Source organism: Schistocerca gregaria, chromosome 8 (genome assembly GCF_023897955.1).
Source record: "Schistocerca gregaria isolate iqSchGreg1 chromosome 8, iqSchGreg1.2, whole genome shotgun sequence".
Classification (NCBI taxonomy): domain Eukaryota; kingdom Metazoa; phylum Arthropoda; class Insecta; order Orthoptera; family Acrididae; genus Schistocerca; species Schistocerca gregaria.
In genome coordinates, this window is record NC_064927.1 from 21,271,212 (window position 1) to 21,559,569 (window position 288,358).

Here is a 288,358-nt window from a genome sequence, read left to right on the forward strand (position 1 = left end):
TCTGTAATCTGTGGACTATCAGAGCGTTGATGAGACACAGAAATTGCATCGGGAATGAATACAACAGTCACCATGCGCACTTTTCTCCACGGTAGTAATGTCTCAAACAGTCTACGCTTTGATCGTTCCCTGGAAGAAAAGTAGTAGCTTCCGATGAACATCTGGAGGCATTCTGTAATCTTTGGACCATCAGAGTGTTGATGAAGCACAGAAATTGCATCGGGAATGAATACAACAGTCACCATGCGCACTTTCCTCCACGGGAGGTATGTCTCAAACAGTCTACGCTTTGATCGTTATCTGGAAAACCAGTAGTAGTTTCCGATGCACATCTGGTGGCATTCTGTAATCTGTGGACTATCAGAGTGTTAATGAAACACAGAAATTGCATCGGGAATGCACACAACAGTCACCATGCGCACTTTCCTCCACGGGAGGTATGTCTCAAACAGTCTACGCTTTGATCGTTCCGTGGTAGACCAGTAGTTGTTTCCGATGCACATCTGGTGGCATTCTGTAATCTATGGCCCATCAGAGTGTTGACGAAACACAGAAATTGTATCGGGATTGAATACAACAGTCACCATGCGCAATTTCCACCATGGGAGTTATTCTCAAACAGTCTATGCTTTGATCGTTCCCTGTAAAACCAGTTGTAGCTTCCGATGCACATCTGGAGGCATTCTGTAATCTGTGGACTATTAGAGTGTTGATGAAACACAGAAATTGCATCGGTGTTGAATACAATGGTCACCATGCGTTCATTCCTCCTTAAAAGTAATGTCTCAAACAGTCTACGCTTTGATCGTTCCCTGGAAGACCAGTAGTAGATTCCGATGAACATCTGGAGGCATTCTATAATCTGTGGACTATCAGAGTGTTGATGAAACACAGAAATTGCATCGGGATTAAATACAACAGTCACCATGGGAGTAATGTCTCAAACAGTGTACGCTTTGATCGTTCCCTGGAAGGCCAGTAGTAGTGCACATCTGGAGGCATTCTGTAATCTGTGGAGTATCAGAGTGTTGATGAAACACAGAAATTGCATCGGGATTGAATACAACAGTCACTATGCGCACTTTCCTCCATGAGAGAAATTCTCAAACAGTCTACGATTTGATCGTTCCCTGGAAGACCAGTAGTAGCTTCCGATGCACATCTGGTGGCATTCTGTAATCTGTGGACTATCAGAGTGTTGATGAAACACTGAAATTGCATCGGGATTGAATACAACAGTCACTATGCGCACTTTCCTCCATGGGAGTAATTCTCAAACAGTCTACGCTTTGATCGTTCCCTTGAAGACCAGTAGTAGTTTCCGAAGAAACATCTGGAGGTATTCTGTAATCTGTGGACTATCAGAGTGTTGATGAAACACAGAAATTGCATCGGGATTGAATACAACAGTCACCATGCGCACTTTTCTCCACCGTAGTAATGTCTCAAACAGTCTACGCTTTGATCGTTCCCTGGAAGACCAGTAGTAGTTTCCGATGCACATCTGGAGACATTCTGTAATCTGTGGACTATCAGAGTGTAGATGAAACACAGAAATTTCATCGGTATTGAATACAACGGTCACCTTGTGTTCATTCCTCCTTAAAAGTAATGTCTCAAACAGTCTAATCTTTGATCGTTCCCTGGAAGACCAGTAGTAGTTTCCGATGAACATCTGGTGGTATTCTGTAATCTGTGCACTATCAGAGTGTTGATGAAACACAGAAATTGCATCGGGATTGAATACAACAGTCACCATGGGAGTAATGTCTCAGACAGTGTACGCTTTGATCGTTCCCTGGAAGGCCAGTAGTAGTTTCCGATGCACATCTGGAGGCATTCTGTAATCTGTGGAGTATCAGAGTGTTGATGAAACACAGAAATAGCATCGGGATTGAATACAACAGTCACCATGCGCACTTTCCTCCATGAGAGTAATTCTCAAACAGTCTACGATTTGATCGTTCCCTGGATGACCAGTAGTAGTTTCCGATGCACATCTGGTGGCATTCTGTAATCTGTGGACTATCAGAGTGTTAATGAAACACAGAAATTGCATCGGGATTGAATACAACAGTCACCATGCGCATTTTCCTCCAGGGGAGGTATGTCTCAAACGTCTACGCTTTGATCGTTCCCTGGAAGACCAGTAGTTGTTTCCGATGCACATATGGTGGCATTCTGTAATCCGTGGACTATCAGAGTGTTGATGAAACACAGAAATTGCATCGGGATTGAATACAACAGTCACCATGCGCATTTTCCTCCACGGGAGGTATGTCTCAAACAGTCTACGGTTTGATCGTTCCCTGGAAGACCAGTAGTAGTTTCCGATGCACATCTGGATGCATTCTATAATCTGTGGACTATCAGAGTGTTGATGAAACACCGGAATTGCTTCGGGATTGAGTACAAAAGTTACCATGCGCACATTCCTCTATAAAAGTAATGTCTCAAACAGTCTACGCTTTGATCGATCCCTGGAAGACCAGTAGTAGTTTCCGATGAACATCTGGAGGCATTCTATAATCTGTGGACTATCAGAGTGTTGATGAAACACAGAAATTGCATCGGGATTAAATACAACAGTCACCATGGGAGTAATGTCTCAAACAGTGTACGCTTTGATCGTTCCCTGGAAGGCCAGTAGTAGTGCACATCTGGAGGCATTCTGTAATCTGTGGAGTATCAGAGTGTTGATGAAACACAGAAATTGCATCGGGATTGAATACAACAGTCACTATGCGCACTTTCCTCCATGAGAGAAATTCTCAAACAGTCTACGATTTGATCGTTCCCTGGAAGACCAGTAGTAGCTTCCGATGCACATCTGGTGGCATTCTGTAATCTGTGGACTATCAGAGTGTTGATGAAACACTGAAATTGCATCGGGATTGAATACAACAGTCACTATGCGCACTTTCCTCCATGGGAGTAATTCTCAAACAGTCTACGCTTTGATCGTTCCCTTGAAGACCAGTAGTAGTTTCCGAAGAAACATCTGGAGGTATTCTGTAATCTGTGGACTATCAGAGTGTTGATGAAACACAGAAATTGCATCGGGATTGAATACAACAGTCACCATGCGCACTTTTCTCCACCGTAGTAATGTCTCAAACAGTCTACGCTTTGATCGTTCCCTGGAAGACCAGTAGTAGTTTCCGATGCACATCTGGAGACATTCTGTAATCTGTGGACTATCAGAGTGTAGATGAAACACAGAAATTTCATCGGTATTGAATACAACGGTCACCTTGTGTTCATTCCTCCTTAAAAGTAATGTCTCAAACAGTCTAATCTTTGATCGTTCCCTGGAAGACCAGTAGTAGTTTCCGATGAACATCTGGAGGCATTCTGTAATCTGTGCACTATCAGAGTGTTGATGAAACACAGAAATTGCATCGGGATTGAATACAACAGTCACCATGGGAGTAATGTCTCAGACAGTGTACGCTTTGATCGTTCCCTGGAAGGCCAGTAGTAGTTTCCGATGCACATCTGGAGGCATTCTGTAATCTGTGGAGTATCAGAGTGTTGATGAAACACAGAAATAGCATCGGGATTGAATACAACAGTCACCATGCGCATTTTCCTCCAGGGGAGGTATGTCTCAAACGTCTACGCTTTGATCGTTCCCTGGAAGACCAGTAGTTGTTTCCGATGCACATATGGTGGCATTCTGTAATCTGTGGACTATCAGAGTGTTGATGAAACACAGAAATTGCATCGGGATTGAATACAACAGTCACCATGCGCATTTTCCTCCACGGGAGGTATGTCTCAAACAGTCTACGGTTTGATCGTTCCCTGGAAGACCAGTAGTAGTTTCCGATGCACATCTGGATGCATTCTGTAATCTGTGGACTATCAGAGTGTTGATGAAACACAGGAATTGCTTCTGGATTGAGTACAAAAGTTACCATGCGCACATTCCTCTATAAAAGTAATGTCTCAAACAGTCTACGCTTTGATCGATCCCTGGAAGACCAGTAGTAGTTTCCGATGAACATCTGGAGGCATTCTGTAATCTTTTGACTATCAGAGTGTTGATGAAACACAGAAATTGCATCGGGATTGAATACAACAGTCACCATGCGCATTTTCCTCCACTTGAGGTATGTCTCAAACAGTCTACGCTTTGATCGTTCCCTGGAAGACGAGTAGTAGTTTCCGATACACATCTGGTGGCATTCTGTAATCTGTGGACTATCAGAGTGTTGATGAAACACAGAAATTGCAACGGGATTGAATACAACAGTCACCATGCACATTTTCCTCCACGGGAGGTATGTCTCAAGGAGTTTACGCTTTGATCGTTCCCTGGAAGACCAGTATTAGTTTCCGATGCATATCTGGCGACATTCTGTAATCTGTGGACTATCAGAGTGTTGATGAAACACAAAAATTGCATCGGGATTGAATTCAAGAGTCACCATGCGCACATTCCTCCATGGGAGTAAAGTCTCAAAGAGTCTGCGCTTTGATCGTTCCCTGGAAGACCAGTAGTAGTTTCCGATGCACATCTGGTGGCATTCTGTAATCTGTAGACTATCAGAGTGTTGATGAAACACAGAAATTTCATCGGTATTGAATACAACGGTCACCATGTGTTCATTCCTCCTTAAAAGTAATGTCTCAAACAGTCTAATCTTTGATCGTTCCCTGGAAGACCAGTAGTAGTTTCCGATGAACATCTGGAGGCATTCTATAATCTGTGCACTATCAGAGTGTTGATGAAACACAGAAATTGCATCGGGATTGAATACAACAGTCACCATGCGCATTTTCCTCCAGGGGAGTAATTCTCAAACAGTCTACGCTTTGATCGTTCCCTTGAAGACCAGTAGTAGTTTCCGAAGAAACATCTGGAGGCATTCTGTAATCTGTGGACTATCAGAGTGTTGATGAAACACAGAAATTGCATCGGGATTGAATACAACAGTCACCATGCGCACTTTTCTACACCGTAGTAATGTCTCAAACAGTCTACGCTTTGATCGTTCCCTGGAAGACCAGTAGTAGTTTCCGATGCACATCTGGAGACATTCTGTAATCTGTGGACTATCAGAGTGTTGATGAAACACAGAAATTGCATCGGGAATGAACAAAACAGTCACTATGCGCACTTTCCTCCATGGGAGTAATTCTCAAGCAGTCTATGCTTTGATCGTTCCCTGTAAGACCAGTAGTAGTTTCCGATGCTCATCTGGTGGCATTCTGTAATCTGTGGACTATCAGAGTGTTGATGAAACAGAGAAATTGCCTCGGTATTGAATAAAACAGTCACCATGCGCACTTTCCTCCATGGGAGTAATTCTCAAGCAGTCTATGATTTGATCCTTCCCTGTAAGACCAGTTGTAGTTTCCGATGCTCATCTGGTGGTATTCTGTAATCTGTGGACTATCAGAGTGTTGATGAAACACAGAAATTGCATCGCGAATTAACACAACAGTAACTATGCTCACTTTCCTCCACGGGAGGTATGTCTCAAACAGTCTACGCTTTGATCGTTCCCTGGAAGACCAGTAGTAGTTTCCGATGCACATCTGGAGGCATTCTGTAATCTGTGGACTATTAGAGTGTTGATGAAACACAGAAATTGCATCGGTATAGAATACAACAGTCACCATGCGTTCAATCCCCCTTAAAATTAATGTCTCTAACAGTCTACGCTTTGATCGTTCCCCGGAAGACCAGTAGTAGTTTCCGATGAACATCTGGAGGCATTCTGTAATCTGTGGACTATCAGAGCGTTGATGAGACACAGAAATTGCATCGGGAATGAATACAACAGTCACCATGCGCACTTTTCTCCACGGTAGTAATGTCTCAAACAGTCTACGCTTTGATCGTTCCCTGGAAGACAAGTAGTAGCTTCCGATGAACATCTGGAGGCATTCTGTAATCTTTGGACCATCAGAGTGTTGATGAAGCACAGAAATTGCATCGGGAATGAATACAACAGTCACCATGCGAACTTTCCTCCACGGGAGGTATGTCTCAAACAGTCTACGCTTTGATCGTTATCTGGAAAACCAGTAGTAGTTTCCGATGCACATCTGGTGGCATTCTGTAATCTGTGGACTATCAGAGTGTTAATGAAACACAGAAATTGCATCGGGAATGAACGCAACAGTCACCATGCGCACTTTCCTCCACGGGAGGTATGTCTCAAACAGTCTACGCTTTGATCGTTCCGTGGTAGACCAGTAGTTGTTTCCGATGCACATCTGGTGGCATTCTGTAATCTATGGCCCATCAGAGTGTTGACGAAACACAGAAATTGTATTAGGATTGAATACAACAGTCACCATGCGCAATTTCCACCATGGGAGTTATTCTCAAACAGTCTATGCTTTGATCGTTCCCTTTAAAACCAGTTGTAGCTTCCGATGCACATCTGGAGGCATTCTGTAATCTGTGGACTATTAAAGTGTTGATGAAACACAGAGATTGCATCGGTGTTGAATACAATGGTCACCATGCGTTCATTCCTCCTTAAAAGTAATGTCTCAAACAGTCTACGCTTTGATCGTTCCCTGGAAGACCAGTAGTAGATTCCGATGAACATCTGGAGGCATTCTATAATCTGTGGACTATCAGAGTGTTGATGAAACACAGAAATTGCATCGGGATTAAATACAACAGTCACCATGGGAGTAATGTCTCAAACAGTGTACGCTTTGATCGTTCCCTGGAAGGCCAGTAGTAGTGCACATCTGGAGGCATTCTGTAATCTGTGGAGTATCAGAGTGTTGATGAAACACAGAAATTGCATCGGGATTGAATACAACAGTCACTATGCGCACTTTCCTCCATGAGAGAAATTCTCAAACAGTCTACGATTTGATCGTTCCCTGGAAGACCAGTAGTAGCTTCTGATGCACATCTGGTGGCATTCTGTAATCTGTGGACTATCAGAGTGTTGATGAAACACTGAAATTGCATCGGGATTGAATACAACAGTCACTATGCGCACTTTCCTCCATGGGAGTAATTCTCAAACAGTCTACGCTTTGATCGTTCCCTTGAAGACCAGTAGTAGTTTCCGAAGAAACATCTGGAGGTATTCTGTAATCTGTGGACTATCAGAGTGTTGATGAAACACAGAAATTGCATCGGGATTGAATACAACAGTCACCATGCGCACATTTCTCCACCGTAGTAATGTCTCAAACAGTCTACGCTTTGATCGTTCCCTGGAAGACCAGTAGTAGTTTCCGATGCACATCTGGAGACATTCTGTAATCTGTGGACTATCAGAGTGTTGATGAAACACAGAAATTTCATCGGTATTGAATACAACGGTCACCTTGTGTTCATTCCTCCTTAAAAGTAATGTCTCAAACAGTCTAATCTTTGATCGTTCCCTGGAAGACCAGTAGTAGTTTCCGATGAACATCTGGAGGCATTCTATAATCTGTGCACTATCAGAGTGTTGATGAAACACAGAAATTGCATCGGGATTGAATACAACAGTCACCATGGGAGTAATGTCTTAGACAGTGTACGCTTTGATCGTTCCCTGGAAGGCCAGTAGTAGTTTCCGATGCACATCTGGAGGCATTCTGTAATCTGTGGAGTATCAGAGTGTTGATGAAACACAGAAATAGCATCGGGATTGAATACAACAGTCACCATGCGCACTTTCCTCCATGAGAGTAATTCTCAAACAGTCTACGATTTGATCGTTCCCTGGAAGACCAGTAGTAGTTTCCGATGCACATCTGGTGGCATTCTGTAATCTGTGGACTATCAGAGTGTTAATGAAACACAGAAATTGCATCGGGATTGAATACAACAGTCACCATGCGCATTTTCCTCCAGGGGAGGTATGTCTCAAACGTCTACGCTTTGATCGTTCCCTGGAAGACCAGTAGTTGTTTCCGATGCACATATGGTGGCATTCTGTAATCTGTGGACTATCAGAGTGTTGATGAAACACAGAAATTGCATCGGGATTGAATACAACAGTCACCATGCGCATTTTCCTCCACGGGAGGTATGTCTCAAACAGTCTACGCTTTGATCGTTCCCTGGAAGACCAGTAGTAGTTTCCGATGCACATCTGGATGCATTCTGTAATCTGTGGACTATCAGAGTGTTGATGAAACACAGGAATTGCTTCGGGATTGAGTACAAAAGTTACCATGCGCACATTCCTCTATAAAAGTAATGTCTCAAACAGTCTACGCTTTGATCGATCCCTGGAAGACCAGTAGTAGTTTCCGATGAACATCTGGAGGCATTCTGTAATCTGTGGACTATCAGAGTGTTGATGAAACACAGAAATTGCATCGGGATTGAATACAACAGTCACCATGCGCATTTTCCTCCACTTGAGGTATGTCTCAAACAGTCTACGCTTTGATCGTTCCCTGGAAGGCGAGTAGTAGTTTCCGATACACATCTGGTGGCATTCTGTAATCTGTGGACTATCAGAGTGTTGATGAAACACAGAAATTGCAACGGGATTGAATACAACAGTCACCATGCACATTTTCCTCCACGGGAGGTATGTCTCAAGGAGTTTACGCTTTGATCGTTCCCTGGAAGACCAGTATTAGTTTCCGATGCACATCTGGCGACATTCTGTAATCTGTGGACTATCAGAGTGTTGATGAAACACAAAAATTGCATCGGGATTGAATTCAAGAGTCACCATGCGCACATTCCTCCATGGGAGTAAAGTCTCAAAGAGTCTGCGCTTTGATCGTTCCCTGGAAGACCAGTAGTAGTTTCCGATGCACATCTGGTGGCATTCTGTAATCTGTAGACTATCAGAGTGTTGATGAAACACAGAAATTGCATCGGGAATGAACAAAACAGTCACTATGCGCACTTTCCTCCATGGGAGTAATTCTCAAGCAGTCTATGCTTTGATCGTTCCCTGTAAGACCAGTAGTAGTTTCCGATGCTCATCTGGTGGCATTCTGTAATCTGTGGACTATCAGAGTGTTGATGAAACACAGAAATTGCATCGCGAATTAACACAACAGTAACTATGCGCACTTTCCACCACAGGAGGTATGTCTCAAACAGTCTACGCTTTGATCGTTCCCTGGAAGACCAATAGTAGTTTCCGATGCACATCTGGAGGCATTCTGTAATCTGTGGACTATCAGAGTGTTGATGAAACACAGAAATTGCATCGGGAATGAATACAACAGTCACCATGCGCACTTTTCTCCACGGTAGTAATGTCTCAAACAGTCTACGCTTTGATCGTTCCCTGGAAGACAAGTAGTAGCTTCCGATGAACATCTGGAGGCATTCTGTAATCTTTGGACCATCAGAGTGTTGATGAAGCACAGAAATTGCATCGGGAATCAATACAACAGTCACCATGCGCACTTTCCTCCACGGGAGGTATGTCTCAAACAGTCTACGCTTTGATCGTTATCTGGAAAACCAGTAGTAGTTTCCGATGCACATCTGGTGGCATTCTGTAATCTGTGGACTATCAGAGTGTTAATGAAACACAGAAATTGCATCGGGAATGAACACAACAGTCACCATGCGCACTTTCCTCCACGGGAGGTATGTCTCAAACAGTCTACGCTTTGATCGTTCCGTGGTAGACCAGTAGTTGTTTCCGATGCACATCTGGTGGCATTCTGTAATCTATGGCCCATCAGAGTGTTGACGAAACACAGAAATTGTATCGGGATTGAATACAACAGTCACCATGCGCAATTTCCACCATGGGAGTTATTCTCAAACAGTCTATGCTTTGATCGTTCCCTGTAAAACCAGTTGTAGCTTCCGATGCACATCTGGAGGCATTCTGTAATCTGTGGACTATTAGAGTGTTGATGAAACACAGAAATTGCATCGGTGTTGAATACAATGGTCACCATGCGTTCATTCCTCCTTAAAAGTAATGTCTCAAACAGTCTACGCTTTGATCGTTCCCTGGAAGACCAGTAGTAGATTCCGATGAACATCTGGAGGCATTCTATAATCTGTGGACTATCAGAGTGTTGATGAAACACACAAATTGCATCGGGATTAAATACAACAGCCACCATGGGAGTAATGTCTCAAACAGTGTACGCTTTGATCGTTCCCTGGAAGGCCAGTAGTAGTGCACATCTGGAGGCATTCTGTAATCTGTGGAGTATCAGAGTGTTGATGAAACACAGAAATTGCATCGGGATTGAATACAACAGTCACTATGCGCACTTTCCTCCATGAGAGTAATTCTCAAACAGTCTACGATTTGATCGTTCCCTGGAAGACCAGTAGTAGCTTCCGATGCACATCTGGTGGCATTCTGTAATCTGTGGACTATCAGAGTGTTGATGAAACACTGAAATTGCATCGGGATTGAATACAACAGTCACCATGCGCATTTTCCTCCAGGGGAGGTATGTCTCAAACATCTACGCTTTGATCGTTCCCTGGAAGACCAGTGGTAGTTTCCGATGCACATATGGTGCATTCTGTAATCTGTGGACTATCAGAGTGTTGATGAAACACAGAAATTGCATCGGGATTGAATACAACAGTCACCATGCGCATTTTCCTCCACGGGAGGTATGTCTCAAGGAGTTTACGCTTTGATCGTTCCCTGGAAGACCAGTAGTAGTTTCCGATGCACATCTGGAGGCATTCTGTAATCTGTGGACTATCAGAGTGTTGATGAAACACAGAAATTGCTTCGGGATTAAGTATAAAACTCACCATGCGCACATTCCTCCATAAAAGTAATGTCTCAAACAGTCTACCCTTTGATCGTTCCCTGGAAGATCAGTAGTAGTTTCCGAAGAAACATCTGGAGGTATTCTGTAATCTGTGGACTATCAGAGTGTTGGTGAAACACAGAAATTGCATCGGGATTGAATACAGCAGTCACCATGCGCACTTTTCTCCACCGTATAATGTCTCAAACAGTCTACGCTTTGATCGTTCCCTGGAAGACCAGTAGTAGTTTCCGATGCACATCTGGCGACATTCTGTAATCTGTGGACTATCAGAGTGTTGATGAAACAAAAAAATTGCATCGGGATTGAATTCAAGAGTCACCATGCGCACATTCCTCCACGGGAGTAAAGTCTCAAAGAGTCTGCGCTTTGATCGTTCCCTGGAAGACCAGTAGTAGTTTCCGATGCACATCTGGTGGCATTCTGTAATCTGTAGACTATCAGAGTGTTGGTGAAACACAGAAATTGCATCGGGAATGAACACAACAGTCACTATGCGCACTTTCCTCCATGGGAGTAATTCTCAAGCAGTCTATGCTTTGATCGTTCCCTGTAAGACCAGTAGTAGTTTCCGATGCTCATCTGGTGGCATTCTGTAATCTGTGGACTATCAGAGTGTTGATGAAACACAGAAATTGCCTCGGGATTGAATAAAACAGTCAACATGCGCACTTTCCTCCATGGGAGTAATTCTCAAGCAGTCTATGCTTTGATCGTACCCTGTAAGACCAGTAGTAGTTTCCGATGCTCATCTGGTGGCATTCTGTAATCTGTGGACTATCAGAGTGTTGATGGAACACAGAAATTGCATCGCGAATGAACACAACAGTCACTATGCGCACTTTCCTCCACGGGAGGTATGTCTCAAACAGTCTATGCTTTGATCGTTCCCTGGAAGACCAGTAGTAGTTTCCGATGAACATCTGGAGGCATTCTATAATCTGTGGACTATCAGAGTGTTGATGAAACACAGAAATTGCATCGCGAATGAACACAACAGTCACTATGCGCACTTTCCTCCACGGGAGGTATGTCTCAAACAGTCTACGCTTTGATCGTTCCCTGGAAGACCAGTAGTAGTTTCCGATGCACATCTGGAGGCATTCTGTAATCTGTGGACTATTAGAGTGTTGATGAAACACAGAAATTGCATCGGTATAGAATACAACAGTCACCATGCGTTCATTCCCCCTTAAAAGTAATGTCTCAAACAGTCTATGCTTTGATCGTTCCCCGGAAGACCAGTAGTAGTTTCCGATGAACATCTGGAGGCATTCTGTAATCTGTGGACTATCAGAGTCTTGATGAGACACAGAAATTGCCTCGGGATTGAATAGAACAGTCACCATGCGCACTTTCCTCCACGGGAGTAATGTCTCAAACAATCTACGCTTTGATCGTTCCCTGGAAGACCAGTAGTAGTTTCCGATGCACATCTGGTGGCATTCTGTAATGTGTAGACTATCAGAGTGTTGATGAAACACAGTAAATGCATCGGGATTGAATACAACAGTCACCATGCGCACTTTCCTCCATGGCAGTAATGTCTCTAACAGTCTACGCTTTGATCGTTCCCTGGAAGACCAGTAGTAGTTTCCGATGAACATCTGGAGGCATTCTGTACTCTGTGGACTATCAGAGTGTTGATGAAACACAGAAATTGCATCGGGATAGAATACAACAGTCACCATGCGCACTTTCCTCCAAGGGAGTAATGTTTCAAAGAGTTTACGCTTTGATCGTTCCCTGGAAGACCAGTAGCAGTTTCCGATGCACATCTGGAGGCTTTCCGTAATCTGTGGACTATCAGAGTGTTGATGAAACACAGAAATTGCATCGGGATTGAATACAACAGTCACTATGCGCACTTTCCTCCATGGGAGTAATGTTTGAAAGAGTTTACGCTTTGATCGTTCCCTGGAAGACGAGTAGTAGTTTCCGATTCACATCTGGAGGCATTCTGTAATCTGTGGACTATCAGAGTGTTGATGAAACACCAAAATTGCATCGGGATTGAATACAACAGTCACCATGCGCACTTTCCTCTACGGGTGAAGTGTCCCAAACAGTCTACACTTTGATCGTTCCCTGGAAGACCAGTAGTAGTTTCCGATGAACATCTGGCGGCAGTCTGTAATCTGTGGACTATCAGAGTGTTGATGAAACACAGAAATTGCATTGGGATTGAATTCAACAGTCACCATGCGCTCATTCCTCCACGGGTGTAAAGTCTCAAACAGTCAACGCTTTGATCGTTCCCTGGAAGACCAATAGTAGTTTACGATCCACATCTGGTGCCATTCTGTAATCTGTAGACTATCAGAGTGTTGATGAAACACAGAAATTGCATCGGGATTGAATACAACAGTCACCATGCGCACTTTCCTCCATGGGAGTAATGTCTCTAACAGTCTTCGCTTTGATCGTTCCCTGGAAGACCAGTAGTAGTTTCCGATGAACATCTGGCGGCATTCTGTAATCTGTGGACCATCAGAGTGTTGATGAAACACAGAAATTGCATCGGGATTGAATACAACAGTCACCATGCGCAATTTCCTCCATGGGAGTAATTCTCAAACAGTCTATGCTTTGATCGTTCCCTGTAAGACCAGTAGTAGTTTCCGATGCACATCTGGAGGCATTCTGTAATCTGTGGAATATTAGAGTGTTGATGAAACACAGAAATTGCATCGGTATTGAATACAACGGTCACCATGTGTTCATTCCTATTTAAAAGTAATGTCTCAAACAGTCTACGCTTTGATCGTTCCCTGGAAGACCAGTAGTAAATTCCGATGAACATCTGGAGGCATTCTATAATCTGTGGACTATCAGGGTGTTGATGAAACACAGAAATTGCATCGGGATTGAATACAACAGTCACCATGGGAGTAATGTCTCAAACAGTGTACGCTTTGATCGTTCCCTGGAAGGCCAGTAGTAGTTTCCGATGCACATCTGCAGGCATTCTGTAATCTGTGGACTATCAGAGTGTTGATGAAACACAGAAATTGCCTCGGGATTGAATACAACAGTCACCATGCGCACTTTCCTCCACGGGAGTAATGTCTCAAACAATCTACGCTTTGATCGTTCCCTGGAAGACCAGTAGTAGTTTCCGATTCACATCTGGTGGCATTCTGTAATGTGTAGACTATCAGAGTGTTGATGAAACACAGTAATTGCATCGAGATTGAATACAACAGTCACCATGCGCACGTTCCTCCATGGGAGTAATGTCTCTAACAGTCTACGCTTTGATCGTTCCCTGGAAGACCAGTAGTAGTTTCCGATGAACATCTGTCGGCATTCTGTACTCTGTGGACTATCAGAGTGTTGATGAAACACAGAAATTGCATTGGGATTGAATTCAACAGTCACCATGCGCACATTCCTCCACGGGTGTAAAGTCTCAAACAGTCAACGCTTTGATCGTTCCCTGGAAGACCAATAGTAGTTTCTGATGCACATCTGGTGGCATTCTGTAATCTGTAGACTATCACAGTGTTGCTGAAACACAGAAATTGCATCGGGATGAATACAACAGTCACCATGCGCACTTTCCTCCATGGGAGTAATGTCTCTAACAGTCTTCGCTTTGATCGTTCCCTGTAAGACCAGTAGTAGTTTCCGATGCACATCTGGAGGCATTCTGTAATCTGTGGACTATCAGAGTGTTGATGAAACAAAGAAATTGCATCGGGATTAAATACAACAGTCACCATGCCCACTTCCCTCCATTGGAGTAATATCTGCAAGAGTCTACGCTTTGATCGTTCCCTGGAATACCAGTCGTAGTTTCCGATGCACATCTGGAGGCTTTCTGTACTCTGTGGACTATCAGAGTGTTGATGAAACACAGTAATTGCATCGGGATTGAATACAACAGTCTCCATGCGCAGATTCCTCCATGGGAGTAATGTCTCAAACAGTCTACGGTTTGATCGTTCTCTGGAAGACCAGTAGCAGTTTCAATTGCACATCTTTAGGCATTCTGTAATCTGTGGACTATCAGAGTGTTGATGAAACACAGAAATTGCATCGGGATTGAATACAACAGTCAGCATGCGCACTTTCCTCCACGGTAGTAATATCTAAAACAGTCTACGATTTGATCCTTCCCTGGAAGATCAGTAGTAGTTTCCGATGCACATCTGGAGGCATTCTGTAATCTGTGGATTATCAGAGAGTTGATGAAACACAGAAATTGCTTCGGGATTGAATACAACAGTCACCATGCGCACTTTCCTCCACGGGACTAATGTCTTAAACAGTCTACGCTTTGATCGTTCCCTGGAAGACCAGTAGTAGTTTCCGATGCACATCTGGTGGCATTCAGTAATCTGTAGACTATCAGTGTGTTGATGAAACATAGAAGTTGCATCGGGATTGAATAAAACAGTCAGCATGCGCACTTCCCTTCTTGGGAGTAATTCTCAAACAGTCTACGCTTTGATCGTTCCCTGGAAGACCAGTAGTAGTTTCCGATGCACATCTCGTGGCATTCTGTAATCTGTGGACTATCAGAGTGTTAATGAAACACAGAAATTGCATCGGGATTCAATACAACAGTCTCCATGCGCATTTCCTTTACGGTAGTAATGTCTCAAACAATCTACGCTTTGATCGTTCCCTGGAAAACCAGTAGTAGTTCCAGATGCACATCTGGTGGCATTCTGTAATGTGTAGACTGTCAGGGTGTTGAAGAAACACAGTAATTGCATCGGGATTGAATACAACAGTCACCATGCGCATTTTCCTCCAAGGGAGTAAAGTTTGAAAGAGTTTACGCTTTGATCGTTCCCTGGAAGACCAGTAGTAGTTTCCGATGCACATCTGGAGGCATTCTGTAATCTGTGGACTAACAGATTGTTGATGGAACACAGAAATTTCATCGGGATTGAATACAACAGTCACCATGCGCACTTTACTCCATGTGAGTAATGTCTCTAACAGTCTACAATTTGATCGTTCCCTGGAAGACCAGTAGTAGTTTCCGATGCACATCTGGAGGCTTTCCGTAATCTGTGGACTATCAGAGTGTTGATGAAACACAGAAATTGCATCGGGATTGAATACAACAGTCACTATGCGCACTTTCCTCCATGGGAGTAATGTTTAAAAGAGTTTGAGCTTTGATCGTTCCCTGGAAGACTAGTAGTAGTTTCCGATGCACATCTGGAGGCATTCTGTAATCTGTGGACTATCAGAATGTTGATGAAACACAGAAATTGCATCGGGATTGAATACAACAGTCACCATGCGCACTTTCCTCTACGGGAGAAGTGTCCCAAACAGTCTACACTTTGATCGTTCCGTGGAAGACCAGTAGTAGATTCCGATGAACATCTGGAGGCATTCTGTAATCTGTGGACTATCAGAGTGTTGATGAAACACAGAAATTGCATCGGGAATGAATACAACAGTCACAATGCGCACTTTCCTCCACGGGTGTAAAGTCTCAAACAGTCAACGCTTTGATCGTTCCCTGGAAGACCAATAGTAGTTTCCGATGCACATCTGGTGGCATTCTGTAATCTTTAGACTGTCACAGTGTTGATGAAACACAGAAATTGCATCGGGATTGAATACAACAGTCACCATGCGCACTTTCCTCCATGGGAGTAATGTCTCTAACTGTCTTCGCTTTGATCGTTCCCTGGAAGACAAGTAGTAGTTTCCGATGAACATCTGGCGGCATTCTGTAATCTGTGGACTATCAGAGTGTTGATGAAACACAGAAATTGCCTCGGGATTGAATACAACAGTCACCATGCGCTATTTCCTCCATGGGAGTAATTCTCAAACAGTCTATGCTTTGATCGTTCCCTGTAAGACCAGTAGTAGTTTCCGATGCACATCTGGAGGCATTCTGTAATCTATGGAATATTAGAGTGTTGATGAAACACAGAAATTGCATCGGTATTGAATACAACGGTCACCATGCGTTCATTCCTCCTTAAAAGTAATGTCTCAATCAGTCTACGCTTTGATCGTTCCCTGGAAGACCAGTAGTAGTTTCCGATGAACATATGGAGGCATTCTATAATCTGTGGACTATCGAAGTGTTGATAAAACACAGAAATTGCATCGTGATTGAATACAACAGTCACCATTTGCGTAATGTCTCAAACAGTGTACGCTTTGATCGTTCCCTGGAAGGCCAGTAGTAGTTTCCGATGCACATCTGGAGGCATTCTGTAATCTGTGGACTATCAGAGTGTTGATGAAACACAGAAATTGCCTCGGGATTGTATACAACAGTCACCATGCGCACTTTCCTCCACGGGAGTAATGTCTCAAACAATCTACACTTTGATCGTTCCCTGGAAGACCAGTAGTAGTTTCCGATGCACATCTGGTGGCATTCTGTAATGTGTAGACTATCAGAGTGTTGATGAAACACAGTAATTGTATCGGAATTGAATACAACAGTCACCATGCGCACGTTCCTCCATGGGAGTAATGTCTCTAACAGTCTACGCTTTGATCGTTCCCTGGAAGACCAGTAGTAGTTTCCGATGAACATCTGGAGGCATTCTGTACTCTGTGGACTATCAGAGTGTTGATGAAACACAGAAATTGCATCGGGATTGAATACAACAGTCACCATGCTCACTTTCCTCCAAGGGAGTAATGTTTCAAAGAGTTTACGCTTTGATCGTTCCCTGGAAGACCAATAGCAGTTTCCGATGCACATCTGGAGGCATTCTGTAATCTGTGTACTAACAGAGTGTTGATGGAACACAGAAATAGCATCGGGATTGAATACAACAGTCACCATGCGCACTTTACTCCATGTGAGTAATGTCTCTAACAGTCTACGCTTTGATCGTTCCCTGGAAGACCAGTAGTAGTTTCCGATGCTCATCTGGAGGCTTTCCGTAATCTGTGGACTATCAGAGTGTTGATGAAACACAGAAATTGCATCGGGATTGAATACAACAGTCACTATGCACACTTTCCTCCATGGGAGTAATGTTTGAAAGAGTTTACGCTTTGATCGTTCCCTGGAAGACTAGTAGTAGTTTCCGATGCACATCTGGAGGCATTCTATAATCTGTGGACTATCAGAGTGTTGATGAAACACAGAAATTGCATCGGGATTGAATACAACAGTCACCATGCGCACTTACCTCTACGGGAGAAGTGTCCCAAACAGTCTACACATTGATCGTTCCCTGGAAGACCAGTAGTAGTTTCCGATGAACATATGGAGGCATTCTATAATCTGTGGACTATCGAAGTGTTGATAAAACACAGAAATTGCATCGTGATTGAATACAACAGTCACCATTTGCGTAATGTCTCAAACAGTGTACGCTTTGATCGTTCCCTGGAAGGCCAGTAGTAGTTTCCGATGCACATCTGGAGGCATTCTGTAATCTGTGGACTATCAGAGTGTTGATGAAACACAGAAATTGCCTCGGGATTGAATACAACAGTCACCATGCGCACTTTCCTCCACGGCAGTAATGTCTCAAACAATCTACACTTTGATCGTTCCCTGGAAGACCAGTAGTAGTTTCCGATGCACATCTGGTGGCATTCTGTAATGTGTAGACTATCAGAGTGTTGATGAAACACAGTAATTGTATCGGAATTGAATACAACAGTCACCATGCGCACGTTCCTCCATGGGAGTAATGTCTCTAACAGTCTACGCTTTGATCGTTCCCTGGAAGACCAGTAGTAGTTTCCGATGAACATCTGGAGGCATTCTGTACTCTGTGGACTATCAGAGTGTTGATGAAACACAGAAATTGCATCGGGATTGAATACAACAGTCACCATGCTCACTTTCCTCCAAGGGAGTAATGTTTCAAAGAGTTTACGCTTTGATCGTTCCCTGGAAGACCAATAGCAGTTTCCGATGCACATCTGGAGGCATTCTGTAATCTGTGTACTAACAGAGTGTTGATGGAACACAGAAATAGCATCGGGATTGAATACAACAGTCACCATGCGCACTTTACTCCATGTGAGTAATGTCTCTAACAGTCTACGCTTTGATCGTTCCCTGGAAGACCAGTAGTAGTTTCCGATGCTCATCTGGAGGCTTTCCGTAATCTGTGGACTATCAGAGTGTTGATGAAACACAGAAATTGCATCGGGATTGAATACAACAGTCACTATGCACACTTTCCTCCATGGGAGTAATGTTTGAAAGAGTTTACGCTTTGATCGTTCCCTGGAAGACTAGTAGTAGTTTCCGATGCACATCTGGAGGCATTCTATAATCTGTGGACTATCAGAGTGTTGATGAAACACAGAAATTGCATCGGGATTGAATACAACAGTCACCATGCGCACTTACCTCTACGGGAGAAGTGTCCCAAACAGTCTACACTTTGATCGTTCCCTGGAAGACCAGTAGTAGTTTCCGATGAACATCTGGCGGCATTCTGTAATCTGTGGACTATCAGAGTCTTGATGAAACACAGAAATTGCATTGGGATTGAATTCAACAGTCACCATGCGCACATTCCTCCACGGGTGTAAAGTCTCAAACAGTCAACGCTTTGATCGTTCCCTGGAAGACCAATAGTAGTTTCTGATGCACATCTGGTGGCATTCTGTAAACTGTAGACTATCACAGTGTTGCTGAAACACAGAAATTGCATCGGGATTGAATACAACAGTCACCATGCGCACTTTCCTCCATGGGAGTAATGTCTCTAACAGTCTTCGCTTTGATCGTTCCCTGGAAGACCAGTAGTAGTTTCCGATGCACATCTGGAGGCATTCTGTAATCTGTGGACTATTAGAGTGTTGATGAAACACAGAAATTGCATTGGGATTGGATACAACAGTCACCATGAGCACTTTCCTCCATGGGAGTAATGTCTCAAACAATCTACGCTTTGATCGTTCCCTGGAAGACCAGTAGTAATTTCCGATGCACATCTGGAGGCATTCTGTAATCTGTGGTCTATCAGAGTGTTGATGAAACAAAGAAATTGCATCGGGATTAAATACAACAGTCACCATCCGCACTTTTCTCCATTGGAGTAATATCTGAAACAGTCTACGCTTTGATCGTTCCCTGGAATACCAGTCGTAGTTTCCGATGCACATCTGGAGGCTTTCTGTACTCTGTGGACTATGAGAGTGTTGATGAAACACAGTAATTGCATCGGGATTTAATACAACAGTCTCCATGCGCAGATTCCTCCATGGGAGTAATGTCTCAAACAGTCTACGCTTTGATCGTTCCCTGGAAGACCAGTAGCAGTTTCAATTGCACATCTTTCGGCATTCTGTAATCTGTGGACTATCAGAGTGTTGATGAAACACAGAAATTGCATCGGGATTGAATACAACAGTCACCATGCGCACTTTCCTCCACGGTAGTAATGTCTAAAACAATCTACGATTTGATCCTTCCCTGGAAGACCAGTAGTAGTTTCCGATGCACATCTGGAGGCATTCTGTAATCTGTGGATTATCAGAGAGTGATGAAACACAGAAATTGCATCGGGATTGAATACAACAGTCACCATGCGCACTTTCCTCCACAGGTGTAATGTCTCAAACAGTCTACGCTTTGATCGTTCCCTGGAAGACCAGTAGTAGTTTCCGATGCACATCTGGTGGCATTCTGTAATCTGTAGACTATCAGAGTGTTGATGAAACATAGAAATTGCATCGGGATTGAATAAAACAGACACCATGCGCACTTCCCTTCTTGGGAGTAATTCACAAACAGTCTACGCTTTGATCGTTCCCTGGAAGACCAGTAGTAGTTTCCGATGCACATCTAGTGGCATTCTGTAATCTGTGGAATATCAGAGTGTTAATGAAACACAGAAATTGCATCGGGATTCAATACAACAGTCTCCATGCGCTTTTCCTTTCTGGTAGTAATGTCTCAAACAATCTACGCTTTGATCGTTCCCTGGAAGACCAGTAGTAGTTTCAGATGCACATCTGGTGGCATTCTGTAATGTATAGACTGTCAGGGTGTTGAAGAAACACAGTAATTGCATCGGGATTGAATACAACAGTCACCATGCGCACTTTCCTCTACGGGAGAAGTGTCCCAAACAGTCTACACTTTGATCGTTCCCTGGAAGAAAAGTAGTAGATACCGATGAACATCTGGCGGCATTCTGTAATCTGTGGACTATCAGAGTGTTGATGAAACACAGAAATTGCATCGGGATTGAATACAACAGTCACCATGCGCACTTTCCTCCAAGGTAGTAATGTCTAAAACAGTCTACGATTTGATCCTTCCCTGGAAGACCAGTAGTAGTTTCCGATGCACATCTGGAGGCATTCTGTAATCTATGGAATATTAGAGTGTTGATGAAACACAGAAATTGCATCGGTATCGAATACAACGGTCACCATGCGTTCATTCCTCCTTAAAAGTAATGTCTCAAACAGTCTACGCTTTGATCGTTCCCTGGAAGACCAGTAGTAGTTTCCGATGAACATATGGAGGCATTCTATAATCTGTGGACTATCGAAGTGTTGATAAAACACAGAAATTGCATCGTGGTTGAATACAACAGTCACCATTTGCGTAATGTCTCAAACAGTGTACGCTTTGATCGTTCCCTGGAAGGCCAGTAGTAGTTTCCGATGCACATCAGGAGGCATTCTGTAATCTGTGGACTATCAGAGTGTTGATGAAACACAGAAATTGCCTCGGGATTGAATACAACAGTCACCATGCGCACTCTCCTCCACGGCAGTAATGTCTCAAACAATCTACGCTGTGATCGTTCCCTGGAAGACCAGTAGTAGTTTCCGATGCACATCTGGTGGCATTCTGTAATGTGTAGACTATCAGAGTGTTGATGAAACACAGTAATTGTATCGGAATTGAATACAACAGTCACCATGCGCACGTTCCTCCATGGGAGTAATGTCTCTAACAGTCTACGCTTTGATCGTTCCCTGGAAGACCAGTAGTAGTTTCCGATGAACATCTGGAGGCATTCTGTACTCTGTGGACTATCAGAGTGTTGATGAAACACAGAAATTGCATCGGGATTGAATACAACAGTCACCATGCTCACTTTCCTCCAAGGGAGTAATGTTTCAAAGAGTTTACGCTTTGATCGTTCCCTGGAAGACCAGTAGCAGTTTCCGATGCACATCTGGAGGCATTCTGTAATCTGTGTACTAACAGAGTGTTGATGGAACACAGAAATAGCATCGGGATTGAATACAACAGTCACCATGCGCACTTTACTCCATGTGAGTAATGTCTCTAACAGTCTACGCTTTGATCGTTCCCTGGAAGACCAGTAGTAGTTTCCGATGCTCATCTGGAGGCTTTCCGTAATCTGTGGACTATCAGAGTGTTAATGAAACACAGAAATTGCATCGGGATTGAATACAACAGTCACTATGCACACTTTCCTCCATGGGAGTAATGTTTGAAAGAGTTTACGCTTTGATCGTTCCCTGGAAGACTAGTAGTAGTTTCCGATGCACATCTGGAGGCATTCTATAATCTGTGGACTATCAGAGTGTTGATGAAACACAGAAATTGCATTGGGATTGAATACAACAGTCACCATGCGCACTTACCTCTACGGGAGAAGTGTCCCAAACAGTCTACACTTTGATCGTTCCCTGGAAGACCAGTAGTAGTTTCCGATGAACATCTGGCGGCATTCTGTAATCTGTGGACTATCAGAGTGTTGATGAAACACAGAAATTGCATTGGGATTGAATTCAACAGTCACCATGCGCACATTCCTCCACAGGTGTAAAGTCTCAAACAGTCAACGCTTTGATCGTTCCCTGGAAGACCAATAGTAGTTTCTGATGCACATCTGGTGGCATTCTGTAATCTGTAGACTATCACAGTGTTGCTGAAACACAGAAATTGCATCGGGATTGAATACAACAGTCACCATGCGCACTTTCCTCCATGGGAGTAATGTCTCTAACAGTCTTCGCTTTGATCGTTCCCTGGAAGACCAGTAGTAGTTTCCGATGCACATCTGGAGGCATTCTGTAATCTGTGGACTATTAGAGTGTTGATGAAACACAGGAATTGCATTGGGATTGGATACAACAGTCACCATGAGCACTTTCCTCCATGGGAGTAATGTCTCAAACAATCTACGCTTTGATCGTTCCCTGGAAGACCAGTAGTAATTTCCGATGCACATCTGGAGGCATTCTGTAATCTGTGGTCTATCAGAGTGTTGATGAAACAAAGAAATTGCATCGGGATTAAATACAACAGTCACCATCCGCACTTTTCTCCATTGGAGTAATATCTGAAACAGTCTACGCTTTGATCGTTCCCTGGAATACCAGTCGTAGTTTCCGATGCACATCTGGAGGCTTTCTGTACTCTGTGGACTATGAGAGTGTTGATGAAACACAGTAATTGCATCGGGATTTAATACAACAGTCTCCATGCGCAGATTCCTCCATGGGAGTAATTTCTCAAACAGTCTACGCTTTGATCGTTCCCTGGAAGACCAGTAGCAGTTTCAATTGCACATCTTTCGGCATTCTGTAATCTGTGGACTATCAGAGTGTTGATGAAACACAGAAATTGCATCGGGATTGAATACAACAGTCACCATGCGCACTTTCCTCCACGGTAGTAATGTCTAAAACAGTCTACGATTTGATCCTTCCCTGGAAGACCAGTAGTAGTTTCCGATGCACATCTGGAGGCATTCTGTAATCTGTGGATTATCAGAGAGTTGATGAAACACAGAAATTGCATCGGGATTGAATACAACAGTCACCATGCGCACTTTCCTCCACAGGTGTAATGTCTCAAACAGTCTACGCTTTGATCGTTCCCTGGAAGACCAGTAGTAGTTTCCGATGCACATCTGGTGGCATTCTGTAATCTGTAGACTATCAGAGTGTTGATGAAACATAGAAATTGCATCGGGATTGAATAAAACAGACACCATGCGCACTTCCCTTCTTGGGAGTAATTCACAAACAGTCTACGCTTTGATCGTTCCCTGGAAGACCAGTAGTAGTTTCCGATGCACATCTCGTGGCATTCTGTAATCTGTGGAATATCAGAGTGTTAATGAAACACAGAAATTGCATCGGGATTCAATACAACAGTCTCCATGCGCTTTTCCTTTCTGGTAGTAATGTCTCAAACAATCTACGCTTTGATCGTTCCCTGGAAGACCAGTAGTAGTTTCAGATGCACATCTGGTGGCATTCTGTAATGTATAGACTGTCAGGGTGTTGAAGAAACACAGTAATTGCATCGGGATTGAATACAACAGTCACCATGCGCACTTTCCTCTACGGGAGAAGTGTCCCAAACAGTCTACACTTTGATCGTTCCCTGGAAGAAAAGTAGTAGATACCGATGAACATCTGGCGGCATTCTGTAATCTGTGGACTATCAGAGTGTTGATGAAACACAGAAATTGCATCGGGATTGAATACAACAGTCACCATGCGCACTTTCCTCCAAGGTAGTAATGTCTAAAACAGTCTACGATTTGATCCTTCCCTGGAAGACCAGTAGTAGTTTCCGATGCACATCTGGAGGCATTCTGTAATCTGTGGATTATCAGAGAGTTGATGAAACACAGAAATTGCATCGGGATTGAATACAACAGTCACCATGCGCACTTTCCTCCACAGGTGTAATGTCTCAAACAGTCTACGCTTTGATCGTTCCCTGGAAGACCAGTAGTAGTTTCCGATGCACATCTGGTGGCATTCTGTAATCTGTAGACTATCAGAGTGTTGATGAAACATAGAAATTGCATCGGGATTGAATAAAACAGACACCATGCGCACTTCCCTTCTTGGGAGTAATTCACAAACAGTCTACGCTTTGATCGTTCCCTGGAAGACCAGTAGTAGTTTCCGATGCACATCTCGTGGCATTCTGTAATCTATGGAATATCAGAGTGTTAATGAAACACAGAAATTGCATCGGGATTCAATACAACAGTCTCCATGCGCTTTTCCTTTCTGGTAGAAATGTCTCAAACAATCTACGCTTTGATCGTTCCCTGGAAGACCAGTAGTAGTTTCAGATGCACATCTGGTGGCATTCTGTAATGTATAGACTGTCAGGGTGTTGAAGAAACACAGTAATTGCATCGGGATTGAATACAACAGTCACCATGCGCACATTCCTCCACGGGTGTAAAGTCTCAAACAGTCAACGCTTTGATCGTTCCCTGGAAGACCAATAGTAGTTTCTGATGCACATCTGGTGGCATTCTGTAATCTGTAGACTATCACAGTGTTGCTGAAACACAGAAATTGCATCGGGATTGAATACAACAGTCACCATGCGCACTTTCCTCCATGGGAGTTATGTCTCTAACAGTCTTCGCTTTGATCGTTCCCTGGAAGGCCAGTAGTAGTTTCCGATGCACATCTGGAGGCATTCTGTAAACTGTGGACTATTAGAGTGTTGATGAAACACAGAAATTGCATTGGGATTGGATACAACAGTCACCATGAGCACTTTCCTCCATGGGAGTAATGTCTCAAACAGTCTACGCTTTGTTCGTTCCTGGAAGACCAGTAGTAATTTCCGATGCACATCTGGAGGCATTTTGTAATCTGTTGTCTATCAGAGTGTTGATGAAACAAAGAAATTGCATCGGGGTTAAATACAACAGTCACCATGCCCATTTTCCTCCAGGGGAGTAATGTCTCAAACAGTCTACGCTTTGATCGTTCCCTGGAAGACCAGTAGTAGTTTCCGATGCACATCTGGAGGCATTCTGTAATCGGGGGTCTATCAGAGTGTTGATGAAACACAGAAATTCCATCGGGATTGAATACAACAGTCACCATGAGCACTTTCCTCCATGGGAGCAATATCTCAAACGGTCTACGCTTTGATCGTTCCCTGGAAGACCAGTAGTAATTTCCGATTCACATCTGGAGGCATTCTGTAATCTGTGGACCATCAGAGTGTTGATGAAACACAGAAATTGCATCGCGATTGAATCCAACAGTCACCATTCTCACTTTTCTCCATTGGAGTAATATCTGAAACAGTCTACGCTTTGATCGTTCCCTGGAATATCAGTCGTAGTTTCCGATGCAAATCTGGATTCTTTCTGTACTCTGTGGACTATCAGAGTGTTGATGAAACACAGAAATTGCATCGGGATTGAATACAACAGTCTCCATGCGCAGATTCCTCCATGGGAGTAATGTCTCAAACAGTCTACGCTTTGATCGTTCCCTGGAAGACCAGTAGCAGCTTCAATTGCACATCGTTAGGCATTCTGTAATCTGTGGACTATCAGAGCGTTGATGAAACACAGAAATTGCATCTAGAATGAATACAACAGTCACCATGCGTACTTTCCTCCACGGGAGGTATGTCTCAAACAGTCTACGCTTTGATCGTTCCCTGGAAGACCAGTAGTAGTTTCCGATGCACATCTGGTTGCATTCTGTAATCTATGGCCCATCAGAGTGTTGATGAAACACAGAAATTGCATCGGGATTGAATACAAAAGTCACCATGCGCAATTTCCTCCATGCTAGTAATTCTCAAACAGTCTATGCTTTGATCGTTCCCTGTAAGACCAGTAGTAGTTTCCGATGCACATCTGGAGGCATTCTGTAGTCTGTGGACTATTAGAGTGTTGATGAAACGAAGAAATTGCATCGGTATTGAATACAACGGTCACCATGCGTTCATTCCTCCTTAAAAGTAATGTCTCAAACAGTCTACGCTTTGATCGTTCCCTGGAAGACCAGTAGTAGTTTCCGATGAACATCTGGAGGCATTCTATAATCTGAGGACTATCAGAGTGTTGATGAAACACAGAAATTGCATCGGGATTGAATACAACAGTCACCATGGGAGTAATGTCTCAAACAGTCTACGCTTTGATCGTTCCCTGGAAGGCCAGTAGTAGTTTCCGATGCACATCTGGAGGCATTCTGTAATCTGTGGACTATCAGAGTGTTGATGAAACACAGTAATTGCATCGGGATTGAATACAACAGTCACCATCCGCACTTTTCTCCATTGGAGTAATATCTGAGACAGTCTACGCTTTGATCGTTCCCTGGAATACCAGTCGTAGTTTCCGATGCACATCTGTAGGCTTTATGTACTCTGTGGACTATCAGAGTGTTGATGAAACACAGAAATTGCATCGGGATTGAATACAACAGTCTCCATGCGCAGATTCCTCCATGGGAGTAATGTCTCAAACAGTCTACGCTTTGATCGTTCCCTGGAAGACCAGTAGCAGTTTCAATTGCACATCTTTAGGCATTCTGTAATCTGTGGACTATCAGAGTGTTGATGAAACACAGAAATTGCATCGGGATTGAATACAACAGACACCATGCGCACTTTCCTCCACGGTAGTAATGTCTCAAACAGTCTACGATTTGATCCTTCCCTGGAAGACCAGTAGTAGTTTCCGATGCACATCTGGAGGCATTCTGTAATCTGTGGATTATCAGAGAGTTGATGAAACACAGAAATTGCATCGGGATTGAATACAACAGTCACCATGCGCACTTTGCTCCACGGGAGTAATGTCTCAAACAGTCTACGCTTTGATCGTTCCCTGGAAGACCAGTAGTAGTTTCCGATGCACATCTGGTGGCATTCTGTAATCTGTAGACTATCAGAGTGTTGATGAAACACAGAAATTGCATCGGGACTGAATAAAACAGTCACCATGCGCACTTCCCTTCTTAGGAGTAATTCTCAAACAGTCTACGCTTTGATCGTTCCCTGGAAGACCAGTAGTAGTTTCCGATGCACATCTCGTGGCATTCTGTAATCTGTGGACTATCAGAGTGTTAATGAAACACAGAAATTGCATCGATATTCAATACAACAGTCTCCAAGCGCACTTTACTTTACGGTAGTAATGTCTCAAACAATCTACGCTTTGATCGTTCCCTGGAAGACCAGTAGTAGTTTCCGATGCACATCTGGTGGCATTCTGTAATGTGTAGACTCTCACGGTGTTGATGAAACACAGTAATTGCATCGGGAATGAATACAACAGTCACCATGCGCACTTTCCTCCATGGGAGTTATGTCTAACAGTCTTCGCTTTGATCGTTCCCTGGAAGACCAGTAGTAGTTTCCGATGCACATCTGGAGGCATTCTGTAATCTGTGGACTATTGGAGTGTTGATGAAACACAGAAATTGCATCGGGATTGGATACAACAGTCACCATGAGCACTTTCCTCCATGGGAGTAATGTCTCAAACAGTCTACGCTTTGATCGTTCCCTGGAAGACCAGTAGTAATTTCCGATGCACATCTGGAGGCATTCTGTAATCTGTGGTCTATCAGAGTGTTGATGAAACAAAGAAATTGCATCGGGATTGAATACAACAGTCACCATCCGCACTTTTCTGCATTGGAGTAATATCTGAAACAGTCTACGCTTTGATCGTTCCCTGGAATACCAGTAGTAATTTCCGATGCACATCTGGAGGCATTCTGTAATCTGTGGACTATTAGAGTGTTGATGAAACACAGAAATTGCATCGTGATTGAATACAAAAGTCACCATGCGCAATTTCCTCCATGCTAGTAATTCTCAAACAGTCTATGCTTTGATCGTTCCCTGTAAGACCAGTAGTAGTTTCCGATGCACATCTGGAGGCATTCTGTAATCTGTGGACTATTAGAGTGTTGATGAAACACAGAAATTGCATCGGTATTGAATACAACGGTCACCATGCGTTCATTCCTCCTTAAAAGTAATGTCTCAAACAGTCTACGCTTTGATCGTTCCCTGGCAGACCAGTAGTAGTTTCCGATGAACATCTGGAGGCATTCTATAATCTGTGGACTATCAGAGTGTTGATGAAACACAGAAATTGCATCGAGATTGAATACAACAGTCACCATGGGAGTAATGTCTCAAACAGTCTACGCTTTGATCGTTCCCTGGAAGGCCAGTAGTAGTTTCCGATGCACATCTGGAGGCATTCTGTAATCTGTGGACTATCAGAGTGTTGATGAAACACAGTAATTGCATCGGGATTGAATACAACAGTCACCATCCGCACTTTTCTCCATTGGAGTAATATCTGAGACAGTCTACGCTTTTATCGTTCCCTGGAATACCAGTCGTAGTTTCCCATGCACATCTGTAGGCTTTATGTACTCTGTGGACTATCAGAGTGTTGATGAAACACAAAAATTGCATCGGGATTGAATACAACAGTCTCCATGTACAGATTCCTCCATGGGAGTAATGTCTCAAACAGTCTACGCTTTGATCGTTCCCTGGAAGACCAGTAGCAGTTTCAATTGCACATCTTTAGGCATTCTGTAATCTGTGGACTATTAGAGTGTTGATGAAACACAGAAATTGCATCGGGATTGAATACAACAGACATCATGCGCACTTTCCTCCACGGTAGTAATGTCTCAAACAGTCTACGATTTGATCCTTCCCTGGAAGACCAGTAGTAGTTTCCGATGCACATCTGGAGGCATTCTGTAATTTGTGGATTATCAGAGAGTTGATGAAACACAGAAATTGCATCGGGATTGAATACAACAGTCACCATGCGCACTTTCCTCCACGGGAGTAATGTCTCAAACAGTCTACGCTTTGATCGTTCCCTGGAAGACCAGTAGTAGTTTCCGATGCACATCTGGTGGCATTCTGTAATCTGTAGACTATCAGAGTGTTGATGAAACACAGAAATTGCATCGGGACTGAATAAAACAGTCACCATGCGCACTTCCCTTCTTAGGAGTAATTCTCAAACAGTCTACGCTTTGATCGTTCCCTGGAAGACCAGTAGTAGTTTCCGATGCACATCTCGTGGCATTCTGTAATCTGTGGACTATCAGAGTGTTAATGAAACACAGAAATTGCATCGGGATTCAATACAACAGTCTCCATGCGCACTTTCCTTTACGGTAGTAATGTCTCAAAGAATCTACGCTTTGATCGTTCCCTGGAAGACCAGTAGTAGTTTCCGATGCACATCTGGAGGCATTTTGTAATCTGTGGACTATCAGAGTGTTGATGGAACAAGGAAATTGCATCGGGATTGAATACAACAGTCACCATGCGCACTTTCCTCTACGGGAGAAGTGTCCCAAACAGTCTACATTTTGATCGTTCCCTGGAAGGCCAGTGGTAGTTTCCGATGAACATCTGGCGGCATTCTGTAATCTGTGGACTATCTGAGTGTTGATGAAACAAAGAAATTGCATTGGGATTGAATTCAACAGTCACCATGCGCACATTCCTAAACGGGTGTAAAGTCTCAAACAGTCAACGCTTTGATACTTCCCTGGAAGACCAATAGTAGTTTCCGATGCACATCTGGTGGCATTCTGAAATCTGTAGACTATCACAGTTTTGATGAAACACAGAAATTGCATGGGGATTGAATACAACAGTCACCATGCGCACTTTCCTCCATGGGAGTTATGTCTCTAACAGTCTTCGCTTTGATCGTTCTCTGGAAGACCATTAGTAGTTTCCGATGCACATCTGGAGGCATTCTGTAATCTGTGCTCTATCAGAGTGTTGATGAAACAAAGAAATTGCATCGGGATTAAATACAACAGTCACCATGCCCATTTTCCTCCATGGGAGTAATGTCTCAAACAGTCTACGCTTTGATCGTTCCCTGGAAGACCAGTAGTAGTTTCCGATGCACATCTGGAGGCATTCTGTAATCGGGGGACTATCAGAGTGTTGATGAAACACAGAAATTCCATCGGGATTGAATACAACAGTCACCATGAGCACATTCCTCCATGGGAGCAATATCTCAAACGGTCTACGCTTTGATCGTTCCTTGAAAGACCAGTAGTAACTTCCGATTCACATCTGGAGGCATTCTGTAATCTGTGGACCATCAGAGTGTTGATGAAACACAGAAATTGCATCGGGATTGAATACAACAGCCACCATCCGCACTTTTCTCCATTGGAGTAATATCTGAAACAGTCTACGCTTTGATCGTTCCCTGGAATATCAGTCGTAGTTTCCGATGCACATCTGGATTCTTTCTGTACTCTGTGGACTATCAGAGTGTTGATGAAACACAGAAATTGCATCGCGATTGAATACAACAGTCTCCATGCGCAGATTCCTCCATGGGAGTAATGTCTCAAACAGTCTACGCTTTGATCGTTCCCTGGAAGACCAGTAGCAGTTTCAATTGCACATCTTTAAGCATTCTGTAATCTGTGGACTATCAGAGCGTTGATGAAACACAGAATTTGCATCGGGAATGAATACAACAGTCACCATGCGCACTTTCCTCCACGGGAGGTATGTCTCAAACAGTCTACGCTTTGATCGCTCCCTGGAAGACCAGTAGTAGTTTCCGATGCACATCTGGTGGCATTCTGTAATCTATGGCCCATCAGAGTGTTGATGAAACACAGAAATTGCTTCGGGATTGAATACAAAAGTCACCATGCGCAATTTCCTCCATGCTAGTAATTCTCAAACAGTCTATGCTTTGATCGTTCCCTGTAAGACCAGTAGTAGTTTCCGATGCACATCTGGAGGCATTCTGTAATCTGTGGACTATTAGAGTGTTGATGAAACACAGAAATTGCATCGGTATTGAATACAACAGTCACCATGGGAGTATTGTCTCAAACAGAGTACGCTTTGATCTTTCCCTGGAAGGCCAGTAGTAGTTTCCGATGCACATCTGGAGGCATTCTGTAATCTGTGGACTATCAGAGTGTTGATGAAACACAGTAATTGCATCAGGATTGAATACAACAGTCACCATGCGCACTTTCCTCCAAGGGAGTAATGTTTCAAAGAGTTTACGCTTTGATCGTTCCCTGGAAGACCAGTAGCAGTTTCCGATGCACATCTGGAGGCATTTTGTAATCTGTGGACTATCAGAGTGTTGATGGAACACAGAAATTGCATCGGGATTGAATACAACAGTCACCATGCGCACTTTCCTCTACGGGAGAAGTGTCCCAAACAGTCTACACTTTGATCGTTCCCTGGAAGACCAGTGGTAGTTTCCGATGAACATCTGGCGGCATTCTGTAATCTGTGGACTATCAAAGTGTTGATGAAACAAAGAAATTGCATCGGGATTGAATACAACAGTCACCATCCGCACTTTTCTCCATTGGAGTAATATCTGAAACAGTCTACGCTTTGATCGTTCCCTGGAATACCAGTCGTTGTTTCCGATGCACATCTGTATTCTTTATGTACTCTGTGGACTATCAGAGTGTTAATGAAACACAGAAATTGCATCGGAATTGAATACAACAGTCACCATGCGCACTTTCCTCAAAGGGAGTAATGTTTCAAAGAGTTTACGCTTTGATCGTTCCCTGGAAGACCAGTAGCAGTTTCCTATGCACATCTGGAGGCATTCTGTAATCTGTGGACTATCAGAGTGTTGATGGAACACAGAAATTGCATCGGGATTGAATACAACAGTCACCATGCGCACTTTACTCCATGTGAGTAATGTCTCTAACAGTCTACGCTTTGAACGTTCCCTGGAAGACCAGTAATAGTTTCCGATGCACATCTGGAGGCTTTCCGTAATCTGTGGACTATCAGAGTGTTGATGAAACACAGAAATTGCATCGGGATTGAATACAACAGTCACTATAAGCACATTCCTCCATGGGAGTAATGTTTGAAAGAGTTTACGCTTTGATCGTTCCCTGGAAGACTAGTAGTAGTTTCCGATGCACATCTGGAGGCATTCTGTAATCCGCCGACTATCACAGTGTTGATGAAACACAGAAATTGCATGGGGGCTGAATACAACAGTCACCTTGCGCACTTTCCTCCATGGGAGTAATGTCTCTAACAGTCTTCGCTTTGATCGTTCCCTGGGAGACCAGTAGTAGTTTCCGATGCACTTCTCTAGGCATTCTGTAATCTGTGGACTATTAGAGTGTTGATGAAACACAGAAATTGCATCGGGATTGGATACAACAGTCACCATGCGCACTTTCCTCCACGGAGGTATGTCTCAAACAGTCTACGCTTTGATCGCTCCCTGGAAGATCAGTAATAATTTCCGATGCACATCTGGAGGCATTCTGTAATCTGTGGTCTATCAGAGTGTTGATGAAACAAAGAAATTGCATCAGGGTTATATACAACAGTCACCATGCCTATTTTCCTCCATGGGAGTAATGTCTCAAACAGTCTACGCTTTGATCGTTCCCTGGAAGACCAGTAGTAGTTTCCGATGCACATCTGGAGGCATTCTGTAATCTGTGGACTATTAGAGTGTTGATGAAACACAGAAATTGCATCGGGATTGGATACAACAGTCATCAAGAGCACTTTCCTCCATGGGAGTAATGTCTCAAACAGTCTACGCTGTGATCGTTCCCTGGAAGACCAGTAGTAGTTTCCGATGAACATCTGGAGGCATTCTATATTCTGTGGACTATCAGAGTGTTGATGAAACACAGAAATTGCATCGGGATTGTATACAACAGTCACCATGGGAGTAATGTCTCAAACAGTGTACCCTTTGATCGTTCCCTGGAAGACCAGTAGTAATTTCCGATTCACATCTGGAGGCATTCTGTAATCTGTGGACCATCAGAGTGTTGATGAAACACAGAAATTCCATCGGGATTGAATACAACAGTCACCATCCTCACTTTTCTCCATTGGAGTAATATCTGAAACAGTCTACGCTTTGATCGTTCCCTGGAATATCAGTCGTAGTTTCCGATGCACATCTGGATTATTTCTGTACTCTGTGGACTATCAGAGCGTTGATGAAACACAGAAAGTGCATGGGAATTGAATACAACAGTCTCCATGCTCAGATTCCTCGATGGGAGTAATGTCTCAAACAGTCTACGCTTTGATCGTTCCCTGGAAGACCAGTAGCAGTTTCAATTGCACAACTTTAGGCATTCTGTAATCTGTGGACTATCAGAGCGTTGATGAAACACAGAAATTGCATCGGGAATGAATACAACAGTCACCATGCGCACTTTCCTCCACGGAGGTATGTCTCAAACAGTCTACGCTTTGATCGCTCCCTGGAAGACCAGTAGTAGTTTCCGATGCACATCTGGTGGCATTCAGTAATCTATGGCCCATCAGAGTGTTGATGAAACACAGAAATTGCATCGGGATTGAATACAAAAGTCACCATGCGCAATTTCCCCCATGCTAGTAATTCTCAAACAGTCTATGCTTTGATCGTTCCCTGTAAGACCAGTAGTAGTTTCCGATGCACATCTGGAGGCATTCTGTAATCTGTGGACTATTAGAGTGTTGATGAAACACAGAAATTGCATCGGTATTGAATACAACGGTCACCATGCGTTCATTCCTCCTTAAAAGTAATGTCTCAAACAGTCTACGCTTTGATCGTTCCCTGGAAGACCAGTAGTAGTTTCCGATGAACATCTGGAGGCATTCTATAATCTGTGGACTATCAGAGTGTTGATGAAACACAGAAATTGCATCGGGATTGAATACAACAGTCACCATGGGAGTAATGTCTCAAACAGTGTACGCTTTGATCGTTCCCTGGAAGGCCAGTAGTAGTTTCCGATGCACATCTGGAGGCATTCTGTAATCTGTGGACTATCAGAGTGTTGATGAAACACAGTAATTGCATCGGGATTGAATACAACAGTCACCATCCGCACTTTTCTCCATAGGAGTAATATCTGAGACAGTCTACGCTTTGATCGTTCCCTGGAATACCAGTCGTAGTTTCCGATGCACATCTGTAGGCTTTATGTACTCTGTGGACTATCAGAGTGTTAATGAAACAGAGAAATTGCATCGGGATTAAATACAACAGTCTCCATGCGCAGATTCCTCCATGGGAGTAATGTCTCAAACAGTCTACGCTTTGATCGTTCCCTGGAAGACCAGTAGCAGTTTCAATTGCACATCTTTAGGCATTCTGTAATCTGTGGACTATCAGAGTGTTGATGAAACACAGAAATTGCATCGGGATTGAATACAACAGACACCATGCGCACTTTCCTCCACGGTACTAATGTCTCAAACAGTCTACGATTTGATCCTTCCCTGGAAGACCAGTAGTAGTTTCCGATGCACATCCGGAGGCATTCTGTAATCTGTGGATTATCAGATAGTTGATGAAACACAGAAATTGCATCGGGATTGAATACAACAGTCACCATGCACACTTTGCTCCACGGGAGTAATGTCTCAAACAGTCTACGCTTTGATCGTTCCCTGGAAGACCAGTAGTAGTTTCCGATGCACATCTGGTGGCATTCTGTAATCTGTAGACTATCAGAGTGTTGATGAAACACAGAAATTGCATCGGGACTGAATAAAACAGTCACCATGTGCACTTCCCTTATTAATAGTAATTCTCAAACAGTCTACGATTTGATCGTTCCCTGGAAGACCAGTAGTAGTTTCCGACGCACATCTCGTGGCATTCTGTAATCTGTGGACTATCAGAGTGTTAATGAAACAGAGAAATTGCATCGGGATTAAATACAACAGTCACCATGCCCATTTTCCTCCATGGGAGTAATGTCTCAAACAGTCTACGCTTTGATCGTTCCCTGGAAGACCAGTAGTAGTTTCCGATGCACATCTGGAGGCATTCTGTAATCGGGGGACTATCAGAGTGTTGATGAAACACAGAAATTCCATCGGGATTGAATACAACAGTCACCATGAGCACATTCCTCCATGGGAGCAATATCTCAAACGGTCTACGCTTTGATTTTTCCTTGAAAGACCAGTAGTAACTTCCGATTCACATCTGGAGGCATTCTGTAATCTGTGGACCATCAGAGTGTTGATGAAACACAGAAATTGCATCGGGATTGAATACAATAGTCACCATCCGCACTTTTCTCCATTGGAGTAATATCTGAAACAGTCTACGCTTTGATCGTTCCCTGGAATATCAGTCGTAGTTTCCGATGCACATCTGGCTTCTTTCTGTACTCTGTGGACTATCAGAGTGTTGATGAAACACAGAAATTGCATCGGGATTGAATACAACAGTCTCCATGCGCAGATTCCTCCATGGGAGTAATGTCTCAAACAGTCTACGCTTTGATCGTTCCCTGGAAGACCAGTAGCAGTTTCAATTGCACAACTTTAGGCATTCTGTAATCTGTGGACTATCAGAGCGTTGATGAAACACAGAAATTGCATCGGGAATGAATACAACAGTCACCATGCGCACTTTCCTCCACGGAGGTATGTCTCAAACAGTCTACGCTTTGATCGCTCCCTGGAAGACCAGTAGTAGTTTCCGATGCACATCTGGTGGCATTCAGTAATCTATGGCCCATCAGAGTGTTGATGAAACACAGAAATTGCATCGGGATTGAATACAAAAGTCACCATGCGCAATTTCCCCCATGCTAGTAATTCTCAAACAGTCTATGCTTTGATCGTTCCCTGTAAGACCAGTAGTAGTTTCCGATGCACATCTGGAGGCATTCTGTAATCTGTGGACTATTAGAGTGTTGATGAAACACAGAAATTGCATCGGTATTGAATACAACGGTCACCATGCGTTCATTCCTCCTTAAAAGTAATGTCTCAAACAGTCTACGCTTTGATCGTTCCCTGGAAGACCAGTAGTAGTTTCCGATGAACATCTGGAGGCATTCTATAATCTGTGGACTATCAGAGTGTTGATGAAACACAGAAATTGCATCGGGATTGAATACAACAGTCACCATGGGAGTAATGTCTCAAACAGTGTACGCTTTGATCGTTCCCTGGAAGTCCAGTAGTAGTTTCCGATGCACATCTGGAGGCATTCTGTAATCTGTGGACTATCAGAGTGTTGATGAAACACAGTAATTGCATCGGGATTGAATACAACAGTCACCATCCGCACTTTTCTCCATAGGAGTAATATCTGAGACAGTCTACGCTTTGATCGTTCCCTGGAATACCAGTCGTAGTTTCCGATGCACATCTGTAGGCTTTATGTACTCTGTGGACTATCAGAGTGTTAATGAAACAGAGAAATTGCATCGGGATTAAATACAACAGTCTCCATGCGCAGATTCCTCCATGGGAGTAATGTCTCAAACAGTCTACGCTTTGATCGTTCCCTGGAAGACCAGTAGCAGTTTCAATTGCACATCTTTAGGCATTCTGTAATCTGTGGACTATCAGAGTGTTGATGAAACACAGAAATTGCATCGGGATTGAATACAACAGACACCATGCGCACTTTCCTCCACGGTACTAATGTCTCAAACAGTCTACGATTTGATCCTTCCCTGGAAGACCAGTAGTAGTTTCCGATGCACATCCGGAGGCATTCTGTAATCTGTGGTATATCAGATAGTTGATGAAACACAGAAATTGCATCGGGATTGAATACAACAGTCACCATGCACACTTTGCTCCACGGGAGTAATGTCTCAAACAGTCTACGCTTTGATCGTTCCCTGGAAGACCAGTAGTAGTTTCCGATGCACATCTGGTGGCATTCTGTAATCTGTAGACTATCAGAGTGTTGATGAAACACAGAAATTGCATCGGGACTGAATAAAACAGTCACCATGTGCACTTCCCTTATTAATAGTAATTCTCAAACAGTCTACGATTTGATCGTTCCCTGGAAGACCAGTAGTAGTTTCCGACGCACATCTCGTGGCATTCTGTAATCTGTGGACTATCAGAGTGTTAATGAAACAGAGAAATTGCATCGGGATTAAATACAACAGTCACCATGCCCATTTTCCACCATGGGAGTAATGTCTCAAACAGTCTACGCTTTGATCGTTCCCTGGAAGACCAGTAGTAGTTTCCGATGCACATCTGGAGGCATTCTGTAATCGGGGGACTATCAGAGTGTTGATGAAACACAGAAATTCCATCGGGATTGAATACAACAGTCACCATGAGCACATTCCTCCATGGGAGCAATATCTCAAACGGTCTACGCTTTGATTGTTCCTTGAAAGACCAGTAGTAACTTCCGATTCACATCTGGAGGCATTCTGTAATCTGTGGACCATCAGAGTGTTGATGAAACACAGAAATTGCATCGGGATTGAATACAATAGTCACCATCCGCACTTTTCTCCATTGGAGTAATATCTGAAACAGTCTACGCTTTGATCGTTCCCTGGAATATCAGTCGTAGTTTCCGATGCACATCTGGCTTCTTTCTGTACTCTGTGGACTATCAGAGTGTTGATGAAACACAGAAATTGCATCGGGATTGAATACAACAGTCTCCATGCGCAGATTCCTCCATGGGAGTAATGTCTCAAACAGTCTACGCTTTGATCGTTCCCTGGAAGACCAGTAGCAGTTTCAATTGCACATCTTTAAGCATTCTGTAATCTGTGGACTATCAGAGCGTTGATGAAACACAGAAATTGCATCGGGAATGAATACAACAGTCACCATGCGCACTTTCCTCCACGGGAGGTATGTCTCAAACAGTCTACGCTTTGATCGCTCCCTGGAAGACCAGTAGTAGTTTCCGATGCACATCTGGTGGCATTCTGTAATCAATGGCCCATCAGAGTGTTGATGAAACACAGAAATTGCATCGGGATTGAATACAAAAGTCACCATGCGCAATTTCCTCCATGCTAGTAATTCTCAAACAGTCTATGCTTTGATCGTTCCCTGTAAGACCAGTAGTAGTTTCCGATGTTCATCTGGAGGCATTCTGTAATCTGTGGACTATTAGAGTGTTGATGAAACACAGAAATTGCATCGGTATTGAATACAACAGTCACCATGGGAGTATTTTCTCAAACAGAGTACGCTTTGATCTTTCCCTGGAAGGCCAGTAGTAGTTTCCGATGCACATCTGGAGGCATTCTGTAATCTGTGGACTATCAGAGTGTTGATGAAACACAGTAATTGCATCAGGATTGAATACAACAGTCACCATGCGCACTTTCCTCCAAGGGAGTAATGTTTCAAAGCGTTTACGCTTTGATCGTTCCCTGGAAGACCAGTAGCAGTTTCCGATGCACATCTGGAGGCATTTTGTAATCTGTGGACTATCAGAGTGTTGATGGAACACAGAAATTGCATCGGGATTGAATACAACAGTCACCATGCGCACTTTCCTCTACGGGAGAAGTGTCCCAAACAGTCTACACTTTGATCGTTCCCTGGAAGACCAGTGGTAGTTTCCGATGAACATCTGGCGGCATTCTGTAATCTGTGGACTATCAGAGTGTTGATGAAACACAGAAATTGCATTGGGATTGAATTTAACAGTCACCATGCGCACATTCCTCCACGGGTGTAAAATCTCAATCAGTCAACGCTTTGATACTTCCCTGGAAGACCAATAGTAGTTTCCGATGCACATCTGGTGGCATTCTGTAATCTGAAGACTATCACAGTTTTGATGAAACACAGAAATTGCATGGGGATTGAATACAACAGTCACCATGCGCACTTTCCTCCATGGGAGTTATGTCTCTAACAGTCTTCGCTTTCATCGTTCCCTGGAAGACCAGTAGTAGTTTCCGATGCACATCTGGAGGCATTCTGTAATCTGTGGACTATTAGAGTGTTGATGAAACACAGAAATTGCATCGGGATTGGATACAACAGTCACCATGAGCACTTTCCTCCTTGGGAGTAATGTCTCAAAGAGTCTACGCTTTGATCGTTCCCTGGAAGACCAGTAGTAATTTCCGATGCACATGTGGAGGCATTCTGTAATCTGTGGTCTATCAGAGTGTTGATGAAACAAAGAAATTGCATCGGGATTGAATACAACAGTCACCATCCGCACTTTTCTCCATTGGAGTAATATCTGAAACAGTCTACGCTTTGATCGTTCCCTGGAATACCAGTCGTAGTTTCCGATGCACATCTGTAGGCTTTATGTACTCTGTGGACTATCAGAGTGTTAATGAAACACAGAAATTGCATCGGAATTGAATACAAAAGTCACCATGCGCACTTTCCTCAAAGGGAGTAATGTTTCAAAGAGTTTACGCTTTGATCGTTCCCTGGAAGACCAGTAGCAGTTTCCTATGCACATCTGGAGGCATTCTGTAATCTGTGGACTATCAGAGTGTTGATGGAACACAGAAATTGCATCGGGATTGAATACAACAGTCACCATGCGCACTTTACTTCATGTGAGTAATGTCTCTAACAGTCTACGCTTTGATCGTTCCCTGGAAGACCAGTAATAGTTTCCGATGCACATCTGGAGGCTTTCCGTAATCTGTGGACTATCAGAGTGTTGATGAAACACAGAAATTGCATCGGGATTGAATACAACAGTCACTATAAGCACATTCCTCCATGGGAGTAATGTTTGAAAGAGTTTACGCTTTGATCGTTCCCTGGAAGACTAGTAGTAGTTTCCGATGCACATCTGGAGGCATTCTGTAATCTGTGGACTATCACAGTGTTGATGAAACACAGAAATTGCATGGGGGTTGAATACAACAGTCACCTTGCGCACTTTCCTCCATGGGAGTAATGTCTCTAACAGTCTTCGCTTTGATCGTTCACTGGGAGACCAGTAGTAGTTTCCGATGCACTTCTCTAGGCATTCTGTAATCTGTGGACTATTAGAGTGTTGATGAAACACAGAAATTGCATCGGGATTGGATACAACAGTCATCAAGAGCACTTTCCTCCATGGGAGTAATGTCTCAAACAGGTTACGCTTTGATCGTTCCCTGGAAGATCAGTAATAATTTCCGATGCACATCTGGAGGCATTCTGTAATCTGTGGTCTATCAGAGTGTTGATGAAACAAAGAAATTGCATCGGGGTTAAATACAACAGTCACCATGCCTATTTTCCTCCATGGGAGTAATGTCTCAAACAGTCTACGCTTTGATCGTTCCCTGGAAGACCAGTAGCAGTTTCAATTGCACAACTTTAGGCATTCTGTAATCTGTGGACTATCAGAGCGTTGATGAAACACAGAAATTGCATCGGGAATGAATACAACAGTCACCATGCGCACTTTCCTCCACGGAGGTATGTCTCAAACAGTCTACGATTTGATCGCTCCCTGGAAGACCAGTAGTAGTTTCCGATGCACATCTGGTGGCATTCTGTAATCTATGGCCCATCAGAGTGTTGATGAAACACAGAAATTGCATCGGGATTGAATACAAAAGTCACCATGCGCAATTTCCCCCATGCTAGTAATTCTCAAACAGTCTATGCTTTGATCGTTAGCTGTAAGACCAGTAGTAGTTTCCGATGCACATCTGGAGGCATTCTGTAATCTGTGGACTATTAGAGTGTTGATGAAACACAGAAATTGCATCGGTATTGAATACAACGGTCACCATGCGTTCATTCCTCCTTAAAAGTAATGTCTCAAACAGTCTACGCTTTGATCGTTCCCTGGAAGACCAGTAGTAGTTTCCGATGAACATCTGGAGGCATTCTATAATCTGTGGACTATCAGAGTGTTGATGAAACACAGAAATTGCATCGGGATTGAATACAACAGTCACCATGGGAGTAATGTCTCAAACAGTGTACGCTTTGATCGTTCCCTGGAAGGCCAGTAGTAGTTTCCGATGCACATCTGGAGGCATTCTGTAATCTGTGGACTATCAGAGTGTTGATGAAACACAGTAATTGCATCGGGATTGAATACAGCAGTCACCATCCGCACTTTTCTCCATTGGAGTAATATCAGAGACAGTCTACGCTTTGATCGTTCCCTGGAATACCAGTCGTAGTTTCCGATGCACATCTGTAGGCTTTATGTACTCTGTGGACTATCAGAGTGTTGATGAAACACAGAAATTGCATCGGGATTGAATACAACAGTCTCCATGCGCAGATTCCTCCATGGGAGTAATGTCTCAAACAGTCTACGCTTTGATCGTTCCCTGGAAGACCAGTAGCAGTTTCAATTGCACATCTTTAGGCATTCTGTAATCTGTGGACTATCAGAGTTTTGATGAAACACAGAAATTGCATCGGGATTGAATACAACAGACACCATGCGCACTTTCCTCCACGGTACTAATGTCTCAAACAGTCTACGATTTGATCCTTCCCTGGAAGACCAGTAGTAGTTTCCGATGCACATCTGGAGGCATTCTGTAATCTGTGGATTATCAGATAGTTGATGAAACACAGAAATTGCATCGGGATTGAATACAACAGTCACCATGCACACTTTGCTCCACGGGAGTAATGTCTCAAACAATCTACGCTTTGATCGTTCCCTGGAAGACCAGTAGTAGTTTCCGATGCACATCTGGTGGCATTCTGTAATCTGTAGACTATCAGAGTGTTGATGAAACACAGAAATTGCATCGGGACTGAATAAAACAGTCACCATGTGCACTTCCCTTATTAATAGTAATTCTCAAACAGTCTACGCTTTGATCGTTCCCTGGAAGAACAGTAGTAGTTTCCGATGCACATCTCGTGGCATTCTGTAATCTGTGGACTATCAGAGTGTTAATGAAACAGAGAAATTGCATCGGGATTCAATACATCAGTCTCCATGCGCACTTTTCTTTACGGTAGTAATGTCTCAAACAATCTACGCTTTGATCGTTCCCTGGAAGACCAGTAGTAGTTTCCGATGCACATCTGGTGGCATTCTGTAATGTGTAGACTCTCAGGGTGTTGATGAAACACAGTAATTGCAACGGGATTGAATACAACAGTCACCATGCGCACTTTCCTCCATGGGAGTAATGTCTCTATCAGTCTATGCTTTGATCGTTCCCTGGAAGACCAGTAGTAGTTTCCGATGCACATCTGGAGGCATTCTGTACTCTGTGGACTATCAGAGTGTTGATGAAACACAGAAATTGCATTGCGATTGAATTCAACAGTCACCATGCGCACATTCCTCCACGGGTGTAAAGTCTCAAACAGTCAACGCTTTGATACTTCCCTGGAAGACCAATAGTAGTTTCCGATGCACATCTGGTGGCATTCTGTAATCTGTTGACTATCACAGTTTTGATGAAACACAGAAATTTCATGGGGATTGAATACAACAGTCACCATGCGCACTTTCCTCCATGGGAGTAATGTCTGTAACAGTCTACGCTTTGATCGTTCCCTGGAAGACCAGTAGTAGTTTCCGATGCACATCTGGAGGCATTCTGTACCCTGTGGACTATCAGAGTGTTGAAGAAACACAGAAATTGCATCGGAATTGAATACAACAGTCACCATGCGCACTTTCCTCCAAGGGAGTAATGTTTCAAAGAGTTTACGCTTTGATCTTTCCCTGGAAGACCAGTAGCAGTTTCCGATGCACCTCTGGAGGCATTCTGTAATCTGTGGACTATCAGGGTGTTGATGGAAGACAGAAATTGCATCGGGATCGAATACAACAGTCACCATGCGCACTTTACTAAATGTGAGTAATGTCTCAAACAGTCAACGCTTTGATCGTTCCCTGGAAGACCAATAGTAGTTTCCGATGCACATCTGGTGGCATTCTGTAATCTGTAGACTATCACAGTGTTGATGAAACACAGAAATTGCATGGGGGTTGAATACAACAGTCACCTTGCGCACTTTCCTCCATGGGAGTAATGTCTCTATCAGTCTTCACTTTGATCGTTCCCTGGAAGACCAGTAGTAGTTTCCGATGCACATCTGGAGGCATTCTGTAGTCGGGGGACTATCAGAGTGTTGATGAAACACAGAAATTCCATCGGGATTGAATACAACTGTCTCCATGAGCACTTTCCTCCATGGGAGCAATATCTCAAACGTTCAACGCTTTGATCGTTCCTTTAAGACCAGTAGTAATTTCCGATTCACATCTGGAGGCATTCTGTAATCTTTGGACCATCAGAGTGTTGATGAAACACAGAAATTGCATCGGGATTGAATACAACCGCCACCATCCGCACTTTTCTCCATTGGAGTAATATCTGAAACAGTCTACGCTTTGATCGTTCCCTGGAATATCAGTCGTAGTTACCGATGCACATCTGGATTCTTTCTGTAGTCTGCGGACTATCAGAGTGTTGATGAAACACAGAAATTGCATCGGGATTGAATACAACAGTCTCCATGCGCAGATTCCTTCATGGGAGTAATGTCTCAAACAGTCTACGCTTTGATCGTTCCCTGGAAGACCAGTAGAAGTTTCAATTGCACATCTTAAAGCATTCTGTAATCTGTGGACTATCAGAGCGTTGATGAAACACAGAAATTGCATCGGGAATGAATACAACAGTCACCGTGCGCACTTTCCTCCACGGGAGGTATGTTTCAAACAGTCTACGCTTTGATCGTTCCCTGGAAGACCAGTAGTAGTTTCCGATGCACATCTGGAGGCATTCTGTAATCTGTGGACTATTAGAGTGTTGATGAAACACAGAAATTGCATCGGGATTGGATACAACAGTCACCATGAGCACTTTCCTCCATGGGAGTAATGTCTCAAACAGTCTACGCTTTGATCGTTCCCTGGAAGACCAGTAGTAATTTCCGATGCACATCTGGAGGCATTCTGTAATCTGTGGTCTATCAGAGTGTTGATGAGACAAAGAAATTGCATCGGGATTGAATACAACAGTCACCATCTGCACTTTTCTGCATTGGAGTAATATCTGATACAGTCTACGCTTTGATCGTTCCCTGGAATACCAGTCGTAGTTTCCGATGCACATCTGGTGGCATTCTGTAATGTGTAGAGTGTCAGGGTGTTGATAAAACACAGTAATTGCATCGGGATTGAATACAACAGTCACCATGCGCACTTTCCTCCATGGGAGTAATGTCTGTAACAGTCTACGCTTTGATCGTTCCCTGGAAGACCAGTAGTAGTTTCCGATGCACATCTGGAGGCATTCTGTACCCTGTGGACTATCAGAGTGTTGAAGAAACACAGAAATTGCATCGGAATTGAATACAACAGTCACCATGCGCACTTTCCTCCAAGGGAGTAATGTTTCAAAGAGTTTACGCTTTGATCTTTCCCTGGAAGACCAGTAGCAGTTTCCGATGCACCTCTGGAGGCATTCTGTAATCTGTGGACTATCAGGGTGTTGATGGAAGACAGAAATTGCATCGGGATCGAATACAACAGTCACCATGCGCACTTTACTAAATGTGAGTAATGTCTCAAACAGTCAACGCTTTGATCGTTCCCTGGAAGACCAATAGTAGTTTCCGATGCACATCTGGTGGCATTCTGTAATCTGTAGACTATCACAGTGTTGATGAAACACAGAAATTGCATGGGGGTTGAATACAACAGTCACCTTGCGCACTTTCCTCCATGGGAGTAATGTCTCTATCAGTCTTCACTTTGATCGTTCCCTGGAAGACCAGTAGTAGTTTCCGATGCACATCTGGAGGCATTCTGTAGTCGGGGGACTATCAGAGTGTTGATGAAACACAGAAATTCCATCGGGATTGAATACAACTGTCTCCATGAGCACTTTCCTCCATGGGAGCAATATCTCAAACGTTCAACGCTTTGATCGTTCCTTTAAGACCAGTAGTAATTTCCGATTCACATCTGGAGGCATTCTGTAATCTTTGGACCATCAGAGTGTTGATGAAACACAGAAATTGCATCGGGATTGAATACAACCGCCACCATCCGCACTTTTCTCCATTGGAGTAATATCTGAAACAGTCTACGCTTTGATCGTTCCCTGGAATATCAGTCGTAGTTACCGATGCACATCTGGATTCTTTCTGTAGTCTGCGGACTATCAGAGTGTTGATGAAACACAGAAATTGCATCGGGATTGAATACAACAGTCTCCATGCGCAGATTCCTCCATGGGAGTAATGTCTCAAACAGTCTACGCTTTGATCGTTCCCTGGAAGACCAGTAGAAGTTTCAATTGCACATCTTAAAGCATTCTGTAATCTGTGGACTATCAGAGCGTTGATGAAACACAGAAATTGCATCGGGAATGAATACAACAGTCACCGTGCGCACTTTCCTCCACGGGAGGTATGTTTCAAACAGTCTACGCTTTGATCGTTCCCTGGAAGACCAGTAGTAGTTTCCGATGCACATCTGGTGGCATTCTGTAATCTATGGCCCATCAGAGTGTTGATGAAACACAGAAATTGCATCGGGAATAATACAAAAGTCACCATGCGCAATTTCCCCCATGCTAGTAATTCTCAAACAGTCTACGCTTTGATCGTTCCCTGGAAGACCAGTAGTAGTTTCAATTGCACATCTTTAGGCATTCTGTAATCTGTGGACTATCAGAGTGTTGATGAAACACAGAAATTGCATCGGGATTGAATACAACAGACACCATGCGCACTTTCCTCCACGGTACTAATGTCTCAAACAGTCTACGATTTGATCCTTCCCTGGAAGACCAGTAGTAGTTTCCGATGCACATCTGGAGGCATTCTGTAATCTGTGGATTATCAGATAGTTGATGAAACACAGAAATTGCATCGGGATTGAATACAACAGTCACCATGCACACTTTGCTCCACGGGAGTAATGTCTCAAACAGTCTACGCTTTGATCGTTCCCTGGAAGACCAGTAGTAGTTTCCGATGCACATCTGGTGGCATTCTGTAATCTGTAGACTATCAGAGTGTTGATGAAACACAGAAATTGCATCGGGACTGAATAAAACAGTCACCATGCGCACTTCCCTTCTTAATAGTAATTCTCAAACAGTCTACGCTTTGATCGTACCCTGGAAGACCAGTAGTAGTTTCCCATGCACATCTCGTGGCATTCTGTAATCTGTGGACTATCAGAGTGTTAATGAAACAGAGAAATTGCATCGGGATTCAATACCACAGTCTCCATGCGCACTTTTCTATACGGTAGTAATGTCTCAACCAATCTACGATTTGATCGTTCCCTGGAAGACCAGTAGTAGTTTCCGATGGATATCTGGTGGCATTCTGTAATGTGTAGACTCTCAGGGTGTTGATGAAACACAGTAATTGCATCGGGATTGAATACAACAGTCACCATGCGCACTTTCCTCCATGGGAGTAATGTCTCTATCAGTCTATGCTTTGATCGTTCCCTGGAAGACCAGTAGTAGTTTCCGATGCACATCTGGAGGCATTCTGTACTCTGTGGACTATCAGAGTGTTGATGAAACACAGAAATTGCATCGGGATTGAAAACAACAGTCACTATGCGCACATTCCTCCATGGGAGTAATGTTTGAAAGAGTTTACGCTTTGATCGTTCCCTGGAAGACTAGTAGTAGTTTCCGATGCACATCTGGAGGCAATCTGTAATCTGTTGACTATCAGAGTGTTGATGAAACACAGAAATTGCATTGGGATTGGATACAACAGTCACCATGAGCACTTTCCTCCATGGGAGTAATATCTCAAACAGTCTACGCTTTGATCGTTCCCTGGAAGACAAGTAGTAATTTCCGATGCACATCTGGAGGCATTCTGTAATCTGTGGTCTATCAGAGTGTTGATGAGACAAACAAATTGCATCGGGATTGAATACAACAGTCACCATCCGCACTTTTCTGCACTGGAGTAATATCTGAAACAGTCTACGCTTTGATCGTTCCCTGGAATACCAGTCGTAGTTTCCGATGCACATCTGGTGGCATCCTGTAATGTGTAGAGTGTCAGGGTGTTGATGAAACACAGTAATTGCATCGGGATTGAATACAACAGTCACCATGCGCACTTTCCTCCATGGGAGTAATGTCTCTAACAGTCTACGCTTTGATCGTTCCCTGGAAGACCAGTAGTAGTTTCCGATGCACATCTGGAGGCATTCTGTACTCTGTGGACTATCAGAGTGTTGATGAAACACAGAAATTGCCTCGGGATTGAATACAAAAGTCACCATGCGCAATTTCCTCCATGCTAGTAATTCTCAAACAGTCTATGATTTGATCGTTCCCTGTAAGACCAGTAGTAGTTTCCGATGCACATCTGGAGGCATTCTGTAATCTGTGGACTATTAGAGTGTTGATGAAACACAGAAATTGCATCGGTATTGAATACAACGGTCACCATGCGTTCATTCCTCCTTAAAAGTAATGTCTCAAACAGTCTACGCTTTGATCGTTCCCTGGAAGACCAGTAGTAGTTTCCGATGAACTTCTGGAGGCATTCTGTAATCTGTGGACTATCAGAGTGTTGATGAAACACAGTAATTGCATCGGGATTGAATACAACAGTCACCATGCGCACTTTCCTCCATGGGAGGAATGTCTCTAACAGTCTACGCTTTGATCGTTCCCTGGAAGACCAGTAGTAGTTTCCGATGCACATCTGGAAGCATTCTGTACTCTGTGGACTATCAGAGTGTTGATGAAACACAGATATTGCATCGGGATTGAATACAACAGTCACCATGGGAATAATGTCTCAAACAGTGTACGCTTTGATCTTTCCCTGAAAGACCAGTAGTAGTTTCCGATGCACATCTGGTGGCATTCTGTAATGTGTAGACTGTCAGGGTGTTGATGAAACACAGTAATTGCATCGGGATTGAATACAACAGTCACCATGCGCACTTTCCTCCATGGGAGTAATGTCTCTATCAGTCTATGCTTTGATCGTTCTCTGGAAGACCAGTAGTAGTTTCCGATGCACATCTGGAGGCATTCTGTACTCTGTGGACTATCAGAGTGTTGATGAAACGCAGAAATTGCATCGGGATTGAATACAATAGTCACCATGCGCACTTTCCTCCAAGGGAGTAATGTTTCAAAGAGTTTACGCTTTGATCGTTCCCTGGAAGACCAGTAGCAGTTTCCGATGCATATCAGGAGGCATTTTGTAATCTGTGGACTATCAGAGTGTTGATGGAACACAGAAATTGCATCGGGATTGAATACAACAGTCACCATGCGCACTTTCCTCTACGGGAGAAGTATCCCAAACAGTCTACACTTTGATCGTTCCCTGGAAGACCAGTGGTAGTTTCCGATGAACATCTGGCGGCATTCTGTAATCTGTGGACTATCAGAGTGTTGATGAAACACAGAAATTGCATTGGGATTGAATTCAACAGTCACCATGCTCACATTCCTCCATGGGTGTAAAATCTCAAACCGTCAACGCTTTGATACTTCCCTGGAAGACCAATAGTAGTTTCCGATGCACATCTCGTGGCATTCTGTAATCTGTAGACTATCACAGTTTTGATGAAACACAGAAATTGCATGGGGATTGAATACAACAGTCACCATGCGCACTTTCCTTCATGGGAGTTATGTCTCTAACAGTCTTCGCTTTCATCGTTCCCTGGAAGACCAGTAGTAGTTTCCGATGCACATCTGGAGGCATTCTGTAATCTGTGGACTATTAGAGTGTTGATGAAACACAGAGATTGCATCGGGATTGGATACAACAGTCACCATGAGCACTTTCCTCCATGGGAGTAATGTCTCAAACAGTCTACTCTTTGATCGTTCCCTGGAAGACCAGTAGTAATTTCCGATGCACATCTAGAGGCATTCTGTAATCTGTGGTCTATCAGAGTGTTGATGAAACAAAGAAATTGCATCGGGATTGAATACAACAGTCACCATCCGCACTTTTCTCCATTGGAGTAATATCTGAAACAGTCTACGCTTTGATCGTTCCCTGGAATACCAGTCGTAGTTTCCGATGCACATCTGGTGGCATTCTGTAATGTGTAGACTGTCAGGGTGTTGATGAAACACAGTAATAGCATCGGGATTGAATACAACTGTCACCATGCGCACTTTCCTCCATCGGAGTAATGTCTCTAACAGTCTACGCTTTGATCGTTCCTTGGAAGACCAGTAGTAGTTTCCGATGCACATCTGGAGGCATTCTGTACTCTGTGGACTATCAGAGTGTTAATGAAACACAGAAATTGCATCGGAATTGAATACAACAGTCACCATGCGCACTTTCCTCCAAGGGAGTAATGTTTCAAAGAGTTTACGCTTTGATCGTTCCCTGGAAGACTAGTAGCAGTTTCTTATGCACATCTGGAGGCATTCTGTAATCTGTGGACTATCAGAGTGTTGATGGAACACAGAAATTGCATCGGGATTGAATACAACAGTCACCATGCGCACTTTACTCCATGTAAGTAATGTCTCTAACAGTCTACGCTTTGATCGTTCCCTGGAAGACCAGTAATAGCTTCCGATGCACATCTGGAGGCTTTCCGTAATCTGTGGACTATCAGAGTGTTGATGAAACACAGAAATTGCATCGGGATTGAATACAACAGTCACTATGCGCACATTTCTCCCTGGGAGTAATGTTTGAAAGAGTTTACGCTTTGATCGTTCCCTGGAAGACTAGTAGTAGTTTCCGATGCACATCTGGAAGCATTCTGTAATCTGTGGACTATCAGAGTGTTGAAGAAACACAGAAATTGCTTCGGGATTGAATACAACAGTCACCATGCGCACTTTCCTCTACGGGAGAAGTGTCCCAAACAGTCTACACTTTGATCGTTTCCTGGAAAACCAGTGGTAGTTTCCGATGAACATCTGGTGGCATTCTGTAATCTGTGGAATATCAGAGTGTTGATGAAACACACAAATTGCATTGGGATTGAATTCAACAGTCACCATGCGCACATTCCTCCACGGGTGTAAAGTCTCAAACAGTCAACGCTTTGATCGTTCCCTGGAAGACCAATAGTAGTTTCCTATGCACATCTGGTGGCATTCTGCAATCTGTAGACTATCACAGTGTTGATGAAACACAGAAATTGCATGGGGGTTGAATACAACAGTCACCTTGCGCACTTTCCTCCATGGGAGTAATGTCTGTAACAGTCTTCGCTTTGATCGTTCCTTGGAAGACCAGTAGTAGTTTCCGATGCACTTCTGGAGGCATTCTGTAATCTGTGGACTATTAGAGTGTTGATGAAACACAGAAATTGCATCGGGATTGGATACAACAGTCATCAAGAGCACTTTCCTCCATGGGAGTAATGTCTCAAACAGTCTACGCTTTGATCGTTCCCTGGAAGACCAGTAGTAGTTTCCGATGAACATCTGGAGGCATTCTATAATCTGTGGACTATCAGAGTGTTGATGAAACACAGAAATTGCATCGGGATTGAATACAACAGTCACCATGGGAGTAATGTCTCAAACAGTGTACCCTTTGATCGTTCCCTGGAAGGCCAGTAGTAGTTTCCGATGCACATCTGGAGGCATTCTGTAATCTGTGGACTATCAGAGTGTTGATGAAACACAGTAATTGCATCGGGATTGAATACAACAGTCACCATCCGCACTTTTCTCCATTGGAGTAATATCTGAGACAGTCTACGCTTTGATCGTTCCCTGGAATACCAGTCGTAGTGTTCGATGCACATCTGTAGGCTTTATGTTCTCTGTGGACTATCAGAGTGTTGATGAAACAAAGAAATTGCATCGGGGTTGAATACAACAGTCTCCATGCGCAGATTCCTCCATGGGAGTAATGTCTCAAACAGTCGACGCTTTGATCGTTCCCTGGAAGACCAGTAGTAGTTTCCGATGCACATCTGGAAGTATTCTGTAATCGGGGGACTATCAGAGTGTTGATGAAACACAGAAATTCCATCGGGATTGAATACAACAGTCACCATCCTCACTTTTCTCCATTGGAGTAATATCTGAAACAGTCTACGCTTTGATCGTTCCCTGGAATATCAGTCGTATTTTCTGATGCACATCTGGATTCTTTCTGTACTCTGTGGACTATCAGAGTGTTGATGAAACACAGAAATTGCATCGGGATTGAATACAACAGTCTCCATGCGCAGATTCCTCCATGGGAGTAATGTCTCAAACAGTCTACGCTTTGATCGTTCCCTGGAAGACCAGTAGCAGTTTCAATTGCACATCTTTAGGCATTCTGTAATCTGTGGACTATCAGAGGGTTGATGAAACACAGAAATTGCATCGGGATTGAATACAACAGTCACCATGCGCACTTTCCTCCACAGGAGGTATGTCTCAAACAGTCTACGCTTTGATCGTTCCCTGGAAGACCAGTAGTAGTTTGCGATGCACATCTGGTGGCATTCTGTAATCTATGGCCCATCAGAGTGTTGATGAAACACAGAAATTGCATCGGGATTGAATACAAAAGTCACCATGCGCAATTTCCTCCATGCTAGTAATTCTCAAACAGTCTATGCTTTGATTGTTCCCTGTAAGTCCAGTAGTAATTTCCGATGCTCATCTGGAGGCATTCTGCAATCTGTAGACTATCAGAGTGTTGATGAAACATAGAAATTGCATCGGGATTGAATAAAACAGTCACCATGCGCACTTCCCTTCTTGGGAGTAATTCACAAACAGTCTACGCTTTGATCGTTCCCTGGAAGACCAGTAGTAGTTTCCGATGCACATCTCGTGGCCTTCTGTAATCTGTGGACTATCAGAGTGTTAATGAAACAAAGAAATTGCATCGGGATTCAATACAACAGTCTCCATGCGCTTTTCCATTCTGGTAGTAATGTCTCAAACAATCTACGCTTTGATCGTTCCCTGGAAGACCAGTAGTAGTTTCGGATGCACATCTGGAGGCATTCTATAATCTGTGGACTATCAGAGTGTTGATGAAACACAGAAATTGCATCGGGATTGAATACAACAGTAACCATGGGAGTAATGTCTCAAACAGTGTACGCTTTGATCGTTCCCTGGTAGGCCAGTAGTAGTTTCCGATGCACATCTGGAGGCATTCTGTAATCTGTGGACTATCAGAGTGTTCATGAAACACAGAAATTGCATCGGGATTGAATACAACAGTCACCATGCGCACTTTCCTCCACGGTAGTAATGTCTAAAACAGTCTACGATTTGATCCTTCCCTGGAAGACCAGTAGTAGTTTCCGATGCACATCTGGAGGAATTCTGTAATCTGTGGATTATCAGAGAGTTGATGAAACACAGAAATTGCATCGGGATTGAATACAACAGTCACCATGCGCACTTTCCTCCACGGGAGTAATGTCTCAAACAGTCTACGCTTTGATCGTTCCCTGGAAGACCAGTAGTAGTTTCCGATGCACATCTGGTGGCATTCTGTAATCTGTAGACTATCAGAGTGTTGATGAAACATAGAAACTGCATCGGGATTGAATAAAACAGTCACCATGCGCACTTCCCTTCTTGGGAGTAATTCACAAACAGTCTACGCTTTGATCGTTCCCCGGAAGACCAGTAGTAGTTTCCGATGCACATCTCGTGGCATTCTGTAATCTGTGGACTATCAGAGTGTTAATGAAACAAAGAAATTGCATCGGGATTCAATACAACAGTCTCCATGCGCTTTTCCTTTCTGGTAGTAATGTCTCAAACAATCTACGCTTTGATCGTTCCCTGGAAGACCAGTAGTAGTTTCGGATGCACATCTGGTGGCATTCTGTAATGTGTAGACTGTCAGGGTGTTGAAGAAACACAGTAATTGCATCGGGATTGAATACAACAGTCACCATGCGCACTTTCCTCCAAGGGAGTAAAGTTTCAAAGAGTTTACGCTTTGATCGTTCCCTGGAAGACCAGTAGCAGTTTCCGATGCACATCTGGAGGCATTCTGTAAGCTGTGGACTATCAGAGTGTTGATGGAACACAGAAATTGCATCGGGATTGAATACAACAGTCACAATGCGGACTTTACTCGATGTGAGTAATGTCTCTAACAGTCTACGCTTTGATCGTTCCCTGGAAGACCAGTGGTAATTTCCGATGCACATCTGGAGGCATGCTGTAATCTGTTGTCTATCAGAGTGTTGATGAAACAAAGAAATTGCATCGGGGTTAAATACAACAGTCACCATACCCATTTTCCTCCAGTGGAGTAATGTCTCAAACAGTCTACGCTTTGATCGTTCCCTGGAAGACCAGTAGTAGTTTCCGATGCACATCTGGAGGAATTCTGTAATCTGTGGATTATCAGAGAGTTGATGAAACACAGAAATTGCATCGGGATTGGATACAAGTCACCATGCGCACTTTCCTCCACGGGAGTAATGTCTCAAACAGTCTACGCTTTGATCGTTCCCTGGAAGACCAGTAGTAGTTTCCGATGCACATCTGGTGGCATTCTGTAATCTGTAGACTATCAGAGTGTTGATGAAACATAGAAATTGCATCGGGATTGAATAAAACAGTCACCATGCGCACTTCCCTTCTTGGGAGTAATTCACAAACAGTCTACGCTTTGATCGTTCCCTGGAAGACCAGTAGTAGTTTCCGATGCACATCTCGTGGCATTCTGTAATCTGTGGACTATCAGAGTGTTAATGAAACACAGAAATTGCATCGGGATTCAATACAACAGTCTCCATGCGCATTTCCTTTACGGTAGTAATGTCTCAAACAATCTACGCTTTGATCGTTCCCTGGAAGACCAGTAGTAGTTTCAGATGCACATCTGGTGGCATTCTGTAATGTGTAGACTGTCAGGGAGTTGAAGAAACACAGTAATTGCATCGGGATTGAATACAACAGTCACCATGCGCACTTTCCTCCACGGGAGTAATGTCTCAAACATTATACGCTTTGATCGTTCCCTGGAAGACCAGTAGTAGTTTCCGATGCACATCTGGAGGCTTCCCGTAATCTGTGGACTATCAGAGTGTTGATGAAACACAGAAATTGCATCGGGATTGAATACAACAGTCACTATGCGCACATTCCTCCATGGGAGTAATGTTTGAAAGAGTTTACGCTTTGATCGTTCCCTGGAAGACTTGTAGTAGTTTCCGATGCACATCTGGAGGCATTCTGTAATCTGTGGACTATCAGAGTGTTGATGAAACACAGAAATTGCATCGGGATTGAATACAACAGTCACCATGCGAACTTTCCTCCACGGTAGTAATGTCTAAAACAGTCTACGATTTGATCCTTCAATGGAAGACCAGTAGTAGTTTCCGATGCACATCTGGTGGCATTCTGTAATCTGTAGACTATCACAGTTTTGATGGAACACCGAAATTGCATGGGGATTGAATACAACAGTCACCATGCGCACTTTCCTCCATGGGAGTTATGTCTCTAACAGTCTTCGCTTTCATAGTTCCCTGGAAGACCAGTAGTAGTTTCCGATGCACATCTGGAGGCATTCTGTAATCTGTGGACTATTAGAGTGTTGATGAAACACAGAAATTGCATCGGGATTGGATACAACAGTCACCATGAGCACTTTCCTCCATGGGAGTAATGTCTCAAACAGTCTACGCTTTGATCGTTCCCTGGAAGACCAGTAGTAATTTCCGATGCACATCTGGAGGCATTCTGTAATCTGTGGTCTATCAGAGTGTTGATGAAACAAAGAAATTGCATCGGGATTGAATACAACAGTCACCATCCGCACTTTTCTCCATTGGAGTAATATCTGAAACAGTCTACGCTTTGATCGTTCCCTGGAATACCAGTCGTAGTTTCTGATGCACATCTGGTGGCATTCTGTAATGTGTAGACTGTCAGGGTGTTGATGAAACACAGTAATTGCATCGGGATTGAATACAACAGTCACCATGCGCACTTTCCTCCATGGGAGTAATGTCTCTAACAGTCTACGTTTTGATCGTTCCTTGGAAGACCAGTAGTAGTTTCCGATGAACATCTGGAGGCATTCTGTACTCTGTGGACTATCAGAGTGTTAATGAAACACAGAAATTGCATCGGAATTGAATACAACAGTCACCATGCGCACTTTCCTCCAAGGGAGTAATGTTTCAAAGAGTTAACGCTTTGATCGTTCCCTGGAAGACCAGTAGCAGTTTCCTACGCACATCTGGAGGCATTCTGTAATCTGTGGACTATCAGAGTGTTGATGGAGCACAGAAATTGCATCGGGATTGAATACAACAGTCACCATGCGCACTTTACTCCATGTGAGTAATGTCTCTAACAGTCTACGCTTTGATCGTTCCCTGGAAGACCAGTAATAGTTTCCGATGCACATCTGGAGGCTTTCCGTAATCTGTGGACTATCAGAGTGTTGAAGAAACACAGTAATTGCATCGGGATTGAATACAACAGTCACCATGCGCACTTTCCTCCAAGGGAGTAAAGTTTCAAAGAGTTTACGCTTTGATCGTTCCCTGGAAGACCAGTAGCAGTTTCCGATGCACATCTGGAGGCATTCTGTAAGCTGTGGACTATCAGAGTGTTGATGGAACACAGAAATTGCATCGGGATTGAATACAACAGTCACAATGCGGACTTTACTCGATGTGAGTAATGTCTCTAACAGTCTACGCTTTGATCGTTCCCTGGAAGACCAGTAGTAATTTCCGATGCACATCTGGAGGCATGCTGTAATCTGTTGTCTATCAGAGTGTTGATGAAACAAAGAAATTGCATCGGGGTTAAATACAACAGTCACCATACCCATTTTCCTCCAGGGGAGTAATGTCTCAAACAGTCTACGCTTTGATCGTTCCCTGGAAGACCAGTAGTAGTTTCCGATGCACATCTGGAGGCATTCTGTAATCTGTGGATTATCAGAGAGTTGATGAAACACAGAAATTGCATCGGGATTGAATACAAGTCACCATGCGCACTTTCCTCCACGGGAGTAATGTCTCAAACAATCTACGCTTTGATCGTTCCCTGGAAGACCAGTAGTAGTTTCAGATGCACATCTGGTGGCATTCTGTAATGTGTAGACTGTCAGGGAGTTGAAGAAACACAGTAATTGCATCGGGATTGAATACAACAGTCACCATGCGCACTTTCCTCCACGGGAGTAATGTCTCAAACATTATACGCTTTGATCGTTCCCTGGAAGACCAGTAGTAGTTTCCGATGCACATCTGGAGGCTTCCCGTAATCTGTGGACTATCAGAGTGTTGATGAAACACAGAAATTGCATCGGGATTGAATACAACAGTCACTATGCGCACATTCCTCCATGGGAGTAATGTTTGAAAGAGTTTACGCTTTGATCGTTCCCTGGAAGACTTGTAGTAGTTTCCGATGCACATCTGGAGGCATTCTGTAATCTGTGGACTATCAGAGTGTTGATGAAACACAGAAATTGCATCGGGATTGAATACAACAGTCACCATGCGAACTTTCCTCCACGGTAGTAATGTCTAAAACAGTCTACGATTTGATCCTTCAATGGAAGACCAGTAGTAGTTTCCGATGCACATCTGGTGGCATTCTGTAATCTGTAGACTATCACAGTTTTGATGGAACACCGAAATTGCATGGGGATTGAATACAACAGTCACCATGCGCACTTTCCTCCATGGGAGTTATGTCTCTAACAGTCTTCGCTTTCATCGTTCCCTGGAAGACCAGTAATAGTTTCCGATGCACATCTGGAGGCATTCTGTAATCTGTGGACTATTAGAGTGTTGATGAAACACAGAAATTGCATCGGGATTGGATACAACAGTCACCATGAGCACTTTCCTCCATGGGAGTAATGTCTCAAACAGTCTACGCTTTGATCGTTCCCTGGAAGACCAGTAGTAATTTCCGATGCACATCTGGAGGCATTCTGTAATCTGTGGTCTATCAGAGTGTTGATGAAACAAAGAAATTGCATCGGGATTGAATACAACAGTCACCATCCGCACTTTTCTCCATTGGAGTAATATCTGAAACAGTCTACGCTTTGATCGTTCCCTGGAATACCAGTCGTAGTTTCTGATGCACATCTGGTGGCATTCTGTAATGTGTAGACTGTCAGGGTGTTGATGAAACACAGTAATTGCATCGGGATTGAATACAACAGTCACCATGCGCACTTTCCTCCATGGGAGTAATGTCTCTAACAGTCTACGTTTTGATCGTTCCTTGGAAGACCAGTAGTAGTTTCCGATGAACATCTGGAGGCATTCTGTACTCTGTGGACTATCAGAGTGTTAATGAAACACAGAAATTGCATCGGAATTGAATACAACAGTCACCATGCGCACTTTCCTCCAAGGGAGTAATGTTTCAAAGAGTTAACGCTTTGATCGTTCCCTGGAAGACCAGTAGCAGTTTCCTACGCACATCTGGAGGCATTCTGTAATCTGTGGACTATCAGAGTGTTGATGGAGCACAGAAATTGCATCGGGATTGAATACAACAGTCACCATGCGCACTTTACTCCATGTGAGTAATGTCTCTAACAGTCTACGCTTTGATCGTTCCCAGGAAGACCAGTAATAGTTTCCGATGCACATCTGGAGGCTTTCCGTAATCTGTGGACTATCAGAGTGTTGAAGAAACACAGTAATTGCATCGGGATTGAATACAACAGTCACCATGCGCACTTTCCTCCAAGGGAGTAAAGTTTCAAAGAGTTTACGCTTTGATCGTTCCCTGGAAGACCAGTAGCAGTTTCCGATGCACATCTGGAGGCATTCTGTAAGCTGTGGACTATCAGAGTGTTGATGGAACACAGAAATTGCATCGGGATTGAATACAACAGTCACAATGCGGACTTTACTCGATGTGAGTAATGTCTCTAACAGTCTACGCTTTGATCGTTCCCTGGAAGACCAGTAGTAATTTCCGATGCACATCTGGAGGCATGCTGTAATCTGTTGTCTATCAGAGTGTTGATGAAACAAAGAAATTGCATCGGGGTTAAATACAACAGTCACCATACCCATTTTCCTCCAGGGGAGTAATGTCTCAAACAGTCTACGCTTTGATCGTTCCCTGGAAGACCAGTAGTAGTTTCCGATGCACATCTGGAGGCATTCTGTAATCTGTGGATTATCAGAGAGTTGATGAAACACAGAAATTGCATCGGGATTGAATACAAGTCACCATGCGCACTTTCCTCCACGGGAGTAATGTCTCAAACAGTCTACGCTTTGATCGTTCCCTGGAAGACCAGTAGTAGTTTCCGATGCACATCTGGTGGCATTCTGTAATCTGTAGACTATCAGAGTGTTGATGAAACATAGAAATTGCATCGGGATTGAATAAAACAGTCACCATGCGCACTTCCCTTCTTGGGAGTAATTCACAAACAGTCTACGCTTTGATCGTTCCCTGGAAGACCAGTAGTAGTTTCCGATGCACATCTCGTGGCAATCTGTAATCTGTGGACTATCAGAGTGTTAATGAAACACAGAAATTGCATCGGGATTCAATACAACAGTCTCCATGCGCATTTCCTTTACGGTAGTAATGTCTCAAACAATCTACGCTTTGATCGTTCCCTGGAAGACCAGTAGTAGTTTCAGATGCACATCTGGTGGCATTCTGTAATGTGTAGACTGTCAGGGAGTTGAAGAAACACAGTAATTGCATCGGGATTGAATACAACAGTCACCATGCGCACTTTCCTCCACGGGAGTAATGTCTCAAACATTATACGCTTTGATCGTTCCCTGGAAGACCAGTAGTAGTTTCCGATGCACATCTGGAGGCTTCCCGTAATCTGTGGACTATCAGAGTGTTGATGAAACACAGAAATTGCATCGGGATTGAATACAACAGTCACCATGCGAACTTTCCTCCACGGTAGTAATGTCTAAAACAGTCTACGATTTGATCCTTCAATGGAAGACCAGTAGTAGTTTCCGATGCACATCTGGTGGCATTCTGTAATCTGTAGACTATCACAGTTTTGATGGAACACCGAAATTGCATGGGGATTGAATACAACAGTCACCATGCGCACTTTCCTCCATGGGAGTTATGTCTCTAACAGTCTTCGCTTTCATCGTTCCCTGGAAGACCAGTAGTAGTTTCCGATGCACATCTGGAGGCATTCTGTAATCTGTGGACTATTAGAGTGTTGATGAAACACAGAAATTGCATCGGGATTGGATACAACAGTCACCATGAGCACTTTCCTCCATGGGAGTAATGTCTCAAACAGTTTACGCTTTGATCGTTCCCTGGAAGACCAGTAGTAATTTCCGATGCACATCTGGAGGCATTCTGTAATCTGTGGTCTATCAGAGTGTTGATGAAACAAAGAAATTGCATCGGGATTGAATACAACAGTCACCATCCGCACTTTTCTCCATTGGAGTAATATCTGAAACAGTCTACGCTTTGATCGTTCCCTGGAATACCAGTCGTAGTTTCTGATGCACATCTGGTGGCATTCTGTAATGTGTAGACTGTCAGGGTGTTGATGAAACACAGTAATTGCATCGGGATTGAATACAACAGTCACCATGCGCACTTTCCTCCATGGGAGTAATGTCTCTAACAGTCTACGTTTTGATCGTTCCTTGGAAGACCAGTAGTAGTTTCCGATGAACATCTGGAGGCATTCTGTACTCTGTGGACTATCAGAGTGTTAATGAAACACAGAAATTGCATCGGAATTGAATACAACAGTCACCATGCGCACTTTCCTCCAAGGGAGTAATGTTTCAAAGAGTTTACGCTTTGATCGTTCCCTGGAAGACCAGTAGCAGTTTCCTACGCACATCTGGAGGCATTCTGTAATCTGTGGACTATCAGAGTGTTGATGGAACACAGAAATTGCATCGGGATTGAATACAACAGTCACCATGCGCACTTTACTCCATGTGAGTAATGTCTCTAACAGTCTACGCTTTGATCGCTCCCTGGAAGACCAGTAATAGTTTCCGATGCACATCTGGAGGCTTTCCGTAATCTGTGGACTATCAGAGTGTTGATGAAACACAGAAATTGCATCGGGATTGAATACAACAGTCACTATGCGCACATTCCTCCAAGGGAGTAATGTTTGAAAGAGTTTACGCTTTGATCGTTCCCTGGAAGACTAGTAGTAGTTTCCGATGCACATCTATAGGCATTCTGTAATCTGTGGACTATCAGAGTGTTGATGAAACACAGAAATTGCTTCGGGATTGAATACAACAGTCACCATGCGCACTTTCCTCTACGGGAGAAGTGTCCCAAACAGTCTACACTTTGATCGTTTCCTGGAAGACCAGTGGTAGTTTCCGATGAACATCTGGTGGCATTCTGTAATCTGTGGACTATCAGAGTGTTGATGAAACACAGAAATTGCATTGGGATTGAATTCAACAGTCACCATGCGCACATTCCTCCATGGGTGTAAAGTCTCAAACAGTCAACGCTTTGATCGTTCCCTGGAAGACCAATAGTAGTTTCCGATGCACATCTGGTGACATTCTGTAATCTGTAGACTATCACAGTGTTGATGAAACACAGAAATTGCATGGGGGTTGAATACAACAGTCACCTTGCGCACTTTCCTCCATGGGAGTAATGTCTCTAACAGTCTTCGCTTTGATCGTTCCCTGGAAGACCAGTAGTAGTTTCCGATGCACTTCTGGAGGCATTCTGTAATCTGTGGACTATTAGAGTGTTGATGAAACACAGAAATTGCATCGGGATTGGATACAACAGTTATCAAGAGCACTTTCCTCCATGGGAGTAATGTCTCAAACAGTCTACGCTTTGATCGTTCCCTGGAAGACCAGTAGTAATTTCCGATGCACATCTGGAGGCATTCTGTAATCTGTTGTCTATCAGAGTGTTGATGAAACAAAGAAATTGCATCGGGGTTAAATACAACAGCCACCATGCCCATTTTCCTCCAGGGGAGTAATGTCTCAAACAGTCTACGCTTTGATCGTTCCCTGGAAGACCAGTAGTAGTTTCCGATGCACATCTGGAGGCATTCTGTAATCGGGGGTCTATCAGAGTGTTGATGAAACACAGAAATTCCATCGGGATTGAATACAACAGTCACCATGAGCACTTTCCTCCATGGGAGCAATATCTCAAACGGTCTACGCTTTGATCGTTCCCTGGAAGACCAGTAGTAATTTCCGATTCACATCTGGAGGCATTCTGTAATCTGTGGACCATCAGAGTGTTGATGAAACACAGAAATTGCATCGGGATTGAATACAACAGTCACCATCCTCACTTTTCTCCATTGGAGTAATATCTGAAACAGTCTACGCTTTGATCGTTCCCTGGAATATCAGTCGTAGTTTCCGATGCACATCTGGATTCTTTCTGTACTCTGTGGACTATCAGAGTGTTGATGAAACACAGAAATTGCATCGGGATTGAATACAACAGTCTCCATGCGCAGATTCCTCCATGGGAGTAATGTCTCAAACAGTCTACGCTTTGATCGTTCCCTGGAAGACCAGTAGCAGCTTCAATTGCACATCGTTAGGCATTCTGTAATCTGTGGACTATCAGAGCGTTGATGAAACACAGAAATTGCATCTAGAATGAATACAACAGTCACCATGCGCACTTTCCTCCACGGGAGGTATGTCTCAAACAGTCTACGCTTTGATCGTTCCCTGGAAGACCAGTAGTAGTTTCCGATGCACATCTGGTGGCATTCTGTAATCTATGGCCCATCAAAGTGTTGATGAAACACAGAAATTGCATCGGGATTGAATACAAAAGTCACCATGCGCAATTTCCTCCATGCTAGTAATTCTCAAACAGTCTATGCTTTGATCGTTCCCTGTAAGACCAGTAGTAGTTTCCGATGCACATCTGGAGGCATTCTGTAGTCTGTGGACTATTAGAGTGTTGATGAAACACAGAAATTGCATCGGTATTGAATACAACGGTCACCATGCGTTCATTCCTCCTTAAAAGTAATGTCTCAAACAGTCTACGCTTTGATCGTTCCCTGGAAGACCAGTAGTAGTTTCCGATGAACATCTGGAGGCATTCTATAATCTGAGGACTATCAGAGTGTTGATGAAACACAGAAATAGCATCGGGATTGAATACAACAGTCACCATGGGAGTAATGTCTCAAACAGTCTACGCTTTGATCGTTCCCTGGAAGGCCAGTAGTAGTTTCCGATGCACATCTGGAGGCATTCTGTAATCTGTGGACTATCAGAGTGTTGATGAAACACAGTAATTGCATCGGGATTGAATACAACAGTCACCATCCGCACTTTTCTCCATGGAGTAATATCTGAGACAGTCTACGCTTTGATCGTTCCCTGGAACACCAGTCGTAGTTTCCGATGCACATCTGTAGGCTTTATGTACTCTGTGGACTATCAGAGTGTTGATGAAACACAGAAATTGCATCGGGATTGAATACAACAGTCTCCATGCGCAGATCCCTCCATGGGAGTAATGTCTCAAACAGTCTATGCTTTGATCGTTCCCTGGAAGACCAGTAGCAGTTTCAATTGCACATCTTTAGGCATCCTGTAATCTGTGGACTATCAGAGTGTTGATGAAACACAGAAATTGCATCGGGATTGAATACAACAGACACCATGCGCACTTTCCTCCACGGTAGTAATGTCTCAAACAGTCTACGATTTGATCCTTCCCTGGAAGACCAGTAGTAGTTTCCGATGCACATCTGGAGGCATTCTGTAATCTGTGGATTATCAGAGAGTTGATGAAACACAGAAATTGCATCGGGATTGAATACAACAGTCACCATGCGCACTTTGCTCCACGGGAGTAATTTCTCAAACAGTCTACGCTTTGATCGTTCCCTGGAAGACCAGTAGTAGTTTCCGATGCACATCTGGTGGCATTCTGTAATCTGTAGACTATCAGAGTGTTGATGAAACACAGAAATTGCATCGGGACTGAATAAAACAGTCACCATGCGCACTTCCCTTCTTAGGAGTAATTCTCAAACAGTCTACGCTTTGATCGTTCCCTGGAAGACCAGTATTAGTTTCCGATGCACATCTCGTGGCATTCTGTAATCTGTGGACTATCAGAGTGTTAATGAAACACAGAAATTGCATCGATATTCAATACAACAGTCTCCAAGCGCACTTTACTTTACAGTAGTAATGTCTCAAACAATCTACGCTTTGATCGTTCCCTGGAAGACCAGTAGTAGTTTCCGATGCACATCTGGTGGCATTCTGTAATGTGTGGACTCTCACGGTGTTGATGAAACACAGTAATTGCATCGGGATTGAATACAACAGTCACCATGCGCACTTTCCTCCATGGGAGTTATGTCTATCAGTCTTCGCTTTGATCGTTCCCTGGAAGACCAGTAGTAGTTTCCGATGCACATCTGGAGGCATTCTGTAATCTGTGGACTATTGGAGTGTTGATGAAACACAGAAATTGCATCGGGATTGGATACAACAGTCACCATGAGCACTTTCCTCCATGGGAGTAATGTCTCAAACAGTCTACGCTTTGATCGTTCCCTGGAAGACCAGTAGTAATTTCCGATGCACATCTGGAGGCATTCTGTAATCTGTGGTCTATCAGAGTGTTGATGAAACAAAGAAATTGCATCGGGATTGAATACAACAGTCACCATCCACACTTTTCTGCATTGGAGTAATATCTGAAACAGTCTACGCTTTGATCGTTCCCTGGAATACCAGTAGTAATTTCCGATGCACATCTGGAGGCATTCTGTAATCTGAGGTCTATCAGAGTGTTGATGAAATAAAGAAATTGCATCGGGATTAAATACAACAGTCAACATGCCCATGTTCCCCCATGGGAGTAATGTCTCAAACAGTCTACGATTTGATCGTTCCCTGGAAGACCAGTAGTAGTTTCCGATGCACATCTGGAGGCATTCTGTAATCGGGGGACTATCAGAGTGTTGATGATACACAGAAATTCCATCGGGTTTGAATACAACAGTCACCATGAGAACTTTCCTCCATGGGAGCAATATCTCAAACGGTCTACGCTTTGATCGTACCCTGGAAGACCAGTAGTAATTTCCGATTCACATCTGGAGGCATTCTGTAATCTGTGGACCATCAGAGTGTTGATGAAACACAGAAATGGCATCGGGATTGAATACAACAGTCACCATCCGCACTTTTCTCCATTGGAGTAATATCTGAAACAGTCTACGCTTTGATCGTTCCCTGGAATATCAGTCGTAGTTTCCGATGCACATCGGGATTCTTTCTGTACTCTGTGGACTATCAGAGTGTTGATGAAACACAGAAATTGCATCGGGATTGAATACAACAGTCACCATGCGCACTTTCCTCCAAAGGATGTATGTCTCAAACAGTCTACGCTTTGATCGTTCCCTGGAAGACCAGTAGTAGTTTCTGATGCACATCTGGTGGCATTCTGTAATCTATGGACCATCAGAGTGTTGATGAAACACAGAAATTGCATCGTGATTGAATACAAAAGTCACCATGCGCAATTTCCTCCATGCTAGAAATTCTCAAACAGTCTATGCTTTGGTCGTTCCCTGTAAGACCAGTAGTAGTTTCCGATGCACATCTGAAGGCATTCTGTAATCTGTGGACTATTAGAGTGTTGATGAAACACAGAAATTGCATCGGTATTGAATACAACGGTCACCATGCGTTCATTCCTCCTTAAAAGTAATGTCTCAAACAGTCTACGCTTTGATCGTTCCCTGGAAGACCAGTAGTAGTTTCCGATGAACATCTGGAGGCATTCTATAATCTGTGGACTATCAGAGTGTTGATGAAACACAGAAATTGCATCGGGATTGAATACAACAGTCACCATGGGAGTAATGTCTCAAACAGTGTACGCTTTGATCGTTCCCTGGAAGGCCAGTAGTAGTTTCCGATGCACATCTGGAGGCATTCTGTAATCTGTGGACTATCAGAGTGTTGATGAAACACAGTAATTGCATCGGGATTGAATACAACAGTCACCATGCGCAGATTCCTCCAAGGGAGTATTGTCTCAAACAGTCTACGCTTTGATCGTTCCCTGGAAGACCAGTAGCAGTTTCAATTGCACATCTTTAGGCATTCTGTAATCTGTGGACTATCAGAGTGTTGATGAAACACAGAAATTGCATCGGGATTGAATACAACAGACATCATGCGCACTTTCCTCCACGGTAGTAATGTCTCAAACAGTCTACGATTTGATCCTTCCCTGGAAGACCAGTAGTAGTTTCCGATGCACATCTGGAGGCATTCTGTAATCTGTGGATTATCAGAGAGTTGATGAAACACAGAAATTGCATCGGGATTGAATACAACAGTCACCATGCGCACTTTCCTCCACGGGAGTAATGTCTCAAACAGTCTACGCTTTGATCGTTCCCTGGAAGGCCAGTAGTAGTTTCTGATGCACATCTGGTGGCATTCTGTAATCTGTAGACTACCAGAGTGTTGATGAAACACAGAAATTGCATCGGGACTGAATAAAACAGTCACCATGCGCACTTCCCTTCTTAGGAGTAATTCTCAAACAGTCTACGCTTTGATCGTTCCCTGGAAGACCAGTAGTAGTTTCCGATGCACATCTCGTGGCATTCTGTAATCTGTGGACTATCAGAGTGTTAATGAAACACAGAAATTGCATCGGGATTCAATACAACAGTCTCCATGCGCACTTTCCTTTACGGTAGTAATGTCTCAAAGAATCTACGCTTTGATCGTTCCCTGGAAGACCAGTAGTAGTTTCCGATGCACATCTGGTGGCATTCTGTAATGTGTAGACTGTCAGGGTGTTGATGAAACACAGTAATTGCATCGGGATTGAATACAACAGTCACCATGCGCACTTTCCTCCATGGGAGTAATGTCTCTATCAGTCTATGCTTTGATCGTTCCCTGGAAGACCAGTTGTAGTTTCCGATGCACATCTGGAGGCATTCTGTACTCTGTGGACTATCAGAGTGTTGATGAAACACAGAAATTGCATCGGGATTGAATACAACAATCACCATGCGCACTTTCCTCCAAATGAGTAATGTTTCAAAGAGTTTACGCTTTGATCGTTCCCTGGGAGACCAGTAGCAGTTTCCGATGCACATCTGGAGGCATTTTGTAATCTGTGGACTATCAGAGTGTTGATGGAACAAGGAAATTGCATCGGGATTGAATACAACAGTCACCATGCGCACTTTCCTCTACGGGAGAAGTGTCCCAAACAGTCTACACTTTGATCGTTCCCTGGAAGGCCAGTGGTAGTTTCCGATGAACATCTGGCGGCATTCTGTAATCTGTGGACTATCTGAGTGTTGATGAAACAAAGAAATTGCATTGGGATTGAATTCAACAGTCACCATGCGCACATTCCTAAACGGGTGTAAAGTCTCAAACAGTCAACGCTTTGATACTTCCCTGGAAGACCAATAGTAGTTTCCGATGCACATCTGGTGGCATTCTGAAATCTGTAGACTATCACAGTTTTGATGAAACACAGAAATTGCATGGGGATTGAATACAACACTCACCATGCGCACTTTCCTCCATGGGAGTTATGTCTCTAACAGTCTTCGCTTTGATCGTTCCCTGGAAGACCATTAGTAGTTTCCGATGCACATCTGGAGGCATTCTGTAATCTGTGCTCTATCAGAGTGTTGATGAAACAAAGAAATTGCATCGGGATTAAATACAACAGTCACCATGCCCATTTTCCTCCATGGGAGTAATGTCTCAAACAGTCTACGCTTTGATCGTTCCCTGGAAGGCCAGTAGTAGTTTCCGATGCACATCTGGTGGCATTCTGTAATCTATGGCCAATCAGAGTGTTGATGAAACACAGAATTTGCATCGGGATTGAATACAAAAGTCACCATGCGCAATTTCCTCCATGCTAGTAATTCTCAAACAGTCTATGCTATGATCGTTCCCTGTAAGACCAGTAGTAGTTTCCGATGCACATCTGGAGGCATTCTGTAATCTGTGGACTATTAGAGTGTTGATGAAACACAGAAATTGCATCGGTATTGAATACAACAGTCACCATGGGAGTATTGTCTCAAACAGAGTACGCTTTGATCTTTCCCTGGAAGGCCAGTAGTAGTTTCCGATGCACATCTGGAGGCATTCTGTAATCTGTGGACTATCAGAGTGTTGATGAAACACAGTAATTGCATCAGGATTGAATACAACAGTCACCATGCGCACTTTCCTCCAAGGGAGTAATGTTTCAAAGAGTTTACGCTTTGATCGTTCCCTGGAAGACCAGTAGCAGTTTCCGATGCACATCTGGAGGCATTTTGTAATCTCTGGACTATCAGAGTGTTGATGGAACACAGAAATTGCATCGGGATTGAATACAACAGTCACCATGGGCACTTTCCTCTACGGGAGAAGTGTCCCAAACAGTCTACACTTTGATCGTTCCCTGGAAGACCAGTGGTAGTTTCCAATGAACATCTGGCGGCATTCTGTAATCTGTGGACTATCAGAGTGTTGATGAAACACAGAAATTGCATTGGGATTGAATTCAACAGTCACCATGCGCACATTCCTCCACGGGTGTAAAATCTCAATCAGTCAACGCTTTGATACTTCCCTGGAAGACCAATAGTAGTTTCCGATGCACATCTGGTGGCATTCTGTAATCTGAAGACTATCACAGTTTTGCTGAAACACAGAAATTGCATGGGGATTGAATACAACAGTCACCATGCGCACTTTCCTCCATGGGAGTTATGTCTCTAACAGTCTTCGCTTTCATCGTTCCCTGGAAGACCAGTAGTAGTTTCCGATGCACATCTGGAGGTATTCTGTAATCTGTTGACTATTAGAGTGTTGATGAAACACAGAAATTGCATCGGGATTGGATACAACAGTCACCATGAGCACTTTCCTCCATGGGAGTAATGTCTCAAAGAGTCTACGCTTTGATCGTTTATCGGAGGACCAGTAGTAATTTCCGATGCACATGTGGAGGCATTCTGTAATCTGTGGTCTATCAGAGTGTTGATGAAACACAGAAATTGCATCGGAATTGAATACAACAGTCTCCATGCGCACTTTCCTCAAAGGGAGTAATGTTTCAAAGAGTTTACGCTTTGATCGTTCCCTGGAAGACCAGTAGCAGTTTCCTATGCACATCTGGAGGCATTCTGTAATCTGTGGACTATCAGAGTGTTGATGGAACACAGAAATTGCATCGGGATTGAATACTACAGTCACCATGCGCACTTTACTCTATGTGAGTAATGTCTCTAACAGTCTACGCTTTGATCGTTCCCTGGAAGACCAGTAATAGTTTCCGATGCACATCTGGAGGCTTTCCGTAATCTGTGGACTATCAGAGTGTTGATGAAACACAGAAATTGCATCGGGATTGAATACAACAGTCACTATAAGCACATTCCTCCATGGGAGTAATGTTTGAAAGAGTTTACGCTTTGATCGTTCCCTGGAAGACTAGTAGTAGTTTCCGATGCACATCTGGAGGCATTCTGTAATCTGTGGACTATCACAGTGTTGATGAAACACAGAAATTGCATGGGGGTTGAATACAACAGTCACCTTGCGCACTTTCCTCCATGGGAGTAATGTCTCTAACAGTCTTCGCTTTGATCGTTCCCTGGGAGACCAGTAGTAGTTTCCGATGCACTTCTCTAGGCATTCTGTAATCTGTGGACTATTAGAGTGTTGATGAAACACAGAAATTGCATCGGGATTGGATACAACAGTCATCAAGAGCACTTTCCTCCATGGGAGTAATGTCTCAAACAGTCTACGCTTTGATCGTTCCCTGGAAGACCAGTAGTAGTTTCCGATGCACATCTGGAGTCATTCTGTAATCGGGGGACTATCAGAGTGTTGATGAAACACAGAAATTCCATCGGGATTGAAAACAACAGTCACCATGAACACTTTCCACCATGGGAGCAATATCTCAAACGGTCTACGCTTTGATCGTTCCCTGGAAGATAAGTAGTAATTTCCGATTCACATCTGGAGGCATTCTGTAATCTGCGGACCATCAGAGTGTTGATGAAACACAGAAATTGCATCGGGATTGAATACAACAGTCACCATCCTCACTTTTCTCCATTGGAGTAATATCTGAAACAGTCTACGCTTTGATCGTTCCCTGGAATATCAGTCGTAGTTTCCGATGCACATCTGGATTATTTCTGTACTCTGTGGACTATCAGAGTGTTGATGAAACACAGAAATTGCATCGGGATTGAATACAACAGTCTCCATGCTCAGATTCCTCCATGGGAGTAATGTCTCAAACAGTCTACGCTTTGATCGTTCCCTGGAAGACCAGTAGCAGTTTCAATTGCACATCTTTAGGCATTCTGTAATCTGTGGACTATCAGAGTGTTGATGAAACACAGAAATTGCATCGGGATTGAATACAACAGACACCATGCGCACTTTCCTCCACGGTACTAATGTCTCAAACAGTCTACGATTTGATCCTTCCCTGGAAGACCAGTAGTAGTTTCCGATGCACATCTGGAGGCATTCTGTAATCTGTGGATTATCAGATAGTTGATGAAACACAGAAATTGCATTGGGATTGAATACAACAGTCACCATGCACACTTTGCTCCACGGGAGTAATGTCTCATACAGTCTACGCTTTGATCGTTCCCTGGAAGACCAGTAGTAGTTTCCGATGCACATCTGGTGGCATTCTGTAATCTGTAGACTATCAGAGTGTTGATGAAACACAGAAATTGCATCGGGACTGAATAAAACAGTCACCATGCGCACTTCCCTTCTTAGGAGTAATTCTCAAACAGTCTACGCTTTGATCGTTCCCTGGAAGACCAGTAGTAGTTTCCGATGCACATCCCGTGGCATTCTGTAATCTGTGGAATATCAGAGTGTTAATGAAACACAGAAATTGCATCGGGATTCAATACAACAGTCTCCATGCGCACTTTCCTCTACGGTAGTAATGTCTCAAAGAATCTACGCTTTGATCGTTCCCTGGAAGACCAGTAGTAGTTTCCGATGCACATCTGGTGGCATTCTGTAATGTGTATACTGTCAGGGTGTTGATGAAACACAGTAATTGCATCGGGATTGAATACAACAGTCACCATGCGCACTTTCCTCCATGGGAGTAATGTCTCTATCAGTCTATGCTTTGATCGTTCCCTGGAAGACCAGTAGTAGTTTCCGATGCACATCTGGAGGCATTCTGTACTCTGTGGACTATCAGAGTGTTGATGAAACACAGAAATTGCATCGGGATTGAATACAACAATCACCATGCGCACTTTCCTCCAAATGAGTAATGTTTCAAAGAGTTTACGCTTTGATCGTTCCCTGGGAGACCAGTAGCAGTTTCCGATGCACATCTGGAGGCATTTTGTAATCTGTGGACTATCAGAGTGTTGATGGAACAAGGAAATTGCATCGGGATTGAATACAACAGTCACCATGCGCACTTTCCTCTACGGGAGAAGTGTCCCAAACAGTCTACACTTTGATCGTTCCCTGGAAGGCCAGTGGTAGTTTCCGATGAACATCTGGCGGCATTCTGTAATCTGTGGACTATCTGAGTGTTGATGAAACAAAGAAATTGCATTGGGATTGAATTCAACAGTCACCATGCGCACATTCCTAAACGGGTGTAAAGTCTCAAACAGTCAACGCTTTGATACTTCCCTGGAAGACCAATAGTAGTTTCCGATGCACATCTGGTGGCATTCTGAAATCTGTAGACTATCACAGTTTTGATGAAACACAGAAATTGCATGGGGATTGAATACAACAGTCACCATGCGCACTTTCCTCCATGGGAGTTATGTCTCTAACAGTCTTCGCTTTGATCGTTCCCTGGAAGACCATTAGTAGTTTCCGATGCACATCTGGAGGCATTCTGTAATCTGTGCTCTATCAGAGTGTTGATGAAACAAAGAAATTGCATCGGGATTAAATACAACAGTCACCATGCCCATTTTCCTCCATGGGAGTAATGTCTCAAACAGTCTACGCTTTGATCGTTCCCTGGAAGGCCAGTAGTAGTTTCCGATGCACATCTGGAGGCATTCTGTAATCGGGGGACTATCAGAGTGTTGATGAAACACAGAAATTCCATCGGGATTGAGTACAACAGTCACCATGAGCACATTCCTCCATGGGAGCAATATCTCAAATGGTCTACGCTTTGATCGTTCCTTGAAAGACCAGTAGTAACTTCCGATTCACATCTGGAGGCATTCTGTAATCTCTGGACCATCAGAGTGTTGATGAAACACAGAAATTGCATCGGGATTGAATACAACAGTCACAATCCGCACTTTTCTCCATTGGAGTAATATCTGAAACAGTCTACGCTTTGATCGTTCCCTGGAATATCAGTCGTAGTTTCCGATGCACATCTGGATTCTTTCTGTACTCTGTGGACTATCAGAGTGTTGATGAAACACAGAAATTGCATCGGGATTGAATACAACAGTCTCCATGCGCAGATTCCTCCATGGGAGTAATGTCTCAAACAGTCTACGCTTTGATCGTTCCCTGGAAGACCAGTAGCAGTTTCAATTGCACATCTTTAAATATTCTGTAATCTGTGGACTATCAGAGCGTTGATGAAACACAGAAATTGCATCGGGAATGAATACAACAGTCACCATGCACACTTTCCTCCACGGGAGGTATGTCTCAAACAGTCTACGCTTTGATCGCTCCCTGGAAGACCCGTAGTAGTTTCCGATGCACATCTGGTGGCATTCTGTAATCTATGGCCAATCAGAGTGTTGATGAAACACAGAATTTGCATCGGGATTGAATACAAAAGTCACCATGCGCAATTTCCTCCATGCTAGTAATTCTCAAACAGTCTATGCTATGATCGTTCCCTGTAAGACCAGTAGTAGTTTCCGATGCACATCTGGAGGCATTCTGTAATCTGTGGACTATTAGAGTGTTGATGAAACACAGAAATTGCATCGGTATTGAATACAACAGTCACCATGGGAGTATTGTCTCAAACAGAGTACGCTTTGATCTTTCCCTGGAAGGCCAGTAGTAGTTTCCGATGCACATCTGGAGGCATTCTGTAATCTGTGGACTATCAGAGTGTTGATGAAACACAGTAATTGCATCAGGATTGAATACAACAGTCACCATGCGCACTTTCCTCCAAGGGAGTAATGTTTCAAAGAGTTTACGCTTTGATCGTTCCCTGGAAGACCAGTAGCAGTTTCCGATGCACATCTGGAGGCATTTTGTAATCTGTGGACTATCAGAGTGTTGATGGAACACAGAAATTGCATCGGGATTGAATACAACAGTCACCATGGGCACTTTCCTCTACGGGAGAAGTGTCCCAAACAGTCTACACTTTGATCGTTCCCTGGAAGACCAGTGGTAGTTTCCAATGAACATCTGGCGGCATTCTGTAATCTGTGGACTATCAGAGTGTTGATGAAACACAGAAATTGCATTGGGATTGAATTCAACAGTCACCATGCGCACATTCCTCCACGGGTGTAAAATCTCAATCAGTCAACGCTTTGATACTTCCCTGGAAGACCAATAGTAGTTTCCGATGCACATCTGGTGGCATTCTGTAATCTGAAGACTATCACAGTTTTGCTGAAACACAGAAATTGCATGGGGATTGAATACAACAGTCACCATGCGCACTTTCCTCCATGGGAGTTATGTCTCTAACAGTCTTCGCTTTCATCGTTCCCTGGAAGACCAGTAGTAGTTTCCGATGCACATCTGGAGGTATTCTGTAATCTGTTGACTATTAGAGTGTTGATGAAACACAGAAATTGCATCGGGATTGGATACAACAGTCACCATGAGCACTTTCCTCCATGGGAGTAATGTCTCAAAGAGTCTACGCTTTGATCGTTTATCGGAGGACCAGTAGTAATTTCCGATGCACATGTGGAGGCATTCTGTAATCTGTGGTCTATCAGAGTGTTGATGAAACACAGAAATTGCATCGGAATTGAATACAACAGTCTCCATGCGCACTTTCCTCAAAGGGAGTAATGTTTCAAAGAGTTTACGCTTTGATCGTTCCCTGGAAGACCAGTAGCAGTTTCCTATGCACATCTGGAGGCATTCTGTAATCTGTGGACTATCAGAGTGTTGATGGAACACAGAAATTGCATCGGGATTGAATACTACAGTCACCATGCGCACTTTACTCTATGTGAGTAATGTCTCTAACAGTCTACGCTTTGATCGTTCCCTGGAAGACCAGTAATAGTTTCCGATGCACATCTGGAGGCTTTCCGTAATCTGTGGACTATCAGAGTGTTGATGAAACACAGAAATTGCATCGGGATTGAATACAACAGTCACTATAAGCACATTCCTCCATGGGAGTAATGTTTGAAAGAGTTTACGCTTTGATCGTTCCCTGGAAGACTAGTAGTAGTTTCCGATGCACATCTGGAGGCATTCTGTAATCTGTGGACTTTCACAGTGTTGATGAAACACAGAAATTGCATGGGGGTTGAATACAACAGTCACCTTGCGCACTTTCCTCCATGGGAGTAATGTCTCTAACAGTCTTCGCTTTGATCGTTCCCTGGGAGACCAGTAGTAGTTTCCGATGCACTTCTCTAGGCATTCTGTAATCTGTGGACTATTAGAGTGTTGATGAAACACAGAAATTGCATCGGGATTGGATACAACAGTCATCAAGAGCACTTTCCTCCATGGGAGTAATGTCTCAAACAGTCTACGCTTTGATCGTTCCCTGGAAGACCAGTAGTAGTTTCCGATGCACATCTGGAGTCATTCTGTAATCGGGGGACTATCAGAGTGTTGACGAAACACAGAAATTCCATCGGGATTGAAAACAACAGTCACCATGAACACTTTCCACCATGGGAGCAATATCTCAAACGGTCTACGCTTTGATCGTTCCCTGGAAGATAAGTAGTAATTTCCGATTCACATCTGGAGGCATTCTGTAATCTGCGGACCATCAGAGTGTTGATGAAACACAGAAATTGCATCGGGATTGAATACAACAGTCACCATCCTCACTTTTCTCCATTGGAGTAATATCTGAAACAGTCTACGCTTTGATCGTTCCCTGGAATATCAGTCGTAGTTTCCGATGCACATCTGGATTATTTCTGTACTCTGTGGACTATCAGAGTGTTGATGAAACACAGAAATTGCATCGGGATTGAATACAACAGTCTCCATGCTCAGATTCCTCCATGGGAGTAATGTCTCAAACAGTCTACGCTTTGATCGTTCCCTGGAAGACCAGTAGCAGTTTCAATTGCACATCTTTAGGCATTCTGTAATCTGTGGACTATCAGAGTGTTGATGAAACACAGAAATTGCATCGGGATTGAATACAACAGACACCATGCGCACTTTCCTCCACGGTACTAATGTCTCAAACAGTCTACGATTTGATCCTTCCCTGGAAGACCAGTAGTAGTTTCCGATGCACATCTGGAGGCATTCTGTAATCTGTGGATTATCAGATAGTTGATGAAACACAGAATTTGCATTGGGATTGAATACAACAGTCACCATGCACACTTTGCTCCACGGGAGTAATGTCTCATACAGTCTACGCTTTGATCGTTCCCTGGAAGACCAGTAGTAGTTTCCGATGCACATCTGGTGGCATTCTGTAATCTGTAGACTATCAGAGTGTTGATGAAACACAGAAATTGCATCGGGACTGAATAAAACAGTCCCAATGCGCACTTCCCTTCTTAGGAGTAATTCTCAAACAGTCTACGCTTTGATCGTTCCCTGGAAGACCAGTAGTAGTTTCCGATGCACATCTCGTGGCATTCTGTAATCTGTGGAATATCAGAGTGTTAATGAAACACAGAAATTGCATCGGGATTCAATACAACAGTCTCCATGCGCACTTTCCTCTACGGTAGTAATGTCTCAAAGAATCTACGCTTTGATCGTTCCCTGGAAGACCAGTAGTAGTTTCCGATGCACATCTGGTGGCATTCTGTAATGTGTAGACTGTCAGGGTGTTGATGAAACACAGTAATTGCATCGGGATTGAATACAACAGTCACCATGCGCACTTTCCTCCATGGGAGTAATGTCTCTATCAGTCTATGCTTTGATCGTTCCCTGGAAGACCAGTAGTAGTTTCCGATGCACATCTGGAGGCATTCTGTACTCTGTGGACTATCAGAGTGTTGATGAAACACAGAAATTGCATCGGGATTGAATACAACAATCACCATGCGCACTTTCCTCCAAATGAGTAATGTTTCAAAGAGTTTACGCTTTGATCGTTCCCTGGGAGACCAGTAGCAGTTTCCGATGCACATCTGGAGGCATTTTGTAATCTGTGGACTATCAGAGTGTTGATGGAACAAGGAAATTGCATCGGGATTGAATACAACAGTCACCATGCGCACTTTCCTCTACGGGAGAAGTGTCCCAAACAGTCTACACTTTGATCGTTCCCTGGAAGGCCAGTGGTAGTTTCCGATGAACATCTGGCGGCATTCTGTAATCTGTGGACTATCTGAGTGTTGATGAAACAAAGAAATTGCATTGGGATTGAATTCAACAGTCACCATGCGCACATTCCTAAACGGGTGTAAAGTCTCAAACAGTCAACGCTTTGATACTTCCCTGGAAGACCAATAGTAGTTTCCGATGCACATCTGGTGGCATTCTGAAATCTGTAGACTATCACAGTTTTGATGAAACACAGAAATTGCATGGGGATTGAATACAACAGTCACCATGCGCACTTTCCTCCATGGGAGTTATGTCTCTAACAGTCTTCGCTTTGATCGTTCCCTGGAAGACCATTAGTAGTTTCCGATGCACATCTGGAGGCATTCTGTAATCTGTGCTCTATCAGAGTGTTGATGAAACAAAGAAATTGCATCGGGATTAAATACAACAGTCACCATGCCCATTTTCCTCCATGGGAGTAATGTCTCAAACAGTCTACGCTTTGATCGTTCCCTGGAAGGCCAGTAGTAGTTTCCGATGCACATCTGGAGGCATTCTGTAATCGGGGGACTATCAGAGTGTTGATGAAACACAGAAATTCCATCGGGATTGAATACAACAGTCACCATGAGCACATTCCTCCATGGGAGCAATATCTCAAACGGTCTACGCTTTGATCGTTCCTTGAAAGACCAGTAGTAACTTCCGATTCACATCTGGAGGCATTCTGTAATCTCCTGACCATCAGAGTGTTGATGAAACACAGAAATTGCATCGGGATTGAATACAACAGTCACCATCCGCACTTTTCTCCATTGGAGTAATATCTGAAACAGTCTACGCTTTGATCGTTCCCTGGAATATCAGTCGTAGTTTCCGATGCACATCTGGATTCTTTCTGTACTCTGTGGACTATCAGAGTGTTGATGAAACACAGAAATTGCATCGGGATTGAATACAACAGTCTCCATGCGCAGATTCCTCCATGGGAGTAATGTCTCAAACAGTCTACGCTTTGATCGTTCCCTGGAAGACCAGTAGCAGTTTCAATTGCACATCTTTAAGCATTCTGTAATCTGTGGACTATCAGAGCGTTGATGAAACACAGAAATTGCATCGGGAATGAATACAACAGTCACCATGCACACTTTCCTCCACGGGAGGTATGTCTCAAAGAGTCTACGCTTTGATCGCTCCCTGGAAGACCAGTAGTAGTTTCCGATGCACATCTGGTGGCATTCTGTAATCTATGGCCCATCAGAGTGTTGATGAAACACAGAAATTGCATCGGGATTGAATACAAAAGTCACCATGCGCAATTTCCTCCATGCTAGTAATTCTCAAACAGTCTATGCTTTGATCGTTCCCTGTAAGACCAGTAGTAGTTTCCGATGCACATCTGGAGGCATTCTGTAATCTGTGGACTATTAGAGTGTTGATGAAACACAGAAATTGCATCGGTATTGAATACAACAGTCACCATGGGAGTATTGTCTCAAACAGAGTACGCTTTGATCTTTCCCTGGAAGGCCAGTAGTAGTTTCCGATGCACATCTGGAGGCATTCTGTAATCTGTGGACTATCGGAGTGTTGATGAAACACAGTAATTGCATCAGGATTGAATACAACAGTCACCATGCGCACTTTCCTCCAAGGGAGTAATGTTTCAAAGTGTTTACGCTTTGATCGTTCCCTGGAAGACCAGTAGCAGTTTCCAATGCACATCTGGAGGCATTTTGTAATCTGTGGACTATAAGAGTGTTGATGGAACACAGAAATTGCATCGGGATTGAATACAACAGTCACCATGCGCACTTTCCTCTACGGGAGAAGTGTCCCAAACAGTCTACACTTTGATCGTTCCCTGGAAGACCAGTGGTAGTTTCCAAAGAACATCTGGCGGCATTCTGTAATCTGTGGACTATCAGAGTGTTGAGGAAACACAGAAATTGCATTGGGATTGAATTCAACAGTCACCATGCGCACATTCCTCCACGGGTGTAAAATCTCAATCAGTCAACGCTTTGATACTTCCCTGGAAGACCAATAGTAGTTTCCGATGCACATGTGGTGGCACTCTGTAATCTGAAGACTATCACAGTTTTGATGAAACACAGAAATTGCATGGGGATTGAATACAACAGTCACCATGCGCACTTTCCTCCATGGGAGTTATGTCTCTAACAGTCTTCGCTTTCATCGTTCCCTGGAAGACCAGTAGTAGTTTCTGATGCACATCTGGAGGCATTCTGTAATCTGTGGACTATTAGAGTGTTGATGAAACACAGAAATTGCATCGGGATTGGATACAACAGTCACCATGAGCACTTTCCTCCATGGGAGTAATGTCTCAAAGAGTCTACGCTTTGATCGTTCCTTGGAGGACCAGTAGTAATTTCCGATGCACATGTGGAGGCATTCTGTAATCTGTGGTCTATCAGAGTGTTGATGAAACAAAGAAATTGCATCGGGATTGAATACAACAGTCACCATCCGCACTTTTCTCCATTGGAGTAATATCTGAAACAGTCTACGCTTTGATCGTTCCCTGGAATACCAGTCGTAGTTTCCGATGCACATCTGTAGGCTTTATGTACTCTGTGGACTATCAGAGTGTTAATGAAACACAGAAATTGCATCGGGATTGAATACAACAGTCACCATGCGCACTTTCCTCAAAGGGAGTAATGTTTCAAAGAGTTTACGCTTTGATCGTTCCCTGGAAGACCAGTAGCAGTTTCCTATGCACATCTGGAGGCATTCTGTAATCTGTGGACTATCAGAGTGTTGATGGAACACAGAAATTGCATCGGGATTGAATACAACAGTCACCATGCGCACTTTACTCTATGTGAGTAATGTCTCTAACAGTCTACGCTTTGATCGTTCCCTGGAAGACCAGTAATAGTTTCCGATGCACATCTGGAGGCTTTCCGTAATCTGTGGACTATCAGAGTGTTGATGAAACACAGAAATTGCATCGGGATAGAATACAACAGTCATTATAAGCACATTCCTCCATGGGAGTAATGTTTGAAAGAGTTTACGCTTTGATCGTTCCCTGGAAGACTAGTAGTAGTTTCCGATGCACATCTGGAGGCATTCTGTAATCTGTGGACTATCACAGTGTTGATGAAACACAGAAATTGCATGGGGGTTGAATACAACAGTCACCTTGCGCACTTTCCTCCATGGGAGTAATGTCTCTAACAGTCTTCGCTTTGATCGTTCCCTGGGAGACCAGTAGTAGTTTCCGATGCACTTCTCTAGGCATTCTGTAATCTGTGGACTATTAGAGTGTTGATGAAACACAGAAATTGCATCGGGATTGGATACAACAGTCATCAAGAGCACTTTCCTCCATGGGAGTAATGTCTCAAACAGGTTACGCTTTGATCGTTCGCTGGAAGATCAGTAATAATTTCCGATGCACATCTGGAGGCATTCTGTAATCTGTGGTCTATCAGAGTGTTGATGAAACAAAGAAATTGCATCGGGGATAAATACAACAGTCACCATGCCTATTTTCCTCCATGGGAGTAATGTCTCAAACAGTCTACGCTTTGATCGTTCCCTGGAAGACCAGTAGTAGTTTCCGATGCACATCTGGAGTCATTCTGTAATCGGGGGACTATCAGAGTGTTGATGAAACACAGAAATTCCATCGGGATTGAAAACAACAGTCACCATGAACACTTTCCACCATGGGAGCAATATCTCAAACGGTCTACGCTTTGATCGTTCTCTGGAAGACCAGTAGTAATTTCCGATTCACATCTGGAGGCATTCTGTAATCTGAGGACCATCAGAGTGTTGATGAAACACAGAAATTGCATCGGGATTGAATACAACAGTCACCATCCTCACTTTTCTCCATTGGAGTAATATCTGAAACAGTCTACGCTTTGATCGTTCCCTGGAATATCAGTCGTAGTTTCCGATGCACATCTGGATTATTTCTGTACTCTGTGGACTATCAGAGTGTTGATGAAACACAGAAATTGCATCGGGATTGAATACAACAGTCTCCATGCTCAGATTCCTCCATGGGAGTAATGTCTCAAACAGTCTACGCTTTGATCGTTCCCTGGAAGACCAGTAGAAGTTTCAATTGCACAACTTTAGGCAATCTGTAATCTGTGGACTATCAGAGCGTTGATGAAACACAGAAATTGCATCGGGAATGAATACAACAGTCACCATGCGCACTTTCCTCCACGGAGGTATGTCTCAAACAGTCTACGCTTTGATCGCTCCCTGGAAGACCACTAGTAGTTTCCGATGCACATCTGGTGGCATTCTGTAATCTATGGCCCATCAGAGTGTTGATGAAACACAGAAATTGCATCGGGATTGAATACAAAAGTCACCATGCGCAATTTCCCCCATGCTAGTAATTCTCAAACAGTCTATGCTTTGATCGTTCCCTGTAAGACCAGTAGTAGTTTCCGATGCACATCTGGAGGAATTCTGTAATCTGTGGACTATTAGAGTGTTGATGAAACACAGAAATTGCATCGGTATTGAATACAACGGTCACCATGCGTTCATTCCTCCTCAAAAGTAATGTCTCAAACAGTCTACGCCTTGATCGTTCCCTGGAAGACCAGTAGTAGTTTCCGATGAACATCTGGAGGCATTCTATAATCTGTGGACTATCAGAGTGTTGATGAAACACAGTAATTGCATCGGAATTGAATACAACAGTCACCATCCGCACTTTTCTCCATTGGAGTAATATCTGAGACAGTCTACGCTTTGATCGTTCCCTGGAATACCAGTCGTAGTTTCCGATGCACATCTGTAGGCTTTATGTACTCTGTGGACTATCAGAGTGTTGATGAGACACAGAAATTGCATCGGGATTGAATACAACAGTCTCCATGCGCAGATTCCTTCATGGGAGTAATGTCTCAAACAGTCTACGCTTTGATCGTTCCCTGGAAGACCAGTAGCAGTTTCAATTGCACATCTTTAGGCATTCTGTAATCTGTGGACTATCAGAGTGTTGATGAAACACAGAAATTGCATCGGGATTGAATACAACAGACACCATGCGCACTTTCCTCCACGGTACTAATGTCTCAAACAGTCTACGATTTGATCCTTCCCTGGAAGACCAGTAGTAGTTTCCGATGCACATCTGGAGGCATTCTGTAATCTGTGGATTATCAGATAGTTGATGAAACACAGAAATTGCATCGGGATTGAATACAACAGTCACCATGCACACTTTGCTCCACGGGAGTAATGTCTCAAACAGTCTACGCTTTGATCGTTCCCTGGAAGACCAGTAGTAGTTTCCGATGCACATCTGGTGGCATTCTGTAATCTGTAGACTATCAGAGTGTTGATGAAACACAGAAATTGCATCGGGACTGAATAAAACAGTCAATATGTGCACTTCCCTTATTAATAGTAATTCTCAAACAGTCTACGCTTTGATCGTTCCCTGGAAGACCAGTAGAAGTTTCCGATGCACATCTCGTGGCATTCTGTAATCTGTGGACTATCAGAGTGTTAATGAAACAGAGAAATTGCATCGGGATTCAATACAACAGTCTCCATGCGCACTTTTCTTTACGGTAGTAATGTCTCAAACAATCTACGCTTTGATCGTTCCCTGGAAGACCAGTAGTAGTTTCCGATGCACATCTGGTGGCATTCTGTAATGTGTAGACCCTCAGGGTGTTGATGAAACACAGTAATTGCAACGGGATTGAATACAACAGTCACCATGCGCACTTTCCTCCATGGGAGTAATGTCTCTATCAGTCTATGCTTTGATCGTTCCCTGGAAGACCAGTAGTAGTTTCCGATGCACATCTGGAGGCATTCTGTACTCTGTGGACTATCAGAGTGTTGATGAAACACAGAAATTGCATCGGGATTGAATACAACAATCACTATGCGCACATTCCTCCATGGGAGTAATGTTTGAAAGAGTTTACGCTTTGATCGTTCCCTGGAAGACTAGTAGTAGTTTCCGATGCACATCTGGAGGCAATCTGTAATCTGTTGACTATCAGAGTGTTGATGAAACACAGAAATTGCATTGCGATTGAATTCAACAGTCACCATGCGCACATTCCTCCACGGGTGTAAAGTCTCAAACAGTCAACGCTTTGATACTTCCCTGGAAGACCAATAGTAGTTTCCGATGCACATCTGGTGGCATTCTGTAATCTGTTGACTATCACAGTTTTGATGAAACACAGAAATTTCATGTGGATTGAATACAACAGTCACCATGCGCACTTTCCTCCATGGGAGTTATGTCTCTGACAGTCTTCGCTTTGATCGTTCCCTGGAAGACCAGTAGTAGTTTCCGATGCACATCTGGAGGCATTCTGTAATCTGTGGACTATTAGAGTGTTGATGAAACACAGAAATTGCATCGGGATTGGATACAACAGTCACCATGAGCACTTTCCTCCATGGGAGTAATGTCTCAAACAGTCTACGCATTGATCGTTCCCTGGAAGACCAGTAGTAATTTCCGATGCACATCTGGAGGCATTCTGTAATCTGTGGTCTATCAGAGTGTTGATGAGACAAAGAAATTGCATCGGGATTGAATACAACAGTCACCATCCGCACTTTTCTGCATTGGAGTAATATCTGAAACAGTCTACGCTTTGATCGTTCCCTGGAATACCAGTCGTAGTTTCCGATGCACATCTGGTGGCATTCTGTAATGTGTAGAGTGTCAGGGTGTTGATGAAATACAGTAATTGCATCGGGATTGAATACAACAGTCACCATGCGCACTTTCCTCCATGGGAGTAATGTCTGTAACAGTCTACGCTTTGATCGTTCCCTGGAAGACCAGTAGTAGTTTCCGATGCACATCTGGAGGCATTCTGTACTCTGTGGACTATCAGAGTGTTGATGAAACACAGAAATTGCATCGGAATTGAATACAACAGTCACCATGCGCACTTTCCTCCAAGGGAGTAATGTTTCAAAGAGTTTACGCTTTGATCGTTCCCTGGAAGACCAGTAGCAGTTTCCGATGCACATCTGGAGGCATTCTGTAATCTGTGGACTATCAGAGTGTTGATGGAAAACAGAAATTGCATCGGGATTGAATACAACAGTCACCATGCGCACTTTACTCCATGTGAGTAATGTCTCTAACAGTCTACGCTTTGATCGTTCCCTGGAAGACCAGTAGTAGTTTCCGATGCACATCTGGAGGCTTTCCGTAATCTGTGGACTATCAGAGTGTTGAAGAAACACAGAAATTGCATCGGGATTGAATACAACAGTCACTATGCGCACATTCCTCCATGGGAGTAATGTTTGAAAGAGTTTACGCTTTGATCGTTCCCTGGAAGACTAGTAGTAGTTTCCGATGCACATCTGGAGGCATTCTGTAATCTGTGGACTATCAGAGTGTTGATGAAACACAGAAATTGCATTCTGATTGAATTCAACAGTCACCATGCGCACATTCCTCCACGGGTGTAAAGTCTCAAACCGTCAACGCTTTGATCGTTCCCTGGAAGACCAATAGTAGTATCCGATGCACATCTGGTGGCATTCTGTAATCTGTAGACTATCACAGTGTTGATGAAACACAGAAATTGCATGGGGGTTGAATACAACAGTCACCTTGCGCACTTTCCTCCATGGGAGTAATGTCTCTAACAGTCTTCACTTTGATCGTTCCCTGGAAGACCAGTAGTAGTTTCCGATGCACATCTGGAGGCATTCTGTAATCGGGGGACTATCAGAGTGTTGATGAAACACAGAAATTCCATCGGGATTGAATACAACAGTCTCCATGAGCACTTTCCTCCATGGGAGCAATATCTCAAACGGTCTACGCTTTGATCGTTCCTTGAAAGACCAGTAGTAATTTCCGATTCACATCTGGAGGCATTCTGTAATCTTTGGACCATCAGAGTGTTGATGAAACACAGAAATTGCATCGGGATTGAATACAACAGCCACCATCCGCACTTTTCTCCATTGGAGTAATATCTGAAACAGTCTACGCTTTGATCGTTCCCTGGAATATCAGTCGTAGTTTCCGATGCACATCTGGATTCTTTCTGTAGTCTGTGGACTATCAGATTGTTGATGAAACACAGAAATTGCATCGGGATTGAATACAACAGTCTCCATGCGCAGATTCCTCTGTGGGAGTAATGTCTCAAACAGTCTACGCTTTGATCGTTCCCTGGAAGACCAGTAGAAGTTTCAATTGCACATCTTAAACCATTCTGTAATCTGTGGACTATCAGAGCGTTGATGAAACACAGAAATTGCATCGGGAATGAATACAACAGTCACCGTGCGCACTTTCCTCCACGGGAGGTATGTCTCAAACAGTCTACGCTGTGATCGTTCCCTGGAAGACCAGTAGTAGTTTCCGAAGCACATCTGGTGGCATTCTGTAATCTATGGCCCATCAGAGTGTTGATGAAACACAGAAATTGCATCGGGATTGAATACAAAAGTCACCATGCGCAATTTCCCCCATGCTAGTAATTCTCAAACAGTCTATGCTTTGATTGTTCCCTGTAAGACCAGTAGTAGTGTCCGATGCACATCTGGAGGCATTCTGTAATCTGTGGACTATTAGAGTGTTGATGAAACACAGAAATTGCATCGGTATTGAATACAACGGTCACCATGCGTTCATTCCTCCTTAAAAGTAATGTCTCAAACAGTCTACGCTTTGATCGTTCCCTGGAAGACCAGTAGTAGTTTCCGATGCACATCTGGAGGCATTCTGTAATCTGTGGACTATCAGAGTGTTGATGAAACACAGTAATTGCATCGGGATTGAATACAACAGTCACCATCCGCACTTTTCTCCATTGGAGTAATATCTGAGACAGTCTACGCTTTGATCGTTCCCTGGAATACCAGTCGTAGTTTCCGATGCACATATGTAGGCTTTATGTACTCTGTGGACTATCAGAGTGTTGATGAAACACAGAAATTGCATCGGGATTGAATACAACAGTCTCCATGCGCAGATTCCTCCATGGGAGTAATGTCTCAAACAGTCTACGCTTTGATCGTTCCCTAGAAGACCAGTAGCAGTTTCAATTGCACATCTTTAGGCATTCTGTAATCTGTGGACTATCAGAGTGTTGATGAAACACAGAAATTGCATCGGGATTGAATACAACAGACACCATGCGCACTTTCCTCCACGGTACTAATGTCTCAAACAGTCTACGATTTGATCCTTCCCTGGAAGACCAGTAGTAGTTTCCGATGCACATCTGGAGGCATTCTGTAATCTGAGGATTATCAGATAGTTGATGAAACACAGAAATTGCATCGGGATTGAATACAACAGTCACCATGCACACTTTGCTCCACGAGAGTAATGTCTCAAACAGTCTACGCTTTGATCGTTCCCTGGAAGACCAGTAGTAGTTTCCGATGCACATCTGGTGGCATTCTGTAATCTGTAGACTATCAGAGTGTTGATGAAACACAGAAATTGCATCGGGACTGAATAAAACAGTCACCATGCGCACTTCCCTTCTTAATAGTAATTCTCAAACAGTCTACGCTTTGATCGTACCCTGGAAGACCAGTAGTAGTTTTCCATGCACATCTCGTGGCATTCTGTAATCTGTGGACTATCAGAGTGTTGATGAAACACAGAAATTGCATCTGGATTGAAAACAACAGTCACTATGCGCACATTCCTCCATGGGAGTAATGTTTGAAAGAGTTTACGCTTTGATCGTTCCCTGGAAGACTAGTAGTAGTTTCCGATGCACATCTGGAGGCAATCTGTAATCTGTTGACTATCAGAGTGTTGATGAAACACAGAAATTGCATTGCGATTGAATTCAACAGTCACCATGCGCACATTCCTCCACGGGTGTAAAGTCTCAAACAGTCAACGCTTTGATACTTCCCTGGAAGACCAATAGTAGTTTCCGATGCACATCTGGTGGCATTCTGTAATCTGTTGACTATCACAGTTTTGATGAAACACAGAAATTTCATGGGGATTGAATACAACAGTCACCATGCGCCCTTTCCTCCATGGGAGTTATGTCTCTAACAGTCTTCGCTTTGATCGTTCCCTTGAAGACCTGTAGTAATTTCCGATGCACATCTGGAGGCATTCTGTAATCTGTGGTCTATCAGAGTGTTGATGAGACAAACAAATTGCATCGGGATTGAATACAACAGTCACCATCCGCACTTTTCTGCAGTGGAGTAATATCTGAAACAGTCTACGCTTTGATCGTTCCCTGGAATACCAGTCGTAGTTTCCGATGCACATCTGGTGGCATTCTGTAATGTGTAGAGTGTCAGGGTGTTGATGAAACACAGTAATTGCATCGAGATTGAATACAACAGTCACCATGCGCACTTTCCTCCATGGGAGTAATGTCTCTAACGGTCTACGCTTTGATCGTTCCCTGGAAGACCAGTAGTAGTTTCCGATGCACATCTGGAGGCATTCTGTAATCTGTGGACTATCAGAGTGTTGATGAAACACAGAAATTGCATTCTGATTGAATTCAACAGTCACCATGCGCACATTCCTCCACGGGTGTAAAGTCTCAAACAGTCAACGCTTTGATCGTTCCCTGGAAGACCAATAGTAGTTTCCGATGCACATCTGGTGGCATTCTGTAATCTGTAGACTATCACAGTGTTGATGAAACACAGAAATTGCATGGGGGTTGAATACAACAGTCACCTTGCGCACTTTCCTCCATGGGAGTAATGTCTCTAACAGTCTTCAATTTGATCGTTCCCTGGAAGACCAGTAGTAGTTTCCGATGCACATCTGGAGGCATTCTGTAATCGGGGGACTATCAGAGTGTTGATGAAACACAGAAATTCCATCGGGATTGAATACAACAGTCACCATGAGCACTTTCCTCCATGGGAGCAATATCTCAAACGGTGTACGTTTGATCGTTCCTTGAAAGACCAGTAGTAATTTCCGATTCACATCTGGAGGCATTCTGTAATCTTTGGAGCATCAGAGTGTTGATGAAACACAGAAATTGCATCGGGATAGAATACAACAGTCACCATCCGCACTTTTCTCCATTGGAGTAATATCTGAAACAGTCTACGCTTTGATCGTTCCCTGGAATATCAGTCGTAGTTTCCGATGCACATCTGGATTCTTTCTGTACTCTGTGGACTATCAGAGTGTTGATGAAACACAGAAATTGCATCGGGATTGAATACAACAGTCTCCATGCGCAGATTCCTCCATGGGAGTAATGTCTCAAACAGTCTACGCTTTGATCGTTCCCTGGAAGACCAGTAGTTGTTTCCGATGCACATCTGGTGGCATTCTGTAATCTATGGCCCATCGGAGTGTTGATGAAACACAGAAATTGCATCTGGATTGAATACAAAAGTCACCATGCGCAATTTCCTCCATGCTAGTAATTCCCAAACAGTCTATGATTTGATCGTTCCCTGTAAGACCAGTAGTAGTTTCCGATGCACATCTGGCGGCATTCTGTAATCTGTGGACTATCAGAGTATTGATGAAACACAGAAATTGCATTGGGATTGAATTCAACAGTCACCATGCGCACATTCCTCCACGGGTGTAAAATCTCAAACCGTCAACGCTTTGATACTTCCCTGGAATACCAATAGTAGTTTCCGATGCACATCTGGTGGCATTCTGTAATCTGTAGACTATCACAGTTTTGATGAAACACAGAAATTGCATGGGGATTGAATACAACAGTCACCATGCGCACTTTCCTCCATGGGAGTTATGTCTCTAACAGTCTTCGCTTTCATCGTTCCCTGGAAGACCAGTAGTAGTTTCCGATGCACATCTGGAGGCATTCTGTAATCTGTGGACTATTAGAGTGTTGATGAAACACAGAAATTGCATCGGGATTGGATACAACAGTCACCATGAGCACTTTCCTCCATGGGAGTAATGTCTCAAACAATCTACTCTTTGATCGTTCCCTGGAAGACCAGTAGTAATTTCCGATGCACATCTAGAGGCATTCTGTAATCTGTGGTCTATCAGAGTGTTGATGAAACAAAGAAATTGCATCTGGATTGAATACAACAGTCACCATCCGCACTTTTCTCCATTGGAGTAATATCTGAAACAGTCTACGCTTTGATCGTTCCCTGGAATACCAGTCGTAGTTTCCGATGCACATCTGGTGGCATTCTGTAATGTGTAGACTGTCAGGGTGTTGATGAAACACAGTAATAGCATCGGGATTGAATACAACTGTCACCATGCGCACTTTCCTCCATCGGAGTAATGTCTCTAACAGTCTACGCTTTGATCGTTCCTTGGAAGACCAGTAGTAGTCTCCGATGCACATCTGGAGGCATTCTGTACTCTGTGGACTATCAGAGTGTTAATGAAACACAGAAATTGCATCGGAATTGAATACAACAGTCACCATGCGCACTTTCCTCCAAGGGAGTAATGTTTCAAAGAGTTTACGCTTTGATCGTTCCCTGGAAGACCAGTAGCAGTTTCTTATGCACATCTGGAGGCATTCTGTAATCTGTGGACTATCAGAGTGTTGATGGAACACAGAAATTGCATGTGGATTGAATACAACTGTCACCATGCGCACTTTACTCCATGTGAGTAATGTCTCTAACAGTCTACGCTTTGATCGTTCCCTGGAAGACCAGTAATAGTTTCCGATGCACATCTGGAGGCTTTCCGTAATCTGTGGACTATCAGAGTGTTGATGAAACACAGAAATTGCATCGGGATTGAATACAACAGTCACTATGCGCACATTTCTCCCTGGGAGTAACGTTTGAAAGAGTTTACGCTTTGATCGTTCCCTGGAAGACTAGTAGTAGTTTCCGATGCACATCTGGAGGCATTCTGTAATCTGTGGACTATCAGAGTGTTGATGAAACACAGAAATTGCTTCGGGATTGAATACAACAGTCATCATGCGCACTTTCCTCTACGGGAGAAGTGTCCCAAACAGTCTACACTTTGATCGTTTCCTGGAAGACCAGTGGTAGTTTCCGATGAACATCTGGTGGCATTCTGTAATCTGTGGAATATCAGAGTGTTGATGAAACACACAAATTGCATTGGGATTGAATTCAACAGTCACCATGCGCACATTCCTCCACGGGTGTAAAGTCTCAAACAGTCAACGCTTTGATCGTTCCCTGGAAGACCAATAGTAGTTTCCGATGCACATCTGGTGGCATTCTGCAATCTGTAGACTATCACAGTGTTGATGAAACACAGAAATTGCATGGGGGTTGAATACAACAGTCACCTTGCGCACTTTCCTCCATGGGAGTAATGTCTGTAACAGTCTTCGCTTTGATCGTTCCTTGGAAGACCAGTAGTAGTTTCCGATGCACTTCTGGAGGCATTCTGTAATCTGTGGACTATTAGAGTGTTGATGAAACACAGAAATTGCATCGGGATTGGATACAACCGTCATAAAGAGCACTTTCCTCCATGGTTGTAATGTCTCAAACAGTCTACGCTTTGATCGTTCCCTGGAAGACCAGTAGTAGTTTCCGATGAACATCTGGAGGCATTCTATAATCTGTGGACTATCAGAGTGTTGATGAAACACAGAAATTGCATCGGGATTGAATACAACAGTCACCATGGGAGTAATGTCTCAAACAGTGTACGCTTTCATCGTTCCCTGGAAGGCCAGTAGTAGTTTCCGATGCACATCTGGAGGCATTCTGTAATCTGTGGACTATCAGAGTGTTGATGAAACACAGAAATTGCATCGGGATTGAATACAACAGTCACCATGGGAGTAATGTCTCAAACAGTGTACGCTTTGATCGTTCCCTGGTAGGCCAGTAGTAGTTTCCGATGCACATCTGGAGGCATTCTATAATCTGTGGACTATCAGAGTGTTGATGAAACACAGAAATTGCATCGGGATTGAATACAACAGTCACCATGGGAGTAATGTCTCAAACAGTCTACGCTTTGATCGTTCCCTGGAAGACCAGTAGCAGTTTCAATTGCACATCTTTAGGCATTCTGTAATCTGTGGACTATCAGAGTGTAGATGAAACACAGAAATTGCATCGGTATTGAATACAACAGACACCATGCGCACTTCCCTTCTTAGGAGTAATTCTCAAACAGTCTACGCTTTGATCGTTCCCTGGAAGACCAGTAGTAGTTTCCGATGCACATCTGGTGGCATTCTGTAATCTGTAGACTATCAGAGTGTTGATGAAACACAGAAATTGCATCGGGACTGAATAAAACAGTCACCATGCGCACTTCCCTTCTTAGGAGTAATTCTCAAACAGTCTACGCTTTGATCGTTCCCTGGAAGACCAGTAGTAGTTTCCGATGCACATCTCGTGGCATTCTGTAATCTGTGGACTATCAGAGTGTTAATGAAACACAGAAATTGCATCGGGATTCAATACAACAGTCTCCATGCGCACTTTCCTTTACGGTAGTAATGTCTCATAACAATCTACGCTTTGATCGTTCCCTGGAAGACCAGTAGTAGTTTCCGATGCATATCTGGTGGCATTCTGTAATGTGTAGACTCTCAGGGTGTTGATGAAACACAGTAATTGCATCGGGATTGAATACAACAGTCTCCATGCGCACTTTCCTTTACGGTAGTAATGTCTCAAAACAATCTACGCTTTGATCGTTCCCTGGAAGACTAGTAGTAGTTTCCGATGCACATCTGGAGGCATTCTGTAATCTGTTGACTATCAGAGTGTTGATGAAACACAGAAATTGCATTGGGATTGAATTCAACAGTCACCATGCGCACATTCCTCCACGGGTGTAAAGTCTCAAACAGTCAACGCTTTGATACTTCCCTGGAAGACCAATAGTAGTTTCCGATGCACATCTGGTGGCATTCTGTAATCTGTAGACTATCACAGTTTTGATGAAACACAGAAATTGCATGGGGATTGAATACAACAGTCACCATGCGCACTTTCCTCCATGGGAGTTATGTCTCTAACAGCCTTGCTTTGATCGTTCCCTGGAAGACCAGTAGTAGTTTCCGATGCACATCTGGAGGCATTCTGTAATCTGTGGACTATTAGAGTGTTGATGAAACACAGAAATTGCATCGGGATTGGATACAACAGTCACCATGAGCACTTTCCTCCATGGGAGTAATGTCTCAAACAGTCTACGCTTTGATCGTTCCCTGGAAGACCAGTAGTAATTTCCGATGCACATCTGGAGGCATTCTGTAATCTGTGGTCTATCAGAGTGTTGATGAAACAAAGAAATTGCATCGGGATTGAATACAACAGTCACCATCCGCACTTTTCTGCATTGGAGTAATATCTGAAACAGTCTACGCTTTGATCGTTCCCTGGAATACCAGTCGTAGTTTCCGATGCACATCTGGTGGCATTCTGTAATGTGTAGACTGTCAGGGTGTTGATGAAACACAGTAATTGCATCGGGATTGAATACAACAGTCAGCATGCGCACTTTCCTCCATGGGAGTAATGTCTCTAACAGTCTACGCTTTGATCGTTCCCTGGAAGACCAGTAGTAGTTACCGATGCACATCTGGAGGCATTCTGTACTCTGTGGACTATCAGAGTGTTGATGAAACACAGAAATTGCATCGGAATTGAATACAACAGTCACCATGCGCACTTTCCTCCAAGGGAGTAATGTTTCAAAGAGTTTACGCTTTGATCGTTCCCTGGATGACCAGTAGCAGTTTCCGATGCACAACTGGAGGCATTCTGTAATCTGTGGACTATCAGAGTGTTGATGGAACACAGAAATTGCATCGGGATTGAATACAACAGTCACCACGCGCACTTTACTCCATGTGAGTAATGTCTCTAACAGTCTACGCTTTGATCGTTCCCTGGAAGACCAGTAGTAGTTTCCGATGCACATCTGGAGGCTTTCCGTAATCTGTGGGCTATCAGAGTGTTGATGAAACACAGAAATTGCATTGGGATTGAATTCAACAGTCACCATGCGCACATTCCTCCACGGGTGTAAAGTCTCAAACAGTCAACGCTTTGATCGTTCCCTGGAAGACCAATAGTAGTTTCCGATGCACATCTAGTATCATTCTGTAATCTGTAGACTATCACAGTGTTGATGAAACACAGAAATTGCATGGGGGTTGAATACAACAGTCAACTTGCGCACTTTCCTCCATGGGAGTAATGTCTCTAACAGTCTTCCCTTTGATCGTTTCCTGGAAGACCACTAGTAGTAGTTTCCGATGCACTTCTGGAGGCATTCTGTAATCTGTTGACTATCAGAGTGTTGATGAAACACAGAAATTGCATTGGGATTGAATTCAACAGTCACCATGCGCACATTCCTCCACGGGTGTAAAGTCTCAAACAGTCAACGCTTTGATACTTCCCTGGAAGACCAATAGTAGTTTCCGATGCACATCTGGTGGCATTCTGTAATCTGTAGACTATCACAGTTTTGATGAAACACAGAAATTGCATGGGGATTGAATACAACAGTCACCATGCGCACTTTCCTCCATGGGAGTTATGTCTCTAACAGCCTTGCTTTGATCGTTCCCTGGAAGACCAGTAGTAGTTTCCGATGCACAACTGGAGGCATTCTGTAATCTGTGGACTATCAGAGTGTTGATGGAACACAGAAATTGCATCGGGATTGAATACAACAGTCACCACGCGCACTTTACTCCATGTGAGTAATGTCTCTAACAGTCTACGCTTTGATCGTTCCCTGGAAGACCAGTAGTAATTTCCGATGCACATCTGGAGGCATTCTGTAATCTGTGGTCTATCAGAGTGTTGATGAAACAAAGAAATTGCATCGGGATTAAATACAACAGTCACCATGCCCATTTTCCTCTATGGGAGTAATGTCTCAAACAGTATACGCTTTGATCGTTCCCTGGAAGACCAGTAGTAGTTTCCGATGCACATCTGGAGGCATTCTGTAATCGGGGGACTATCAGAGTGTTGATGAAACACAGAAATTCCATCGGGATTGAATACAACAGTCACCATGAGCACTTTCCTCCATGGGAGCAATATCTCAAACGGTCTACGCTTTGATCGTTCCCTGGAAGACCAGTAGTAATTTCCGATTCACATCTGGAGGCATTCTGTAATCTGTGGACCATCAGAGTGTTGATGAAACACAGAAATTGCATCGGGATTGAATACAACAGTCACCATCCGCACTTTTCTCCATTGGAGTAATATCTGAAACAGTCTACGCTTTGATCGTTCCCTGGAATATCAGTCGTAGTTTCCGATGCACATCTGGATTCTTTCTGTACTCTGTGGACTATCAGAGTGTTGATGAAACACAGAAATTGCATCGGGATTGAATACAACAGTCTCCATGCGCAGATTCCTCCATGGGAGTAATGTCTCAAACAGTCTACGCTTTGATCGTTCCCTGGAAGACCAGTAGCAGTTCCAATTGCACATATTTAGGCATTCTGTAATCTGTGGACTATCAGAGCGTTAATGAAACACAGAAATTGCTTCGGGATTGAATACAACAGTCACCATGCGCACATTCCTCTACGGGAGAAGTGTCCCAAACAGTCTACACTTTGATCGTTTCCTGGAAGACCAGTGGTAGTTTCCGATGAACATCTGGCTTCATTCTGTAATCTGTGGACTATCAGAGTGTTGATGAAACACAGAAATTGCATTGGGATTGAATTCAACAGTCACCATGCGCACATTCCTCCACGGGTGTAAAGTCTCAAACAGTCAACGCTTTGATCGTTCCCTGGAAGACCAATAGTAGTTTCCGATGCACATCTAGTATCATTCTGTAATCTGTAGACTATCACAGTGTTGATGAAACACAGAAATTGCATGGGGGTTGAATACAACAGTCAACTTGCGCACTTTCCTCCATGGGAGTAATGTCTCTAACAGTCTTCCCTTTGATCGTTTCCTGGAAGACCACTAGTAGTAGTTTCTGATGCACTTCTGGAGGCATTCTGTAATCTGTGGACTAGTAGAGTGTTGATGAAACACAGAAATTGCATCGGGATTGGATACAACAGTCATCAAGAGCACTTTCCTCCATGGGAGTAATGTCTCAAACAGTCTACGATTTGATCGTTCCCTGGAAGACCAGTAGTAATTTCCGATGCACATCTGGAGGCATTCTGTAATCTGTGGTCTATCAGAGTGTTGATGAAACAAAGAAATTGCATCGGGATTAAATACAACAGTCACCATGCCCATTTTCCTCTATGGGAGTAATGTCTCAAACAGTATACGCTTTGATCGTTCCCTGGAAGACCAGTAGTAGTTTCCGATGCACATCTGGAGGCATTCTGTAATCGGGGGACTATCAGAGTGTTGATGAAACACAGAAATTCCATCGGGATTGAATACAACAGTCACCATGAGCACTTTCCTCCATGGGAGCAATATCTCAAACGGTCTACGCTTTGATCGTTCCCTGGAAGACCAGTAGTAATTTCCGATTCACATCTGGAGGCATTCTGTAATCTGTGGACCATCAGAGTGTTGATGAAACACAGAAATTGCATCGGGATTGAATACAACAGTCACCATCCGCACTTTTCTCCATTGGAGTAATATCTGAAACAGTCTACGCTTTGATCGTTCCCTGGAATATCAGTCGTAGTTTCCGATGCACATCTGGATTCTTTCTGTACTCTGTGGACTATCAGAGTGTTGATGAAACACAGAAATTGCATCGGGATTGAATACAACAGTCTCCATGCGCAGATTCCTCCATGGGAGTAATGTCTCAAACAGACTACGCTTTGATCGTTCCCTGGAAGACCAGTAGCAGTTCCAATTGCACATATTTAGGCATTCTGTAATCTGTGGACTATCAGAGCGTTGATGAAACACAGAAATTGCATCGGGAATGAATACAATAGTCACCATGCGAACTTTCCTCCACGGGAGGTATGTCTCAAACAGTCTACGCTTTGATCGTTCCCTGGAAGACCAGTAGTAGTTTCCGATGCACATCTGGTGGCATTCTGTAATCTATGGCCCAACAGAGTGTTGATGAAACACAGAAATTGCATCGTGATTGAATACAAAAGTCGCCATGCGCAATTTCCTCCATGCTAGTAATTCTCAAACAGTCTATGCTTTGATCGTTCCCTGTAAGTCCAGTAGTAGTTTCCGATGCACATCTGGAGGCATTCTATAATCTGTGGACTATCAGAGTGTTGATGAAACACAGAAATTGCATCGGGATTGAATACAACAGTCACCATGGGAGTAATGTCTCAAACAGTGTACGCTTTGATCGTTCCCTGGAAGGCCAGTAGTAGTTTCCGATGCACATCTGGAGGCATTCTGTAATCTGTGGACTATCAGAGTGTTGATGAAACACAGTAATTGCATCGGGATTGAATACAACAGTCACAATCCGCACTTTTCTCCATTGGAGTAATATCTGAGACAGTCTACGCTTTGATCGTTCCCTGGAATATCAGTCGTAGTTTCCGATGCATATCTGGATTCTTTCTGTACTCTGTGGACTATCAGAGTGTTGATGAAACACAGAAATTGCATCGGGATTGAATACAACAGTCTCCATGCGCAGATTCCTCCATGGGAGTAATGTCTCAAACAGTCTACGCTTTGATCGTTCCCTGGTAGACCAGTAGCAGTTTCAATTGCACATCTTTAGGCATTCTGTAATCTGTGGACTATCAGAGCGTTGATGAAACACAGAAATTGCATCGGGATTCAATACAACAGTCTCCATGCGCAGTTTCCTCCATGGGAGTAATGTCTCTATAAGTCTATGCTTTGATCGTTCCCTGGAAGACCAGTAGTAGTTTCCGATGCACATCTGGAATCATTCTGTACTCTGTGGACTATCAGAGTGTTGATGAAACACAGAAATTGCATCGGGATTGAATACAACAGTCTCCATGCGCAGATTCCTCCATGGGAGTAATGTCTCAAACAGTCTACGCTTTGATCGTTCCCTGGAAGACCAGTAGCAGTTTCAATTGCACATCTTTAGGCATTCTGTAATCTGTGGACTATCAGAGTGTTGATGAAACACAGAAATTGCTTCGGGATTGAATACAACAGTCATCATGGGCACTTTCCTCCACGGTAGTAATGTCTCAAACAGTCTACGATTTGATCCTTCCCTGGAAGACCAGTAGTAGTTTCCGATGCACATCTGGAGGCATTCTGTAATCTGTGGATTATCAGAGAGTTGATGAAGCACAGAAATTGCATCTGGATTGAATACAACAGTCACCATGCGCACTTTCCTCCACGGGAGTAATGTCTCAAACAGTCTACGCTTTGATCGTTCCCTGGAAGACCAGTAGTAGTTTCCGATGCACATCTGGTGGCATTCTGTAGTCTGTAGACTATCAGAGTGATGATGAAACACAGAAATTGCATCGGGACTGAATAAAACAGTCACCATGCGCACTTCCCTTCTTAGGAGTAATTCTCAAACAGTGTACGCTTTGATCTTTCCCTGGAAGACCAGTAGTAGTTTCCGATGCACATCTCGTGGCATTCTGTAATCTGTGGACTATCAGAGTGTTAATGAAACACAGAAATTGCATCGGGATTCAATACAACAGTCTCCATGCGCACTTTCCTTTACGGTAGTAATGTCTCAAACAATCTACGCTTTGATCGTTCCCTGGAAGACCAGTAGTAGTTTCCGATGCACATCTGGTGGCATTCTGTAATGTGAGGACTGTCAGGGTGTTGATGAAACACAGTAATTGCATCGGGATTGAATACAACAGTCACCATGCGCACTTTCCTCCATGGGAGTAATGTCTCTATCAGTCTATGCTTTGATCGTTCCCTGGAAGACCAGTAGTAGTTTCCGGTGCACATCTGGAATCATTCTGTACTCTGTGGACTATCAGAGTGTTGATGAAACACAGAAATTGCATCGGGATTGAATAACACAGTCACCATGCGCACTTTCCTCCAAGGGAGTAATGTTTCAAAGAGTTTACGCTTTGATCGTTCCCTGGGAGACCAGTAGCAGTTTCCGATGCTGGAGGCATTTTGTAATCTGTGGACTATCAGAGTGTTGATGGAACACAGAAATTGCATCGGGATTGAATACAACAGTCACCATGCGCACTTTCCTCTACGGGAGAAGTGTCCCAAACAGTCTACACTTTGATCGTTCCCTGGAAGACCAGTGGTAGTTTCCGATGAACATCTGGCGGCATTCTGTAATCTGTGGACTATCTGAGTGTTGATGAAACACAGAAATTGCATTGGGATTGATATCGACAGTCACCATGCGCACATTCCTAAACGGGTGTAAAGTCTCAAACAGTCAACGCTTTGATACTTCCCTGGAAGACCAATAGTAGTTGCCGATGCACATCTGGTGGCATTCTGTAATCTGTAGACTATCACAGTTTTGATGAAACACAGAAATTGCATGGGGATTGAATACAACAGTCACCATGCGCACTTATCTCCATGGGAGTTATGTCTCTAACAGTCTTCGCTTTGATCGTTCCCTGGAAGACCATTAGTAGTTTCCGATGCACATCTGGAGGCATTCTGTAATCTGTGGACTATTAGAGTGTTGATGAAACACAGAATTTGCATCGGGATTGGATACAACAGTCACCATGAGCACTTTCCTCCATGGGAGTAATGTCTCAAACAGTCTACGCTTTGATCGTTCCCTGGAAGACCAGTAGTAATTTCCGATGCACATCTGGAGGCATTCTGTAATCTGTGGTCTATCAGAGTGTTGATGAAACAAAGAAATTGCATCGGGATTGAATACAACAGTCATCATCCGCACTTTTCTCCATTGGAGTAATATCTGAAACAGTCTACGCTTTCATCGTTGCCTGGAATACCAGTCGTAGTTTCCGATGCACATCTGGTGGCATTCTGTAATGTGTAGACTGTCAGGGTGTTGATGAAACACAGTAATTGCATCGGGATTGAATACAACAGTCACCATGCGCACTTTCCTCCATGGGAGTAATGTCTCTAACAGTCTACGCTTTGATCGTTCCCTGGAAGACCAGTAGTAGTTTCCGATGCACATCTGGAGTCATTCTGTTCTCTGTGGCCCATCAGAGTGTTGATGAAACACAGAAATTGCATCGGAATTGAATACAACAGTCACCATGCGCACTTTCCTCCAAGGGAGTAATGTTTCAAAGAGTTTACGCTTTGATCGTTCCCTGGAAGACCAGTAGCAGTTTCCGATGCACATCTGGAGGCATTCAGTAACTTGTGGACTATCAGAGTGTTGATAGAAAACAGAAATTTCTTCGGGATTGAATACAACAGTCACCATGCGCACTTTCCTCCACGGGAGTAATGTCTCAAACAGTCTACGCTTTGATCGTTCCCTGGAAGACCAGTAGTAGTTTCCGATGCACATCTGGAGGCATTCTGTAATCTGTGGACTATCTGAGTGTTGATGAAACACAGAAATTGCATTGGGATTGATATCGACAGTCACCATGCGCACATTCCTAAACGGGTGTAAAGTCTCAAACAGTCAACGCTTTGATACTTCCCTGGAAGACCAATAGTAGTTGCCGATGCACATCTGGTGGCATTCTGTAATCTGTAGACTATCACAGTTTTGATGAAACACAGAAATTGCATGGGGATTGAATACAACAGTCACCATGCGCACTTATCTCCATGGGAGTTATGTCTCTAACAGTCTTCGCTTTGATCGTTCCCTGGAAGACCATTAGTAGTTTCCGATGCACATCTGGAGGCATTCTGTAATCTGTGGACTATTAGAGTGTTGATGAAACACAGAATTTGCATCGGGATTGGATACAACAGTCACCATGAGCACTTTCCTCCATGGGAGTAATGTCTCAAACAGTCTACGCTTTGATCGTTCCCTGGAAGACCAGTAGTAATTTCCGATGCACATCTGGAGGCATTCTGTAATCTGTGGTCTATCAGAGTGTTGATGAAACAAAGAAATTGCATCGGGATTGAATACAACAGTCATCATCCGCACTTTTCTCCATTGGAGTAATATCTGAAACAGTCTACGCTTTCATCGTTGCCTGGAATACCAGTCGTAGTTTCCGATGCACATCTGGTGGCATTCTGTAATGTGTAGACTGTCAGGGTGTTGATGAAACACAGTAATTGCATCGGGATTGAATACAACAGTCACCATGCGCACTTTCCTCCATGGGAGTAATGTCTCTAACAGTCTACGCTTTGATCGTTCCCTGGAAGACCAGTAGTAGTTTCCGATGCACATCTGGAGTCATTCTGTTCTCTGTGGCCCATCAGAGTGTTGATGAAACACAGAAATTGCATCGGAATTGAATACAACAGTCACCATGCGCACTTTCCTCCAAGGGAGTAATGTTTCAAAGAGTTTACGCTTTGATCGTTCCCTGGAAGACCAGTAGCAGTTTCCGATGCACATCTGGAGGCATTCAGTAACCTGTGGACTATCAGAGTGTTGATAGAAAACAGAAATTTCTTCGGGATTGAATACAACAGTCAACATGCGCACTTTACTCCATGTGAGTATAGTCTCTAACAGTCTACGCTTTGATCGTTCCCTGGAAGACCAGTAATAGTTTCCGATGCACATCTGGAGGCTTTCCGTAATCTGTGGACTATCAGAGTGTTGAAGAAACACAGAAATTGCATCGGGATTGAATACGACAGTCACTATGCGCACATTCCTCAATGGGAGTAATGTTTGAAAGAGTTTACGCTTTGATCGTTCCCTGGAAGACTAGTAGTAGTTTCCGATGCACATCTGGAGGCATTCTGTAATCTGTGGACTATCAGAGTGTTGATGAAACACAGATATTGCATTCTGATTGAATTCAACAGTCACCATGCGCACATACCTCCACGGGTGTAAAGTCTCAAACAGTCAACGCTTTGATCACTCCCTGGAAGACCAATAGTAGTTTCCGATGCACATCTGGTGGCATTGTGTAATCTGTAGACTATCACAGTGTTGATGAAACACAGAAATTGCATGGGGGTTGAATACAACAGTCACCTTGCGCACTTTCCTCCATGGGAGTAATGTCTCTAACAGTCTTCACTTTGATCGTTCCCTGGAAGACCAGTAGTAGTTTCCGATGCACTTCTGGAGGCATTCTGTAATCTGTGGACTATTAGAGTGTTGATGAAACACAGAAATTGCATCGGGATTGGATACAACAGTCATCAAGAGCAAATTTTCCATGGGAGTAATGTCTCAAACAGTCTACGATTTGATCGTTCCCTGGAAGACCAGTAGTAATTTCCGATGCACATCTGGAGGCATTCTGTAATCTGTGCTCTATCAGAGTGTTGATGAAACAAAGAAATTGCATCGGGATTAAATACAACAGTCACTATGCCCATTTTCCTCCATGCGAGTAATGTCTCAAACAGTCTACGCTTTGATCGTTCCCTGGAAGACCAGTAGTAGTTTCCGATGCACATCTGGAGGCAGTCTGTAATCGGGGGACTATCAGAGTGTTGATGAAACACAGAAATTCCATCGGGATTGAATACAACAGTCACCATGAGCACTTTCCTCCATGGGAGCAATAACTCAAACGGTCTACGCTTTGATCGTTCCCTGAAAGACCAGTAGTAATTTCCGATTCACATCTGGAGGCATTCTGTACTCTGTGGACCATCAGAGTGTTGATGAAACACAGAAATTGCATCGGGATTGAATACAACAGTCACCATCCGCACTTTTCTCCATTGGAGTAATATCTGAAACAGTCTACGCTTTGATCGTTCCCCGTAATATCAGTCGTAGTTTCCGATGCACATCTGGATTCTTTCTGTACTCTGTGGACTATCAGAGTGTTGATGAAACACAGAAATTGCATCGGGATTGAATAAAAAAGTCACCATGCGCAATTTCCTCCATGCTAGTAATTCTCAAACAGTCTATGCTTTGATCGTTCCCTGGAAGACCAGTAGTAGTTTCCGATGCACATCTGGAGGCATTCTGTACTCTGTGGACTATCAGAGTGTTGATGAAACACAGATATTGCATCGGGATTGAATACAACAGTCACCATGGGAGTAATGTCTCAAACAGTGTACGCTTTGATCGTTCCCTGGAAGGCCAGTAGTAGTTTCCGATGCACATCTGGAGGCTTTCTCTAATCTGTGGACTATCAGAGTGTTGATGGAACACAGAAATTGCATCGGGATTGAATACAACAGTCACCATGCGCACTTTACTCCATGTGAGTAATGACTCTAACAGTCTATGTTTTGATCGTTCCCTGGAAGACCAGTAGTAGTTTCCGATGCACATCTGGAGGCTTTCCGTAATCTGTGGACTATCACAGTGTTGATGAAACACAGAAATTGCATAGGGATTGGATACAACAGTCACCATGCGCACTTTCCTCCATGGGAGTAATGTCTCCAACAGTCTTCGCTTTGATCGTTCCCTGGAAGACCAGTAGTAGTTTCCGATGCAGATCTGGAGGCATTCTGTAATTTGTGGACTATTAGAGTGTTGATGAAACACAGAAATTGCATCGGGATTGGATACAACAGTCACCATGAGCACTTTCCTCCATGCTAGTAATGTCTCAAACAGTCTACGCTTTGATCGTTCCCTGGAAGACCAGTAGTAATTTCCGATGCACATCTGGAGGCATTCTGTAATCTGTGGACCATCGGAGTGTTGATGAAGCACATAAATTGCATAGGGATTGAATACAACAGTCACCATCCGCACGTTTCTCCATTGGAGTAATATCTGAAACAGTCTACGCTTTGATCGTTCCCTGGAATACCAGTCGTAGTTTCCGATGCACATCTGGAGGCTTTCTGTACTCTGTGGGCTATCAGAGTGTTGATGAAACACAGAAATTGCATCGGGATTGAATACAATAGTCTCCATGCGCAGATTCCTCCATGGGAGTAATGTCTCAAACAGTCTACGCTTTGATCGTTCCCTGGAAGACCAGTAGCAGTTTCAATTGCACATCTTTAGGCATTCTGTAATCTGTGGACTATCAGAGTGTTGATGAAACACAGAAATTGCATCGGGATTGAATAAAACAGTCACCATGCGCACTTCCCTTCTTGGGAGTAATTCTCAAACAGTTTACGCTTTTATCGTTCCCTGGAAGACCAGTAGTAGTTTCCGATGCACATCCCGTGGCATTCTGTAATCTGTGGACTATCAGAGTGTTAATGAAACACAGAAATTGCATCGGGATTCAATACAACAGTCTCCATGCGCACTTTCCTTTACGGGAGTAATGTCTCAAAAAATCTACGCTTTGATCGTTCCCTGGAAGACCAGTAGTAGTTTCCGATGCACATCTGGTGGCATTCTGTAATGTGTAGACTGTCAGGGTGTTGATGAAACACAGAAATTGCATCGGGATAAATACAACAGTCACCATGCGCACTTTCCTCCAAGGGAGTAATGTTTCAAAGAGTTTACGCTTTGATCGTGCCCTGGAAGACCAGTAGCAGTTTCCGATGCACATCTGGAGGCATTCTGTAATCTGTGGACTATCAGAGTGTTGATGGAACACACAAATTGCATCGGGATTGAATACAACAGTCACCATGCGCACTTTCCTCTACGGGAGAAGTGTCCCAAACAGTCTACACTTTTATCGTTCCTGGAAGACCAGTAGTAGTTTCCAATGGACAACTGGAGGCATTCTGTAATCTGTGGACTATTAGAGTGTTGATGAAACACAAAAAGTGCATCGGGATTGGATACAACAGTCACCATGAGCTCTTTCCTCAATGGGAGTAATGTCTCAAACAATCTACGCTTTGATCGTTCCCTGGAAGACCAGTAGTAATTTCCGATGCACATCTGGCGGCATTCTGTAATCTGTGGTCTAACAGAGTGTTGATGAAACAAAGAAATTGCATCGGGATTAAATACAACTGTCGCTATTCCCACTTTCCTCCATGGGAGTAATGTCTCAAACAGTCTATGCTTTGATCGTTCCCTGGAAGACCAGTAGTAGTTTCCGATGCACATCTGGAGGCATTCTGTAATCGGGGGACTATCTGAGTGTTGATGAAACACAGAAATTCCATCGGGATTGAATACAACAGTCACCATGAGCACTTTTCTCCATGTGAGCAATACCTCAAACGGTCTACGCTTTGATCGTTTTTCTGGAAGACCAGTAGTAATTTCCGATGCACATCTGGAGGCATTCTCTAATCTGTGGACCATCAGAGTGTTGATGAAACATAGAAATTGCATCGGGATTGAATACAACAGTCACCATCCGCACTTTTCTCCATTGGAGTAATATCTGAAACAGTCTACGCTTTGATCGTTCCCTGGAATACCAGTCGTAGTTTCCGATGCACATCTGGAGGCATTCTCTAGTCTGTAAACTATCAGAGTGTTGATGAAATACAGAAATTGCATAGGGATTGAATACAACAGTCACCATGGGCACTTTCCTCCATGGGAGTTATGTCTCAAAGAGTTTACGCTTTGATCGTTCCTGGAAGACCAGTAGTAGTTTCCGGTGCACATCTGGTGGCATTCTGTAATCTGTGGCCTATCAGAGTGTTGATGAAACACAGAAATTGCATCGGGATTGAATACAACAGCCACCATGCGCACATTCCTCCGTAAAAGTAATGTCTCAAACCGTGTACGCTTTGATCGTTTCCTGGAAGACCAGTAGTAGTTTCCGTTGCACATCTGGAGGCATTCTGTAATCTGTGGACTATCAGAGTGTTGATGAAACACAGAAATTGCATCGGGATTGAATACAACAGTCACCATGCGCACTTTCCTCCATGGGAGTAATGTCTCAAACAGTCTACACTTTGATCGTTCCCTGGAAGACCAGTAGTAGTTTACGATGCACATCTGGAAGCATTCTGTAATCTGTGGAGTATCAGAGTGTTGATGAAACACAGAAATTGCATCGGGATTGAATACACCAGTCACCAGGCTCACTTTCCTCCATGGGAGTAATTCTCAAACAGTCTACGCTTTAATCGTTCCCAGGAAGACCAGTAGCAGTTTCCGATGCACATCTGGTGGCATTCTGTAATGTGTAGACTGTCAGGGTGTTGATGAAACACAGTAATTGCATCGGGATTGAATACAACAGTCACCATGCGCACTTTCCTCCATGGGAGTAATGTCTCAAACAGTGTACGCTTTGATCGTTCCCTGGAAGACCAGTCGTAGTTTTCGTTGCACATCTGGAGGCTTTCTGTACTCTTTGGACTATCAGAGTGTTAATGAAACACAGAAATAGTATCGGGATTGAATACAACAGTCTCCATGCGCAGATTCCTCCATGGGAGTAATGTCTCAAACAGTCTGCGCTTTGATCGTTCCCTGGAAGACCAGTAGTAGTTTCCGATGCACATCTGGTGGCGTTCTGTAATCTGTAGACTATTAGAGTGTTGATGAAACACAGAAATTGCATCGGGATTGAATACAACAGTGACCAGGCTCACTTTCCTCCATGGGAGTAATTCTCAAACAGTCTACGCTTTGATCGTTCCCTGGAAGACCAGTAGTAGTTTCCGATGCACTTCTGGAGGCATTCTGTAATCTGTGGACTATTAGAGTGTTGATGAAACACAGAAATTGCATCGGGATTGGATACAACAGTCATCAAGAGCAATTTCCTCCATGGGAGTAATGTCTCAAACAGTCTACGATTTGATCTTTCCCTGGAAGACCAGTAGTAATTCCCGATGCACATCTGGAGGCATTCTGTAATCTGTGCTCTATCAGAGTGTTGATGAAACAAAGAAATTGCATCGGGATTAAATACAACAGTCACTATGCCCATTTTCCTCCATGCGAGTAATGTCTCAAACAGTCTACGCTTTGATCGTTCCCTGGAAGACCAGTAGTAGTTTCCGATGCACATCTGGAGGCATTCTGTAATCAGGGGACTATCAGAGTGTTGATGAAACACAGAAATTCCATCGGGATTGAATACAACAGTCACCATGAGCACTTTCCTCCATGGGAGCAATAACTCAAACGGTCTACGCTTTGATCGTTCCCTGAAAGACCAGTAGTAATTTCCGATTCACATCTGGAGGCATTCTCTACTCTGTGGACCATCAGAGTGTTGATGAAACACAGAAATTGCATCGGGATTGAATACAACAGTCACCATCCGCACTTTTCTCCATTGGAGTAATATCTGAAACAGTCTACGCTTTGATCGTTCCCTGTAATATCAGTCGTAGTTTCCGATGCACATCTGGATTCTTTCTGTACTCTGTGGACTATCAGAGTGTTGATGAAACACAGAAATTGCATCGGGATTGAATACAACAGTCTCCATGCGCAGATTCCTCCATGGGAGTAATGTCTCAACCAGTCTACGCTTTGATCGTTCCCTGGAAGACCAGTAGCAGTTTCCGATGCACATCTGGAGGCATTCTGTAATCTGTGGACTATCAGAGTGTTGATAGAAAACAGAAATTGCTTCGGGATTTAATACAACAGTCACCATGCGCACTTTACTCCATGTGAGTATAGTCTCTAACAGTCTACGCTTTGATCGTTCCCTGGAAGACCAGTAATAGTTTCCGATGCACATCTGGAGGCTTTCCGTAATCTGTGGACTATCAGAGTGTTGAAGAAACACAGAAATTGCATCGGGATTGAATACAACAGTCACTATGCGCACATTCCTCCATGGGAGTAATGTTTGAAAGAGTTTACGCTTTGATCGTTCCCTGGAAGACTAGTAGTAGTTTCCGATGCACATCTGGAGGCATTCTGTAATCTGTGGACTATCAGAGTGTTGATGAAACACAGATATTGCATTCTGATTGAATTCAACAGTCACCATGCGCACATTCCTCCACGGGTGTAAAGTCTCAAACAGTCAACACTTTGATCATTCCCTGGAAGACCAATAGTAGCTTCCGATGCACATCTGGTGGCATTCTGTAATCTGTAGACTATCACAGTGTTGATGAAACACAGAAATTGCATGGGGGTTGAATACAACAGTCACCTTGCGCACTTTCCTCCATGGGAGTAATGTCCCTAACAGTCCTTACTTTGATCGTTCCCTGGAAGACCAGTAGTAGTTTCCGATGCACTTCTGGAGGCATTCTGTAATCTGTGGACTATCAGAGCGTTGATGAAACACAGAAATTGCATCGGGAATGAATACAACAGTCACCATGCGCACTTTCCTCCACGGGAGGTATGTCTCAAACAGTCTACGCTTTGATCGTTCCCTGGAAGACCAGTAGTAGTTTCCGATGCACATCTGGTGGCATTCTGTAATCTATGGCCCATCAGAGTGTTGATGAAACACAGAAATTGCATCGGGATTGAATACAAAAGTCACCATGCGCAATTTCCTCCATGCTAGTAATTCTCAAACAGTCTATGCTTTGATCGTTCCCTGTAAGACCAGTAGTAGTTTCCGATGCACATCTGGAGGCATTCTGTAATCTGTGGACTATTAGAGTGTTGATGAAACACAGAAATTGCATCGGTATTGAATACAACCGTCACCATGCGTTCATTCCTCCTTAAAAGTAATGTCTCAAACAGTCTACGCTTTGATCGTTCCCTGGAAGACCAGTAGTAGTTTCCGATGCACATCTGGAGGCATTCTGTACTCTGTGGACTATCAGAGTATTGATGAAACACAGATATTGCATCGGGATTAAATACAACAGTCACCATGGGAGTAATGTCTCAAACAGTGTACGCTTTGATCGTTCCCTGGAAGGGCAGTAGTAGTTTCCGATGCACATCTGGAGGCATTCTGTAATCTGTGGACTATCACAGTGATGATGAAACACAGAAATTGCATAGGGATTGGATACAACAGTCACCATGCGCACTTTCCTCCATAGGAGTAATGTCTCTAACAGTCTTCGCTTTGATCGTTCCCTGGAAGACCAGTAGTAGTTTTCGATGCAGATCTGGAGGCATTCTGTAATCTGTAGACTATTAGAGTGTTGATGAAACACAGAAATTGCATCGGGATTGGATACAACAGTCACCATGAGCACTTTCCTCCATGCTAGTAATGTCTCAAACAGTATACGCTTTGATCGTTCCCTGGAAGACTAGTAGTAATTTCCGATGCACATCTGGAGGCATTCTGTAATCTGTGGTCTATCAGAGTGCTGATAAAACAAAGAAATTGCATCGGGATTAGATACAACAGTCACCATGCCCACTTTCCTCCATGGGAGTAATGTCTCAAACAGGCTACGCTTTGATCATTCCCTGGAAGACCAGTAGTAGTTTCCGATGCACATGTGGAGGCATTCTGTAATCGTTGGACTATCAGAGTGTTGATGAAACACAGAAATTCCATCGGGATTGAATACAACAGTCACCATGAGCACTTTCCTCCATGGGAGCAATATCTCAAACAGTCTACGCTTTGATCGTTCCCTGGAAGACCAGTAGTAGTTTCCGATGAACATCTGGAGGCATTCTATAATCTGTGGACTATCAGAGTGTTGATGAAACACAGAAATTGCATCGGGATTGAATACAACAGTCACCATGGGAGTATTGTCTAAAACAGTGTACGCTTTGATCGTTCCCTGGAAGGCCAGTAGTAGTTTCCGATGCACATCTGGAGGCATTCTGTAATCTGTGGACTATCAGAGTGTTGATGAAACACAGTAATTGCATCGGGATTGAATACAACAGTCACCATGCGCACTTTCCTCCATGGGAGTAATGTCTCTAACAGTCTACGCTTTGATCGTTCCCTGGAAGACCAGTAGTAGTTTCCGATGCACATCTGGAGGCATTCTGTACTCTGTGGACTATCAGAGTGTTGATGAAACACAGATATTGCATCGGGATTGAATACAACAGTCACCATGGGAGTAATGTCTCAAACAGTGTACGCTTTGATCGTTCCCTGGAAGGCCAGTAGTAGTTTCCGATGCACATCTGGAGGCTTTCTGTAATCTGTGGAGTATCAGAGTGTTGATGGAACACAGAAATTGCATCGGGATTGAATACAACAGTCACCATGCGCACTTTACTCCATGTGAGTAATGACTCTAACAGTCTATGTTTTGATCGTTCCCTGGAAGACCAGTAGTAGTTTCCGATGCACATCTGGAGGCTTTCCGTAATCTGTGGACTATCACAGTGTTGATGAAACACAGAAATTGCATAGGGATTGGATACAACAGTCACCATGCGCACTTTCCTCCATGGGAGTAATGTCTCCAACAGTCTTCGCTTTGATCGTTCCCTGGAAGACCAGTAGTAGTTTCCGATGCACATCTGGAGGCATTCTGTAATCTGTGGGCTATCAGAGTGTTGATGAAATACAGAAATTGCATCAGGATTGAATAAAACAGTCACCATGCGCACTTCCCTTCTTGGGAGTAATTCTCAAACAGTTTACGCTTTTATCGTTCCCTGGAAGACCAGTAGTAGTTTCCGATGCACATCCCGTGGCATTCTGTAATCTGTGGACTATCAGAGTGTTAATGAAACACAGAAATTGCATCGGGATTCAATACAACAGTCTCCATGCGCACTTTCTACCATGGGAGTAATGTCTCAAAGAGTTTACGCTTTGATCGTTCCCTGGAAGGCCAGTAGTAGTTTCCGATGCACATCTGGTGGCATTCTGTAATGTGTAGACTGTCAGGGTGTTGATGAAACACAGAAATTGCATCGGGATAAATACAACAGTCACCATGCGCACTTTCCTCCAAGGGAGTAATGTTTCAAAGAGTTTACGCTTTGATCGTGCCCTGGAAGACCAGTAGCAGTTTCCGATGCACATCTGGAGGCATTCTGTAATCTGTGGAGTATCAGAGTGTTGATGGAACACACAAATTGCATCGGGATTGAATACAACAGTCACCATGCGCACTTTCCTCTACGGGAGAAGTGTCCCAAACAGTCTACACTTTGATCGTTCCTGGAAGACCAGTAGTAGTTTCCGATGGACAACTGGAGGCATTCTGTAATCTGTGGACTATTAGAGTGTTGATGAAACACAAAAAGTGCATCGGGATTGGATACAACAGTCACCATGAGCACTTTCCTCCATGGGAGTAATGTCTCAAACAATCGACGCTTTGATCGTTCCCTGGAAGACCAGTAGTAATTTCCGATGCACATCTGGCGGCATTCTGTAATCTGTGGTCTATCAGAGTGTTGATGAAACAAAGAAATTGCATCGGGATTAAATACAACAGTCGCTATTCCCACTTTCCTCCATGGGAGTAATGTCTCAAACAGTCTATGCTTTGATCGTTCCCTGGAAGACCAGTAGTAGTTTCCGATGCACATCTGGAGGCATTCTGTAATAGGGGGACTATCTGAGTGTTGATGAAACACAGAAATTCCATCGGGATTGAATACAACAGTCACCATGAGCACTATTCTCCATGGGAGCAATACCTCAAACGGTCTACGCTTTGATCGTTTTTCTGGAAGACCAGTAGTAATTTCCGATGCACATCTGGAGGCATTCTCTAATCTGTGGACCATCAGAGTGTTGATGAAACATAGAAATTGCATCGGGATTGAATACAACAGTCACCATCCGCACTTTTCTCCATTGGAGTAATATCTTAAACAGTCTACGCTTTGATCGTTCCCTGGAATACCAGTCGTAGTTTCCGATGCACATCTGGAGGCATTCTCTAGTCTGTAAACTATCAGAGTGTTGATGAAATACAGAAATTGCATAGGGATTGAATACAACAGTCACCATGGGCACTTTCCTCCATGGGAATTATGTCTCAAAGAGTTTACGCTTTGATCGTTCCCTGGAAGACCAGTAGTAGTTTCCGGTGCACATCTGGTGGCATTCTGTAATCTGTGGCCTATCAGAGTGTTGATGAAACACAGAAATTGCATCGGGATTGAATACAACAGCCACCATGCGCACATTCCTTCGTAAAAGTAATGTCTCAAACCGTGTACGCTTTGATCGTTTCCTGGAAGACCAGTAGTAGTTTCCGTTGCACATCTGGAGGCATTCTGTAATCTGTAGACTATTAGAGTGTTGACGAAACACAGAAATTGCATCGGGATTGAATACAACAGTGACCAGGCTCACTTTCCTCCATGGGAGTAATTCTCAAACAGTCTACGCTTTGATCGTTCCCTGGAAGACCAGTAGTAGTTTCCGATTCACATCTGGTGGCATTCTGTACTCTGTGGACTATCAGAGTGTTAATGAAACACAGAAATAGTATCGGGATTGAATACAACAGTCTCCATGCGCAGATTCCTCCATGGGAGTAATGTCTCAAACAGTCTGCGCTTTGATCGTTCCCTGGAAGACCAGTAGTAGTTTCCGATGCACATCTGGTGGCATTCTGTAATCTGTAGACTATTAGAGTGTTGATGAAACACAGAAATTGCATCGGGATTGAATACAACAGTGACCAGGCTCACTTTCCTCCATGGGAGTAATTCTCAAACAGTCTACGCTTTGATCGTTCCCTGGAAGACCAGTAGTAGTTTCCGATTCACATCTGGTGGCATTCTGTAATCTGTGGACTATCAGAGTGTTGATGAAACACAGAAATGGCATCGGGATTGAATACAACAGTCACCAGGCTCACTTACCTCCATGGGAGTAATGTCTCAAACAGTCTACGCTTTGATCGTTCCTTGGAAGACCAGTAGTAATTTCAATTGCACATCTGGAGGCATTCTGTAATCTGTGGACTATCAGAGGGTTGATGAATCACAGAGATTGTATCGGGATTGAATACAACATTCACCATGCGCCCATTCCTCCATAAAAGTAATGTCTCAAACAGTCTACGCTGTGATCGTTATCTGGAAGACCAGTAGTAGTTTCCGATGCACATCTGGAGGCATTCTGTAATCTGTGTACTATCAGAGTGTTGATGAAACACAGAAATTGAATCGGGATTGAATACAACAGTCACCATGCGCACTTTCCTCCATGGGAGTAATGTCCCAAACAGTCTACGCTTTGATCGTTCCCTGGAAGACTAGTAGTAGTTTCCGATGCACATCTGGTGGCATTCTGTAATCTGTGGGCTATCAGAGTGTTGATGAAACACAGAAATGGCATCGGGATTGAATACAACAGTCACCAGGCTCACTTTCCTCAATGGGAGTAATTCTCAAACAGTCTACGCTTTGATCGTTCCCGGGAAGACCAGTAGTAATTTCCGATGCACATCACGTGGCATTCTGTAATCTGTGGACTATCAGAGTGTTGATGACACACAGAAAATGCATCGGGATTGAATACAACAGTTACCATGCGGACTTTCCACCATGGGAGTAATGTCTCAAAGAGTTTACGCTTTGATCGTACCCTGGAAGACCAGTAGTAGTTTTCGATGCACATCTGGAGGCATTCTGTAATCTGTGGACTATCAGAGTGTTGATGAAACACAGAAATTGCAGCGGGATTGAATACAACAGTCACCATGGGCACTTTCCTCCATGGGAGTAATGTCTCAAACAGTGTACGCTTTGATCGTACCCTGGAAGACCAGTAGTAGTTTCCAATTAACATCTGGAGGCATTCTGTAATCTGCGGACTATCAGAGTGTTGATGAAACACAGAAATTGCATCGGGATTGAATACAACAGTCACCATGCGCACTTTCCTCCATGGGAGTAATGTCTCAAAGAGTTTACGCTTTGATCGTTCCCTGGAAGACCAGTAGTAGTTTCCGATGCACATCTGGAGGCATTCTGTACTCTGTGGACTATCAGAGTGTTGATGAAACACAGATATTGCATCGGGATTGAATACAACAGTCACCATGGGAGTAATGTCTCAAACAGTGTACGCTTTGATCGTTCCCTGGAAGGGCAGTAGTAGTTTCCGATGCACATCTGGAGGCATTCTGTAACCTGTGGACTATCACAGTGTTGATGAAACACAGAAATTCCATAGGGATTGGATACAACAGTCACCATGCGCACTTTCCTCCATAGGAGTAATGTCTCTAACAGTCTTCGCTTTGATCGTTCCCTGGAAGACCAGTAGTAGTTTCCGATGCAGATCTGGAGGCATTCTGTAATCTGTAGACGATTAGAGTGTTGATGAAACACAGATATTGCATCGGGATTGGATACAACAGTCACCATGAGCACTTTCCTCCATGCTAGTAATGTCTCAAACAGTATACGCTTTGATCGTTCCCTGGAAGACCAGTAGTAATTTCCGATGCACATCTGGAGGCATTCTGTAATCTGTGGTCTATCAGAGTGCTGATGAAACAAAGAAATTGCATCGGGATTAGATACAACAGTCACCATGCCCACTTTCCTCCATGGGAGTAATGTCTCAAACAGTCCACGCTTTGATCATTCCCTGGAAGACCAGTAGTAGTTTCCGATGCACATCTTGAGGCATTCTGTAATCGTTGGACTATCAGAGTGTTGATGAAACACAGAAATTCCATCGGGATTGAATACAACAGTCACCATGAGCACTTTCCTCCATGGGAGCAATATCTCAAACAGTCTACGCTTTGATCGTTCCCTGGAAGACCAGTAGTAGTTTCCGATGAACATCTGGAGGCATTCAATAATCTGTGGACTATCAGAGTGTTGAAGAAACACAGAAATTGCATCGGGATTGAATACAACAGTCACCATGGGAGTATTGTCTCAAACAGTGTACGCTTTGATCATTCCCTGGAAGGCCAGTAGTAGTTTCCGATGCACATCTGGAGGCATTCTGTAATCTGTGGACTATCAGAGTGTTGATGAAACACAGTAATTGCATCGGGATTGAATACAACAGTCACCATGCGCTTTTTCCTCCATAGGAGTAATGTCTCTAACAGTCTACGCTTTGATCGTTCCCTGGAAGACCAGTAGTAGTTTCCGATGCACATCTGGAGGCATTCTGTACTCTGTGGACTATCAGAGTGTTGATGAAACACAGATATTGCATCGGGATTGAATACAACAGTCACCATGGGAGTAATGTCTCAAACAGTGTACGCTTTGATCGTTCCCTGGAAGGCCAGTAGTAGTTTCCGATGCACATCTGGAGGCATTCTGTAATCTGTGGACTATCAGTGTGTTGATGGAACACAGAAATTGCATCGGGATTGAATACAACAGTCACCATGCGCACTTTACTCCATGTGAGTAATGACTCTAACAGTCTACGTTTTGATCTTTCCCTGGAAGACCAGTAGTAGTTTCCGATGCACATCTGGAGGCTTTCCGTAATCTGTGGACTATCACAGTGTTGATGAAACTCAGAAATTGCATAGGGATTTGATACAACAGTCACCATGCGCACTTTCCTCCGTGGGAGTAATGTCTCTAACAGTCTTCGCTTTGATCGTTCCCTGGAAGACCAGCAGTAGTTTCCGTTGCAGATCTGGAGGCATTCTGTAATTTGTGGACTATTAGAGTGTTGATGAAACACAGAAATTGCATCGGGATTGGATACAACAGTCACCATGAGCACTTTCCTCCATGCTAGTAATGTCTCAAACAGTCTACGCTTTGATCGTTCCCTGGAAGACCAGTAGCAGTTTCAATTGCACATCTTTAGGCATTCTGTAATCTGTGGACTATCAGAGTGTTTATGAAACACAGAAATTGCATCGGGATTGAATAAAACAGTCACCATGCGCACTTCCCTTCTTGGGAGTAATTCTCAAACAGTTTACGCTTTTATCGTTCCCTGGAAGACCAGTAGTAGTTTCCGATGCACATCCCGTGGCATTCTGTAATCTGTGGACTATCAGAGTGTTAATGAAACACAGAAATTGCATCGGGATTCAATACAACAGTCTCCATGCGCACTTCCTTTACGGGAGTAATGTCTCAAACAATCTACGCTTTGATCGTTCCCTGGAAGACCAGTAGTAGTTTCCGATGCACATCTGGTGGCATTCTGTAATGTGTAGACTGTCAGGGTGTTGATGAAACACAGAAATTGCATCGGGATAAATACAACAGTCACCATGCGCACTTTCCTCCAAGGGAGTAATGTTTCAAAGAGTTTACGCTTTGATCGTGCCCTGGAAGACCAGTAGCAGTTTCCGATGCACATCTGGAGGCATTCTGTAATCTGGGGACTATCAGAGTGTTGATGAAACACAGAAATTGCATCGGGATTGAATACAACAGTCACCATGCGCACTTTCCTCTACGGGAGAAGTGTCCCAAACAGTCTACACTTTGATCGTTCCCTGGAAGACCAGTAGTAGTTTCCGATGGACAACTGGAGGCATTCTGTAATCTGTGGACCATTAGAGTGTTGATGAAACACAAAAATTGCATCGGGATTGGATACAACAGTCACCATGAGCACTTTCCTCCATGGGAGTAATGTCTCAAACAGTCTATGCTTTGATCGTTCCCTGGAAGACCAGTAGTAGTTTCCGATGCACATCTGGAGGCATTCTGTAATCGGGGGACTATCCGAGTGTTGATGAAACACAGAAATTCCATCGGGATTGAATACAACAGTCACCATGGGCACTTTTCTCCATGGGAGCAATACCTCAAACGGTCTACGCTTTGATCGTTTTTCTGGAAGACCAGTAGTAATTTCCGATGCACATCTGGAGGCATTCTCTAATCTGTGGACCATCAGAGTGTTGATGAAACATAGAAATTGCATCGGGATTGAATACAACAGTCACCATCCGCACTTTTCTCCATTGGAGTAATATCTGAAACAGTCTACGCTTTGATCGTTCCCTGGAATACAAGTCGTAGTTTCCGATGCACATCTGGAGGCATTCTGTAGTCTGTAAACTATCAGAGTGTTGATGAAACACAGAAATTGCATAGGGATTGAATACAACAGTCACCATGGGCACTTTCCTCCATGGGAGTTATGTCTCAAAGAGTTTACGCTTTGATCGTTCCCTGGAAGACCAGTAGTAGTTTCCGGTGCACATCTGGTGGCATTCTGTAATCTGTGGCCTATCAGAGTGTTGATGAAACACAGAAATTGCATCGGGATTGAATACAACAGCCACCATGCGCACATTCCTCCATAAAAGTAATGTCTCAAACCGTGTACGCTTTGATCGTTTCCTGGAAGACCAGTAGTAGTTTCCGTTGCACATCTGGAGGCATTCTGTAATCTGTGGACTATCAGAGTGTTGATGAAACACAGAAATTGCATCGGGATTGAATACAACAGTCACCATGCGCACTTTCCTCCATGGGAGCAATGTCTCAAACAGTCTACATTTTGATCGTTCCCTGGAAGACCAGTAGTAGTTTACGATGCACATCTGGAAGCATTCTGTAATCTGTGGAGTATCAGAGTGTTGATGAAACACAGAAATTGCATCGGGATTGAATACACCAGTCACCAGGCTCACTTTCCTCCATGGGAGTAATTCTCAAACAGTCTACGCTTTAATCGTTCCCAGGAAGACCAGTAGTAGTTTCCGATGCACATCTGGTGGCATTCTGTAATGTGTAGACTGTCAGGGTGTTGATGAAACACAGTAATTGCATCGGGATTGAATACAACAGTCACCATGCGCACTTTCCTCCATGGGAGTAATGTCTCAAACAGTGTACGCTTTGATCGTTCCCTGGAAGACCAGTCGTAGTTTTCGATGCACATCTGGAGGCTTTCTGTACTCTGTGGACTATCAGAGTGTTGATGAAACACAGAAATAGTATCGGGATTGAATACAACAGTCTCCATGCGCAGATTCCTCCATGGGAGTAATGTCTCAAACAGTCTACGCTTTGATCGTTCCCTGGAAGACCAGTAGTAGTTTCCGATGCACATCTGGTGGCATTCTTTAATCTGTAGACTATCAGAGTGTTGATGAAACACAGAAATTGCATCGGGATTTAATACAACAGTGACCAGGCTCACTTTCCTCCATGGGAGTAATTCTCAAACAGTCTACTCTTTGATCGTTCCCTGGAAGACCAGTAGTAGTTTCCGATTCACATCTGGTGGCATTCTGTAATCTGTGGACTATCAGAGTGTTGATGAAACACAGAAATGGCATCGGGATTGAATACAACAGTCACCAGGCTCACTTTCCTCCATGGGAGTAATGTCTCAAACAGTCTACGCTTTGATCGTTCCTTGGAAGACCAGTAGTAATTTCAATTGCACATCTGGAGGCATTCTGTAATCTGTGGACTATCAGAGGGTTGATGAAACACAGAGATTGAATCGGGATTGAATACAACATTCACCATGCGCCCATTCCTCCATAAAAGTAATGTCTCAAAGAGTCTACGCTGTGATCGTTATCTGGAAGACCAGTAGTAGTTTCCGATGCACATCTGGAGGCATTCTGTAATCTGTGTACTATCAGAGTGTTGATGAAACACAGAAATTGAATCGGGATTGAATACAACAGTCACCATGCGCACTTTCCTCCATGGGAGTAATGTCTCAAACAGTCTACGCTTTGATCGTTCCCTGGAAGACCAGTAGTAGTTTCCGATGCACATCTGGTGGCATTCTGTAATCTGTGGACTATCAGAGTGTTGATGAAACACAGAAATGGCATCGGGATTGAATACAACAGTCACCAGGCTCACTTTCCTCAATGGGAGTAATGTCTCAAACAGTGTACGCTTTGATCGTACCCTGGAAGACCAGTAGTAGTTTCCAATTAACATCTGGAGGCATTCTGTAATCTGCGGACTGTCAGTGTGTTGATGAAACACAGGAATTGCATCGGGATTGAATACAACAGTCTCCATGCGCAGATTCCTCCATGGGAGTAATGTCTCAAACAGTCTACGCTTTGATCGTTCCTTGGAAGACCAGTAGTAGTTTCAATTGCACATCTGGAGGCATTCTGTAATCTGTGGACTATCAGAGTGTTGACGAAACACACAGATTGAATCGGGATTGAATACAACAGTCACCATGCGCACATTCCTCCATAGAAGTAATGTCTCAAACAGTCTACGCTTTGATCGTTCCCTGGAAGACCAGTAGTAGTTTCCGATGCACATCTGGTGGCATTATCTACTTTGTGGACTATCAGAGTGTTGATGAAACACAGAAATTGCATCGGGATTGAATAAAACATTCACCATGCGCACTTCCCTTCTTGGGAGTAATTCTCAAACAGTCTACGCTTTGATCGTTCCCTGGAAGACCAGTAGTAGTTTCCGATGCACATCTGGTGGCATTCTGTAATGTGTAGACTGTCAGGTTGTTGATGAAACACAGTAATTGCATCGGGATTGAATACAACAGTCACCATGCGCACTTTCCTCCATGGGAGTAATGTCTCAAACAGTGTACTCTTTGATCGTTCCCTGGAAGACCAGTCGTAGTTTCCGATGCACATCTGGAGGCTCTCTGTACTCTGTGGACTATCAGAGTGTTGATGAAACACAGCAATTGCATTGGGATTGAATACAACAGTCTCCATGCGCAGATTCCTCCATGGGAGTAATGTCTCGAACAGTCTACGCTTTGATCGTTCCCCGGAGGACCAGTAGTAGTTTCCGATGCACATCTGGTGGCATTCTGTAATGTGTAGACTGTCAGGGTGTTGATGAAACACAGTAATTGCATCGGGATTGAATACAACAGTCACCATGCGCACTTTCCTCCATGGGAGTAATGTCTCAAACAGTCTACGCTTTGATCGTTCCCTGGAAGACCAGTAGTAGTTTCCGATGCACATCTGGTGGCATTCTGTAATCTGTTTACTATCAGAGTGTTGATGAAACACAGAAATGACATCGGGATTGAATACAACAGTCACCAGGCTCACTTTCCTCCATGGGAGTAATTCTCAAACTGTCTACGCTTTGATCGTTCCCTGGAAGACCAGTAGTAGTTTCCGATTCACATCTGGTGGCATTCTTTAATCTGTGGACTATCAGAGTGTTGATGAAACACAGAAATGGCATCGGGATTGAATACCACAGTCCCCAGGCTCACTTTCCTACATGGGAGCAATTTCTCTAACAGTCTACGCTTTGATCGTTCCCTGGAAGACCAGTAGTAGTTTCCGATGCACATCTGGAGGCTTTCTGTACTCTGTGGACTATCAGAGTGTTGATGAAACACAGAAATTGCATCGGGATTGAATACAACAGACTCCATGCGCAGATTCCTCCATGGGAGTAATGTCTCAAACAGTCTACTCTTTGATCGTTCCTTGGAAGACCAGTAGTAGTTTCAATTGCACATCTGGAGGCATTCTGTACTCTGTGGACTATTAGAGTGTTGATGAAACACAGAGATTGAATCGGGATTGAATACAACAGTCACCATGCGTACTTTCCTCCATGGGAGTAATGTCTCAAACAGTCTACGCTTTGATCATTCCCTGGAAGACCAGTAGTAGTTTCCGACGCACATCTGGTGGCATTCTGTAATCTGTTTACTATCAGAGTGTTGATGAAGCACAGAAATGGCATCGGGATTGAATACAACTGTCACCAGGCTCACTTTCCTCCATGGGAGTAATTCTCAAACAGTCTACGCTTTGATCGTTCCCGGGAAGACCAGTAGTAGTTTCCGATGCACATCACGTGGCATTCTGTAATCTGTGGACTATCAGAGTGTTGATGAAACACAGAAAATGCATCGGGATTGAATACAACAGTTACCATGCGCACTTTCCACCATGGGAGTAATGTCTCAAAGACTTTACGCTTTGATCGTTCCCTGGAAGACCAGTAGTAGTTTCCGATGCACATCTGGTGGCATTCTCTAATCTGTGGACCGTCAGAGTGTTGATGAGACACAGTAATTGCATCTGGATTGAATACAACAGTCACTATGCGCACTTTCCTCCACGGGAGTAATGTCTCAAACAGTCTATTCTTTGATCGTTCACTGGAAGACCAGTAGTAGTTTCCGATGCACATCTGGTTCATTCTGTAATCTGTGGACTATCAGAGTGTTGATGAAACACAGAAATGGCATCGGGATTGAATACAACAGTCACGAGGCTCACTTTCCTCCATGGGAGTAATTCTCAAACAGTCTACGCTTTGATCGTTCCCGGGAAGACCAGTAGTAGTTTCCGATGCACATCACGTGGCATTCTGTAATCTGTGGACTATCAGAGTGTTGATGAAACACAGTAATTGCATCGGGATTGAATACAACAGTCACCATGCGCACTTTCCTCCATGGGAGTAATGTCTCTTACAGTCTACGCTTTGATCGTTCAATGGAAGACCAGTGCGATGCACATCTGGAGGCATTCTGTAAACTTTGGATTATCAGAGTGTTGATGAAACACAGAAATTGCATCGGGATTGAATACAACAATCTCCATGCGCAGATTCCTCCATGGGAGTAATGTCTCAAACAGTCTACGCTTTGATCGTTCCTTGGAAGACCAGTAGTAGTTTCTGATGCACATCTGGAGGCATTCTGTAATCTGTGGACTATCAGAGTGTTGATGAAACACAAAAATTGCATCGGGATTGAATACAACAGTCACCATGCGCACTTTCCTCCATGGGAGTAATGTCTCAAACAGTGTACGCTTTGATCGTTCCCTGGAAGACCAGTAGTAGTTTCCAATTAACATCTGGAGGCATTCTGTAATCTGCGGACTATCAGACTGTTGATGAAACACAGAAATTGCATCGGGATTGAATACAACAGTCACCATGTCCACTTTCCTCCTTGGGAGTAATGTCTCAAAGAGTTTACGCTTTGATCGTTCCCTGGAAGACCAGTAGTAGTTTCCGATGCACATCTGGTGGCATTCTCTAATCTGTGGACTATCAGAGTGTTGATGGAACACAGAAATAGCATCGGGATTGAATAAAACAGTCACCATACGCACTTCCCTTCTTGGGAGTAATTCTCAAACAGTCTACGCTTTGTTCGTTCCCTGGAAGACCAGTAGTAGTTTCCGATGCACATCTCGTGGCATTCTGTAATGTGTGGACTATCAGAGTGTTGATGAAACACAGAAATTGCATTGGGATTCCATACAACAGTCTCCATGCGCACTTTCCTTTACGGGAGTATTGTCTCAAACAATCTACGCTTCGATCGTTCCCTGGAAGACCAGTAGTAGTTTCCGATGTACATCTGGTGGCATTCTGTAATGTGTAGACAGTCAGGTTGTTGATGAAACACAGAAATTGCATCGGGATTGAATACAACAGTCACCATGCGCACTTTCCTCCATGGGAGTAATGTCTCTAACAGTCTACGCTTTGATCGTTCCCTGGAAGACCAGTAGTAGTTTCCGATGCACATCTGGAGGCATTCTGTAATCTGTGGACTATCAGAGTGTTGATGAAACACGGAAATTGCATCGGGATTGAATACAACAGTCACCATGGGCACTTTCCTCCATGGGAGTAATGTCTCAAAGAGTTTACGCTTTGATCGTTCCTTGGAAGACCAGTAGTAGTTTCAATTGCACATCTGGAGACATTCTGTAATCTGTGGACTATCAGAGTGTTGAAGAAACACAGAGATTGCACCGGGATTGAATACAACAGTCACCATGCGCACATTCCTCCATACAAGTAATGTCTCAAACAGTCTACACTTTGATCGTTCCCTGGAAGACCAGTAGTAGTTTCCGATGCATATCTGGAGGCATTCTGTAATCTGTGGACTATCAGAGTGTTGATGAAACACAGAAAATGCATCGGGATTGAATACAACAGTCACCATGCGCAGATTCCTCCATGGGAGTAATGTCTCAAACAGTCTACGCTTTGATCGTTCCCTGGAAGACCAGTAGTAGTTTCCGATGCACATCTGGAAGCATTCTGTAATCCGTGGAGTATCAGACTGTTGATGAAACACAGAAATTGCATCGGAATTGAATACAACAGTCACCATGCGTACTTTTCTCCAAGGGAGTAATGCCTCTAACTGTCTACGCTTTGATCGTTCCCTGGAAGACCAGTAGTAGTTTCCGATGCACATCTGGAGGCTTTCTGTAATCTGTAGACTATCAGAGTGTTGATGAAACACAGAAATGGCATCGGGATTGAATACAACAGTCACCAGGCTCACTTTCCTCCATGGGAGTAATTCTCAAATTTTCTACGCTTTGATCGTTCCCTGGAAGACCAGTAGTAGTTTCCGATTCACATCTGGTGGCATTCTTTAATCTGTGGACTATCAGAGTGTTGATGAAACACAGAAATGGCATCGGGATTGAATACCACAGTCCCCAGGCTCACTTTCCTACATGGGAGTAATTTCTCTAACAGTCTACGCTTTGATCGTTCCCTGGAAGACCAGTAGTAGTTTCCGATGCACATCTGGTGGCATTCTGTAATCTGTAAACTATCAGAGTGTTGATGAAACACAGAAATAGCATCGGGATTGAATACAACAGGTACCATGCGCAGTTTCCTCCAAGGGAGTAATGTCTCAAACAGTGTACTCTTTGATCGTTCCCTGGAAGACCAGTCGTAGTTTCCGATGCACATCTGGAGGCTCTCTGTACTCTGTGGACTATCAGAGTGTTGATGAAACACAGAAATTGCATTGGGATTGAATACAACAGTCTCCATGCGCAGATTCCTCCATGGGAGTAATGTCTCGAACAGTCTACGCTTTGATCGTTCCCCGGAGGACCAGTAGTAGTTTCCGATGCACATCTGGTGGCATTCTGTAATGTGTAGACTGTCAGGGTGTTGATGAAACACAGTAATTGCATCGGGATTGAATACAACAGTCATCATGCGCACTTTCCTCCATGGGAGTAATGTCTCAAACAGTCTACGCTTTGATCGTTCCCTGGAAGACCAGTAGTAGTTTCCGATGCACATCTGGTGGCATTCTGTAATCTGTTTACTATCAGAGTGTTGATGAAACACAGAAATGACATCGGGATTGAATACAACAGTCACCAGGCTCACTTTCCTCCATGGGAGTAATTCTCAAACTGTCTACGCTTTGATCGTTCCCTGGAAGACCAGTAGTAGTTTCCGATTCACATCTGGTGGCATTCTTTAATCTGTGGACTATCAGAGTGTTGATGAAACACAGAAATGGCATCGGGATTGAATACCACAGTCCCCAGGCTCACTTTCCTACATGGGAGTAATTTCTCTAACAGTCTACGCTTTGATCGTTCCCTGGAAGACCAGTAGTAGTTTCCGATGCACATCTGGAGGCTTTCTGTACTCTGTGGACTATCAGAGTGTTGATGAAACACAGAAATTGCATCGGGATTGAATACAACAGACTCCATGCGCAGATTCCTCCATGGGAGTAATGTCTCAAACAGTCTACTCTTTGATCGTTCCTTGGAAGACCAGTAGTAGTTTCAATTGCACATCTGGAGGCATTCTGTACCCTGTGGACTATTAGAGTGTTGATGAAACACAGAGATTGAATCGGGATTGAATACAACAGTCTCCATGCGTACTTTCCTCCATGGGAGTAATGTCTCAAACACTCTACGCTTTGATCGTTCCCTGGAAGACCAGTAGTAGTTTCCGACGCACATCTGGTGGCATTCTGTAATCTGTTTACCATCAGAGTGTTGATGAAACACAGAAATGGCATCGGGATTGAATACAACTGTCACCAGGCTCACTTTCCTCCATGGGAGTAATTCTCAAACAGTCTACGCTTTGATCGTTCCCGGGAAGACCAGTAGTAGTTTCCGATGCACATCACGTGGCATTCTGTAATCTGTGGACTATCAGAGTGTTGATGAAACACAGAAAATGCATCGAGATTGAATACAACAGTTACCATGCGCACTTTCCACCATGGGAGTAATGTCTCAAAGACTTTACGCTTTGATCGTTCCCTGGAAGACCAGTAGTATTTTCCGATGCACATCTGGTGGCATTCTCTAATCTGTGGACCGTCAGAGTGTTGATGAGACACAGTAATTGCATCTGGATTGAATACAACAGTCACTATGCGCACTTTCCTCCACGGGAGTAATGTCTCAACAGTCTATTCTTTGATCGTTCACTGGAAGACCAGTAGTAGTTTCCGATGCACATCTGGTTCATTCTGTAATCTGTGGACTATCAGAGTGTTGATGAAACACAGAAATGGCATCGGGATTGAATACAACAGTCACGAGGCTCACTTTCCTCCATGGGAGTAATTCTCAAACAGTCTACGCTTTGATCGTTCCCGGGAAGACCAGTAGTAGTTTCCGATGCACATCACGTGGCATTCTGTAATCTGTGGACTATCAGAGTGTTGATGAAACACAGTAATTGCATCGGGATTGAATACAACAGTCACCATGCGCACTTTCCTCCATGGGAGTAATGTCTCTTACAGTCTACGCTTTGATCGTTCAATGGAAGACCAGTGCGATGCACATCTGGAGGCATTCTGTAAACTTTGGATTATCAGAGTGTTGATGAAACACAGAAATTGCATCGGGATTGAATACAACAATCTCCATGCGCAGATTCCTCCATGGGAGTAATGTCTCAAACAGTCTACGCTTTGATCGTTCCTTGGAAGACCAGTAGTAGTTTCTGATGCACATCTGGAGGCATTCTGTAATCTGTGGACTATCAGAGTGTTGATGAAACACAAAAATTGCATCGGGATTGAATACAACAGTCACCATGCGCACTTTCCTCCATGGGAGTAATGTCTCAAACAGTGTACGCTTTGATCGTTCCCTGGAAGACCAGTAGTAGTTTCCAATTAACATCTGGAGGCATTCTGTAATCTGCGGACTATCAGACTGTTGATGAAACACAGAAATTGCATCGGGATTGAATACAACAGTCACCATGTCCACTTTCCTCCTTGGGAGTAATGTCTCAAAGAGTTTACGCTTTGATCGTTCCCTGGAAGACCAGTAGTAGTTTCCGATGCACATCTGGTGGCATTCTCTAATCTGTGGACTATCAGAGTGTTGATGAAACACAGAAATAGCATCGGGATTGAATAAAACAGTCACCATACGCACTTCCCTTCTTGGGAGTAATTCTCAAACAGTCTACGCTTTGTTCGTTCCCTGGAAGACCAGTAGTAGTTTCCGATGCACATCTCGTGGCATTCTGTAATGTGTGGACTATCAGAGTGTTGATGAAACACAGAAATTGCATTGGGATTCAATACAACAGTCTCCATGCGCACTTTCCTTTACGGGAGTAATGTCTCAAACAATCTACGCTTCGATCGTTCCCTGGAAGACCAGTAGTAGTTTCCGATGTACATCTGGTGGCATTCTGTAATGTGTAGACAGTCAGGTTGTTGATGAAACACAGAAATTGCATCGGGATTGAATACAACAGTCACCATGCGCACTTTCCTCCATGGGAGTAATGTCTCTAACAGTCTACGCTTTGATCGTTCCCTGGAAGACCAGTAGTAGTTTCCGATGCACATCTGGAGGCATTCTGTAATCTGTGGACTATCAGAGTGTTGATGAAACACAGAAATTGCATCGGGATTGAATACAACAGTCACCATGGGCTCTTTCCTCCATGGGAGTAATGTCTCAAAGAGTTTACGCTTTGATCGTTCCTTGGAAGACCAGTAGTAGTTTCAATTGCACATCTGGAGACATTCTGTAATCTGTGGACTATCAGAGTGTTGATGAAACACAGAGATTGCACCGGGATTGAATACAACAGTCACCATGCGCACATTCCTCCATACAAGTAATGTCTCAAACAGTCTACACTTTGATCGTTCCCTGGAAGACCAGTAGTAGTTTCCGATGCATATCTGGAGGCATTCTGTAATCTGTGGACTATCAGAGTGTTGATGAAACACAGAAAATGCATCGGGATTGAATACAACAGTCACCATGCGCAGATTCCTCCATGGGAGTAATGTCTCAAACAGTCTACGTTTTGATCGTTCCCTGGAAGACCAGTAGTAGTTTCCGATGCACATCTGGAAGCATTCTGTAATCCGTGGAGTATCAGACTGTTGATGAAACACAGAAATTGCATCGGAATTGAATACAACAGTCACCATGCGTACTTTTCTCCAAGGGAGTAATGCCTCTAACTGTCTACGCTTTGATCGTTCCCTGGAAGACCAGTAGTAGTTTCCGATGCACATCTGGAGGCTTTCTGTAATCTGTAGACTATCAGAGTGTTGATGAAACACAGAAATGGCATCGGGATTGAATACAACAGTCACCAGGCTCACTTTCCTCCATGGGAGTAATTCTCAAATTTTCTACGCTTTGATCGTTCCCTGGAAGACCAGTAGTAGTTTCCGATTCACATCTGGTGGCATTCTTTAATCTGTGGACTATCAGAGTGTTGATGAAACACAGAAATGGCATCGGGATTGAATACCACAGTCCCCAGGCTCACTTTCCTACATGGGAGTAATTTCTCTAACAGTCTACGCTTTGATCGTTCCCTGGAAGACCAGTAGTAGTTTCCGATGCACATCTGGTGGCATTCTGTAATCTGTAAACTATCAGAGTGTTGATGAAACACAGAAATGATATCGGGATTGAATACAACAGGTACCATGCGCAGTTTCCTCCAAGGGAGTAATGTCTCTAACTGTCTACGCATTGATCGTTCCCTGGAAGACCAGTAGTAGTTTCCGATGCACATCTGGAGGCTTTCTGTAATCTGTAGACTATCAGAGTGTTGATGAAACACAGAAATTGCATCGGGATTGAATACAACATTCACCAGGCTCACTTTCCTCCATGTTAGTAATTCTAAAACAGTCTACGCTTTGATCGTTCCCTGGAAGACCACTAGTAGTTTCCGATGCACATCTGGAGGCGTTCTGTAATCAGTGGACTATCAGAGTGTTGATGAAACACAGAAATTGTATCGGGATTGAATACAACAGTCACCTTGCGCACTTTCCTCCATGGGAGTAATGTCTCAAACAGTCTACGCTTTGATCGTCCCCTGGAAGACCAGTAGTAGTTTCCGATGCACATCTGGAGGCATTCTGGAATCTGTGGACTATCAGAGTGTTGATGAAACACAGAAATTGCATCGGGATTGAATACAACAGTCACCATTAGCACTTTTCTCCATGGGAGTAATGTCTCAAGCAGTCTACGCTTTGATCGTTCCCTGGAAGACCAGTAGTAGTTTCCGATGCACATCTGGAAGCATTCTGTAATCTGTGGAGTATCAGTGTGTTGATGAAACTCAGAAATTGCATCGGGATTGAATACAACAGTCACCACGCGCACTTTCCTCCACGGGAGTAATGTCTCAAACAGTCCACGCTTTGATCGTTCACTGGAAGAGCAGTAGTAGATTCCGATCCACATCTGGTGGCATTCTGGAATCTGTAGCCTATCAGAGTGTTGATGAAACACAGAAATAGCATCGGGATTGAATACAACAGTCACCATGCGCACTTTCCTCCAAGGGAGTAATGTCTCTAACTGTCTACGCATTGATCGTTCCCTGGAAGACCAGTAGTAGTTTCCAATGCACATCTGGAGGCTTTCTGTAATCTGTAGACTATCAGAGTGTTGATGAAACACAGAAATAGCATCGGGATTGAATACAACAGTCACCAGGCTCACTTTCCTCCATGATAGTAATTCGCATATAGTCTACGCTTTGATCGTTCCCTGGAAGACCAGTAGTAGTTTCCGATGCACATCAAGTGGCATTCTGTAATCTGTGTACTATCAGAGTGTTGATGAAACACAGAAATGGCATCGGGATTGAATACAACAGTCACCAGGCTCACTTTCCTCCATAAAAGTAATGTCTCAAACAGTCTACGCTTTGATCGTTCCCTGGAAGACCAGTAGTAGTTTCAGATGCACATCTGGTGGCATTCTGTAATCTGTGGACTATCAGAATGTTGATGAAGCACAGAAATGGCATCGGGATTGAATACAACAGTCACCAGGCTCACTTTCCTCCATAAAAGTAATGTCTCAAACAGTCTATGCTTTGATCGTTCCCTGGAAGACCCGTAGTAGTTTCCGATGCACATCTGGAGGCATTCTGTAATCTGTGGACTATCAGAGTGTTGATGAAACACAGAAATTGCATCGGGATTGAATACAACAGTCACCATGGGCACTTACCTCCATGGGAGTAATGTCTCAAACAGTGTACGCTTTGATCGTTCCCTGGAAGACCAGTAGTAGTTTCCAATTAACATCTGGAGGCGTTCTGTAATCTGCAGACTATCAGAGTGTTAATGAAACACAGAAATTGCATCGGGATTGAATACAACAGTCACCATGCGCAATTTCCTCCATGGGAGTAATGTCTCAAAGAGTTTACGCTTTGATCGTTAACTGGACGACCAGTAGTAGTTTCCGATGCACATCTGGTGGCATTCTGTAATCTGTGGCCTATCAGATTGTTGATGAAACACAAAAATTGCATCGGGATTGAATAGAACAGTCACCATGCGCACATTCCTCCATAAAAGTAATGTCTCAAACAGTGTACGCTTTGATCGTTCCCTGGAAGACCAGTAGTAGTTTCCAATTAACATCTGGAGGCATTCTGTAATCTGCGGACTATCAGAGTGTTGATGAAACACAGAAATTGCATCGGGATTGAATACAACAGTCACCATGCGCACTTTCCTCCATGGGAGTAATGTCTCAAAGAATTTACGTTTTGATCGTTCCCTGGAAGACCAGTAGTAGTTTCCGATGCACATCTGGTGGCATTCTGTAATCTGTGGCCTATCAGAGTGATGATGAAACACAGAAATAGCATCGGGATTGAATACAACAGTCACCATGGGCACATTCCTCAATATAAGTAATGTCTCAAACAGTGTACGCTTTGATCGTTCCCTGGAAGACCAGTAGTAGTTTCCGATGCACATCTGGAAGCTTTCTGTAATCTGTGGAGTATCAGAGTGTTGATGAAGCACAAAAATTGCATCAGGATTGAATACAACAGTCACCACGCGCACTTTCCTCCACGGGAGTAATGTCACAAACTGTCCACACTTTCATCGTTCACTGGAAGACCAGTAGTAGTTTCCGATGCACATCTGGTGGCATTCTGTAATCTGTGGACTATCAGAGTGTTGATGAAACACAGAAATTGCATCGGGATTGAATACAACATTCACCAGGCTCACTTTCCTCCATGTTAGTAATTCTAAAACAGTCTACGCTTTGATCGTTCCCTGGAAGACCACTAGTAGTTTCCGATGCACATCTGGAGGCGTTCTGTAATCAGTGGAATATCAGAGTGTTGATGAAACACAGAAATTGTATCGGGATTGAATACAACATTCACCAGGCTCACTTTCCTCCATGTTAGTAATTCTAAAACAGTCTACGCTTTGATCGTTCCCTGGAAGACCACTAGTAGTTTCCGATGCACATCTGGAGGCGTTCTGTAATCAGTGGACTATCAGAGTGTTGATGAAACACAGAAATTGTATCGGGATTGAATACAACAGTCACCTTGCGCACTTTCCTCCATGGGAGTAATGTCTCAAACAGTCTACGCTTTGATCGTCCCCTGGAAGACCAGTAGTAGTTTCCGATGCACATCTGGAGGCATTCTGGAATCTGTGGACTATCAGAGTGTTGATGAAACACAGAAATTGCATCGGGATTGAATACAACAGTCACCATTAGCACTTTTCTCCATGGGAGTAATGTCTCAAGCAGTCTACGCTTTGATCGTTCCCTAGAAGACCAGTAGTAGTTTCCGATGCACATCTGGAAGCATTCTGTAATCTGTGGAGTATCAGTGTGTTGATGAAACTCAGAAATTGCATCGGGATTGAATACAACAGTCACCACGCGCACTTTCCTCCACGGGAGTAATGTCTCAAACAGTCCACGCTTTGATCGTTCACTGGAAGAGCAGTAGTAGATTCCGATCCACATCTGGTGGCATTCTGGAATCTGTAGCCTATCAGAGTGTTGATGAAACACAGAAATAGCATCGGGATTGAATACAACAGTCACCATGCGCACTTTCCTCCAAGGGAGTAATGTCTCTAACTGTCTACGCATTGATCGTTCCCTGGAAGACCAGTAGTAGTTTCCAATGCACATCTGGAGGCTTTCTGTAATCTGTAGACTATCAGAGTGTTGATGAAACACAGAAATAGCATCGGGATTGAATACAACAGTCACCAGGCTCACTTTCCTCCATGATAGTAATTCGCATATAGTCTACGCTTTGATCGTTCCCTGGAAGACCAGTAGTAGTTTCCGATGCACATCAAGTGGCATTCTGTAATCTGTGTACTATCAGAGTGTTGATGAAACACAGAAATGGCATCGGGATTGAATACAACAGTCACCAGGCTCACTTTCCTCCATAAAAGTAATGTCTCAAACAGTCTACGCTTTGATCGTTCCCTGGAAGACCAGTAGTAGTTTCAGATGCACATCTGGTGGCATTCTGTAATCTGTGGACTATCAGAATGTTGATGAAGCACAGAAATGGCATCGGGATTGAATACAACAGTCACCAGGCTCACTTTCCTCCATAAAAGTAATGTCTCAAACAGTCTATGCTTTGATCGTTCCCTGGAAGACCCGTAGTAGTTTCCGATGCACATCTGGAGGCATTCTGTAATCTGTGGACTATCAGAGTGTTGATGAAACACAGAAATTGCATCGGGATTGAATACAACAGTCACCATGGGCACTTACCTCCATGGGAGTAATGTCTCAAACAGTGTACGCTTTGATCGTTCCGTGGAAGACCAGTAGTAGTTTCCAATTAACATCTGGAGGCGTTCTGTAATCTGCAGACTATCAGAGTGTTAATGAAACACAGAAATTGCATCGGGATTGAATACAACAGTCACCATGCGCAATTTCCTCCATGGGAGTAATGTCTCAAAGAGTTTACGCTTTGATCGTTAACTGGACGACCAGTAGTAGTTTCCGATGCACATCTGGTGGCATTCTGTAATCTGTGGCCTATCAGATTGTTGATGAAACACAAAAATTGCATCGGGATTGAATAGAACAGTCACCATGCGCACATTCCTCCATAAAAGTAATGTCTCAAACAGTGTACGCTTTGATCGTTCCCTGGAAGACCAGTAGTAGTTTCCAATTAACATCTGGAGGCATTCTGTAATCTGCGGACTATCAGAGTGTTGATGAAACACAGAAATTGCATCGGGATTGAATACAACAGTCACCATGCGCACTTTCCTCCATGGGAGTAATGTCTCAAAGAATTTACGTTTTGATCGTTCCCTGGAAGACCAGTAGTAGTTTCCGATGCACATCTGGTGGCATTCTGTAATCTGTGGCCTATCAGAGTGATGATGAAACACAGAAATAGCATCGGGATTGAATACAACAGTCACCATGGGCACATTCCTCCATATAAGTAATGTCTCAAACAGTGTACGCTTTGATCGTTCCCTGGAAGACCAGTAGTAGTTTCCGATGCACATCTGGAAGCTTTCTGTAATCTGTGGAGTATCAGAGAGTTGATGAAGCACAAAAATTGCATCAGGATTGAATACAACAGTCACCACGCGCACTTTCCTCCACGGGAGTAATGTCACAAACTGTCCACACTTTCATCGTTCACTGGAAGACCAGTAGTAGTTTCCGATGCACATCTGGTGGCATTCTGTAATCTGTGGACTATCAGAGTGTTGATGAAACACAGAAATGGCATCGGGATTGAATACAACAGTCAACAGGCTCACTTTCCTCCATTGGAGTAATTCTCAAAGAGTCTACGCTTTGATCGTTCCCGGGAAGACCAGTAGTAGTTTCCGATGCACATCACGTGGCATTCTGTAATCTGTGGACTATCAGAGTGTTGATGAAACACAGAAAGTGCATCGGGATTGAATACAACAGTTACCATGCGTACTTTCTACCATGGGTGTAATGTCTCAAAGAGTTTACGCTTTGATCGTTCCCTGGAAGACCAGTAGTAGTTTCCGATGCACATCTGGTGGCATTCTGTAATCTGTGGCCTATCAGAGTGATGATGAAACACAGAAATAGCATCGGGATTGAATACAACAGTCACCATGCGCACATTCCTCCATATAAGTAATGTCTCAAACAGTGTGCGCTTTGATCGTTCCCTGGAAGACCAGTAGTAGTTTCTAATTAACATCTGGAGGCATTCAGTAACATGCGGACTATCAGAGTGTTGATGAAACACAGAAATTGCATCGGGATTGAATACAACAGTCACCATGCGCACTTTCCTAGATGGGAGTAATGTCTCAAAGAGTTTACGCTTTGATCGTTCCCTGGAAGACCAGTAGTAGTTTCCGATGCACATCTGGTGGCATTCTGTAATCTGTGGCCTATCAGAGTGTTGATGAAACACAGAAATTGCATCGGGATTGAATACAAAGTCACCATGCACACATTCCTCCATAAAAGTAATGTCTCAAACAGTGTACGCTTTGATCGTTCCCTGAAAGACCAGTAGTAGTTTCCGATGCACATCTGGAGGCATTCTTTAATCTGTGGACTATCAGAGTGTTGATAAAACACAGAAATTGCCTCGGGATTGAATACAACAGTCACCATGCGCACTTTCCTCCATGGGAGTAATGTCTCAAGCAGTCTAAACTTTGATCGTTCCCTGGAAGACCAGTAGTAGTTTCCGATGCACATCTGGAAGCATTCTGTAATCTGTGGAGTATCAGTGTGTTGATGTAACACAGAAATAGCATCGGGATTGAATACAACAGTTACCATGCGCACTTTCCTCCAAGGGAGTAATGTCTCAAACAGTCCACGCTTTGATCGTTCACTGGAAGATCAGTAATAGTTTCCGATGCACATCTGGTGGCATTCTGTAATCTGTAGACTATCAGAGTGTTGATGAAACACAGAAATAGCATCGGGATTGAATACAACAGTTACCATGCGCAGGTTCCACCAAGGGAGTAATGTCTCTAGCTGTCTACGCATTGATCGTTCCCTGGAAGACCAGTAGTAGTTTCCGATGCACATCTTGTGGCATTCGGTAATCTCTGGACTATCAGAGTGTGGATGAAACACAGAAATGGCATCGGGATTGAATACAACAGTCACCAGGCTCACTTTCCTCCATAAAAGTAATGACTCAAACAGTCTACGCTTTGATCGTTCCCTGGAAGACAAGTAGTAGTTTCCGATGCACATCTGGTGGCATTCAGTAATCTGTGGACTATCAGAGTGTTGATGAAGCACAGAAATGGCATCGTAATTGAATACAACAGTCACCATGCGCACTTTCCTCCATGGGAGTAATGTCTCAAAGGGTTTACGCTTTCATCGTTCCCTGGAAGACCAGTAGTAGTTTCCGATGCACATCTGGTGGCATTCTGTAATCTGTGGCCTATCAGAGTTTTGATGAAACACAAAAATTGCATCGGGATTGAATACAACAGTCACCATGCGCACATTCCTCCATAAAAGTAATGTCTCAAACAGAGTACGCTTTGATCGTTCCCTGGAAGGTGAGTAGTAGTTTCCAATTTACATCTGGAGGCATTCTGTAATCTGCGGACTATCAGAGTGTTGATGAAACACAGAAATTGCATCGGGATTGAATACAACAGTCACCATGCGCACTTTCCTCCATTTGACTAATGTCTCAAAGAGTTTACGCTTTAATCGTCCCCTGGAAGACCAGTAGTAGTTTCCGATGCACATCTGGTGGCATTCTGTAATCTGTGGCCTATCAGAGTGTTGATGAAACACAGAAATTGCATCATGATTGAATACAACAGTTTCCATGCGTACATTCCTCCATAAAAGTAATGTCTCAAACAGTGTACGCTTTGATCGTTCCCTGGCAGAGCAGTAGTAGTTTCCGATGCACATCTGGAGGCATTCTGTAATCTGTTTACTATCAGAGTGTTGATGAAACACAGAAATTGCATCGGGATTGAATACTACAGTCACCATACGCACTTTCCTCCATGGGAGTAATGTCTCAAACAGTCTACGCTTTGATCGTTCCCTGGAAGACCAGTAGTACTTTCCGATGCACATCTGGATGTATTCTGTAATCTGTGGAGTATCAGAGTGTTGAAGAAGCACAATAATTGCATCGGGATTGAATACAACAGTCACCACGCGCACTTTCCTCCATGGTAGTAATGTCTCAAACAGTCCACGCTTTGATCGTTCACTGGAAGATCAGTAATAGTTTCCGATGCACATCTGGTGGCATTCTGTAATCTGTAGACAATCAGAGTGTTGATGAAACACAGAAATAGCATCGGGATTGAATACAACAGTTACCATGCGCAGTTTCCTCCAAGGGAGTAATGTCTCTAGCTGTCTACGCATTGATCGTTCCCTATAAGACCAGTAGTAGTTTCCGATGCACATATGGAGGCTTTCTGTAATCTGTAGACTATCAGAGTGTTGATGAAACACAGAAATGGCATCGGGATTGAATACAACAGTCACCAGGCTCACTTACCTCCATGTTAGTAATTCTCAAACAGTCTACACTTTGATCGTTCCCTGGAAGACCAGTAGTAGTTTCCGATGCACATCTGGAAGCATTCTGTAATCTGTGAGCTATCAGAGTGTTGATGAAACACAGAAATTGTATCGGGATTGAATACAAGAGTCACCATGCGTACTTTCCTCCATGGGAGTAATGTCTCAAACAGTCTACGCTTTGATCGTCCCCTGGAAGACCAGTAGTTGTTTCCGATGCACATCTGGAGGCATTCTGTAATCTGTGGACTATCAGAGTGTTGATGAAACACAGAAATTGCATCGGGATTGAATACATTAGTCACCATGCGCACTTTCCCCCATGGGAGTAATGTCTCAAGCAGTCTACGATTTGATCGTTCCCTGGAAGACCAGTAGTAGTTTCCGATGCACATCTGGAAGCATTCTGTAATCTGTGGAGTATCAGTGTGTTGATGAAACACAGAAATTGCATCGGGATTGAATACAACAGTCACCACGCGCACTTTCCTACACGGGAGTAATGTCTCAAACAGTCCACGCTTTGATCGTTCACTGGAAGACCAGTAGTAGTTTCCGATGCACATCTGGTGGCATTCTGTAATCTGTAGACTATCAGAGTGTTGATGAAACACAGAAATAGCATCGGGATTGAATACAACAGTTACCATGCGCACTTTCCTCCAAGGGAGTAATGTCTCTAACTGTCTACGCATTGATCGTTCCCTGGAAGACCAGTAGTAGTTTCCAATGCACATCTGGAGGCTTTCTGTAATCTGTAGACTATCAGAGTGTCGATGAAACACAGAAATTGCATCGGGATTGAATACAACAGTCACCATGGGAACATACCTCCATAAAAGCAATGTCTCAAACAGTCTACGCTTTGATCGTTCCCTGGAAGACCAGTAGTAGTTTATGATGCACATCTGGTGGCATTCTGTAATCTGTGGACTATCAGAGTGTTGATGAAACACAGAATGGCATCGGGATTGAATAGAACAGTCACCATTCTCACTTTCCTCCATAAAAGTAATGTCTCAAACAGTCTACGCTTTGATCGTTCCCTGGAAGACCAGTAGTAGTTTCCGATGCACATCGGGTGGCATTCTGTAATCTGTGGACTAACAGAGTGTTGATGAAGCACAGAAATGGCATCGGGATTGAATACAACAGTCACCAGGCTCACTTTCCTCCATAAAAGTAATGTCTCAAACAGTCTACGCTTTGATCGTTCCCTGGAAGACCAGTAGTAGTTTCCGATGCACATCTGGAGGCATTCTGTAATCTGTGGACTATCAGAGTGTTGATGAAACACAGAAATTGCATCGGGATTGAATACAACAGTCACCATGGGCAGTTTCCTCCATGGGAGTAATGTCTCAAACAGTGTACGCTTTGATCGTTCCCTGGAAGACCAGTTGTAGTTTCTAATTAACATCTGGAGGCATTCTGTAATCTGCAGACTATCAGAGTGTTGATGAAACACAGAAATTGCATCGGGATTGAATGCAACAGTCACCATTCGCAGTTTCCTCCATGGGAGTAATGTCTCAAAGAGTTTACGCTTTGATCGTTCCCTGTAAGACCAGTAGTAGTTTCCGATGCACATCTGGTGGCATTCTGTAATCTGTGGCCTATCAGAGTGTTGATGAAACACAGAAATTGCATCGGGATTGAATATAACAGTCACCATGCGCACATTCCTCCATATAAGTAATGTCTCAAACAGTGTAAGCTTTGATCGTTCCCTGGAAGACCAGTAGTAGTTTCCGATGCACATCTGGAAGCATTCTGTAATCTGTGGAGTATCAGAGTGTTGATGAAGCACAAAAATTGCATCGGGATTGAATACAACAGACACCACGCGCACTTTCCTCCACGGGAGTAATGTCTCAAACAGTCCACGCTTTCATCGTTCACTGGAAGACCAGTAGTAGTTTCCGACGCACATCTGGTGGCATTCTGTAATCTGTGGACTATCAGAGTGTTGATGAAACAAAGAAATGGCATCGGGATTGAATACAACAGTGAACAGGCTCACTTTCCTCCATTGGAGTAATTCTCAAACAGTCTACGCTTTGATCGTTCCCGGGAAGACCAGTAGTAGTTTCCGATGCACATCACGTGGCATTCTGTAATCTGTGGACTATTAGAGTGTTGATGAAACACAGAAATTGCATCGGGATTGAATACAACAGTTACCATGCGCACTTTCTACCATGGGAGTAATGTCTCAAAGAGTTTACGCTTTGATCGTTCCCTGGAAGACCAGTAGTAGTTTCCGGTGCACATCTGGATTCATTCTGTAATCTGTGGCCTATCAGAGTGTTGATGAAGCACAGAAGTTGCATCTGGATTGAATACGACAGTCACCATGGGAACATTCCTCCATAAAAGTAATGTCTCAAACAGTCTACGCTTTGATCGTTCCCTGGAAGACGAGTAGTAGTTTCTGATGCACATCTGGAGGCATTCTTTAATCTGTAGACTATCAGAGTGTTGATGAAACACAGAAATTGCATCGGGATTTAATACAACAGTGACCAGGCTCACTTTCCTCCATGGGAGTAATGTCTCAAACAGTGTGTGCTTTGATCGTTCCCTGGAAGACCAGTAGTAGTTTCTAATTAACATTTGGAGGCATTCTGTAATCTGCGGACTATCAGAGTGTTGATGAAACACAGAAATTGCATCGGGATTGAATACAACACTCACCATGCGCACTTTCCTAGATGGGAGTAATGCCTCAAAGAGTTTACGCTTTGATCGTTCCCTGGAAGACCAGTAGTAGTTTCCGATGCACATCTGGTGGCATTCTGTAATCTGTGGCCTATCAGAGTGTTGATGAAACACAGAAATTGCATCGGGATTGAATACAACGGTCACCATGCGCACTTTCCTCCATGGGAGTAGTGTCTCAAGCAGTCTACGCTTTGATCGTTCCCTGGAAGACCAGTAGTAGTTTCCGATGCACATCTGGAAGCATTCTGTAATCTGTGGAGTATCAGTGTGTTGATGAAACACAGAAATAGCATCGGGATTGAATACAACAGTTACCATGCGCACTTTCCTCCAAGGGAGTAATGTCTCTAACTGTCTACGCATTGATCGTTCCCTGGAAGACCAGTAGTAGTTTCCAATGCACATCTGGAGGCTTTCTGTAATCTGTGGACTAACAGAGTGTTGATGAAGCACAGAAATGGCATCGGGATTGAATACAACAGTCACCAGGCTCACTTTCCTCCATAAAAGTAATGTCTCAAACAGTCTACGCTTTGATCGTTCCCTGGAAGACCAGTAGTAGTTTCCGATGCACATCTGGAGGCATTCTGTAATCTGTGGCCTATCAGAGTGTTGATGAAACACAGAAATTGCATCGGGATTGAATATAACAGTCACCATGCGCACATTCCTCCATATAAGTAATGTCTCAAACAGTGTAAGCTTTGATCGTTCCCTGGAAGACCAGTAGTAGTTTCCGATGCACATCTGGAAGCATTCTGTAATCTGTGGAGTATCAGAGTGTTGATGAAGCACAAAAATTGCATCGGGATTGAATACAACAGACACCACCCGCACTTTCCTCCACGGGAGTAATGTCTCAAACAGTCCACGCTTTCATCGTTCACTGGAAGACCAGTAGTAGTTTCCGACGCACATCTGGTGGCATTCTGTAATCTGTGGACTATCAGAGTGTTGATGAAACAAAGAAATGGCATCGGGATTGAATACAACAGTGAACAGGCTCACTTTCCTCCATTGGAGTATTTCTCAAACAGTCTACGCTTTGATCGTTCCCGGGAAGACCAGTAGTAGTTTCCGATGCACATCACGTGGCATTCTGTAATCTGTGGACTATTAGAGTGTTGATGAAACACAGAAATTGCATCGGGATTGAATACAACAGTTACCATGCGCACTTTCTACCATGGGAGTAATGTCTCAAAGAGTTTACGCTTTGATCGTTCCCTGGAAGACCAGTAGTAGTTTCCGATGCACATCTGGATTCATTCTGTAATCTGTGGGCTATCAGAGTGTTGATGAAGCACAGAAATTGCATCTGGATTGAATACAACAGTCACCATGGGAACATTCCTCCATAAAAGTAATGTCTCAAACAGTCTACGCTTTGATCGTTCCCTGGAAGACGAGTAGTAGTTTCCGATGCACATCTGGAGGCATTCTGTGATCTGTGGACTATCAGAGTGTTGATGAAACACAGAAATTGCATCGGGATTGAATACAACAGTCACCATGCGCACTTTCCTCCATGGGAGTAATGTCTCAAACAGTGTGCGCTTTGATCGTTCCCTGGAAGACCAGTAGTAGTTTCTAATTAACATTTGGAGGCATTCTGTAATCTGCGGACTATCAGAGTGTTGATGAAACACAGAAATTGCATCGGGATTGAATACAACACTCACCATGCTCACTTTCCTAGATGGGAGTAATGCCTCAAAGAGTTTACGCTTTGATCGTTCCCTGGAAGACCAGTAGTAGTTTCCGATGCACATCTGGTGGCATTCTGTAATCTGTGGCCTATCAGAGTGTTGATGAAACACAGAAATTGCATCGGGATTGAATACAACGGTCACCATGCGCACTTTCCTCCATGGGAGTAGTGTCTCAAGCAGTCTACGCTTTGATCGTTCCCTGGAAGACCAGTAGTAGTTTCCGATTCACATCTGGAAGCATTCTGTAATCTATGGAGTATCAGTGTGTTGATGAAACACAGAAATTGCATCGGGATTGAATACAACAGTCACCACGCGCACTTTTCTCCACGGGAGTAATGTCTCAAACAGTCGAAGCTTTGATCGTTCACTGGAAGACCAGTAGTAGTTTCCGATGCACATCTGGTGGCATTCTGTAATCTGTAGACTATCAGAGTGTTGATGAAACACAGAAATAGCATCGGGATTGAATACAACAGTTACCATGCGCACTTTCCTCCAATTGAGTAATGTCTCTAACTATCTACGCATTGACCGTTCCCTTGAAGACCAGTAGTAGTTACCAATGCATATCTGGAGGCTTTCTGTAATCTGTAGACTATCAGAGTGTTGATGAAACATAGAAATTGCATCGGGATAGAATACAACAGTAACCAGGCTCACTTTCCTCCATAAAAGTAATGTCTCAAACAGTCTACGCTTTGATCGTTCCCTGGAAGACCAGTAGTAGTTTCCGATGCACATCTGGTGGCATTCTGTAATCTGTGAACTATCAGAGTGTTGATGAAGCACAGAAATGGCATCGTGATTGAATACAACAGTCACCATGCGCACTTTCCTCCATGGGAGTAGTGTCTCAAAGAGTTTACGCTTTGATCGTTCCCTGGAAGACCAGTAGTAGTTTCCGATGCACATCTGGTGGCATTCTGTAATCTGTAGCCTATCAGAGTGTTGATGAAACACAGAAATTGCATCGGGATTGAATACAACAGTCACCATGCGCACATTCCTCCATAAAAGTAAGGTCTCAAACAGTGTACGCTTTGATCGTTCCCAGGAAGACCAGTAGTAGTTTCCGGTGCACATCTGGAGGCATTCTGTAATCTGTGGACTATCAGAGTGTTGATGAAACACAGAAATTGCATCGGGACTGAATACAACAGTCAGCATACGCACTTTCCTCCATGGGAGTAATGTCTCAAGCAGTCTACGCTTTGATCGTTCCCTGGAAGACCAGTAGTAGTTTCCGATGCACATCTGGAAGCATTCTGTAATCTGTGGAGTATCAGTGTGTTGATGAAACACAGAAATTGAATCGGGATTGAATACAACAGTCACCACGCGCACTTTCCTCCACGGGAGTAATGTCTCAAACAGTTTACGCTTTGATCGTTCACTGGAATACCAGTAGTGGTTTCCGATGCACATCTGGTGGCATTCTGTAATCTGTAGACTATCAGAGTCTTGATGATACACAGAAATAGCATCGGGATTGAATACAACAGTTACCATGCGCACTTTTCTCCAAGGGAGTAATGTCTCTGTCTACGCATTGATCGTTCCCTGGAAGACCAGAAGTAGTTTCCAATGCACATCTGGTGGCATTCTGTAATCTTTGGACTATCAGAGTGTTGATGAAACACAGAAATGGCATCGGGATTGTACACAACAGTCACCAGGCTCACTTTCCTCCATAAAAGTAATGTCTCAAACAGTCTACGCTTTGATCGTTCCCTGGAAGACAAGTAGTAGTTTCCGATGCGCATCTGGTGGCATTCTGTAATCTGTGGACTATCAGAGTGTTGATGAAGCACAGAAATGGCATCGGGATTGAATACAACAGTCACCAGGCTCACTTTCCTCCATACAAGTAATGTCTCAAACAGTCTACGCTTTGATCGTTCTCTGGAAGACTAGTAGTAGTTTCCGATACACATCGTGTGGCATTCTGTAATCTGTGGACTATCAGAGTGTTGATGAAGCACAGAAATGGCATCGGGATTGAATACAACAGTCACCAGGCTCACTATCCTCCTTAAAAGTAATGTCTCAAACAGTCTACGCTTTGATCGTTCCCTGGAAGACCAGTAGTAGTTTCCGATGCACATCTGGAGGCATTCTGTAATCTGTGGACTATCAGAGTGTTGATGAAACACAGAAAGTGCATCGGGATTGAATACAACAGTCACCATGGGCACTTTCCTCCATGGGAGTAATGTCTCAAACAGTGTACGCTTTGATCGGTCCCTGGAAGACCAGTAGTAGTTTCCCATTAACATCTGGAATCATTCTGTAATCTCTGGACTATCAGAGTGTTGATGAAACACAGAAATTGCATCGGGATTGAATACAACAGTCACCATGCGCAATTTCCTCCATGGGAGTAATGTCTAAAAGAGTTTACGCTTAGATCGTTCCCTGGAAGACCAGTAGCAGATTCCGATGCACATCTGGAAGCATTCTGTAATCTGTGGAGTATCAGAGTGTTGATGAAGCACAAAAATTGCATCGGGATTGAATACAACAGTCACCACGTGCACTTTCCTCCACGGGAGTAATGTCTCAGACAGTCCACGCTTTCATCGTTCACTGGAAGACCAGTAGTAGTTTCCGATGCACATCTGGTGGCATTCTGTAATCTGTAGACTGTCAGAGTGTTGATGAAACACAGAAATAGCATCGGGATTGAATACAACAGTTACCATGCACAGTTTCCTCCAAGGGAGTAATGTCTCTAACTGTCTACGCATTGATCGTTCCCTGGAAGACCAGTAGTAGTTTCCGATGCACATCTGGAGGCTTTCTGTAATCTGTAGACTATCAGAGTGTTGATGAAACACAGATATTGCATCGGGATTAAATACAACAGTCACCAGGCTCACTTTCCTCAATGTTAGTAATTCTCAAACAGTGTACGCTTTAATCGTTCCCTGGAAGACCAGTAGTAGTTTCCGATGCACATCTGGAGGCATTCTGTAATCTGTGGACTATCAGAGTGTTGATGAAACACAGAAATTGCATCGGGATTGAATACAACAGTCACCATGCGCACTTTCCTCCATGGGAGTAATGTCTCAAACAGTCTACGCTTTGATCGTTCCTTGAAGACCAGTAGAAGTTTCCGATGCACATCTGGAGGCATTCTGTAATCTGTGGACATTCAGAGTGTTGATGAAACACAGAAATTGCATCGGGATTGAATACAACAGTCACCATGCGCACTTTCATCCATGGGAGTAATTCTCAAACAGACTACGATTTGATCGTTCCCTGGAGGACCAGTAGTAGTTTCCGATGCACATCTGGAGGCTTTCCGTCATCTGTGGACTATCAGAGTGTTGATGAAACACAGAAACTGCATCGGGATTGAATACAACAGTCACCATGGGCACTTTCCTCCATGGGAGTAATGTCTCAAACAGTGTACGCTTTTGCTCGTTCCCTGGAAGACCAGTAGTAGTTTCCAATTAACATCTGGAGGCATTCTGTAATCTGTGGCCTATCAGAGTGTTGATGAAACACAGAAATTGGATCTGGATTGAATACAACAGTCACAATGCGCACTTTCCTCCATGGGAGTAATGTCCCAAACAGTCTACGCTTTGATCGTTCCCTGGAAGACTAGTAGTAGTTTCCGATGCACATCTGGAGGCATTCTGTATTCTGTCTAGTATCAGAGTGTTAATGAAACACAGAAATTGCATCGAAATTGAATACAACAATTACCATGCGCACTTTCCTAAATGGTAGTAATTCTCAAACAGTCTACGCCTTGATCCTTCCCTGGAAGACCAGTAGTAGTTTCCGATGCACATCTGGTGGCATTCTGTAATCTGTGGACTCTCAGAGTGTTGATGAAACACAGAAATTGAATCGGGATTGAATACATCAGTCACCATGCGCACTTTCCTCCACGGGCGGTATGTCTCAAACCGTCTACGCTTTGATCGTTCCCTGGAAGACAAGTAGTAGTTTCCGATGCACATCAGGTGGCATTCTGTAATCTGTGGACTATCAGAGTGTTGATGAAACACAGAAATAGAATCGGGATTGAATACATCAGTCACCATGCGCACTTTCCTCCACGGGCGGTATGTCTCAAACAGTCTACGCTTTGATCGTTCCCTGGAAGTCCAGTTGTAGTTTCCGAAGCATATCTGGAGGCATTCTGTAATCTGTGGCCTATCAGAGTGTTGATGAAATACAGTTATTGCATCTGGATTGAATACAACAGTCACCATGCGCAAATTCCTCCATAAAAGTAATGTCTCAAACAGTCTACGCTTTGATCGTTCCCTGGAAGACCAGTAGTAGTTTCCAATGCACATCTGGAGGCATTCTGTAATTGTGGACTATCAGAGTGTTGATGAAACACAGAAATTGCATCGGGATTGAATACAACAGTCACCATGCGCACTTTCCTCCATGGGAGTAATGTCTCAAACAGTCTACGCTTTGATCGTTCCCTGGAAGACCAGTAGAAGTTTCCGATCCACATCTGGAGGCATTCTGAAATCTGTGGACTATCAGAGTGTTGATGAAACACAGAAATTGCAACGGGATTGAATACAATAGTCACCATGCGCACTTTCCTCCATGGGAGTAATGTGCTTAACAGTCGACGCATTGATCGTTCCCTGGAAGACCAGTAGTAGTTTCCGATGCACATCTGGAGGCATTCCGTAATCTGTGGACTATTGGAGTGTTGATGAAACACAGAAATTGCATCGGGATTGAATACAACAGTCACCATGGGCACTTTCCTTCATGGGGGTAATGTCTCAAACAGTGTACGCGTTGAGCGTTATCTGGAAGACCAGTAGTAGTTTCCAATAAACATCTGGAGGCATTCAGTAAATTGCGGACTATCAGAGTGTTGATGAAACACAGAAATTGCATCTGTATTGAATACAACAGTTACCATGCGCACTTTCCTCCATGGGAGTTATTCTCAAACAGTCTACGCTTTGATCGTTCATTGGAAGACCAGTAGTAGTTTCCGATGCACATCTGGTGGCAATCTGTAATCTGTGGACAATCAGAGTGTTGATGAAACACAGAAAATGCATCGGGATTGAATACAACAGTTAAAATGCGCACTTTCCTCCATGGGAGTAATGTCTCAAAGAGTTTACGCTTTGATCGTTCCCTGGAAGAACAGTAGTAGTTTCCGATGCTCATCTTGAGGCATTCTGTAAACTGTTTCCTATCAAAGTGTTGATGAAACCCAGAAATTGGATCTGGATTGAATACAACAGTCACCATACGCACTTTCCTCCATGGGAGTAATGTCTCAAACAGTCTACGCTTTGATCGTTCCCTGGAAGACCAGTAGCAGATTCCGATGCACATCTGGAAGCATTCTGTAATCTGTGGAGTATCAGAGTGTTGATGAAGCACAAAAATTGCATCGGGATTGAATACAACAGTCACCACGTGCACATTCCCCCATCGGAGTAATGTCTCCAACATTCTATGCTTTGATCGTTCCCTGTTAGACCAGTAGTAGTTTCCGATGCACATCTGGAGACAATCTGTAATCTGTAGACTATCAGAGTGTTGATGAAACACAGAAATTGCATCGGGATTGAATACAACAGTCACCATGGGTACTTTCCTCCATGGGAGTAATGTCTCAAACAGTGTACGCTTTGATCGGTCCCTGGAAGACCAGTAGTAGTTTCCAATTAACATCTGGAATCATTCTGTAATCTCTGGACTATCAGAGTGTTGATGAAACACAGAAATTGCATCGGGATTGAATACAACAGTCACCATGCGCAATTTCCTCCATGGGAGTAATGTCTAAAAGAGTTTACGCTTAGATCGTTCCCTGGAAGAACAGTAGTAGTTTCCGATGCACATCTGGTGGCATTCTGTAATCTGTTTCCTATCAAAGTGTTGATGAAACCCAGAAATTGGATCTGGATTGAATACAACAGTCACCATACGCACTTTCCTCCATGGGAGTAATGTCTCAAACAGTCTACGCTTTGATCGTTCCCTGGAAGACCAGTAGCAGATTCCGATGCACATCTGGAAGCAATCTGTAATCTGTGGAGTATCAGAGTGTTGATGAAGCACAAAAATTGCATCGGGATTGAATACAACAGTCACCACGTGCACATTCCCCCATCGGAGTAATGTCTCCAACATTCTATGCTTTGATCGTTCCCTGTTAGACCAGTAGTAGTTTCCGATGCACATCTGGAGACAATCTGTAATCTGTGGAGTATCAGAGTGTTGATGAAACACAAAAATTGCATTGGGATTGAATACAACAGTCACCATGCGCACATTCCTCCATAACAGTAATGTCTCAAACAGTCTACGCTTTGATCGTTCCCTGGAAGACCAGTAGTAGTTGCCAAATAACATCTGGAGGCATTCTGTAATCTGCGGACTATCAGAGTGTTGTTGAAACACAGAAATTGCATCGGGATTGAATACAACAGTCACCATGCGCACTTTCCTCCATGGGAGTAATGTCTCAAAGAGTTTACGCTTTGAACGTTCCCTGGAAGACCAGTAGTAGTTTCCGATGCACATCTGGGTGCATTCTGTAATCTGTGGCCTATCAGAGTGTTGATGAAACACAGAAATTGCATCGGGATTGAATACAACAGTCACCATGCGCACATTCCTACATGTAAGTAATGTCTCAGACAGTGTACGCTTTGATCGTTCCCTGGAAGACCAGTAGTAGTTTCCGATGCACATCAGGAGGCATTCTGTAATCTGTGGACTATCAGAGTGTTGATGAAACACAGAAATTGCATCGGGATTGAATACAACAGTCACCATACGCCCTTTCCCTCCATGGGAGTAATGTCTCAAACAGTCTACGCTTTGATCGTTCCCTGGAAGACCAGTAGCAGATTCCGATGCACATCTGGAAGCATTCTATAATCTGTGGAGTATCAGAGTGTTGATGAAGCACAAAAATTGCATCGGGATTGAATACAACAGTCACAACGTGCACTTTCCTCCACGGGAGTAATGTCTCAAACAGTCCACGCTTTCATCGTTCACTGGAAGACCAGTAGTAGTTTCCGATGCACATCTGGTGGCATTCTGTAATCTGTAGACTGTCAGAGTGTTGATGAAACACAGAAATAGCATCGGGATTGAATACAACAGTTACCATGCACAGTTTCCTCCAAGGGAGTAATGTCTCTAACTGTCTACGCATTGATCGTTCCCTGGAAGACCAGTAGTAGTTTCCGATGCACATCTGGAGGCTTTCTGTAATCTGTAGACTATCAGAGTGTTGATGAAACACAGAAATTGCATCGGAATTAAATACAACAGTCACCAGGCTCACTTTCCTCCATGTTAGTAATTCTCAAACAGTGTACGCTTTAATCGCTCCCTGGAAGACCAGTAGTAGTTTCCGATGCACTTCTGGAGGCATTCTGTAATCTGTGGACTATCAGAGTGTTGATGAAACACAGAAATTGCATCGGGATTGAATACAACAGTCACCATGCGCACTTTCCTCCATGGGAGTTATGTCTCAAACAGTCTACGCTTTGATCGTTCCTTGAAGACCAGTAGAAGTTTCCGATGCACATCTGGAGGCATTCTGTAATCTGTGGACATTCAGAGTGTTGATGAAACACAGAAATTGCATCGGGATTGAATACAACAGTCACCATGCGCACTTTCCTCCATGGGAGTAATTCTCAAACAGACTACGATTTGATCGTTCCCTGGAGGACCAGTAGTAGTTTCCGATGCACATCTGGAGGCTTTTCGTCATCTGTGGACTATCAGAGTGTTGATGAAACACAGAAACTGCATCGGGATTGAATACAACAGTCACCATGGGCACTTTCCTCCATGGGAGTAATGTCTCAAACAGTGTACGCTTTTGCTCGTTCCCTGGAAGACCAGTAGTAGTTTCCAATTAACATCTGGAGTCATTCTGTAATCTGTGGCCTATCAGAGTGTTGATGAAACACAGAAATTGGATCTGGATTGAATACAACAGTCACAATGCGCACTTTCCTCCATGGGAGTAATGTCCCAAACAGTCTACGCTTTGATCGTTCCCTGGAAGACTAGTAGTAGTTTCCGATGCACATCTGGAGGCATTCTGTATTCTGTCTAGTATCAGAGTGTTAATGAAACACAGAAATTGCATCGAAATTGAATACAACAATTACCATGAGCACTTTCCTAAATGGTAGTAATTCTCGAACAGTCTACGCCTTGATCCTTCCCTGGAAGACCAGTAGTAGTTTCCGATGCACATCTGGTGGCATTCTGTAATCTGTGGACTCTCAGAGTGTTGATGAAACACAGAAATTGAATCGGGATTGAATACATCAGTCACCATGCGCACTTTCCTCCACGGGCGGTATGTCTCAAACAGTCTACGCTTTGATCGTTCCCTGGAAGACAAGTAGTAGTTTCCGATGCACATCAGGTGGCATTCTGTAATCTGTGGACTATCAGAGTGTTGATGAAACACAGAAATAGAATCGGGATTGAATACATCAGTCACCATGCGCACTTTCCTCCACGGGTGGTATGTCTCAAACAGTCTACGCTTTGATCGTTCCCTGGAAGACAAGTAGTAGTTTCCGATGCACATCAGGTGGCATTCTGTAATCTGTGGAGTATCAGAGTGTTGATGAAACACAGAAAATGCATCGGGATTGAGTACAACAGTCACCATGCGCACTTTAATCCATGGGAGTAATGTCTCAAGGAGTTTACGCTATGATCGTTCCCTGGAAGTCCAGTTGTAGTTTCCGATGCACATCTGGTGGCATTCTGTAATCTGTGGACTCTCAGAGTGTTGATGAAACACAGAAATTGAATCGGGATTGAATACATCAGTCACCATGCGCACTTTCCTCCACGGGCGGTATGTCTCAAACAGTCTACGCTTTGATCGTTCCCTGGAAGACAAGTAGTAGTTTCCGATGCACATCAGGTGGCATTCTGTAATCTGTGGACTATCAGAGTGTTGATGAAACACAGAAATAGAATCGGGATTGAATACATCAGTCACCATGCGCACTTTCCTCCACGGGCGGTATGTCTCAAACAGTCTACGCTTTGATCGTTCCCTGGAAGTCCAGTTGTAGTTTCCGAAGCATATCTGGAGGCATTCTGTAATCTGTGGCCTATCAGAGTGTTGATGAAATACAGTTATTGCATCGGGATTGAATACAACAGTCACCATGCGCAATTTCCTCCATGGGAGTAATGTCTAAAAGAGTTTACGCTTAGATCGTTCCCTGGAAGAACAGTAGTAGTTTCCGATGCACATCTGGTGGCATTCTGTAATCTGTTTCCTATCAAAGTGTTGATGAAACCCAGAAATTGGATCTGGATTGAATACAACAGTCACCATACGCACTTTCCTCCATGGGAGTAATGTCTCAAACAGTCTACGCTTTGATCGTTCCCTGGAAGACCAGTAGCAGATTCCGATGCACATCTGGAAGCAATCTGTAATCTGTGGAGTATCAGAGTGTTGATGAAGCACAAAAATTGCATCGGGATTGAATACAACAGTCACCACGTGCACATTCCCCCATCGGAGTAATGTCTCCAACATTCTATGCTTTGATCGTTCCCTGTTAGACCAGTAGTAGTTTCCGATGCACATCTGGAGACAAAATGTAATCTGTGGAGTATCAGAGTGTTGATGAAACACAAAAATTGCATTGGGATTGAATACAACAGTCACCATGCGCACATTCCTCCATAACAGTAATGTCTCAAACAGTCTACGCTTTGATCGTTCCCTGGAAGACCAGTAGTAGTTGCCAAATAACATCTGGAGGCATTCTGTAATCTGCGGACTATCAGAGTGTTGTTGAAACACAGAAATTGCATCGGGATTGAATACAACAGTCACCATGCGCACTTTCCTCCATGGGAGTAATGTCTCAAAGAGTTTACGCTTTGAACGTTCCCTGGAAGACCAGTAGTAGTTTCCGATGCACATCTGGGTGCATTCTGTAATCTGTGGCCTATCAGAGTGTTGATGAAACACAGAAATTGCATCGGGATTGAATACAACAGTCACCATGCGCACATTCCTACATGTAAGGAATGTCTCAGACAGTGTACGCTTTGATCGTTCCCTGGAAGACCAGTAGTAGTTTCCGATGCACATCAGGAGGCATTCTGTAATCTGTGGACTATCAGAGTGTTGATGAAACACAGAAATTGCATCGGGATTGAATACAACAGTCACCATACGCCCTTTCCCTCCATGGGAGTAATGTCTCAAACAGTCTACGCTTTGATCGTTCCCTGGAAGACCAGTAGCAGATTCCGATGCACATCTGGAAGCATTCTATAATCTGTGGAGTATCAGAGTGTTGATGAAGCACAAAAATTGCATCGGGATTGAATACAACAGTCACAACGTGCACTTTCCTCCACGGGAGTAATGTCTCAAACAGTCCACGCTTTCATCGTTCACTGGAAGACCAGTAGTAGTTTCCGATGCACATCTGGTGGCATTCTGTAATCTGTAGACTGTCAGAGTGTTGATGAAACACAGAAATAGCATCGGGATTGAATACAACAGTTACCATGCACAGTTTCCTCCAAGGGAGTAATGTCTCTAACTGTCTACGCATTGATCGTTCCCTGGAAGACCAGTAGTAGTTTCCGATGCACATCTGGAGGCTTTCTGTAATCTGTAGACTATCAGAGTGTTGATGAAACACAGAAATTGCATCGGGATTAAATACAACAGTCACCAGGCTCACTTTCCTCCATGTTAGTAATTCTCAAACAGTGTACGCTTTAATCGCTCCCTGGAAGACCAGTAGTAGTTTCCGATGCACTTCTGGAGGCATTCTGTAATCTGTGGACTATCAGAGTGTTGATGAAACACAGAAATTGCATCGGGATTGAATACAACAGTCACCATGCGCACTTTCCTCCATGGGAGTTATGTCTCAAACAGTCTACGCTTTGATCGTTCCTTGAAGACCAGTAGAAGTTTCCGATGCACATCTGGAGGCATTCTGTAATCTGTGGACATTCAGAGTGTTGATGAAACACAGAAATTGCATCGGGATTGAATACAACAGTCACCATGCGCACTTTCCTCCATGGGAGTAATTCTCAAACAGACTACGATTTGATCGTTCCCTGGAGGACCAGTAGTAGTTTCCGATGCACATCTGGAGGCTTTTCGTCATCTGTGGACTATCAGAGTGTTGATGAAACACAGAAACTGCATCGGGATTGAATACAACAGTCACCATGGGCACTTTCCTCCATGGGAGTAATGTCTCAAACAGTGTACGCTTTTGCTCGTTCCCTGGAAGACCAGTAGTAGTTTCCAATTAACATCTGGAGTCATTCTGTAATCTGTGGCCTATCAGAGTGTTGATGAAACACAGAAATTGGATCTGGATTGAATACAACAGTCACAATGCGCACTTTCCTCCATGGGAGTAATGTCCCAAACAGTCTACGCTTTGATCGTTCCCTGAAAGACTAGTAGTAGTTTCCGATGCACATCTGGAGGCATTCTGTATTCTGTCTAGTATCAGAGTGTTAATGAAACACAGAAATTGCATCGAAATTGAATACAACAATTACCATGAGCACTTTCCTAAATGGTAGTAATTCTCAAACAGTCTACGCCTTGATCCTTCCCTGGAAGACCAGTAGTAGTTTCCGATGCACATCTGGTGGCATTCTGTAATCTGTGGACTCTCAGAGTGTTGATGAAACACAGAAATTGAATCGGGATTGAATACATCAGTCACCATGCGCACTTTCCTCCACGGGCGGTATGTCTCAAACAGTCTACGCTTTGATCGTTCCCTGGAAGACAAGTAGTAGTTTCCGATGCACATCAGGTGGCATTCTGTAATCTGTGGACTATCAGAGTGTTGATGAAACACAGAAATAGAATCGGGATTGAATACATCAGTCACCATGCGCACTTTCCTCCACGGGTGGTATGTCTCAAACAGTCTACGCTTTGATCGTTCCCTGGAAGACAAGTAGTAGTTTCCGATGCACATCAGGTGGCATTCTGTAATCTGTGGAGTATCAGAGTGTTGATGAAACACAGAAAATGCATCGGGATTGAGTACAACAGTCACCATGCGCACTTTAATCCATGGGAGTAATGTCTCAAGGAGTTTACGCTATGATCGTTCCCTGGAAGTCCAGTTGTAGTTTCCGATGCACATCTGGTGGCATTCTGTAATCTGTGGACTCTCAGAGTGTTGATGAAACACAGAAATTGAATCGGGATTGAATACATCAGTCACCATGCGCACTTTCCTCCACGGGCGGTATGTCTCAAACAGTCTACGCTTTGATCGTTCCCTGGAAGACAAGTAGTAGTTTCCGATGCACATCAGGTGGCATTCTGTAATCTGTCGACTATCAGAGTGTTGATGAAACACAGAAATAGAATCGGGATTGAATACATCAGTCACCATGCGCACTTTCCTCCACGGGCGGTATGTCTCAAACAGTCTACGCTTTGATCGTTCCCTGGAAGTCCAGTTGTAGTTTCCGAAGCATATCTGGAGGCATTCTGTAATCTGTGGCCTATCAGAGTGTTGATGAAATACAGTTATTGCATCTGGATTGAATACAACAGTCACCATGCGCAAATTCCTCCATAAAAGTAATGTCTCAAACAGTCTACGCTTTGATCGTTCCCTGGAAGACCAGTAGTAGTTTCCAATGCACATCTGGAGGCATTCTGTAATTGTGGACTATCAGAGTGTTGATGAAACACAGAAATTGCATCGGGATTGAATACAACAGTCACCATGCGCACTTTCCTCCATGGGAGTAATGTCTCAAACAGTCTACGCTTTGATCGTTCCCTGGAAGACCAGTAGAAGTTACCGATCCACATCTGGAGGCATTCTGAAATCTGTGGACTATCAGAGTGTTGATGAAACACAGAAATTGCAACGGGATTGAATACAATAGTCACCATGCGCACTTTCCTCCATGGGAGTAATGTGCTTAACAGTCGACGCATTGATCGTTCCCTGGAAGACCAGTAGTAGTTTCCGATGCACATCTGGAGGCATTCCGTAATCTGTGGACTATTGGAGTGTTGATGAAACACAGAAATTGCATCGGGATTGAATACAACAGTCACCATGGGCACTTTCCTTCATGGGGGTAATGTCTCAAACAGTGTACGCGTTGAGCGTTATCTGGAAGACCAGTAGTAGTTTCCAATAAACATCTGGAGGCATTCAGTAAATTGCGGACTATCAGAGTGTTGATGAAACACAGAAATTGCATCTGTATTGAATACAACAGTTACCATGCGCACTTTCCTCCATGGGAGTTATTCTCAAACAGTCTATGCTTTGATCGTTCATTGGAAGACCAGTAGTAGTTTCCGATGCACATCTGGTGGCAATCTGTAATCTGTGGACAATCAGAGTGTTGATGAAACACAGAAAATGCATCGGGATTGAATACAACAGTTACCATGCGCACTTTCCTCCATGGGAGTAATGTCTCAAAGAGTTTACGCTTTGATCGTTCCCTGGAAGAACAGTAGTAGTTTCCGATGCACATCTTGAGGCATTCTGTAAACTGTTTCCTATCAAAGTGTTGATGAAACCCAGAAATTGGATCTGGATTGAATACAACAGTCACCATACGCACTTTCCTCCATGGGAGTAATGTCTCAAACAGTCTACGCTTTGATCGTTCCCTGGAAGACCAGTAGCAGATTCCGATGCACATCTGGAAGCATTCTGTAATCTGTGGAGTATCAGAGTGTTGATGAAGCACAAAAATTGCATCGGGATTGAATACAACAGTCACCACGTGCACATTCCCCCATCGGAGTAATGTCTCCAACATTCTATGCTTTGATCGTTCCCTGTTAGACCAGTAGTAGTTTCCGATGCACAACTGGAGACAATCTGTAATCTGTGGACTATCAGAGTGTTGATGAAACACAGAAATTGCATCGGGATTGAATACAACAGTCACCATGGGTACTTTCCTCCATGGGAGTAATGTCTCAAACAGTGTACGCTTTGATCGGTCCCTGGAAGACCAGTAGTAGTTTCCAATTAACATCTGGAATCATTCTGTAATCTCTGGACTATCAGAGTGTTGATGAAACACAGAAATTGCATCGGGATTGAATACAACAGTCACCATGCGCAATTTCCTCCATGGGAGTAATGTCTAAAAGAGTTTACGCTTAGATCGTTCCCTGGAAGAACAGTAGTAGTTTCCGATGCACATCTGGTGGCATTCTGTAATCTGTTTCCTATCAAAGTGTTGATGAAACCCAGAAATTGGATCTGGATTGAATACAACAGTCACCATACGCACTTTCCTCCATGGGAGTAATGTCTCAAACAGTTTACGCTTTGATCGTTCCCTGGAAGACCAGTAGCAGATTCCGATGCACATCTGGAAGCAATCTGTAATCTGTGGAGTATCAGAGTGTTGATGAAGCACAAAAATTGCATCGGGATTGAATACAACAGACACCACGCGCACATTCCCCCATCGGAGTAATGTCTCCAACATTCTATGCTTTGATCGTTCCCTGTTAGACCAGTAGTAGTTTCCGATCCACATCTGGAGACAATCTGTAATCTGTGGAGTATCAGAGTGTTGATGAAACACAAAAATTGCATTGGGATTGAATACAACAGTCACCATGCGCACATTCCTCCATAACAGTAATGTCTCAAACAGTCTACGCTTTGATCGTTCCCTGGAAGACCAGTAGTAGTTGCCAAATAACATCTGGAGGCATTCTGTAATCTGCGGACTATCAGAGTGTTGTTGAAACACAGAAATTGCATCGGGATTGAATACAACAGTCACCATGCGCACTTTCCTCCATGGGAGTAATGTCTCAAAGAGTTTACGCTTTGAACGTTCCCTGGAAGACCAGTAGTAGTTTCCGATGCACATCTGGGTGCATTCTGTAATCTGTGGCCTATCAGAGTGTTGATGAAACACAGAAATTGCATCGGGATTGAATACAACAGTCACCATGCGCACATTCCTACATGTAAGTAATGTCTCAGACAGTGTACGCTTTGATCGTTCCCTGGAAGACCAGTAGTAGTTTCCGATGCACATCAGGAGGCATTCTGTAATCTGTGGACTATCAGAGTGTTGATGAAACACAGAAATTGCATCGGGATTGAATACAACAGTCACCATACGCACTTTCCTCCATGGGAGTAATGTCTCAAACAGTCTACGCTTTGATCGTTCCCTGGAAGACCAGTAGCAGATTCCGATGCACATCTGGAAGCATTCTGTAATCTGTGGAGTATCAGAGTGTTGATGAAGCACAAAAATTGCATCGGGATCGAATACAACAGTCACCACGTGCACTTTCCTCCACGGGAGTAATGTCTCAAACAGTCCACGCTTTCATCGTTCACTGGAAGACCAGTAGTAGTTTCCGATGCACATCTGGTGGCATTCTGTAATCTGTAGACTGTCAGAGTGTTGATGAAACACAGAAATAGCATCGGGATTGAATACAACAGTTACCATGCACAGTTTCCTCCAAGGGAGTAATGTCTCTAACTGTCTACGCATTGATCGTTCCCTGGAGGACCAGTAGTAGTTTCCGATGCACATCTGGAGGCTTTCTGTAATCTGTAGACTATCAGAGTGTTGATGAAACACAGAAATTGCATCGGGATTAAATACAACAGTCACCAGGCTCACTTTCCTCCATGTTAGTAATTCTCAAACAGTGTACGCTTTAATCGCTCCCTGGAAGACCAGTAGTAGTTTCCGATGCACATCTGGAGGCATTCTGTAATCTGTGGACTATCAGAGTGTTGATGAAACACAGAAATTGCATCGGGATTGAATACAACAGTCACCATGGGCACTTTCCTCCATGGGAGTAATGTCTCAAACAGTGTACGCTTTTGCTCGTTCCCTGGAAGACCAGTAGAAGTTTCCGATGCACATCTGGAGGCATTCTGTAATCTGTGGACATTCAGAGTGTTGATGAAACACAGAAATTGCATCGGGATTGAATACAACAGTCACCATGCGCACTTTCCTCCATGGGAGTAATTCTCAAACAGACTACGATTTGATCGTTCCCTGGAGGACCAGTAGTAGTTTCCGATGCACATCTGGAGGCTTTCCGTCTCCTGTGGACTATCAGAGTGTTGATGAAACACAGAAACTGCATCGGGATTGAATACAACAGTCACCATGGGCACTTTCCTCCATGGGAGTAATGTCTCAAACAGTGTACGCTTTTGCTCGTTCCCTGGAAGACCAGTAGTAGTTTCCAATTAATATCTGGAGTCATTCTGTAATCTGTGGCCTATCAGAGTGTTGATGAAACACAGAAATTGGATCTGGATTGAATACAACAGTCACAATGCGCACTTTCCTCCATGGGAGTAATGTCCCAAACAGTCTACGCTTTGATCGTTCCCTGGAAGACTAGTAGTAGTTTCCGATGCACATCTGGAGGCATTCTGTATTCTGTCTAGTATTAGAGTGTTAATGAAACACAGAAATTGCATCGAAATTGAATACAACAATTACCATGCGCACTTTCCTAAATGGTAGTAATTCTCAAACAGTCTACGCCTTGATCCTTCCCTGGAAGACCAGTAGTAGTTTCCGATGCACATCTGGTGGCATTCTGTAATCTGTGGACTCTCAGAGTGTTGATGAAACACAGAAATTGAATCGGGATTGAATACATCAGTCACCATGCGCACTTTCCTCCACGGGCGGTATGTCTCAAACAGTCTACGCTTTGATCGTTCCCTGGAAGACAAGTAGTAGTTTCCGATGCACATCAGGTGGCATTCTGTAATCTGTGGACTATCAGAGTGTTGATGAAACACAGAAATAGAATCGGGATTGAATACATCAGTCACCATGCGCACTTTCCTCCACGGGTGGTATGTCTCAAACAGTCTACGCTTTGATCGTTCCCTGGAAGACAAGTAGTAGTTTCCGATGCACATCAGGTGGCATTCTGTAATCTGTGGAGTATCAGAGTGTTGATGAAACACAGAAAATGCATCGGGATTGAGTACAACAGTCACCATGCGCACTTTAATCCATGGGAGTAATGTCTCAAGGAGTTTACGCTATGATCGTTCCCTGGAAGTCCAGTTGTAGTTTCCGAAGCATATTTGGAGGCATTCTGTAATCTGTGGCCTATCAGAGTGTTGATGAAACACAGTTATTGCATCTGGATTGAATACAACAGTCACCATGCGCAAATTCCTCCATAATAGTAATGTCTCAAACAGTCTACGCTTTGATCGTTCCCTGGAAGACCAGTAGTAGTTTCCAATGCACATCTGGAGGCATTCTGTAATTGTGGACTATCAGAGTGTTGATGAAACACAGAAATTGCATCGGGATTGAATACAACAGTCACCATGCGCACTTTCCTCCATGGGAGTAATGTCTCAAACAGTCTACGCTTTGATCGTTCCCTGGATGACCAGTAGAAGTTTCCGATCCACATCTGGAGGCATTCTGAAATCTGTGGAGTATCAGAGTGTTGATGAAACACAGAAATTGCAACGGGATTGAATACAATAGTCACCATGCGCACTTTCCTCCATGGGAGTAATGTGCTTAACAGTCGACGCATTGATCGTTCCCTGGAAGACCAGTAGTAGTTTCCGATGCACATCTGGAGGCATTCCGTAATCTGTGGACTATTGGAGTGTTGATGAAACACAGAAATTGCATCGGGATTGAATACAACAGTCACCATGGGCACTTTCCTTCATGGGGGTAATGTCTCATACAGTGTACGCGTTGAGCGTTATCTGGAAGACCAGTAGTAGTTTCCAATAAACATCTGGAGGCATTCAGTAAATTGCGGACTATCAGAGTGTTGATGAAACACAGAAATTGCATCTGTATTGAATACAACAGTTACCATGCGCACTTTCCTCCATGTGAGTTATTCTTAAACAGTCTACGCTTTGATCGTTCATTGGAAGACCAGTAGTAGTTTCCGATGCACATCTGGTGGCAATCTGTAATCTGTGGACAATCAGAGTGTTGATGAAACACAGAAAATGCATCGGGATTGAATACAACAGTTACCATGCGCACTTTCCTCCATGGGAGTAATGTCTCAAAGAGTTTACGCTTTGATCGTTCCCTGGAAGAACAGTAGTAGTTTCCGATGCACATCTTGAGGCATTCTGTAATCTGTTTCCTATCAAAGTGTTGATGAAACCCAGAAATTGGATCTGGATTGAATACAACAGTCACCATGCGCACATTCCTCAATAAAAGTAATGTCTCAAACAGTCTACGCTTTGATCGTTCCCTGGAAGACCAGTAGTAGTTTCCGATGCACATCTGGGGCATTCTGTAATCTGTGGACTATCAGAATGTTGATGAAACACAGAAATTGCATCGGGATTGAATACAACAGTCATCATGCGCACTTTCCCCCATGGGTGTAATTCTTAAACTGTCTACGCTTTGATCGATCCCTGGAAGACCAGTAGAAGTTTCCGATGCACATCTGGAGGCATTCTGTAATCTGTGGACTATCAGAGTGTTGATGAAACACAGAAATTGCATCGGGATTGAATACAACAGTCACCATGCGCACTTTCCTCCATGGGAGTAATGTCCTTAACAGTCGACGCTTTGATGGTTCCCTGGAAGACCAGTAGTAGTTTCCGATGCACATCTGCAGGCTTTACGTAATCTGTGGACTATCAGAGTGTTGATGAAACACAGAAATTGCATCGGGATTGAATACAACAATCACCATGGGCAGTTTCCTTCATGGGGGTAATGTCTCAAACAGTGTACGCGTTGATCGTTCCCTGGAAGACCAGTAGTAGTTTCCAATAAACATCTGGAGGCATTCAGTAATCTGCGGACTATCAGAGTGTTGATGAAACACAGAAATTGCATCGGGATTGAATACAACAGTCACCATGCGCACGTTCCTCCATGGGAGTAATGTCCCAAAGAGTCTACGCTTTGATCGTTCCCTGGAAGACTAGTAGTAGTTTCCGATGCACATCTGGAGGCATTCTGTATTCTGCCTAGTATCAGAGTGTTGATGAAACACAGAAATGGCATCGGGATTGAATACAACAGTTACCATGCGCACTTTCCTAAATGGGAGTAATTCTCAAACAGTCTGCGCTTTGAACGTTCCCTGGAAGACCAGTTGTAGTTTCCGATGCACATCTGGTGACATTCTGTAATCTGTGGACGATCAGAGTGTTGATGAAACACAGAAATTGAATCGGGATTGAATACAACAGTCACCATGCGCACTCTCCTCCACGGGCGGTAAGTCTCAAACAGTCTACGCTTTGATCGTTCCCTGGAAGACAAGTAGTAGTTTCCGATGCACATCTGGTGGCATTCTGTAATCTGTGGACTATCAGAGTGTTGATGAAACACAGATATTGCTTCGGGATTGAATACAACAGTCACCATGCGCACTTTCCTCCATGGGAGCAATGTCTGAAACAGTCTACGCTTTGATCGTTCCCTGGAGGATCAGTAGTAGTCTGCGATGCACATGTCGTGGCATTCTGTAATCTGTGGAGTATCCGAGTGTTGATGAAACACAGAAAATGCATCGGGATTGAGTACAACAGTCACCATGCGCACTTTCCTCCATGGGAGTAATGTCTCAAGGGGTTTACGCTATGATCGTTCCCTGGAAGTCCAGTAGTAGTTTGCGAAGCATATCTGGAGGCATTCTGTAATCTGTGGCCTATCAGAGTGTTGATGAAACACAGAATTTGCATCTGGATTGAATACAACAGTCACCATGCGCACATTCCTCCATAAAAGTAATGTCTCAAACATTCTACGCTTTGATCGTTCCCTGGAAGACCAGTAGTAGTTTCCGATGCACATCTGGAGGTATTCTGTAATCTGTGGACTATCAGAGTGTTGATGAAACACAGAAATTGCATCGGGATTGAACACAACAGTCACCATGCGCACTTTCCTCCTTGGGTGTAATGTCTCAAACAGTCTACTCTTTGATCGTTCCCTGGAAGACCAGTAGAAGTTTCCGATGCACATCTTCAGGCATTCTGTAATCTGTGGACTATCAGAGTGTTGATGAAACACAGAAATTGCATCGGGATTGAATACAACAGTCATCATGCGCACTTTCCCCCATGGGTGTAATTCTTAAACTGTCTACGCTTTGATCGATCCCTGGAAGACCAGTAGAAGTTTCCGATGCACATCTGGAGGCATTCTGTAATCTGTGGACTATCAGAGTGTTGATGAAACACAGAAATTGCATCGGGATTGAATACAACAGTCACCATGCGCACTTTCCTCCATGGGAGTAATGTCCTTAACAGTCGACGCTTTGATGGTTCCCTGGAAGACCAGTAGTAGTTTCCGATGCACATCTGCAGGCTTTACGTAATCTGTGTACTATCAGAGTGTTGATGAAACACAGAAATTGCATCGGGATTGAATACAACAATCACCATGGGCACTTTCCTTCATGGGGGTAATGTCTCAAACAGTGTACGCGTTGATCGTTCCCTGGAAGACCAGTAGTAGTTTCCACTAAACATCTGGAGGCATTCAGTAATCTGCGGACTATCAGAGTGTTGATGAAACACAGAAATTGCATCGGGATTGAATACAACAGTCACCATGCGCACGATCCTCCATGGGAGTAATGTCCCAAAGAGTCTACGCTTTGATCGTTCCCTGGAAGACTAGTAGTAGTTTCCGATGCACATCTGGAGGCATTCTGTATTCTGTCTAGTATCAGAGTGTTGATGAAACACAGAAATAGCATCGGGATTGAATACAACAGTTACCATGCGCACTTTCCTAAATGGGAGTAATTCTCAAACAGTCTGCGCTTTGAACGTTCCCTGGAAGACCAGTTGTAGTTTCCGATGCACATCTGGTGGCATTCTGTAATCTGTGGACGATCAGAGTGTTGATGAAACACAGAAATTGAATCGGGATTGAATACAACAGTCACCATGCGCACTTTCCTCCACGGGCGGTAAGTCTCAAACAGTCTACGCTTTGATCGTTCCCTGGAAGACAAGTAGTAGTTTCCAATGCACATCTGGTGGCATTCTGTAATCTGTGGACTATCAGAGTGTTGATGAAACACAGATATTGCTTCGGGATTGAATACAACAGCCACCATGCGCACTTTCCTCCATGGGAGTAATGTCTGAAACAATCTACGCTTTGATCGTTCCCTGGAAGATCAGTAGTAGTCTGCGATGCACATGTCGTGGCATTCTGTAATCTGTGGAGTATCAGAGTGTTGATGAAACACAGAAAATGCATCGGGATTGAGTACAACAGTCACCATGCGCACTTTCCTCCATGGGAGTAATGTCTCAAGGGGTTTACGCTATGATCGTTCCCTGGAAGTCCAGTAGTAGTTTGCGAAGCATATCTGGAGGCATTCTGTAATCTGTGGCCTATCAGAGTGTTGATGAAACACAGAATTTGCATCTGGATTGAATACAACAGTCACCATGCGCACATTCCTCCATAAAAGTAATGTCTCAAACATTCTACGCTTTGATCGTTCCCTGGAAGACCAGTAGTAGTTTCTGATGCACATCTGGAGGTATTCTGTAATCTGTGGACTATCAGAGTGTTGATGAAACACAGAAATTGCATCGGGATTGAACACAACAGTCACCATGCGCACTTTCCTCCTTGGGTGTAATGTCTCAAACAGTCTACTCTTTGATCGTTCCCTGGAAGACCAGTAGAAGTTTCCGATGCACATCTTCAGGCATTCTGTAATCTGTGGACTATCAGAGTGTTGATGAAACACAGAAATTGCATCGGGATTGAACACAACAGTCACCATGCGCACTTTCCTCCTTGGGTGTAATGTCTCAAACAGTCTACTCTTTGATCGTTCCCTGGAAGACCAGTAGAAGTTTCCGATGCACATCTTCAGGCATTCTGTAATCTGTGGACTATCAGAGTGTTGATGAAACACAGAAATTGCATCGGGATTGAATACAACAGTCATCATGCGCACTTTCCCCCATGGGTGTAATTCTTAAACTGTCTACGCTTTGATCGATCCCTGGAAGACCAGTAGAAGTTTCCGATGCACATCTGGAGGCATTCTGTAATCTGTGGACTATCAGAGTGTTGATGAAACACAGAAATTGCATCGGGATTGAATACAACAGTCACCATGCGCACTTTCCTCCATGGGAGTAATGTCCTTAACAGTCGACGCTTTGATGGTTCCCTGGAAGACCAGTAGTAGTTTCCGATGCACATCTGCAGGCTTTACGTAATCTGTGTACTATCAGAGTGTTGATGAAACACAGAAATTGCATCGGGATTGAATACAACAATCACCATGGGCACTTTCCTTCATGGGGGTAATGTCTCAAACAGTGTACGCGTTGATCGTTCCCTGGAAGACCAGTAGTAGTTTCCACTAAACATCTGGAGGCATTCAGTAATCTGCGGACTATCAGAGTGTTGATGAAACACAGAAATTGCATCGGGATTGAATACAACAGTCACCATGCGCACGATCCTCCATGGGAGTAATGTCCCAAAGAGTCTACGCTTTGATCGTTCCCTGGAAGACTAGTAGTAGTTTCCGATGCACATCTGGAGGCATTCTGTATTCTGTCTAGTATCAGAGTGTTGATGAAACACAGAAATAGCATCGGGATTGAATACAACAGTTACCATGCGCACTTTCCTAAATGGGAGTAATTCTCAAACAGTCTGCGCTTTGAACGTTCCCTGGAAGACCAGTTGTAGTTTCCGATGCACATCTGGTGGCATTCTGTAATCTGTGGACGATCAGAGTGTTGATGAAACACAGAAATTGAATCGGGATTGAATACAACAGTCACCATGCGCACTTTCCTCCACGGGCGGTAAGTCTCAAACAGTCTACGCTTTGATCGTTCCCTGGAAGACAAGTAGTAGTTTCCAATGCACATCTGGTGGCATTCTGTAATCTGTGGACTATCAGAGTGTTGATGAAACACAGATATTGCTTCGGGATTGAATACAACAGCCACCATGCGCACTTTCCTCCATGGGAGTAATGTCTGAAACAATCTACGCTTTGATCGTTCCCTGGAAGATCAGTAGTAGTCTGCGATGCACATGTCGTGGCATTCTGTAATCTGTGGAGTATCAGAGTGTTGATGAAACACAGAAAATGCATCGGGATTGAGTACAACAGTCACCATGCGCACTTTCCTCCATGGGAGTAATGTCTCAAGGGGTTTACGCTATGATCGTTCCCTGGAAGTCCAGTAGTAGTTTGCGAAGCATATCTGGAGGCATTCTGTAATCTGTGGCCTATCAGAGTGTTGATGAAACACAGAATTTGCATCTGGATTGAATACAACAGTCACCATGCGCACATTCCTCCATAAAAGTAATGTCTCAAACATTCTACGCTTTGATCGTTCCCTGGAAGACCAGTAGTAGTTTCTGATGCACATCTGGAGGTATTCTGTAATCTGTGGACTATCAGAGTGTTGATGAAACACAGAAATTGCATCGGGATTGAACACAACAGTCACCATGCGCACTTTCCTCCTTGGGTGTAATGTCTCAAACAGTCTACTCTTTGATCGTTCCCTGGAAGACCAGTAGAAGTTTCCGATGCACATCTTCAGGCATTCTGTAATCTGTGGACTATCAGAGTGTTGATGAAACACAGAAATTGCATCGGGATTAAATACAACAGTCACCATGCGTACTTTCTTAAATGTGAGTAATGTCCTTAATAGTCGACGCTTTGATCGTTCCCTGGAACACCAGTAGTAGTTTCCGATGCACATCTGGAGGCATTCCGTAATCTGTGGACTATCGGAGTGTTGATGAAACACAGAAATTGCATCGGGATTGAATACAACAGTCACCATGGGCACTTTCCTCCATGGAAGTAATGTCTCAATCAGTGTACGCTTTGATCGTTCCCTGGAAGACCAGTAGTAGTTTCCAATTAACATCTGGAGGCATTCTGTAATCTGCGGACTATCAGAGTGTTGAAGAAACACAGATATTGCATCGGGATTGAATACAACAGTCATTATGCCCACTTTCCTCCACGGGCGGTATGTCTCAAACAGTCTACGCTTCGATCGTGCCCTGGAAGACCAGTAGTAGTTTCCAATGCACATCTGGTGGCATTCTGTAATCTGTGGACTATCAGAGTGTTGATGAAACACAGATATTGCATCGGGATTGAATACAGCAGTCACCATCCGCACTTTCCTCAATGGGAGTAATGTCTGAAACAGTCTACGCTTTGATCGTTCCCTGGAAGACCAGTAGTAGTTTCCGATGCACATCTCGTGGCATTCTGTAATCTGTGGAGTATCAGAGTGTTGATGAAACACAGAAAATGCATCGGGATTTTGTACAACAGTCACCTTGCGCACTTTCCTCCATGGGAGTAATGTCTCAAGGAGTTTACGCTTTGATCATTCCCTGGAAGTCCAGTAGTAGTTTCCGATACATATCTGGAGGCATTCTGTAATCTGTGGACTGTCAGAGATTTGATGAAACATAGAAATTGAATCGGGATTGAATACAACAGTCACCATGGGCACTTTCCTTCATGGGGGTAATGTCTCATACAGTGTACGCGTTGAGCGTTATCTGGAAGACCAGTAGTAGTTTCCAATAAACATCTGGAGGCATTCAGTAAATTGCGGACTATCAGAGTGTTGATGAAACACAGAAATTGCATCTGTATTGAATACAACAGTTACCATGCGCACTTTCCTCCATGTGAGTTATTCTTAAACAGTCTACGCTTTGATCGTTCATTGGAAGACCAGTAGTAGTTTCCGATGCACATCTGGTGGCAATCTGTAATCTGTGGACAATCAGAGTGTTGATGAAACACAGAAAATGCATCGGGATTGAATACAACAGTTACCATGCGCACTTTCCTCCATGGGAGTAATGTCTCAAAGAGTTTACGCTTTGATCGTTCCCTGGAAGAACAGTAGTAGTTTCCGATGCACATCTTGAGGCATTCTGTAATCTGTTTCCTATCAAAGTGTTGATGAAACCCAGAAATTGGATCTGGATTGAATACAACAGTCACCATGCGCACATTCCTCAATAAAAGTAATGTCTCAAACAGTCTACGCTTTGATCGTTCCCTGGAAGACCAGTAGTAGTTTCCGATGCACATCTGGGGCATTCTGTAATCTGTGGACTATCAGAATGTTGATGAAACACAGAAATTGCATCGGGATTGAATACAACAGTCATCATGCGCACTTTCCCCCATGGGTGTAATTCTTAAACTGTCTACGCTTTGATCGATCCCTGGAAGACCAGTAGAAGTTTCCGATGCACATCTGGAGGCATTCTGTAATCTGTGGACTATCAGAGTGTTGATGAAACACAGAAATTGCATCGGGATTGAATACAACAGTCACCATGCGCACTTTCCTCCATGGGAGTAATGTCCTTAACAGTCGACGCTTTGATGGTTCCCTGGAAGACCAGTAGTAGTTTCCGATGCACATCTGCAGGCTTTACGTAATCTGTGGACTATCAGAGTGTTGATGAAACACAGAAATTGCATCGGGATTGAATACAACAATCACCATGGGCAGTTTCCTTCATGGGGGTAATGTCTCAAACAGTGTACGCGTTGATCGTTCCCTGGAAGACCAGTAGTAGTTTCCAATAAACATCTGGAGGCATTCAGTAATCTGCGGACTATCAGAGTGTTGATGAAACACAGAAATTGCATCGGGATTGAATACAACAGTCACCATGCGCACGTTCCTCCATGGGAGTAATGTCCCAAAGAGTCTACGCTTTGATCGTTCCCTGGAAGACTAGTAGTAGTTTCCGATGCACATCTGGAGGCATTCTGTATTCTGCCTAGTATCAGAGTGTTGATGAAACACAGAAATGGCATCGGGATTGAATACAACAGTTACCATGCGCACTTTCCTAAATGGGAGTAATTCTCAAACAGTCTGCGCTTTGAACGTTCCCTGGAAGACCAGTTGTAGTTTCCGATGCACATCTGGTGACATTCTGTAATCTGTGGACGATCAGAGTGTTGATGAAACACAGAAATTGAATCGGGATTGAATACAACAGTCACCATGCGCACTCTCCTCCACGGGCGGTAAGTCTCAAACAGTCTACGCTTTGATCGTTCCCTGGAAGACAAGTAGTAGTTTCCGATGCACATCTGGTGGCATTCTGTAATCTGTGGACTATCAGAGTGTTGATGAAACACAGATATTGCTTCGGGATTGAATACAACAGTCACCATGCGCACTTTCCTCCATGGGAGCAATGTCTGAAACAGTCTACGCTTTGATCGTTCCCTGGAGGATCAGTAGTAGTCTGCGATGCACATGTCGTGGCATTCTGTAATCTGTGGAGTATCAGAGTGTTGATGAAACACAGAAAATGCATCGGGATTGAGTACAACAGTCACCATGCGCACTTTCCTCCATGGGAGTAATGTCTCAAGGGGTTTACGCTATGATCGTTCCCTGGAAGTCCAGTAGTAGTTTGCGAAGCATATCTGGAGGCATTCTGTAATCTGTGGCCTATCAGAGTGTTGATGAAACACAGAATTTGCATCTGGATTGAATACAACAGTCACCATGCGCACATTCCTCCATAAAAGTAATGTCTCAAACATTCTACGCTTTGATCGTTCCCTGGAAGACCAGTAGTAGTTTCCGATGCACATCTGGAGGTATTCTGTAATCTGTGGACTATCAGAGTGTTGATGAAACACAGAAATTGCATCGGGATTGAACACAACAGTCACCATGCGCACTTTCCTCCTTGAGTGTAATGTCTCAAACAGTCTACTCTTTGATCGTTCCCTGGAAGACCAGTAGAAGTTTCCGATGCACATCTTCAGGCATTCTGTAATCTGTGGACTATCAGAGTGTTGATGAAACACAGAAATTGCATCGGGATTGAATACAACAGTCATCATGCGCACTTTCCCCCATGGGTGTAATTCTTAAACTGTCTACGCTTTGATCGATCCCTGGAAGACCAGTAGAAGTTTCCGATGCACATCTGGAGGCATTCTGTAATCTGTGGACTATCAGAGTGTTGATGAAACACAGAAATTGCATCGGGATTGAATACAACAGTCACCATGCGCACTTTCCTCCATGGGAGTAATGTCCTTAACAGTCGACGCTTTGATGGTTCCCTGGAAGACCAGTAGTAGTTTCCGATGCACATCTGCAGGCTTTACGTAATCTGTGTACTATCAGAGTGTTGATGAAACACAGAAATTGCATCGGGATTGAATACAACAATCACCATGGGCACTTTCCTTCATGGGGGTAATGTCTCAAACAGTGTACGCGTTGATCGTTCCCTGGAAGACCAGTAGTAGTTTCCACTAAACATCTGGAGGCATTCAGTAATCTGCGGACTATCAGAGTGTTGATGAAACACAGAAATTGCATCGGGATTGAATACAACAGTCACCATGCGCACGATCCTCCATGGGAGTAATGTCCCAAAGAGTCTACGCTTTGATCGTTCCCTGGAAGACTAGTAGTAGTTTCCGATGCACATCTGGAGGCATTCTGTATTCTGTCTAGTATCAGAGTGTTGATGAAACACAGAAATAGCATCGGGATTGAATACAACAGTTACCATGCGCACTTTCCTAAATGGGAGTAATTCTCAAACAGTCTGCGCTTTGAACGTTCCCTGGAAGACCAGTTGTAGTTTCCGATGCACATCTGGTGGCATTCTGTAATCTGTGGACGATCAGAGTGTTGATGAAACACAGAAATTGAATCGGGATTGAATACAACAGTCACCATGCGCACTTTCCTCCACGGGCGGTAAGTCTCAAACAGTCTACGCTTTGATCGTTCCCTGGAAGACAAGTAGTAGTTTCCAATGCACATCTGGTGGCATTCTGTAATCTGTGGACTATCAGAGTGTTGATGAAACACAGATATTGCTTCGGGATTGAATACAACAGCCACCATGCGCACTTTCCTCCATGGGAGTAATGTCTGAAACAGTCTACGCTTTGATCGTTCCCTGGAAGATCAGTAGTAGTCTGCGATGCACATGTCGTGGCATTCTGTAATCTGTGGAGTATCAGAGTGTTGATGAAACACAGAAAATGCATCGGGATTGAGTACAACAGTCACCATGCGCACTTTCCTCCATGGGAGTAATGTCTCAAGGGGTTTACGCTATGATCGTTCCCTGGAAGTCCAGTAGTAGTTTGCGAAGCATATCTGGAGGCATTCTGTAATCTGTGGCCTATCAGAGTGTTGATGAAACACAGAATTTGCATCTGGATTGAATACAACAGTCACCATGCGCACATTCCTCCATAAAAGTAATGTCTCAAACATTCTACGCTTTGATCGTTCCCTGGAAGACCAGTAGTAGTTTCTGATGCACATCTGGAGGTATTCTGTAATCTGTGGACTATCAGAGTGTTGATGAAACACAGAAATTGCATCGGGATTGAACACAACAGTCACCATGCGCACTTTCCTCCTTGGGTGTAATGTCTCAAACAGTCTACTCTTTGATCGTTCCCTGGAAGACCAGTAGAAGTTTCCGATGCACATCTTCAGGCATTCTGTAATCTGTGGACTATCAGAGTGTTGATGAAACACAGAAATTGCATCGGGATTAAATACAACAGTCACCATGCGTACTTTCTTAAATGTGAGTAATGTCCTTAATAGTCGACGCTTTGATCGTTCCCTGGAACACCAGTAGTAGTTTCCGATGCACATCTGGAGGCATTCCGTAATCTGTGGACTATCGGAGTGTTGATGAAACACAGAAATTGCATCGGGATTGAATACAACAGTCACCATGGGCACTTTCCTCCATGGAAGTAATGTCTCAATCAGTGTACGCTTTGATCGTTCCCTGGAAGACCAGTAGTAGTTTCCAATTAACATCTGGAGGCATTCTGTAATCTGCGGACTATCAGAGTGTTGAAGAAACACAGATATTGCATCGGGATTGAATACAACAGTCATTATGCCCACTTTCCTCCACGGGCGGTATGTCTCAAACAGTCTACGCTTCGATCGTGCCCTGGAAGACCAGTAGTAGTTTCCGATGCACATCTGGTGGCATTCTGTAATCTGTGGACTATCAGAGTGTTGATGAAACACAGATATTGCATCGGGATTGAATACAACAGTCACCATCCGCACTTTCCTCAATGGGAGTAATGTCTGAAACAGTCTACGCTTTGATCGTTCCCTGGAAGACCAGTAGTAGTTTCCGATGCACATCTCGTGGCATTCTGTAATCTGTGGAGTATCAGAGTGTTGATGAAACACAGAAAATGCATCGGGATTTTGTACAACAGTCACCTTGCGCACTTTCCTCCATGGGAGTAATGTCTCAAGGAGTTTACGCTTTGATCATTCCCTGGAAGTCCAGTTGTAGTTTCCGATACATATCTGGAGGCATTCTGTAATCTGTGGACTGTCAGAGATTTGATGAAACATAGAAATTGAATCGGGATTGAATACAACAGTCACCATGCGCACTTTCCTCCATGGGAGTAATGTTTCAACAGTCTACGCTTTGATCGTTCCCTGGAAGACCAGTAGTATTTTCCGCTGCACATCTGGTGGCATTCTGTAATATGTGGACTATCAGAGTGTTGATGAAACACAGAAATTGAATCGGGATTGAATACAACAGTCACCATGCGCACTTTCCTCCACGGGCGGTATGTCTCAAAGAGTCTACGCTTTGATCGTTCCCTGGAAGACAAGTAGTACTTTCCGATGCACATCTGGTGGCATTCTGTAATCTGTGGAGTATCAGAGTGTTCATGAAACACAGAAATTGCATCGGGATTGAATACAACAGTCACCATGCGCACTTTCCTCCATGGGAGTAATTTTCAAACAGTCTACGCTTTGATCGTTCCCTGGAAGACCAGTAGTAGTTTCACATGCACATCTGGAGGCATTCTGTAATCTGTTGACTATCAGAGTGTTGATGAAACACTGAAATTTTATCGGGATTGAATACAACAGTCACCATCCGCACTTTCCTCCATGGGAGTAATGTCTCAAACAGTCTACGCTTTGATCGTTCCCTGGAAGACCAGTAGTAGATTCCGATGCACATCTGGTGGCATTCTGTAATGTGTGGACTATCAGAGTGTTGATGAAACACAGAAATTGAATCGGGATTGAATAAAACAGTCACCATGCGCACTTTCCTCCACGGGCGGTATGTCTCAAAGAGTCTACGCTTTGATCGTTCCCTGGAAGACAAGTAATACTTTCCGATGCACATCTGGTGGCATTCTGTAATCTGTGGACTATCAGAGTGTTGATGAAACACAGATATTTCATCGGGATTGAATACAACAGTCACCATGCGCACTTTCCTCCATGGGAGTAATGTCTGAAACAGTCTACGCTTTGATCGTTCCCTGGAAGATCAGTAGTAGTCTCCGATGCACATCTCGTGGCATTCTGTAATCTGTGGAGTATCAGAGTGTTGATGAAACACAGAAAATGCATCGGGATTGAGTACAACAGTCACCATGCGCACTTTCCTCCATGGGAGTAATGTCTCAAGGAGTTTACGCTTTGATCGTTCCCTGGAAGTCCAGTAGTAGTTTCCGAAGCATATCTGGAGGCATTCTGAAATCTGTGGCCTATCAGAGTGTTGATGAAACACAGAAATTGCATCTGGATTGAATACAACAGTCACCATGCGCAAATTCCTCCATAAAAGTAATGTCTCAAACAGTCTACGCTTTAATCGTTCCCTGGAAGACCAGTTGTAGTTTCCGATGCACATCTGGAGGCATTCTGTAGTCTGTGGACTATCAGAGTTTTGCTGAAACACAGATATTGCATCGGGATTGAATACAACAGTCACCATGCGCACTTTCCTCCTTGGGAGTAATATCTCAATGAGTCTACGCTTTGATCGTTCCCTGGAAGACCAGTAGGAGTTTCCGATGCACATCTGGAGTCATTCTGTAATCTGTGGACTATCAGAGTGTTGATGAAACACAGAAATTGCATCGGGATAGAATACAACAGTCACCATGCGCACTTTCCTCCATGGGAGTAATGTCCTTAACAGTCGACGCTTTGATCGTTCCCTGGAAGACCAGTAGTAGGTCCCGATGCACATCTGGAGGCATTCTGTAATCTGTGGCCTATCAGAGTGTTGATGAAACACAGAAATTGTATCTGGATTGAATACAACAGTCACCTTGCGCACATTCCTCCATAAAAGTAATGTCTCAAACAGTGTAAGCTTTGATCGTTCCCTGGAAGACCAGTAGTAGTTTCCAATTAACATCTCTAGGCATTCTGTAATCTGCGGACTATCAGAGTGTTTATGAAACACAGAAATTGCATCGGGATTGAATACAACAGTCACCATGGGCACTTTCCTTCATGGGGGTAATGTCTCAAACAGTGTACGCGCTGATCGTTCCCTGGAAGACCAGTAGTAGTTTCCAATAAAAATCTGGAGGCATTCAGTAATCTGCGGACAATCAGAGTGTTGATGAAACACAGAAATTACATCGGGATTGAATACAACAGTCACCATGCGCACGTTCCTCCATGGGAGTAATGTCCCAAACAGTCTACGCTTTGATCGTTCCCTGGAAGACTAGTAGTAGTTTCCGATGCACATCTGGATGCATTCTGTATTCTGTCTAGTATCAGGGTGTTGATGAAACACAGAAATTGCATCGGGATTGAATACAACAGTTACCATGCGCACTTTCCTAAATGGGAGTAAATCTCAAACAGTCTACGCTTTAAACGTTCCCTGGAAGACCAGTAGTAGTTTCCGATGCACATCTGGTGGCATTCTGTAATCTGTGGACGATCAGAGTGTTGATGAAACACAGAAATTGAATCGGGATTGAATACAACAGTCACCATGCGCACTTTCCTCCACGGGCGGTATGTCACAAACAGTCTACGCTTTGATCGTTCCCTGGAAGACAAGTAGTAGTTTCCGATGCACATCTGGTGGCATTCTGTAATCTGTGGACTATCAGAGTGTTGATGAAACACAGAAATTGCTTCGGGATTGAATACAACAGTCACCATGCGCACTTTCCTCCATGGGAGTAATGTCTGAAACAGTCTACGCTTTGATCGTTCCCTGGAAGATCAGTAGTAGTCTGCGATGCACATCTCGTGGCATTCTGTAATCTTTCTAGTATCAGAGTGTTGATGAAACACAGAAAATGCATCGGGATTGAGTACAACAGTCACCATGCGCACTTTCCTCCATGGGAGTAATGTCTCAAGGAGTTCACGCTATGATCGTTCCCTGGAAGTCCAGTAGTAGTTTGCGAAGCATATCTGGAGGCATTCTGTAATCTGTGGCCTATCAGAGTGTTGATGAAACACAGGAATTGCATCTGGATTGAATACAACAGTCACCATACGCACATTCCTCCATAAAAGTAATGTCTCAAACAGTCTACGCTTTGATCGTTCCCTGGAAGACCAGTAGTAGTTTCCGATGCACATCTGGAGGCATTCTGTAATCTGCGGACTATCAGAGTGTTGAAGAAACACAGATATTGCATCGGGATTGAATACAACAGTCATTATGAGCACTTTCCTCCACAGGCGGTATGTCTCAAACAGTCTATGCTTCGATCGTGCCCTGGAAGACCAGTAGTAGTTTCCGATGAACATCTGGTGGCATTCTGTAATCTGTGGACTATCAGAGTGTTGATGAAACACAGATATTGCATCGGGATTGAATACAACAGTCACCATCCGCACATTCCTCAATGGGAGTAATGTCTGAAACAGTCTACGCTTTGATCGTTCCCTGGAAGACCAGTAGTAGTTTCCGATGCACATCTCGTGGCATTCTGTAGTCTGTGGAGTATCAGAGTGTTGATGAAACCCAGAAAATGCATCGGTATTGAGTACAACAGTCACCATGCGCACTTTCCTCCATGGGAGTAATGTCTCAAGGAGTTTACGCTTTGATCGTTCCCTGGAAGTCCAGTAGTAGTTTCCGATACATATCTGGAGGCTTTGTGTAATCTGTGGACTGTCTGAGATTTGATGAAACATAGAAATTGAATCGGGATTGAATACAACAGTCACCATACGCACTTTCCTCCCTGGGAGTAATGTTTCAACAGTCTACGCTTTGATCGTTCCCTGGAAGACCAGTAGTAGTTTCCGATGCACTTCTGGAGGCATTCTGTAATCTGTGGAGTATCAGAGTGTTCATGAAACACAGAAATTGCATCGGGATTGAATACAACAGTCACCATGCGCACTTTCCTCCATGGGAGTAATTCCCAAACAGTCTACGCTTTGATCGTTCCCTGGAAGACCAGTAGTAGTTTCACATGCACATCTGGAGGCATTCTGTAATCTGTCGACTATCAGAGTGTTGATGAAACACAGAAATTGCATCAGGATTGAATACAACAGTCACCATGCGCACTTTCCTCCATGAAAGTAATGTCTCAAAGAGTGTACGCTTTGATCGTTCCCTGGAAGTCCAGTAGTAGTTTCCAATTAACATCTCTACTCATTCTGTAATCTGCGGACTATCAGAGTGTTTACGAAACACAGAAATTGCATCGGGATTGAATACAACAGTCACCATGGGCACTTTCCTCCATGGAAGTAATGTCTCAATCTGTGTACCCTTTGATCGTTCACTGGAAGACCAGTAGTAGTTTCCAATTAACATCTGGAGGCATTCTGTAATCTGTGGACTATCAGAGTGTTGATGAAACACAGATATTGCATCGGGATTTTGTACAACAGTCACCTTGCGCACTTTCCTCCATGGGAGTAATGTCTCAAGGAGTTTACGCTTTGATCATTCCCTGGAAGTCCAGTAGTAGTTTCCGATACATATCTGGAGGCATTCTGTAATCTGTGGACTGTCAGAGATTTGATGAAACATAGAAATTGAATCGGGATTGAATACAACAGTCACCATGCGCACTTTCCTCCATGGGAGTAATGTTTCAACAGTCTACGCTTTGATCGTTCCCTGGAAGACCAGTAGTATTTTCCGCTGCACATCTGGTGGCATTCTGTAATATGTGGACTATCAGAGTGTTGATGAAACACAGAAATTGAATCGGGATTGAATACAACAGTCACCATGCGCACTTTCCTCCACGGGCGGTATGTCTCAAAGAGTCTACGCTTTGATCGTTCCCTGGAAGACAAGTAGTACTTTCCGATGCACATCTGGTGGCATTCTGTAATCTGTGGAGTATCAGAGTGTTCATGAAACACAGAAATTGCATCGGGATTGAATACAACAGTCACCATGCGCACTTTCCTCCATGGGAGTAATTTTCAAACAGTCTACGCTTTGATCGTTCCCTGGAAGACCAGTAGTAGTTTCACATGCACATCTGGAGGCATTCTGTAATCTGTTGACTATCAGAGTGTTGATGAAACACTGAAATTTTATCGGGATTGAATACAACAGTCACCATCCGCACTTTCCTCCATGGGAGTAATGTCTCAAACAGTCTACGCTTTGATCGTTCCCTGGAAGACCAGTAGTAGATTCCGATGCACATCTGGTGGCATTCTGTAATGTGTGGACTATCAGAGTGTTGATGAAACACAGAAATTGAATCGGGATTGAATAAAACAGTCACCATGCGCACTTTCCTCCACGGGCGGTATGTCTCAAAGAGTCTACGCTTTGATCGTTCCCTGGAAGACAAGTAATACTTTCCGATGCACATCTGGTGGCATTCTGTAATCTGTGGACTATCAGAGTGTTGATGAAACACAGATATTTCATCGGGATTGAATACAACAGTCACCATGCGCACTTTCCTCCATGGGAGTAATGTCTGAAACAGTCTACGCTTTGATCGTTCCCTGGAAGATCAGTAGTAGTCTCCGATGCACATCTCGTGGCATTCTGTAATCTGTGGAGTATCAGAGTGTTGATGAAACACAGAAAATGCATCGGGATTGAGTACAACAGTCACCATGCGCACTTTCCTCCATGGGAGTAATGTCTCAAGGAGTTTACGCTTTGATCGTTCCCTGGAAGTCCAGTAGTAGTTTCCGAAGCATATCTGGAGGCATTCTGAAATCTGTGGCCTATCAGAGTGTTGATGAAACACAGAAATTGCATCTGGATTGAATACAACAGTCACCATGCGCAAATTCCTCCATAAAAGTAATGTCTCAAACAGTCTACGCTTTAATCGTTCCCTGGAAGACCAGTTGTAGTTTCCGATGCACATCTGGAGGCATTCTGTAGTCTGTGGACTATCAGAGTTTTGCTGAAACACAGATATTGCATCGGGATTGAATACAACAGTCACCATGCGCACTTTCCTCCTTGGGAGTAATATCTCAATGAGTCTACGCTTTGATCGTTCCCTGGAAGACCAGTAGGAGTTTCCGATGCACATCTGGAGTCATTCTGTAATCTGTGGACTATCAGAGTGTTGATGAAACACAGAAATTGCATCGGGATTGAATACAACAGTCACCATGCGCACTTTCCTCCATGGGAGTAATGTCCTTAACAGTCGACGCTTTGATCGTTCCCTGGAAGACCAGTAGTAGTTCCCGATGCACATCTGGAGGCATTCTGTAATCTGTGGCCTATCAGAGTGTTGATGAAACACAGAAATTGTATCTGGATTGAATACAACAGTCACCTTGCGCACATTCCTCCATAAAAGTAATGTCTCAAACAGTGTAAGCTTTGATCGTTCCCTGGAAGACCAGTAGTAGTTTCCAATTAACATCTCTAGGCATTCTGTAATCTGCGGACTATCAGAGTGTTTATGAAACACAGAAATTGCATCGGGATTGAATACAACAGTCACCATGGGCACTTTCCTTCATGGGGGTAATGTCTCAAACAGTGTACGCGCTGATCGTTCCCTGGAAGACCAGTAGTAGTTTCCAATAAAAATCTGGAGGCATTCAGTAATCTGCGGACAATCAGAGTGTTGATGAAACACAGAAATTACATCGGGATTGAATACAACAGTCACCATGCGCACGTTCCTCCATGGGAGTAATGTCCCAAACAGTCTACGCTTTGATCGTTCCCTGGAAGACTAGTAGTAGTTTCCGATGCACATCTGGATGCATTCTGTATTCTGTCTAGTATCAGGGTGTTGATGAAACACAGAAATTGCATCGGGATTGAATACAACAGTTACCATGCGCACTTTCCTAAATGGGAGTAAATCTCAAACAGTCTACGCTTTAAACGTTCCCTGGAAGACCAGTAGTAGTTTCCGATGCACATCTGGTGGCATTCTGTAATCTGTGGACGATCAGAGTGTTGATGAAACACAGAAATTGAATCGGGATTGAATACAACAGTCACCATGCGCACTTTCCTCCACGGGCGGTATGTCACAAACAGTCTACGCTTTGATCGTTCCCTGGAAGACAAGTAGTAGTTTCCGATGCACATCTGGTGGCATTCTGTAATCTGTGGACTATCAGAGTGTTGATGAAACACAGAAATTGCTTCGGGATTGAATACAACAGTCACCATGCGCACTTTCCTCCATGGGAGTAATGTCTGAAACAGTCTACGCTTTGATCGTTCCCTGGAAGATCAGTAGTAGTCTGCGATGCACATCTCGTGGCATTCTGTAATCTTTCTAGTATCAGAGTGTTGATGAAACACAGAAAATGCATCGGGATTGAGTACAACAGTCACCATGCGCACTTTCCTCCATGGGAGTAATGTCTCAAGGAGTTCACGCTATGATCGTTCCCTGGAAGTCCAGTAGTAGTTTGCGAAGCATATCTGGAGGCATTCTGTAATCTGTGGCCTATCAGAGTGTTGATGAAACACAGGAATTGCATCTGGATTGAATACAACAGTCACCATACGCACATTCCTCCATAAAAGTAATGTCTCAAACAGTCTACGCTTTGATCGTTCCCTGGAAGACCAGTAGTAGTTTCCGATGCACATCTGGAGGCATTCTGTAATCTGCGGACTATCAGAGTGTTGAAGAAACACAGATATTGCATCGGGATTGAATACAACAGTCATTATGAGCACTTTCCTCCACAGGCGGTATGTCTCAAACAGTCTATGCTTCGATCGTGCCCTGGAAGACCAGTAGTAGTTTCCGATGAACATCTGGTGGCATTCTGTAATCTGTGGACTATCAGAGTGTTGATGAAACACAGATATTGCATCGGGATTGAATACAACAGTCACCATCCGCACATTCCTCAATGGGAGTAATGTCTGAAACAGTCTACGCTTTGATCGTTCCCTGGAAGACCAGTAGTAGTTTCCGATGCACATCTCGTGGCATTCTGTAGTCTGTGGAGTATCAGAGTGTTGATGAAACCCAGAAAATGCATCGGTATTGAGTACAACAGTCACCATGCGCACTTTCCTCCATGGGAGTAATGTCTCAAGGAGTTTACGCTTTGATCGTTCCCTGGAAGTCCAGTAGTAGTTTCCGATACATATCTGGAGGCTTTGTGTAATCTGTGGACTGTCTGAGATTTGATGAAACATAGAAATTGAATCGGGATTGAATACAACAGTCACCATACGCACTTTCCTCCCTGGGAGTAATGTTTCAACAGTCTACGCTTTGATCGTTCCCTGGAAGACCAGTAGTAGTTTCCGATGCACTTCTGGAGGCATTCTGTAATCTGTGGAGTATCAGAGTGTTCATGAAACACAGAAATTGCATCGGGATTGAATACAACAGTCACCATGCGCACTTTCCTCCATGGGAGTAATTCCCAAACAGTCTACGCTTTGATCGTTCCCTGGAAGACCAGTAGTAGTTTCACATGCACATCTGGAGGCATTCTGTAATCTGTCGACTATCAGAGTGTTGATGAAACACAGAAATTGCATCAGGATTGAATACAACAGTCACCATGCGCACTTTCCTCCATGAAAGTAATGTCTCAAAGAGTGTACGCTTTGATCGTTCCCTGGAAGTCCAGTAGTAGTCTCCAATTAACATCTCTACTCATTCTGTAATCTGCGGACTATCAGAGTGTTTACGAAACACAGAAATTGCATCGGGATTGAATACAACAGTCACCATGGGCACTTTCCTCCATGGAAGTAATGTCTCAATCTGTGTACCCTTTGATCGTTCACTGGAAGACCAGTAGTAGTTTCCAATTAACATCTGGAGGCATTCTGTAATCTGCGGACTATCAGAGTGTTGAAGAAACACAGATATTGCATCGGGATTGAATACAACAGTCATTATGCCCACATTCCTCCACGGGCGGTATGTCTCAAACAGTCTACGCTTCGATCGTGCCCTGGAAGACCAGTAGGAGTTTCCGATGCACATCTGGTGGCATTCTGTAATCTGTGGACTATCAGAGTGTTGATGAAACACAGATATTGCATCGGGATTGAATACAACCGTCACCATCCGTACTTTCCTCAATGGGAGTAATGTCTGAAACAGTCTACGCTTTGATCGTTCCCTGGAAGACCAGTAGTAGTTTCCGATGCACATCTCGTGGCATTCTGTAACCTGTGGAGTATCAGAGTATTGATGAAACACAGAAAATGCATCGGGATTTTGTACAACAGTCACCTTGCGCACTTTCCTCCATGGGAGTAATGTCTCAAGGAGTTTACGCTTTGATCATTCCCTGGAAGTCCAGTAGTAGTTTCCGATACATATCTGGAGGCATTCTGTAATCTGTGGACTGTCAGAGATTTGATGAAACATAGAAATTGAATCGGGATTGAATACAACAGTCACCATGCGCACTTTCCTCCATGGGAGTAATGTTTCAACAGTCTACGCTTTGATCGTTCCCTGGAAGACCAGTAGTAGTTTCCGATGCACATCTGGAGGCATTCTGTAATCTGTGGAGTATCAGAGTGTTCATGAAACACAGAAATTGCATCGGGATTGAATACAACAGTCACTATGCGCACTTTCCTCCATGGGAGTAATTCTCAAACAGTCTACGCTTTGATCGTTCCCTGGAAGACCAGTAGTAGTTTCACATGCACATCTGGAGGCATTCTGTAATCTGTTGACTATCAGAGTGTTGATAAAACACAGAAATTTTATCGAGATTGAATACAACAGTCACCATCCGCACTTTCCTCCATGGGAGTAATGTCTCAAACAGTCTACGCTTTGATCGTTCCCTGGAAGACCAGTAGTAGTTTCCGATGCACATCTGGTGGCATTCTGTAATCTGTGGACTATCAGAGTTTTGATGAAACACAGAAATTGAATCGGGATTGAATACAACAGTCACCATGCGCACTTTCCTCCACTGGCGGTATGTCTCAAAGAGTCTACGCTTTGATCGTTCCCTGGAAGACAAGAAGTACTTTCCGATGCACATCTGGTGGCATTCTGTAATCTGTGGACTATCAGAGTGTTGATGAAACACAGATATTTCATCGGGATTGAATACAACAGTCACCATGCGCACTTTCCTCCATGGGAGTAATGTCTGAAACAGTCCACGCTTTGATCGTTCCCTGGAAGTTCAGTAGTAGTCTCCGATGCACATCTCGTGGCATTCTGTAATCTGTGGAGTATCAGAGTGTTGATGAAACACGGAAAATGCAAGGGGATTGAGTACAACAGTCACCATGCGCACTTTCCTCCATGGGAGTAATGTCTCAAGGAGTTTACGCTTTGATCGTTCCCTGGAAGTCCTGTAGTAGTTTCCGAAGCATATCTGGAAGCATTCTGAAATCTGTGGCCTCCATAGTGTTGATGAAACACAGAAATTGCATCTGGATTGAATACAACAGTCACCATGCGGAAATTCCTCCATAAAAGTAATGTCTCAAACAGTCTACGCTTTAATCGTTCCCTGGAAGACCAGTTGTAGTTTCCGATGCGCATCTGAAGGCATTCTGTAGTCTGTGGACTATCAGAGTTTTGATGAAACACAGATATTGCATCGGGATTGAATACAACAGTCACCATGCGCACTTTCCTCCATGGGAGTAATGTCTCAAAGAGTCTACGCTTTGATCGTTCCCTGGAAGACCAGTAGAAGTTTCCGATGCACATCTGGAGTCATTCTGTAATCTGTGGACTATCAGAGTGTTGATGAAACACAGAAATTGCATCGGGATTGATTACAACAGTCACCATGCGCACTTTCCTCCATGGGAGTAATGTCCTTAACAGTCGACGCTTTGTTCGTTCCCTGGAAGACCAGTTGTAGTTCCCGATGCACATCTGGAGGCATTCTGTAATCTGTGAGCTATCAGAGTGTTGATGAAACACAGAAATTGGATCTGGATTGAATACAACAGTCACCATGCGCACATTCCTCCATAAAAGTAATGTCTCAAACAGTGTACGCTTTGATCGTTCCCTGGAAGACCAGTAGTAGTTTCCAATTAACATCTCTAGGCATTCTGTAATCTGCGGACTATCAGAGTGTTTAAGAAACACAGAAATTGCATCGGGATTGAATACAACAGTCACCATGGGCACATTCCTTCATGGGGGTAATGTCTTAAACAGTGTTCGCGTTGATCGTTCCCTGGAAGACCAGTAGTAGTTTCCAATAAACATCTGGAGGCATTCAGTAATCTGCGGATTATCAGAGTGTTGATCAAACACAGAAATTACATCGGGATTGAATACAACAGTCACCATGCGCACGTTCCTCCATGGGAGTAATGTCCCAAACAGTCTACGTTTTGATCGTTCCCTTTAAGACTAGTAGTAGTTTCCGATGCACATCTGGAGGCATTCTGTATTCTGTCTAGTATCAGAGTGTTGATGAAACACAGAAATTGCATCGGGATTGAATACAACAGTCACCATGCGCACTTTCCTCCACGGGCGGTATGTCTCAAACAGTGTACGCTTTGATCGTTCCCTGGAAGACAAGTAGTAGTTTCCGATGCACATCTGGTGGCATTCTGTAATCTGTGGACTATCAGAGTGTTGATGAAACACAGATATTGCTTCGGGATTGAATACAACAGTCACCATGCGCCCTTTCCTCCATGGGAGTAATGTCTGAAACAGTCTACGCTTTGATCGTTCCCTGGAAGATCAGTAGTTGTCTGCGATGCACATCTCGTGGCATTCTGTAATCTGTGGAGTATCAGAGTGTTGATGAAACACAGAAAATGCATCGGGATTGAGTACAACAGTCACCATGCGCCCTTTCCTCCATGGGAGTAATGTCTCAAGGAGTTTACGCTATGATCGTTCCCTGGAAGTCCAGTAGTAGTTTGCGAAGCATATCTGGAGGCATTCTGTAATCTGTGGCCTATCAGAGTGTTGATGAAACACAGAAATTGCATCTGGATTGAATACAAGAGTCACCATGCGCACATTCCTCCATAAAAGTAATGTCTCAAACAGTGTACGCTTTGATCGTTCCCTGGAAGACCAGTAGTAGTTTCCGATGCACATCTGGAGGCATTCTGTAATCTGTGGACTATCGGAGTGTAGATGAAACACAGAAATTGCATCGGGATTGAATACAACAGTCACCATGGGCACTTTCCTCCTTGGGAGTAATGTCTCAAACAGTCTACTCTTTGATCGTTCCCTGGAAGACCAGCAGAAGTTTCCGATGCACATCTGGAGGCATTCTGTAATCTGTGGACTATCAGAGTGTTGATGAAACACAGAAATTGCATTGGGATTGATTACAACAGTCACCATGCGCACTTTCCTCCATGGGAGTAATGTCCTTAACAGTCGACACTTTGATCGTTCTCAGGAACACCAGTAGTAGTTTCCGATGCACATCTGGAGGCATTCCGTAATCTGTGGACTATCGGAGTGTAGATGAAACACAGAAATTGCATCGGGATTGAATACAACAGTCACCATGCGCACTTTCCTCCATGGGAGTAATTCTCAAACAGTCTTCGCTTTGATCGTTCCCTGGAAGACCAGTAGTAGTTTCACATGCACATCTGGAGGCATTCTGTAATCTGTCGACTATCAGAGTGTTGATGAAACACAGAAATTGCATCAGGATTGAATACAACAGTCACCATGCGCACTTTCCTCCATGAAAGTAATGTCTCAAAGAGTGTACGCTTTGATCGTTCCCTGGAAGTCCAGTAATAGTTTCCAATTAACATCTCTACTCATTCTGTAATCTGCGGACTATCAGAGTGTTTACGAAACAGAGAAATTGCATCGGGATTGAATACAACAGTCACCATGGGCACTTTCCTCCATGGAAGTAATGTCTCAATCTGTGTACCCTTTGATCGTTCACTGGAAGACCAGTAGTAGTTTCCAATTAACATCTGGAGGCATTCTGTAATCTGCGGACTATCAGAGTGTTGAAGAAACACAGATATTGCATCGGGATTGAATACAACAGTCATTATGCCCACATTCCTCCACGGGCGGTATGTCTCAAACAGTCTACGCTTCGATCGTGCCCTGGAAGAATAGTAGTAGTTTCCGATGCACATCTGGTGGCATTCTGTAATCTGTGGACTATCAGAGTGTTGATGAAACACAGATATTGCATCGGGATTGAATACAACCGTCACCATCCGTACTTTCCTCAATGGGAGTAATGTCTGAAACAGTCTACGCTTTGATCGTTCCCTGGAAGACCAGTAGTAGTTTCCGATGCACATCTCGTGGCATTCTGTAACCTGTGGAGTATCAGAGTATTGATGAAACACAGAAAATGCATCGGGATTTTGTACAACAGTCACCTTGCGCACTTTCCTCCATGGGAGTAATGTCTCAAGGAGTTTACGCTTTGATCATTCCCTGGAAGTCCAGTAGTAGTTTCCGATACATATCTGGAGGCATTCTGTAATCTGTGGACTGTCAGAGATTTGATGAAACATAGAAATTGAATCGGGATTGAATACAACAGTCACCATGCGCACTTTCCTCCATGGGAGTAATGTTTCAACAGTCTACGCTTTGATCGTTCCCTGGAAGACCAGTAGTAGTTTCCGATGCACATCTGGAGGCATTCTGTAATCTGTGGAGTATCAGAGTGTTCATGAAACACAGAAATTGCATCGGGATTGAATACAACAGTCACTATGCGCACTTTCCTCCATGGGAGTAATTCTCAAACAGTCTACGCTTTGATCGTTCCCTGGAAGACCAGTAGTAGTTTCACATGCACATCTGGAGGCATTCTGTAATCTGTTGACTATCAGAGTGTTGATAAAACACAGAAATTTTATCGAGATTGAATACAACAGTCACCATCCGCACTTTCCTCCATGGGAGTAATGTCTCAAACAGTCTACGCTTTGATCGTTCCCTGGAAGACCAGTAGTAGTTTCCGATGCACATCTGGTGGCATTCTGTAATCTGTGGACTATCAGAGTGTTGATGAAACACAGATATTTCATCGGGATTGAATACAACAGTCACCATGCGCACTTTCCTCCATGGGAGTAATGTCTGAAACAGTCCACGCTTTGATCGTTCCCTGGAAGTTCAGTAGTAGTCTCCGATGCACATCTCGTGGCATTCTGTAATCTGTGGAGTATCAGAGTGTTGATGAAACACGGAAAATGCAAGGGGATTGAGTACAACAGTCACCATGCGCACTTTCCTCCATGGGAGTAATGTCTCAAGGAGTTTACGCTTTGATCGTTCCCTGGAAGTCCTGTAGTAGTTTCCGAAGCATATCTGGAAGCATTCTGAAATCTGTGGCCTCCATAGTGTTGATGAAACACAGAAATTGCATCTGGATTGAATACAACAGTCACCATGCGGAAATTCCTCCATAAAAGTAATGTCTCAAACAGTCTACGCTTTAATCGTTCCCTGGAAGACCAGTTGTAGTTTCCGATGCGCATCTGGAGGCATTCTGTAGTCTGTGGACTATCAGAGTTTTGATGAAACACAGATATTGCATCGGGATTGAATACAACAGTCACCATGCGCACTTTCCTCCATGGGAGTAATGTCTCAAAGAGTCTACGCTTTGATCGTTCCCTGGAAGACCAGTAGAAGTTTCCGATGCACATCTGGAGTCATTCTGTAATCTGTGGACTATCAGAGTGTTGATGAAACACAGAAATTGCATCGGGATTGATTACAACAGTCACCATGCGCACTTTCCTCCATGGGAGTAATGTCCTTAACAGTCGACGCTTTGATCGTTCCCTGGAAGACCAGTAGTAGTTTCCGATGCACATCTGGAGGCATTCCGTAATCTGTGGACTATCAGAGTGTTGATGACACACTGAAAATGCATCGGGATTGAATACAACAGTTACCATGCGCACTTTTCTCCATGGGAGTAATGTCTCAAAGAGTTTACGCTTTGTTCGTTCCCTGGAAGACCAGTAGTAGTTCCCGATGCACATCTGGAGGCATTCTGTAATCTGTGAGCTATCAGAGTGTTGATGAAACACAGAAATTGGATCTGGATTGAATACAACAGTCACCATGCGCACATTCCTCCATAAAAGTAATGTCTCAAACAGTGTACGCTTTGATCGTTCCCTGGAAGACCAGTAGTAGTTTCCAATTAACATCTCTAGGCATTCTGTAATCTGCGGACTATCAGAGTGTTTAAGAAACACAGAAATTGCATCGGGATTGAATACAACAGTCACCATGGGCACATTCCTTCATGGGGGTAATGTCTTAAACAGTGTACGCGTTGATCGTTCCCTGGAAGACCAGTAGTAGTTTCCAATAAACATCTGGAGGCATTCAGTAATCTGCGGATTATCAGAGTGTTGATCAAACACAGAAATTACATCGGGATTGAATACAACAGTCACCATGCGCACGTTCCTCCATGGGAGTAATGTCCCAAACAGTCTACGTTTTGATCGTTCCCTTTAAGACTAGTAGTAGTTTCCGATGCACATCTGGAGGCATTCTGTATTCTGTCTAGTATCAGAGTGTTGATGAAACACAGAAATTGCATCGGGATTGAATACAACAGTCACCATGCGCACTTTCCTCCACGGGCGGTATGTCTCAAACAGTGTACGCTTTGATCGTTCCCTGGAAGACAAGTAGTAGTTTCCGATGCACATCTGGTGGCATTCTGTAATCTGTGGACTATCAGAGTGTTGATGAAACACAGATATTGCTTCGGGATTGAATACAACAGTCACCATGCGCCCTTTCCTCCATGGGAGTAATGTCTGAAACAGTCTACGCTTTGATCGTTCCCTGGAAGATCAGTAGTTGTCTGCGATGCACATCTCGTGGCATTCTGTAATCTGTGGAGTATCAGAGTGTTGATGAAACACAGAAAATGCATCGGGATTGAGTACAACAGTCACCATGCGCCCTTTCCTCCATGGGAGTAATGTCTCAAGGAGTTTACGCTATGATCGTTCCCTGGAAGTCCAGTAGTAGTTTGCGAAGCATATCTGGAGGCATTCTGTAATCTGTGGCCTATCAGAGTGTTGATGAAACACAGAAATTGCATCTGGATTGAATACAACAGTCACCATGCGCACATTCCTCCATAAAAGTAATGTCTCAAACAGTGTACGCTTTGATCGTTCCCTGGAAGACCAGTAGTAGTTTCCGATGCACATCTGGAGGCATTCTGTAATCTGTGGACTATCGGAGTGTAGATGAAACACAGAAATTGCATCGGGATTGAATACAACAGTCACCATGGGCACTTTCCTCCTTGGGAGTAATGTCTCAAACAGTCTACTCTTTGATCGTTCCCTGGAAGACCAGCTGGAGTTTCCGATGCACATCTGGAGGCATTCTGTAATCTGTGGACTATCAGAGTGTTGATGAAACACAGAAATTGCATTGGGATTGAATACAACAGTCACCATGCGCACTTTCCTCCATGGGAGTAATGTCCTTAACAGTCGACACTTTGATCGTTCTCAGGAACACCAGTAGTAGTTTCCGATGCACATCTGGAGGCATTCCGTAATCTGTGGATTATCGGAGTGTAGATGAAACACAGAAATTGCATCGGGATTGAATACAACAGTCACCATGCGCACTTTCCTCCATGGGAGTAATTCTCAAACAGTCTACGCTTTGATCGTTCCCTGGAAGACCAGTAGTAGTTTCACATGCACATCTGGAGGCATTCTGTAATCTGTCGACTATCAGAGTGTTGATGAAACACAAGAAATTGCATCAGGATTGAATACAACAGTCACCATGCGCACTTTCCTCCATGAAAGTAATGTCTCAAAGAGTGTACGCTTTGATCGTTCCCTGGAAGTCCAGTAATAGTTTCCAATTAACATCTCTACTCATTCTGTAATCTGCGGACTATCAGAGTGTTTACGAAACACAGAAATTGCATCGGGATTGAATACAACAGTCACCATGGGCACTTTCCTCCATGGAAGTAATGTCTCAATCTGTGTACCCTTTGATCGTTCACTGGAAGACCAGTAGTAGTTTCCAATTAACATCTGGAGGCATTCTGTAATCTGCGGACTATCAGAGTGTTGAAGAAAGACAGATATTGCATCGGGATTGAATACAACAGTCATTATGCCCACATTCCTCCACGGGCGGTATGTCTCAAACAGTCTACGCTTCGATCGTGCCCTGGAAGAATAGTAGTAGTTTCCGATGCACATCTGGTGGCATTCTGTAATCTGTGGACTATCAGAGTGTTGATGAAACACAGATATTGCATCGGGATTGAATACAACCGTCACCATCCGTACTTTCCTCAATGGGAGTAATGTCTGAAACAGTCTACGCTTTGATCGTTCCCTGGAAGACCAGTAGTAGTTTCCGATGCACATCTCGTGGCATTCTGTAACCTGTGGAGTATCAGAGTATTGATGAAACACAGAAAATGCATCGGGATTTTGTACAACAGTCACCTTGCGCACTTTCCTCCATGGGAGTAATGTCTCAAGGAGTTTACGCTTTGATCATTCCCTGGAAGTCCAGTAGTAGTTTCCGATACATATCTGGAGGCATTCTGTAATCTGTGGACTGTCAGAGATTTGATGAAACATAGAAATTGAATCGGGATTGAATACAACAGTCACCATGCGCACTTTCCTCCATGGGAGTAATGTTTCAACAGTCTACGCTTTGATCGTTCCCTGGAAGACCAGTAGTAGTTTCCGATGCACATCTGGAGGCATTCTGTAATCTGTGGAGTATCAGAGTGTTCATGAAACACAGAAATTGCATCGGGATTGAATACAACAGTCACTATGCGCACTTTCCTCCATGGGAGTAATTCTCAAACAGTCTACGCTTTGATCGTTCCCTGGAAGACCAGTAGTAGTTTCACATGCACGTCTGGAGGCATTCTGTTGACTATCAGAGTGTTGATAAAACACAGAAATTTTATCGAGATTGAATACAACAGTCACCATCCGCACTTTCCTCCATGGGAGTAATGTCTCAAACAGTCTACGCTTTGATCGTTCCCTGGAAGACCAGTAGTAGTTTCCGATGCACATCTGGTGGCATTCTGTAATCTGTGGACTATCAGAGTTTTGATGAAACACAGAAATTGAATCGGGATTGAATACAACAGTCACCATGCGCACTTTCCTCCACTGGCGGTATGTCTCAAAGAGTCTACGCTTTGATCGTTCCCTGGAAGACAAGAAGTACTTTCCGATGCACATCTGGTGGCATTCTGTAATCTGTGGACTATCAGAGTGTTGATGAAACACAGATATTTCATCGGGATTGAATACAACAGTCACCATGCGCACTTTCCTCCATGGGAGTAATGTCTGAAACAGTCCACGCTTTGATCGTTCCCTGGAAGTTCAGTAGTAGTCTCCGATGCACATCTCGTGGCATTCTGTAATCTGTGGAGTATCAGAGTGTTGATGAAACACGGAAAATGCAAGGGGATTGAGTACAACAGTCACCATGCGCACTTTCCTCCATGGGAGTAATGTCTCAAGGAGTTTACGCTTTGATCGTTCCCTGGAAGTCCTGTAGTAGTTTCCGAAGCATATCTGGAAGCATTCTGAAATCTGTGGCCTCCATAGTGTTGATGAAACACAGAAATTGCATCTGGATTGAATACAACAGTCACCATGCGGAAATTCCTCCATAAAAGTAATGTCTCAAACAGTCTACGCTTTAATCGTTCCCTGGAAGACCAGTTGTAGTTTCCGATGCGCATCTGGAGGCATTCTGTAGTCTGTGGACTATCAGAGTTTTGATGAAACACAGATATTGCATCGGGATTGAATACAACAGTCACCATGCGCACTTTCCTCCATGGGAGTAATGTCTCAAAGAGTCTACGCTTTGATCGTTCCCTGGAAGACCAGTAGAAGTTTCCGATGCACATCTGGAGTCATTCTGTAATCTGTGGACTATCAGAGTGTTGATGAAACACAGAAATTGCATCGGGATTGATTACAACAGTCACCATGCGCACTTTCCTCCATGGGAGTAATGTCCTTAACAGTCGACGCTTTGATCGTTCCCTGGAAGACCAGTAGTAGTTTCCGATGCACATCTGGAGGCATTCCGTAATCTGTGGACTATCAGAGTGTTGATGACACACTGAAAATGCATCGGGATTGAATACAACAGTTACCATGCGCTCTTTTCTCCATGGGAGTAATGTCTCAAAGAGTTTACGCTTTGTTCGTTCCCTGGAAGACCAGTAGTAGTTCCCGATGCACATCTGGAGGCATTCTGTAATCTGTGAGCTATCAGAGTGTTGATGAAACACAGAAATTGGATCTGGATTGAATACAACAGTCACCATGCGCACATTCCTCCATAAAAGTAATGTCTCAAACAGTGTACGCTTTGATCGTTCCCTGGAAGACCAGTAGTAGTTTCCAATTAACATCTCTAGGCATTCTGTAATCTGCGGACTATCAGAGTGTTTAAGAAACACAGAAATTGCATCGGGATTGAATACAACAGTCACCATGGGCACATTCCTTCATGGGGGTAATGTCTTAAACAGTGTACGCGTTGATCGTTCCCTGGAAGACCAGTAGTAGTTTCCAATAAACATCTGGAGGCATTCAGTAATCTGCGGATTATCAGAGTGTTGATCAAACACAGAAATTACATCGGGATTGAATACAACAGTCACCATGCGCACGTTCCTCCATGGGAGTAATGTCCCAAACAGTCTACGTTTTGATCGTTCCCTTTAAGACTAGTAGTAGTTTCCGATGCACATCTGGAGGCATTCTGTATTCTGTCTAGTATCAGAGTGTTGATGAAAGACAGAAATTGCATCGGGATTGAATACTACAGTCACCATGCGCACTTTCCTCCACGGGCGGTATGTCTCAAACAGTCTACGCTTTGATCGTTCCCTGGAAGACAAGTAGTAGTTTCCGATGCACATCTGGTGGCATTCTGTAATCTGTGGACTATCAGAGTGTTGATGAAACACAGATATTGCTTCGGGATTGAATACAACAGTCACCATGCGCCCTTTCCTCCATGGGAGTAATGTCTGAAACAGTCTACGCTTTGATCGTTCCCTGGAAGATCAGTAGTTGTCTGCGATGCACATCTCGTGGCATTCTGTAATCTGTGGAGTATCAGAGTGTTGATGAAACACAGAAAATGCATCGGGATTGAGTACAACAGTCACCATGCGCCCTTTCCTCCATGGGAGTAATGTCTCAAGGAGTTTACGCTATGATCGTTCCCTGGAAGTCCAGTAGTAGTTTGCGAAGCATATCTGGAGGCATTCTGTAATCTGTGGCCTATCAGAGTGTTGATGAAACACAGAAATTGCATCTGGATTGAATACAACAGTCACCATGCGCACATTCCTCCATAAAAGTAATGTCTCAAACAGTGTACGCTTTGATCGTTCCCTGGAAGACCAGTAGTAGTTTCCGATGCACATCTGGAGGCATTCTGTTCTCTGTGGACTATCGGAGTGTAGATGAAATACAGAAATTGCATCGGGATTGAATACAACAGTCACCATGGGCACTTTCCTCCTTGGGAGTAATGTCTCAAACAGTCTACTCTTTGATCGTTCCCTGGAAGACCAGCAGAAGTTTCCGATGCACATCAGGAGGCATTCTGTAATCTGTGGACTATCAGAGTGTTGATGAAACACAGAAATTGCATTGGGATTGAATACAACAGTCACCATGCGCACTTTCCTCCATGGGAGTAATGTCCTTAACAGTCGACACTTTGATCGTTCTCAGGAACACCAGTAGTAGTTTCCGATGCACATCTGGAGGCATTCCGTAATCTGTGGACTATCGGAGTGTAGATGAAACACAGAAATTGCATCGGGATTGAATACAACAGTCACCATGGGCACTTTCCTCCATGGAAGTAATGTCTCAATCAGTGTACGCTTTGATCGTTCCCTGGACGACCAGTAGTAGTTTCCAATTAACATCTGGAGGCATTCTGTAATCTGCGGACTATTAGAGTGTTGAAGAAACACAGATATTGCATCGGGATTGAATACAACAGCCATTATGAGCACTTTACTCCACAGGCGGTATGTCTCAAACAGTCTATGCTTCGATCGTGACCTGGAAGACCAGTAGTAGTTTCCGATGCACATCTGGTGGCATTCTGTAATCTGTGGACTATCAGAGTGTTGATGAAACACAGATATTGCATCGGGATTGAATACAACAGTCACCATCCGCACATTCCTCAGTGGGTAGTAATGTCTGAAACAGTCTACGCTTTGATCGTTCCCTGGAAGACCAGTAGTAGTTTCCGATGCACATCTCGTGGCATTCTGTAATCTGTGGAGTATCAGAGTGTTGATGAAACACAGAAAATGCATCGGGATTGAGCACAACAGTCACCATGCGCACTTTCCTCCATGGGAGTAATGTCTCAAGGAGTTTACGCTTTGATCGTTCCCTGGAAGTCCAGTAGTAGTTTCCCATACATATCTGGAGGCTTTCTGTAATCTGTGGACTGTCAGAGATTTGATGAAACATAGAAATTGAATCAGGATTGAATACAACAGTCACCATGCGCACTTTCCTCCCTGGGAGTAATGTTTCAGCACTCTACGATTTGATCGTTCCCTGGAAGACCAGTAGTTGTTTCCGATGCACATCTGGAGGCATTCTGTAATCTGTGGATTATCAGAGTGTTCATGAAACACAGAAAAGGCATCGGGATTGAATACTACAGTCACCATGCGCACTTTCCTCCATGGGAGTAATTCTCAAACAGTGTACGCTTTGATCGTTCCCTGGAAGACCAGTAGTAGTTTCCAATAAACATCTGGAGGCATTCAGTAATCTGCGGACTATCAGAGTGTTGATGAAACACAGAAATTGCATCGGGATTGAATACAACAGTCACCATGCGCACGTTCCTCCATGGGAGTAATGTCCCAAACAGTCTACGCTTTGATCGTTCCCTGGAAGACTAGTAGTAGTTTCCGATGCACATCTGGAGGCATTCTGTATTCTGTCTAGTATCAGAGTGTTGATGAAACACAGAAATTGCATCGGGATTGAATACAACAGTTACCATGCGCACTTTCCTAAATGGGAGTAATTCTGACACAGTCTACGCTTTGAACGTTCCCTGGAAGACCAGTAGTAGTTTCCGATGCACATCTGGTGGCATTCTGTAATCTGTGGACGATCAGAGTGTTGATAAAACACAGAAATTGAATCGGGATTGAATACAACAGTCACCATGCGCACTTTCCTCCACGGGCGGTATGTCTCAAACAGTCTACGCTTTGATCGTTCCCTGGAAGACAAGTAGTAGTTTCCGATGCACATCTGGTGGCATTCTGTAATCTGTGGACTCTCAGAGTGTTGATGAAACACAGAAATTGCATCGGGATTGAACACAACAGTCACCAAGCGCACTTTCCTCCTTGGGAGTAATGTCTCAAACAGTCTACGATTCGATCGTGCCCTGGAAGACCAGTAGTAGTTTCCGATGCACATCTGGTGGCATTCTGTAATCTGTGGACTATCAGAGTGTTGATGAAACACGGAAAATGCAAGGGGATTGAGTACAACAGTCACCATGCGCACTTTCCTCCATGGGAGTAATGTCTCAAGGAGTTTACGCTTTGATCGTTCCCTGGAAGTCCTGTAGTAGTTTCCGAAGCATATCTGGAAGCATTCTGAAATCTGTGGCCTCCATAGTTTTGATGAAACACAGAAATTGCATCTGGATTGAATACAACAGTCACCATGCGGAAATTCCTCCATAAAAGTAATGTCTCAAACAGTCTACGCTTTAATCGTTCCCTGGAAGACCAGTTGTAGTTTCCGATGCGCATCTGGAGGCATTCTGTAGTCTGTGGACTATCAGAGTTTTGATGAAACACAGATATTGCATCGGGATTGAATACAACAGTCACCATGCGCACTTTCCTCCATGGGAGTAATGTCTCAAAGAGTCTACGCTTTGATCGTTCCCTGGAAGACCAGTAGAAGTTTCCGATGCACATCTGGAGTCATTCTGTAATCTGTGGACTATCAGAGTGTTGATGAAACACAGAAATTGCATCGGGATTGATTACAACAGTCACCATGCGCACTTTCCTCCATGGGAGTAATGTCCTTAACAGTCGACGCTTTGATCGTTCCCTGGAAGACCAGTAGTAGTTTCCGATGCACATCTGGAGGCATTCCGTAATCTGTGGACTATCAGAGTGTTGATGACACACTGAAAATGCATCGGGATTGAATACAACAGTTACCATGCGCACTTTTCTCCATGGGAGTAATGTCTCAAAGAGTTTACGCTTTGTTCGTTCCCTGGAAGACCAGTAGTAGTTCCCGATGCACATCTGGAGGCATTCTGTAATCTGTGACCTATCAGAGTGTTGATGAAACACAGAAATTGGATCTGGATTGAATACAACAGTCACCATGCGCACATTCCTCCATAAAAGTAATGTCTCAAACAGTGTACGCTTTGATCGGTCCCTGGAAGACCAGTAGTAGTTTCCAATTAACATCTCTAGGCATTCTGTAATCTGCGGACTATCAGAGTGTTTAAGAAACACAGAAATTGCATCGGGATTGAATACAACAGTCACCATGGGCACATTCCTTCATGGGGGTAATGTCTTAAACAGTGTACGCGTTGATCGTTCCCTGGAAGACCAGTAGTAGTTTCCAATAAACATCTGGAGGCATTCAGTAATCTGCGGATTATCAGAGTGTTGATCAAACACAGAAATTACATCGGGATTGAATACAACAGTCACCATGCGCACGTTCCTCCATGGGAGTAATGTCCCAAACAGTCTACGTTTTGATCGTTCCCTTTAAGACTAGTAGTAGTTTCCGATGCACATCTGGAGGCATTCTGTATTCTGTCTAGTATCAGAGTGTTGATGAAACACAGAAATTGCATCGGGATTGAATACAACAGTCACCATGCGCACTTTCCTCCACGGGCGGTATGTCTCAAACAGTCTACGCTTTGATCGTTCCCTGGAAGACAAGTAGTAGTTTCCGATGCACATCTGGTGGCATTCTGTAATCTGTGGACTATCAGGGTGTTGATGAAACACAGATATTGCTTCGGGATTGAATACAACAGTCACCATGCGCCCTTTCCTCCATGGGAGTAATGTCTGAAACAGTCTACGCTTTGATCGTTCCCTGGAAGATCAGTAGTAGTCTGCGATGCACATCTCGTGGCATTCTGTAATCTGTGGAGTATCAGAGTGTTGATGAAACACAGAAAATGCATCGGGATTGAGTACAACAGTCACCATGCGCCCTTTCCTCCATGGGAGTAATGTCTCAAGGAGTATACGCTATGATCGTTCCCTGGAAGTCCAGTAGTAGTTTGCGAAGCATATCTGGAGGCATTCTGTAATCTGTGGCCTATCAGAGTGTTGATGAAACACAGAAATTGCATCTGGATTGAATACAACAGTCACCATGCGCACATTCCTCCATAAAAGTAATGTCTCAAACAGTGTACGCTTTGATCGTTCCCTGGAAGACCAGTAGTAGTTTCCGATGCACATCTGCAGGCATTCTGTAATCTGTGGACTATCGGAGTGTAGATGAAACACAGAAATTGCATCGGGATTGAATACAACAGTCACCATGGGCACTTTCCTCCATGGGAGTAATGTCTCAAACAGTCTACTCTTTGATCGTTCCCTGGAAGACCAGCAGAAGTTTCCGATGCACATCTGGAGGCATTCTGTAATCTGTGGACTATCAGAGTGTTGATGAAACACAGAAATTGCATCGGGATTGAATACAACAGTCACCATGCGCACTTTCCTCCATGGGAGTAATGTCCTTAACAGTCGACACTTTGATCGTTCTCAGGAACACCAGTAGTAGTTTCCGATGCACATCTGGAGGCATTCCGTAATCTGTGGACTATTGGAGTGTAGATGAAACACAGAAATTGCATCGGGATTGAATACAACAGTCACCATGGGCACTTTCCTCCATGGAAGTAATGTCTCAATCAGTGTACGCTTTGATCGTTCCCTGGACGACCAGTAGTAGTTTCCAATTAACATCTGGAGGCATTCTGTAATCTGCGGACTATCAGAGTGTTGAAGAAACACAGATATTGCATCGGGATTGAATACAACAGTCATTATGAGCACTTTCCTCCACAGGCGGTATGTCTCAAACAGTCTATGCTTCGATCGTGACCTGGAAGACCAGTAGTAGTTTCCGATGCACATCTGGTGGCATTCTGTAATCTGTGGACTATCAGAGTGTTGATGAAACACAGATATTGCATCGGGATTGAATACAACAGTCACCATCCGCACATTCCTCAATGGGAGTAATGTCTGAAACAGTCTACGCTTTGATCGTTCCCTGGAAGACCAGTAGTAGTTTCCGATGCACATCTCGTGGCATTCTGTAATCTGTGGAGTATCAGAGTGTTGATGAAACACAGAAAATGCATCGGGATTGAGTACAACAGTCACCATGCGCACTTTCCTCCATGGGAGTAATGTCTCAAGGAGTTTACGCTTTGATCGTTCCCTGGAAGTCCAGTAGTAGTTTCCCATACATATCTGGAGGCTTTCTGTAATCTGTGGACAGTCAGAGATTTGATGAGACATAGAAATTGAATCAGGATTGAATACAACAGTCACCATGCGCACTTTCCTCCCTGGGAGTAATGTTTCAGCAGTCTACGATTTGATCGTTCCCTGGAAGACCAGTAGTAGTTTCCGATGCACATCTGGAGGCATTCTGTAATCTGTGGAGTATCAGAGTGTTCATGAAACACAGAAATTGCATCGGGATTGAATACAACAGTCACCATGCGCACTTTCCTCCATGGGAGTAATTCTCAAACAGTCTATGCTTTGATCGTTCCCTGGAAGACCAGTAGTAGTTTCACATGCACATCTGGAGGCATTCTGTAATCTGTCGACTATCAGATTGTTGATGAAACACAGAAATTGCATCGGGATTGAATACAACAGTCACCATGCGCACTTTACTCCATGAAAGTAATGTCTCAAACAGTGTACGCTTTGATCGTTCCCTGGAAGACCAGTAGTAGTTTCCAATAAACATCTGGAGGCATTCAGTAATCTGCGGACTATCAGAGTGTTGATGAAACACAGAAATTGCATCGGGATTGAATACAACAGTCACATTGCGCACGTTCCTCCATGGGAGTAATGTCCCAAACAGTCTACGCTTTGATCGTTCCCTGGAAGACTAGTAGTAGTTTCCGATGCACATCTGGAGGCATTCTGTATTCTGTCTAGTATCAGAGTGTTGATGAAACACAGAAATTGCATCGGGATTGAATACAACAGTTACCATGCGCACTTTCCTAAATGGGAGTAATTCTGACACAGTCTACGCTTTGAACGTTCCCTGGAAGACCAGTAGTAGTTTCCGATGCACATCTGGTGGCATTCTGTAATCTGTGGACGATCAGAGTGTTGATAAAACATAGAAATTGAATCGGGATTGAATACAACAGTCACCATGCGCACTTTCCTCCACGGGCGGTATGTCTCAAACAGTCTACGCTTTGATCGTTCCCTGGAAGACAAGTAGTAGTTTCCGATGCACATCTGGTGGCATTCTGTAATCTGTGGACGCTCAGAGTGTTGATGAAACACAGAAATTGCATCGGGATTGAACACAACAGTCACCAAGCGCACTTTCCTCCTTGGGTGTAATGTCTCAAACAGTCTACGATTCGATCGTGCCCTGGAAGACCAGTAGTAGTTTCCGATGCACATCTGGTGGCATTCTGTAATCTGTGGACTATCAGAGTGTTGATGAAACACAGATATTGCATCGGGATTGAATACAACAGTCACCATCCGCACTTTCCTCAATGGGAGTAATGTCTGAAACAGTCTACGCTTTGATCGTTCCCTGGAAGACCAGTAGTAGTTTCCGATGCACATCTCGTGGCATTCTGTAATCTGTGGAGTATCAGAGTGTTGATGAAACACAGAAAATGCTTCGGGATTGAGTACAACTGTCACCATGCGCACTTTCCTCCATGGGAGTAATGTCTCAAGGAGTTTACGCTTTGATCGTTCCCTGGAAGTCCAGTAGTAGTTTCCGATACATATCTGGAGGCATTCTGTAATCTGTGGACTGTCAGAGATTTGATGAAACATGGAAATTGAATCGGGATTGAATACAACAGTCACCATGCGCACTTTCCTCCATTGGAGTAATGTTTCAACAGTCTACGCATTGATCGTTCCCTGGAAGACAAGTAGTAGTTTCCGATGCACATCTGGTGGCATTCTGTAATCTGTGGACTATCAGAGTGTTGATGAAACACAGAAATTGCATCTGGATTGAATACAACATTCACCATGCGCACTTTCCTCCACGGGCGGTATGTCTCAGGGAGTCTACGCTTTGATCGTTCCCTGGAAGACAAGTAGTACTTTCCGATGCACATCTGGTGGCATTCTGTATTCTGTGGACTATCAGAGTGTTGATGAAACACAGATATTTCATCGGGATTGAATACAACAGTCACCATGCGCACTTTCCTCCATGGGAGTAATATCTGAAACAGTCTACGCTTTGATCGTTCCCTGGAAGATCAGCAGTAGTCTCCGATGAACATCTCGTGGCATTCTGTAATCTGTGGAGTATCAGAGTTTTGATGAAACACAGATATTGCATCGGGATTGAATACAACAGTCACCATGCGCACTTTCCTCCATGGGAGTAATATCTCAAAGAGTCTACGCTTTGATCGTTCCCTGGAAGACAAGTAGAAGTTTCCGATGCATATCTGGAGGCATTCTGTATTCTGTGGAGTATCAGAGTGTTGATGAAACACAGAAATTGCATCGGGATTGAATACAACAGTTACCATGCGCACTTTTCTCCATGGGAGTAATTCTCAAACAGTCTACGCTTTGATCGTTCCCTGGAAGACCAGTAGTAGTTTCCGATGCACATCTGGTGGCATTCTGTAATCTGTGGACTATCAGAGTGTTGATGAAACACAGAAAATGCATCGGGATTAAATACAAGAGTTACCATGCGCACTTTCCTCCATGGGAGTAATGTCTCAAAGAGTTTTCGCTTTGATCGTTAACTGGAAGACCAGTAGTAGTTTCCGATGCACATCTGGGGGCATTCTGTAATCTGTGGCCTATCAGAGTGTTGATGAAACACAGAAATTGGATCTGGATTGAATACAACAGTCACCATGCGCACATTCCTCCAGAAAAGTAATGTCTCAAACAGTCTACGCTTTGATTGTTCCCTGGAAGACCAGTAGTAGTTTCCGATGCACATCTGGAGGCATTCTGTAATCTGTGGAGTATCAGAGTGTTGATGAAACACAGAAATTGCATCGGGATTGAATACAACAGTCACCATGGGCACTTTCCTCCATGGAAGTAATGTCTCAATCTGTGTACCCTTTGATCGTTCCCTGGAAGACCAGTAGTAGTTTCCAATTATATCTGGAGGCATTCTGTAATCTGCGGACTATCAGAGTGTTGAAGAAACACAGATATTGCATCGGGATTGAATACAACAGTCATTATGCCCACTTTCCTCCACGGGCGGTATGTCTCAAACAGTCTACGCTTCGATCGTGCCCTGGAAGACCAGTAGTAGTTTCCGAAGCACATCTGGTGGCATTCTGTAATCTGTGGACTATCAGAGTGTTGATGAAACACAGATATTGCATCGGGATTGAATACAACAGTCACCATCCGTACTTTCCTCAATGGGAGTAATGTCTGAAACAGTCTACGCTTTGATCGTTCCCTGGAAGACCAGTAGTAGTTTCCGATGCACATCTCGTGGCATTCTGTAATCTGTGGAGTATCAGAGTATTGATGAAACACAGAAAATGCATCGGGATTTTGTACAACAGTCACCTTGCGCACTTTCCTCCATGGGAGTAATGTCTCAAGGAGTTTACGCTTTGATCATTCCCTGGAAGTCCAGTAGTAGTTTCCGATACATATCTGGAGGCATTCTGTAATCTGTGGACTGTCAGAGATTTGATGAAACATAGAAATTGAATCGGGATTAAATACAACAGTCACCATGCGCACTTTCCTCCATGGGAGTAATGTTTCAACAGTCTACGCTTTGATCGTTCCCTGGAAGACCAGTAGTAGTTTCCGATGCACATCTGGAGGCATTCTGTAATCTGTGGAGTATCAGAGTGTTCATGAAACACAGAAATTGCATCGGGATTGAATACAACAGTCACTATGTGCACTTTCCTCCATGGGAGTAATTCTCAAACAGTCTACGCTTTGATCGTTCCCTGGAAGACCAGTAGTAGTTTCACATGCACATCTGGATGCATTCTGTAATCTGTTGACTATCAGAGTGTTATTAAAACACAGAAATTTTATCGAGATTGAATACAACAGTCACCATCCGCACTTTCCTCCATGGGAGTAATGTCTCAAACAGTCTACGCTTTGATCGTTCCCTGGAAGACCAGTAGTAGTTTCCGATGCACATCTGGTGGCATTCTGTAATCTGTGGACTATCAGAGTTTTGATGAAACACAGAAATTGAATCGGGATTGAATACAACAGTCACCATGCGCACTTTCCTCCACTGGCGGTATGTCTCAAAGAGTCTACGCTTTGATCGTTCCCTGGAAGACAAGTAGTACTTTCCGATGCACATCTGGTGGCATTCTGTAATCTGAGGACTATCAGAGTGTTGATGAAACACAGATATTTCATCGGGATTGAATACAACAGTCACCATGCGCACTTTCCTCCATGGGAGTAATGTCTGAAACAGTCCACGCTTTGATCGTTCCCTGGAAGATCAGTAGTAGTCTCCGATGCACATCTCGTGGCATTCTGTAATCTGTGGAGTATCAGAGTGTTGATGAAACACGGAAAATGCATCGGGAATGAGTACAACAGTCACCATGCGAACTTTCCTCCATGGGAGTAATGTCTCAAGGAGTTTACGCTTTGATCGTTCCCTGGAAGTCCTGTAGTAGTTTCCGAAGCATATCTGGAAGCATTCTGAAATCTGTGGCCTCCATAATGTTGATGAAACACAGAAATTGCATCTGGATTGAATACAACAGTCACCATGCGGAAATTCCTCCATAAAAGTAATGTCTCAAACAGTCTACGCTTTAATCGTTCCCTGGAAGACCAGTTGTAGTTTCCGATGCGCATCTGGAGGCATTCTGTAGTCTGTGGACTATCAGAGTTTTGATGAAACACAGATATTGCATCGGGATTGAATACAACAGTCACCATGCGCACTTTCCTCCATGGGAGTAATGTCTCAAAGAGTCTACGCTTTGATCGTTCCCTGGAAGACCAGTAGAAGTTTCCGATGCACATCTGGAGTCATTCTGTAATCTGTGGACTATCAGAGTGTTGATGAAACACAGAAATTGCATCGGGATTGATTACAACAGTCACCATGCGCACTTTCCTCCATGGGAGTAATGTCCTTAACAGTCGACGCTTTGATCGTTCCCTGGATGACCAGTAGTAGTTTCCGATGCACATCTGGAGGCATTCCGTAATCTGTGGACTATCAGAGTGTTGATGAAACACTGAAAATGCATCGGGATTGAATACAACAGTTACCATGCGCACTTTTCTCCATGGGAGTAATGTCTCAAAGAGTTTACGCTTTGTTCGTTCCCTGGAAGACCAGTAGTAGTTCCCGATGCACATCTGGAGGCATTCTGTAATCTGTGGCCTATCAGAGTGTTGATGAAACACAGAAATTGGATCTGGATTGAATACAACAGTCACCATGCGCACATTCCTCCATAAAAGTAATGTCTCAAACAGTGTACGCTTTGATCGTTCCCTGGAAGACCAGTAGTAGTTTCCAATTAACATCTCTAGGCATTCTGTAATCTGCGGACTATCAGAGTGTTTAAGAAACACAGAAATTGCATCGGGATTGAATACAACAGTCACCATGGGCACTTTCCTTCATGGGGGTAATGTCTCAAACAGTGTACGCGTTGATCGTTCGCTGGAAGACCAGTAGTAGTTTCCAATAAACATCTGGAGGCATTCAGTAATCTGTGGACTATCGGAGTGTAGATGAAACACAGAAATTGCATCGGGATTGAATACAACAGTCACCATGCGCACTTTCCTCCACGGGCGGTTTGTCTCAAACAGTCTACGCTTTGATCGTTCCCTGGAAGATAAGTAGTAGTCTCCGATGCACATCTCGTGGCATTCTGTAATCTGTGGAGTACCAGAGTGTTGATGAAACACAGAAAATGCATCGGGATTGAGTACAACAGTCTCCATGCGCACTTTCCTCCATGGGAGTAATGTCTCAAGGAGTTTACGCTATGATCGTTCCCTGGAAGTCCAGTAGTAGTTTGCGAAGCATATCTGGAGGCATTCTGTAATCTGTGGCCTATCAGAGTGTTGATGAAACACAGAAATTGCATCTGGATTGAATACAACAGTCACCATGCGCACATTCCTCCATAAAAGTAATGTCTCAAACAGTGTACGCTTTGATCGTTCCCTGGAAGACCAGTAGAAGTTTCCGATGCACATCTGGAGGCATTCTGTAATCTGTGGACTATCAGAGTGTTGATGAAACACAGAAATTGCATCGGGATTGAATACAACAGTCACCATGCGCACTTTCCTCCATGGGAGTAATGTCCTTAACAGTCGACACTTTGATCGTTCTCAGGAACACCAGTAGTAGTTTCCGATGCACATCTGGAGGCATTCCGTAATCTGTGGACTATCGGAGTGTAGATGAAACGCAGAAATTGCATCGGGATTGAATACAACAGTCACCATGGGCACTTTCCTCCATGGGAGTAATGTCTCAAGGAGTTTACGCTTTGAACGTTCCCTGGAAGTCCAGTAGTAGTTTCCCATACATATCTGGAGGCTTTCTGTAATCTGTGGACTGTCAGAGATTTGATGAAACATAGAAATTGAATCGGGATTGAATACAACAGTCACCATGCGCACTTTCCTCCCTGGGAGTAATGTTTCAACAGTCTACGATTTGATCGTTCCCTGGAAGACCAGTAGTAGTTTCCGATGCACATCTGGAGGCATTCTGTAATCTGTGGAGTATCAGAGTGTTCATGAAACACAGAAATTGCATCGGGATTGAATACAACAGTCACCATGCGCACTTTCCTCCATGGGAGTAATTCTCAAACAGGCTACGCTTTGAACGTTCCCTGGAAGACCAGTAGTAGTTTCACGTGCACATCTGGAGGCATTCTGTAATCTGTTGACTATCAGAGTGTTGATAAAACACAGAAATTTTATCGAGATTGAATACAACAGTCACCATCCGCACTTTCCTCCATGGGAGTAATGTCTCAAACAGTCTACGCTTTGATCGTTCCCTGGAAGACCAGTAGTAGTTTCCGATGCACATCTGGTGGCATTCTGTAATCTGTGGACTATCAGAGTTTTGATGAAACACAGAAATTGAATCGGGATTGAATACAACAGTCACCATGCGCACTTTCCTCCACTGGCGGTATGTCTCAAAGAGTCTACGCTTTGATCGTTCCCTGGAAGACAAGTAGTACTTTCCGATGCACATCTGGTGGCATTCTGTAATCTGAGGACTATCAGAGTGTTGATGAAACACAGATATTTCATCGGGATTGAATACAACAGTCACCATGCGCACTTTCCTCCATGGGAGTAACGTCTCAAGGAGTTTACGCTTTGATCGTTCCCTGGAAGACAAGTAGTAGTTTCCGATGCACATCTGGAAGCATTCCGTAATCTGTGGAGTATCAGAGTGTTCACGAAACACAGAAATTGCATCGGGATTGAATACAACAGTCACCATGCGCACTTTCCTCCATGGGAGTAATTCTCAATTAGTCTACGCTTTGATCGTTCCCTGGAAGACCAGTAGTAGTTTCACATGCACATCCGGAGGCATTCTGTAATCTGTTGACTATCAGAGTGTTGATGAAACACAGAAATTTTATCGGGATTGAATGAACAGTCACCATCCGCACTTCCCTCCATGGGAGTAATGTCTCAAACAGTCTACGCTTTGATCGTTCCCTGGAAGACCAGTAGTAGTTTCCGATGCACATCTGGTGGCATTCTGTAATCTGTGGACTATCAGAGTGTTGATGAAACACAGAAATTGCATCTGGATTGAATACAACATTCACCATGCGCACTTTCCTCCACGGGCGGTATGTCTCAGAGTGTCTACGCTTTGATCGTTCCCTGGATGACAAGTAGTACTTTCCGATGCACATCTGCTGGCATTCTGTAATCTGTGGACTATCAGAGTGTTGATGAAACACAGATATTTCATCGGGATTGAATACAACAGTCACCATGCGCACTTTCCTCCGTGGGAGTAATGTCTGAAACAGTCTACGCTTTGATCGTTCCCTGGAAGATCAGCAGTAGTCTCCGATGCACATCTCGTGGCATTCTGTAATCTGTGGAGTATCAGAGTTTTGATGAAACACAGATATTGCATCGGGATTGAATACAACAGTCACCATGCGCACTTTCCTCCATGGGAGTAATATCTCAAAGAGTCTACGCTTTGATCGTTCCCTGGAAGACCAGTAGAAGTTTCCGATGCATATCTGGAGGCATTCTGTAATCTGTGGGCTATCAGAGTGTTGATGAAACACAGAAATTGCATCGGGATTGAATACAACAGTCACCATGCGCACTTTCCTCCATGGGAGAAGTGTCCCAAACAGTCTACGCTCTGATCGTTCCCTGGAAGACCAGTAATAGTTTCCAATTAACATCTGGAGGCATTCTGTAATCTGCGGACTTCAGAGTGTTGAAGAAACCCAGAAACTGCATCGGGATTGAATACAACAGTCACCATGCGCACTTTCCTCCACGGGCGGTATGTCTCAAACAGTCTACGCTTCGATCGTGCCCTGGAAGACCAGTAGTAGTTTCCGATGCACATCTGGTGGCATTCTGTAATCTGTGGACTATCAGAGTGTTGATGAGACACAGATATTGCATCGGGATTGAATACAACAGTCACCATCCGCACTTTCCTCCATGGGAGTAATGTCTGAAACAGTCTACGCTTTGATCGTTCCCTGGAAGACCAGTAGTAGTTTCCGATGCACATCTCGTGGCTTTCTGTAATCTGTGGAGTATCAGAGTATTGATGAAACACAGAAAATGCATCGGGATTGAGTACAACAGTCACCATGCGCACTTTCCTCCATGGGAGTAATGTCTCAAGGAGTTTACGCTTTGATCGTTCCCTGGAAGTCCAGTAGTAGTTTCCGATACATATCTGGAGGCATTCTGTAATCTGTGGAACATCAGAGTGTTGATGAAACACAGAAATTGGATCTGGATTGAATACAACAGTCACCATGCGCACATTCCTCCATAAAAGTAATGTCTCAAACAGTCTACGCTTTGATCGTTCCCTGGAAGACCAGTAGTAGTTTCCGATGCACATCTGGAGGCATTCTTTAATCTGTGGACTATGAGAGTGTTGATGAAACACAGAAATTGCATCGGGATTGAATACAACAGTCACCATGCGCACTTTCCTCCATGGGAGTAATGTCTCAAACAGTCTACGCTTTGATCGTTCCCTGGAAGACCAGTAGAAGTATCCGATGCACATCTGGAGGCATTCTGTAATCTGTGGACTATCAGAGTGTTGATGAAACACAGATATTGCATCAGGATTGAATACAACAGTCACCATGCGCACTTTCCTCCATGGGAGTAATGTCCTTAACAGTCGACGCTTTGATGGTTCCCTGGAAGACCAGTAGATGTTTCCGATGCACATCAGGAGGCATTCTGTAATCTGTGGACTATCAGAGTGTTGATGAAACACAGAAATTGCATTGGGATAGAATACAACAATCACCATGCGCACTTTCCTCCATGGGAGTAATGTCCTTAACAGTCGACGCTTTCATCGTTCCCTGGGACACCAGTAGTAGTTTCCGATGCACATCTGGAGGCATTCCGTAATCTGTGGACTATCGGAGTGTTGATGAAACACAGAAATTGCATCTGGATTGAATACAACAGTCATCATGCGCACATTCCTCCATAAAAGTAATGTCCCAAACAGTCTACGCTTTGATCGTTCCCTGGAAGACTAGTAGTAGTTTCCGATGCACATCTGGAGGCATTCTGTATTCTGTCTAGTATCAGAGTGTTGATGAAACACAGAAATTGCATCGGGATTGAATACAACAGTTACCATGCGCACTTTCCTAAATGGGAGTAATTCTCAAACAGTCTACGCTTTGATCTTTCCCTGGAAGACCAGTAGTAGTTTCCGATGCACATCTGGTGGCATTCTGTAATCTGTGGACTATCAGATTGTTGATGAAACACAGAAATTGAATCGGGATTGAATACAACAGTCACCATGCGCACATTCCTCCATGGAGTAATGTCTGAAACAGTCTACGCTTTGATCGTTCCCTGGAAGATCTGTTGTAGTCTGCGAAGCACATCTCGTGGCATTCTGTAATCTGTGGAGTATCAGAGTGTTGATGAAACACAGAAAATGCATCGGGATTGAACACAACAGTCACCAAGCGCACTTTCCTCCTTGGGAGTAATGTCTCAAACAGTCTACGCTTCGATCGTGCCCTGGAAGACCAGTAGTAGTTTCCGATGCACATCTGGTGGCATTCTGTAATCTGTGGACTATCAGAGTGTTGATGAAACACAGATATTGCATCGGGATTGAATACAACAGTCACCATCCGCTCTTTCCTCAATGGGAGTAATGTCTGAAACAGTCTACGCTTTGATCGTTCCCTGGAAGACCAGTAGTAGTTTCCGATGCACATCTCGTGGCATTCTGTAATCTGTGGAGTATCAGAGTGTTGATGAAACACAGAAAATGCATCGGGATTGAGTACAACTGTCACCATGCGCACTTTCCTCCATGGGAGTAATGTTTCAACAGTCTACGCATTGATCGTTCCCTGGAAGACAAGTAGTAGTTTCCGATGCACATCTAGAAGCATTCCGTAATCTGTGGAGTATCAGAGTGTTCATGAAACACAGAAATTGCATCGGGATTGAATACAACAGTCACCATGCGCACTTTCCTCCATGGGAGTAATTCTCAATTAGTCTACGCTTTGATCGTTCCCTGGAAGACCAGTAGTAGTTTCACATGCACATCTGGAGGCATTCTGTAATCTGTTGACTATCAGAGTGTTGATGAAACACAGAAATTTTATCGGGATTGAATGAACAGTCACCATCCGCACTTCCCTCCATGGGAGTAATGTCTCAAACAGTCTACGCTTTGATCGTTCCCTGGAAGACCAGTAGTAGTTTCCGATGCACATCTGGTGGCATTCTGTAATCTGTGGACTATCAGAGTGTTGATGAAACACAGAAATTGCATCTGGATTGAATACAACATTCACCATGCGCACTTTCCTCCACGGGCGGTATGTCTCAGAGAGTCTACGCTTTGATCGTTCCCTGGAAGACAAGTAGTACTTTCCGATGCACATCTGGTGGCATTCTGTAACCTGTGGACTATCAGAGTGTTGATGAAACACAGATATTTCATCGGGATTGAATACAACAGTCACCATGCGCACTTTCCTCCATGGGAGTAATGTCTGAAACAGTCTACGCTTTGATCGTTCCCTGGAAGATCAGCAGTAGTCTCCGATGCACATCAGGTGGCATTCTGTAATCTGTGGAGTATCAGAGTTTTGATGAAACACAGATATTGCATCGGGATTGAATACAACAGTCACCATGCGCACTTTCCTCCATGGGAGTAATATCTCAAAGAGTCTTCGCTTTGATCGTTCCCTGGAAGACCAGTAGAAGTTTCCGATGCATATCTGGAGGCATTCTGTAATCTGTGGGCTATCAGAGTGTTGATGAAACACAGAAATTGCATCGGGATTGAATACAACAGTCACCATGCGCACTTTCCTCCATGGGAGTAATGTCCTTAACAGTCGACGCTTTGATTTTTCCCTGGAAGACCAGTAGTAGTTTGTAATTAACATCCCTAGGCATTCTGTAATCTGCGGACTATCAGAGTGTTTAAGAAACACAGAAATTGCATCGGGATTGAATACAACAGTCACCATGCGCACTTTCCTCCATGGGAGAAGTGTCCCAAACAGTCTACGCTTTGATCGTTCCCTGGAAGACCAGTAATAGTTTCCAATTAACATCTGGAGGCATTCTGTAATCTGCGGACTTCAGAGTGTTGAAGAAACCCAGAAACTGCATCGGGATTGAATACAACAGTCACCATGCGCACTTTCCTCCACGGGCGGTATGTCTCAAACAGTGTACGCTTCGATCGTGCCCTGGAAGACCAGTAGTAGTTTCCGATGCACATCTGGTGGCATTCTGTAATCTGTGGACTATCAGAGTGTTTATGAGACACAGATATTGCATCGGGATTGAATACAACAGTCACCATCCGCACTTTCCTCCATGGGAGTAATGTCTGAAACAGTCTACGCTTTGATCGTTCCCTGGAAGACCAGTAGTAGTTTCCGATGCACATCTCGTAGCTTTCTGTAATCTGTGGAGTATCGGAGTATTGATGAAACACAGAAAATGCATCGGGATTGAGTACAACAGTCACCATGCGCACTTTCCTCCATGGGAGTAATGTCTCAAGGAGTTTACGCTTTGATCGTTTCCTGGAAGTCCAGTAGTAGTTTCCGATACATATCTGGAGGCATTCTGTTATCTGTGGACTATCAGAGATTAGATGAAATATAGAAATTGAATCGGGATTGAATACAACAGTCACCATGCGCACTTTCCTCCATGGGAGTAATGTCCCAAACAGTTTACGCTTTGATCGTTCCCTGGAAGATGAGTAGTAGTTTCCGATGCACATCTGGTGGCATTCTGTAATCTGTGGAGTATCAGAGTGTTGATGAAACACAGAAAATGCATCGGGATTGAATACAACAGTTACCATGCGCACTTTCCTCCATGGGAGTAATGTCTCAAACAGTTTACGCTTTGATCGTTCCCTGGAAGACCAGTAGTAGTTTCCGATGCACATCTGGAGGCATTCTGTAATCTGTTGACTATCAGAGTGTTGATGAAACACAGAAATTCTATCGGGATTGAATACAACAATTCTGTAATCTGTGGACTATCAGAGTGTTGATGAAACACAGGAATTGCATCGCGATTGAATACAACAGTCACCATGCGCACTTTCCTCCATGGGAGTAATGTCTCAAACAGTCTACGATTTGATCGTCCCCCTGGAAGACCAGTAGAAGCTACCGATGCACATCTGGTGGCATTCTGTAATCTGTGGACTATCGGAGTGTTGATGAAACATAGAAATTGCATCGAGATTGAATACAACAGTCACCATGGGCACTTTCCTCCATGGAAGTAATGTCTCAAACAGTGTACGCTTTGATCGTTCCCTGGAAGACCAGTAGTGGTTTCCAATTGACATCTGGAGGCATTCTGTATTCTGTGGAGTATCAGAGTGTTGATGAAACACAGAAAATGCATCGGAATTGAATACAACAGTTACCATGCGCACTTTCCTCCATGGGACTAATTCTCAAACAGTCTACGCTTTGATCGTTCCCTGGAAGACCAGTAGTAGTTTCCGAGGCACATCTGGAGGCATTCTGTAATCTGTGGACTATCAGAGTGTTGATGAAACACAGAAAATGCATCGGGATTGAATACAACATTTACCATGAACACTTTCCTCCATGGGAGTAATGTCTCAAAGAGTTTACGATTTGATCGTTCCCTGGAAGACCAGTAGTAGTTTCCGATGCACATCTGGAGGCATTCTGTAATCTGTGGAATATCAGAGTGTTGATGAAACACAGAAATTGCATCGGGATTGAATACAACAGTCACCAAGCGCACTTTCCTCCATGGGAGTAATGTCTCAAACAGTCTACGCTTTGATCGTTCCCTGGAAGACCAGTAGATGTTTCCGATGCACATCTGGAGGCATTCTGTAATCAGTGGACTATCAGAGTGTTGATGAAACACAGAAATTGCATCGGGATTGAAGACAACAGTCACCATGGGCACTTTCCTCCATGGAAGTAATGTCTCAAACAGTGTACGGTTTGATCGTTCCCTGGAAGACCAGTAATAGTTTCCAATTAACATCTGGAGGCATTCTGTAATCTGCGGACTATCAGAGTGTTGAAGAAACACAGAAATTGCATCGGGATTGAATACAACAGTCACCATGCGCACTTTCCTCCACGGGCGGTATGTCTCAAACAGTCTACGCTTCGATCGTGCCCTGGAAGACCAGTAGTAGTTTCCGATGCACATCTGGAGGCACTCTGTAAACTGTGGACCATCAGAGTGTTGATGAAACACAGAAATTGCATCGGGATTGAATACAACAGTCACCATGCGCACTTTCCTCCATGGGAGTAATGTCCTTAATAGTCTACGCTTTGATCGTTCCCTGGAACACCAGTAGTAGTTTACGATGCACATCTGGAGGCATTCCGTAATCTGTGGACTATCGGAGTGTTGATGAAACACAGAAATTGCATCGGGATTGAAGACAACAGTCACCATGGGCACTTTCCTCCATGGAAGTAATGTCTCAAACAGTGTACGCTTTGATCGTTCCCTGGAAGACCAGTAATAGTTTCCAATTAACATCTGGAGGCATTCTGTAATCTGCGGACTATCAGAGTGTTGAAGAAACACAGAAATTGCATCGGGATTGAATACAACAGTCACCATGCGCACTTTCCTCGACGGGCGGTATGTCTCAAACAGTCTACGCTTCGATCGTGCCCTGGAAGACCAGTAGTAGTTTCCGATGAACATCTCGAGGCACTCTGTAAACTGTGGACTATCAGAGTGTTGATGAAACACAGAAATTGCATCGGGATTGAATACAACAGTCACCATGCGCACTTTCCTCCATGGGAGTAATGTCCTTAACAGTCTACGCTTTGATCGTTCCCTGGAACACCAGTAGTAGTTTCCGATGCACATCTGGAGGCATTCCGTAATCTGTGGACTATCGGAGTGTTGATGAAACACAGAAATTGCATCGGGATTGAATACAACATTCACCATGGGCACTTTCCTCCATGGGAGTAATGTCTGAAACAGTCTACGCTTTGATCATTCCCTGGAAGACCAGTAGTAGTTTCCGATGCACATCTCGTGGCTTTCTGTAATCTGTGGAGTATCGGAGTATTGATGAAACACAGAAAATGCATCGGGATTGAGTACAACAGTCACCATGCGCACTTTCCTCCATGGGAGTAATGTCTCAAGGAGTTTACGCTTTGATCGTTTCCTGGAAGTCCAGTAGTAGTTTCCGATACATATCTGGAGGCATTCTGTTATCTGTGGACTATCAGAGATTAGATGAAATATAGAAATTGAATCGGGATTGAATACAACAGTCACCATGCGCACTTTCCTCCATGGGAGTAATGTCCCAAACAGTTTACGCTTTGATCGTTCCCTGGAAGATGAGTAGTAGTTTCCGATGCACATCTGGTGGCATTCTGTAATCTGTGGAGTATCAGAGTGTTGATGAAACACAGAAAATGCATCGGGATTGAATACAACAGTTACCATGCGCACTTTCCTCCATGGGAGTAATGTCTCAAACAGTTTACGCTTTGATCGTTCCCTGGAAGACCAGTAGTAGTTTCCGATGCACATCTGGAGGCATTCTGTAATCTGTTGACTATCAGAGTGTTGATGAAACACAGAAATTCTATCGGGATTGAATACAACAATTCTGTAATCTGTGGACTATCAGAGTGTTGATGAAACACAGGAATTGCATCGCGATTGAATACAACAGTCACCATGCGCACTTTCCTCCATGGGAGTAATGTCTCAAACAGTCTACGATTTGATCGTCCCCCTGGAAGACCAGTAGAAGCTACCGATGCACATCTGGTGGCATTCTGTAATCTGTGGACTATCGGAGTGTTGATGAAACATAGAAATTGCATCGAGATTGAATACAACAGTCACCATGGGCACTTTCCTCCATGGAAGTAATGTCTCAAACAGTGTACGCTTTGATCGTTCCCTGGAAGACCAGTAGTGGTTTCCAATTGACATCTGGAGGCATTCTGTATTCTGTGGAGTATCAGAGTGTTGATGAAACACAGAAAATGCATCGGAATTGAATACAACAGTTACCATGCGCACTTTCCTCCATGGGACTAATTCTCAAACAGTCTACGCTTTGATCGTTCCCTGGAAGACCAGTAGTAGTTTCCGAGGCACATCTGGAGGCATTCTGTAATCTGTGGACTATCAGAGTGTTGATGAAACACAGAAAATGCATCGGGATTGAATACAACATTTACCATGAACACTTTCCTCCATGGGAGTAATGTCTCAAAGAGTTTACGATTTGATCGTTCCCTGGAAGACCAGTAGTAGTTTCCGATGCACATCTGGAGGCATTCTGTAATCTGTGGAATATCAGAGTGTTGATGAAACACAGAAATTGCATCGGGATTGAATACAACAGTCACCAAGCGCACTTTCCTCCATGGGAGTAATGTCTCAAACAGTCTACGCTTTGATCGTTCCCTGGAAGACCAGTAGATGTTTCCGATGCACATCTGGAGGCATTCTGTAATCAGTGGACTATCAGAGTGTTGATGAAACACAGAAATTGCATCGGGATTGAATACAACAGTCACCATGCGCACGTTCCTCCATGGGAGTAATGTCCTTAACAGTCTACGCTTTGATCGTTCCCTGGAACACCAGTAGTAGTTTCCGATGCACATCTGGAGGCATTCCGTAATCTGTGGACTATCGGAGTGTTGATGAAACACAGAAATTGCATCGGGATTGAAGACAACAGTCACCATGGGCACTTTCCTCCATGGAAGTAATGTCTCAAACAGTGTACGCTTTGATCGTTCCCTGGAAGACCAGTAATAGTTTCCAATTAACATCTGGAGGCATTCTGTAATCTGCGGACTATCAGAGTGTTGAAGAAACACAGAAATTGCATCGGGATTGAATACAACAGTCACCATGCGCACTTTCCTCCACGGGCGGTATGTCTCAAACAGTCTACGCTTCGATCGTGCCCTGGAAGACCAGTAGTAGTTTCCGATGCACATCTGGAGGCACTCTGTAAACTGTGGACCATCAGAGTGTTGATGAAACACAGAAATTGCATCGGGATTGAATACAACAGTCACCATGCGCACTTTCCTCCATGGGAGTAATGTCCTTAATGGTCTACGCTTTGATCGTTCCCTGGAACACCAGTAGTAGTTTCCGATGCACATCTGGAGGCATTCCGTAATCTGTGGACTATCGGAGTGTTGATGAAACACAGAAATTGCATCGGGATTGAAGACAACAGTCACCATGGGCACTTTCCTCCATGGAAGTAATGTCTCAAACAGTGTACGCTTTGATCGTTCCCTGGAGGACCAGTAATAGTTTCCAATTAACATCTGGAGGCATTCTGTAATCTGCGGACTATCAGAGTGTTGAAGAAACACAGAAATTGCATCGGGATTGAATACAACAGTCACCATGCGCACTTTCCTCGACGGGCGGTATGTCTCAAACAGTCTACGCTTCGATCGTGCCCTGGAAGACCAGTAGTAGTTTCCGATGAACATCTCGAGGCACTCTGTAAACTGTGGACTATCAGAGTGTTGATGAAACACAGAAATTGCATCGGGATTGAATACAACAGTCACCATGCGCACTTTCCTCCATGGGAGTAATGTCCTTAACAGTCTACGCTTTGATCGTTCCCTGGAACACCAGTAGTAGTTTCCGATGCACATCTGGAGGCATTCCGTAATCTGTGGACTATCGGAGTGTTGATGAAACACAGAAATTGCATCGGGATTGAATACAACATTCACCATGGGCACTTTCCTCCATGGAAGTAATGTCTCAAACAGTGTACGCTTTGATCGTTCCCTCGAAGACCAGTAGTAGTTTCCAATTAACATCTGGAGGCATTCTGTAATCTGCGGACTATCAGAGTGTTGAAGAAACCCAGAAACTGCATCGGGATTGAATACAACAATCACCATGCGCACTTTCCTCCACGGGCGGTATGTCTCAAACAGTCTACGCTTCGATCGTGCCCTGGAAGACCAGTAGTAGTTTCCGATGCACATCTGGTGGCATTCTGTAATCTGTGGACTATCAGAGTGTTGATGAAACACAGATATTGCATCGGGATTGAATACAACAGTCACCATCCGCACTTTCCTCCATGGGAGTAATGTCTGAAACAGTCTACGCTTTGATCGTTCCCTGGAAGTCCAGTAGTAGTGTCCGATACATATCTGGAGGCATTCTGTTATCTGTGGAATATCAGAGATTTGATGAAACATAGAAATTGGATCGGGATTGAATACAACAGTCACCATGCGCACTTTCCTCCATGGGAGTAATGTTTCAACAGTCTACGCTTTTATCGTTCCCTGGAAGACCAGTAGTAGTTTCGTACGCACATCTGGAGGCATTCTGTAATCTGTGGAGTATCAGAGTGTTGATGAAACACGGAAATTGCATCGGGATTGAATACAACAGTCACCATGCGCACTTTCCTCCATGGGAGTAATGTCTCAAACAGTCTACGCTTTGATCGTTCCCTGGAAGACCAGTAGAAGTTTCCGATGCACATCTGGTGGCTTTCTGTAATCTTGTGGACTATCAGATTGTTGATGAAACACAGAAATTGCATCGGGATTGAATACAACAGTCACCATGCGCACTTTCCTCCATGGAGGTAATGTCCTTAACAGTCGACGCTTTGATCGTTCCCTGGAAGACCAGTAGTAGTTTCCGATGCACACCTGGAGGCATTCCGTAATCTGTGGACAATCGGAGTGTTGATGAAACATAGAAATTGCATCGGGATTGAATACAACAGTCACCATGGGCACTTTCCTCCATGGAAGTAATGTCTCAAACAGTGTACGCTTTGATCATTCCCTGGAAGACCAGTAGTAGTTTCCAATTAACATCTGGAGGCATTCTGTATTCTGTGGAGTATCAGAGTGTTGATGAAACACAGAAATTGCATTGGATTTGAATACAACAGTTACTATGCGCACTTTCCTCCATGGGAGTAATTCTCTAACAGTCTACGCTTTGATCGTTCCCTGGAAGACCAGTAGTAGTTTCCGATGCACATCTGGAGGCATTCTGTAATCTGTGGACTATCAGAGTGTTGATGAAACACAGAAAATGCATCGGTTTTGAATACAACAGTTACCATTAACACTTTCCTCCATGGGAGTAATGTCTCAAAGAGTTTACGATTTGATCGTTCCCTGGAAGACCAGTAGTAGTTTCCGATGCACATCTGGAGGCATTCTGTAATCTGTGGACTATCAGAGTGTTGATGAAACACAGATATTGCATCGGGATTGAATACAACAGTCACCAAGCGCACTTTCCTCCATGAGAGTAATGTCTCAAACAGTCTACGCTTTGATCGTTCCCTGGAAGACCAGTAGATGTTTCCGATGCACATCTGGAGGCATTCTGTAATCTGTTGACTATCAGAGTGTTGATGAAACACAGAAATTGCATCGGGATTGAATACAACAGTCACCATGCGGACTTTCCTCCATGGGAGTAATGTCCTTAACAGTCTACGCTTTGATCGTTCCCTGGAACACCAGTAGTAGTTTCCGATGCACATCTGGAGGCATTCCGTAATCTGTGGACCATCGGAGTGTTGATGAAACACAGAAATTGCATCGGGATTGAATACAACAGTCACCATGGGCACTTTCCTCCATGGAAGTAATGTCTCAAACAGTGTAGGCTTTGATCATTCCCTGGAAGACCAGTAATAGTTTCCAATTAACATCTGGAGGCATTCTGTAATCTGCGGACTATCAGAGTGTTGAAGAAACACAGAAATTGCATCGGGATTGAATACAACAGTCACCATGCGCGCTTTCCTCCACGGGCGGTATTTCTCAAACAGTCTACGCTTCGATCGTGCCCTGGAAGACCAGTAGTAGTTTCCGATGCACATTTGGTGGCATTCTGTTATCTGTGGACTATCAGACATTTGATGAAACATAGAAATTGAACCGGGATTGAATACAACAGTCACCATGCGCACTTTCCTCCATGCGAGTAATGTTTCAATAGTCTACCCTTTGATCGTTCCCTGGAAGACCAGTAGTAGTTTCGTATGCACATCTGGAGGCATTCTGTAATCTGTGGAGTATCAGAGTGTTGATGAAACACAGAAATTGCATCGGGATTGAATACAACAGTCACCATCCGCACTTTCCTCCATGGGAGTAATGTCTAAAACAGTTTACGCTTTGATCGTTCCCTGGAAGACCAGTAGTAGTTTCCGATGCACATCTGGAGGCAATCTGTAATCTGTTGACTATCAGAGTGTTGATGAAACACAGAAATTTTATCGGGATTGAATACAACAATTCTGTAATCTGTGGACTATCAGAGTGTTGATGAAACACAGAAATTGCATCGGGATTGAATACAACAGTCACCATGCGCACTTTCCTCAATGGGAGTAATGTCTCAAACAGTCTACGCTTTGATCGTTCCCTGGAAGACCAGTAGAAGTTTCCGATGCACAATTGGAGGCATTCTGTAATCAGTGGACTATCAGAGTGTTGATGAAACACAGAAATAGCATCGGGATTGAATACAACAGTCACCATGCGCACTTTCCCTCATGGGAGTAATGTCCTTAACAGTCGACGCTTTGATCGTTCCCCGGAAGACCAGAAGTAGTTTCCGATGCACATCTAGAGGCATTCCGTAATCTGTGGACTATCGGAGTGTTGATGAAACACAGAAATTGCATCGGGATTGAATACAACAGTCACCATGGGCACTTTCCTCCATGGAAGTAATGTCTCAAACAGTGTACGCTTTGATCGTTCCCTGGAAGACCAGTAGTAGTTTCCGATGCACATCTGGAGGCATTCTGTAATCTGTGGACTATCAGAGTGTTGATGAAACACAGAAATTGCATCGGGATTGAATACAACAGTCACCATGCGCACTTCCCTCCATGGGAGTAATGTCTCAAACAGTCTACGCTTTGATCGTTCCCTGGAAGACCAGTAGAAGTTTCCGATGCACATCTGGAGGCATTCTGTAATCTGTGGACTATCAGAGTGTTGATGAAACACAGATATTGCATCGGGATTGAATACAACAGTCACCATGCGAACTTTCCTCCATGGGAGTAATGTCCCAAACAGCCTACGCTTTGATCGTTCCATGGAAGACCAGTAATAGTTTCCGATGCACATCTGGAGGCATTCTGTATTCTGTGGAGTATCAGAGTGTTGATGAAACACAGAAATTGCATCGGAATTGAATACAACAGTTACCATGCGCACTTTCCTCCATGGGAGTAATTCTCAAACAGTCTACGCTTTGATCGTTCCCTGGAAGACCAGTAGTAGTTTCCGATGCACATCTGGAGGCATTCTGTAATCTGTGGACTATCAGAGTGTTGATGAAACACAGAAATTGCATCGGGATTGAATACAACAGTCACCATGCGCACTTTCCTCCATGGGAGTAATGTCTCAAACAGTCTACGCTTTGATCGTTCCCTGGAAGACCAGTAGATGTTTCCGATGCACATCTGGAGGCATTCTGTAATCTGTGGACTATCAGAGTGTTGACGAAACACAGAAATTGCATCGAGAGTGAAAACAACAGTCCCCATGCGCACTTTCCTCCATGGGAGTAATGTCCTTAACAGTCGACACTTTGATGGTTCCCTGGAAGACCAGTAGTAGTTTCCGATGCACATCTCGTGGCATTCTGTAATCTGTGGAGTATCAGGGTGTTGATGAAACACAGAAAATGCATCGGGATTGAGTACAACAGTCACCATGCGCACTATCCTCCATGGGAGTAATGTCTCAAGGAGTTTACGCTTTGATCGTTCCCTGGAAGTCCAGTAGTAGTTTCCGTTACATATCTGGAGGCATTCTGTTATCTGTGGACTATCAGAGATTTGATGAAACATAGAAACTTAATCGGGATTGAATACAACAGTCACCATGCGCACTTTCCTCCATGGGAGTAATGTTTCAACAGTCTACGCTTTGATCGTTCCCTGGAAGACCAGTAGTAGTTCCGGATGCACATCTGGATGCATTCTGTAATCTGTGGAGTATCAGAGTGTTGATGAAACACAGAAATTGCATCGGGATTGAATACAACAGTCGCCACCCGCACTTTCCTCCATGGGAGTAATGTCTCAAACAGTTTACGCTTTGATCGCTCCCTGGAAGACCAGTAGTAGTTTCCGATGCACATCTGGAGGCATTCTGTAATCTGTTGACTATCAGAGTGTTGATGAAACACAGAAATTTTATCGGGATTGAATACAACAATTCTGTAATCTGTGGACTATCAGAGTGTTGATGAAACACAGAAATTGCATCGGGATTGAATACAACAGTCACCATGCGCACTTCCCTCCATGGGAGTAATGTCTCAAATGTTCTACGCTTTGATCGTTCCCTGGAAGACCAGTAGAAGTTTCCGATGCACATCTGGAGGCATTCTGTAATCTGTGGACTATCAGAGTGTTGATGAAACACAGAAATTGCATCGGGATTGAATACAACAGTCACCATGCGCACTTTCCTCCATGGGAGTAATGTCCTTAACAGTCGACGCTTTGATCGTTCGCTGGAAGACCAGTTGTAGTTTCCGATGCACATCTGGAGGCATTCCGTAATCTGTGGACTATCAGAGTGTTGATGAAACACAGAAATTGCATCGGGATTGAATACAACAGTCACCATGGGCATATTCCTCCATGGAAGTAACGTCTCATACAGTCTACGCTTTGATCGTTCCCTGGAAGACCAGTAGAAGTTTCCGATGCACATGTGGAGGCATTCTGTAATCTGCGGATTATCAGAGTGTTTAAGAAACACAGAAATTGCATCGGGATTGAATACAACAGTTACCATGCGCACTTTCCTCCATGGGAGTAATTCTCAAACAGTCTACGCTTTTATCGTTCCCTGGAAGACCAGTAGTAGTTTCCGATGCACATCTGGTGGCATTCTGTAATCTGTGGACTATCAGAGTGTTGATGAAACACAGAAATTGGATCTGGATTGAATACAACAGTCACCATGCGCACATTCCTCCATAAAAGTAATGTCTCAAACAGTCTACGCTTTGATCGTTCCCTGGGAGACCAGTAGTAGTTTCCGATGCACATCTGGAGGCATTCTGTAATCTGTGGACTATCAGAGTGTTGACGAAACACAGAAATTGCATCGGGATTGAATACAACAGTCACCATGCGCACTTTCCTCCATGGGAGTAATGTCTCAAACAGTCTACGCTTTAATCTTTCCCTGGAAGACCAGTAGAAGTTTCCGATGCACATCTGGAAGCATTCTGTAATCTGTGGACTATCAGAGTGTTGATGAAACACAGAAAGTGACTCGGGATTGAATACAACAGTCACCAAGCGCACTTTCCTCCACGGCCGGTAAGTCTCAAACAGTGTACGCTTTGATCGTTCCCTGGAAGACAAGTAGTAGTTTCCGATGCACATCTGGTGGCATTCTGTAATCTGTGGACTATCAGGGTGTTGATGAAACACAGAAATTGGATCTGGATTGAATACAACAGTCAACATGCGCACATTCCTCCATAAAAGTAATGTCTCAAACAGTCTACGCTTTGATGGTTCCCTGGAAGACCAGTAGTAGTTTCCGATGCACATCTGGTGGCATTCTGTAATCTGTGGACTATCAGAGTCTTGATGAAACACAGAAATTGAATCGGGATTGAATACAACAGTCACCATGCTCACTTTCCTCCACAGCCGGTAAGTCTCAAACAGTGTACGCTTTGATCGTTCCCTGGAAGACAAGTAGTAGTTTCCGATGCACATCTGGTGGTAATCTGTAATCAGTGGACTATCAGAGTGTTGATGAAACACAGATATTGCATCGGGATTGAAAACGACAGTCACCATGCGCACTTTCCTCCATGGGAGTAATGTCTGAAACAGTCTACGCTTTGATCGTTCCCTGGAAGATCAGTAGTAGTCTGCGATGCAAATCTCGTGGCATTCTGTAATCTGTGGAGTATCAGAGTGTTGATGAAACACAGAAAATGCATCGGGATTGAGTACAACAGTCACCATGCGCACTTTCCTCCATGGGAGTAATGTCTCAAGGAGTTTACGCTATGATCGTTCCCTGGAAGTCAGGAGTAGTTTCCGAAGCATATCTGGAGGCATTCTGTAATCTCTGGCCTATGAGAGTGTGAAACACAGAAATTGCATCTGGATTGAATACAACAGTCACCATGCGCACATTCCTCCATAAAAGTAATGTCTCAAACAGTCTACGCATTGATCGTTCCCTGGAAGACCAGTAGTAGTTTCGTATGCACATCTGGAGGCATTCCGTAATCTGTGGACTATCGGAGTGTTGATGAAACACAGTAATTGCATCGGGACTAAATACAACAGTCACCATGCGCACTTTCCTCCATGGGAGTAATGTCCCAAACTGTCTAAGATTTGATCGTTCCATGGAAGACCAGTAATAGTTTCCGATGCACATCTGGAGGCATTCTGTATTCTGTGGAGTATCAGAGTGTTGATGAAACACAGAAATTGCATCGGAATTGAATACAACAGTTACCATGCGCACTTTCCTCCATGGGAGTAATTCTCAAACAGTCTACGCTTTGATCGTTCCCTGGAAGACCAGTAGTAGTTTCCGATGCACATCTGGAGGCATTCTGTAATCAGTGGACTATCAGAGTGTTGATGAAACACAGAAAATGCATCGGGATTGAGTACAACAGTCACCATGCGCACTATCCTCCATGGGAGTAATGTCTCAAGGAGTTTACGCTTTGATCGTTCCCTGGATGTCCAGTAGTAGTTTCCAATTAACATCTGGAGGCATTCTGTAATCTGTGGACTATCAGAGTGTTGATGAAACACAGAAATTGCATCTGGATTGAATACAACAGTCACCATGCGCACATTCCTCCATAAAAGTAATGTCTCAAACAGTCTACGCATTGTTCGTTCCCTGGAAGACCAGTAGTAGTTTCGTATGCACATCTGGAGGCATTCCGTAATCTGTGGACTATCGGAGTGTTGATGAAACACAGAAATTGCATCGGGATTGAATACAACAGTCACCATGGGCACTTTCCTCCATGGAAGTAATGTCTCAAACAGTGTACGCTTTGATCGTTCCCTGGAAGACCAGTAGTAGTTTCCAATTAACATCTGGAGGCATTCTGTAATCTGTGGACTATCAGAGTGTTGATGAAACACAGAAATTGCATCGGGATTGAATACAACAGTTACCATGCGCACTTTCCTCCATGGGAGTAATGTCCTTAACAGTCGACGCTTTGATCGTTCGCTGGAAGACCAGTCGTAGTTTCCGATGCACATCTGGAGGCATTCCGTAATCTGTGGACTATCAGAGTGTTGATGAAACACAGAAATTGCATCGGGATTGAATACAACAGTCACCATGGGCACTTTCCTCCATGGAAGTAATGTCTCATACAGTCTACTCTTTGATCGTTCCCTGGAAGACCAGTAGATGTTTCCGATGCACATCTGGAGGCACTCTGTAATCTGCGGATTATCAGAGTGTTTAAGAAACACAGAAATTGCATCGGGATTGAATACAACAGTTACCATGCGCACTTTCCTCCATGGGAGTAATTCTCAAACAGTCTACGCTTTTATCGTTCCCTGGAAGACCAGTAGTAGTTTCCGATGCACATCTGGTGGCATTCTGTAATTTGTGGACTATCAGATTGTTGATGAAACACAGAAATTGGATCTGGATTGAATACAACAGTCACCATGCGCACTTTCCTCCATAAAAGAAATGTCTCAAACAGTGTACGCTTTGATCGTTCCCTGGGAGACCAGTAGTAGTTTCCGATGCACATCTGGAGGCATTCTGTAATCTGTGGACTATCAGAGTGTTGATGAAACACAGAAATTGCATCGGGTTTGAATACAACAGTCACCATGCGCACCTTCCTCCATGGGAGTAATGTCTCAAACAGTCTACGCTTTAATCTTTCCCTGGAAGACCAGTAGAAGTTTCCGATGCACATCTGGAAGCATTCTGTAATCTGTGGACTATCAGAGTGTTGATGAAACACAGAAAGTGAATCGGGATTGAATACAACAGTCACCAAGCGCACTTTCCTCCACGGCCGGTAAGTCTCAAACAGTGTACGCTTTGATCGTTCCCTGGAAGACAAGTAGTAGTTTCCGATGCACATCTGGTGGCATTCTGTAATCTGTGGACTATCAGGGTGTTGATGAAACACAGAAATTGGATCTGGATTGAATACAACAGTCAACATGCGCACATTCCTCCATAAAAGTAATGTCTCAAACAGTCTACGCTTTGATGGTTCCCTGGAAGACCAGTAGTAGTTTCCGATGCACATCTGGTGGCATTCTGTAATCTGTGGACTATCAGAGTCTTGATGAAACACAGAAATTGAATCGGGATTGAATACAACAGTCAAAATGCTCACTTTCCTCCACAGCCGGTAAGTCTCAAACAGTGTACGCTTTGATCGTTCCCTGGAAGACAAGTAGTAGTTTCCGATGCACATCTGGTGGTATTCTGTAATCAGTGGACTATCAGAGTGTTGATGAAACACAGATATTGCATCGGGATTGAATACGACAGTCACCATGCGCACTTTCCTCCATGGGAGTAATGTCTGAAACAGTCTACGCTTTGATCGTTCCCTGGAAGATCAGTAGTAGTCTGCGATGCAAATCTCGTGGCATTCTGTAATCTGTGGAGTATCAGAGTGTTGATGAAACACAGAAAATGCATCGGGATTGAGTACAACAGTCACCATGCGCACTTTCCTCCATGGGAGTAATGTCTCAAGGAGTTTACGCTATGATCGTTCCCTGGAAGTCCAGTAGTAGTTTCCGAAGCATATCTGGAGGCATTCTGTAATCTGTGGCCTATGAGAGTGTGAAACACAGAAATTGCATCTGGATTGAATACAACAGTCACCATGCGCACATTCCTCCATAAAAGTAATGTCTCAAACAGTCTACGCATTGATCGTTCCCTGGAAGACCAGTAGTAGTTTCGTATGCACATCTGGAGGCATTCCGTAATCTGTTGGCTATCGGAGTGTTGATGAAACACAGAAATTGCATGGGGATTGAATACAACAGTCACCATGGGCACTTTCCTCCATGGAAGTAATGTCTCAAACAGTGTACGCTTTGATCGTTCCCTGGAAGACCAGTAGTAGTTTCCAATTAACATCTGGAGGCATTCTGCAATCTGCGGACTATCAGAGTGTTTCCGAAACACAGAAATTTCATCGGGTTTGAATACAACAGTCACCATGCGCACTTTCCTCCATGGGAGTAATGTCCCAAACAGTCTACGCTTTGATCGTTCCATGGAAGACCAGTAATAGTTTCCGATGCACATCTGCAGGCATTCTGTATTCTGTGGAGTATCAGAGTGTTGATGAAACACAGAAATTGCATCGGAATTGAATACAACAGTTACCATGCGCACTTTCCTCCATGGGAGTAATTCTCAAACAGTCTACGCTTTGATCGTTCCCTGGAAGACCAGTAGTAGTTTCCGATGCACATCTGGAGGCATTCTGTAATCTGTGGACTATCAGAGTGTTGATGAAACACAGAAATTGCATCGGGATTGAATACAACAGTCACCATGCGCACTTTCCTCCATGGGAGTAATGTCTCAAACAGTCTACGCTTTGATCGTTCCCTGGAAGACCAGTAGAAGTTTCCGATGCACATCTGGAGGCATTCTGTAATCTGTGGACTATCAGAGTGTTGATGAAACACAGAAATTGCATCGGGAGTTAAAACAACAGTCCCCATAAGCACTTTCCTCCATGGGAGTAATGTCCTTAACAGTCGACGCTTTGATGGTTCCCTGGAAGACCAGTAGTAGTTTCCGATGCACATCTCGTGGCATTCTGTAATCTGTGGAGTATCAGGGTGTTGATGAAACACAGAAAATGCATAGGGATTGAGTACAACAGTCACCATGCGCACTATCCTCCATGGGAGTAATGTCTCAAGGAGTTTACGCTTTGATCGTTCCCTGGAAGTCCAGTAGTAGTTTCCAATTAACATCTGGAAGCATTCTGTAATCTGTGGACTATCAGAGTGTTGATGAACACAGAAATTGCATCTGGATTGAATATAACAGTCACCATGCTCACATTCCTCCATAAAAGTAATGTCTCAAACAGTCTACGCATTGATCGTTCCCTGGAAGACCAGTAGTAGTTTCGTATGCACATCTGGAGGCATTCCGTAATCTGTGGACTATCGGAGTGTTGATGAAACACAGAAATTGCATCGGGATTGAATACAACAGTCACCATGGGCACTTTCCTCCATGGAAGTAATGTCTCAAACAGTGTACGCTTTGATCATTCCCTGGAAGACTAGTAGTAGTTTCCAATTAACATCTGGAGGCATTCTGTAATCTGTGGACTATCAGAGTGTTGATGAAACACAGAAATTGCATCGGGATTGAATACAACAGTCACCATGCGCACTTTCCTCCATGGGAGTAATGTCCTTAACAGTCGACGCTTTGATCGTTCGCTGGAAGACCAGTTGTAGTTTCCGATGCACATCAGGAGGCATTCCGTAATCTGTGGACTATCAGAGTGTTGATGAAACACAGAAATTGGATCTGGATTGAATACAACAGTCACCATGCGCACATTCCTCCATAAAAGTAATGTCTCAAACAGTCTACGCTTTGATCGTTCCCTGGGAGACCAGTAGTAGTTTCCGATGCACATCTGGAGGCATTCTGTAATCTGTGAACTATCAGAGTGTTGATGAAACACAGAAATTGCATCGGGATTGAATACAACAGTCACCATGCGCACTTTCCTCCACGGGAGTAATGTCTCAATCAGTCTACGCTTTAATCTTTCCCTGGAAGACCAGTAGAAGTTTCCGATGCACATCTGGAAGCATTCTGTAATCTGTGGACTATCAGAGTGTTGATGAAACACAGAAAGTGAATCGGGATTGAATACAACAGTCACCAAGCGCACTTTCCTCCACAGCCGGTAAGTCTCAAACAGTGTACGCTTTGATCGTTCCCTGGAAGACAAGTAGTAGTTTCCGATGCAACCCTGGAGGCATTCTGTAATCTGCGGATTATCAGAGTGTTTAAGAAACACAGAAATTGCATCGGGATTGAATACAACAGTTACCATGCGCACTTTCTTCCATGGGAGTAATTCTCAAACAGTCTACGCTTTTATCGTTCCCTGGAAGACCAGTAGTAGTTTCCGATGCACATCTGGTGGCATTCTGTAATCTGTGGACTATCAGAGTGTTGATGAAACACAGAAATTGGATCTGGATTGAATACAACAGTCACCATGCGCACATTCCTCCTTAAAAGTAATGTCTCAAACAGTCTACGCTTTGATCGTTCCCTGGGAGACCAGTAGTAGTTTCCGATGCACATCTGGAGGCATTCTGTAATCTGTGGACTATCAGAGTGTTGATGAAACACAGAAATTGCATCGGGATTGAATACAACAGTCACCATGCGCACTTTCCTCCATGGGAGTAATGTCTCAAACAGTCTACGCTTTGATCTTTCCCTGGAAGACCAGTAGAAGTTTCCGATGCACATCTGGAAGCATTCTGTAATCTGTGGACTATCAGAGTGTTGATGAAACACAGAAAGTGAATCGGGATTGAATACAACAGTCACCAAGCGCACTTTGCTCCACGGCCGGTAAGTCTCAAACAGTGTACGCTTTGATCGTTCCCTGGAAGACAAGTAGTAGTTTCCGATGCACATCTGGTGGCATTCTGTAATCTGTGGAATATCAGAGTGTTGATGAAACACAGAAATTGGATCTGGATTGAATACAACAGTCAACATGCGCACATTCCTCCATAAAAGTAATGTCTCAAACAGTCTACGCATTGATCGTTCCCTGGAAGACCAGTAGTAGTTTCGTATGCACATCTGGAGGCATTCCGTAATCTGTGGACTATCGGAGTGTTGATGAAACACAGAAATTGCATCGGGATTGAATACAACAGTCACCATGGGCACTTTCCTCCATGGAAGTAATGTCTCAAACAGTGTACGCTTTGATCGTTCCCTGGAAGACTAGTAGTAGTTTCCAATTAACATCTGGAGGCATTCTGTAATCTGTGGACTATCAGAGTGTTGATGAAACACAGAAATTGCATCGGGATTGAATACAACAGTCACCATGCGCACTTCCCTCCATGGGAGTAATGTCTCAAACAGACTACGCTTTGATCGTTCCCTGGAAGACCAGTAGAAGTTTCCGATGCACATCTGGAGGCATTCTGTAATCTGTGGACTATCAGAGTGTTCATGAAACACAGAAATTGCATCGGGATTGAATACAACAGTCACCATGCGCACTTTCCTCCATGGGAGTAATGTCCTTAACAGTCGACGCTTTGATCGTTCGCTGGAAGACCAGTTGTAGTTTCCGATGCACATCAGGAGGCATTCCGTAATCTGTGGACTATCAGAGTGTTGATGAAACACAGAAATTGGATCTGGATTGAATACAACAGTCACCATGCGCACATTCCTCCATAAAAGTAATGTCTCAAACAGTCTACGCTTTGATCGTTCCCTGGGAGACCAGTAGTAGTTTCCGATGCACATCTGGAGGCATTCTGTAATCTGTGAACTATCAGAGTGTTGATGAAACACAGAAATAGCATCGGGATTGAATACAACAGTCACCATGCGCACTTCCCTCCACGGGAGTAATGTCTCAAACAGTCTACGCTTTAATCTTTCCCTGGAAGACCAGTAGAAGTTTCCGATGCACATCTGGAAGCATTCTGTAATCTGTGGACTATCAGAGTGTTGATGAAACACAGAAAGTGAATCGGGATTGAATACAACAGTCACCAAGCGCACTTTCCTCCACGGCCGGTAAGTCTCAAACAGTGTACGCTTTGATCGTTCCCTGGAAGACAAGTAGTAATTTCCGATGCAACCCTGGAGGCATTCTGTAATCTGCGGATTATCAGAGTGTTTAAGAAACACAGAAATTGCATCGGGATTGAATACAACAGTTACCATGCGCACTTTCTTCCATGGGAGTAATTCTCAAACAGTCTACGCTTTTATCGTTCCCTGGAAGATTAGTAGTAGTTTCCGATGCACATCTGGTGGCATTATGTAATCTGTGGACTATCAGAGTGTTGATGAAACACAGAAATTGGATCTGGATTGAATACAACAGTCACCATGCGCACATTCCTCCTTAAAAGTAATGTCTCAAACAGTCTACGCTTTGATCGTTCCCTGGGAGACCAGTAGTAGTTTCCGATGCACATCTGGAGGCATTCTGTAATCTGTGGACTATCAGAGTGTTGATGAAACACAGAAATTGCATCGGGATTGAATACAACAGTCACCATGGGCACTTTCCTCCATGGATGTAATGTCTCAAACAGTGTACGCTTTGATCGTTCCCTGGAAGACCAGTAGTAGTTTCCAATTAACATCTGGAGACATTCTGTAATCTGCGGACTATCAGAGTGTTTACGAAACACAGAAATTGCATCGGGATTGAATACAACAGTCACCATGCGCACTTTCCTCCATGGGAGTAATGTCCCAAACAGTCTACGCTTTGATCGTTCCATGAAAGACCAGTAATAGTTACCGATGCACATCTGGAGGCATTCTGTATTCTGTGGAGTATCAGAGTGTTGATGAAACACAGAAATTGCATCGGAATTGAATACAACAGTTACCATGCGCACTTTCCTCCATGGGAGTAATTCTCAAACAGTCTACGCTTTGATCGTTCCCTGGAAGACCAGTAGTAGTTTCCGATGCACATCTGGAGGCATTCTGTAATCTGTGGACTATCAGAGTGTTGATGAAACACAGAAATTGCTTCGGGATTGAATACAACAGTCACCATGCGCACTTTCCTCCATGCGAGTAATGTCTCAAACAGTCTACGCTTTGATCGTTTCCTGGAAGACCAGTAGAAGTTTCCGATGCACATCTGGAGGCATTCTGTAATCTGTGGATTATCAGAGTGTTGATGAAACACAGAAATTGCATCGGGAGTGAAAACAACAGTCCCCATGCGCACTTTCCTCCATGGGAGTAATGTCCTTAACAGTCGACACTTTGATGGTTCCCTGGAAGACCAGTAGTAGTTTCCGATGCACATCTCGTGGCATTCTGTAATCTGTGGAGTATCAGGGTGTTGATGAAACACAGAAAATGCTTCGGGATTGAGTACAACAGTCACCATGCGCACTGTCCTCCATGGGAGTAATGTTTCAACAGTCTACGCATTGATCGTTCCCTGGAAGACCAGTAGTATTTTCGGATGGACATCTGGATGCATTCTGTAATCTGTGGAGTATCAGAGTGTTGATGAAACACAGAAATTGCATCGGGATTGAATACAACAGTCGCCATCCGCACTTTCCTCCATGTGAGTAATGTCTCAAACAGTTTACGCTTTGATCGCTCCCTGGAAGACCAGTAGTAGTTTCCGATGCACATCTGGAGGCATTCTGTAATCTGTTGACTATCAGAGTGTTGATGAAACACAGAAATTTTATCGGGATTGAATACAACAATTCTGTAATCTGTGGACTATCAGAGTGTTGATGAAACACAGAAATTGCATCGGGATTGAATACAACAGTCACCATGCGCACTTTCCTCCATGGGAGTAATGTCCTTAACAGTCGACGCTTTGATCGTTCCCTGGAAGACCAGTTGTAGTTTCCGATGCACATCTGGAGGCATTCCGTAATCTGTGGACTATCAGAGTGTTGATGAAACACAGAAATTGCATCGGGATTGAATACAACAGTCACCATGGGCACTTTCCTCCATGGAAGTAATGTCTCATACAGTCTACGCTTTGATAGTTCCCTGGAAGACCAGTAGGAGTTTCCGATGCACATCTGGAGGCATTCTGTAATCTGCGGATTATCAGAGTGTTTAAGAAACACAGAAATTGCATCGGGATTAAATACAACAGTTACCATGCGCACTTTCCTATATGGGAGTAATTCTCAAACAGTCTACGCTTTTATCGTTCCCTGGAAGACCAGTAGTAGTTTCCGATGCACATCTGGTGGCATTCTGTAATCTGTGGACTATCAGAGTGTTGATGAAACACAGACATTGGGTCTGGATTGAATACAACAGTCACCATGCACACATTCCTCCTTAAAAGTAATGTCTCAAACAGTCTACGCTTTGATCGTCCCCTGGGAGACCAGTAGCAGTTTCCGATGCACATCTGGAGGCATTCTGTAATCTGTGGACTATCAGAGTGTTGATGAAACACAGAAATTGCATCGGGATTGAATACAACAGTCACCATGCGCACTTTCCTCCATGGGAGTAATGTCTCAAACAGTCTACGCTTTGATCTTTCCCTGGAAGACCAGTAGAAGTTTCCGATGGACATCTGGTGGCACTCTGTAATATGTGGACTATAAGAGTGTTGATGAAACACAGAAATTGGATCTGGATCGAATACAAAAGTCACCATGCGCACATTCCTCCATAAAAGTAATGTCTCCAACAGTCTACACTTTGATGGTTCCCTGGAAGACGAGTAGTAGTTTCCGATGCACATCTGGTGGCATTCTGTAATCTGTGGACTATCAGAGTCTTGATGAAACACAGAAATTGAATCGGGATTGAATACAACAGTCACCATGCTCACTTTCCTCCACAGCCGGTAAGTCTCAAACAGTCTACGCTTTGATCGTTCCCTGGAAGACAAGTAGTAGTTTCAGATGCACATCTGGTGGTATTCTGTAATCAGTGGACTATCAGAGTGTTGATGAAACACAGATATTGCATCGGGATTGAATACGACAGTCACCATGCGCACTTTCCTCCATGGGAGTAATGTCTGAAACAGTCTACGCTTTGATCGTTCCCTGGAAGATCAGTAGTAGTCTGCGATGCAAATCTCGTGGCATTCTGTAATCTGTGGACTATCAGAGTGTTGATGAAAGACAGAAATTGAATCGGGATTGAATACAACAGTCACCATGCGCACTTTACTCCACGGGCGGTGTGTCTCAAACAGGCTACGCTTTGATCGTTCCCTGGAAGACAAGTAGTAGTTTCCGATGCACATCTGGTGGCATTCTGTAATCAGTAGACTATCAGAGTGTTGATGAAACACAGAAAGTGAATCTGGATTGAATACAAAAGTCACCATGCGCACATTCCTCCATAAAAGTAATGTCTCAAACAGTCTACGTTTTGATGGTTCCCTGGAAGACGAGTAGTAGTTTCCGATGCACATCTGGTGGCATTCTGTAATCTGTGGACTATCAGAGTCTTGATGAAACACAGAAATTGAATCGGGATTGAATACAACAGTCACCATGCTCACTTTCCTCCACAGCCGGTAAGTCTCAAACAGTGTACGCTTTGATCGTTCCCTGGAAGACAAGTAGTAGTTTCAGATGCACATCTGGTGGTATTCTGTAATCAGTGGACTATCAGAGTGTTGATGAAACACAGATATTGCATCGGGATTGAATACGACAGTCACCATGCGCACTTTCCTCCATGGGAGTAATGTCTGAAACAGTCTACGCTTTGATCGTTCCCTGGAAGATCAGTAGTAGTCTGCGATGCAAATCTCGTGGCATTCTGTAATCTGTGGACTATCAGAGTGTTGATGAAAGACAGAAATTGAATCGGGATTGAATACAACAGTCACCATGCGCACTTTACTCCACGGGCGGTGTGTCTCAAACAGTCTACGCTTTGATCGTTCCCTGGAAGACAAGTAGTAGTTTCCGATGCACATCTGGTGGCATTCTGTAATCAGTAGACTATCAGAGTGTTGATGAAACACAGATTTTGCATCGGGATTGAATACAACAGTCACCATGCGCACTTTCCTCCATGGGAGTAATGTCTGAAACAGTCTACGCTTTGATCGTTCCCTGGAAGACCAGTAGAAGTTTCCGATGCACATCAGGAGGCATTCTGTAATCTGTGGACTATCAGAGTGTTGATGAAACACAGAAATTGCATCGGGATTGAATACAACAGTCACCATGCGCACTTTCCTCCATGGGAGTAATGTCCATAACAGTCGACGCTTTGATCGTTCCCTGGAAGACCAGTAGTAGTTTCCGATGCACATCTGGAGGCATTCCGTAATCTGTGGACTATCGGAGTGTTGATGAAACACAGAAATTGCATCGGGATTGAATACAACAGTCACCATGGGCACTTTCCTCTATGGAAGTAATGTGTCAAACAGTGTACGCTTTGATCGTTCCCTGGAAGACCAGTAGTAGTTTCCAATTAACATCTGGAGGCATTCTGTAATCTGCGGACTATCAGAGTGTTTAAGAAACACAAAAATTGCATCGGGATTGAATACAACAGTCACCATGCGCACTTTCCTCCATGGGAGTAATGTCCCAAACAGTCTACGCTTTGATCGTTCCCTGGAAGACCAGTAATAGTTTCCGATGCACTTCTGGAGGCATTCTGTATTCTGTGGAGTATCAGAGTGTTGATGAAACACAGAAATTGCATCGGAATAGAATACAACAGTTACCATGCGCACTTTCCTCCATGGGAGTAATTCTCAAACAGTCTACGCTTTGATCGTTCCCTGGAAGACCAGTAGTAGTTTCCGATGCACATCCGGTGGCATTCTGTAATCTGTGGACTATCAGAGTGTTGATGAAACACAGAAAATGCATCGGGATTGAATACAACAGTTACCATGCGCACTTTCCTCCATGGGAGTAATGTCTCAAAGACTTTACGCATTGATCGTTCCCTTGAAGACCAGTAGTAGTTTCCGATGCACATCTGGAGGCATTCTGTAATCTGTGGCCTATCAGAGTGTTGATGAAACACAGAAATTGGATCTGGATTGAATACAACAGTCACCATGCGCACATTCCTCCATAAAAATAATGTCTCAAACAGTCTACGCTTTGATCGTTCCCTTTAAGACCAGTAGTAGTTTCCGATGCACATCTGGAGGCATTCTGTTATCTGTGAACTATCAGAGTGTTGATGAAACACAGAAATTGCATCGGGATTGAATACAACAGTCACCATGGGCACTTTCCTCCATGGAAGTAATGTCTCAAACAGTGTACGCTTTGATCGTTTTCTGGAAGACCAGTAGTAGTTTAAAATTAACATCTGGAGTCATTCTGTAATCTGCGGACTATCAGAGTGTTTAAGAAACATAGAAATTGCATCGGGATTGAATACAACAGTCACCATGCGCACTTTCCTCCATGGGAGTAATGTCCCAAACAGTCTACGCTTTGATCGTTCCCTGGAAGACCAGTAATAGTTTCCGATGCACTTCTGGAGGCATTCTGTATTCTGTGGAGTATCAGAGTGTTGATGAAACACAGAAATTGCATCGGAATAGAATACAACAGTTACCATGCGCACTTTCCTCCATGGGAGTATTTCTCAAACAGTCTACGCTTTGATCGTTCCCTGGAAGACCAGTAGTAGTTTCCGATGCACATCCGGTGGCATTCTGTAATCTGTGGACTATCAGAGTGTTGATGAAACACAGAAAATGCATCGGGATTGAATACAACAGTTACCATGCGCACTTTCCTCCATGGGAGTAATGTCTCAAAGACTTTACGCATTGATCGTTCCCTTGAAGACCAGTAGTAGTTTCCGATGCACATCTGGAGGCATTCTGTAATCTGTGGCCTATCTGAGTGTTGATGAAACACAGAAATTGGATCTGGATTGAATACAACAGTCACCATGCGCACATTCCTCCATAAAAATAATGTCTCAAACAGTCTACGCTTTGATCGTTCCCTTTAAGACCTGTAGTAGTTTCCGATGCACATCTGGAGGCATTCTGTTATCTGTGAACTATCAGAGTGTTGATGAAACACAGAAATTGCATCGGGATTGAATACAACAGTAACCATGCGCACTTTCCTCCATGGGAGTAATGTCTCAAACAGTCTACGCTTTGATCGTTCCCTGGAAGACCAGTAGAAGTTACCGATGCACATCTGGAGGCATTCTGTAATCTGTGGACTATCAGAGTGTTGATGAAACACAGAGATTGCATCGGGATTGAATACAACAGTCACCATGCGCACTTTCCTCCATGGGAGTAATGTCCCAAACAGTCTACGCTTTGATCGTTCCCTGGAAGACTAGTAGTAGTTTCCGATGCACATCTGGAGGCATTCTGTATTCTGTCTAGTATCAGAGTGTTGATGAAACACAGAAATTGCATCGGGATTGAATACAACAGTTACCATGCGCACTTTCCTAAATGGGAGTAATTCTCAAACAGTCTACGCTTTGATCGTTCCCTGGAAGACCAGTAGTAGTTTCCGATGCACATCTGGTGGCATTCTGTAATCTGTGGAGTATCAGAGTGTTGATGAAACACAGAAAATGCATCAGGCTTCACTACAACAGTCACCATGCGCACTTTCCTCCATGGGAGTAATGTCTCAAGGAGTTTACGCTATGATCGTTCCCTGGAAGTCCAGTAGTAGTTTCCGAAGCATATCTGGAGGCATTCTGTAATCTGTGGCCTATGAGAGTGTTGATGAAACACAGAAATTGCATCTGGATTGAATACAACAGTCACCATGCGCACATTCCTCCATAAAAGTAATGTCTCAAACAGTCTACGCTTTGATCGTTCCCTGGAAGACCAGTAGTAGTTTCCGATGCACATCTGGAGGCCTTTTGTAATCTGTGGACTATCAGAGTGTTGATGAAACACTGAAATTGCATCGGGATTGAATACAACAGTCACCATCGCACTTTCCTCCATGGGAGTAATGTCACAAACAGTCTACGGTTTGATCGTTCCCTGGAAGACCAGTAGAAGTTTCCGATGCACATCTGGAGGCATTCTGTAATCTGTGGACTATCAGAGTGTTGATGAAACACGGAAACTGCATCGGGATTGAATACAACAGTCACCATGCGCACTTTCCTCCATGGGAGTAATGTCCTTAACAGTCGACGCTTTGATCGTTCCCTGGAAAACCAGTAGTAGTTTCCGATGCACATCTGGAGGCATTCCGTAATCTGTGGACTATCAGAGTGTTGATGAAACACAGAAATTACATCGGGATTGAATGCAACATTCACCATGGGCACTTTCCTCCATGGAAGTAATGTCTCAAACAGTCTACACTTAGATCGTTCCCTGGAAGACCAGTAGTAGTTTCCGATGCACATCTGGAGGCATTCTGTAATCTGTAGAGTATCAGAGTGTTGATGAAACACAGAAATTGCATCGGGATTGAATACAACAGTCACCATGCGTACTTTCCTCCACGGGCGGTATGTCTCAAACAGTCTACGCTTTGATCGTTCCCTGGAAGACAAGTAGTAGTTTCCGATGCACATCTGGTGGCATTCTGTAATCTGTAGACTATCAGAGTGTTGATGAAACACAGATATTGCATCGGGATTGAATACAACAGTCACCATGCGCACTTTCCTCCATGGGAGTAATGTCTCAAACAGTCTACGCTTTGATCGTTCCCTGGAAGACCAGTAGAAGTTTCCGATGCACATCTGGAGGCCTTCTGTAATCTGTGGACTATCAGAGTGTTGATGAAACACAGAAATTGCATCGGGATTGAATACAACAGTCACCATGCGCAGTTTCCTCCGTGGGAGTAATGTCTCAAACAGTCTACGCTTTGATCGTTCCCTGGAAGACCAGTAGAAGTTTCCGATGCACATCTGGAGGCATTCTGTAATCTGTGGACTATCAGAGTGTTGATGAAACACAGAAATTGCATCGGGATTGGATACAACAGTCACCATGCGCACTTTTCTCCATGGGAGTAATAACCATAACAGTCGACGCTTTGATCGTTCCCTGGAAGACCAGTAGTAGTTTCCGATGCACATCTGGAGGCATTCCGTAATCTGTGGACTATCGGAGTGTTGATGAAACACAGAAATTGCATCGGGATTGAACACAACAGTCACCATGGGCACTTTCCTCCATGGAAGTAATGTCTCAAACAGTGTACGCTTTGATCGTTTTCTGGAAGACCAGTAGTAGTTTCCAATTAACATCTGGAGTCATTCTGTAATCTGCGGACTATCAGAGTGTTTAAGAAACATAGAAATTGCATCGGGATTGAATACAACAGTCACCATGCGCACTTTCCTCCATGGGAGTAATGTCCCAAACAGTCTACGCTTTGATCGTTCCCTGTAAGACCAGTAATAGTTTCCGATGCACATCTGGAGGCATTCTGTATTCTGTGGAGTATCAGAGTGTTGATGAAACACAGAAATTGCATCGGAATTGAATACAACAGTTACCATGCGCACTTTCCTCCATGGGAGTAATTCTCAAACAGTCTACGCTTTGATCGTTCCCTGGAAGACCAGTAGTAGTTTCCGATGCACATTTGGTGGCATTCTGTAATCTGTGGACTATCAGAGTGTTGATGAAACACAGAAAATGCATCGGGATTGAAGACAACAGTTACCATGCGCACTTTCCTCCATGGGAGTAATGTCTCAAAGACTTTACGTATTGATCGTTCCCTGGAAGACCAGTAGTAGTTTCCGATGCACATCTGGAGGCATTCTGTAATCTGTGGCCTATCAGAGTGATGATGAAACACAGAAATTGGATCTGGATTGAATACAACAGTCACCATGCGCACATTCCTCCATAAAAATAATGTCTCAAACAGTCTACGCTTTGATCGTTCCCTTTAAGACCAGTAGTAGTTTCCGATGCACATCTGGAGGCATTCTGTTATCTGTGAACTATCAGAGTGTTGATGAAACACAGAAAATGCATCGAGATTGAATACAACAGTTACCATGCGCACTTTCCTCCATGGGAGTAATGTCTCAAAGACTTTACGTATTGATCGTTCCCTGGAAGACCAGTAGTAGTTTCCGATGCACATCTGGAGGCATTCTGTATTCTGTCTAGTATCAGAGTGTTGATGAAACACAGAAATTGCATCGGGATTGAATACAACAGTTACCATGCGCACTTTCCTAAATGGGAGTAATTCTCAAACAGTCTACGCTTTGATCGTTCCCTGGAAGACCAGTAGTAGTTTCCGATGCACATCTGGTGGCATTCTTTAATCTGTGGACTATCAGAGTGTTGATGAAACACAGAAATTGAATCGCGATTGAATACAACAGTCACCATGCGCACTTTCCTCCACGGCCGGTAAGTCTCAAACAGAGTACGCTTTGATCGTTCCCTGGAAGACAAGTAGTAGTTTCCGATGCACATCTGGTGGCATTCTCTAATCTGTGGACTATCAGAGTGTTGATGAAACACAGATATTGCATCGGGATTGAATACAACAGTCACCATGCGCACTTTCCTCCATGGGAGTAATGTCTGAAACAGTCTACGCTTTGATTGTTCCCTGGAAGATCAGTAGTAGTCCGCGATGCACATCTCGTGGCATTCTGTAATCTGTGGAGTATCAGAGTGTTGATGAAACACAGAAAATGCATCAGGCTTGACTACAACAGTCACCATGCGCACTTTCCTCCATGGGAGTAATGTCTCAAGGAGTTTACGCTATGATCGTTCCCTGGAAGTCCAGTAGTAGTTTCCGAAGCATATCTGGAGGCATTCTGTAATCTGTGGCCTATGAGAGTGTTGATGAAACACAGAAATTGCATCTGGATTGAATACAACAGTCACCATGCGCACATTCCTCCATAAAAGTAATGTCTCAAACAGTCTACGCTTTGATCGTTCCCTGGAAGACCAGTAGTAGTTTCCGATGCACATCTGGAGGCCTTTTGTAATCTGTGGACTATCAGAGTGTTGATGAAACACTGAAATTGCATCGGGATTGAATACAACAGTCACCATCGCACTTTCCTCCATGGGAGTAATGTCTCAAACAGTCTACGGTTTGATCGTTCCCTGGAAGACCAGTAGAAGTTTCCGATGCACATCTGGAGGCATTCTGTAATCTGTGGACTATCAGAGTGTTGATGAAACACGGAAATTGCATCGGGATTGAATACAACAGTCACCATGCGCACTTTCCTCCATGGGAGTAATGTCCTTAACAGTCGACGCTTTGATCGTTCCCTGGAACACCAGTAGTAGTTTCCGATGCACATCTGGAGGCATTCCGTAATCTGTGGACTATCAGCGTGTTGATGAAACACAGCAATTGCATCGGGATTGAATGCAACATTCACCATATGCACTTTCCTCCATGGAAGTAATGTCTCAAAGAGTCTACACTTAGATCGTTCCCTGGAAGACCAGTAGTAGTTTCCGATGCACATCTGGAGGCATTCTGTAATCTGTAGAGTATCAGAGTGTTGATGAAACACAGATATTGCATCGGGATTGAATACAACAGTCACCATGCGCAGTTTCCTCCACGGGCGGTATGTCTCAAACAGTCTACGCTTTGATCGTTCCCTGGAAGACCAGTAGAAGTTTCCGATGCACATCTGGAGGCCTTCTGTAATCTGTGGACTATCAGAGTGTTGATGAAACACAGAAATTGCATCGGGATTGAATACAACAGTCACCATGCGCAGTTTCCTCCATGGGAGTAATGTCTCAAACAGTCTACGCTTTGATCGTCCCCTGGAAGACCAGTAGAAGTTTCCGATGCACATCTGGAGGCATTCTGTAATCTGTGGACTATCAGAGTGTTGATGAAACACAGAAATTGCATCGGGATTGAATACAACAGTCACCATGCGCACTTTCCTCCATGGGAGTAATGTCTCAAAGACTTTACGCATTGATCGTTCCCTGGAAGACCAGTAGTAGTTTCCGATGCACATCTGGAGGCATTCTGTAATCTGTGGCCTATCAGAGTGTTGATGAAACACAGAAATTGGATCTGGATTGAATACAACAGTCACCATGCGCACATTCCTCCATAAAAATAATGTCTCAAACAGTCTACGCTTTGATCGTTCCCTTTAAGACCAGTAGTAGTTTCCGATGCACATCTGGAGGCATTCTGTTATCTGTGAACTATCAGAGTGTTGATGAAACACAGAAATTGCATCGGGATTGAATACAACAGTAACCGTGCGCACTTTCCTCCATGGGAGTAATGTCTCAAACAGTCTACGCTTTGATCGTTCCCTGGAAGACCCGTAGAAGTTACCGATGCACATCTGGAGGCATTCTGTAATCTGTGGACTATCAGAGTGTTGATGAAACACAGAGATTGCATCGGGATTGAATACAACAGTCACCATGCGCACTTCCTCCATGGGAGTAATGTCCCAAACAGTCTACGCTTTGATCGTTCCCTGGAAGACTAGTAGTAGTTTCCGATGCACATCTGGAGGCATTCTGTATTCTGTCTAGTATCAGAGTGTTGATGAAACACAGAAATTGCATCGGGATTGAATACAACAGTTACCATGCGCACTTTCCTAAATGGGAGTAATTCTCAAACAGTCTACGCTTTGATCGTTCCCTGGAAGACCAGTAGTAGTTTCCGATGCACATCTGGTGGCATTCTGTAATCTGTGGACTATCAGAGTGTTGATGAAACACAGAAATTGAATCGCGATTGAATACAACAGTCACCATGCGCACTTTCCTCCACGGCCGGTAAGTCTCAAACAGAGTACGCTTTGATCGTTCCCTGGAAGACAAGTAGTAGTTTCCGATGCACATCTGGTGGCATTCTGTAATCTGTGGACTATCAGAGTGTTGATGAAACACAGATATTGAATCGGGATTGAATACAACAGTCACCATGCGCACTTTCCTCCATGGGAGTAATGTCTCAAGGAGTTTACGCTATGATCGTTCCCTGGAAGTCCAGTAGTAGTTTCCGAAGCATATCTGGAGGCATTCTGTAATCTGTGGCCTATGAGAGTGTTGATGAAACACAGAAATTGCATCTGGATTGAATACAACAGTCACCATGCGCACATTCCTCCATAAAAGTAATGTCTCAAACAGTCTACGCTTTGATCGTTCTCTGGAAGACCAGTAGTAGTTTCCGATGCACATCTGGAGGCCTTTTGTAATCTGTGGACTATCAGAGTGTTGATGAAACACTGAAATTGCATCGGGATTGAATACAACAGTCACCATCGCACTTTCCTCCATGGGAGTAATGTCTCAAACAGTCTACGGTTTGATCGTTCCCTGGAAGACCAGTAGAAGTTTCCGATGCACATCTGGAGGCATTCTGTAATCTGTGGACTATCAGAGTGTTGATGAAACACGGAAATTGCATCGGGATTGAATACAACAGTCACCATGCGCACTTTCCTCCATGGGAGTAATGTCCTTAACAGTCGACGCTTTGATCGTTCCCTGGAACACCAGTAGTAGTTTCCGATGCACATCTGGAGGCATTCCGTAATCTGTGGACTATCAGAGTGTTGATGAAACACAGAAATTGCATCGGGATTGAATGCAACATTCACCATGGGCACTTTCCTCCATGGAAGTAATGTCTCAAACAGTCTACACTTAGATCGTTCCCTGGAAGACCAGTAGTAGTTTCCGATGCACATCTGGAGGCATTCTGTAATCTGTAGAGTATCAGAGTGTTGATGAAACACAGATATTGCATCGGGATTGAATACAACAGTCACCATGCGCACTTTCCTCCACGGGCGGTATGTCTCAAACAGTCTACGCTTTGATCGTTCCCTGGAAGACAAGTAGTAGTTTCCGATGCACATCTGGTGGCATTCTGTAATCTGTAGTCTATCAGAGTGTTGATGAAACACAGATATTGCATCGGGATTGAATACAACAGTCACCATGCGCACTTTCCTCCATGGGAGTAATGTCTCAAACAGTCTACGCTTTGATCGTTCCCTGGAAGACCAGTAGAAGTTTCCGATGCACATCTGGAGGCCTTCTGTAATCTGTGGACTATCAGAGTGTTGATGAAACACAGAAATTGCATCGGGATTGAATACAACAGTCACCATGCGCAGTTTCCACCATGGGAGTAATGTCTCAAACAGTCTACGCTTTGATCGTTCCCTGGAAGACCAGTAGAAGTTTCCGATGCACATCTGGAGGCATTCTGTAATCTGTGGACTATCAGAGTGTTGATGAAACACATAAATTGCATCGGGATTGAATAAAACAGTCACCATGCGCACTTTCCTCCATGGGAGTAATGTCCATAACAGTCGACGCTTTGATCGTTCCCTGGAAGACCAGTAGTAGTTTCCGATGCACATCTGGAGGCATTCCGTAATCTGTGGACTATCGGAGTGTTGAAGCACAGAAATTGCATCGGGATTGAACACAACAGTCACCATGGGCACTTTCCTCCATCTAAGTAATGTCTCAAACAGTGTACGCTTTGATCGTTCCCTGGAAGACCAGTAGTAGTTTCCAATTAACACCTGGAGTCATTCTGTAATCTGCGGACTATCAGAGTGTTTAAGAAACATAGAAATTGCATCGGGATTGAATACAACAGTCACCATGCGCACTTTCCTCCATGGGAGTAATGTCCCAAACAGTCTACGCTTTGATCGTTCCCTGTAAGACCAGTAATAGTTTCCGATGCACATCTGGAGGCATTCTGTATTCTGTGGAGTATCAGAGTGTTGATGAAACACAGAAATGGCATCGGAATTGAATACAACAGTTACCATGCGCACTTTCCTCCATGGGAGTAATTCTCAAACAGTCTACGCTTTGATCGTTCCCTGGAAGACCAGTAGTAGTTTCCGATGCACATTTGGTGGCATTCTGTAATCTGTGGACTATCAGAGTGTTGATGAAACACAGAAAATGCATCGGGATTGAATACAACAGTTACCATGCGCACTTTCCTCCATGGGAGTAATGTCTCAAAGACTTTACGCATTGATCGTTCCCTGGAAGACCAGTAGTAGTTTCCGATGCACATCTGGAGGCATTCTGTAATCTGTGGCCTATCAGAGTGTTGATGAAACACAGAAATTGGATCTGGATTGAATACAACAGTCACCATGCGCACATTAATCCATAAAAGTAATGTCTCAAACAGTCTACGCTTTGATCGTTCCCTTTAAGACCAGTAGTAGTTTCCGATGCACATCTGGAGGCATTCTGTTATCTGTGGACTATAAGAGTGTTGATGAAACACAGAAATTGCATCGGGATTGAATACAACAGTCACCATGCGCACTTTCCTCCATGGGAGTAATGTCCCAAACAGTCTACGCTTTGATCGTTCCCTGGAAGACTAGTAGTAGTTTCCGATGCACATCTATAGGCATTCTGTATTCTGTCTAGTATCAGAGTGTTGATTAAACACAGAAATTGCATCGGGATTGAATACTACAGTTACCATGCGCTCTTTCCTAAATGGGAGTATTTCTCAAACAGTCTATGCTTTGATCGTTCCCTGGAAGACCAGTAGTAGTTTCCGATGCACATCTGGTGGCATTCTGTAATCTGTGGACTATCAGAGTGTTGATGAAACACAGAAATTGAATCGGGATTGAATACAACAGTCACCATGCGCACTTTCCTCCATGGGAGTAATGTCTCAAACAGTCTACGCTTTGATCGTTCCCTGGAAGACCAGTAGTTGTTTCCGATGCACATCTGGAGGCATTTTGTAATCTGTGGACTATAAGAGTGTTGATGAAACACAGAAATTGCATCGGGATTGAATACAACAGTCACCATGCGCACTTTCCTCCATGGGAGTAATGTCCCAAACAGTCTACGCTTTGATCGTTCCCTGGAAGACTAGTAGTAGTTTCCGATGCACATCTATAGGCATTCTGTATTCTGTCTAGTATCAGAGTGTTGATTAAACACAGAAATTGCATCGGGATTGAATACTACAGTTACCATGCGCTCTTTCCTAAATGGGAGTATTTCTCAAACAGTCTATGCTTTGATCGTTCCCTTGAAGACCAGTAGAAGTTTCCGATGCACATCTGGAGGCATTCTGTAATCTGTGGACTATCAGAGTGTTGATGAAACACAGAAATTTCATCGGGATTGAATACAACAGTCACCATGCGCACTTTCCTCCATGGGAGTAATGTCCTTAACAGTCGACGCTTTGATCGTTCCCTGGAACACCAGTAGTAGTTTCCGATGCACATCTGGAGGCTTTACGTAATCTGTGGACTATCAGAGTGTTGATGAAACACAGAAATTGCATCTGGATGAATACAACAGTCAACATGGGCACTTTCCTTCATGGGGGTAATGTCTCAAACAGTGTTCGCGTTGATCGTTCCCTGGAAGACCAGTAGTAGTTTCCAATTAACATCTGGAGGCATTCAGTAATCTGCGGACTATCAGAGTGTTGATGAAACACAGAAATTGCTTCGGGATTGAATACAACAGTCACCATGCGCACTTTCCTCCATGGGAGTAATATCCCAAACAGTCTACGCTTTGATCGTTCCCTGGAAGACTAGTAGTAGTTTCCGATGCACATCTGGAGGCATTCTGTATTCTGTCTAGTATCAGAGTGTTGATGAAACACAGAAATACATCGGGATTGAATACAACAGTTACCATGCGCACTTTCCTAAATGGGAGTAATTCTCAAACAGTCTACGCTTTGATCGTTCCCTGGAAGACCAGTAGTAGTTTCCGATGCACATCTGGTGGCATTCTGTAATCTGTGGACTATCAGAGTGTTGATGAAACACAGATATTACATCGGGATTGAATGCAACATTCACCATGGGCACTTTCCTCCATGGAAGTAATGTCTCAAACAGTCTACACTTAGATCGTTCCCTGGAAGACCAGTAGTAGTTTCCGATGCACATCTGGAGGCATTCTGTAATCTGTAGACTATCAGAGTGTTGATGAAACACAGATATTGCATCGGGATTGAATACAACAGTCACCATGCGCAGTTTCCTCCATGGGAGTAATGTCTCAAACAGTCTACGCTTTGATCGTTCCCTGGAAGACCAGTAGAAGTTTCCGATGCACATCTGGAGGCCTTCTGTAATCTGTGGACTATTAGAGTGTTGATGAAACACAGAAATTGCATCGGGATTGAATACAACAGTCACCATGCGCAGTTTCCTCCACGGGCGGTATGTCTCAAACAGTCTACGCTTTGATCGTTCCCTGGAAGACAAGTAGTAGTTTCCGATGCACATCTGGTGGCATTCTGTAATCTGTAGACTATCAGAGTGTTGATGAAACACAGATATTGCATCGGGATTGAATACAACAGTCACCATGCGCACTTTCCTCCATGGGAGTAATGTCTCAAACAGTCTACGCTTTGATCGTTCCCTGGAAGACCAGTAGAAGTTTCCGATGCACATCTGGAGGCCTTCTGTAATCTGTGGACTATCAGAGTGTTGATGAAACACAGAAATTGCATCGGGATTGAATACAACAGTCACCATGCGCAGTTTCCTCCATGGGAGTAATGTCTCAAACAGTCTACGCTTTGATCGTTCCCTGGAAGACCAGTAGAAGTTTCCGATGCACATCTGGAGGCATTCTGTAATCTGTGGACTATCAGAGTGTTAATGAAACACAGAAATTGCATCGGGATTGAATACAACAGTCACCATGCGCACTTTCCTGCATGGGAGTAATGACCATAACAGTCGACGCTTTGATCGTTCCCTGGAAGACCAGTAGTAGTTTCCGATGCACATCTGGAGGCATTCCGTAATCTGTGGACTATCGGAGTGTTGATGAAACAGAGAAATTGCATCGGGATTGAACACAACAGTCACCATGGGCACTTTCCTCCATGGTAGTAATGTCTCAAACAGTGTACGCTTTGATCGTTCCCTGGAAGACCAGTAGTAGTTTCCAATTAACATCTGTAGTCATTCTGTAATCTGCGGACTATCAGAGTGTTTAAGAAACATAGAAATTGCACCGGGATTGAATACAACAGTCACCATGCGCACTTTCCACCATGGGTGTAATGTCCCAAACAGTCTACGCTTTGATCGTTCCCTGTAAGACCAGTAATAGTTTCCGATGCACATCTGGAGGCATTCTGTATTCTGTGGAGTATCAGAGTGTTGATGAAACACAGAAATGGCATCGGAATTGAATACAACAGTTACCATGCGCACTTTCCTCCATGGGAGTAATTCTCAAACAGTCTACGCTTTGATCGTTCCCTGGAAGACCAGTAGTAGTTTCCGATGCACATTTGGTGGCATTCTGTAATCTGTGGACTATCAGAGTGTTGATGAAACACAGAAAATGCATCGGGATTGAATACAACAGTTACCATGCGCACTTTCCTCCATGGGAGTAATGTCTCAAAGACTTTACGCATTGATCGTTCCCTGGAAGACCAGTAGTAGTTTCCGATGCACATCTGGAGGCATTCTGTAATCTGTGGCCTATCAGAGTGTTGATGAAACACAGAAATTATATCTGGATTGAATACAACAGTCACCATGCGCACATTACTCCATAAAAGTAATGTCTCAACCAGTCTACGCTTTGATCGTTCCCTTTAAGACCAGTAGTAGTTTCCGATGCACATCTGGAGGCATTCTGTTATCTGTGGACTATAAGAGTGTTGATGAAACACAGAAATTGCATCGGGATTGAATACAACAGTCACCATGCGCACTTTCCTCCATGGGAGTAATGTCCCAAACAGTCTACGATTTGATCGTTCCCTGGAAGACTAGTAGTAGTTTCCGATGCACATCTATAGGCATTCTGTATTCTGTCTAGTATCAGAGTGTTGATTAAACACAGAAATTGCATCGGGATTGAATACAACAGTTACCATGCGCACTTTCCTAAATGGGAGTAATTCTCAAACAGTCTACGCTTTGATCGTTCCCTGGAAGACCAGTAGTAGTTTCCGATGCACATCTGGTGGCATTCTGTAATCTGTGGTTTATCAGAGTGTTGATGAAACACAGAAATTGAATCGCGATTGAATACAACAGTCACCATGCGCACTTTCCTCCACGGCCGGTAAGTCTCAAACAGAGTACGCTTTGATCGTTCCCTGGAAGACAAGTAGTAGTTTCCGATGCACATCTGGTGGCATTCTGTAATCTGTGGACTATCAGAGTGTTGATGAAACACAGAAATTGCATCGGGATTGAATACAACAGTCACCATGCGCACTTTCCTCCATGGGAGTAATGTCTCAAACAGTCTACGCTTTGATCGTTCCCTGGAAGACCAGTAGTAGTTTCCGATGCACATCTGGAGGCATTTTGTAATCTGTGGACTATCAGAGTGTTGATGAAATACAGAAATTGCATCGGGATTGAATACAACTGTCACCATGCACACTTTCCTCCATGGGAGTAATGTCTCAAACAGTCCTCGGTTTGATCGTTCCCTGGAAGACCAGTAGAAGTTTCCGATGCACATCTGGAGGCATTCTGTAATCTGTGGACTATCAGAGTGTTGATGAAACACAGAAATTTCATCGGGATTGAATACAACAGTCACCATGCGCACTTTCCTCCATGGGAGTAATGTCCTTAACAGTCGACGCTTTGATCGTTCCCTGGAACACCAGTAGTAGTTTCCGATGCACATCTGGAGGCATTCCGTAATCTGTGGACTATCGGAGTGTTGATGAAACACAGAAATTGCATCGGGATTGAATACAACAGTCACCATGGGCACTTTCCTCCATGGAAGTAATGTCTCAAGCAGGTTACGCTTTGATCGTTCGCTGGAAGACCAGTAATAGTTTCCAATTAACATCTGGAGGCATTTTGTAATCTGCGGACTATCAGAGTGTTGAAGAAACACAGAAATTGCATCGGGATTGAATACAACAGTCACCATGCGCACTTTCCTCCACGGGCGGTATGTCTCAAACAGTCTACGATTCGATCGTGCCCTGGAAGACCAGTAGTAGTTTCCGATGCACATCTGGTGCCATTCTGTAATCTGTGGAGTATCAGAGTGTTGATGAAACACAGAAATTGCATCGGGATTGAATACAACAGTCACCATGCGCACTTTCCTCCATGGGAGTAATTCTCAAACAGTCTACGCTTTGATCGTTCCCTGGAAGACCAGTAGTAGTTTCCGATGCACATCTGCAGGCTTTACGTAATCTGTGGACTATCAGAGTGTTGATGAAACACAGAAATTGCATCTGGATGAATACAACAGTCAACATAGGCTCTTTCCTTCATGGGGGTAATGTCTCAAACAGTGTACGCGTTGATCGTTCCCTGGAAGACCAGTAGTAGTTTCCAATTAACATCTGGAGGCATTTAGTAATCTGCGGACTATCAGAGTGTTGATGAAACACAGAAATTGCTTCGGGATTGAATACAACAGTCACCATGCGCACTTTCCTCCATGGGAGTAATATCCCAAACAGTCTACGCTTTGATCGTTCCCTGGAAGACTAGTAGTAGTTTCCGATGCACATCTGGAGGCATTCTGTATTCTGTCTAGTATCAGAGTGTTGATGAAACACAGAAATACATCGGGATTGAATACAACAGTTACCATGCGCACTTTCCTAAATGGGAGTAATTCTCAAACAGTCTACGCTTTGATCGTTCCCTGGAAGACCAGTAGTAGTTTCCGATGCACATCTGGTGGCATTCTGTAATCTGTGGACTATCAGAGTGTTGATGAAACACAGAAATTGAATCGGGATTGAATACAACAGTCACCATGCGCACTTTCCTCCACGGCCCGTAAGTCTCAAACAGTGTACGTTTTGATCGTTCCCTGGAAGACAAGTAGTAGTTTCCGATGCACATCTGGTGGCATTCTGTAATCTGTGGACTATCAGAGTGTTGATGAAACACAGATATTACATCGGGATTGAATACAACAGTCACCATGTGCACTTTCCTCCGAGGGAGTAATGTCTGAAACAGTCTACGCTTTGATCGTTCCCTGGAAGATCAGTAGTAGTCTGCGATGCACATCTCGTGGCATTCTGTAATCTGTGGAGTATCAGAGTGTTGATGAAACACAGAAAATGCATCGGGATTGAGTACAACAGTCACCATGCGCACTTTCCTCCATGGGAGTAATGTCTCAAGGAGTTTACGCTATGATCGTTCCCTGGAAGTCCAGTAGTAGTTTCCGAAGCATATCTGGAGGCATTATGTAATCTGTGGCCTATGAGAGTGTTGATGAAACACAGAAATTGCATCTGGATTGAATACAACAGTCACCATGCGCACATTCCTCCATAAAAGTAATGTCTCAAACAGTCTACGCTTTGATCGTTCCCTGGGAGACCAGTAGTAGTTTCCGATGCACATCTGGAGATATTTTGTAATCTGTGGACTATCAGAGTGTTGATGAAACACAGAAATTGCATCGGGATTGAATACAACAGTCACCATCGCACATTCCTCCATGGGAGTAATGTCTCAAACAGTCTACGGTTTGATCGTTCCCTGGAAGACCAGTAGAAGTTTCCGATGCACATCTGGAGGCATTCTGTAATCTGTGGACTATCAGAGTGTTGATGAAACACGGAAATTGCATCGGGATTGAATACAACAGTCACCATGCGCACTTTCCTCGATGGGAGTAATGTCCTTAACAGTCGACGCTTTGATCGTTCCCTGGAACACCAGTAGTAGTTTCCGATGCACATCTGGAGGCATTCCGTAATCTGTGGACTATCGGAGTGTTGATGAAACACAGAAATTGCATCGGGATTGAATGCAACATTCACCATGGGCACTTTCCTCCATGGAAGTAATGTCTCAAACAGTCTACGCTTTGATCGTTCCCTGGAAGACCAGTAGTAGTTTCCGATGCACATCTGGTGGCATTCTGTAATCTGTGGAGTATCAGAGTGTTGATGAAACACAGAAGTTGCATCGGGATTGAATACAACAGTCACCATGCGCACATTCCTCCATGGGAGTAATTCTCAAACAGTCTACGCTTTGATCGTTCCCTGGAAGACCAGTAGTAGTTTCCGATGCCCATCTGGAGGCATTCTGTAATCTGTTGACTATCAGAGTGTTGATGAAACACAGAAATTGCATCGGGATTGAATACAACAGTCACCATGCGCACTTTCCTCCATGGGAGTAATGTCTCAAACAGTCTACGCTTTGATCGTTCCCTGGAAGACCAGTAGTAGTTTCCGATGCACATCTGGAGGCATTCTGTAATCTGTTGACTATCAGAGTGTTGATGAAACACAGAAATTTTATCGGGATTGAATACAACAGTCACCATGCGCACTTTACTCCATGGGAGTAATATCTGAAACAGTCTACGTTTTGATCGTTCCCTGGAAGATCAGTAGTAGTCTCCGATGCACATCTCGTGGCATTCTGTAATCTGTGGAGTATCAGAGTGTTGATGAAACACAGAAAATGCATCAGGATTGAGTACAACAGTCACCATGCGCACTTTCCTCCATGGGAGTAATGTCTAAAGGAGTTTACGCTTTGATCGTTCCCTGGAAGTTCAGTAGTAGTTTCCGAAGCATATCTGGAGGCATTCTGAAATCTGTGGCCTATCAGAGTGTTGATGAAACACAGAAATTGCATCTGGATTGAATACAACAGTCACCATGTGCAAATTCCTCCATAAAACTAATGTCTCAAACAGTCTACGCTTTGATCGTTCCCTGGAAGACCAGTAGTAGTTTCCGATGCACATCTGGAGGCATTCTGTAATCTGTGGACTATCAGAGTGTTGATGAAACACAGATATTGCATCGGGATTGAATACAACAGTCACCATGCGCACTTTCCTACACGGGCGGTATGTCTCAAACAGTCTACGCTTTGATTGTTCCCTAGAAGACAAGTAGTAGTTTCCGATGCACATCTGGTGGCATTCTGTAACCTGTAGACTATCAGAGTGTTGATGAAACACAGATATTGCATCGGGATTGAATACAACAGTCACCATGCGCACTTTCCTCCATGGGAGTAATGTCTGAAACAGTCTACGTTTTGATCGTTCCCTGGAAGATCAGTAGTAGTCTCCGATGCACATCTCGTGGCATTCTGTAATCTGTGGAGTATCAGAGTGTTGATGAAACACAGAAAATGCATCAGGATTGAGTACAACAGTCACCATGCGCACTTTCTTCCATGGGAGTAATGTCTAAAGGAGTCTACGCCTTGATCGTTCCCTGGAAGTCCAGTAGTAGTTTCCGAAGCATATCTGGAGGCATTCTGAAATCTGTGGCCTATCAGAGTGTTGATGAAACACAGAAATTGCATCTGGATTGAATACAACAGTCACCATGCGCAAATTCCTCCATAAAACTAATGTCTCAAACAGTCTACGCTTTGATCGTTCCCTGGAAGACCAGTAGTAGTTTCCAAATAACATCTGGAGGCATTTTGTAATCTGCGGACTATCAGAGTGTTGAAGAAACACAGAAATTGCATCGGGATTGAATACAACAGTCACCATGCGCACTTTCCTCCACGGGCGGTATGTCTCAAACAGTCTACGATTCGATCGTGCCCTGGAAGACCAGTAGTAGTTTCCGATGCACATCTGGTGCCATTCTGTAATCTGTGGAGTATCAGAGTGTTGATGAAACACAGAAATTGCATCGGGATTGAATACAACAGTCACCATGCGCACTTACCTCCATGGGAGTAATTCTCAAACAGTCTACGCTTTGATCGTTCCCTGGAAGACCAGTAGTAGTTTCCGATGCACATCTGCAGGCTTTACGTAATCTGTGGACTATCAGAGTGTTGATGAAACACAGAAATTGCATCTGGATGAATACAACAGTCAACATAGGCCCTTTCCTTCATGGGGGTAATGTCTCAAACAGTGTACGCGTTGATCGTTCCCTGGAAGACCAGTAGTAGTTTCCAATTAACATCTGGAGGCATTCAGTAATCTGCGGACTATCAGAATGTTGATGAAACACAGAAATTGCTTCGGGATTGAATACAACAGTCACCATGCGCACTTTCCTCCATGGGAGTAATACCCCAAACAGTCTACGCTTTGATCGTTCCCTGGAAGACTAGTAGTAGTTTCCGATGCACATCTGGAGGCATTCTGTATTCTGTCTAGTATCAGAGTGTTGATGAAACACAGAAATACATCGGGATTGAATACAACAGTTACCATGCGCACTTTCCTAAATGGGAGTAATTCTCAAACAGTCTACGCTTTGATCGTTCCCTGGAAGACAAGTAGTAGTTTCCGATGCACATCTGGTGGCATTCTGTAATCTGTAGACTATCAGAGTGTTGATGAAACACAGATATTGCATCGGGATTGAATACAACAGTCACCATGCGCACTTTCCTCCATGGGAGTAATGTCTCAAACAGTCTACGCTTTGATCGTTCCCTGGAAGACCAGTAGAAGTTTCCGATGCACATCTGGAGGCCTTCTGTAATCTGCGGACTATCAGAGTGTTGATGAAACACAGAAATTGCATCGGGATTGAATACAACAGTCACCATGCGCAGTTTCCTCCATGGGAGTAATGTCTCAAACAGTCTACGCTTTGATCGTTCCCTGGAAGACCAGTAGAAGTTTCCGATGCACATCTGGAGGCATTCTGTAATCTGTGGACTATCAGAGTGTTGATGAAACACAGAAATTGCATCGGGATTGAATACAACAGTCACCATGCGCACTTTCCTCCATGGGAGTAATGACCATAACAGTCGACGCTTTGATCGTTCCCTGGAAGACCAGTAGTAGTTTCCGATGCACATCTGGAGGCATTCCGTAATCTGTGGACTATCGGAGTGTTGATGAAACAGAGAAATTGCATCGGGATTGAACACAACAGTCACCATGGGCACTTTCCTCCATGGTAGTAATGTCTCAAACAGTGTACGCTTTGATCGTTCCCTGGAAGACCAGTAGTAGTTTCCAATTAACATCTGTAGTCATTCTGTAATCTGCGGACTATCAGAGTGTTTAAGAAACATAGAAATTGCACCGGGATTGAATACAACAGTCACCATGCGCACTTTCCACCATGGGAGTAATGTCCCAAACAGTCTACGCTTTGATCGTTCCCTGTAAGACCAGTAATAGTTTCCGATGCACATCTGGAGGCATTCTGTATTCTGTGGAGTATCAGAGTGTTGATGAAACACAGAAATGGCATCGGACTGAATACAACAGTTACCATGCGCACTTTCCTCCATGGGAGTAATTCTCAAACAGTCTACGCTTTGATCGTTCCCTGGAAGACCAGTAGTAGTTTCCGATGCACTTTTGGTGGCATTCTGTAATCTGTGGACTATCAGAGTGTTGATGAAACACAGAAAATGCATCGGGATTGAATACAACAGTTACCATGCGCACTTTCCTCCATGGGAGTAATGTCTCAAAGACTTTACGCATTGATCGTTCCCTGGAAGACCAGTAGTAGTTTCCGATGCACATCTGGAGGCATTCTGTAATCTGTGGCCTATCAGAGTGTTGATGAAACACAGAAATTGGATCTGGATTGAATACAACAGTCACCATGCGCACATTACTCCATAAAAGTAATGTCTCAACCAGTCTACGCTTTGATCGTTCCCTTTAAGACCAGTAGTAGTTTCCGATGCACATCTCGAGGCATTCTGTTATCTGTGGACTATAAGAGTGTTGATGAAACACAGAAATTGCATCGGGATTGAATACAACAGTCACCATGCGCACTTTCCTCCATGGGAGTAATGTCCCAAACAGTCTACGATTTGATCGTTCCCTGGAAGACTAGTAGTAGTTTCCGATGCACATCTATAGGCATTCTGTATTCTGTCTAGTATCAGAGTGTTGATTAAACACAGAAATTGCATCGGGATTGAATACAACAGTTACCATGCGCACTTTCCTAAATGGGAGTAATTCTCAAACAGTCTACGCTTTGATCGTTCCCTGGAAGACCAGTAGTAGTTTCCGATGCACTTTTGGTGGCATTCTGTAATCTGTGGACTATCAGAGTGTTGATGAAACACAGAAAATGCATCGGGATTGAATACAACAGTTACCATGCGCACTTTCCTCCATGGGAGTAATGTCTCAAAGACTTTACGCATTGATCGTTCCCTGGAAGACCAGTAGTAGTTTCCGATGCACATCTGGAGGCATTCTGTAATCTGTGGCCTATCAGAGTGTTGATGAAACACAGAAATTGCATCGGGATTGAATACAACAGTCACCATGCGCACTTTCCTCCATGGGAGTAATGTCCCAAACAGTCTACGATTTGATCGTTCCCTGGAAGACTAGTAGTAGTTTCCGATGCACATCTATAGGCATTCTGTATTCTGTCTAGTATCAGAGTGTTGATTAAACACAGAAATTGCATCGGGATTGAATACAACAGTTACCATGCGCACTTTCCTAAATGGGAGTAATTCTCAAACAGTCTACGCTTTGATCGTTCCCTGGAAGACCAGTAGTAGTTTACGATGCACATCTGGTGGCATTCTGTAATCTGTGGTTTATCAGAGTGTTGATGAAACACAGAAATTGAATCGCGATTGAATACAACAGTCACCATGCGCACTTTCCTCCACGGCCGGTAAGTCTCAAACAGAGTACGCTTTGATCGTTCCCTGGAAGACAAGTAGTAGTTTCCGATGCACATCTGGTGGCATTCTGTAATCTGTGGACTATCAGAGTGTTGATGAAACACAGAAATTGCATCGGGATTGAATACAACAGTCACCATGCGCACTTTCCTCCATGGGAGTAATGTCTCAAACAGTCTACGCTTTGATCGTTCCCTGGAAGACCAGTAGTAGTTTCCGATGCACATCTGGAGGCATTTTGTAATCTGTGGACTATCAGAGTGTTGATGAAATACAGAAATTGCATCGGGATTGAATACAACTGTCACCATGCACACTTTCCTCCATTGGAGTAATGTCTCAAACAGTCCTCGGTTTGATCGTTCCCTGGAAGACCAGTAGAAGTTTCCGATGCACATCTGGAGGCATTCTGTAATCTGTGGACTATCAGAGAGTTGATGAAACACAGAAATTTCATCGGGATTGAATACAACAGTCACCATGCGCACTTTCCTCCATGGGAGTAATGTCCTTAACAGTCGACGCTTTGATCGTTCCCTGGAACACCAGTAGTAGTTTCCGATGCACATCTGGAGGCATTCCGTAATCTGTGGACTATCGGAGTGTTGATGAAACACAGAAATTGCATCGGGATTGAATACAACAGTCACCATGGGCACTTTCCTCCATGGAAGTAATGTCTCAAGCAGGTTACGCTTTGATCGTTCCCTGGAAGACCAGTAATAGTTTCCAATTAACATCTGGAGGCATTTTGTAATCTGCGGACTATCAGAGTGTTGAAGAAACACAGAAATTGCATCGGGATTGAATACAACAGTCACCATGCGCACTTTCCTCCACGGGCGGTATGTCTCAAACAGTCTACGATTCGATCGTGCCCTGGAAGACCAGTAGTAGTTTCCGATGCACATCTGGTGCCATTCTGTAATCTGTGGAGTATCAGAGTGTTGATGAAACACAGAAATTGCATCGGGATTGAATACAACAGTCACCATGCGCACTTTCCTCCATGGGAGTAATTCTCAAACAGTCTACGCTTTGATCGTTCCCTGGAAGACCAGTAGTAGTTTCCGATGCACATCTGCAGGCTTTACGTAATCTGTGGACTATCAGAGTGTTGATGAAACACAGAAATTGCATCTGGATGAATACAACAGTCAACATAGGCTCTTTCCTTCATGGGGGTAATGTCTCAAACAGTGTACGCGTTGATCGTTCCCTGGAAGACCAGTAGTAGTTTCCAATTAACATCTGGAGGCATTTAGTAATCTGCGGACTATCAGAGCGTTGATGAAACACAGAAATTGCTTCGGGATTGAATACAACAGTCACCATGCGCACTTTCCTCCATGGGAGTAATGTCTCAAGGAGTTTACGCTATGATCGTTCCCTGGAAGTCCAGTAGTAGTTTCCGAAGCATATCTGGAGGCATTATGTAATCTGTGGCCTATGAGAGTGTTGATGAAACACAGAAATTGCATCTGGATTGAATACAACAGTCACCATGCGCACATTCCTCCATAAAAGTAATGTCTCAAACAGTCTACGCTTTGATCGTTCCCTGGGAGACCAGTAGTAGTTTCCGATGCACATCTGGAGATATTTTGTAATCTGTGGACTATCAGAGTGTTGATGAAACACAGAAATTGCATCGGGATTGAATACAACAGTCACCATCGCACATTCCTCCATGGGAGTAATGTCTCAAACAGTCTACGGTTTGATCGTTCCCTGGAAGACCAGTAGAAGTTTCCGATGCACATCTGGAGGCATTCTGTAATCTGTGGACTATCAGAGTGTTGATGAAACACGGAAATTGCATCGGGATTGAATACAACAGTCACCATGCGCACTTTCCTCGATGGGAGTAATGTCCTTAACAGTCGACGCTTTGATCGTTCCCTGGAACACCAGTAGTAGTTTCCGATGCACATCTGGAGGCATTCCGTAATCTGTGGACTATCGGAGTGTTGATGAAACACAGAAATTGCATCGGGATTGAATGCAACATTCACCATGGGCACTTTCCTCCATGGAAGTAATGTCTCAAACAGTCTACGCTTTGATCGTTCCCTGGAAGACCAGTAGTAGTTTCCGATGCACATCTGGTGGCATTCTGTAATCTGTGGAGTATCAGAGTGTTGATGAAACACAGAAGTTGCATCGGGATTGAATACAACAGTCACCATGCGCACATTCCTCCATGGGAGTAATTCTCAAACAGTCTACGCTTTGATCGTTCCCTGGAAGACCAGTAGTAGTTTCCGATGCCCATCTGGAGGCATTCTGTAATCTGTTGACTATCAGAGTGTTGATGAAACACAGAAATTGCATCGGGATTGAATACAACAGTCACCATGCGCACTTTCCTCCATGGGAGTAATGTCTCAAACAGTCTACGCTTTGATCGTTCCCTGGAAGACCAGTAGTAGTTTCCGATGCACATCTGGAGGCATTCTGTAATCTGTTGACTATCAGAGTGTTGATGAAACACAGAAATTTTGTCGGGATTGAATACAACAGTCACCATGCGCACTTTCCTCCATGGCAGTAATGTCCCAAACAGTCTACGCTTTGATCGTTCCCTGGAAGACCAGTAGTAGTTTCCGATGCACATCTGGTGGCTTTCTGTAATCTGTGGACTATCAGAGTGTTGATGAAACACAGAAATTGAATTGGGATTGAATACAACAGTCACCATGCGCACTTTCCTCCACGGGCGGTATGTCTCAAACAGTCTACGCTTTGATTGTTCCCTGGAAGACAAGTAGTAGTTTCCGATGCACATCTGGTGGCATTCTGTAACCTGTAGACTATCAGAGTGTTGATGAAACACAGATATTGCATCGGGATTGAATACAACAGTCACCATGCGCACTTTACTCCATGGGAGTAATGTCTGAAACAGTCTACGTTTTGATCGTTCCCTGGAAGATCAGTAGTAGTCTCCGATGCACATCTCGTGGCATTCTGTAATCTGTGGAGTATCAGAGTGTTGATGAAACACAGAAAATGCATCAAGATTGAGTACAACAGTCACCATGCGCACTTTCCTCCATGGGAGTAATGTCTAAAGGAGTTTACGCTTTGATCGTTCCCTGGAAGTCCAGTAGTAGTTTCCGAAGCATATCTGGAGGCATTCTGAAATCTGTGGCCTATCAGAGTGTTGATGAAACACAGAAATTGCATCTGGATTGAATACAACAGTCACCATGTGCAAATTCCTCCATAAAACTAATGTCTCAAACAGTCTACGCTTTGATCGTTCCCTGGAAGACCAGTAGTAGTTTCCGATGCACATCTGGAGGCATTCTGTAATCTGTGGACTATCAGAGTGTTGATGAAACACAGATATTGCATCGGGATTGAATACAACAGTCACCATGCGCACTTTCCTCCACGGGCGGTATGTCTCAAACAGTCTACGCTTTCATTGTTCCCTAGAAGACAAGTAGTAGTTTCCGATGCACATCTGGTGGCATTCTGTAACCTGTAGACTATCAGAGTGTTGATGAATCACAGATATTGCATCGGGATTGAATACAACAGTCACCATGCGCACTTTCCTCCATGGGAGTAATGTCTGAAACAGTCTACGTTTTGATCGTTCCCTGGAAGATCAGTAGTAGTCTCCGATGCACATCTCGTGGCATTCTGTAATCTGTGGAGTATCAGAGTGTTGATGAAACACAGAAAATGCATCAGGATTGAGTACAACAGTCACCATGCGCACTTTCTTCCATGGGAGTAATGTCTAAAGGAGTCTACGCTTTGATCGTTCCCTGGAAGTCCAGTAGTAGTTTCCGAAGCATATCTGGAGGCATTCTGAAATCTGTGGCCTATCAGAGTGTTGATGAAACACAGAAATTGCATCTGGATTGAATACAACAGTCACCATGCGCAAATTCCTCCATAAAACTAATGTCTCAAACAGTCTACGCTTTGATCGTTCCCTGGAATACCACTAGTAGTTTCCAATTAACATCTGGAGGCATTTTGTAATCTGCGGACTATCAGAGTGTTGAAGAAACACAGAAATTGCATCGGGATTGAATACAACAGTCACCATGCGCACTTTCCTCCACGGGCGGTATGTCTCAAACAGTCTACGATTCGATCGTGCCCTGGAAGACCAGTAGTAGTTTCCGATGCACATCTGGTGCCATTCTGTAATCTGTGGAGTATCAGAGTGTTGATGAAACACAGAAATTGCATCGGGATTGAATACAACAGTCACCATGCGCACTTACCTCCATGGGAGTAATTCTCAAACAGTCTACGCTTTGATCGTTAACTGGAAGACCAGTAGTAGTTTCCGATGCACATCTGCAGGCTTTACGTAATCTGTGGACTATCAGAGTGTTGATGAAACACAGAAATTGCATCTGGATGAATACAACAGTCAACATAGGCCCTTTCCTTCATGGGGGTACTGTCTCAAACAGTGTACGCGTTGATCGTTCCCTGGAAGACCAGTAGTAGTTTCCAATTAACATCTGGAGGCATTCAGTAATCTGCGGACTATCAGAATGTTGATGAAACACAGAAATTGCTTCGGGATTGAATACAACAGTCACCATGCGCACTTTCCTCCATGGGAGTAATACCCCAAACAGTCTACGCTTTGATCGTTCCCTGGAAGACTAGTAGTAGTTTCCGATGCACATCTGGAGGCATTCTGTATTCTGTCTAGTATCAGAGTGTTGATGAAACACAGAAATACATCGGGATTGAATACAACAGTTACCATGCGCACTTTCCTAAATGGGAGTAATTCTCAAACAGTCTACGCTTTGATCGTTCCCTGGAAGACCAGTAGTAGTTTCCGATGCACATCTGGTGGCATTCTGTAATCTGTGGACTGTCAGAGTGTTGATGAAACACAGAAATTGAATCGGGATTGAATACAACAGTCACCATGCGCACTTTCCTCCACGGCCCGTAAGTCTCAAACAGTGTACGTTTTGATCGTTCCCTGGAAGACAAGTAGTAGTTTCCGATGCACATCTGGTGGCATTCTGTAATCTGTGGACTATCAGAGTGTTGATGAAACACAGATATTACATCGGGATTGAATACAACAGTCACCATGTGCACTTTCCTCCATGGGAGTAATGTCTGAAAGAGTCTACGCTTTGATCGTTCCCTGGAAGATCAGTAGTAGTCTGCGATGCACATCTCGTGGCATTCTGTAATCTGTGGAGTATCAGAGTGTTGATGAAACACAGAAAATGCATCGGGATTGAGTACAACAGTCACCATGCGCACTTTCCTCCATGGGAGTAATGTCTCAAGGAGTTTACGCTATGATCGTTCCCTGGAAGTCCAGTAGTAGTTTCCGAAGCATATCTGGAGGCATTATGTAATCTGTGGCCTATGAGAGTGTTGATGAAACACAGAAATTGCATCTGGATTGAATACAACAGTCACCATGCGCACATTCCTCCATAAAAGTAATGTCTCAAACAGTCTACGCTTTGATCGTTCCCTGGAAGACCAGTAGTAGTTTCCGATGCACATCTGGAGGTATTTTGTAATCTGTGTACTATCAGAGTGTTGATGAAACACAGAAATTGCATCGGGATTGAATACAAAAGTCACCATCGCACATTCCTCCATGGGAGTAATGTCTCAAACAGTCTACGGTTTGATCGTCCCCTGGAAGACCAGTAGAAGTTTCCGATGCACATCTGGAGGCATTCTGTAATCTGTGGACTATCAGAGTGTTGATGAAACACGGAAATTGCATCGGGATTGAATACAACAGTCACCATGCGCACTTTCCTCCATGGGAGTAATGTCCTTAACAGTCGACGCTTTGATCGTTCCCTGGAACACCAGTAGTAGTTTCCGATGCACATCTGGAGGCATTCCGTAATCTGTGGACTATCGGAGTGTTGATGAAACACAGAAATTGCATCGGGATTGAATGCAACTTTCACCATTGGCACTTTCCTCCATGGAAGTAATGTCTCAAACAGTCTACGCTTTGATCGTTCCCTGGAAGACCAGTAGTAGTTTCCGATGCACATCTGGTGGCATTCTGTAATCTGTGGAGTATCAGAGTGTTGATGAAACACAGAAGTTGCATCGGGATTGAATACAACAGTCACCATGCGCACATTCCTCCATGGGAGTAATTCTCAAACAGTCTACGCTTTGATCGTTCCCTGGAAGACCAGTAGTAGTTTCCGATGCCCATTTGGAGGCATTCTGTAATCTGTTGACTATCAGAGTGTTGATGAAACACAGAAATTTTATCGGGATTGAATACAACAGTCACCATGCGCACTTTCCTCCATGGGAGTAATGTCTCAAACAGTCTACGCTTTGATCGTTCCCTGGAAGACCAGTAGTAGTTTCCGATGCACATCTGGAGGCATTCTGTAATCTGTTGACTATCAGAGTGTTGATGAAACACAGAAATTTTATCGGGATTGAATACAACAATCACCATGCGCACTTTCCTCCATGGGAGTAATGTCTAAAGGAGTTTACGCTTTGATCGTTCCCTGGAAGTCCAGTAGTAGTTTCCGAAGCATATCTGGAGGCATTCTGAAATCTGTGGCCTATCAGAGTGTTGATGAAACACAGAAACTGCATCTGGATTGAATACAACAGTCACCATGTGCAAATTCCTCCATAAAACAAATGTCTCAAACAGTCTACGCTTTGATCGTTCCCTGGAAGACCAGTAGTAGTTTCCGATGCACATCTGGATGCATTCTGTAATCTGTGGACTATCAGAGTGTTGATGAAACACAGATATAGCATCGGGATTGAATACAACAGTCACCATGCGCACTTTCCTCCATGGGAGTAATGTCTCAAACAGTCTACGCTTTGATCGTTCCCTGGAAGACCAGTAGTAGTTTCCGATGCACATCTGGAGGCATTCTGTAATCTGTTGACTATCAGAGTGTTGATGAAACACAGAAATTGCATCGGGATTGAATACAACAGTCACCATGCGCACTTTCCTCCATGGGAGTAATGTCTCAAACAGTCTACGCTTTGATCGTTCCCTGGAAGATCAGTAGTAGTCTCCGATGCACATCTCGTGGCATTCTGTAATCTGTGGAGTATCAGAGTGTTGATGAAACACAGAAAATGCATCAGGATTGAGTACAACAGTCACCATGCGCACTTTCCTCCATGGGAGTAATGTCTAAAGGAGTTTACGCTTTGATCGTTCCCTGGAAGTCCAGTAGTAGTTTCCGAAGCATATCTGGAGGCATTCTGAAATCTGTGGCCTATCAGAGTGTTGATGAAACACAGAAATTGCATCTGGATTGAATACAACAGTCACCATGCGCAAATTCCTCCATAAAACTAATGTCTCAAACAGTCTACGTTTTGATCGTTCCCTGGAAGACCAGTAGTAGTTTCCGATGCACATCTGGAGGCATTCTGTAATCTGTGGACTATCAGAGTGTTGATGAAACACAGATATTGCATCGGGATTGAATACAACAGTCACCATGCGCACTTTCCTCCATGGGAGTAATGTCTCAAACAGTCTACGCTTTGATCGTTCCCTGGAACACCAGTAGTAGTTTCCGATGCACATCTGGAGGCATTCTGTAATCTGTTGACTATCAGAGTGTTGATGAAACACAGAAATTTTATCGGGATTGAATACAACAGTCACCATGCGTACTTTCCTCCATGGGAGTAATGTCTCAAACAGTCTACGCCTTGATCGTTCCCTGGAAGACCAGTAGTAGTTTCCGATGCACATTTGGTGGCATTCTGTAATCTGTGGACTATCAGAATGTTGATGAAACACAGAAATTGAATCGGGATTGAATACAACAGTCACCATGCGCACTTTCCTCCATGGGCAGTATGTCTCAAACAGTCTACGATTTGATCGTTCCCTGGAAGACCAGTAGTAGTTTCCGATGCACATCTGGAGACATTCTGTAATCTGTGGACTATCAGAGTGTTGATTAAACACAGATATTGCATCGGGTTTGAATACAAGAGTCACCATGCGCACTTTCCTCCATGGGAGTAATGTCTCAAACAGTCTACGCTTTGATCGTTCCGTGGAAGACCAGTAGTAGTTTCCGATGCACATCTGGAGGCATTCTGTAGTCTGTTGACTATCAGAGTGTTGATGAAACACAGAAATTTTATCGGGATTAAATACAACAGTCACCATGCGCACTTTCCTCCATGGGAGTAATGTCCCAAACAGTCTACGCTTTGATCGTTCCCTGGAAGACCAGTAGTAGTTTCCGATGCACATCTGGTGGCTTTCTGTAATCTGTGGACTATCAGAGTGTTGATGAAACACAGAAATTGAATCGGGATTGAATACAACAGTCACCATGCGCACTTTCCTCCACGGGCGGTATGTCTCAAACAGTCTACGCTTTGATTGTTCCCTGGAAGACAAGTAGTAGTTTCCGATGCACATCTGGTGGCATTCTGTAATCTGTGGACTATCAGAGTGTTGATGAAACACAGATATTACATCGGGATTGAATACAACAGTCACCATGCGCACTTTCCTCCACGGGCAGTATGTCTCAAACAGTCTACGTTTTCATCGTTCCCTGGAAGATCAGTAGTAGTCTCCGATGCACATCTCGTGGCATTCTGTAATCTGTGGAGTATCAGAGTGTTGATGAAACACAGAAAATGCATCAGGATTGAGTACTACAGTCACCATGCGCACTTTCCTCCATGGGAGTAATGTCTAAAGGAGTCTACTCTTTGATCGTTCCCTGGAAGTCCAGTAGTAGTTTCCGAAGCATATCTGGAGGCATTCTGAAATCTGTGGCCTATCAGAGTGTTGATGAAACACAGAAATTGCATCTGGATTGAATACAACAGTCACCATGCGCAAATTCCTCCATAAAACTAATGTCTCAAACAGTCTACGCTTTGATCGTTCCCTGGAAGACCAGTAGTAGTTTCCGATGCACATCTGGAGGCATTCTGTAATCTGTGGACTATCAGAGTGTTGATGAAACACAGATATTGCATCGGGATTGAATACAACAGTCACCATGCGCACTTTCCTCCATGGGAGTAATGTCTCAAACAGTCTACGTTTTGATCGTTCCCTGGAAGACCAGTAGTAGTTTCCGATGCACATCTGGAGGCATTCTGTAATCTGTTGACTATCAGAGTGTTGATGAAACACAGAAATTTTATCGGGATTGAATACAACAGTCACCATGCGCACTTTCCTCCATGGGAGTAATGTCTCAAACAGTCTACGCTTTGATCGTTCCCTGGAAGATCAGTAGTAGTCTCCGATGCACATCTGGTGGCATTCTGTAATCTGTGGACTATCAGAGTGTTGATGAAACACAGAAATTGAATCGCGATTGAATACAACAGTCACCATGCGCACTTTCCTCCACGGCCGGTAAGTCTCAAACAGAGTACGCTTTGATCGTTCCCTGGAAGACAAGTAGTAGTTTCCGATGCACATCTGGTGGCATTCTGTAATCTGTGGACTATCATAGTGTTGATGAAACACAGAAATTGCATCGGGATTGAATACAACAGTCACCATGCGCACTTTCCTCCATGGGAGTAATGTCTCAAACAGTCTACGCTTTGATCGTTCCCTGGAAGACCAGTAGTAGTTTCCGATGCACATCTGGAGGCATTTTGTAATCTGTGGACTATCAGAGTGTTGATGAAATACAGAAATTGCATCGGGATTGAATACAACTGTCACCATGCACACTATCCTCCATGGGAGTAATGTCTCAATCAGTCCTCGGTTTGATCGTTCCCTGGAAGACCAGTAGAAGTTTCCGATGCACATCTGGAGGCATTCTGTAATCTGTGGACTATCAGAGTGTTGATGAAACACAGAAATTTCATCGGGATTGAATACAACAGTCACCATGCGCACTTTCCTCCATGGGAGTAATGTCCTTAACAGTCGACGCTTTGATCGTTCCCTGGAACACCAGTAGTAGTTTCCGATGCACATCTGGATGCATTCCGTAATCTGTGGACTATCGGAGTGTTGATGAAACACAGAAATTGCATCGGGATTGAATACAACAGTCACCATGGGCACTTTCCTCCATGGAAGTAATGTCTCAAGCAGTTTACGCTTTGATCGTTCCCTGGAAGACCAGTAATAGTTTCCAATTAACATCTGGAGGCATTTTGTAATCTGCGGACTATCAGAGTGTTGAAGAAACACAGAAATTGCATCAGGATTGAATACAACAGTCACCATGCGCACTTTCCTCCACGGGAGTAATATCCCAAACAGTCTACGCTTTGATCGTTCCCTGGAAGATCAGTAGTAGTCTCCGATGCACATCTGGTGGCATTCTGTAATCTGTGGACTATCAGAGTGTTGATGAAACACAGAAATTGAATCGCGATTGAATACAACAGTCACCATGCGCACTTTCCTCCACGGCCGGTAAGTCTCAAACAGAGTACGCTTTGATCGTTCCCTGGAAGACAAGTAGTAGTTTCCGATGCACATCTGGTGGCATTCTGTAATCTGTGGACTATCATAGTGTTGATGAAACACAGAAATTGCATCGGGATTGAATACAACAGTCACCATGCGCACTTTCCTCCATGGGAGTAATGTCTCAAACAGTCTACGCTTTGATCGTTCCCTGGAAGACCAGTAGTAGTTTCCGATGCACATCTGGAGGCATTTTGTAATCTGTGGACTATCAGAGTGTTGATGAAATACAGAAATTGCATCGGGATTGAATACAACTGTCACCATGCACACTATCCTCCATGGGAGTAATGTCTCAATCAGTCCTCGGTTTGATCGTTCCCTGGAAGACCAGTAGAAGTTTCCGATGCACATCTGGAGGCATTCTGTAATCTGTGGACTATCAGAGTGTTGATGAAACACAGAAATTTCATCGGGATTGAATACAACAGTCACCATGCGCACTTTCCTCCATGGGAGTAATGTCCTTAACAGTCGACGCTTTGATCGTTCCCTGGAACACCAGTAGTAGTTTCCGATGCACATCTGGATGCATTCCGTAATCTGTGGACTATCGGAGTGTTGATGAAACACAGAAATTGCATCGGGATTGAATACAACAGTCACCATGGGCACTTTCCTCCATGGAAGTAATGTCTCAAGCAGTTTTCGCTTTGATCGTTCCCTGGAAGACCAGTAATAGTTTCCAATTAACATCTGGAGGCATTTTGTAATCTGCGGACTATCAGAGTGTTGATGAAACACAGAAATTGAATCGGGATTGAATACAACAGTCACCATGCGCACTTTCCTCCACGGCCCGTAAGTCTCAAACAGTGTACGTTTTGATCGTTCCCTGGAAGACAAGTAGTAGTTTCCGATGCACATCTGGTGGCATTCTGTAATCTGTGGACTATCAGAGTGTTGATGAAACACAGATATTACATCGGGATTGAATACAACAGTCACCATGCGCACTTTCCTCCACGGGCAGTATGTCTCAAACAGTCTACGTTTTCATCGTTCCCTGGAAGATCAGTAGTAGTCTCCGATGCACATCTCGTGGCATTCTGTAATCTGTGGAGTATCAGAGTGTTGATGAAACACAGAAAATGCATCAGGATTGAGTACTACAGTCACCATGCGCACTTTCCTCCATGGGAGTAATGTCTAAAGGAGTCTACTCTTTGATCGTTCCCTGGAAGTCCAGTAGTAGTTTCCGAAGCATATCTGGAGGCATTCTGAAATCTGTGGCCTATCAGAGTGTTGATGAAACACAGAAATTGCATCTGGATTGAATACAACAGTCACCATGCGCAAATTCCTCCATAAAACTAATGTCTCAAACAGTCTACGTTTTGATCGTTCCCTGGAAGACCAGTAGTAGTTTCCGATGCACATCTGGAGGCATTCTGTAATCTGTGGACTATCAGAGTGTTGATGAAACACAGATATTGCATCGGGATTGAATACAACAGTCACCATGCGCACTTTCCTCCATGGGAGTAATGTCTCAAACAGTCTACGTTTTGATCGTTCCCTGGAAGACCAGTAGTAGTTTCCGATGCACATCTGGAGGCATTCTGTAATCTGTTGACTATCAGAGTGTTGATGAAACACAGAAATTTTATCGGGATTGAATACAACAGTCACCATGCGTACTTTCCTCCATGGGAGTAATGTCTCAAACAGTCTACGCTTTGATCGTTCCCTGGAAGACCAGTAGTAGTTTCCGATGCACATTTGGTGGCATTCTGTAATCTGTGGACTATCAGAATGTTGATGAAACACAGAAATTGAATCGGGATTGAATACAACAGTCACCATGCGCACTTTCCTCCACGGGCAGTATGTCTCAAACAGTCTACGCTTTGATCGTTCCCTGGAAGACCAGTAGTAGTTTCTGATGCACATCTGGAGGCATTCTGTAATCTGTGGACTATCAGAGTGTTGATTAAACACAGATATTGCATCGGGATTGAATACAACAGTCACCATGCGCACTTTCCTCCATGGGAGTAATGTCTCAAACAGTCTACGCTTTGATCGTTCCGTGGAAGACCAGTAGTAGTTTCCGATGCACATCTGGAGGCATTCTGTAATCTGTTGACTATCAGAGTGTTGATGAAACACAGAAATTTTATCGGGATTAAATACAACAGTCACCATGCGCACTTTCCTCCATGGGAGTAATGTCCCAAACAGTCTACGTTTTGATCGTTCCCTGGAAGACCAGCAGTAGTTTCCGATGCACATCTGGTGGCTTTCTGTAATCTGTGGACTATCAGAGTGTTGATGAAACACTGAAATTGAATCGGGATTGAATACAACAGTCACCATGCGCACTTTCCTCCACGGGCGGTATGTCTCAAACAGTCTACGCTTTGATTGTTCCCTGGAAGACAAGTAGTAGTTTCCGATGCACATCTGGTGGCATTCTGTAACCTGTAGACTATCAGAGTGTTGATGAAACACAGATATTGCATCGGGATTGAATACAACAGTCACCATGCGCACTTTCCTCCATGTGAGTAATGTCTGAAACAGTCTACGTTTTGATCGTTCCCTGGAAGATCAGTAGTAGTCTCCGATGCACATCTCGTGGCATTCTGTAATCTGTGGAGTATCAGAGTGTTGATGAAACACAGAAAATGCATCAGGATTGAGTACAACAGTCACCATGCGCACTTTCCTCCATGGGAGTAATGTCTAAGGGAGTCTACGCTTTGATCGTTCCCTGGAAGTCCAGTAGTAGTTTCCGAAGCATATCTGGAGGCATTCTGAAATCTGTGGCCTATCAGAGTGTTGATGAAACACAGAAATTGCATCTGGATTGAATACAACAGTCACCATGCGCAAATTCCTCCATAAAACTAATGTCTCAAACAGTCTACGCTTTGATCGTTCCCTGGAAGACCAGTAGTAGTTTCCGATGCACATCTGGAGGCATTCTGTAATCTGTGGACTATCAGAGTGTTGATGAAACACAGATATTGCATCGGGATTGAATACAACAGTCACCATGCGCACTTTCCTCCATGGGAGTAATGTCTCAAACAGTCTACGTTTTGATCGTTCCCTGGAAGACCAGTAGTAGTTTCCGATGCACATCTCGTGGCATTCTGTAATCTGTGGAGTATCAGAGTGTTGATGAAACACAGAAAATGCATCAGGATTGAGTACAACAGTCACCATGCGCACTTTCCTCCATTGGAGTAATGTCTAAAGGAGTTTACGCTTTGATCGTTCCCTGGATGTCCAGTAGTAGTTTCCGAAGCATATCTGGAGGCATTCTGAAATCTGTGGCCTATCAGAGTGTTGATGAAACACAGAAATTGCATCTGGATTGAATACAACAGTCACCATGCGCAAATTCCTCCATAAAACTAATGTCTCAAACAGTCTACGCTTTGATCGTTCCCTGGAAGACCAGTAGTAGTTTCCGATGCACATCTGGAGGCATTCTGTAATCTGTGGACTATCAGAGTGTTGATGAAACACAGATATTGCATCGGGATTGAATACAACAGTCACCATGCGCACTTTCCTCCATGGGAGTAATGTCTCAAACAGTCTACGCTTTGATCGTTCCCTGGAAGAAAGGAGTAGTTTCCGATGCACATCTGGAGGCATTCTGTAATCTGTTGACTATCAGAGTGTTGATGAAACACAGAAATTTTATCGGGATTGAATACAACAGTCACCATGCGCACTTTCCTCCATAGGAGTAATGTCTCAAACAGTCTACGCTTTGATCGTTCCCTGGAAGACCAGTAGTAGTTTCCGATGCACATCAGGTGGCATTCTGTAATCTGTGGACTATCAGAATGTTGATGAAACACAGAAATTGAATCGGGATTGAATACAACAGTCACCATGCGCACTTTCCTCCACGGGCAGTATGTCTCAAACAGTCTATGCTTTGATCGTTCCCTGGAAGACCAGTAGTAGTTTCCGATGCACATCTGGAGGCATTCTGTAATCTGTGGACTATCAGAGTGTTGATTAAACACAGATATTGCATCGGGATTGAATACAACAGTCACCATGCGCACTTTCCTCCATGGGAGAAATGTCTCAAATAGTCTACGCTTTGATCGTTCCGTGGAAGACCAGTAGTAGTTTCCGATGCACATCTGGAGGCATTCTGTAATCTGTTGACTATCAGAGTGTTGATGAAACACAGAAATTTTATCGGGATTAAATACAACAGTCACCATGCGCACTTTCCTATATGGGAGTAATGTCCCAAACAGTCTACGCTTTGATCGTTCCCTGGAAGACCAGTAGTAGTTTCCGATGCACATCTGGTGGCTTTCTGTAATCTGTGGACTATCAGAGTGTTGATGAAACACAGAAATTGAATCGGGATTGAATACAACAGTCACCATGCGCACTTTCCTCCACGGGCGGTATGTCTCAAACAATCTACGCTTTGATTGTTCCCTGGAAGACAAGTAGTAGTTTCCGATGCACATCTGGTGGCATTCTGTAATCTGTGGAGTATCAGAGTGTTGATGAAACACAGAAAATGCATCAGGATTGAGTACAACAGTCACCATGCGCACTTTCCTCCATGGGAGTAATGTCTAAAGGAGTTTACGCTTTGATCGTTCCCTGGAAGTCCAGTAGTAGTTTCCGAAGCATATCTGGAGGCATTCTGAAATCTGTGGCCTATCAGAGTGTTGATGAAACACAGAAATTGCATCTGGATTGAATACAACAGTCACCATGCGCAAATTCCTCCATAAAACTAATGTCTCAAACAGTCTACGCTTTGATCGTTCCCTGGAAGACCAGTAGTAGTTTCCGATGCACATCTGGAGGCATTCTGTAATCTGTGGACTATCAGAGTGTTGATGAAACACCAATATTGCATCGGGATTGAATACAACAGTCACCATGCGCACTTTCCTCCATGGGAGTAATGTCTCAAACAGTCTACGTTTTGATCGTTCCCTGGAAGACCAGTAGTAGTTTCCGATGCACATCTGGAGGCATTCTGTAATCTGTCTAGTATCAGAGTGTTGATGAAACACAGAAATTGCATCGGGATTGAATACAACAGTCACCATGCGCACTTTCCTCCATGGGAGTAATGTCTCAAACAGTCTACGCTTTGATCGTTCCCTGGAAGATCAGTAGTAGTCTCCGATGCACATATCGTGGCATTCTGTAATCTGTGGAGTATCAGAGTGTTGATGAAACACAGAAAATGCATCAGGATTGAGTACAACAGTCACCATGCGCACTTTCCTCCATGGGAGTAATGTCTAAAGGAGTTTACGCTTTGATCGTTCCCTGGAAGTCCAGTAGTAGTTTCCGAAGCATATCTGGAGGCATTCTGAAATCTGTGGCCTATCAGAGTGTTGATGAAACACAGAAATTGCATCTGGATTGAATACAACAGTCACCATGCGCACTTTCCTCCATAAAACTAATGTCTCAAACAGTCTACGCTTTGATCGTTCCCTGGAAGACCAGTAGTAGTTTCCGATGCACATCTGGAGGCATTCTGTAATCTGTGGACTATCAGAGTGTTGATGAAACACAGATATTGCATCGGGATTGAATACAACAGTCACCATGCGCACTTTCCTCCATGGGAGTAATGTCTCAAACAGTCTACGTTTTGATCGTTCCCTGGAAGACCAGTCGTAGTTTCCGATGCACATCTGGAGGCATTCTGTAATCTGTCTAGTATCAGAGTGTTGATGAAACACAGAAATTTTATCGGGATTGAATACAACAGTCACCATGCGCACTTTCCTCCATGGGAGTAATGTCTCAAACAGTCTACGCTTTGATCGTTCCCTGGAAGATCAGTAGTAGCCTCCGATGCACATATCGTGGCATTCTGTAATCTGTGGAGTATCAGAGTGTTGATGAAACACAGAAAATGCATCAGGATTGAGTACAACAGTCACCATGCGCACTTTCCTCCATGGGAGTAATGTCTAAAGGAGTTTACGCTTTGATCGTTCCCTGGAAGTCCAGTAGTAGTTTCCGAAGCATATCTGGAGGCATTCTGAAATCTGTGGCCTATCAGAGTGTTGATGAAACACAGAAATTGCATCTGGATTGAATACAACAGTCACCATGCGCAAATTCCTCCATAAAACTAATGTCTCAAACAGTCTACGCTTTGATCGTTCCCTGGAAGACCAGTAGTAGTTTCCGATGCACATCTGGAGGCATTCTGTAATCTCTGGACTATCAGAGTGTTGATGAAACACAGATATTGCATCGGGATTGAATACAACAGTCACCATGCGCACTTTCCTCCATGGGAGTAATGTCTCAAACAGTCTACGCTTTGATCGTTCCCTGGAAGACAAGTAGTAGTTTCCGATGCACATCTGGAGGCATTCTGTAATCTGTTGACTATCAGAGTGTTGATGAAACACAGAAATTTTATCGGGATTGAATACAACAGTCACCATGCGCACTTTCCTCCATAGGAGTAATGTCTCAAACAGTCTACGCTTTGATCGTTCCCTGGAAGACCAGTAGTAGTTTCCGATGCACATCAGGTGGCATTCTGTAATCTGTGGACTATCAGAATGTTGATGAAACACAGAAATTGAATCGGGATTGAATACAACAGTCACCATGCGCACTTTCCTCCACGGGCAGTATGTCTCAAACAGTCTACGCTTTGATCGTTCCCTGGAAGACAAGTAGTAGTTTCCGATGCACATCTGGTGGCATTCTGTAACCTGTAGACTATCAGAGTGTTGATTAAACACAGATATTGCATCGGGATTGAATACAACAGTCACCATGCGCACTTTCCTCCATGGGAGTAATGTCTGAAACAGTCTGCGCTTTGATCGTTTACTGGAAGATCAGTAGTAGTCTCATATGCACATCTTGTGGCATTCTGTAATCTGTGGAGTATCAGAGTGTTGATGAAACACAGAAAATGCATCGGGATTGAGTACAACAGTCACCATGCGCAAATTCCTCCATAAAAGTAATGTCTCAAACAGTCTACGCTTTGATCGTTCCCTGGAAGACCAGTAGTAGTTTCCGATGCACATCTGGAGGCATTCTGTAATCTGTGGACTATCAGAGTGTTGATGAAACACAGAAATTGCTTCGGGATTGAATACAACAGTCACCATGAGCACTTTCCTCCATGGGAGTAATGTCCCAAACAGTCTACGCTTTGATCGTTCGCTGGAAGACCAGTAATAAATTCCGATGCACATCTGGAGGCATTCTGTTTCTGTGGAGTATCAGAGTGTTGATGAAACACAGAAATTGCATCGGGATTGAATACAACAGTTACCATAAGCACTTTCCTCCATGGGAGTAATTCTCAAACAGTCTACGCTTTGATCGTTCCCTGGAAGACCAGTAGTAGTTTCCGATGCACATCTGGTGGCATTCTGTAATCTTTGGACTATCAGAGTGTTAATGAAACACAGAAAATGCATCGGGATTGAATACAACAGTTACCATGCGCACTTTCCTCCATGGGAGTAATGTCTCAAAGAGTGTACGCTTTGATAGTTCCCTGGAAGACCAGTAGTAGTTTCCGATGCACATCTGGAGGCATTCTGTAATCTGTGGACTATCAGAGTGTTGATGAAACACAGAAATTGGATCTGGATTGAATACAACAGTCACCATGCGCACATTCCTCCATAAAAGTAATGTCTCAAACAGTCTACGCTTTGATCGTTCCCTGGAAGACCAGTAGTAGTTCCCGATGCACATCTGGAGGCATTCTGTAATCTGTGGACTATCAGAGTGTTGATGAAACACAGAAATTGCATCGGGATTGAATACAACAGTCACCATGCGCACTTTCCTCCATGGGTGTAATGTCTCAAACACTCTACGCTTTGATCGTTCCCTGGAAGACCAGTAGAAGTTTCCGATGCACATCTGGAGGCATTCTGTAATCTGTGGACTATCAAAGTGTTGATGAAACACAGAAATTGCATCGGGATTGAATACAACAGTCACCATGCGCACTTTCCTCCATGGGAGTAATGTCCTTAACAGTCGACGCTTTGATGGTTCCCTGGAAGACCAGTAGTAGGTTCCGATGCACATCTGCAGGCTTTACGTAATCTGTGGACAATCAGAGTGTTGATGAAACACAGAAATTGCATCGGGATTGAATACAACAGTCACCATGCGCACTTTCCTCCATGGGAGTAATGCCCCTAAGAGTCTACGCTTTGGTCGTTCCCTGGAAGACTAGTAGTTGTTTCCGATGCACATCTAGAGGCATTCTGTATTCTGTCTAGTATCAGAGTGTTGATGAAACACAGAAATTGCATCGGGATTGAATACAACAGTCACCATGGGCACTTTCCTCCATGGAAGTAATGTCTCAAACAGTGTACGTTTTGATCGATCCCTGGAAGACCAGTAGTAGTTTCCAATTAACATCTGGAGGCTTTCTGTAATCTGTGGACTATCAGAGTGTTTACGAAACACAGAAATTGCATCGGGATTGAATACTACAGTCACCATGCGCACTTTCCTCCATGGGAGTAATGTCCCAAACAGTCTACGCTTTGATCGTTCCCTGGAACACCAGTAATAGTTCCTGATGCACATCTGGAGGCATTCTGTATTCTGTGGAGTATCAGAGTGTTGATGAAACACAGAAATAGCATCGGGATTGAATACAACAGTTACCATGCGCACTTTCCTCCATGGGAGTAATTCTCAAACAGTCTACCCTTTGATCGTTCCCTGGAAGACCAGTAATAGTTTCCGATGCACATCTGGAGGCATTCTGTATTCTGTGGAGTATCAGAGTGTTGATGAAACACAGAAATAGCATCGGGATTGAATACAACAGTCACCATGCGCACTTTCCTCCATGGGAGTAATGTCTCAAGGTGTTTACGCTATGATCGTTCCCTGGAAGACCAGTAGTAGTTTCGGATGCATATCTGGAGGCATTCTGTAATCTGTGGACTATCAGAGTGTTGATGAAACACAGAAATTGCATCGGGATTGAATACAACAGTCACCATGCGCACTTTCCTCCATGGGAGTAATGTCTCAAACAGTCTACGCTTTGATCGTTCCCTGGAAGACCAGTAGAAGTTTCCGATGCACATCTGGAGGCATTCTGTAATCTGTGGACTATCAGAGTGTTGATGAACCACAGAAATTGCATCGGGATTGAATACAACAGTCACCATGCGCACTTTCCTCCATGGGAGTAATGTCCTTAACAGTCGATGCTTTGATGGTTCCCTGGAAGAGCAGTAATAGGTTCCGATGCCCATCTGCAGGCTTTACGTAATCTGTGGACTATCAGAGTGTTGATGAAACACAGAAATTGCATCGAGATTGAATACAACAGTCACCATTTGCACTTTCCTTCATGGGGGTAATGTCTCAAACAGTGTACGCGTTGATCGTTCCTTGGAAGACCAGTAGTAGTTTCCGATGCACATCTGGTGGCCTTCCTGTAATCTGTGGACTATCAGAGTGTTGATGAAACACAGAAAATGCAACGGGATTGAATACAACAGTTACCATGCGCACTTTCCTCCATGGGAGTAATGTCTCAAAGAGTTTACGCTTTGATCGTTCCCTGGAAGACAAGTAGTAGATTCCGATGCACATGTGGAGGCATTCTGAAATCTGTGGCCTATCAGAGTGTTGATGAAACACAGAAATTGGATCTGGATTGAATACAACAGTCACCATGCGCACATTCCTCCATAGAAGTAATGTCTCAAACAGTCTACGCTTTGATCGTTCCCTGGAAGTCCAGTAGTAGTTTCCGATGCACATCTGGGGGCATTCTGTAATCTGCGGACTATCAGGGTGTTGATGAAACACAGAAATTGCATCGGGATTGAATACAACAGTCACCATGCGCACTTTCCTTCATGGGAGTAATGTCTCAAACAGTCTACGCTTTGATCGTTCCCTGAAAGACCAGTAGAAGTTTCCGATGCACATCTGGAGGCATTCTGTATTCTGTGGACTAGCAGAGTGTTGATGAAACACAGAAATTGCATCGGGATTGAATACAACAGTCACCATGCGCACTTTCCTCCATGGGAGTAATGTCTCAAAGAGTCTACGCTTTGATCGTTCCCTGGAAGACCAGTAGTAGTTTCCGATGCACATCTGGGGGCATTCTGTAATCTGCGGACTATCAGGGTGTTGATGAAACACAGAAATTGCATCGGGATTGAGTACAACATCACCATGCGCACTTTCCTCCATGGGAGTAATGTCTCAAGGTGTTTACGCTTTGATCGTTCCCTGGAAGACCAGTAGTAGTTTCGGTTGCACATCTGGAGGCATTCTGTAATCTGTGGACTATCAGAGTGTTGATGAAACACAGAAATTGCATCGGGATTGAATACAACAGTCACCATGCGCACTTTCCTCCATGGGAGTAATGTCTCAAAGAGTCTACGCTTTGATCGTTCCCTGGAAGACCAGTAGAAGTTTCCGATGCACATCTGGAGGCATTCTGTAATCTGTGGACTATCAGAGTGTTGATGAAACACAGAAATTGCATCGGGATTGAATACAACAGTCACCATGCGCACTTTCCTCCATGGGAGTAATGTCCTTAACAGTCGACGTTTTGATGGTTCCCTGGAAGACCAGTAGTAGGTTCCGATGCACATCTGCAGGCTTTACGTAATCTGTGGACTATCAGAGTGTTGATGAAACACAGAAATTCCATCGGGATTGAATACAACAGTCACCATTTGCACTTTCCTTCATGGGGGTATTGTCTCAAACAGTGTACGCGTTGATCGTTCCCTGGAAGACTAGTAGTAGTTTCCGATGCACATCTGGAGGCATTCTGTATTCTGTCTAGTATCAGAGTGTTGATGAAATACAGAAATTGCATCGGGATTGAATACAACAGTCACCATGCGCACTTTCCTCCATGGGAGTAATGTCCTTAACAGTCGATGCTTTGATGGTTCCCTGGAAGAGCAGTAATAGTTTCCGATGCACATCTGCAGGCTTTACGTAATCTGAGGACTATCAGAGTGTTGATGAAACACAGAAATTGCATCGGGATTGATACAACAGTCACCATTTGCACTTTCCTTCATGGGGGTAATGTCTCAAACAGTGTACGCGTTGATCGTTCCTTAGAAGACCAGTAGTAGTTTCCGATGCACATCTGGTGGCCTTCCTGTAATCTGTGGACTATCAGAGTGTTGATGAAACACAGAAAATGCAACGGGATTGAATACAACAGTTACCATGCGCACTTTCCTCCTTGGGAGTAATGTCTCAAAGAGTTTACGCTTTGATCGCTCCCTGGAAGACAAGTAGTAGTTTCCGATGCACATGTGGAGGCATTCTGAAATCTGTGGCCTATCAGAGTGTTGATGAAACACAGAAATTGGATCTGGTTTGAATACAACAGTCACCATGCGCACATTCCTCCATAGAAGTAATGTCTCAAACAGTCTACGCTTTGATCGTTCCCTGGAAGACCAGTAGTAGTTTCCGATGCACATCTGGGGGCATTCTGTAATCTGCGGACTATCAGGGTGTTGATGAAACACAGAAATTGCATCGGGATTGAATACAACAGTCACCATGCGCACTTTCCTCCATGGGAGTAATGTCTCAAACAGTCTACGCTTTGATCGTTCCCTGAAAGACCAGTAGAAGTTTCCGATGCACATCTAGAGGCATTCTGTAATCTGTGGACTATCAGAGTGTTGATGAAACACAGAAATTGCATCGGGATTGAGTACAACATCACCATGCGCACTTTCCTCCATGGGAGTAATGTCTCAAGGTGTTTACGCTTTGATCGTTCCCTGGAAGACCAGTAGTAGTTTCGGTTGCACATCTGGAGGCATTCTGTAATCTGTGGACTATCAGAGTGTTGATGAAACACAGAAATTGCACCGGCTTGAATACAACAGTCACCATGCGCACTTTCCTCCATGGGAGTAATGTCTCAAAGAGACTACGCTTTGATCGTTCCCTGGAAGACCAGTAGAAGTTTCCGATGCACATCTGGAGGCATTCTGTAATCTGTGGACTATCAGAGTGTTGATGAAACACAGAAATTGCATCGGGATTGATTACAACAGTCACCATGCGCACTTTCCTCCATGGGAGTAATGTCCTTAACAGTCGACGCTTTGATGGTTCCCTGGAAGACCAGTAGTAGGTTCCGATGCACATCTGCAGGATTTACGTAATCTGTGGACTATCAGAGTGTTGATGAAACACAGAAATTCCATCGGGATTGAATACAACAGTCACCATTTGCACTTTCCTTCATGGGGGTATTGTCTCTAACAGTGTACGCGTTGATCGTTCCCTGGAAGACTAGTAGTAGTTTCCGATGCACATCTGGAGGCATTCTGTATTCTGTCTAGTATCAGAGTGTTGATGAAACACAGAAATTGCATCGGGATTGAATACAACAGTCACCATGCGCACTTTCCTCCATGGGAGTAATGTCTGAAACAGTCTACGCTTTGATCGTTCCCTGGAAGATCAGTAGATGTCTGCGATGCACATCTCGTGGCATTCTGTAATCTGTGGAGTATCAGAGTGTTGATGAAACACAGAAATTGCATCGGGATTGAGTACAACAGTCACCATGCGCACTTTCCTCCATGGGAGTAATGTCTCAAGGCGTTTACACTTTTATCGTTCCCTGGAAGTCCAGTAGTAGTTTCCGAAGCATATCTGGAGGCATTCTGTAATCTGTGGTCTATCAGAGTGTTGATGAAACACAGAAATTGCATCGGGATTGAATACAACAGTCACCATGCGCACTTTCCTCCATGGGAGTAATGTCCTTAACAGTCGACGCTTTGATCGTTCCCTGGAAGACCAGTAGTAGTTTCCGATGCACATCTGGAGGCATTCCGTAATCTGTGGACTATCGGAGTTTTGATGAAACACAGAAATTGCATAGGGATTGAATACAACAGTCACCATGCGCACTTTCCTCCATGGAAGTAATGTCTCAAACGGTGTACGTTTTGATCGTTCCCTGGAAGACCTGTAGTAGTTTCCAATTAACATATGGAGGCATTCTGTAATCTGCGGACTATCAGAGTGTTTAAGAAACACAGAAATTGCATCGGGATTGAATACAACAGTCACCATGCGCACTTTCCTCCATGGGAGTAATGTCCCAAACAGTCTACGCTTTGATCGTTCCCTGGAAGACCAGTAATAGTTTCCGATGCACATCTGGAGGCATTCTGTATTCTGTGGAGTATCAGTGTGTTGATGAAACACAGAAATAGCATCGGGATTGAATACAACAGTTACCATGCGCACTTTCCTCCATGGGAGTAATTCTCAAACAGTCTACGCTTTGATCGTTTCCTGGAAGACCAGTAGTAGTTTCCGATGCACATCTGGTGGCCTTCCTGTAATCTGTGGACAATCAGAGTGTTGATGAAACACAGAAAATGCAACGGAATTGAATACAACGGTTACCATGCGCACTTTCCTCCATGGGAGTAATGTCTCAAAGAGTTTACGCTATGATCGTTCCCTGGAAGACCAGTAGTATTTTCCGATGCACATCTGGAGGCATTCTGAAATCTGTGGCCTATCAGAGTGTTGATGAAACACAGAAATTGCATCTGGATTGAATACAACAGTCACCATGCGCACATTCCTCCATAAAAGTATAGTCTCAAACAGTCTACGTTTTGATCGTTCCCTGGAAGACCAGTAGTAGTTTCCGATGCACATCTCGAGGCATCCTGTAATCTGTGGTCAATCAGAGTGTTGATGAAACACAGAAATTGCATCGGGATTGAATACAACAGTCACCATGCGCACTTTCCTCCATGGGAGTAATGTCTCAAACAGTCTACGCTTTGATCGTTCCCTGGAAGAACAGTAGAAGTTTCCGATGCACATTTGGAGGCATTCTGTAATCTGTGGACTATCAGAGTGTTGATGAAACACAGAAATTGCATCGGTACTGAGTACAACAGTCACCATGCGCACTTTCCTCCATGGGAGTAATGTCTCAAGGTGTTTACGCTTTGATCGTTCAGTGGAAGACCAGTAGTAGTTTCCGATGCACATCTGGAGGCATTCTGTAATCTGTGGACTATCAGAGTGTTGATGAAACACAGAAATTGCATCGGGATTGATTACAACAGTCACCATGCGCACTTTCCTCCATGGGAGTAAGGTCTCAAACAGTCTACACTTTGATCGTTCCCTGGAAGACCAGTAGAAGTTTCCGATGCACATCTGGAGGCATTCTGTAATCTGTGGACTATCAGAGTGTTGATGAAACACAGAAATTGCATCGGGATTGAATACAACAGTCACCATGCGCACTTTCCTCCATGGGAGTAATGTCCTTAACAGTCGACGCTTTGGTGGTTCCCTGGAAGACCAGTAGTAGGTTCCGATGCACATCTGCAGGCTTTACGTAATCTGAGAACTATCAGAGTGTTGATGAAACACAGAAATTGCATCGGGATTGAATACAACAGTCACCATTTGCACTTTCCTTCATGGGGGTTATGTCTCAAACAGTGTACGCGTTGATCGTTCCCTGGAAGACCAGTAGTAGTTTCCAATTAACATCTGGATGCATTCAGTAATCTGCGGACTACCAGAGTGTTGATGAAACACAGAAATTGCATCGGGATTGAATACAACAGTCACCATGCGCACTTTCCTCCATGGGAGTAATGTCCCAAACAGTCTACGCTTTGATCGTTCCCTGGAAGACCAGTAGTAGTTTCCGATGCACATCTGGAGGCATTCTGTAATCTGTTGACTATCAGAGTGTTGATGAAACAAAGAAAATGCATCAGGATTGAGTACAACAGTCACCATGGGCACTTTCCTTCATGGGGGTAATTTCTCAAACAGTGTACGTATTGATCGTTCCCTGGAAGACCAGTAGTAGTTTCCAATTAACATCTGGAGGCATTCAGTAATCTGCGGACTACCAGAGTGTTGATGAAACACAGAAATTGCATCGGGATTGAATGGAACAGTCACCATGCGCACTTTCCTCCATGGGAGTAATGTCCCAAACAGTCTACGCTTTGATCGTTCCCTGGAAGGCTAGTAGTAGTTTCCGATGCACATCTGGAGGCATTCTGTATTCTGTCTAGTATCAGAGTGTTGATAAAACACAGAAATTGCATCGGGATTGAGTACAACATCACCATGCGCACTTTCCTCCATGGGAGTAATGTCTCAAGGTGTTTACGATTTGATCGTTCTCTGGAAGACCAGTAGAAGTTTCGGTTGCACATCTGGAGGCATTCTGTAATCTGTGGACTATCAGTGTGTTGATGAAACACAGAAATTGCATCGGGATTGAATACAACAGTCACCATGCGCACTTTCCTCCATGGGAGTAATGTCTGAAAGAGTCTACGCTTTGATCGTTCCCTGGAAGACCAGTAGAAGCTTCCGATGCACATCTGGAGGCATTCTGTAATCTGTGGACTATCAGAGTGTTGATGAAACACAGAAATTGCATCGGGATTGATTACAACAGTCACCATGCGCACTTCCCTCCATGGGAGTAATGTCCTTAACAGTCGACGCTTTGATGGTTCCCTGGAAGACCAGTAGTAGGTTCCGATGCACATCTGCAGGCTTTACGTAATCTGTGGACTATCAGAGTGTTGATGAAACACAGAAATTCCATCGGGATTGAATACAACAGTCACCATTTGCACTTTCCTTCATGGGGGTATTGTCTCAAACAGTGTACGCGTTGATCGTTCCCTGGAAGACTATAAGTAGTTTCCGATGCACATCTGGAGGCATTCTGTATTCTGTCTAGTATCAGAGTGTTGATGAAACACAGAAATTGCATCGGGATTGAATACAACAGTCACCATGCGCACTTTCCTCCATGGGAGTAATGTCTCAAACAGTCTACGCTTTGATCGTTCCCTGGCAGACCAGTAGTAGTTTCCGATGCACATCTGGAGGCATCCTGTAATCTGTTGACTATCAGAGCGTTGATGAAACACAGAAATTTTATCGGGATTGAATACAACAGTCACCATGTGCACTTTCCTCCATGGGAGTAATGTCTCAAACAGTCTACGCTTTGATCGTTCCCTGGAAGATCAGTAGTAGTCTCCGATGCACATCTCGTGGCATTCTGTAATCTGTGGAGTATCAGAGTGTTGATGAAACACAGAAAATGCATCAGGATTGAGTACAATAGTCACCTTGCGCACTTTCCTCCATGGGAGTAATGTCTAAAGGAGTTTACGCTTTGATCGTTCCCTGGAAGTCCAGTAGTAGTTTCCGAAGCATATCTGGAGGCATTCTGAAATCTGTGGCCTATCAGAGTGTTGATGAAACACAGAAATTGCATCTGGATTGAATACAACAGTCACCATGCGGAAATTCCTCCATAAAACTAATGTCTCAAACAGTCTACGCTTTGATCGTTCCCTGGAAGACCAGTAGTAGTTTCCGATGCACATCTGGAGGCATTCTGTAATCTGTGGACTATCACAGTGTTGATGAAACACAGAAATTGCATCGGGATTGAATACAACAGTCACCATGCGCACTTTCCTCCATGGGAGTAATGTCTCAAACAGTCTACGCTTTGATCGTTCCCTGGAAGACCAGTAGTAGTTTCCGATGCACATCTGGAGGCATTCTGTAATCTGTTGACTATCAGAGTGTTGATGAAACACAGAAATTTTATCGGGATTGAATACAACAGTCACCATGCGCACTTTCCTCCATGGGAGTAATGTCTCAAACAGTCTACGCTTTGATCGTTCCCTTGAAGACCAGTAGTAGTTCCGATGCACATCTGGTGGCATTCTGTAATCTATGGACTATCAGAATGTTGATGAAACACAGAAATTGAATCGGGATTCAATACAACAGTCACCATGCGCACATTCCTCCACGGGCAGTATGTCTCAAACAGTCTACGCTTTGATCGTTCCCTGGAAGACAAGTAGTAGTTTCCGATGCACATCTGGTGGCATTCTGTAACCTGTAGACTATCAGAGTGTTGATTAAACACAGATATTGCATCGGGATTGAATACAACAGTCACCATGCGCACTTTCCTCCATGGGAGTAATGCCCCTAAGAGTCTACGCTTTGATCGTTTACTGGAAGATCAGTAGTAGTCTCATATGCACATCTTGTGGCATTCTGTAATCTGTGGAGTATCAGAGTGTTGATGAAACACAGAAAATGCATCGGGATTGAGTACATCAGTCACCATGCGCAAATTCCTCCATAAAAGTAATGTCTCAAACAGTCTACGCTTTGATCGTTCCCTGGAAGACCAGTAGTAGTTCCCGATGCACATCTGGAGGCATTCTGTAATCTGTGGACTATCAGAGTGTTGATGAAACACAGAAATTGCATCGGGATTGAATACAACAGTCACCATGCGCACTTTCCTCCATGGGAGTAATGTCCCAAACAGTCTACGCTTTGATCGTTCGCTGGAAGACCAGTAATAATTTCCGATGCACATCTGGAGGCATTCTGTTTCTGTGGAGTATCAGAGTGTTGATGAAACACAGAAATTGCATTGGGATTGAATACAACAGTTACCATAAGCACTTTCCTCCATGGGAGTAATGTCCTTAACAGTCGACGCTTTGATGGTTCCCTGGAAGACCAGTAGTAGTTTCCGATGCACATCTGGTGGCATTCTGTAATCTGTGGACTACAGAGTGTTGATGAAACACAGAAAATGCATCGGGATTGAATACAACAGTTACCATGCGCACTTTCCTCCATGGGAGTAATGTCTCAGAGAGTGTACGCTTTGATCGTTCCCTGGAAGACCAGTAGTAGTTTCCGATGCACATCTGGAGGCATTCTGTAATCTGTGGCCTATCAGAGTGTTGATGAAACACAGAAATTGGATCTGGATTGAATACAACAGTCACCATGCGCACATTCCTCCATAAAAGTAATGTCTCAAACAGTCTACGCTTTGATCGTTCCCTGGAAGACCAGTAGTAGTTCCCGATGCACATCTGGAGGCATTCTGTAATCTGTGGTCTATCAGAGTTTTGATGAAACACAGAAATTGCATCGGGATTGAATACAACAGTCACCATGCGCACTTTCCTCCATGGGTGTAATGTCTCAAACACTCTACGCTTTGATCGTTCCCTGGAAGACTAGTAGAAGCTTCCGATGCACATCTGGAGGCATTCTGTAATCTGTGGACTATCAGAGTGTTGATGAAACACAGAAATTGCATCGGGATTGAATACAACAGTCACCATGCGCACTTTCCTCCATGGGAGTAATGTCCTTAACAGTCGACGCTTTGATGGTTCCCTGGAAGACCAGTAGTAGGTTCCGATGCACATCTGCAGGCTTTACGTAATCTGTGGACAATCAGAGTGTTGATGAAACACAGAAATTGCATCGGGATTGAATACAACAGTCACCATGGGCACTTTCCTTCATGGGGGTAATGTCTCAAACAGTGTACGCGTTGATCGTTTCCTGGAAGACCAGTAGTAGTTTCCAATTAACATCTGGAGGCATTCAGTAATCTGCGGACTACCAGCGTGATGATGAAACACAGAAATTGCATCGGGATTGAATACAACAGTCACCATGCGCACTTTCCTCCATGGGAGTAATGCCCCTAAGAGTCTACGATTTGATCGTTCCCTGGAAGACTAGTAGTAGTTTCCGATGCACATCTAGAGGCATTCTGTATTCTGTCTAGTATCAGAGTGTTGATGAAACACAGAAATTGCATCGGGTTTGAATACAACAGTCACCATGGGCACTTTCCTCTATGGAAGTAATGTCTCAAACAGTGTACGTTTTGATCGTTCCCTGGATGACCAGTAATAGTTTCCGATGCACATCTGGTGGCCTTCCTGTAATCTGTGGACCATCAGAGTGTTGATGAAACACAGGAAATGCAACGGGATTGAATACAACAGTTACCATGCGCACTTTCCTATATGGGAGTAATGTCTCAAAGAGTTTACGCTTTGATCGGTCCCTGGAAGACCAGTAGTAGTTTCCGATGCACATCTGGAGGCATTCTGAAATCTGTGGCCTATCAGATTGTTGATGAAACACAGAAATTGGATCTGGATTGAATACAACAGTCACCATGCGCACATTCCTCCATAAAAGTAATGTCTCAAACAGTCTACGCTTTGATCGTTCCCTGGAAGTCCAGTTGTAGTTTCCGATGCACATCTGGAGGCATTCTGTAATCTGTGGACTATCAGAGTGTTGATGAAACACAGAAATTGCATCAGGATTGAATACAACAGTCACCATGCGCACTTTCCTCCATGGGAGGAATGTCTCAAACAGTCTACGCTTTGATCGTTCCCTGGAAGACCAGTAGAAGTTTCCGATGCACATCTGGAGGCATTCTGTAATCTGTGGACTATCAGAGTGTTGATGAAACACAGAAATTGCATCGGGATTGAGTACAACAGTCACCATGCGCACTTTCCTCCATGGTAGTAATGTCTCAAGGTGTTTACGCTATGATCGTTCCCTGGAAGACCAGTAGTAGTTTCGGATGCATATCTGGAGGCATTCTGTAATCTGTGGACTATCAGAGTGTTGATGAAACACAGAAATTGCATCGGGATTGAATACAACAGTCACCATGCGCACTTTCCTCCATGGGAGTAATGTCGTTAACAGTCGATGCTTTGATGGTTCCCTGGAAGAGCAGTAATAGGTTCCGATGCACATCTGCAGGCTTTACGTAATCTGTGGACTATCAGAGTGTTGATGAAACACAGAAATTGCATCGGGATTGATACAACAGTCACCATTTGCACTTTCCTTCATGGGGGTAATGTCTCAAACAGTGTACGCGTTGATCGTTCCTTGGAAGACCAGTAGTAGTTTCCGATGCACATCTGGTGGCCTTCCTGTAATCTGTGGACTATCAGAGTGTTGATGAAACACATAAAATGCAACGGGATTGAATACAACAGTTACCATGCGCACTTTCCTCCATGGGAGTAATGTCTCAAAGAGTTTACGCGTTGATCGTTCCCTGGAAGACAAGTAGTAGTTTCCGATGCACATGTGGAGGCATTCTGAAATCTGTGGCCTATCAGAGTGTTGATGAAACACAGAAATTGGATCAGGATTGAATACAACAGTCACCATGCGCACATTAATCCATAGAAGTAATGTCTCAAACAGTCTACGCTTTGATCGTTCCCTGGAAGACCAGTAGTAGTTTCCGATGCACATCTGGGGGCATTCTGTAATCTGCGGACTATCAGGGTGTTGATGAAACACAGAAATTGCATCGGGATTGAATACAACAGTCACCATGCGCACTTTCCTCCATGGGAGTAATGTCTCAAACAGTCTACGCTTTGATCGTTCCCTGAAAGACCAGTAGAAGTTTCCGATGCACATCTGGAGGCATTCTGTATTCTGTGGACTATCAGAGTGTTGATGAAACACAGAAATTGCATCGGGATTGAGTACAACATCACCATGCGCGCTTTCCTCCATGGGAGTAATGTCTCAAGGTGTTTACGCTTTGATCGTTCCCTGGAAGACCAGTAGTAGTTTCGGTTGCACATCTGGAGGCATTCTGTAATCTGTGGACTATCAGAGTGTTGATGAAACACAGAAATTGCATCGGGATTGAATACAACAGTCACCATGCGCACTTTCCTCCATGGGAGTAATGTCTCAAACAGTCTACGCTTTGATCGTTCCCTGGAAGACCAGTAGTAGTTTCCGATGCACATCTGGAGGCATTCTGTAATCTGTTGACTATCAGAGTGTTGATGAAACACAGAAATTTTATCGGGATTGAATACAACAGTCACCATGCGCACTTTCCTCCATGGGAGTAATGTCTCAAACAGTCTACGCTTTGATCGTTCCCTTGAAGACCAGTAGTAGTTCCGATGCACATCTGGTGGCATTCTGTAATCTATGGACTATCAGAATGTTGATGAAACACAGAAATTGAATCGGGATTCAATACAACAGTCACCATGCGCACATTCCTCCACGGGCAGTATGTCTCAAACAGTCTACGCTTTGATCGTTCCCTGGAAGACAAGTAGTAGTTTCCGATGCACATCTGGTGGCATTCTGTAACCTGTAGACTATCAGAGTGTTGATTAAACACAGATATTGCATCGGGATTGAATACAACAGTCACCATGCGCACTTTCCTCCATGGGAGTAATGCCCCTAAGAGTCTACGCTTTGATCGTTTACTGGAAGATCAGTAGTAGTCTCATATGCACATCTTGTGGCATTCTGTAATCTGTGGAGTATCAGAGTGTTGATGAAACACAGAAAATGCATCGGGATTGAGTACATCAGTCACCATGCGCAAATTCCTCCATAAAAGTAATGTCTCAAACAGTCTACGCTTTGATCGTTCCCTGGAAGACCAGTAGTAGTTCCCGATGCACATCTGGAGGCATTCTGTAATCTGTGGACTATCAGAGTGTTGATGAAACACAGAAATTGCATCGGGATTGAATACAACAGTCACCATGCGCACTTTCCTCCATGGGAGTAATGTCCCAAACAGTCTACGCTTTGATCGTTCGCTGGAAGACCAGTAATAATTTCCGATGCACATCTGGAGGCATTCTGTTTCTGTGGAGTATCAGAGTGTTGATGAAACACAGAAATTGCATTGGGATTGAATACAACAGTTACCATAAGCACTTTCCTCCATGGGAGTAATGTCCTTAACAGTCGACGCTTTGATGGTTCCCTGGAAGACCAGTAGTAGTTTCCGATGCACATCTGGTGGCATTCTGTAATCTGTGGACTATCAGAGTGTTGATGAAACACAGAAAATGCATCGGGATTGAATACAACAGTTACCATGCGCACTTTCCTCCATGGGAGTAATGTCTCAGAGAGTGTACGCTTTGATCGTTCCCTGGAAGACCAGTAGTAGTTTCCGATGCACATCTGGAGGCATTCTGTAATCTGTGGCCTATCAGAGTGTTGATGAAACACAGAAATTGGATCTGGATTGAATACAACAGTCACCATGCGCACATTCCTCCATAAAAGTAATGTCTCAAACAGTCTACGCTTTGATCGTTCCCTGGAAGACCAGTAGTAGTTCCCGATGCACATCTGGAGGCATTCTGTAATCTGTGGTCTATCAGAGTTTTGATGAAACACAGAAATTGCATCGGGATTGAATACAACAGTCACCATGCGCACTTTCCTCCATGGGTGTAATGTCTCAAACACTCTACGCTTTGATCGTTCCCTGGAAGACTAGTAGAAGCTTCCGATGCACATCTGGAGGCATTCTGTAATCTGTGGACTATCAGAGTGTTGATGAAACACAGAAATTGCATCGGGATTGAATACAACAGTCACCATGCGCACTTTCCTCCATGGGAGTAATGTCCTTAACAGTCGACGCTTTGATGGTTCCCTGGAAGACCAGTAGTAGGTTCCGATGCACATCTGCAGGCTTTACGTAATCTGTGGACAATCAGAGTGTTGATGAAACACAGAAATTGCATCGGGATTGAATACAACAGTCACCATGGGCACTTTCCTTCATGGGGGTAATGTCTCAAACAGTGTACGCGTTGATCGTTTCCTGGAAGACCAGTAGTAGTTTCCAATTAACATCTGGAGGCATTCAGTAATCTGCGGACTACCAGCGTGATGATGAAACACAGAAATTGCATCGGGATTGAATACAACAGTCACCATGCGCACTTTCCTCCATGGGAGTAATGCCCCTAAGAGTCTACGATTTGATCGTTCCCTGGAAGACTAGTAGTAGTTTCCGATGCACATCTAGAGGCATTCTGTATTCTGTCTAGTATCAGAGTGTTGATGAAACACAGAAATTGCATCGGGTTTGAATACAACAGTCACCATGGGCACTTTCCTCTATGGAAGTAATGTCTCAAACAGTGTACGTTTTGATCGTTCCCTGGATGACCAGTAATAGTTTCCGATGCACATCTGGTGGCCTTCCTGTAATCTGTGGACCATCAGAGTGTTGATGAAACACAGGAAATGCAACGGGATTGAATACAACAGTTACCATGCGCACTTTCCTATATGGGAGTAATGTCTCAAAGAGTTTACGCTTTGATCGGTCCCTGGAAGACCAGTAGTAGTTTCCGATGCACATCTGGAGGCATTCTGAAATCTGTGGCCTATCAGATTGTTGATGAAACACAGAAATTGGATCTGGATTGAATACAACAGTCACCATGCGCACATTCCTCCATAAAAGTAATGTCTCAAACAGTCTACGCTTTGATCGTTCCCTGGAAGTCCAGTTGTAGTTTCCGATGCACATCTGGAGGCATTCTGTAATCTGTGGACTATCAGAGTGTTGATGAAACACAGAAATTGCATCAGGATTGAATACAACAGTCACCATGCGCACTTTCCTCCATGGGAGGAATGTCTCAAACAGTCTACGCTTTGATCGTTCCCTGGAAGACCAGTAGAAGTTTCCGATGCACATCTGGAGGCATTCTGTAATCTGTGGACTATCAGAGTGTTGATGAAACACAGAAATTGCATCGGGATTGAGTACAACAGTCACCATGCGCACTTTCCTCCATGGTAGTAATGTCTCAAGGTGTTTACGCTATGATCGTTCCCTGGAAGACCAGTAGTAGTTTCGGATGCATATCTGGAGGCATTCTGTAATCTGTGGACTATCAGAGTGTTGATGAAACACAGAAATTGCATCGGGATTGAATACAACAGTCACCATGCGCACTTTCCTCCATGGGAGTAATGTCGTTAACAGTCGATGCTTTGATGGTTCCCTGGAAGAGCAGTAATAGGTTCCGATGCACATCTGCAGGCTTTACGTAATCTGTGGACTATCAGAGTGTTGATGAAACACAGAAATTGCATCGGGATTGATACAACAGTCACCATTTGCACTTTCCTTCATGGGGGTAATGTCTCAAACAGTGTACGCGTTGATCGTTCCTTGGAAGACCAGTAGTAGTTTCCGATGCACATCTGGTGGCCTTCCTGTAATCTGTGGACTATCAGAGTGTTGATGAAACACATAAAATGCAACGGGATTGAATACAACAGTTACCATGCGCACTTTCCTCCATGGGAGTAATGTCTCAAAGAGTTTACGCGTTGATCGTTCCCTGGAAGACAAGTAGTAGTTTCCGATGCACATGTGGAGGCATTCTGAAATCTGTGGCCTATCAGAGTGTTGATGAAACACAGAAATTGGATCAGGATTGAATACAACAGTCACCATGCGCACATTAATCCATAGAAGTAATGTCTCAAACAGTCTACGCTTTGATCGTTCCCTGGAAGACCAGTAGTAGTTTCCGATGCACATCTGGGGGCATTCTGTAATCTGCGGACTATCAGGGTGTTGATGAAACACAGAAATTGCATCGGGATTGAATACAACAGTCACCATGCGCACTTTCCTCCATGGGAGTAATGTCTCAAACAGTCTACGCTTTGATCGTTCCCTGAAAGACCAGTAGAAGTTTCCGATGCACATCTGGAGGCATTCTGTATTCTGTGGACTATCAGAGTGTTGATGAAACACAGAAATTGCATCGGGATTGAGTACAACATCACCATGCGCGCTTTCCTCCATGGGAGTAATGTCTCAAGGTGTTTACGCTTTGATCGTTCCCTGGAAGACCAGTAGTAGTTTCGGTTGCACATCTGGAGGCATTCTGTAATCTGTGGACTATCAGAGTGTTGATGAAACACAGAAATTGCATCGGGATTGAATACAACAGTCACCATGCGCACTTTCCTCCATGGGAGTAATGTCTCAAAGAGTCTACGCTTTGATCGTTCCCTGGAAGACCAGTAGAAGTTTCCGATGCACATCTGGAGGCATTCTGTAATCTGTGGACTATCAGAGTGTTGATGAAACACAGAAATTGCATCGGGATTGAATACAACAGTCACCATGCGCACTTTCCTCCATGGGAGTAATGTCCTTAACAGTCGACGCTTTGATGGTTCCCTGGAAGACCAGTAGTAGGTTCCGATGCACATCTGGAGGCATTCTGTATTCTGTCTAGTATCAGAGTGTTGATGAAACATAGAAATTGCATCGGGATTGAATACAACAGTCACCATGCGCACTTTCCTCCATGGGAGTAATGTCCTTAACAGTCGATGCTTTGATGGTTCCCTGGAAGAGCAGTAATAGGTTCCGATGCACATCTGCAGGCTTTACGTAATCTGTGGACTATCAGAGTGTTGATGAAACACAGAAATTGCATCGGGATTGATACAACAGTCACCATTTGCACTTTCCTTCATGGGGGTAATGTCTCAAACAGTGTACGCGTTGATCGTTCCTTGGAAGACCAGTAGTAGTTTCCGATGCACATCTGGTGGCCTTCCTGTAATCTGTGGACTATCAGAGTGTTGATGAAACACAGAAAATGCAACGGGATTGAATACAACAGTTACCATGCGCACTTTCCTCCATGGGAGTAATGTCTCAAAGAGTTTACGCTTTGATCGTTCCCTGGACGACAAGTAGTAGTTTCCGATGCACATCTGGGGGAATTCTGTAATCTGCGGACTATCAGGGTGTTGATGAAACACTGAAATTGCATCGGGATTGAATACAACAGTCACCATGCGCACTTTCCTCCATGGGAGTAATGTCTCTAACAGTTTACGCTTTGATCGTTTACAGGAAGACCTGTAGTAGTTTCCGATGCACAACCGGTAGGCTATCTGTAATCTGTGGACTATCAGAGTGTTGATTAAACACAGAAATTGCATCGGGTTTGAATACAACAGTCACCATGCGCACTTTCCTCCATGGGAGTAATGTCTCAAACAGTCTACACTTTGATCGTTCCCTGGAAGACCAGTAGTAGTTTCCGATGCCCATCTGGTGGCATTCTGTAATCTATGGACTATCAGAGAGTGTTGATGAAACAAAGATATTTCATCGGGATTGAATACAACAGTCACCATGCGCACTTTCCTCCATGGGAGTAATGTCTCTAACAGTTTACGCTTTGATCGTTCACAGGAAGACCAGTAGTAGTTTCCGATGCACATCTGGAGGCTATCTGTAATCTGTGGACTATCAGAGTGATGATGAAACACAGAAATTGCATCGGGTTTGAATACAACAGTCACCATGCGCACTTTCCTCCATGGGAATAATGTCTCAAACAGTCTACGCTTTGATCGTTCCCTGGAAGACCAGTAGTAGCTTCCGGTGCCCATCTGGTGGCATTCTGTAATTTATGGACTATCAGAGTGTTGATGAAACAAAGAAATTCCATCGGGATTGATAACAACAGTCACCATGCGCACTTTCCCCCACGGGAGTAATGTCTCAAACTGTCTACGCATTGATCGTTCCCTGGAAGACCAGTAGTAGTTTCCGATGCACATCTGATGGCATTCTGTAATCTGTGGACTATCAGAGTGTTGATGAATCACAGAAATTGCATCGGGATTGAATTCAACAGTCACCATCCGAACTTTCCGCAATGGGAGTAATGTCTGAAACATTCCTCGCTTTAATCGTTCCCTGAAAGACCAGTAGTAGTTTCCGATGCACATCTGGTGGCATTCTGTAATATGTGGACTATCAGAGTGTTGATGAAACACAGAAATTGCATCGGGACTGAATACAACAGACACCATGCGCACTTACTTCCGCGGGAGTAATGTGTCAAACCGGCTACGCTTTGATCGTTCCCTGGAAGACCAGTAGTAGTTCCCGATGTGCATCTGGTGGCATTCTGTAAACTGTGGAGTATCAGAGTGTAGATGAAACACAGAAATTGCATCGGGATTGAATACAACAGTCACCATCCGCACATTCCTCCATGGGAGTAATGTCTCAAACAGTCTACGCTTTGATCGCTCCAGGGAAGACAAGTAGTAGTTTCCGATGCATATCTGGTGGTATTCTGTAATCTGTGGACTATCAGAGTGTTGATGAAACACAGAAATGGCATGGGGATTGAATACAACAGTCACCAAGCGCACTTACCTCCTTGCGAGTAATGTCTCAAACAGTCTACGTTTTGATCGTTCCCTGGAAGACCAGTAGTAGTTTCCGATGCACATCTGGAGGCATTCTGTAATCTGTGGATCTTCAAAGTGTTGAAGAAACACAGAAATTGCATCGGGTTTGAATACAACAGTCACCATGCGCACTTCCCTCCATTTGAGTAATGTTCTTATACAGTCTACGCTTTGATCGTTGCCAGGAAGACCAGTAGTAGTTTCCGATGCACATCTGGAGGCAATCTGTAATCTGTGGACTATCAGAGTGTTGATGAAACACAGAAATTGCATCGGGATTGAATACAACAGTCACCATGCACACTTTCCTCCATGGGAGTAAAGTCTCTAACTGACTACGCTTTGATCTTTCCTTGAAAGACCAGTAGTAGTTTCCGATGAACATCTATAGGCATTCTGTAATCTGTGGACCATGAGAGTGTTGATGAACACAGAAATTACATCTTGATTGAATGCAACAGTTACCATGCGCACATTCCTCCATGGGAGTAATGTCTCAAACAGTCTACGCTTTGATCGTTCCCTGGAAGACCAGTAGTAGTTTCTTATGCACATCTGGAGGCATTCTGTAATCTGGGACGTATCAGAGTGTTGTTGAAACACAGTAATTGCCTCGGGAATGAATACAACAGTCACCATGCGGACATTCCTCCATGGGAGTAAAGTCTCAAACAGTCTACGCTTTGATCGTTCCCTGAAAGACCAGTAGTAGTTTCCGATGTACATCTGGAGGCTTTCTGAAATCTGTGGTTTATCAGAATGTTGTTGAAACACTGAAATTGCATCGGGAGTGAATACAACAGTCACCATGCGCACTTTCCAAATATGAGTAATGTCTCAAACAGTCTACGCTTTGATCGTTCCTTGGAAGACCAGTGGTAGTTTCCGATGCACATCTGGAGGCATTCTGTAATCTGTGGACTATCAGAGTGTTGATGAAACTCAGAAATTGCATCGGGATTGAATACAACAGTCACCATGCGCACTTTCCTCCGTAGGGGTAATGTCACAAACAGTCTACGCTTTGATCGTTCCCAGGAAGACCAGTAGTAGTTTCCGATGCACATCTGGAGGCATTCTGTAATCTGTGGACAATCTGAGTGTTGATGAAACACAGAAATTGCATCGGGATTGAATACAACAGTCACCATGCGCACTTTCCTCAGTGGGAGTAATGTCACAAACAGTCTACGCTTTGATTGTTCCCTGGAAGACCAGTGGTAGTTTCCGATGCACATCTGGAGGCATTCTGTAATCTGTGGACTATCAGAGTGTTGATGAAACACAGAAATTGCTTCGGGATTGAATACAACAGTCACCATGATCACTTTCCTCCAGGGGAGTAATGTCTCAAACAGTCTACGCTTTGATCGTTCCCTGGAAGACCAGTAGTAGTTTCCGATGCACATCTTTAGTCATTCTGTAATCTGTGGACTATCAGAGTGTTGATAAAACACAGAAATTGAATCGGGATTGAATACAACGGTCACAATGCGCACTTTCCTCCATGGGAGTAATGTCTCAAACAGTTTACGCTTTGATCGTTCCCTGGAAGACCAGTAGTAGTTTCAGATGCACATCTGGAGGCAATGTGAAATCTGTGGACTATCAGAGTGTTGATGAAACACAGAAACGGCATCGGGATTGAATACAACAGTCACCAAGCGCACTTACCCCCATGGGAGTAATGTCTCAAACAGTCTACGCTTTGATCGTTCCCTGGAAGACCAGTAGTAGTTTCCGATGCACATCTGGAGGCATTCTGTAATCTGTGGATCTTCAAAGTGTTGATGAAACACAGAAATTGCATCAGGAGTGAATACAACTGTCACAATCCACAGTTTCCTCAATAGGAGTAATGTCTGGTACTGTCTACGCTTTGATCGTTCCCAGGAAGACCAGTAGTAGTTTCCGATGCACACCTGGAGGCATTCTGGAATCTGTGGATTAACTGAGTGTTGATGAAACACCGAAATTGCATCGGAAATGAATACAACAGTCACCATGCGCACTTTCCTCCACGGGAGTAATCTCTCAAACTGTCTATGCTTTGATCGTTCCCTGGAAGACCAGTAGTAGATTCTGATGCACATCTGGAGGCATTCTGTAATCTGTGGACTTTCAAAGTGTTGATGAAACTCAGAAATAGCACGGGGATAGAATGCAACAGTCACCATGCGCACTTTCCTCCATATGAGTAATGTCTCAAACGGTCTACGCTTTGATCGTTCCCTGGAAGACCAGTAGTAGTTTCCGATGCACATCTGGTGGCATTATGTAATCTGTGGACTATCAGAGTGTTGATGAAACACAAAAATAGCATCGGGATTGCATACAACAGTCACCATGCGCACTTCCCTCCAGGGGCGTAATGTCTAAAACTGTCTACGGTTTGATCGTTCCCTGGAAGACAAGTAGTAGTTTCCGATGAAAATCTATAGGCATTCTGTAATCTGTGGACTATCACAGTGTTGATGAAACACAGAAATTGCATCGGGATTGAATACAACAGTCACCGTGCGCACTTTCCTCAGTGGGAGTAATGTCACAAACAGTCTACGCTTTGATTGTTCCCATGAAGACCAGTGGTAGTTTCCGATGCACATCTGGAGGCATTCTGTAATCTGTGGACTATCAGAGTGTTGATGAAACACAGAAATTGCTTCGGGATTGAATACAACAGTCACCATCCGCACTTTCCTCCAGGGGAGTAATGTCTCAAACAGTCTACGCTTTGATCGTTCCCTGGAAGACCAGTAGTAGTTTCCGATGCACATCTGGAGGCAATGTGTAATCTGTGGACTATCAGAGTGTTGATGAAACACAGAAACGGCATCGGGATTGAATACAACAGTCACCAAGCGCACTTACCTCCATGGGAGTAATGTCTCAAACAGTCTACGCTTTGACCGTTCCCTGGAAGACCAGTAGT